The 288358-nt window shown below is 40.5% G+C and overlaps 3 protein-coding genes and 1 long non-coding RNA gene across 9 annotated transcripts; 1 reads left to right on the forward strand and 3 right to left on the reverse strand.

Annotated features, from left to right (window-relative positions):
- Positions 1-13526: 13526 nt before the first annotated feature.
- LOC132825502 (uncharacterized) lies at positions 13527-58270 on the reverse strand. 3 transcript variants are annotated; one of them, XR_009645781.1, is made up of 3 exons: positions 58037-58270; positions 16764-17588; positions 13527-16157 (listed from the first exon to the last, which is right to left on the reverse strand). It is a non-coding gene; the product is annotated as an uncharacterized LOC132825502 (long non-coding RNA). The 3 variants fall into 3 exon arrangements; XR_009645780.1 differs by lacking the exon at positions 58037-58270 and adding an exon at positions 57248-57263; XR_009645779.1 differs by lacking the exon at positions 58037-58270 and adding an exon at positions 38449-38553.
- A 125-nt stretch (positions 58271-58395) lies between these two features.
- Positions 58396-72503, forward strand: uts2r5 (urotensin-2 receptor 5). The gene is made up of 2 exons (XM_060840833.1): positions 58396-60084; positions 71187-72503. The coding sequence occupies exon 1, from the start codon at positions 58981-58983 to the stop codon at positions 60049-60051; it is 1071 nt and encodes a 356-aa protein (XP_060696816.1). The 5' UTR covers positions 58396-58980; the 3' UTR covers positions 60052-60084; positions 71187-72503.
- Positions 72504-101483: 28980 nt separating this feature from the next.
- smurf1 (SMAD specific E3 ubiquitin protein ligase 1) lies at positions 101484-233390 on the reverse strand. Of its 4 annotated transcripts, none has more exons than XM_060840836.1 (18): positions 233140-233390; positions 174114-174152; positions 159200-159308; positions 154439-154572; positions 139494-139559; positions 138273-138357; positions 130765-131003; positions 129331-129415; positions 129091-129237; positions 124554-124758; positions 124290-124393; positions 117427-117541; positions 112952-113130; positions 111858-111995; positions 110825-110945; positions 109554-109755; positions 104187-104262; positions 101484-103565 (listed from the first exon to the last, which is right to left on the reverse strand). In XM_060840836.1, exons 1-18 carry the CDS (start codon positions 233192-233194, stop codon positions 103466-103468), a joined length of 2199 nt encoding a protein of 732 aa, XP_060696819.1. In that variant the 5' UTR covers positions 233195-233390; the 3' UTR covers positions 101484-103465. The 4 variants fall into 4 exon arrangements, with proteins under 4 accessions (XP_060696819.1, XP_060696817.1, XP_060696820.1 ...); XM_060840834.1 differs by having other exon boundaries at positions 104187-104271; XM_060840837.1 differs by lacking the exon at positions 139494-139559 and having other exon boundaries at positions 104187-104271.
- A 12604-nt stretch (positions 233391-245994) lies between these two features.
- On the reverse strand, positions 245995-270149 carry LOC132825286 (importin subunit alpha-5-like). Its single transcript, XM_060840390.1, has 10 exons — positions 270084-270149; positions 266842-266976; positions 265475-265560; positions 261219-261487; positions 261025-261107; positions 258384-258647; positions 250512-250745; positions 248603-248785; positions 246575-246724; positions 245995-246081 (listed from the first exon to the last, which is right to left on the reverse strand). The coding sequence occupies exons 1-10, from the start codon at positions 270147-270149 to the stop codon at positions 245995-245997; spliced, it is 1557 nt and encodes a 518-aa protein (XP_060696373.1).
- Between the last annotated feature and the right edge of the window lie 18209 nt (positions 270150-288358).

Raw genomic sequence — 288358 nt, forward strand, 5'->3', positions numbered from 1 at the left:
ATCTGGCAGCAATTCTCCGAAATAACATGTCAGCAATCTGTGAGATTAGTTTTGTGACAAAATGGCTGCCAGACAAAGTATATTGAATCTTACGTCCATAGGAACCATTCTTTACAATGTGTTAGAGACTGAGCTCTTTCATATTTGGTGGTGTTAAACGAGACTGTGTGATTGAATCCATTCTTGCTACTAGCTACCTCAGCATGGTCAAGGAATACATACTTGACCAACTTCTATAAGGGCTCATGCTGGAGTTTCAACTCGAGGGCAAGCTTTTCAACCCAAACAGGCTGTGAGCCAAGATGAAGGTGACCCTCAGCATCTCCATAATTTACAATTTGCCGTTGACCGCGCACTGCAACAGTCATTCAGACAAGCCTCAACCTCTTCAACTCCACATTCTAAAGGGGTGGTTTCTCCCACAATATGAGCAAAATCTTCCAGCAGCCCTTCCTGGGACATGCACCCTCATCTTCAGTTACTTCTATTGACAGGGGGAGGACGTTAGAAGACACTGAACACTGACCATATCTCAGGATCTAGCTTTGTCAAACAGAGATGAGATTCGGCACACAATCATCTTGGCTTTCCAACATTCTGTAAAACCATGTTTCAACACAGCGACTGTCACAGTGGGATGAAGATGTTTGTTTACAATGGTGTTGCTGGCACCAGGCTTCTATATGATGGTGAGACCTGCCAAAGACATCTCTAAGAGATGGAGAATTTCCACCACAGGGGTCTCTGCAAGTCAAATGGGAAAACAAACGAACCAACTCCAGCCTGTTCACCAAAGCCAAGTCCACCAGCATCACAACATAATCACACGATAACAGCACCTTGGATCCGCTCACTGCACCAAAATGGCTTCGAAACCAGATCCTCTTCTCAAAGTTTAAGAGTGGGGCCTAGAAAAGATTTTAAGGAGACTCTGAAGGTCTTATTGAAAAAGGACAAACTGGCATTGATTCCTGGGAGGAATTTGCTGCAAATGATGCTGTGTGGTAGTGCCTCATTCCCCACATGCAGCAACACAGAAAGTGACCATTCAAAATCTGCTATGAGGAAGCAACAAGAAGTGGACGAAGAGAGAGGTCAGAACCCAGACATCTACCTTTCCAAGGCCCCTCAGAGTCTTATAAGCTGCATTAAGATTGCTGCTCATTCTTCTAAACTTTAATAACTGTAGCCGCAATCTGCTCCAAATGTCCTGTTAAGAAACTGCTTCATCCTGGGAGTCAATCTACTGGACTTCCTACTTCTTGCAATACAAGTTTTTCCATGTTTAGGTAAAGAGGCCAAAATTGTACACAGTATTCCAAGTACAGCCTCATTAATGCCCTGGACAGCTTTTGCAAGCCCTCCATGTTTTTATAAGCCATCCTCTTTACAATAAAGGCCTAAGGAGATTTAGTTGAGACACTAAACTAAGTCTGCCTCTTCCGCTATTTGAAGTCAAACCAGGTAAGTTCTCCTGGTATCCTGAACCATATATATTGCACATCACACAAAAAAAATACAATATCTGGTTACGGTCTTGTTGCTGACTGTACGAGTTCACTATGTGTAAATTGACTGCCACGTTTCCCACAACAGTGACTAAGCATCAAAATTCCTTCATCGGCGGTCAAACGACCTCCCGCCCAATCCCCAGCATGATTGTACCCTGATCCCCAATGTCCTTATCCTGAGGCCTTCAAGCCTACCACTCAGTTCCTGACTGTTTGCGTCCTCCTTTGAACGTGACCCTGCAAACTTAGATCTCAGAGGAATCTCCAAATCTATACTTTAGTCATAGTGGCTGAGGAATAGTTCTATCTAGTAGAATTATCCACTTTTTTTTTCTGAGTAGTGTCATGGGAACTTTCACATCCTGCTGGTAGGGGCTCAGTTAATGGTTCTTTCTGGAGTGGTCCTCAGCTTCATATTGATCAGTGCAAGTTCAAACTGAATGCTGAGCTTGTGATTTGGTAACAGTTGTAGAAGAGGCTAAAATGAAAAAGATACCTGAGCTACAGACATATCTTTGGAGATGTTTACGCACCTACTGGTCATAGAAATGGTGGCAAAGGAGTAATTACAATGACTGGTTTTACACATTTACATCAATGCAAAACTGAGATTTTTAAGCATGAATACAAAGGTTTTAATTTAGATCAACCAAGTGGTCAGAATCCCTGGTTAAGTTGCAGCAGAGAGATAATAAAAAGTCTGAGGAAACATTGTGAACAAAACATTTTTATGGAGAGCACAAATATCAGGATAACAATTTGAAAAGCATGCAACATTTTTCTGAGCCTGCACTATCGGAAGAACATTTCCCTCCTGCTCAGGAATGTCCAGCTACTCTTTTGTACGCTCCGTTGACTTGCTAAGCTTCCTTTTTGGAAGCACAGTGGTTGAAAATTATTCCCAGATGCTAAATTTTCTGCATCGAATGTGGCTTCACATTATTTTCATTTTATCATAGTTTCACTAAGAATGGAAGAAAATGAGAGAGACACTGAGACATTTCCAATGTCACTTGGAAACATGAGGTAGAACTTATCTCTGTTTATGTTCTAAACAGTGGGTACATCTGTGGTCTCCCATATATTCAAACATATGGCATTCAAAATATTGAGTCAAATTTGCTGCCCTCACGAACTTAAAATCTTTTGGCTCCTTGTCCAACATTAACTGCTCCACAATAACATTAAGAGCAGTTTTTAACTTCGATATAAACATTGGAAGACTTGGAACAAATTTTACAGTGAGTAATGTATTCAGTGACATACATTTGAAAGGATAACATTTTTGAAAGTTTACACTGCATTCAGAGCACACAACTAGGTCATTTCGCTCAACAGGTATTTATGTATAATACTAATAATTCTGTTTTTCTGTTGTCCCAGTTTGTTGTGGGATTGATCATGGTTATGAAGGCTCAGTTGTCACAGTCATTAACATTTCTTCAACACTCTAAATACCAACTATATTCAGGACAGGACCTCACATGAGGCTTTGAGTGAGAACTATCTCTCAGTAGTCATGTAATCTTTTTGACTATTTGGTTACACAGTCACATTAACCGCTTACACTACACCCTGCCTCAGACCCCTGACGCTATTCACTGTATTGTTTATATCTCCTTATCCTACAAGGATTTCCTCCTATCTTTTGGATCTAACACTGTCAATGTACTTATCCATATCTTTCTCTCTTGTGTGCTTACATAGCTTCCTGTTAAATACATCCATGTTATTCACCCCAATTACTCCCTGTCATTATGAGCTCCACATTTTAACACCCTCAGGGAAAGGACATTTCTCCTGAATTCCTTACTGAATTTATTAGTGACTCCCCTCTATTAATAGAGTGTACTTCACATCTCAGGTGCAAAAAGAAACACTTTCTCCATGTCTATCCTATTAAACTCTTTGATAAATTTGAAGACCTCTATCAGATCACCATCACCTCTACAGAAAATGGTCCTATTAGTTCAATCTTTCCTGATCACTATAACATCTCAGCCCTGCTGTCTTTTTACATTATGATGCATTAAAAAGGATTTAACGTTTACTTTTAGCAAATGAATATGAAACCTGCTAAGTATTTCCAGCATCTTCTGTTTTAATTCAGATTTTCAACCTTTGTAATATTTTGTCTTTGTAAAGTAGATCTGAGTGCTCAGTTCTCTCTTGAAATCAATAGCTGGGAAATGGAACATCATTCATTAAAAAGATGGTTGGGGGGGGCGGAGGGGAAACTAACATTTTAACACTGGCATCCTTTCATTTATAGGAATTAAAATTCCACCTCATTACTGAAATGTTGTCATTTCACTGCCTAAAAGGTGCCTCTTTTATTCCTTAATGGAATTAAAGATTCATTTCCAAATTATGCTTTCGTTTTGATTCAGACAAATGCAAGAGCAAAATAAGGAGCTTTCTTACCTTATTGTTGCAGTGAAAGCAAATTAAATGTCTTTGAAGTAGTCAACAGTGTTTAATGCAGATCCTTATTCTAGATGCACAAGGAAAGCTATTAATAAACATTATCAACACCAGCTCTTCAGTGGAAACTTCACCAATGGTGTAATTGCTGCGATAATGGGAGGAATGTATCATTCAGGCCGTAGACAGGGGGCAATGGGAAAAGTATTGTAATATAGTCAAGGAGAAATCTGATCAGCTCTCACACGTGGCTGTGCATCACTTAAAAGGCAAAACTCTGATACTAACCATACTCCTTATGAAGACAGATGTAGAATTATATAGCACCCTTTGTTATCTCAGCACATCTCAATGATTTACTGCTAATAAAGCGGGCATTTATAAAGTAGGAAACATGGAGCCAATATACACACAGTAAGATGCCAAAAGCAAACCTTTGTTCAATAATGTTGGTTGAGGATTGCCCTGCTCCTCTGCAAAGACCTTTTGTGGCCTTCTGAGAGGGCTGATAGAATCTTATTTAATATCTCACCTGCCAGACAGCTTCTCCCTCAAGACTGCAGCGCAGCACCAGGCTGATTAATATCCTCCAGGCTCTGGCGAAGGATTTCAAACCACAACCTTGGTACACATTGGGCACAGAGGGAACTTGCCAATTGAGAAGTAGGAAACAAAACAGTAGTGGAACCAAAGTCAATGGGTTTGCTCTCAATGGGGTAGCATAGAAGAAGGTCAACCCCTTGTCCTATTTTATTCAGATGTTCAACTTCTGGTAATGATTCTTCTAGCAGACTGAAGTCATGGAGCCATTGTGGCCAAAACTCACCCCATCAAGAGCATGCTAGTCTCTCTGTTGAGTCATAGGGTCATAGAGATGTACAGCATGGAAACAGACCCGTTGATTCAACTCTTTCATGCCGACCAGATGTCCGAACATAATCCAATCCCATTTGCCAGCACTTGGCCCATATCCCTCTAAACCGTTCCTATTCATATACCCACCCAGATGGCTTTTAAATGCTGTAATTGTACTAGCTTCCACCACTTCCTCTGGCAGCTCATTCCATACATGCACCACCCTCTGAGTGAAAATGTTGCCCCTTAGGTCTCTTTTATATCTTTCCCCCCTCGCCCTAAACCTATGCCCTCTGGTTCTGGACTCCCCCACCCCAGGGAAAAGACCTTGTCTATTTATCCTGTCCATGCTCCTGATGATTTTATAAACCTCTATAAGGTCACCCCTCAGCCTCCGACGCTCCTGGGAAAACAGCCCAGCCTATTCAGCCTCTCCCCATAGCTCAAATCTTCAATCTGTGGCAACATCCTTGTAAATCTTTTCTGAACCCTTTCAAGTTTCACAACATCCTGCACTGGTTGGAAGCAGGAGGAGTGGATTTGTGGCCCTAATGTTTACCCTATGGTATGTATTATGTTTGATATCTTATGTCGTATCCTTCCTTCTTGTCTGCATTGCGTTCAGGTTAGAGTGTTGATACGTTCAAAGGTCAGCTGCCATTAGCAACACTTGTAAAGTGGAGATAGAGCTATAATCCAAGTTCCCTTTCAATAGCTCAGGTGCAGAGCCACCCTTGGAACCAGGACATTTTCTAGTTAGTACAACAAATAGCCTAAGTACAGGCAGTAACAATCAGCCTGGGTACAATCAATACGACAAACAGGCTGAGCATATTCAACACGACTGACAAATTGCCCGCAGTCAGTACATCAAATTGACTGGATACACTCAGCACGATAGACAGGCTACGTACAGGCAAATAACAAACTGGCTGGAATCAGTCAACATGACAAACAGGCTGTGAACAGTCAGTGAAGAAGGTGTTTGGTATGCTTTCCTTTATTGGTCAGACTATCGAGTACAGGAGTTGGGAGGTCGTGTTGCGGCTATGCAGGACATTGGTTAGGCCACTGTTGGAATATTGCGTGCAATTCTGGTCTCCTTCCTATCAGAAAGATGCTGTGAAACCTGAAAGGGTTCAGAAAAAATGTACAATTGCCAGGGTTGGAGAATTTGAGCTACAGAGAGAGATGAGTAGGCTAGGGCTGTTTTCCCTGGAGTGTGGAGCTGAGGGGTGACCTTATAGAGGTTTATAAAATCATGAGGGGCATGGACAGGGTAAATAGACAAAGTCTTTTCCCTGTGGTTGGGGATTTCAGAACTAGAGGGCATAGGTTTAGGGTGACAGGGGAAAGATATAAAAGAGACCTAAGAGTCAACTTTTTCACTCAAAGGGAGGTATGTGTATGGAATGAGCTGCCAGAGGATGTGGTGGAGACTAGTAAAATTTCAAAATTTAAAAGGGAATATGAATAGGAAGGGTTTGGAGGGATATGGTCCGGGTGATGGCAGTTGGGACTAGATTGGTTTGGGTTATCTGGTCTGCATGGATGGGTTGGGCCGAAGGATCTGTTTCCTTGCTGTACATCCCTATGACTCTCTGACTTAGCATGACAAACAGGCTAGGTGCAGTCAGTACAACAAATAGCCTGAGCTATGTGTGTGTGTGTGTGTGTGTGAGCTCAGGTGGAGTACATGTGTTGAATCTTGTGTGTGCATGAGAGTGTGTGACTGTATATTTCTGTGTGTGTGTGCATGTTTCAGTGTGTGCGCATGGCTGCACGTCAGTCTTCAAGAGAGCTTGAAATGTGACCATGCCAACAAGTAAATGTTGGGAGGAAAAATTGATCATATTGCATGCACGCACTACAGGAATGGAACACATAAACACATAAACAAAGTGATTTGCACCAATTAAAGTAGCTAACCACATTTTTGCAGAATGGATTACATTCTCGGTCGAAAACACATAACTTTGCAAGGAGTGAATATGAGCTGCTTGTAAGAACTGGTGTGTAATGCAGCAAAGGGACTGTACACATACCTTCATGCAATTACAAAATATTTGTGCAAAATACTGGATAACCAAGGGATGCTGTCCAAGTATGTCTAGACCCCTTATTGGACTTGGATGTATGCTCTGTGTGAATGGCCAAGCACCAGATTGAAATTGCATTCCCATTTGCAATGAATTCCCGGTCATCATTATACTATGTTCTAAAATACTGTCATCGCAAGTGAGAAACTCAAAATATAACTGAACATGAGTTGGGATGAACATCTGTGCAAACAGCACAACACCACAAAATCAGTGTTTGCAACCCCAGAGGGAAAAGAAAAAGGTTTTGTTTTGCACGGGGAGTTGTTGTGATCAGTGACTGAAACGTGAGGTGGAAGGAGATTCAATAATCATTTCTAAAAAGGAATTGGATAGACATTAAAAGGCACAACTGTGGGAAAACAGCAGAGACAATAGGATTAGAGTTTTACCAGTCACCTTTGACCTCTTGTCCCCTTGACCAATTGTTTCTTGACTTTAAATAGTTTGACTCCTTCCACATTTAAAGAAGATTGAGGTCATCAAGATATCAGAAAGAATTAAAATCCTGATTGTGAAGCAAATACGTTCCCTAGTATTTAGCTCTCCAATGGAGAGTAACATTTATCATGCCTTTAATTTTAAATTCTAATCAAATAAATGGAGCTGTAGGACAAAAATCTTAAAATTCAGTCCAATAATCATGAACAAATGTTCCCTATTTGATAAGACTTGTATTTGCATTTTGTTTTAAAATAATGAGATGCCCAATGAGATAAATGTCCTCTCACCAAAAAGGCTTGGTCTGGATCACCTATTTCCCGTAGGTACACATTAGGCCTTCCTTCTATTGTAGTTAATTCACCTGCATTTTTTGGGTGGCTACTTGACTTCATACTTTTCTGAGACTGTGCCCTACTTCAGCATATTTTTTGCAAGTTATCCATTGTGTTAGAGTTAAAATGTTCCTTTTTAATAGCTAGGCACTGTCTGTGCCTGTGAGGTTTCCTTGCTTTACAGCACTGATGAGGACCTTCAGTTTCTGGTCTCTGTCCTGCTCAATGTGTTTTCTCACCTGTGTCTTTTGTAGTTTTATACATTAAAAAAACTAAATGGATTCTTCTGAACTCTTATGATAAAATTAAGCTTCTCAATTTAGGATTGACCTGTGCAGCTTCGGAACTTCACTTACCATCTCTGGGTATTTCTGGAGTCAAATCTTCTTTTGACTGGAAAAAATCTGACACGACTCAGCAACAATTCCAAAAACAATTCTGTCTCTTGTGAACCATGGCTTTAAGTCACTACAGTATGTTTTTCCATTTATCTGTAGCATGCATTAATGAGATTATCTGTGGATTCCCCTTAATGCTGAATTCTTCAGCTGAGTCCTGCTCTTTTGAGAACGTCAGTACTTCTTCAAGAGAATCTGTTGTTTCGTTTACACTCTGGTAAGCTATAACATCATTTACTATACCCCCAATTATGAATATACGAGTACTAAATTTTTCATTTAGTTGTTTAACAGCTAATTTGGAAGCTGTTCTGTATCTTAAAAGTTGTTTTTTCCAAAATGCCCAACTCTCTGTGTTGGTCTTTCTCTGAAATTAATTCTGACTGGCAATATTGTTTCTGATGTTGTATCTTCCTAATGAAATAAGGAAATATACCAGGCCATTGTGTTGAAGTATGATTCTGCTGATGATCCACAGTGCTTTATAGATGTCCAGTGTTGAGATTTTAGATCTGTTCAAAATCTATCCCACTTAGCATGATGATAGTGCCACCCAACACCATATAAGGTATCCTCAATGCGAAGGCTTCATCAGAATAAGGAGTGGGTGGTCAATCTTACTGCCGCTGTTATGGACAGATGTAGCTACAGCAGGCAGATTGGTGAAGCTGAGGCCAAATGTGTTTTTTCATCTTGTTAGTTACCTCATCAACTGCCACAGACCCAGTTTAGCAAATATGTCCTTTCAGACCTGACCATTTTAGTCAGTAGTGGTGCTGCTACTCTTGGTAAGTGTCATTGAAATCCCCAACCCAGAATACAATCTGTGCTGTTAACACTTTCAGTGCTTCCTTCAAATGATGTTCAACATGCAGGAGACTTGTTCATCAGCTGAGGGAGGATGGTACGTGGTAATCAGCACGACGTTTCCTTGCCTATATTTTACCTGATGCCATGAGACTTCATGAGGTTTGGGGTCAATGTTGAGGACTCCCAGAGTTAAAAATCACACAACACCAGGTTATAGTCCAACAGGTTTATTTGGAAGCACTAACTTTTGGAGCGCTGCTCCTTCATCTGGTAGTTGTGAAATAGGATCATATGACGTTGAATTTATAGCAAAAGATTAGTGTCATGCAACTGAAATGAATATTAAACAAACCCAAATTGCTGTTAAATCTTTCATCTTTAGAATGGGTTGCAGGTTTTGGTTCATTAATATGTAAATCCCAGAACTTCTTTTAAAGTCACATTCTTGAGATAACTTAAGGTTTTATTTAAAAAAAGGTGACATCTCAGCTCAGACAATGCATTAAAGGTGTGAGATTAGAGGCTGTCTGTGTCCCAATCTTGAGTCAGGCTGGTTCTATTTCCAAAGTTGGAATTTATAAAATATTACACAGGATGAAGGAGCAGCGCCCCAAAAACTAGTGCTTCCAAATAGACCTGTTGAACTATTATCTGGTGTAGTGTGATTTTTAACTTTGTCCATCCCAGTCCAACACCGGCTTCTCCACAATGAGGACTCCCAGGGCAACTCTTTCCCAACTGTATCCCACTGTGCCACCATCTTTGAGGGGTAGTTCTTACCAATGGGATAGGACATGTACAGGGACAATGATGGTGTCTGGGACGTTGTCTATAAGGCACGATTTTGTGAGTCTGTGAGATAGCTCTCCCAATTTTAGCAGCAGCTCCCAGGTGTTAGTGAGGAGATCTGTGCAGGGTTAACAAGGCTAAATTTACCATTATCAATTCTGGTCAAAACTGGGTGATCCATCTGGTTTTCTTACTTTACTGAAAATTTTAAGAATTTGATACAATTGATTGAATTGCTGGGCCCATTACAGAAGTTACTCCACATTGCTCTCGTCTGGAGTCAAGCATAAGTCAGACCAAGTAAGGAAGATAAATATTCTTCCCTGAAGGACGACTGGTAAACCAGGTTTAACAGCAATTAGACAATAGACAATAGGTGTAGGAGTAGGCCATTCAACTCTTCGAGCCTGCACCGCCATTCATTCCTAATCAGTATCCGCTTCCTGCCTTATCTCCATAACCCTTGATTCCACTATCTTTGAGAGCTCTATCCAACTCTTTTTTTTAGATTAGATTAGATTTACAGTGTGGAAACAGGCCCTTCGGCCCAACAAGTCCACACCGACCCGCCGAAGCGAAACCCACCCATACCCCTACATTTACCCCTTACCTAACACTATGGGCAATTTAGCATGGCCAATTCACCTGACCCGCACATCTTTGTGACTGTGGGAGGAAACTGGAGCACCCAGAGGAAACCCACGCTGACACGGGGAGAACGTGCAAACTCCACACAGTCAGTCGCCTGAGTCGGGAATTGAACCCAGATCTTAGGCGCTGTGAGGCAGCAGTGCTAACCACTGTGCCACCGTGCCGCCCACTTAAATTCTTTCTTAAATGAATCCAGAAACTGGGCCTCCACTGCCCTCTGGGGCAGAGCATTCCACACAGCCACCACTCTCTGGGTGAAGAAGTTTCTCCTCATCTCTGTCCTAAATGGTCTACCCCGTATTTTTAAGCTGTGTCCTCTGGTTCGGCACTCACCCATCAGCGGAAACATGTTTCCTGCTGCCAGAGTGTCCAATCCTTTCATAATTTTACATGTCTCAATCAGATCCCCTCTCAGTCTTCTAAACTCAAGGGTATACAAGCCCAGTCGGTTCAGTCTTTCAGTGTAAGGTAATCCCTCCATTCCAGGAATTGACCTCGTGAACCTACGCTGCACTTCCTCAATAGCCAGAATGTCTTTCCTCAAATGTGGAGACCAGAACTGCACACAGTACTCCAGATATGGTCTCACCAGGGCCCTGTGCAGCTGCAGAAGCACCTCTTTGCTTCTATACTCAATTCCACAGTACTCCAGGTGTGGTCTCACAAGGGCACTGTACACCTGCAGAAGCACCTCTTTGCTTCTATACTCAATTATTTCAGGTCATCATTAATTCCCGATTATTAAAATGCAAGTTCCACTTGAACCCTGGTCCACAATACATCACCTTCATCTCTGGACTGCCAGTATTAACTTCACCATCGCACCCCATTGTGGTACGGTAGCTCAGTGATTAGCACTTCTGCCTCACAGGCCCTGGGTTCAATTCCACCGTCAGGTGACTGTCTGTGTGGAGCTTGCACATTCTCCCCATGTCTGTGGGATTTTCTCCGGGTGCTCCAACTTCCTCCCACAGTCCAAAGATGTGCAGGTTAGATGAATTGTCCATGCTAAATCTCCATAGTGTCCAGTCATGTCTAAGTTAGGTGGGCTAATCATGGTAAATGCAGGGTCATAGGGAAGGGAGGGTCAGCATAGATTTAATGGGCTGAATGGCCTGCTTCCACACTGCAGGGCTTCTATGATCACTTGCCACATCTAACAAGTGATGTCTTTATTCTAATTTCTTTATTCTACTCTTAGAAATGTTTATACACTGCTCTACATCTTCCTTTTCTAAGGAGAACAAGCCCAAATTCTCCAATTTATCCACGTAACTGAAGCTCCTCATCCTTTGAACCATTCCTGTAAATCTTTTCTGCAAGTTTACTAAAGTGGGATTCCCAGAACTGGATAAAAATGTCCAGCTAAGGCAGGGGCAATGTTTTGTACAGGCTCTGAATAACTTTAGAGTTTTTGTACTCTGTACACTGTGTCTTTTTAATTGCTTTACAGTCAGGGTTCTGGGACTGGGGCAGGATTTGGATTAGCAATGAGTCATACCTGATTTTCTTGTTCAGTGACCTAGTGTCATAGGACGCCCTCTGCAGTTACATTGAAATAGAATTTGTCAGCAACTGTTTTTCTGATAATTGCATTAGAACAAATGGCCATCCACAGATATTAACCACAGAGAAAGTCAAAGCTAGGTGGAAGGGATTTTATGAGTTTGGAATGAGTTGGCAAACTGCTGTTTTGTTGTTCTTTTACAGGGTATTGTTCATGCCTAATTGTCCTTTAGTTATTAGAGGTGAGTTGTCTTCTTAAACTACTGCAGTCCAAAGGATATAGGCACATCCACTGTGCCGTTAGGGAGGGAGTTCCAGGATTTTGACCCGGTTACACTGAAGGAGTGGTAATATATTTCCAAATCTGGGTGGTGAGCAGCTTGGAGGGGATCGGGCAGGAAATTCTGCTGCCTGCACCAGCTCCTAGGTGGAGAGGTTGCAGGGTTTGGAAGGTGCTGTTGGGGGAGCCTTGGTGAGTCACTGTGTTACATCCTGTAGATGTGTGTACCACAGTGATGGAAGGAATCAGTCTTGAAGGGGCAAACAGCTGGAATAAGGCTCCTGATCAGTTCTCATCTGTTTCAACCACTTTACAATCTTCTTCTTCTTAGCTTTTTCTCTTCCTTCTTTCTCTTAGCTCTTTAGTTTTTTTCTGTCTTCCTTGACTTACCTTAAGACCATAAGACCATAAGACATAGGAGTGGAAGTAAGGTCATTCGGCCCATCGAGTCCACTCCGCCATTCAATCATGGCTGATGGGCATTTCAACTCCACTTACCCGCATTCTCCCCATAGCCCTTAATTCCTCGTGACATCAAGAATCTATCAATCTCTGCCTTGAAGACATTTAGCATCCCAGCCTCCACTGCACTCTGCGGCAATGAATTCCACAGGCCCACCACTCTCTGGCTGAAGAAATGTCTCCGCATTTCTGTTTTGAATTGACTCCCTCTAATTTTAAGGCTGTGTCCACGGGTCCTAGTCTCCTTGCCTAACGGAAAAAATTTCCTAGCATCCACCCTTTCCAAGCCATGTATTATCTTGTAAGTTTCTATTAAGTCTCCCCTTAATCTTCTAAACTCCAATGAATACAATCCCAGGATCCTCAGCCGTTCCTCTTTTGTTAGACCAACCATTCCAGGGATCATCCGTGTGAATCTCTGCTGGACATGTTCCAGTGTCAGTATGTCCTTCCTGAGGTGTGGGGACCAAAACTGGATACAGTACTCCAAATGGGGCCTAACCAGAGCTTTATAAAGTCTCAGTAGCACAACGGTGCTTTTATATTCCAACCCTCTTGAGATAAGTGACAACATTGCATTCGCTTTCTTAATCACGGACTCAACCTGCATGTTTACCTTTAGAGAATCCTCGACTAGCACTCCCAGATCCCTTCGTACTTTGGCTTTATGAATTTTCTCACCATTTAGAAAGTAGTCTATGCTTTTATTCTTTTTTCCAAAGTGCAAGATCTCGCATACCTTCTGCATGTCCAGAGCAGCATTGGATCAACAAGGCGGCTAACGCGGGAACGGAGAGTGGCAGCGGTTGGGATGGCAGTAGCAGCGAGAAACAGCAACAATGGCAGCCAGGGCTGATGCCTTGTGAGCAGCAGTGAAGCCTGGTGTACCCGATGGCGGTCAGCCGTGAGGGTGGCTGATGATCCTGGGCAGGTCTTAGCCCAGTGTAAGGGGCAGTAAGCCTTCTTTGGGAAAGCACAGCTTAGAGCATTTGTGGGCCCAGGGCTTAAGAAAGAACTGCAATGTTTGACTTTTTTATTTTTCCATTTTTATACTAAGAAGACTGTATTGCTGAATTGTTTTAACTTATTTCTTTATTTTTCCATTTCTGTAACTAAGCTTCTGTACCTAAACTTTGTTCCTCAGATGTGTAGCGATATTGTACATTTTTCACTGTATTACACAGGACACAGAACATAGAACATTACAGCGCAATACAGGCCTTCGGCCCTTGATGTTGCACTCACCTATGAAATCAATCTGAAGTCCATCTAATCTACATTATTCTATTCTCGTTCATGTGCCTATCCAATGACCATTTAAATGCCCTTAAAGTTGGTGAGTCTGTTGCAGGCAGTGCGATCCATGCCTCTCGTACTCTCTGAGTAAAGAATTTATCTCTGACATCTGTACTATATCTATCACTCTTCAATTTAAAGCTATGTCCCCTCATGCTAGCCATCACCATCTGAGGAAAAAGGCCCTCACTGCCCATCCTATCTAACCCTCTGATCATCTCAAATGTCTCAATTAAGTTACTTCGCAACCTTCTTCTCTCTAATGAAAACAGCCTCAAGTCCCTCAGCCTTTCTTCATAAGACCTCTCTTCAATACAAGGCAACATCCTAGTAAATCTTCCCTAACCCCATTCGAACATTTCCACATCCTTCCTATAATATGGTGACCAAAACTGTATGCAATACTCCCAGTGCGGCCGCACCAGAATATTCTTATACCTCATACTTGACAATAAAATCTAAATATTTTGTGGGAGCTAGTTCTGTCCAACTTGCCTAGTCTGAGCCTTTGCTTTGGCAACTATCACATTAATTGACAGTGTGACCTCCTGATAATTCCTTATATTCTAACAAAAGAGAAAAATAAATTCCACACAGGCTAAAATTTGATCTCGGGGGCATGCCTCTTGCTTCCTCATTTCCCAGCTCTTCTTGTAAATCCATGGGGTCTTCCATTACTGTCAGCTTTCTCCTCTTAAAGAAAGATTTCAGTTCCAGACCATTGCCAGAGGACCGAAAATAGCCAGTCCTGGTGCAGCCTATATGGCACACCCGATGTAAGGCCTCAATAATAGGTGTATTGTACACACACAGGAAAAATCATCGAGCAGTGGTGGGCCACAACTCATGTGACATACTTCTGCAGTTTAGAGTGTGCAGATCCAACTAGCAAATTTTCCTAATCTTGCTGCACAAACATTGATCTCCCTGATGCCCTGCAATAACTGAACAACACCCCATCTCACCCCTACCATCTTCGCCCCTCAATAGCATTGATTGAAGGGTCAGGCCAAGTGGAATTTGCAGGTGAGGTGATTTTGGTCTCACACTTTTTTTCTAGCCAAGTGACTGGACAAATTCCTGGAGAGGATTTCGTGATGCATTGGATTTTGAAATGAGTGTGGCTGCCTCTTGACATTGAACCCGAGAGGTATCTTACCCTGTCCCAGAAAGCCTGCCATAGCAGTGAAAGTGATAGATTCTGAACAAAAGGCCTTATGAACCTCAGATTTTCAGAGGGGGTGTGATAGAATACTACCCACTTGCCCAGATGAGTGCAGCTCCAACTGCTCAGTAGCAGCTGTGTGTATATGTTATAAGATCTACTGCAGAAATTCACCAAAGGTCCTTCAATGGCACTTTCCAAACCTGTGACTGCTTCCATCTGGAAGGAGAAAGACGGCAGATAAATGGTTACACCACCACCTGCAAGTTCCACTCTAAATCGCTCATCATCCTGACTTGGAAATATATTCTTCAGTGTCACTGCGTCAAAATTCTGGTATTTCCTTCCCCATGGCATTGTGGGTCTGTCTGCAGTGGGTCAAGAAGTTAAAAATCACACAACACCAGGTTATGACCCAACAGGTGTGTCTTATGTTTAACTTTGTCAACCCCAGTCCAACTCCAGTACCTTCTCATCGGGGTTCAAGAAGGCAGTTCACCACCATCTTCTCATGGGCAGCTGGGGATGGGCAATAAATCCCATGAGTGAATAATGTTTGAGGTGCCTAGAGAAAAAGGAGTTGGTCACTGGACTGAGGGGAGGGGTTTTCACTTATCTTCTCACTGACAAGATTTTGCCAGGCCACCATTTTCCAAGTAGGGCAGGATGAAAATATAAATAAGTCAGACTGCCTATGTGCTAATGAGGTGTTGTATCATAATTTTAATTTCACTGTCAATGGGCAGTTCATGTATGCCAATATATCAGTGATGTCCAAGATCTTGGCAGCAACTATGATCTTGGGTTAATCTGTCATTCCCCAGGCTTTCGAGTACCACAATGGACCAGAGGCTGTCTAATGGCTGACAAGGGATTGGCTACCTCTAAACAATTGGCTCAGGACTCTCCATCACCTACTGAACACATGGGGACAAACCACTTACAACAACTGTCTTTCAATTGCACTCAATGGGAATTGGGGGAAATTTCTCTGCTGGTTGGAGTTATACTCAGCACATAAAAAGATGCCCATGGTTGTTGAAGGTCAGTCATCTCAGCTCCAGGACATCTCTGTAGGAGTACCTCAGGGCAACTAAGGATGGACAAATGCTTGCTAGCCAGCGATGCTCACAACCTGTAAGTGAATAAAAATAAATTCAACCTTCTGTATCTCGGTTATTAAAACCAGAATTGCTTCTTTCTTCTTACTTTTTCAGATAATAAAACATTGTTTATCCCAGGTTGAAATTTTATGATTTTTTGAGTATTTTTTCACTAAGAGAAATCAAGCAAGACATATAACCAAAGGGCGAGCTGATCATTTCCTGAAGCTAAACTGTTTAATCACGTGATTAGATTCAGTTGGCTGCTTCATCTCACAGCTGGCAGTAAATTAAATGCATCACAAATTATATCAGTATTTGCACAGTAATTACAGTTAAATGGAACAGAAGAACTTAAGAAATAGGAGGAGAAAAACACACTGCCCTCAAGACTGCTCCACTTTTCAATACGACTATGAATGATCTTCTATCTTAATTCTACTTTCTCAACCTGCCCACAGACCTTTAACTCCCAAATCTCTACAATCTGAATATACTTCACAGTCGGCAGTTAACCAGCTGAGTGAAGAAAATATTGCCTTCTCTCAGTCTGAAATGTTGACCCCTTACCCTGAGACCCTAGTTTTAGACAAGCCTGTCAAGCCCCCTAGAAATTTCACAGATTGCAATGAAATCACCTCTCGTGCTTGTAAACTCCAGAGATAAAAACCTTCATTCCACTTCATCTCTCCTCTGACTGGAGTCAGCTCATACAAGGGCCTGTCTTTATGGGGCCTTCACTGATTGTCTAGTGGGTTCATGCTGGTGGTGAAGTAATTCCTTGGCAAGTCTCCCAGTTGTCCGTCAGTTATCCGTAGCTTTCCTATCCTTCTTTTGGATGTTCTGACAGGAGATTAGGGAGCCCCTGTGGAAATTTGGCTTCTCTTCAGCAACCACAATCACAAAACTTCGCGGAAGAAATGTCAAGCAGGCTGTTTCTGACGGCTGCACCCAGCGTCTGGGCATCACAACAGAAAGATTCTGCTTCCTAAAGAAGATCTTCAACTCGCTTGGTAAAAATGTCAGTAACAGGACTGCCTAACGTCCAGGCTGTTGCTGGAATCGCCCTGAGAGGATAGATTAATGTCCTGGATACTGATGTGAGCAAATTACGAAGCTCAGCACCAGATCATTACAAAACAAAACGTGCTTAATTTTACTTTATTTGTGTTTAAGTGTCATAAAAGGTGCTAGAAAGAAGCAAACGACTGTGTTTGAAGAAAGTCCTGGTGAAAGGTCCCGATAGGAAGCATCAACTCCCCTGCTCCTCTGATGCTGCTTGACCTACTGTGCTGCTTCCAGCTCCACATTTTATCAACTCTGACTGTCCAGCATCTGCAGTCCTCACTATCTCCAGAAGACTGTGTTGGACAGTTTGGCGCGGTTAGGGGTTGGTGGTCATGGACTGAAGTCTCCAGGAATACTTCCAACTGGACCTGGCAAAGCCTGGACAGGCTGCTGCACTAGAGAGAGAGGGAGATAAATTATATGTAAATATCATTATATGTAAACTCAGGACAGTTGGCTGAATCATCACTAAATGTGCAATGATCATTTCAATGGCTTCATAATTATTATAGAGGAAATATGCATGATATATATTGTGTCAGAGCTTAAAATGTTTCAGTGAGTACACGGCCAGGGAGTAAATGGAATCATAGAACTGGAGTGTAAATAAGTGGTTAAAAATAAAGTGAAAGGAAATGTTGGCAAAAAGAAATATGAAAGTGTGTGTCCAGCAATACATAATGATTGGTGTCCATAAAAATAACAAGAAAACTGGAGGTAGGTGGAAGGAACAAAACACTTTAAGTGTTCCTGAAATATGGCTTTCCAGCAAAATCAGAACTGGGATTTGAATATTGCAGAGTATTAAATATTTAGAATAGATGATTGGGATAAAAGGACACTAGATGTATCTTTTGTAGATACACTCAAGTTCCAACTGTCAACCAGAAATAATTGCACAGAGGACTCATTAGAGGTAGACAACATGGCTTTGTGCGTGCGAAATTATGTCTCACAAACTTGACTGAGTTTTTTGAAAGAGCATTGATGAGGGCAGAGAGTTGAATGTGATCTATATGGACTTCAGTAAGGCATTTGACAAGGTTCCTCCTGGGAGACTGTTTAGCAAGGTTAGATCTCATGCAATACATGGACTACTAGCCATCTGGATACCAAACTGGCTCAAAGGTAGAAGACAGAGGGTAGTGTTGGAGGGTTGCTTTTCAGACTGGAGGCCTGTGACCAGTGGTGTGCCACAAGCATCAGTGTTGGGTCTGCTACTTTTTGTCATTTATGTAAATGATTTGGATGTGAACACAGGAGTTGTAGTTAGTAAGTTTACAGATGACACCAAAATTGGAGGTATAGTAGCCAGCGAAGAAGGTTACCTCAAAATACAATGGGACCTTGATCAGATGGGCCAATGGGCTGAGGAGTGGCAGATGGAGTTTAATTTATATAAAGGTGAGATGCTGCATTTTGGGAGAGCAAATCTTAGCAGGACTTATATACATAATGGTAAGGTCCTAGGGAAGTGTTGCTGAACAAAGTGACCTTGGAGTGGAGGGTAAGGTATTTTCCTTGGGGTGGGGGAGTCCAGAACTAGAGGGCACAGGTTTAGGGTGAGAGGAGAAAGATTTAAAAGGGACATAAGGGGCAACTTTTTCACCCTAAGGTGCGTGTATGAAATGAGTTGCCAGAGGAAGTGGTGGAGGCTGGTACAATTAGAACATTTAAAAGGCATCTGGATGGGTATATGAATAGGAAAGGTTTGGACGGATATGGGCCAAGTGCTGGCAAATGGGACTAGATTAAGTTAGGATATCTGGTTGGCATGGAGGAGTTGGACCCAAGGGTCTGTTTCCGTGCTGTTCATCTCTGTGAATTATGACCCTATGTGCCACTAGGTCAACCACTAGGGCACCTGCTCCTGCCATTTTCAAGTCAGCTGCAGGAGTGAACCATCTGGAGGATGCCCAGCACTGTAGGAATTAGGCCAGCAATCTTCCCCCCTCTGCCAGTGTCAGTGCCACCACCTTCTCTCTGTTAACTCGCACTAACTCTGATACTGGACCCACCTCCCCCCAAGGCTCATGCTCTTCTACATTCACTATGACATACAACAGCTTCAGCAGTCACTCACTCACACCGAAAGCCAACTCCTGACAGCACTAACCCTGCATAGTCTCCATGCTGCCTACACTCGCTGGGGACACCCTGCCCACCTGCACCAACAGGAGTAGCTGTGACACCCATTTTCACCTCCCGTAATATCTGCCCCTTTCTCAGTCCAAGAGGAAAACAGTCCACAATAGGGCAGAGAGAGTCAAGATGGGTCAGGCTGTCACTGATTCTGAATCTGACCCACCCTGAGCAGCTAACTGATTGTGTCAAAGCCCCTGGGCTGGTACCAGATGCTGTCTTTGATTGACTATGTCAGGAGGAAAAGCTATCTGACTCAACTGAGGAGTGCTGACAATCACCAAAACGCTTCCTGGCAGAGCAATACAGCAGCACTGTGAGATTTAATCTCAGGCTGAGTGGGCAACGCACAAAAACGCCAGGCAACGCAGGGCAGGGATACTGTGAGTGTGAGTGGTGAGCGCAGAGAGGCAGCCTGGTGCAGTGCATGAGCTGGGTGTGTGTCCCTCAGCACAGTGTCCTCGCTGCAATTACAATGGTGCTGCCCAACACTGAAGTACAGAAGCTGCGCTGTCGGTGGGTTGGGCAAGTGCCATGAGGGTTCTTAGAGGCTGGCACTTGTCAGATGCCAATGTCTGGCACCTATGGAGCATGCCCTGAAATACTAATGCCCTGCTGTTCAGTGTGGAGATCCTTTGAAGCAAATGGCAAGCTGAAGTCGCCAGGTACCTTCCCTGACAGCCATGTCGAGACTCCTCAACATCTAGTTTGTTAAGCACAGTAGGTAAGAAGCAGAATATTAAAGAGACAATTTGCGCCCTTGATAAGGCATGTGCCAAGCTGTAACTTACCACTGCCTGGTAAGAAATGGGGCTCACAGACCAGCAGATGCATCAAAGATAGGCCACAGTGGACACCTTGTGTGATTCTAACACACATCTTACCAGAGCCCACTTTGTTCTGGCCCCTTTAAGAATCAACCCTCAGTATTAATGTTTGATTGCCTTTTAAGAAAACACCCTGTTGGAGTGCACCTGTTATTTTCTCATTAGATGTATTTTCTGAGTAGATGTCTGACAATACTCAGAACAGAACTTCTCACCAAGAACCTACAGGCAGACTGACAGATACTGGAGAACATAACACCAAGGGCCTGAAGAGGACACTTAGTGTGTGTCAGATTACATAAAGGCATCTTGAACTGAGTATGTTTGATTGGAGAAATATTGTTCTTATTTAATAATCTTTATGTTGGCTGGATTCATTGCAGTGGAATTTCTTTGAAGCTACTTGTATTCAGTGTTGAGACTGATGGGAGCCAAGATTCTATTTGATCTATCTATCTATTTGAAAGTTCATCCATAATCTGAAAAAGATAGGGCTGCTTCATTGTGCATTGGCGAATCAAGGAATTATTTGCCAGCTTCCAGAATGAGGTATCATCTTACTATCGAAAATACCAGCTTTTAAAATGTTGTGGATTTTAAAGGGAAAGAATGAGGGTTGGGAGTAACAAGATTCCATGACAGAGATTGATAGATACACACACAGCAGTCAGTCACAATCAAACCAGCTCACAGTGCGCATGCATAACTTCAAATCATAGCATCATTACAGTGTGGACACACATTTGGCCTATCAAGTCCACACCTACCTTCCAAAGAGCACCCTACCCTATCTCTATAACTCTGCATTTCCTATGGCTAACCCATCTAGCCTGGACACTATGGAGAATTTAGCATGGCCGATCTACCTAACCTGCACATCTTTGGATTGTGGGAGGAAACTCACACAGATGCAGGGAGAAGTCATCCAAGGGCAGAATTGAACCCAGGTACCTGGCGCTGTGAGGCAGCAGTGCTAACCACTGAGCCACTGTGCTGCCCCAAACTTCACAACGTTTGGACAGACCAATTATTTTCCCATAATATAATGCTCAGGAAATTACCGAAGCCCTTCTGAAAATATTTTCCGGAATTCCTGTATTTCCAAATAACACCAAAGGATTGGAAATAGCAACTCATCTTTCAACGATAGTTGAGAGAACGTTTTGTGGGATGAGATAGGTGAGTTTCTTGAAGAGAACAAGCTAAATATTGCGAGAGGATGACTGACTAAGTTAGTGGATCGCTTTTAGTAGGACTCAATGACTCTGTGACATTTGGAGAACCCAGATTAAGCCTAAATACCCAGTATCATTTAACAGTTGGGCTAAAATGCTACACATTTTTACTTGAAGAAATTTGGAAATAAAGCTGGGAACTTCAATTACAGGTGAGACAATGGAAAGTATTCCAACAAATCCTGACGAACCTATCCCAAAAGTCACTGCATCAGAGGTCAGATCTGTTTTCCTTCATGTGAGTCCAAGGAAATGATGCGAACTGACAGAGTACCAAGCCGTGCACTCAGAGCAAGTGCAGATCAACTGTCAAAAGTCTTCTCGGACATCTTCAATCTCTCCCTGCAGCAGGCCACAGTCCCTGCCTAATTCAAGAGGGCCAACATCATCCCTCTGCCTAAGAAGGCTCATGCAGCATCTCTCAATGACTACCGCCCAGTGGCCCTAACTTCGGTGGTCTTGAAGTGCTTTGAAAAGCTGGTCATGGCATTAATCAACTTCAGCCTCCCCACTACTCGTGACCCACTCCAATTTGCCTATCAGACCAACAGATCTACGTCAGATGCCATATCATTTGACCTTCACTCCTCCCTAGAAGCTCTTGACACCAAAAACAGCTACATAAGAATCCTACTCATTGACTACAATTTAGCCTTTAACACTATTATTCCCTTGAGACTGATTACTAAACTTAGTGATCTCAAACTAAGCCCCACTCTATGCAACTGGATCCTCAGTTTCCTGACTCACAGGCCACAATCAGTGAAGATTGGGGACAATTGGGGACTGTGGAGTTGAAATGCCCATCAGCCATTATTGAATGGCGGAGTGGACTCAATGGGCCAAATGGCCTTACTTCCACTCCTATGTCTTATTTCCACTCATCCTCACTAACACTCAACCCCGGAGCCCCCACCAGGGGTGTGTATTCCGCCCCTACTGTACTCTTGGTATACCCATGACTGCGTCGCCAAATACCAGACTAATACCATTTACAAGTTCACTGATGACATCACCATAGTTGTCAAATCTCAGATGGCGACGAAACAAACTACAGACGGGAGATGGAAGACCTGGAAAAATGGTGCACTGAGAACAATCTAACTCTCATTGCCAGCAAAACCAAGGAATTCATTATTGACTTTTGGTGGGATGTTACTCATGCCCCCCTACACATTAACAGCACAGAGGTGGAACGAGTGGAGAGTGTCAAGCTGCTGGGAGTGGTCATCCACAACAAGTTTTCTGGGACTCTTCATGTGGACGCACTGGTTACAAAGGCCCAACAATGTCTCATCTTCCTCAGGCAGCTGAGGAAATTTGGCATGACAGCAAATACCCTTGCCAACTTTTATAGGTGCGCCATCGAGAGCATTCTGTCTGGATGTATCACTACCAGGTATGGCAACTGTACCATTCAAGATCGGAGACGGTTACAGAGAGAGGTGAACTCAGCCCGGACAATCACAAAGGCCAACCTCCCATCTATAGAGTCCATCTACTAGGCCTGATGTCAAGGAAAGGCCGCCAGCATTCTCAAAGATCCATTTCACACTGGCAATGTTTTCAGCAACCTCTACCATCGGGGAGAAGGTACAGAAACCTGAACACACGCACCAGCTGGTGAAGCAGTTACTACCCTACTATTGTTAGAATACTGAATGGACTCACAAACTCTTAACATTCACCTGTATCTGTGTTTTAGTTTTTGCCGCTGTTTACCTATTAGTTACTTATCTATGCTATTTAACTCTGTGATCTGCCTGTATTGCTCGCAAGACAAAGCTTTTCATTGTGCCTCGATACACATGGCAATAAATTCAATTCAATTCAACTCAATTCAAGTAATGGAGGAGCCACGAATTTGATTCCTTACACTGTCTCACACAATAGCAGCTGACGTCAGTACAATATGTTCTGATATTAATGGTATAGTGCTAGATCTCTCTCTTTCCCCACTGGCAGACAGGAGAGCATGGGCATATGTTGGGTGGTTAGCCCACTATGTACCACCCAAACCCTGACTTAGTCACCATGACATATTATGCAGGTGTGTACCAGAACCAGCAGCTTGCCCATCATTTGTATAAAATAACCAATGGGCAATTGGACTTAATAACAAGTCAATTGACTTGGATATTGCCACAATAGGGTTGCCCTGTAAAAACAGGGCTGACTTAAGTGCATTGTTTTTAACCCAACTGTTTAAAACGCAGGCAAGGAGGGGATTATGTCATTTAGGGGCAGGTTGCCATGTGTGCATCCAATGCACCGTCTCCACATGTCACCCTTCCACATTATCAAAACCCAACTCCATTGAGCTTCAGTCCAGAGTGTCCCTGATAGACTCCGTCCCCAGATTGTCTGGGATGTAACTGATTCTGGGATTCGCCCCCTTGATCTTTGTGTGTCTCCTTGCAGTACCAGCAGTGCTCACCCCCTGAGCTGATGGCGTCGCTGGAGCTGCAGGCCCATCAGGTTGGATGGTCAGTCTCAAGGGTGGAATATCCTACCAGAGTGGGGTGGAAGCCTCACCCTGAGGCCAACCAGAGTGAATGGTGATTGAGGGGCAGCCTGGTTTAGCATTGGTCCACTCAGCGGACTTAATCTTCCGGGGGTGTTAGCCAAGGGGTGATAACAGACACTCCACCAGTGTAAAATTCAGCCCAGAGATAACAAAAAAAAGCTAAATTCCATTGGCTGTACAGCAGGTCTTTTTGCAAACTTTATTTTTCACCCATTTTTACCCATTGATCCAGTCAATAGATTGAAGTTGACAGCACATTATATATATGTATAGAGAGTGAGAGAGAGAGAGAGAGAGAGAGAAAGAGAGAGACTAGAGAGGTTGTGAGAACAAAACTCAGGGTGCTATAAATAGAAAGTAATCACTAATACATCTAACACAGAATTCAGGATTCATTCGTCATTAGAGGTGAAAGTTGCTACAGTGTGAGGTGGTTAAAATGAAGAGTATGGCCAAAGAGCAAGTTAGATAGGCACTGATAGGGATAGGGAATAGAAGGCTGTGCTGATAGGGTTAGAAGAGCATGCTTAAGAGGAGGTTTCCTGGAGGTTTCATCACAAGACTCATCCTAATACTCTTAATCAAAATCAAAAGATACCTACACCAATCAGAAAGCAGAACAACTCATGACAACTGGCATTAGAGGCAGTTCCTGGGTTTGGAGAAATTTCCCAAAGAGGAGAGGTTGAGTAGGGATTGGATTTTGGAAGAATGAGAGGACACCTTTTTAAAGAACGCAAAATGTTTAGGGTCCTTGACAGGGTAGATGGGGAGAGATTGTTTTCCATTATGGGAGAGTCTAGGATAATCTCAGAATAAGGGGTCATCCATTTAAGACAGAGAAGATGGGCAAGTTTCTTCTCTCAGAGGATAGTCAATCTAAAGAAGTTTTTACCACGGAGGGCTGCTGAGACTGGGCTGTCAAATATACTCAAGGCTGAGATAGCCATATTTTTAATCAGAAAGGAAATCAAAGATTATAGGGAGAAAGCAGGAACATGGAGTTTAACATTATCAGGACAGCCATGATCCCATTGAATGAAGGAGCAGACTCTACCCCGATATGATTAGATTCCCTACAGTGTGGAAACAGGCCATTTGGCTCAACAAGTCCACACCTCCAAAGAGTAACCCACAGATTCATTTCCCTCTGACTAATGCACCTAACACTATGGGCAATTTTAGCAAGGCCAATTCACCTAAATTAGAGTCATAGAGTCATAGAGATGTACAGCATGGAAACAGACCCTTCGGTCCAACCCGTCCATGCCAACCAGATATCCCAACCCAATCCAGTCCCACCTGCCAGCACCCGGCCCATTTCCCTCCGAACCCTTCCTATTCATATACTCATCTAGATGCCTTTTAAATGTTGAAATTGTATCAGCCTCTACCACTTCCTCTGTCAGCTCATTTCATACACGTACCCCTCACCCTTTGCGTGAAAAAGTTGCCCCTTAGGTCCCTTTTGTTTCTTTCCCCTCTCACCCTAAACCTATGCCCTCTTGTTCTGGACTCCCCGGCCCCAGGGAAAAGACTTTGCCTATTTATCCTAACCAAGCCCCTTATAATTTTTTAAACATCTATAAGGTCACCCCTCAGCCTCTGATGCTCCTGGGAAAAAAGCCCCAGCCTGTTCAGCCTCTTCCTATAGCTCAAATCCTCCAACCCTGGCAACATCCTTGTAAATCTTTTCTGAACCCTTTCAAGTTTCACAACGTCTTTCCAATAAGAAGGAGACCAGAATTGCAACCAATATTCCAATAGTGGCCTAACCAATGTCCTGTACAGCCACAACATGACCTCCCAAATCCTGTACTCAATACTCTGACCAATAAAAGAAAGCATACCAAATGCCGCCTTCACAATCCTATCCACCTGCGACTCCACTTTCAAGGAGCTATGAACCTGCACTCCAAGGTCTGTTTATTCAGCAACACTCTCTAGGACCTTACCATTAAGTGTATAAGTCCTGCTAAGATTTGCTTTCCCAAAATGCAGCACCTCGCATTTATCTGAATTAAACTCCATCTGCCACTTCTCAGCCCATTGGCCCATTTGATCAAGATCCTGTTGTAATCTAAGATAACCTTCTTCGCTGTCCACTACGCCCCAATTTTGGTGTCATCTGCAAACTTACTGACTTTGGATTACATCTTTGGATTACGCGAGGAAAATGGAGCAGAAATGGGGAGAATGTGCAAACTCCACACAGACAGTTGCCCAAGGCTGGAATCAAATCTGGGAGGCTGCAGTGCTAACCACTGGGCCACTGTGCCCTATAATTGCATAGCTTAATTGAATGATACTTAACAGCCAACTAAACAGGTTTTTTATTTGCCTACTTCTATGTCGGTTAAAGAGCAATGTTTAAGGAAAAGAACAAGAAAAAAACCGTATTTTTGGCCAACCCTGTGCTTTATCCCTGGGTTGCACCCCTCAGTGCCCTGGAGATTGGCCATCGGGTCCTGAGGAACAAGGTCAATGCCAGAAGGTTGGCAACCCTAGGGAGGAGGTTTCTGTACAGCATGGGCCATTTGGGCTAAGGGGTCTCTTTCTGTCTTTTGCATTCTATAGAACTACGTAAAATGAGTGACAACAAAGCAGAATTTGGCATTATAATGTACTACAGCCATATATGAACACACATGAGGAAGGTGATTGTGTTAGAGATAATTCCACAGTCTCTGTGAACCAGAAAAACAAGCAAAGGGAACATGAAATTGAAAAAATTTGGCTGTGCATCAATTTCTCTCCGGCCAGAAATTCTCCGCGAACAACAAGAATGATCTTGGACATTCTTCATGATTGAAAGGAAGAAAATGTCTACAACCTGCAGGCTGTGATTGACCAGGGGTAAGTTTGCGTGTATGTTGTGTTGCCAAATTGAGATTAGGTTAAAAGTTGGATGCTTGCAACTTTCTGTCTTCATCCTTAAATTATTGAACCTAACTGTAGTTTGGACAAGACAGCACATTTCATACTTCGATATTTCTCAAATAATCCATTTGTAATCATCAAAATTAGTACCAGAAAATAGTTTCCAGCTGTGTCTGATCAGACATTTGTACACAAGACAATTTAATCCTATTAGATTAATAATACTCAAAATAAAGTTGGAAGCTTTAATCAGATCCGGTTCCCATTAGGATCAGGATAATGGCAGGAACTTGTGCAGATCCAGGGTATGTTGGATACATATGACTTTTCATATAAGTTTTGTTCTGAAAGTTTGCTGAAGGTGAGAGTTTCTTATGTTCCAATTTTAAGACATCAATTTCACAACTAACCGACTGACTTATGGCCCTTCTTTCTGCTACTGTCACTTTGTTTAAATGTTCCTAACACTCCATGAGAAACCTGGCCTCACAAATAAAGCTTGAAGTTATTTGAGAGGGAAAAATTCTGGTTGTAACAGGCTGCTCCTTTTTTGAGGTATTTTAGGTGCAGGAGGTCATTTCCTCAAATTCTAGGAGCAGCAATTACTCTTTTATATGCTGTTGTATTGTTTTGGAACTTTTAAAAGGGAGAGGAACAGAGCAACACATGGTGGGGTCAGTGCAGGGAAGAGAGCGAGAGAGACACAGACAGACAGAGAAAAACCCATACTGCTAACTGACACAGCAGTGAATCTGTGCAGTTACTGCCTTTGTTGATTGAATTCATGTATCACTGGACATCGGAGTGCGTCTGGGAAAATTAACAAACAGTGAAATTCATAACTAATCTTGGAGGAATCAGTTTGGGCAAGGTCACAGCACAGAAACAGATAAGTGAATATTTTTATGAATGGCCTTACAGTAAGTCTGCAGTAGTGAGTAGAGTGGGTTCTTTCTTGATTATATGTTTTATTCAGATATGTCTCTTGACTAAACTTAAAAATATAAGCCTTAAGTATTAAGTTAGCCTGGAACAGTGTTTTGTAGAGGAATAAGACAGTGTTACTTTCTGGGTCTGTAGATTGAAATAAGAAAAAATGGCCCTTAGTAGAGTGATATGCTCTTCTTGTCGGATGTGGGAGTTTATGGAGAGTTTACGGGTTACTGAGCATTATATCTGCAATAAATGCCATTGCTTGCGAATCCTATCAGATCGAATGGATTGGTTGCAGAGGCAGTTAGAGGCAATGAGGAATTTACAAGAGCAAGGGGATATGATGGATGGCAGATATAGGAAGGGGAAAAAGTTGCAGATATAGTCACAAAGATGGGTTGACTCCAGGAAAGATAAGAGAGGTAGGCAGAAACTGCAGGAGTCGTCTGTGGCTATTCCCATTTCAAACAAGTACGCTGTTTTCGAAAATGTAGGGGGTGATGGATTCTCATGGGGAACGTAGCATGAACAGCCAAGTTTCTGATATTGTGACTGGTTCTAAAGCAATCAGGGGTACCTCGGGTTCCAAGAGATTGATTGTGTGAGTGGACTATCTAGTCTGAGGTACAGATATTTCTGTGGCCAGCAGCGAAAAATCAGAACGGTGTGTTGCCTCCCTGGTGCCAAGATCAAGGATGTCGCAGAGAGGGTGCAGAAAGTTCTCAAGGGAGAGAGGGGTCAGCAAGAGGTCATTGTCCACATTGGAACCAATGACATAGGAAGGGAAAAGGATGAGATTCTGAAGGGAGATTACAGAGAGTTATGCAAGAACTTTCTGGTTGTCTGAGCTCGTGAGGGTAGGAATAAGAGAATAGAGCAGATGAATGAATGGCTGAGGAGCTGGTGTATAGGAGAAGGATTCACATTTTTGGATCATTGGAATCTCTTCTGGGGTAGAAGTGACCTGTACATGAAGGATGGATTGCACCTGAATTGGAATGGGATGAATATACTGGCAGGGAGATTTGATAGAGCTGCTCAGGAGGATTTAAACTATTAAGGTGGGGGTGGGGGGAGGTGGCTGGGACCCAGGGAGATAGTGAGGAAAAAGATCAATCTGAGACTGGTACAGTTGAGAACAGAAGTGAATCAAACAGTCAGGGCAGGCAAGGACAAAGCAGAGAACAAGGTAGGACTGATAAATTAAACTGCATTTATTTCAATGCAAAAGGCCTAACAGGGAAGGCAGATGAACTCAGGGCATGGTTAGGAACATGGGACTGGGATATCATAGCAATTACAGAAACATGGCTCAGGGATGGGCAGGACTGGCAGCTTAATGTCCCAGGATACAAATGCTACAGGAAGGATAGAAAGGGAGGCAAGAGAGGAGGGGGAGTGGAGTTTTTGATATGGGATAGCATTACAGCTTTGCTGAGGGAGGATATTCCCAGAAATACATCCAGGGAAGTTATTTGGGTTGAACTGAGAGATAAGAAAGGGATGATCACCTTATTGGGTTTGTATTATAGACCCCCTAATAGTCAGAGGGAAATTGAGAAACAAATTCGTAACGAGATCTCAGTTATCTGTAAGAATAATAGGGTGGTTATGGTAGGGGATTTTAACTTTCCAAACACAGACTGGGACTGCCATAGTGTTAAGAGTTTAGATAGACAGGAACTTGTTAAGTGTGTACAAGAAAATTTTCTGATTTAATATGTGGATGTAACTACTAGAGAAGGTGCAAAACATGACCTACTCTTGGGAAATAAGGCAGGGCAGGTGACTGAAGTGTCAGTGGGGGAGCACTTTGGGGCCAGTGACCATAATTCCAGTAGTTTTCAAATAGTGATGGAAAAGAATAGACCAGATCTAAAAGTTAAAGTTCTAAACTGGAGAAAGGCTAATTTTGATGGTATTAGGCAAGAACCTTCAAAAGCTGATTGGGGGCAGATGTTTGCAGATAAAGGGACAGCTGGAAAATGGGAAGCCTTCAGAAATGAGAGTCCAGAAGCAGTATATTCCTGTTAGGGTGAAAGGAAAGGCTGGTTGGTATAAGGAAAGCTGGATGACTAAAGAAATTGCGGGTTTGGTTAAGAAAAAGAAGGAAGCATATGTCAGGTATAGAAAAGCTAGATCAAATGAATCCTTGGAAGAGTATAAAGGCAGTAGGAGTATACTAAAGAGGGAAATCAGGAGGGCAAAACGGGGACATGAGATAGCATTGGCAAATGGAGTTAAGGAGAATCCAAAGGATTTTTACAAATACATTTAGGACAAAAGGGTAACTAGGGAAAGAATAGGGCCCCTCAAAGATCAGCAAGGCGGCAGGAAATGGGGGAGATACTAAATGAGTATTTTGCATCAGTATTTACTGTGGAAAATGACATGGTAGGTATAGAATGTAGGGAAATAGATGGTGACATCTTGAAAAATATCCATATTACAGAGGAGGAAGTGTTGGATGTCTTGAAATGCATAAAAGTGGATAAATCCCCAGGACCTGATCAGGTGGAACCTTGAACACTGTGGCAAGCTAGGGAAGTGATTACTGGGCCTCTTGCTGAGATATTTGATTTATCGATAGTCATAGGTGAGGTGCCAGAAGACAAGAGGTTGGCAAATGTGGTGCCACTGTTTAAGAAGGGTGGTAAGGACAAGCCAGGGAACTATAGACCAGTGAGCCTGACTTTGGTGGTGGGCAAGTTGTTGGAGGGAATCCTGAGGGACAGGATGTACATGCATTTGGAAAGGCAAGGACTGATTAGGGATAGTCAACATGGATTTGTGCATGGGAAATCATGTCTCACAAACTTGAATGAATTTTTTGATGAAGTAACAAAGAGAATTGATAAGGGCAGAATGGAGGACACGATTTGTATGGACGGACAGTAAGGCGTTCGACAAGATTAGATCTCACGGAATACAGGGAGAGCTAGCGATTTGGATACGGAACTGGTTCAAAGGTGGTGGTGGAGGGTTGTTTTTCAGACTGGAGGCCTGTGACCAGTGGAGTGCCACAAGGATCTGTGCTGGGTCCACTTTTTTTCATCATTTATATAAATGATTTGGATGTGAGCATAAGAGGTACAGTTAGTAAGTTTGCAGATAACACCAAAATTAGAGATGAAGTGGATAGCGAAGAGGGATACCTCAAATTACAACAGGATCTTGACCAGATGGGCAATGGGCTGAGAAGTGGCAGATGGAGTTTAATTCAGATAAATGCGAGGTGCTGCATTTTGGGAAAGCAAATCTTAGCAGGACTTACACACGTAATGGTAAGATCCTAGGGAGTGTTGCTGAACAAAGAGACCTTGGAGAGCAATTACATAGCTCCTTGAAAGTAGAGTTGCAGGTACATAGAACATGGAACATAAAACAGCATAGAACAGATCCTTTGGCCCTTGATGTTGTACCGACCTTGAACTAAACTAAACTCATCCCACTACACAATCCCATAATTATCCTTGTGCTTATCTAAGGATTGTTTCAATCTCCCTAATGTGGTTGAGTTAACTACATTGCCAGGCAGGGCATTCCACGTTCTTACCATTCTCTGAGTAAAGAACCTGCCTCTGACATCTGTCTTAAATCTATCACCCCTCAATTTGAAGCTATGCCCCCTCGTACAAGCTGATGTCATCATCCTCGAAAAAGACTTTCACTGTCTACCCTATCTAATCCTTTGATTATCTTCCATGTCTCTATCAAATCCCCTCTTAGCCTTCTTCTTTCTATTGAGAACAGACCCAAGTCTCTCAGCCTTTACTCATAAGACCTTCCCTCCAGACCAGGCAACATCCTGGTAAATCTCCTCTTCACCTTTTCCAATGCTTCTACATCCTTCCTGTAATAGGGTGACCAGAACTGTACACAATATTCCAAGTGAGGCCGCACTAGCGTTTTGTACAGTTGCAGTATGACATCACGGTTCCAGAACTCAATCCCTCTACCAATAAAAGCTAACACAACATATGCCTTCTTAACAGCACTATCAACCTGGGTGGCAACCTATATACATGATCTCCAAGATCCCTCTGCACATCCACACTACCAAGAATCTTTCCATTGACCCAGTATTCTGCCTTCCTGTTATTCTTCCCAAAGTGCATTACCTCACATTTAACTGCATTGAACTCCATTTGCCACCTCTCAGCCCAATTCTGCAGATTATCTTAGTCCTGCTCCAACATTCTTCCATACTGTCCACCACTCCACTGACTTTTGTGTCATCTGCAAACTTACTAAGCCATCCACCTATGCCTATGTCTAAGTCATTTTATAAAAATGACAAACAGCAGTGGTCCCAAAACAGATCCTTGTAGCACACCACTGGTAACTGGACCACCACTCACTGCCTTCTTTCAGAAAGCCAGTTTCTAATCCAAACTATTAAATCACCCTTAATCCCAAGCCTCTGCATCTTCACTAACAGCCTACCATGTAGAACCTTATCAAAGGCTTTACTGAAGTCCATGTACACCACCGCAACTGCCCTACCCTCATCCACATGGTCACCGTCTTAAAAAACTGTGAGGTTTGTGAGACATGACCTGCCCGTGAAAAAAACCATGTTGACTATCTGAAATCAAATTGTTGTTTGCTAGATGATTATAAATCTTATCTCTTATAATCCTTTCCAAAACCTTTCCTACAACAGATGTAAGGCTCACTGGTCGGTAATTACTTGGGTCATTCTCTACTGTCCTTGAACAAGGGCACAACATTTGCAATCCTCCAGTCCTCTGGTACTAAACCTGTAGACAATGACGACTCAAAGATCAAAACCAAGGGCTCCACCATCTCCTCCCTAGCTTCCCAGAGAATCCTCGAATAAATCCCATCTGACCCAGGGGATTTGCCTACTTTCACTCCTTCTAGAATTAATAATATCTCTTCCTTACTAACCCTGATCGTTTCTAGTATCATTCTTCTCCTCTACAATATTCTCCTTTTCCTGAGTGAAAACTGATGAGAAATATTTGTTTAGCACCTCTCTGATCTCCACAGGGTCCACACTCAACTTCCCACTTCTGTCTTTGACTGGCCCTATCCCTACCTGAGTCACCCTCTTATTCCTCACATACCTATAGAAAGCTTTATGGTTCTCTTTTATTCTGCCTGCTAAAGACTGCTCGTGCCCTCTCCTTGCTCTTCTTAACTCTCTCTTTAAATCCTTCCCAGCTACTCTGTAACTCTCCACTGCTTCATCTGAACTATCTCATCTCATTGTTACATAAGCCTCCTTCTTCCACTTAACAAGAGATGCAATTTCTGAGCTAAACCACGTTCCCTTATCTTATCACTTCCTCCTTGCTTGACAGAAACATACCTATCAAGGACATGCAATATCTGTTACTTAAACCAGCTCCACATTTCGATTGTCCCCATCCCCTGCATTTTGCTGCCCCATTCTATGCATCCTAAATCTTGCCTAATCACATTATAATTGCCTTTGCCCCATCGATAACTCTTGCCCTACAGCATGTATCTATCCCTTTCTATAGCTAAACTAAACGTAACTGAATTATGGTCACTCTCTCCAAACTGCTCACCTACAACTAAATCAAATACCTGGCCTGCTTCATTACCAAGCACCAGATCCAGTGTGGCCTCCCCTCTTGTCGGCCCTATGAGATACTGTGTCAGGAAACCCTCCTGTACACATTGGACAAAAACTGATCCATCCAACGTACTCGAATTATAGCATTTCCAGTCAATGTTGGGGAAGTTAAAGTCCCCCATAATGATCACCCTGTTCCTTTCACTCCCACGCAGAATCATTTTGCCAATCCTCTCCTCCACCTGCCTGGAACTCTGCAGAAGCTTATAAAAACTCCCAGCAGAGTGACCTCTCCTCTCCTGGTTCTAACCTGAGCCCATATGACCTCAGTAGACGAGTCCTCATCAAAAGTTCTTTCAGCCACCGTTATACTATTCTTGACTAACAAGGCCACACCTCCCCCTCTTTTACCACCTTGCCTGTTCTTAATGAAAGATCTAAACCCTGGAACTTGCAACATCTATTCCTGACCCTGCTCTATCCATCTCTCCGAAATGGCCACAACATCGAAGTCCCAGGTACCTATCCATGCTGCAAGCTCACCTATCTTATTTCAGATACTTCTGGCGTTGAAGTAGACACATTCAAACCAGCTTGCTGTCTGCCAGCACGTTCCTCTGACTGTGCAATCCTGACCATGCCTTCCCTACTCTCATCCTCCTGTGCACTGGACCTATACCTCAGATTCCCATCCCCCTGCTGAGTATTTAAACCCACTTGAATAGCACCAGCATATTTCCCACCCAGGATATTAGTACCCCTCTGGTTCAAGTGAAGACTGTCCTGTTTGTAGAAGTCCCACCTTCCCCAGAATAAGTGCCAATTATCCGAGTACCTGAAACCCTCCCTCCTGCACCATCCCTGCAGCCCCGTGTTCAGCTGATATCTCTCCCTATTCCTTGCCTCACTATCACATGGCACAGATAACAAACCAGAGATAACAACTCTGTTTGTTTTAGCACTCAACTTTCACCCTAACTCCCTGAAATCCAGCCCTACATCCCTATTCCTCTTTCTACCTATGTCGTTGGTACCTACATGAACCATGACTTGGGTTGATAGGTAGCTAGGATAGCGAAGAAGGTATTTGGCATGCTTTCCTTCATTGGTCAGAGTATTGAGTACAGGAGTTGGGAGGTTATGTTGCAGCTGTACAGGACATTGGTTAGGCCACTTTTGGAATATCATGTGGAATTCTGGTCTCCTTCCTATTGAAAGGATGTTTTGAAACTTGAAAGGATTCAGAAAAGATTTACAAGGATGTTGCCAGGGTTGGAGGATGTGAAGAGCAGAGAGAGGATGATTAGGCTGGGGCTGTTTTCCCTGGAATGTCAGAGGCTATGGGGTGACCTTATAGAGATTTATAAAATCATGAGGGGCATGGATAGGATAAGTAGACAAAATCTCTTCCCTGGGGTGGGGGAGTCCAGAACTAGAGGGCATAGGTTTATGGTGAGTGGGGAAAGATAAAAGAGACCTAAGGGGCAACTTTTACATGCAGATGGTGGTATATGTGTGGAATGAGCTTCCAGAGGAAGTGGAGGAGGCTGGTACAATTACAACATGGATGGGTATATGAATAGGAAGGGTTTGGAGGGATATGGGCCGGGTGCTGGCAGGTGGGACTAGATTGAGTTGGGATATCTGGTTAGCATGGACGAGTGGACTGAAGGGTCTGTTTCCATGCTGTACATCTCTATTACTCGATGACTCTAATCGATTTATGGATGACATCAATGCCGAGGAGTGCTCGGGAAACCTGTAAGCTCAGTTTTCCTCACCACTCCCCTCGTCCCCTCCACCCCATTACCACATCAATCCAGTGAGGTTGGGGCACTACAAAAGGCAAATGCAACCATACTGCTACCCCACTGTACCCAGGACATTGGTGCCCACTGACGGGGGTTGAGAGTTGGGCAGTTGTGAGGATCCCGATGGCATTGGTGAGACCAGCAGATATCACCGAACCTCACTGAAATGCTAATTCTCTCAATCTTTACAGAGATAAAACAGAATGTTTACATCAGACCACATGTAAAACTCCAAATATTTAAGGAAAGGCTGATCCCTGAAATACACCTTTTCAAATTCCTATCTAAGTGTTTGAACCTGGATTTTGAAGTAGTGATGCATTCATATTTGATTTTAGAAATTGAATACAGCAACACATGGTCTGTTACAGCTACATGCATGAGATTTTGTTGAGAATCCCTTTTGTGACTTATTGTGTACGGTGTCTCAGGAGATCCACTCGCAACATGTTAAAATGTTTGCATTTGTTCCAATTTCTTGCAATTTATGACACTTGCTTCTAAAAATGTTTTACCTGACTCACAATCCCAATCAAGACTTTGGATAATATGCCCTGTTGACAGAAAGAAGAGTATTCTCTGGCTCATTGCGTTCCAACGATCCCATTCACTGAAAGTCAAGACCAATTATCAGGGCCCCTTGCTGAGGTGGGACACCATTGAAAGTGAATCCTTGGGATTGGAGGCAGCATGCTGAGATGCAGACAGGATAATGATAGTGAATTTTATTATTTTTGTTTTTATTAATGTGTTTAATTGAAATTAACAAGCAGCACATTTAAGTGAATTAAGCCAAAATTATCAAATGAGATGAAACCAAATCTAATGGAATATAGTTTATTGTTTATGACCATTCGAGAGTAGAATATCCATCAATAGTTAAAGTTTGCCTTGAAGTACCAAGTCAGTAAGTTATCCACCTATTGGAAAGTATCTTTTGAGATTTGAAGACTCTTAATACAGCTAAATATTTCAATGAAAGAATCTTGCTTTAATAGCATTCAGGTCCCTCCCAATTTGCAAATGTAGGCATTAACCCACTGTACAGATTCCTCCCAGTTTCATGTGATGTTATGCTATTTAACATTATCCCCTAATCATTCAGTAAAGAGGCCTTTGTGGGTTTTCCTTTCAACTCTTTCTTATTCTTTCAACATTAAAGAATCCTTTGTTAAAACTTCATCAGATGTTTCATTTCTCTTTCACTACGCAGGTTGCTTATTCTGGTTTCTAATGGTAGCCAGATGATAAGGATCCTGGCCATCTCTTATTAGTTGGATGAGTGTCCTTACCCCTGAACTCAGAGGCCTGAGTTCAAGTCCCACCTGTTCCTAAAGTGTGTAATAACATCTCTGAACAGGTTGATTAGAAAAATAGTTTAAAAAATTAGTTGGATGAGGGGCCCTCTTGTGGCGCAGTGGTGGTGTCCCCATCCCTGAACTGAGAGGTCCAGGTTCAAGTCCCACCTGCTCCAGAGGTGTATAATAACATCTCTAAACAGGTTGGTAAGACATATAGGTTAAATAAAAATAAAAGGTAGATAAGCGATCCTCTTGTGATGCCATGGTAATGTCCCTAACCCTGCTGCTCTAGAGGTGTGTAGCCCTGTTGATGATACCTTCTATCACTTTACAAATGACTGAGAGTCGACTAATGGGGTGGCAATTGGCCGAGTTGGATTTGTCCTGGTTTTTGTGTACAGGACATACCTGGGCAATTTTTCCACATGGTCGGGTAGATGCCAGTGTTGTATCCCTATTGGACCAGCTTGGCTAGAGGTGTGGCTAACTCTAGAGCACAAGTCTTCAGGACTCTTGCTGGAATGTTGCTAGTCTTTGCAGTATCCAGCTTAACGATTGGAGACATGTTCGAACTGACTTCCTTTTTTCAGTTTCAGTCAGGATTGATTTTCCTGCTCCTCAGATGCTGCTTGACCTGCTGTGCTTTTACAGCACCACGCTCTCGACTCTAATCTGCAGCATTTGCAGTTCTCACTTCCTCCTAATTAATTTGGCGGCACGGAGGCACAGTGGTTAGCACTGCTGTCTCACAGCGCCTGAGACCCGGGTTCAATTCCCGCCTCAGGCGACTGACTGTGTGGAGTTTGCACATTCTCCCTGTGTCTGCGTGGGTTTCCTCCGGGTGCTCCGGTTTCCTCCCACAGTCCAAAGATGTGCGGGTCAGGTGAATTGGCCATGCTAAATTGCCCGTAGTGTTAGGTAAGGGGTAAATGTAGGGGTATGGGTGGGTTGCGCTTCGGCGGGTCGGTGTGGACTTGTTGGGCCGAAGGGCCTGTTTCCACACTGTAAGTAATCTAATCTAATCTAATAAAATGTAATTCTCCCCGATCAACTCAATTTCAGAACAACGAATTGCCATTTTTTAAAAAAAAATGAAAACCACACACAACTAACCTGCCAGTGGTCCATCCAATCCATGTCTTATTAAAGTGGAAATGATTATACAAGGTGGGGTATATGCCACACAAAATGCCTCTACAGGACAGGTTAACTGCAATTGGACAGTGTTGGATTCCCCGGACCTTATTGCAGGCTACTCACACCCATGCCCAGTGACACAGCTTGTGAAGACTCTCCCCCAATTCTATCCACATACGTTTGTGCAGTGGCAGCAGCTGAGCATCTGGCTGTGAATATCAGATCAAAAAGTGCTGTTTGTTTCCTCAGAGGAATAATCGTATTTCTCCCAGTTCACTGTGAGGTGTCCTGATAAAGGAATTGCGCTCCAAAAGCTTGTGATTTCGAATAAAGCTGTTGGACTATAACCTGGTGTCATATGACTTCTGACTTTCTCCACCCCAGCCCAATACCAGCATCTCTACTTTATAACCTTAAGAAAGCTCAGCTAATTTTAATTAGTGCTAGTGTCTGTAAGCAAGGAGATGAACAGGCAGCACAAAGTTTGCACACTGTCTATATCGCCTTAACTGAGTATGGTCTAATCATACATTGAAATTCTCACTAACAAACATTATCCAATTTTTAGCCTGATTTAACTGGTGTCAGCATCTCATAAGACGCTCGAACATGCTCCAACTTTGAACTGACCTGCTGTGCTTTTCCAGCAACACACTCTTTGACTCTAATCTCCAGCATCTGCAGTCCTCACCTTCTCCAACTTTGAACTACCCTGGATCATAGACGTTACTTAGCTCATTTCATTCTCCCTTATTTTCAGACATTAAATAAAATAGCTATCTTCAACATACTTTTGAGTTTGATATTATTGATTGAGCTGCAAATCAGCAAGGTTTTCATTAAAACCTAAACAGTTTTCACATTATTGACAAATCCCACGAATGGTCACTTACATCTTTTTGAGGGGGTATTCAGGTCGATTTGATTGTAGATTGTATTACAAAAGCTAAACCTCACTGTGAAGTACGTTTTCCAGGTGATTTCCTATGCACCTCAGCAAACCTAGTGCACGAAGAGGAATCCGATACATGGGCACAGAAACCTTCAATGTGCAACAAATGTCAAAAGATATTTTGTGAAAGTGAACTTATTGGCAGTGCGATCAGGCAGTAGGGAGTTAACTGCTAATCTGAAAAACCAGCTATCTCAAATAGAAGGAATTTATCTTCCTTCACAAGAATGTACAACTGAATGAAATGTGGTTGTTGTTATGATAACATTTTTTGGGTGTTACTGTATAAAGTTGGATCAAGAAGACAAAAAGAAGGCAATTAGCTTATTCTAAGTAAACAACTAAATTGTTTCAAGTGAAAACCATCAATCTCTAAATTTTAATCCACTTATTCTTGTTTGCTCACTTACTTCATAGTTGAAGTAGTTTCTGGAATATACTTGCCATATTGCTGTAAAAAAGTTATCAATCTTTTCTCGGCCTAGCATTTTTCTTTTGGGTTGCTTGGAACAAAAAGTCCTGGAAACTAAGTATGTCCGTGTTGTTGCCCCTCTGGCAATCCTGGGGAGTTGCCACCATTATCTACTCTCGTTCTCTCCTTGTGGCAGCGAAAATCAATAAAAACTTAGAAATGCCCTGAACTGGAGAGCCATCTCGCTGATTTTTCCATCTGGGACTGAAACCAGGCCTGAGGCCCAGGGATGGATTGCCTCAGGCCTCATCATTCAGGCCACTGGCCTCCTGTTCCCCCAGAAACTGGACTAACTGGTCCCAAAATGAGGTCAATTTCAAAGTGGAAATTGAACGTTATGGGGTTGGAGGTGCCAAGGTATTCTCATTGTGTCTGTCAGACCTCCTTGCGAATAAGCAGTAACTAGTTCAGGATAACCAAATCCATGCAACATAAACATTAATTATCTCTGCTGCAGCATTGCCCACTTCCAATGCACCTTAATGCCAGCACCACTGAAACCTTAATCTGTACTTCTTTCAGATTGACCCTCAGTGACTCTAATATTGGCCTTCCATTCATGATAGACCCTAAAACTTGTCAAAACTTAAACCATCTCATCTTGCTCTGAACCAAATGTGACAGACCTTATTTTTTGCTGCCTATCTTAACTCTCTGGCTTTAAAAAACATTACATTGAAATCCTCTTTCTCACCTTATCATTGCTTGACAGCGATCTCCATCTTTACCATCCCCCTCTACACTATACAACACTTGGCCTAACATGCATCGCTTGATTTTACCATTAGTGGCAGAGTTTCCCAAATTAAAAATTAAGCACTTATAATTTCAGTTAAATGAAGCTTTCGTGAAAAAAGTGTCAATTTCCTGTCAGCTGCAAGCCTACAGTATCATATAAGACTGAAATATGAAAAAGCAATTTGTCTCATGATGAAAGTTCCCTCCAACCCAGTTTCACACTTCAACATAGAAACTGCTCTCCACAACTCACAATCCTGTCAAGGAATTTTATCTGAGGCTGAAGGAAACTGTCATTTAAAAAAAAAAGATATCATTTGGTAGTAATTCCCTATTTCAGTTTTAAAAATATCCTCAGATATCTTTGGCAAAATTGCTGGGTTTCTTTAATCACAATATTTTCAGGAGAAGGGTTGGAGTCACCCTGAGGATTTCATGATAGCATGAAACAGAAAGAAGTTTCTCAGAGTTGATTTGTTATTATTGAAGTAGTTAGCCATGGTTCACATCTTCTCAACTGAGTCAGAACATTGTAGATTTGAGTCCCACATCACATATGGATGTATCCAGTGAGTACTGAGAGAACGCTACGCTACTGACAGTGCCATCAGATGACAGATGAGGTATTCAAACTAAGGGCCCGAATGTACTCTCAGGCTAACATAAAAGCTCTCGCAATGCTATTCAGAGATAAAGCACAGGAGTTCTCTAATACATCCTTATCAACATTTACTGCTCGATTCAACACACCAAAATCGCTTATTATAGTCACAATTACAATGCTGTGTGTGTGTGAAAACTGGCCATTTTTTATGCATCACAATTAAAAGTGCTCATGAGTTAGCAAATGCTCTGGACGTCCCAAGATCATGAACGTTGCCACATAAATGCAGTTCTTCCTATGTTGACTTAGCCAAATAACTCATTGGTGATTTTTGGATGATGTTGTCAAGGGGGAGCAACTTGATGAAAAACAGAAAGAGGCCAAGAATAGATCTTCAGTTTGTGGAAAATGTAAGAAAAATCATTGCAAATGATTCTTTGAAAAGGATTGAATATATGAGAATTGAATCAGATGAATACAGCTCCATCAGGGAGAGTGGTAGTGAAGTGGCAACATCGCTGGACTAGTAATCCAGAGCCCTGAGCTAATGTTCTGGGATTATGGGTTCAAATCCCACCATGGTAGGTGTTGAATAGTCAATAAAAGAAGACATCTAGAATGACAAGTTAGCCTAGTGACATTTTTTTTTTAGATTAGATTAGCTTGTGTAACCACTCCTGATTGTCATAAAAAACCTTTAGAGAAGGAAGTCTGCTATCCTTGCCTTGACCGACCTACATGTGACTCCAAACTCACAGCAATGCGGTTGACTCTGAATTGCTCTATCAACAAATTGTCCAGCAACTCAGTCAGTCCAAGGGAAGTTAGGGCAACAGGAATACCCACATTGAATGAATGAAATAAATACATAGAAAAGACCATGGTAAAGGGAAGAATGGTGTGGTCGATAGTAGCAGGTGGCAGGTAGTTAAGATGAATGAGTAAGGGTAATTTACCATTGACCCAGTCACATAGGACATCACTGTGATTTTGGTAAGGGCTGTTACAGGGCACTGATTGGAGCAATTCAAACACAAAGCTACAGAGAAAGTTAGCAACAATTTGGGAGGTTTTTTTTAGAGAGTCAAGGAAGATTGGAGCTGGATGGTCAGATGGCTCATGGTCAGTTTTATTGAGGATTGGGATGATGATGGCCGAGCTGAAGATGCAGAGAACAATACTTAAAGCACTGGCACAGTTAACCACATCAGCTAATGGGAAGGACCCTTGAGTAGTCAGTGGATCCATGGCAATAGGGCCAAAGGAGCAGGAAAAGATATGGTCATAGGAGAGAACCTAGAAAAAATTGACAACTCATGGCTAAGGAGTCTTAGGGTAAGTTAGGCCTAATGTGCTAGAGAAAGGCAGGGTAATGGGAAAATTAGTGCATCTAATTATCTCAACCTTAATGACAAAGAAGACCACTACTTCATCAACTGATCAAAAACATTTTCACTCACTTCCTAAAGCCTAGACAATTCTTCAATCAACCCCCAACACTCTCTTACCTTCCCACTGCACCTTCATATACAAATATAAGAAATGTAAAGTCTGCCATTTCATCTTTTCCCCATCATCATCCTGAGCCTCAAACTCTCCTTTGGGCTGAAACAGTAATGTAGTTCAGTTCATTATCCATTTTTGCTGCTTAGCATGCAGGTCCCACTGTACTGGAGGGATCAACTGCATATTGGGTCATCATTTGGTTGAACATTGTTAGCCATGTAGAAAATTACGGGTTGAAAAAAAGGGTAACCACATTTTTAAAAAAAACCTTTGAAGTAATCCAAACGTGAACAGGATGATTTGAGGTGCCATTACAGGAGGTGTTTATACATGAGAAATGCTGGTGCAAGGAATTCGGGGAATGAGAAATGACATGAGGGATCAGTGATTAAGGTGTACCTCTGATGGCCAGTGTCATAAACATGTGGAATCTCTTTCCCACCAAATAGAAAATCAAATCATTGACAAACCTTGTCTGCAAAGAGATTAAGAACAGTTGGGTCAGAATGTCTTGTTGAAGGGAAGTTGCTTCAGGGTTCAACTGATTAGATAATCTTCGAAAGATTCAAGAAGAGATTTGTCATGAGATTTGATATAAGCAATCTTTGATATAAGCAACATAAAGTGTGTGGAGGAGCGTGATGTTCGATGTGTCTTCAGATACTGTTACCTAGTAGGGTGACGAAACATCTGAAACCAAACCTTCTAGCTCAGCGAGCAAACCTACATCCAGAACCTCAACCTGAGCTGACAAATCTTCTCAAAACTCACTTGCTGGAAAACTGAATGAGAAGCTGCAATGGCCAATCACTCATGAACATTAACAAGTGACTCTCCATCTGCGCCACTGTTAAATATCTTGTGCTGTCTTGAATCATACTGTTAGAAAACATAATAGGAAAGGCATTGGGTGTTTGCCATTATAATTTTCTGTTTAGCACTCACTCTGGTCTCTCTGATCAGATCAGAGCATAACCATTGCTTTTATGGACAGCAGGTGACAATATTGCTTCACCTCTTGCCATTTAGACCTCCTCTTCACCTATCTGTTGTTTCTGTATATGCTCCATTATCATCCTCACTGACACCACAATCCCATGATATTTAATCTTTTCTGTTTTCCATGCTATGACATACCTTTTTGTTTTAATTCTCAATCCCCCTTTCTCTGCCTTATCACTTGTTTAAAACATGTATAACTTTAACCTTTTCTGATGGAAACATCAAACTGAAACATTAACTCTTTGTTTCTCTCTCTCTCTACAAATGTTGCTTGGCCCGGTGAATATATTCAACACATCTTCTTCTCGTTCTTGCTCCTCAGTGGAGAGATGGTAAGAGAGAAGGCTTTCCTTTTCTCTGTCAGTCCCTCAGAACTATCACAGAAACCCTACAGTTTGCAAACAGGGCATTTGCTCCAGCGCATCCACACCAACCCTCTGAACAGCACAACGATCAACCCACTCCCTCTCCCCCAGCTTATCCTTTTAACACTACATTTTCCATGGCTAAACCACCCAGCCTGCACATCCCTGGGCACTTTGGGCAATTTAGCATGGCCAATCCACTTATCTGCACATCTTTGGACAGTGAGGGGAAACTGGAGCACCCGGAGGAAGCCCATGCAGGCATGGGGAGAATGTGCAAACTTCACGCAGACAGTCGCCCAAGGGTAGAATCAAACCCGGGTCCCCGGTGCTGAGGGGCAGCTGTACTGACCACTGAGCCATCATTTCCCCTCCCCAGCTATGATGGTGCTTGCTTCATTAAGGTGGAGAGGCTCCTATGCTGTGGATAACACACGGGGGCTTTGGCTTCAGTCCCTTCCCACCAGCTGGGGGCGCAACGGGTGGTCTACAGGTTGATAGCCCAGCCACTTGGTTACAGCAACATACCCAACAAGTGCCGAGGTGGCACAAGGATGTGCAGCTTCAGGCCCACAGGTAGGGATGACACCATTGCACCAACTAGACCAACTCAGGATGAGTTGAAAAAGAGCGGAGTTGAGAAACAGAGAACAGAAACCAAGCATTTGCAATCAAGGGTGTTTCTAGAATAGAGAGTGGTTTTGGCAGATAAGAGCAGGACCTGCTTTCTGGGTCCAGGCAGATGTACCATCTGCCTGGGAGGGGGGATGATGGCCATACCAGAGGAGTAACCCATGTGAAATAGAGTTTAGAATAGGGATAAAGTCTTCAAACCTCCTGATGAGTATATGGTTGAGCAGATGAACTGCTCAGAGATGTCATGGCAAATGATGGCTAAGGATGAGACAGTTTATTGATGAAGAAGATAGGAGAGAAGCAAACCCAGGGGAGAGAGAACGAGGGAGAAGAGTAGAGATAGATATTGAAATCAATAATGACATGAAGTCATTCCATGCAAAGGCTGAGCCAGGAAAACAGTGAGGATATCTCAATGAGAAATTGGTCAGGCTATTCCAGTAGAAAGTGGAGAAAATTATTGTAAAGGACAAGAACAAGGGAGTTGTCTGAAGGCGGAGAAGGTATCGGAAGGATTTGGTCTGATGTGTGGCCATATTACCAACAATGCAGCAGTCCAGGACAGGTAGTTGATGGAAGGTGTAATTCGGTTCCGAAGTTCCAGTCAGCTGGAAGGCACATCTCCCATCAGCTGGATTTCATTAGGAGCATGTGAATCCAGAACAAGCTCATGGATGGCACGGGTCTTCACCATGAATGAATGGACAATCTGGACGGAGATATGTAGAGGGGCACGAAGAGTTGATCTGCTGGCAAATGCCAAAGGGTCATCACTGGGAAATTGATGGGAACACCAAGAGAGGAGGAAAGATTAGCCCCCTTTGGGGGTTTAAGAGATGAATCATTGGCTGGGACAATTGCGGTTTGTAAAGAGGCAGTGATGAGTGCTTTGATGGGACCCTTGGAGGATGTCAAGAGAGGCAGAATTGGAAGCTGTAGGCATATCAAAGAAGGGGTTATACCTGAGAAGGTGGCAGGACAAAGACCACTGAATATTGGGGGGGGGGGAATTCTTCAAGGGCAGAGAAACTGAGAACTGAGGAACAACAGTAGCTATGATGACAAGGTGGAAGGGTCTAGGACGAGTAAAAAATAAAGTAAATAAGGAAGGAGAAGAGGGGAAATGGAAGTTATAAGAGGTTTTTATTAACCCAGAGCATTCCCATTTATCTTCCTTTCTGCTGCCACTAAATTATTTTCTAACAATCCTAATGACCCTAACCTGGACTTTTTGTAATAGGTGATGAGGAAATGGGTCATATTTTTCGAGGGTTTTTGGTATTGCTGAATATGGAAGGTTGAGTTATAAAAAAAGGCTTGGACTTTTTTCACTGGAGTGTAGGAGGCAACCTTATAAAAAATGATAAAATAACGATGGGTATAAATAGGGTTAATGGGAGTTGTCTTTTCCCTAGGATGGGGGAATTTCAAGACTAAGGCATACCTTTTTAAGGTGAGAGGAGACAGCTTTAATAAAGACATGATGGGCAAATGCTTTACACAGAGGGTCATTCACGTGTGGAATGAACTTCCTGAGGAAGTGGTGGATGTGGGTACAATTACAACATTTAAAAGATATTTGGATAAGTACATGAATAGGAAAGGCTTGGAGGGATATGGACTAGGAGCAGGCAGGTGGGACTAGCTTAATTTGGGACTATGTTCAGCATGGACTGGTTGGACTGAAGGGTCTGTTTGCCTGCTGGTGAATGTGGTACAATCCATTTTAGGCAGTGTGTCTTAGCAACAAGCACTCTCAGCTGAGGGATATACAGCCAAGTTTCATAGCAAAGGTCCTGCAATCTGTGCTTCATCCTTAATACTCTGTCACTGTGCAGTCATTTCTCAACCTTATGTAGCACCCATTATCTTTCAACTCATGCTAAATTAGCAAAATTTCCCTCTGTAAGATCATGTTCAATTGTCCAACCTCATCTCACAAAGCCCTGAGAGTGTGACTCTTTCAGTCCAAGGATGAATTTTAATTCAGATCCCTTTGTTAATGAGTTCCTGTTCCAGCCAACTTCTGTCTCATTCCATACCTGAAACTGTCACTTTGAAATTAATGCCAGTTGAATTGATCCAATTAAGTAAATTGCAGTAAGTATAAACTTAGAATAATTTATACGATTAAAGCTTGTTAAGGAAAGAGAAATGTATTGTGTCCTTGGAGCATGGCACTGAGAGGAGCCAGTGTACCGCAAAATGTAGCATTGAACCAGGCTGTAATTGGATCAGAGATATGGTCGGGAGAGTTTGGCCCATATCAGATGCCAGTGCCCAAGGATGGGGTGTATACAGCCTGGTCTGTTGGTGAGCGGTGTCCAAGGTGGAGGTTCAGAGGAGCAAAAAGCAAGCTACAGTTGCCAGATGCCCATGTGGACTTTTGTGTCAAGATAATCCTCAGGTGGTAGTGCTGAGTGGATAATCTATTTTGGCCTCCTAGAATGGTCTCCAGCATCACAACTGCCAGCCTTTGGCCAATTTGATTCACTCCCTGTGATATAGAATCATAGAATTCTTACAGCCTGGAAAGAGGCCATTCAGCTCATCGAGCATGTACTGACCTTCCAACGTGCATCCGACCCAGACCCAGTCCTCCTCCCTATCCCCAAAATCCCATATTTCCCATGTCTAATCCACCTAACTTGCACATCCTGGACAATATGAGGCAATTTATCACAGTCAGTCCACCTAACCTGTACATTGTTGGACTGTGGGAGGAAACCAGAGCACCTGAAGGAACTTCACGTAGACAGAGAGAAAACATGCAAACTCCAAACAGACAGTCACCCAAAGCTGGAATCAAACCCGGGTCCCTGAGGTTAACAGGCAACAGTGCTAACCACTAAGTCACTGTGCTGCCCAACATAACTTGACACTTAATGGTGTTATCATTGCTGAATCCCCCACCATCAATATTCTTGGGGTTTCCATCGACCAGAAATTCAACTGGACTCGCCACTGAATACAGTGGCTACAAGAACTAGTCAGAGACTACGAATAGTGTGGTGAGTCCCTGAAGCCTGTCCACTATCTACAAGATGTTGAGGTCAAGAAATACTTGGAGGCACTGGATACTGCAAAGGCTTTAGGCTCTGACAACACTCCAGCAACAGTTATGAAGACATGTGCTCCTGAACTTACCTTTCCCACAGCCAGCTGTTTCAATACAGCTACAACACTGACATCTAACTGACAATGTGGAAAATGACCAGCATGTGCCATACATTAAAAAAAGGACAAATCCAACTATCGGTCTACTCTCGATCATCAGCAAAGTGATGGAAGGTGTCAATAGTGCTATCAAGCAAAACCTACTGAGCAATAACCTGCTCAGTGACACTCAGTTTGAGTTCTGCCAGGGCCTTTCTGCTCCGGAGCTTATTACAGCCTTGGTTTAAACATAGTCAACAGAGCTGAATTCCAAAGGTGAGGTAAGAGTGACAGCTCTTGACATTTGACAGAGTGCAGCATCAAGGAGCCCTTGATGGGTATCAGAGACAAACACTCTGGAAGTGAGATGAGAGTGATAGCCCTTAGAATTAGTATTAGAACTAGAACTAGAATTAGAATTAGGTTTATTGATATGTGTCTCAAGTCACAAAAACAACAAGAGTACAGTGAAAAGTGTACACTGTTGCCAACACATGGCACCATCATAGGTACTAAGTGACTAGGTACAACTCTTAGGTACAAACTAAACATATAGAAACTAAAGAAAAAAAGTTGCACTACATTACAGAAGTATATAGTACAAGTTATGTAAATAAGAAGTAAAGCTAAAAACATAGGCATTACAATCTTCCTATAAGGGCTTCCATGCGGTCTGACCGGGCTCCACCAGTTCCCAACCAGTAATCAACTTCCCTTTGGGTCTGCTGGCCTCCCCCCGCTTCAAAACAGAAAAGACAGAAAAACCCAAGAGAGAATGAAAGAAAAGAGGAAAAAAAAGAAAAGGAAGGATGGAGTGGATGAGCTCTGGTTGGAGCGACTGAATCGCAAGGCATGTCTGTGAAAGGGACCTTTTCTCAACCATATCTGGGAATGAGCAACAGGAACTCCTCTCAGTGCAGTGCCTGCCACTCAACAGCCCTTGACATCAAGGCAACATTTGACAGAATGTGGTCAAAATTGGAATCAATGGGAATTGGGGGCAAGCTTTCTATTGGTTAGAGTCAAAGCTGATACTTCAGAAGATAGTCTGGGTTGTTGGAGGATGGTCACCTCAGCTCCAGGACATCTCTGCAGGGGTTCCTCAGGGTAATAACTCAGGTCCAACCATCTTCAGCTGCTTCATCAATGACCTTCCTTCCATCATAAGGTCAGAAGTGGAAATGTTCACTGATGATTACACAACATTCAGCACCATTCATGACTCTTCAGATACTTAAGCAGTCCATGCTCAAATGGACCAAGACCAGACAATATCCAGGCTTGGATTGACAAGTGGCAAGTAACATTCATGCCACACAAATGCCAGGCAATGACTATCACCAACAAGAGACAATCTAACCACCATTCCTTGACATTCAATGGTATTACCATCACTGAATTCCCCCACCATCAACATTCTTGGGGTTACCATTGACCAGAAATTCAACTGGACTCTCCACATATTCACACCTACAAGAAGAGGTCAGAGGCTAGGGATACTGCAGCGAGTAACTCACCTCCTGACTTCCCAAAGCCTATCCACCATCTACAAGGCAACAGTCAGGAGTGTGATGGAATACTCCATTCTTGGTTGGATGGCCGCATCTCCAACAACATTCAAAAACTTGACACCATTCAGGGCAAAGCAGCTGCATTATTGGCACCACACCCACAAGAAACCTCCACCACTGACGCTCAGTGGCAGCAGTGTGCACTGTCTACAAGATGCACTGCAGAAATTCACCAAAGATCCTCAGACAGCACCTTCCAAACCCACAACTCCTTAGAATTAGAAGGACCAAGGGCAGCAGATACATGGGAACACCACCACCTCCAAATTCCTCTTCAAGCTACTCACTATCCTGACTTGGAAATATATTGTCATTCCTTCACTGTTGCTGGATCCAAATCCTGGAATTCCCTCCCTAAGGCCATTGTGGGTCAACCCACAACAGGTGGATTACAACGATTCAAAAGGGCAGCTCACCACCACCATCTCAAGGGCAACTAGGGACGGGCAATAAATACAGGCCCAGCCAGCGCCGCCCATATCACACGAGTGAGATTTTTAAAAAATCAACGTTTATGAGCTTCTCACCGCTCACTAGCGCTAATGATTAACAGGAAAATGCGACTTTTTGGTCTCAATGTTTCACCAATTTCTCACCATAGTCCACCCTATGAAGATTCCACCCAATGAAACACATGTTTACTGCCAATTCCATAAATACTGGCTGCAACTAAAGGAGTTGAGAGCAACTAACAATGAATCGCTCTGTAAATCTGCAGCTTATTTGCAAGCAGAGTGAAGACAGATGTTTGCAAAGAGTCCAGCGTGGACTCTAGCATGTTAGCAGATGTAATAAGTATTTTTAACTGAGTTAAAGAACAACGGGGGCAAATCTTCCCACAAACGGGGCCTGGGACCGCAATGCCTAATTAAACCACACCAATCGCTTTTACTGCAGGCAAAATGCCAACATGGTGCTGCCCTGCTGAGTTGAATGACAGTTGCGTGCAGCCAGAACTATCGATGCTGTTGGGTAGCAGCACGCCTCAGCAGGGATCCCACATTCCTGGGAAGCCAGCTAATGCCAGCCTGCCCCTCTAAAACGCCTAGGACATTATGCCTGGAATAGATGCTGGACCTGTTTATGGAGAGAGAGTTTGAGCAAAGAAGCATACAACCCCTGTGGTTTGGGAGCAGATTATTCAGCCGATCGAGTTACACTGACCCTCCGAAAAGCATCCCACCTAAGCTCACACCCCCTCCATACCCTGTCCCTGTAACCCCACATTCTCCATAGTTAATCCACCCAACCTGCACATCCCTGGACACGTTGGGCAATCTAGCATGGCCAATCCACCTTCCTGCACATCTGTGGAGCAGGAAGGAGACTGAATGATGAGACAAGAAAGGAGCTCTAAGGCTCTCTGACACTATATTGGAGACCAGAGGAGGCAATGGAGGGGTGTCATCTACCTAGATAGCCTCACCCATGGTGTGCAGCATGTTAACATCCTCAGTGCATACCACACAATAATCTAGTCCATATAAAGAGCTACCTCACTCAAATAGATTACACCAAACTCATTGGCAACATGTTACAGCTCTCTGGAGGCAACATGAATTAACCAATAGGTATGGCTGCACATCCATATCCCTAGTAAGAAGGCAGTGATTGGTGTCTAATATTAAAGTGGCCACTGCTCATTGCTTCGTCAATGATGGGGCTGAAACCATTGACAATGGCAAAGCCCTTGTAGCTCATCATCCTCCTGTTTCGTTTTCAATAATCCTTTCCCCAACCTTTTCCAATTTACAAACAGCTGATAGGGTGGGCCTGCACTTCTTGCCTCCTCACTCATACATTCCCCTCCCATCACCACGAAATTATCCTCGTGCCTTTCTCTTTTCGGATACACAAGAAGTGGAACCTCACCAGACAGTGGCGGGAGAGCAAGGGAACAGCGAGACAATGCTGAACAACCAGCACTGACACTCAGCCTCACATCCATAACCACCAGTCTCAGAGTTTAACACTAGCGGGTGCTTTCAGGACCAGCTTCAAGATGGGATCAGCGCTTGGTGAGGCTCCTGCAACAGGGTTAGGCCTGTAGTCAGAGCAGGCCACAAAGTTGCGGATGTTGGCCAGCTCCATTCAAGGTGAGATAGCACAGAGGTTGTGCTGCAGAGGGCTCAGAGTGAGCATATTGATGGGGTGAGTACTCACAGTGAAGCACTTCAGTGATTAGCTGACCTGGCAGGGTGCTTATGTCAAACATCATGGACTGTGGAGAAGCCAGGCACCAACTCGGCACTGAGCCTTCAGCAGTGACTCAGCAGTAGCCAAACTGCATGAGAAGGTTTATAGACTCAGACACGACGCGGGTGTATTAGCTTCCTTTGCTGCCTGCAATAAAAGCCACTCAGTGTCCTAACACTCACTGGATTCTCAGACCCATTGTCATTCAGGCCCAGTTTCTTGCCATTATGTCTACTTAAAGTAGCACTTGCAAACTCTTACAACAGTCCAGTAATCCAGGAATGGGCAATTGCTAAGGCACTGCTCTAGGGAACTGTGAGCACAAACGTGCTGGCTTCCCTCAGAAGTCAGCATTGGTCAACCCCACTATGTGTTGGCCATTAACCAGTTTGCCCAGACTGTCAGCTCCCATATCAAGGTAGCTACTCAAAGCCAGCCCCACTAGAGGCAGGGCAATCCTCAGGGCTATCTGCAATCTCTCCCAGTGAATGTCAACAGTCTGCTGACAGCCAAGCTGCACCCACTGGGTTGCACTGTGTATTAGGATTTGTCACTTCCCTGCTCAGAGGATCCATAATTCTGAACTATTTAAAATGCTCTTCCTTTTTATAAACGAACAGACATTGCTCTTCGGCGCCCCGAACCTGGCTGCACTTTCCTGTCAACTCCTTCGATTCCCAGTCAGTCAAGAACCGATCCATCCAGCCTTAAAAACAGTCACTGACGCTGCCCCCACCACTCTCTCTGGGGAAGAAAATTCCACAAATGACTCTCCGAGAGGAACAGCGTAAACTTATCTCCATCTTAAATGAAAGGCCCCTTGCTTTTAAACTGGGTCCACTAATTCTAGTCTCTCCCAGGAGGGGAAAAACTCTCTTCAAATCAAGTCAAGTTCCCTCAGGATCTGATCATTTACTTTTATGTAACAAGCAAAGAAAAAAGCACAAACAAAGATTCAAAACTATTTCATTTGTTTCACAGATTCGAACCTGGAATTTTCACGGCACCATTTGTTAATCTCTAAACAAAGATCTTGACAGAGCCATATGCTCCAAATTCTAGTTGTATGTAATACAGCGACAAAATGCCTTGAGCAAAGGCTTAGACAGCTCGCAAAATGTGACAAATCCAATAGTTTCCTGCTGGCCTGAATTTGAGATAAACAGGGAAGATGGTTGAGATAACGTGGAGTAGGGCCACATGGCTAGCAATCCAGTAAAACCTCTTACAATAATTAACTTCTAATTGAATTAGGAACTTACTTGGGCATTTTTCCTTCAGTGAAATTATTGAGTTATAGCCTTAAAGAGCTAGGCCAGTGGAGCAGCTAAACAGAAGACAGGGCTAAAGATCCCCAACTACTTATAACCATCACCATGAGCGACACAATATGATCATTAGACAATTGTAATGTATTACATGTGCGATTTCAGAGGCAGCTTTCCATAAGGCCATTGGTTATATACCAGTTAAAGACAAAATCTGGGAAAGAAGCTGAACTGCTGATTTAAAGCAGCACAATCCTGTCTTGGCTGAAGGCAGTCTACCTATACATTCAGAACAGGAGTTTCCAATCACAATCTAAACATCAGAATAACAATTAATAATTCTACATCGCCATGCTGTGAATACTTAGGTGGACCCTTTGGATGTATCATAGGCCCCACAATCTCAGACATTGATAGACAGTTTGTGTGAAGAAATAGCAGTCTTTAAATGTCAAATCTGCTTTACTAATACACCATAGCTGTGCCTATAACCAGAAAAAGTATTTGATACATTTACTTTGATAAATACAAACCATTAGAATTATTTCAGTGGTTCTCCTCAATCTGAGATCAGCACTCAGTGCTGCCTTAATGTGAAGGTTTGAAACAAAAACAGAAATTGCTGGAGAAACTGAGCAGGTCTGGCAGCACCTGTGGAGAGAAAGCAGAGTTAACATTTTGAGTCCATCACGATGTTTCAAGTCCCTTGGGTCACTGGCTTTGAAATGTTGACTCTGCTTTCTTTTTAGAGATGCTGCCAGACCTGCTGAGCTTCTGCAGCAATTTCAGTTTTTGTTTCATATTTAAATAAAGGACACTTAGATGCCAGAATGTTGTAGTGCTTCATTTCCTAGCACAAAGACAAGCTCATTTTGAGAAACATGAATTTAAAGCTGTTTAAAGTGAGGATATTTTACACAAATATTATTATTAGATTTAAAATTCAAATCTTGGAATAAATTATGCAACGTTAACTGAAGGGTAGAACTCATTGATTTGAAGCAAATGATTTGATTAATTTTGTTCCTTAAATGGATGAAATACAATGAAGAAGAGTTCCTTTTGGGTAGAATCGACAATAAAGAGTGTTATATTCCACACACTTAGAAAATGCATAGAGCTATAATAGAGAGAGACTGGGCAGAATGTTATTGGGGTCTGAAGTATCATGGGTATTGCATGATTTATGGCAGAATGAAATGATAAGTGAAGAGTTGGCCTTCTCATTGCCAGGAACAACCTTCACCAACTTTTCTGCTTTTCACAAGTGGCACTGAGAGATCGTGATGGGTCAATGGTGAGTTGGCAGTGATTAGCGATGGTTATTGATCATTAAATGCCCTACCCCAACTCACCTCAGTAAAATACAGCTTCCCATCTTAACAAACAAACTTGATGTCAGGAAAACTCAACAAAAGAAATCAGGGTTCGCACTTGGTGGATTCAGCTCACCATCCGCTCTGAATGACCTCCATGTAGGAAATTGGGCACCAACATCCATGGGGATGCCCCATGGGCATCAGCATCATGGACCCCAGGTCTACGGGTCCAGTATGTGCCAGCCTCTGAGAGGCGTGTCTTTGATCTACTTACAGGTCACTTCTGCAGTTCAGTGCTGTACCTTGAGGTGCACTAGTAACTCTCATTGCAATGCTGCAGCAAGGACAGTGTGTACCCAGGAACATACACCCAGCTCAGAGACTGCACCAGGCTGCAGCTTTGGGCTCTTCACTTCCTGTCATAGCACCCAATCTCTCTCAGCCTACCTCGATGCTTATCACATCACTGCCTTGCATTGCCTTTTTGCACTTTTCCCCCAACCCAGAGATACCAGACTCATGTTACTGCTGTTTTGTCTGATCTTTTAGCGCAGACACAAAGCCAGGAAACTTGCTCTGGCTGTCTGATGACCACAGACCTCTAGGGAGACATTCTTTGCTTCGGGGTTCCTGACACTGCAAGTCAAGGGCAGCCTCTAGTCCTACTCCAGCCCTGCTCAGGGTGATCAGAATCAGTAACCTCTCCTGGTAAACAATGAGGAGCTGAATGTCAGGCAGCTCACCAGCTGGCTTGACTCTTTCTGCTCTACTGGAGCTGTTTGCCTCCTGGAATAAGAGAGAGGCAGGTATAACAGAAGATGAGGGTGGGTCACGCAATTATTACTGTTGGTGGACGTGGGGACGTGTGAGTGAGCAGCTAGTGCAGAGAGCACGCAGGGGTTGGGCAGGTGAGAGTGTGTGGGCAAGATGTTGCAGACAATAGTGAGAGTGATAGAGCATGAGCTTTGGTGGGAGATGGATACGGTACCACAAATAAAGTAAACGTGAAGTGTTGGAGAGAAGATGGTGGCACTTATGCTGGTGGAGTGGAGAAGGACATCGACCTCCTTTCTACAGTGCTGGGCATACAGCCAGAAACCAGAGGCTGCTTTAATCTGACTATAACCTCAGACCAGACTGGTATGCTCCAGTGCTGTGGCCTCCTCTACTGGTCACTAGGGAAAGAGGAAGTCTCATAGTGACACCACCTTGTCCAGCAGGAAGGAGCTAATTTCCCCCTGCCTACCATGTCCAGGGAAAATGTCAGGCCTTGTAAAGATCATGAAGGAGCAGGTGATGCCAGATTGGTGAGTTATTCCAGCAATAGTAAGATGGGGAAGAAATTGGACATAAGACATAGAGGCATGATAGGTAATTATCGAGGTGGATTTGATTGAGTGGAAACCTGACATTAGCTGAATGGTTAATGCAGTGATTTGGAAAAGCAAAACGAATATTTTTACACTCAAATTATTCTCAGGATGTGTATTATCTTCTAGTGTCGCTTATAGTGCATTAAAGGACTCTGTAGTGCAAACTAATGTGGAACTACAGCATCACCTAAAGACATAAGCTGTCAACTATTTCATTAGAGACCATCCTTTAGAGATTTTGTTATTTTAGGTGACTATGCAAGTACTTCAATTTTAAATCTGCACTAAAACAATGACTAGGAGTTGTAAAGCCAGATTTTGATATTTGGAAACAGGAATTGAAAACCATCCACACAAAACTTTGTTGGGTATGGAAAGATATTGTTGTGAATACTTCCACAAATAATTTAGTGTAAGGTAGACAAAACTAACTAGTTTTTCTCCAAACAACAATGTAGAGCAGTAAATGAAAAATGTCAACATTAAAAAAAATCAAAGATTAAATTATACATAAACCATGTATTTTGATATAAATCTTATTGTATTTTCAAGACTGATTTGCTGACAGTTATGCAAAAGAAATGTCAATGTGAACTGAGCAAGACAGCTACTTCTATAGAGTCCAGCCAATCATTTCATATCTGCTTCACCTAACAAAACATTCAGTGTTTTACTTCTGATGAGAATTTACACAATTCACTGTAAAGAAAATTATTGAAATATCCATAAAAACCAGTGCATCTCATTATATTTAATTTAAATTGCAAATGACTTCATGTCAAGTCAAAATATTTCCATATTTATTCAGTTTAAGATGAAAACCTTCTTCGCTCCTTATGCAGAGTACATTTATAATTGGCAAAGGAATCAATGAAGTGACAATGGGTGCGGTACCTATCCACCATGTTGGTGACAGCAGTGTAGATTATATATACAATGCACAGCCAAAGCTCCTTAGACAGCACCTTCTAAATCTGTGACCTGAGCAGAGCAAGGGTAACAAGTGCATAGGAACACAACCATGTTCACATTCCCCTCCAAGCTACCCAGGCTTCTGAGTTGGAACTATATGACCATTTATTTGTCATTGCTAAGTCAACATCATGGAACTTCTGATCTAACAGCCTTTCACGAAATGGCCAAAAGCTGTTTGAGAAGATGCTCACTTTACATGACATAGATGCTTGAAGTTGCAGTACACGTAGATAAGGTGGTTAAGAAAGCACAGAGGATATTTCCCTTTATTAGCGAAGGCACAGCATATCAGGGCAGGGAGGTTTTGCCAGAGTTGTATAAAACACGCCAGGCGACAAGCAGCAATCCGTCTAATTTGTTAAATTGTCCATAGTTGCTCACAGAAGTATAGATGAGGTGGATTAGCCATAGAGAATACAGGATTACAGTTATTAAGGTGTGGTGGATGGGTCGGACTGGGATACACATTGGAGGGTCAATTTGGACTCGATGGGCTGAATGGCCTTCTTCCACACTGTAGGGATTCTGTGACATTCTGCAGAGGGCAGTTAAGAGACAATCACATTGCTGTGGGGCTGTACTCACATCTAGAGCTAGACCAGGTAAGGATGACAGATTCCTTCCCTGAAGGGCATTAATGAACCAGATTGGTTTTTACAACAATCAGCAATCACCACCATTAGACCAGCTGTTAATTTCACGATTTCCTTGATCCAGATTTCCCCATTTGCCATGTTGGGATAATGAGCCCATGTCCCAGAGTAGTAGCCTGTGTCTCTGAACTATTAGTTCAGAATATTGTGGCATCCTCTCCCAAACTGATTGAATAGCACTGCAGGCAAAAATAGCACAATCTCTTCTTTTTCTTATTATTCCCCCGCTGTCCAGGCCACTTTCAACATGAAGTGAAGAAGGCACACTCATGTTTACACAAAATCAAATGAAATCTACAGGTGGTCTGACAGATGACACCTTGAATAAAGCAGCCTCACATCTTGCAGTGTAACAATAAAAATAATTTTGAGCCAGGAGTGTTGAGAAATATTAATGTGGTGGGCTGCTATACAAATGCACATTTGGCACCGAGGGTGGTGCAAAGGTCCGTGAGATTTTCTCCTAGGTGGAGTTTCACATTGATTGCATGTAATACACCAGGCATTCTTAGTACTGTCCACCCAAATCTGCTTCCCACCAACTGAAACAAATGCCATTATATTTTCCTGTTCCTTTTCTCCTCTTGAAAGCTGCATTAAGGATGCTGAGGTAATTAAGCGAACAGTGTTATAAATATAAATGCAACTGCTAATTTTGAAATCATATTTTTGTCACTGACGTTCACTAAATCATACAGCACAGAAAGGAGGCCATTCAGTCCATCAGCTCTTCAATAGATGAGTTCCCCCTCCCTATAACCCTGTGCTTTTCCACTCCCCATGTACTTATTCAGTGATAGCCCTTGACATCAAGGTCACATTTGAACAATTGTGGTATCACGGAGTCCTAGCAAAACTGGAATCAATGAAACCAGGACACAAACTCTCCACAGGCTGGAGTCATACCTCACACAGAGGAAGATGGCCGTGGTTGTTGGAAGTCAGGTATTTCAGCTCCAGGACTTCTCAGCAGGAGTTTCTCTGGGTAATGTCCTGGATCCAACCATCTTCAGCTGTTTCATCAATGATCTTTCCTCCATCATAAGGTCAGAGGTGGGAGTGTTCAGCACTATTTGTTACTCCTCAGATACTGAAGCAGTCCATGTTCAAACGCAACAAGATCTGAACAATATCATGACTTTGGCTGATGAGTGACAAGTAAAATTCACACCAATCAGATGCTAGGCAATGACCATCACCTGTAAAAGACAATCTAACTACTATCCTTTAACATGCAATGATGTTACTGCCGCTATCAACATCCTGGGGCTTACCATTGACTAGAAACTCAACTGGACTCATCATATAAATACAGTAGGTACAAAAGCAGGTCAGAAGCTAAGAACACTGTAAAGAATGCAGATATCTTACCTCCTGACTCCCCACAGCCTGTCTGTCATCTACAAGGCACAAACCAGGAGGGTGATGGAATATCCCTCACTTGCCTGGATGGGGGAAGCTCCAACAACATTCAAGAAGCCTGACACCATCCAGGACAAAGCTGTCTGCTTGTTGGCACCACATCCACAAGCATCCACTCCCTCTGCCACCTACACTCAGGAACAGCGGGTGTGTTCTATCTACAAGATTCACTGCAGAAATTCACTGAAAGCTCCTCAAACAACACCTTCCAAACCCAACACTAGAAGGACAAGGGAACACTACTCCCTGCAAGTTCCCCTCTGACCCACTCACCATCCTGGCTTGGAAATACATCGCCATTTCTTCAACGTTGCCAAAATCCTGGAATTCCGTCCCCCAATCGTTCTTTACCAGTAATCAGACGGTTTCATTTTTATAAAAAATCAAACTAATCAGTGTCTGCACCCCCTCTCTGGGTCGGTGTTGTCTGGTCAATGTCATTAACTGAGCCGCAGTCAAAGCCAGGAGTGGTTCAATCCAATCGGAGAGATTGCTGATCAGCTCCAACCCCCCGCTACGTTGGCTCTGACACTTTTAGAGAGACCTTCCCCCCCCACCCCAGCTCCCAGGCTCCACCAATTCAATAAAAGCACGGAGGCTTGCAATTCCTGTAGTTATCTGAGCTTTACAAACCGTGCTGTGGGATGGAAGTCAGACACTGGCCGCTCTTTGGTGAACCTACAGCAGAGAATCGCATCTCCAACCCTCTCCCCTACCCAAACATGTTGTACAGCGTGTAAACAGCTCAAACACACTTGCAATTACAGTGTTCCGGAGGAATCCAGAGTCAGCATCTCTTCCGCCGAGGTTCCGCGCCTGGGACACCGAGGAGGTTTCGGGAACTCCGGGAGGGATTCTCGACTGGGATCACTAACAGCGTGAGCACGGAGGGAAGGATTCTCCTTTTAAAAACTGATCGGAAATCCACCAGCCTCCTGATGGAGCTGCAGTCAATCCCCAGATGAAAACTGGTTTTGTCAAATGTATTCATCACCAGACCCCATCAGCAGCCCCCCTTCACCCCCACCCCCGGTGTCTGAGTCCAGCGCTAGGCTGGGAAGCGGTTCTTGTTTGGTGAGCACTGAGAGACAGAATGTACTCCAACAGCATTTTGTCCATTTGATGACCCTCGTAGCCCGGACTGGGGGCTGGTTGGGGATAAATTGAAGCAAGCTGCAACAGTTTTCCCCCCAGATCAATCCAGGACTTTCAGGAACATGGAGGGGATACTCCCTGAGACAATGAGCAACTTGTCCTCTGTTGTAAATTCTTCATCTTCAGACTATGACTTGAAGTCAAAGGACGAAGCATTGATCACGTTACTGTTTGGCACCATTCTGAGCACCATGTGCCTAGTGGGGATTATAGGCAATGTCTACATCCTGGTGTTGATGACCCTGTCTATGAGGTTTACTGGCTCCATGTTTGTGTACATTGTGAATTTGGCCTTTGCTGATCTCCTTTACCTCTCTACCATCCCCTTTGTGGTATATACCTACTTCAAGAAGTACTGGTACTTTGGAGAGATTGGCTGTAGGATCCTTTTCAGCCTTGACTTTCTGACCATGCACGCTAGCATCTTCATTCTGACTGTTATGAGTACCGAGAGATACCTGGCAGTGGTCAAACCTTTGGATACCTTTCGGAGAAACAGGGCTTACAGAAGAATCATTACTTGTGCTGTTTGGTTTGTTTCCTTTCTCCTTGCCCTTCCCACCATGATAATGATCGAAGTCCATGAAATTAACCGGGAAGGAATAATAAAACGTCTTTGTCACTCGACATGGACAACACATGCATACAAAATCTATCTGACTGTACTTTTCCACACTTGTGTATTAGCTCCAGGGATAGTCATTGGATTCTTGTACTCAAAGTTGGCCCGCACTTACTGGTTGTCCCAGACCACGACTTTCCACATCAAAGGAATAAAGAAGTCGCCCAATCAGAAGATCCTGTATATGATCTTGACTATTGTCCTTGCCTACTGCGTCTGCTTCTTGCCTTTTTGGGTTTGGCAGCTATTCAGCCTGTATTTCGGTGAAACTGTCAATCTGTCTCCCAAAACCACTACCTGCATTAACTTTTTTGTGACCTGTTTGGCGTACGGCAACAGTTGCATCAACCCTTTCCTCTATACCCTACTGACAAAAAACTACAAAGAGTATGTGAGAAACCAACAGAGGAACTGCCTTGAGTTCTCACAGAGGAAACACTACAGGAATTATTCCCAAAGATCAATGTCAACTGGGAGTCAGCAGTGCACTGAGACTGTATCATGTAATTAAAGAGGGCTGGGAAGGAAGCTTGTATGGATTGAGGTGAGTATTAACCATACGTGTGGACTTTGTTTTTAATTATTTTTCATTTTCCCATTTCAAGTGTGTTATTTCCACTAACAAATCATCTCAACATACCATGGACGATCTTATCGCACTGCTCATCATATCATGTGTACTTATGGGTGATATTATCATACTCCACGTCATATAAAGTAATTGAAATAATGTGTTTGGCTTGGTTCATTTTCCTAACTAGTATGTTTAAATAGAAGGAGGCCTCTCAAAGATAACCTTTTGCTAAAAGTCCAGACCGCTTTTTAGAGTAACAATGTCTGGCTTAATAAAATCTGGCTCGACTGAACAAAAGTAGCTCTTGATAAAGTGTTTTACTTTAAATAAATAAAGTTTGAAATGGGTGAACACAAGAATCTTCTGTTAATTCTAAGAGAAAGACACAAAAAGTATTTCAAGTAAGTATTTCCAAAGGATGAAAAATTAAAATGAGTAAACCATCTCATGTGTCAGTGCTTAAGATATTACTAGGAGGTCACCAGTGTCTTCTCCAGCATTTATCACTAAAAACTAGCTGGTTATTATCACATTGTTGTTAGGTTAAGCTGCTGTGCTGATAAAGGGTGCACCATTTCCTATGTTATAGCAGTGACAATACCTCAGTACTTTTGACTGGACAAATGCAGGCCCACCTTCTTTGAAACAATTGTTTTGTTGATTGATTAACATGTACAATTTATGATTCATACAGTTAAATAACCGTTCAATTAAAAACCAGCTGAGAAAGGCAGACAACAGCACAAGAGAAATATTTCTCATCTTTGAGCTTTGAGGCTAACTGCAGCTAGTTTCGCACAAATTGTAGCAAAGATAGTTCAGTGTCCTGACCCTTCTGGCTTCAGGTTGATTAAAACAATGTTCATCTGCAAAAAAAAAGTCATCCCAAATTAATTTAAAAATAGTTTTGAACATTAGATTGATACACAGACCTTTGTCACAAGTATCTCAGAATACTTACATTTGACCAACAATCCATCAAAGATTACATGTTTACATCCAGTTGTGAGCGGCTGCAATTGTTGCTGCTTTCATCAGATTTGGTTAAAATTGGCAACAAAACCCAGAGGGGAGCTTCAAGGAACTTTTACTCAACAAGTCGATCTGAATGTCGAAAGCAGATTATCTGCAAACTGAATTGCAGGTGAATGGGAGAGAACAGAGGTGTGCAGGTAAATGGCTTGCAAAGATCCAGCGCAGGCAGGATTAATGACCTCTGCATTCTAAGATTCTAAAGATATGCTTTTCATATTATAAAATATGACTGATATTTTATTCAGATATCTATGTGTTTTGATATTGTAGAAATAACTGTATTTCAAATTGTAGACTTAAAATTGTTTCAAATACCTTTCCAACACCAACACAAACTCCTCAGAAATGTAAGAAAATCAGAGTTTCTGCTGATGGGCAGTATCAGTGATACTGAGGCTGAACTTAAATTTTAAAAAAAAGATTCAAATTTACTCCAGCATGTGAATTGAATATTGACAGTCTGTTTGGAAGCAATTTTACAGGACCTGCCAGTCATCCTAGCAATTCCATCTTTTACATCAAGTTGTAAACCCTGTAACTCAGTATGTCAATAACGTGGTTCCTACCTGATGCCTGCGCATGTTCTCAGCTTTTACACCCACAATATCAATTCCAGTGTACACAGGACTGCAGCTACACTTAAATAAGGAATTAAAACTATAGGTGGCTTTATCCCAGTTAGTTTGACAGCTAAACAATAATAATCTCACTACATTTCAGATATCAGCTTGGATCTCAGTGCCATTGATGAAGCATTGCAAGACCAAATCAGTGTGCAAAACTCCATTGCATGCTCCTACAACTTTGATCAATCAAACTGCTGCTTTATTATATAGAATTTGATATACAGAAACAAACCACTTGACCCAGGTGGTCTGTGCTGGGAACTGTGTTCAAGACGAGTTGACATGCACTACTGTAGGTGCTGCCTCAATAACACTTCACACATTCACAGTTTTGCCTGGGTACTGATATAAAGTGTGGTAAATCATTTGCTTTAGGCCACATTATGACTCTCAAGTTCATTGAGGTTATTCAACATATCAACAAGGGTAGGCAATTTAGCTGCTCAAGCCTAACATTGGGGAAACTGGTGAAATCCACATTGATCCCATGAGGTTGAAGTGTTCCAATATGGAAGATGAGGCATTCTTCCTCCAGGTGTCGGGTGGTTAGGGTGTGGCGATGGAGGAGGCCCAGGACCTGCATGTCCTTGGCGGAGTGGGAGGGGGAGTTAAAGTTACAGAGCGGTGTGGTTGGTTGGTTAGTTGGTACGGATGTCCTAAAGATGTTGTCTGAAACAACCATCAAACTATCAGTGATAACCCACCTGATACATTATTTTTTAAAAATTGACTCATCGGACATAGGCAGCCAGCACTTTTATTATTGCCTGTCCATCGAACTGAGTGGCTTGCTAGGTCATTTCAGAGGACAATTGGAAATAAACCACATTACTGTGGGTCTGAAGTCACATATAGGCCAGACCAGGTGAGAATGGTAGATTTCTTTTCCTGAAAGTCATTAGTGTGCCAGAGTTTCTGGCGATTGGCAGTGGTTTCTTGGTCATCAGTAGATTCTTAATTTGAATTTTTATAAACATCATTCAAATACCACCATCTGTTGTGGAAGGGTTGGACCCAGGTCCCAAGAACATTGGCTGAGTTTCTGGATTAATAGTCGAGTGATAACACCACTAGGCCATCACCTTCTCTAACACCCTTTAGGTAATTAAATATGAGAAAACAAATTAGTGGCAGGAGTAGGTCACTCAGCCCCTCCATTCTGCTCTGCTATTAATAAGTTTGTGGCTGAACTGATTGTGGCCTCAACTCTGTTTTCCTGCTTACTTACCAACACCATTGTTACTCAAAAATTGATTAGTCTGTGCCTTAAAAATATTCAACAACCCAGCCTCCATTGCCCTCTGAGAGGAAGGTTCAGCATATTGAACATATGCACAACCCTCTGGGAGAGAAAAAAAAACACTCTTCATCTCCATCTTAAATGGGAAACCTTTTCTTTTTAAACTGAATCTCCCAGTTCTAGTTTCTCCTACAAGGGGAAATATTGTCTTAGCACCCACCTTGCTGAACCCCATCAGGACCATGTATCTCTATTCTGCTGTCCTTAGTCTGGCATGTATCATAACGGTGACAAATACTGGCCTTGCCTGTGATTCCTACATCCCTTCAAAGATTAAAGAGAAAGAAAGACAGTGGGTCGATTCCATCAAGACAATGATACTGTGCAAAGGATGGGATAATCTGGTATTTGCAGTGCTGGTTGAGGGGAAAAATGTTGGTTTGGACATTAGTAACAAACTTGCCTGCTTTTTGTGAAATTGTGCTGTAGCAGCCTGTAGGTCCACCCGAGAGAGTCCAAAGATATCTTTGGATAAAGGTCTCCCCTACTGAAACGTCAGACAAAAGTTGTGCTTAAGTCTTGGGAATAGAACTTTGAATCCCCAACCTTTTGACTTAGAGGCAAATGATCCACAAACTGGCCTAAAAGGTAGGATTAGATTTATGAACTGTAGACTTCTCATTGTCTCCAACTTCCAGTGACAATAAAGACCAGACTGATCAACTCTACATGAAGAATTAATTCTAATGAATCAGAAAGCTAGAAGATTTGAAAATACAGAACAAGATGTAGCACTAATAAATAGGAAGGCTGCCCTATTCCAAATGGCCTATGCAGGTGACAAATAAATAATGTATTAATGCCAGCTTGGCAGTGTGAAACTGCTTTTCTACATTTCACCTTAATTGTTTGGAGAACGAGAAAATTGTTTGGCATGTGGTCCAGATATATTCAGGAACAAATAATACTTTGTAACAAAAGAAATGGAACTGTATCAAGTGTAGAGGTGTTGGCAAGAATAGACAAGTTAAAGACATAAATATCTAACAAGTTAAAAATGATATCAAAGTAGCAAGTCAGGATAATATTTTTAATTCATAGTCATACAGCACTGAAACAGACCCTTCGGTCCAACCAGTTCATGTTGACCATAATCCCAAACTAAACTAGTCCCACCTTCCAAGCATTTCTTATTCATGTACTTATCCAAATGCCTTTCAAACATTGTAATTGTACCCGCATCCATCACTTCCTCTGGAAGGTCATTCCATACACGAACCCCTCTCTACGTAAATTGACTTTATAAAACTTGAAGCTTTCACTGATGCTGCAAATTTCAACAGAATTAAAACAGAAGCTGTTGCAGATGTGAATATAGGTAATAAGCTAGATTTTGAATTATTTGCTAATTTCTCTCGACATAATTATATATCCTGCTTCTGGGAAAGTTTGTAATATTTTTAATTAATCTTGCCTTGCAGTATTTAAATGTTTTTCCGTCACAATTAAATATTTAAGTAAAAGTATTCAATATTCACAACTTACTCAAACACTGGGAAGCTACACTTCAAATTTTACTTTTATGTTAATTTACTAATAAAGCTGAGTTTTTGTTGTTCCCTCTGTCTTGTAGAATACTACAATCCAGAATGGCAACTTTGTCCTTTAATTAGAGGAAAGATATAAAAACACACTAATCGAGAACATGGTAGATTACATCTAAATGATTAGGAATCTGGTGTGTGAAAACATGACTATAATTAAACAAAGATAAACCAAGTTCCCTGACTTTCTAACCGTTATATTTTGCTTCAAACACAAACTCTGTAAGTATTACACTCACTTCACTTAATTATTTCACGGAAGCAATACAGATCTAAGCTATCAGATCTGGAGACTCTAATCTAAGCAATCATTGGAAATGGGATAAACTTTGAAAAAGAAAACTCTTTAGTTGAAACAAAATAATGAGCTATAATTACCAGTTAGGACAAATGGAATAAAGTAACTTGTTTAGAGCTAGGGGGCGAGATAGGGATTCAGTTACGTGCAGATATTTACTTAAGGAATGTGTAATTATATCAAAACTAAATTTTTAGATTAACTACAAATGTTTTAATATTTTTTCTGGATTTCTTAGTCAAATATAAGTACAACTTTAACCAAAAACATCTGCACAAGCCCCAGGTTTCTGCTTTAATTTAAATGTATTGTAATAAAACAAATTACAGTCTATGCCTAAATTTTTTAAAAATATGAAGACAGTATCATTTTTGGAATCATTGTAAGGTCAACTGAAATGTGCTGAATATTCATTTTATGAGAGATGCTTGGAAAAAAGATGAGAATACAGTAATTGTTCTGCCAAATTTGAAGACTAGTAAATATATAATTTTATCAAAGCCTTAAATCCATTTATTAGCAGTTTCTCATATCAGGTATTCTACAAATGATAATGTTAACCTAAGTACCTTCTTGCATATGTTCATTTGTTACAGAGTCATTTACACTTCCATTCCTCTATGAAGTAATGGATTGTTATATATTTCCCATTAAATCCAATTCTGTGTCTACACCAAGACAAGGAAAGCTTTAGACTCTGCCCCTTAGCGTTTAGCTACTGGAGAATCATTAGAATTTAATTATCTTGCTATAGATTTAGTAGTACCAAATTGGCAAGCAGAATGGGACGGATGCAACTTCTAGTACTAAGTTTATTTAGCAGTTCTCATACAGCATATTTGTCTCAAGAACTTGAAGACACAGGGATAAGGAGAAACAGATGAGAAGATTATTGTTCTCTCTCTTTTGCACAACAAATATTTAAAGCAGGCTTCCAGGGGAAAATACACTTTTTTAAAAATTCAATCACAGGATGTGGACATCAAAGGAAAGGTCAGCCTTTAGCATCCAATCGTAATTTTGCTTAAGAAGCTTGTGGAGATCCAACATCCTGAGAATCAAATGGCTTGTTCTGCCATTTCAAAGACCACTCCCTTGTTTTCATGAAGTTCTCGAACAATGTGCCAGGGTAAGAAAGGTAGATGTTTCTGAAGTATCGATTGATGCCAAGGTTGGTTTGAATAAATATCTGGTAAAGAATACATGGAGGATTTAGTGACAAACATGGACAGAGATGCACAAAACAGAAGACTCAGTATTGGCTTTGTAAACAGCAGTGTTAAATGTGTAACTCAGTACAGACTGTGGCAGTCAATCTGGGAATCCTGGTATTAATTGCTTCATGCTATATCAGGAGATATTGCTGTTGACCTGGCTATCAATGAACCTCTAGGAGTCACAGTTTGCCAGAAAATAAATTACAGAAGAATGCCAGGCATAGCATAATATTTTCTATGGCCTGTCAAGTTATTTTGACTTTGGGTGATAGTCAAAAATAGGAACATGTGGAATGTGCAGCCGAATTGATTAACGTTTTTTTAGATTATCACCCTGACGTCAAAGTTATGATGCTGCCCAAGTTTTGAGAGTGATAAATGTTGTGCTAACTAGTTCATTTTGAAACATGAGCTGCATGCTGCAAGTAAACTGAATGCCGCGGGTATTTGCTAGATATTTACAGAGTGACGAAGGTCACTTGTACAGGTCACTTTCATGCCAACTTCTCTCTGCCAGCTGTCAGTTCAGAGACATTGCATATTGTCAGCACAGTGAGAATGCAACTATGCAAACCAGACGGATGCAATGCTGGCAAAATTTCCTATGAAGGGATAACAGTATTGAGTCTTGAATGAGTCAGTTCCCATCAACTCAACAATGTTGGGCATAAAAAAAACTTTCTTTGGTCCTGTAAGTACCCATGTCCCTTTGTTTCCAAACCATCAAAACCCCTGGTTACATGATTACGCACAATCTTGATGGCTTGGTAGACCCAGAAATGAATTTCCTGGTCCATGCCACCTTCAGCATTCACCTTCCTGAGTAACGTTGTCTATTTGCTGTGCTATCTCTGTGCTTCTTTGGAGCAGAAAGCATTCGTCATTCCTTGATTACTGTTGGAATGAATCTCCCTAATGTCTTGTCTCTATTTCCTCCACCTCACACAAACCCAGATTAACATGGCTGACGGCCTCTTTCACACAAAGCAATGAACAATCATTCTCCTGACTGTCAACCGAGTTCTGCCTTCCAGGCTAATGGTTTCGAGATTTTCATCATTGATTTTAATTACTACCACCAATCTTATTGGAGTGATCTTCTCCACCTGAACATCCCAGCAGATCCCATGCACCCTTCAACTCTATACAATTGCTGATTGCCTGTCTTCATTCACTTGACTAGTGACAGATACTACTTTGCTAATTCTCACCCTCCTTATTAAATCCCTTTTCTTCTTTCAAAAGTCTCTAAATGCGTGCTTTCAGTTGCTTCCTTATTCATTTTTTCTGTAACCTCTTGATGCCCTGTCCTCCCATTGTAAAGTGCTCAGATGTTTATTTATATATTGGCTGTTGTTGTTTTCCACAACAATCTCCATAAGAACTATCTCCTTACTGAAGTTAGAAATGTCCTCTCTCTTTTCAGAAACAGTTCATGGCTTCTTGCACTTTGAAGTGATGGAGTACTTTGGAACAGAGACCCTGATACTGGAGTTAGATATTTATGTACTGCTAATCCTTCCAATGTATTGTCATCCGAAAATAATGGGAAAATAAGAGGTTGTCAGGCAATGGAATTTTCTTTGTTGTCTCTTCTCAAGCAGTCCCTTGTGATATAGTGGCCATGACGTTTTTTCCTTTGGCAAGGGTTGGAGATGCAGGGTGATGCTAAGCTGCCTTATGTTTCTAATCATGCAGTAAGATTCCCATCATTTGGAAAACGTGACTTGCCTCAGGCACTTTGGCTGGTTAGCACTGAGATATCTTCGCTGTCCACTTCTGAGAAAACAGGTCAGAAATTTTCGACAAAGTCAACACCAAAGGGTTTAGGGAGGAAGTTGCTGAACTTAGATCATAATCATATTCCTTCTTATGGAAACATTCAGCATCTATCAATAGCTGGGACAATGCCAAAGTGAAAGTTGAATAAAACCAGACCATAACATGGGCAGGACGGAGGCCCAGTGGTTAGCACTGCTGCCTCACCGCACCAGGGACCCGGTTTCGATTCCAACCTCGGGACACCGAGCGGAGTTTGCACCTTCTCTTATTGTCTGAGTGGGTTTCCTCCTACAGTCCAAAGGTACACAGGTTAGTTGGATTGGCCATGCTAAATTGCCCGTAGTGTCTAGGGATGTGCAGTCCAGGTGGATTAGCCATGGGAAATACAGGGATGGATGGATTTGGGTGGGATGCTTTTTGGAGAGTCAGTGTGCACCCGACCGACAAATGGCCTGCTTCCACACTGTAGAGATTTTATGATTTGATCGTACGCGGTGGAGAAGACCGTGTTGGTATCTGAGCTGCCACTTTCTGGCCCACTCTACGTCCATTTCACAATTTATTCCCTGTTCTCACGTATTTCTTTCACTCGTTCCATTGCACTCTCCCTGATCTCTCTGGCAATGTCTCATTTCCTCCCTGGGTCAGATGTCTTGTAGCCAGTTATGGCTGGCAAAGGATCCAACAACTGAGAGGGGGAGATTATGGGGAAAAGATGGCCCTCAGTAGCTCACCTGCCATCCCCTCCCACCAGTTACTGATACTTCCTTCACCAACAAATACCATATATATAGCATCTGTTACTTGAGTGAACATCCTAAGCTTCACAGGAGTGGTATGAAACAACATTTGGCATGAGGCATGTGTATTATTAAGTCAGATCACCAAACACTTGATCCAAGAGGTAGGTCTTTAGAAACATCTTTAAGCAGGACAGAGGTAGAAAGGTGGGGAACTGTCCCCTCACTTCCTTTCACTGTTACTCTATACCTTCCCATCCTTTTCACACCCTCATTCCTATTTCTATGGTCCTCTCATTTCCTTTTTGATTCAATCAGCTTATTATTCCCCACCCTTTTCCCAATGCCATTCTCTCATTCTCTCCAGAGTGCATTATGGACCTCTCTATCTTCCGGCTCCATCTACTGCTCTCAAGACTATTTGCTTGCAACATTCATTTTATTATTTTTTAAATAAGTATTATCAATGAGAACTACTTGCCCATTCCAAACTGCTGGTATTCCAAATGGACTTCTCTGAATTGTAGCCCCTACATCCTCTTTGCAATGGTCATCTGAGGGTTGCTATATCTTTCAGGTAATGTACTGCTGTTCCAGAATGACCAACCCAAATAATTTAATAAAGCTGTGAACAAATTACTCAAAAAGTTACTGATGAGCAGATGTCTTATAAATGTGGGCTTTCTAAACTGTGCAATGTTACCAGACCATGGTTGAACAGGATTTTGATAGGGATCCCTGGTCTGAGTACTCTATGAATGGGTACTGTAGTTTCTCAAACAATGCTGTCTGTCTCGCTCTATGTGATTGTACTGCTCTAATGTGTATACCTCTACCTACTGTGTAGATAGGAACTTGTTTCTGTTGTTCAAAAAGAACATTTTTTTGTACATGACAATAACTTCAACACTACTTCAAGTGCAGGGGTTTATCTAAAGACACTATAAGACGCTGGGAGCACTGGGGTGGTCCTGGTATCAAGAGACATTGTGATTGTAGTGTTGGGGCTGTCGGACATATCGGTCTTTATATAGAATCTATCACAGCCCCAGAGTATCGCATTACATTCTACATCCAATGAACTACACTTAAAGGTTAGCCATTTTCTTCGAAATACTGTCGTGGGATCTTCCATATCCAAAAGATCCCACCTCCATCAGTGCAGAACTACATTGGAGTGGTAGTCCAGAGTTCAATGCTGGAATCTTTGCTGTGAGCCCTGCATACACAATGTTCTGATTCAGAGGAAGGAATGCTAGCATTGGAGTGAGGTCTTGAGAACGGGTAGAGACTGCGTGAAAATGAGGTCCCCATCCAGCAGGCCTGATGAAGATCCTTGATGCGTCAGAAGGGAAGCTCTCTTGGTTTCAGGTTTTTGGCATCCAACAGTATTGTAGTGGGTGGAGCAGTCTTTAAAAAGTTTGAAAGAAATGGGGTCTAACAGAATCAGAGCACAACTGTCCTTTAGCCCCCTCAAGAGAGTCTGATTAAGCTCCAGTCCCTATAAACTCACATTCATCCGCCTCCACTCTTGATCCACCCATCGCCCTTTGTATACCTTCAAGAATGTCTGCCCACCACTTTCCCATTGCTAGCCAGTTCTTGACCTTATGCTCTTATCGCATTTTAGCATAACTTCTCTGTTTCTTAAAACTGATTGACAGCAAAACATTGTCTTGGGACACAGCATTTCCTATGATGCATTTCTAGCATCTGCCAGGAGGAAATTTACTCTTTAATGTTTTTAACAAGTCCTTCTGTACAGTGTCTTTACCAAATACAATTTTGCTCAAGCCTCAAAAAGCAAGATTTTTTGTAACATTTTCTACAATGCTAAGTATCCTCCATTCTTGAGGAATAATTTATTTGTGTTCCTCTCTAAACAACAAGAGAAAACACGATAACAGGCTCATGATACAAATATATGAATGTTAGGACACTGGTATAAATACAATAATTTGCCTGATGATAAAGGAACATGGAGAATCCAGCCCACAGTACCTTTTAAACATTTCATTAGTACGCCAGCTGAACAGTTTTGATACCTGCTGGGAAGTTAGGGTCACTTTCCAGCCACCACACTAAATGATTCAGATCTAGTTCACAGTATCTAAACTCTGAGCAACAGTATCAGGTCAAAGCCCAGGTTTTTACCAAAGGTTAATGCTTCCACTTATGAAAGAACATTTACTGAAGCCATTAAAGAAAATAAAGAAACTCCAATGATCTAAGCAATCACGTTATAGTTTTGTTCAAACCCTTATATTAGAGTTTAGAGAATTTCAGTTACTAGAAAACTAGTCAGAGCATAATGACAGTGGAATAAGTCTCCACACCTCCAAACACAGACACACAAACTCTCAATAGAAGCTAAAAAAAAGTACACAACACCATTGATTGAATTTTTTTGTAGTTCTTTTGCAGGATATTGCAGTTAGTCTTTGGATTGGCCCATTTTAAAATCAAAATGAACGTTAACCTATTTTGTCATTGCCATCTGAAGTAATCCAATTTGCTTCTTTCGTTGCAGGTGTCTCAAGTCGGAATCGTTCTTCTTCCCAAAGTTATTGTCTACCATCAACCAATAGTTTCCAGCTAAGTTTCCCTGCTGTGCCTCTACCTTCAAGCTAGTTCTGTTCTTTGCAGTATCCCATCAGAAGCAGCAGCAACAGTTGAGTCCCTTGCATCTGCAATTGTTTACGCATAAACCACAGTCACACTAAAGTAAAAGCCAAAGATATAGATGCAAAGTGTAGTTGGACCAATTTTTTTTTAACAACAAAATACTCAGTTGGAAACTGGCAAACATTCAGCTTAATAAATGTATAAATAAAACTTTTAAGAATTTTATGGAAGGGCACTGATAAAGCCCATCTCCAAGTATTATTCCTGCCCCAGCTAGCCAACTTCCTCTACTTTGTATATTACAATCCAAGTTACATTGTTGATTTAGCTCTTTGTTTTTATATATTTAAGGCCACCCTTAGGCTGTTGGCTGTGTCAGGACTTGCTAGTTTTGTAGGCTAACATATTCAGATTGGGTGTACGAAAATGGAGTAATTATTGGAGATGGGCTGGATTTGCATAAGCAATCTGTTCACAGTAAATACAGTCACTTTAAACAGAGTCCTTATGAACAACAGCAAACAGAGTCTATTTACCTAGAAAGCAGAGTCTACTTAAGCAGACTGTCTACTACCTGAAACAGTCAAGATTAAAAAACAGAAGCCATGATTGAAACTACAGCCAAGCCTTTTGATAAAAGCACTCCAGTAAACTGCAGTGAATTGAGGTTGGTTCCATAACACAAATCATTGGATAAGATTAATCCAAACCTGTTACAATAATGCGGTCACCAGGTTTCATGAATGCGGGAATTGCGAATTGTTTCCATTTTGGCCAAGAATTGAATGTCCTTTTGCTGAGTTATGGAAAAGCCAATAGCATGGAAACCTAGGGTTGCAGAACCATATGTTAAATTACATTCTGATGGATGAAGATTCCTTGAGTCATTGGGGCTTATTTCTTGGGAACAGCATCTTAACACAATTTGCAGTCTGTACTCAAAACTCCTATCCGGAGAGAACTATACTTCAAGGTACTTCGGACCCTACAGTAAAGAACGTGATGGAAAAGATTGAGAAGCTTCTGTCAACAGGTACCATTAGGAAACTTTCCCAGGAAAATGCCATCACCCTAGTAGCCATACTCAGTGAATCTAAGGAGACATAAAGGTTTTTTATAATAGCTGTAACAATGTGTTGCATTTCTTCAGCCTATTCCTTATTAAGTTAATTGCTCTGTGTATAAAAATACTATCAAAGTGTTTTTGAGATATTATGTGCTTGCTGACAATTTATTTCTTACAGCAGACTCTCTTGTATGAATGTATTTGCTACATAACTCAGTTACAATGTTCCATATAACCACACTTGGAAAAATGAGTGTCCATCTTGTAACATGACCACATCTGCAGAATTATCATACTGTAGAGTCACAGAGATGTACAGCATTGAAACAGACCCTTCAGTCCAACCCGTCAATGCTGACCAGATATCCCAACCCATTATAGTCCCACCTGCCAGCACCCGGCCCATATCCCTCCAAACCCTTCCTATTCCTATACCCAACCAAATGCCTCTTAAATGTTGCAATTGTACCAGCCTCCACCACTTCCTCTGGCAGCTCATTCCATACACGTACCACCCTCTGTGTGAAAACGTTGCCCCTTAGGTCTCTTTTATATCTTTTGCCTCTCACCCTAAACCTATGCCCTCTAGTTCTGGACTACCCGAACCCAGGAAAAAGACTTTGTCTATTTACCCTATCCATGCCCCTCATAATTTTGTAAACCTCTGTAAGGTCACCCCTCAGCCTCCGACGCTCCAGGGAAAACAGCCCCAGCCTGTTCAGCCTCTTCCTATAGCTCAGATCCTCCAACCCTAGCAACATCTTTGTAAATCTTTCCTGAACCCTTTCAAGATTCACAACATTGTTCCAATAGGAAGAAGACCAGAATTGCATGCCATATTCCAACAGTGGCCTAACCAATGTCCCGTACAGCCGCAACATGACCTCCCAACTCCTGTACTCAATACTCTGACCAATAAAAGAAAACATACCAAATGCCTTCTTCACTATCCTATCTACCTGTGACTCCACTTTCAAGGAGCTATGAACCTGCACTCCAAGGTCTCTTCGTTCAGCAACACTCCCTAGGACCTTACCATTAATGTATAAGTCCTGCTGAGATTTGCTTTACCAAAATGCAGCACCTCGCATTTATCTGCATTAAATTCCATCTGCCACTTCTCAGCCCATTGGCCCATCTGGTCAAAATCCTGTTGTAATCTGAGGTAACCCTCTTCACTGTCCACTACACCTCCAATTTTGGTGTCATCTGCAAACTTACTAACTGTACCTCTTATGCTCACATCCAAATCATTTATGTAAATGACAAAAAGTAGAGGACCCAGCACTGATCCTTGTGGCACTCCACTGGTCACAGACTTTAACTCTGAAAAACAACCCTCCACCATCACCCTGTCTTCTACCTTTGACCCAGTTCTGTATACAAATGAATAGTTCTCCCTGTACTCTGTGAGATCTAACCTTGCTAAACAGTCTCCCATGGGGAACCTTGTCGAATGCCTTACTGAAGTCCATATAGATCACATCTACCGCTCTGCCCTCATCAATCCTCTCAGTTACTTCTTCAAAAACTCAATAAAGTTTGTGAGACATGATTTCCCACGCACAAAGCCATGTTGACTATCCCGAATCAGTCCTTGCCTTTCCAAATACATGTACATCCTGTCCCTCAGGATTCCCTCCAACAACTTTCCTATGACTGACATCAGGCTCACTGGTCTATAGTTCCCTGGCTTGTCTTTACCGCTCTTCTTAAACAGTGGCACCACGTTAGCCAACCTCTAGTCTTCCGGCACCTCACCATTGACGATACAAATATCTCAGCACGAGGCCCAGCAATCATTTCTGTAGCTTCCCACAGAGTTCTAGGGTACACCTGATCAGGTCCTGGGGATTTATCCACCTTTATGTGTTCCAAGACATCCAGCACTTCCTCCTCTGTAATATGGACATTTTGCAAGATACTCGAAAGGAAAATATTGCAGGGCAGTGGGGAAAGAGAAAGAGATTGGGAAAGAATTGTATAACTTCTTCAAAATACTAGCACAAGCACCACAGGTTGAATGGCCTTGTGTTTTGCTGTGCAATTCTATGATATGGCTGTCTTATCAAATAAAATAATGCCACCAAATTGGGTGAAATCAATGTTTTGAAGCTCCCCAGTTGCTCACCAAATTTACATTAAGCCAAGCTGAGCCATGCAAAATGATTCACACTGTTTGGCTTTGTACATAGAACATAGAAGGATACAGCGCAGTACAGGCCCTTCGGCCCTCGATGTTGCGCCGACCGAATCCTACCTAACCTATACTAGCCCAATAACTTCCAAATGCCTATCCAATGCCCGCTTAAATGACCATAAAGAAGGAGAGTTCACCACTGATACGGGCAGGGCATTCCATGAACTCTCAACCCGCTGTGTGAAGAATCTACCCCTAACATCTGTCCTATACCTACCACCCCTTAATTTAAAGCTATGTCCCCTAGTAACACCTGACTCCATTAGCGGTAAAAGGTTCTTAGTATCTACCCTATCTAAACCCCTAATCATCTTATACACTTCTATCAGATCTCCCCTAAACCTTCTCTTCTCCAATGAGAACAGCCCCAAGTGCCTCAGCCTTTCCTCATAAGATTTTCCTACCATTCCAGGCAACATCCTGGTAAACCTCCTCTGCACTCGTTCTAAAGCTTCCACATCCTTCCTATAGTATGGCGACCAAAACTGCACACAATACTCCAGATGAGGCCTCACCAGAGTCTTATACAACTGCAACATGACCTCAGGACTCCGGAACTCAATTCCTCTGCCAATAAAGCCCAGTACACCATATGCCTTCCTCACAGCACTATTTACCTGGGTGGCAACTTTCAGAGATCTGTGTACATGGACACCAAGATCCCTCTGCTCATCCACACTACCAAGTAGCCTACCATTAGCCCAGTAATCCATCATCTTGTTATTCCTACCAAAGTGAACGACTTCGCACTTAGCTACATTGAATTCCATTTGCCACATTTCCGCCCAGCTCTGCAACTTATCTATATCCCGCTGTAACCTACCACTTCCTTCCTCACTATCCACAACTCCACCGACTTTTGTGTCATCCGCAAACTTGCTTACCCAGCTTTCAAGTCCTTCCTCTAGATCATTTATAAAGATAACAAAAAGCAATGGTCCCAAAACAGATCCTTGTGGTACACCGCTAGTAACTGCGCTCCAAGATGAACATAATCCATCAACTACTACCCTCTGTCTCCTTCCAGCCAGCCAATTCCTAATCCAAACCTCTAATGTATCCTCAATGCCATACCTCCGTAGTTTTAGCATTAGCCTACCATGGGGAACCTTATCGAATGCCTTACTAAAATCCATATACACAACATCTACTGCTTTACCCTCGTCCACTTCCTTAGTCACCTTCTCAAAGAACTCAATAAGGTTTGTGAGGCACGACCTGCCCTTCACAAAACCATGCTGGCTATCCCTGATCACGTTATTCCTACCCAGATGTTCATAAATCTTATCCCTTACCATTCTCTCTAAGACTTTGCCCACCACTGAAGTCAGACTCACTGGCCTATAGTTACTAGGGCTATCCCTACTCCCTTTCTTGAACAATGGGACCACATTCGCTATCCTCCAGTCCTCTGGTACTATTCCCGTTGACAATGACGACATAAAAATCCAGGCCAATGGCTCTGCTATCTCCTCCCTAGCTTCCCATAGGATCCTGGGGTAAATGCCATCAGGCCCAGGAGACTTATCTATATTCATCCTTTCCAATATTCCCAAAACCTCTTCCCTGCATATTTCCAGGGCATCCATTCTAATTATTTGTGATTCCATATTCACATCAGCAACAGTGTCCTGTTCCTGAGTGAATACTGATGAAAAGTACTGATTTAATGTCTCTCCAATCTCCTCCGCCTCCACACACAACTTCCCACTACTATCCTTGACTGGACCGATACTTACCCTAGTCATCCTTTTATTCTTGACATACCTATAGAAAGCCTTTGGGTTTTCCCTAATCTTACCAGCTAAAGACTTTTCATGTCCCCTTCTCGCTTCTCTTAGCTCCCTCTTTAGCTCCTTCCTGGCTACCTTATAACTCTCAATCGCCCCTACTGAACCTTCACGCCTCATCTTTACATATGCCGCCTTCTTCCCTTTCACATTGGGTTGGAAACGGGAATGGCCCCTCAAGTAGGCCCTTTTGTTTATTTTTGACCAACCCTATAGGAATTTCATGGATGGGCACTGTGAAGATATGATTGTGACACAATCAAGCCTTGTCCATGAAAATTGGCATCTTGGAAAAGAAGGGCTTATGCCCGAAACGTCGATTCTCCTGCTCCTTTGATGCTGCCTGACCTGCTGCGCTTTTCGAGCAACACATTTTTCATCTTGGAAAAAGGCCAGTCATCACCTCATGGAGTTGAGGGACAAATCATTCACAGTCTAACAGAACGGCAGGACATGCTTTGTGTTCCGAATGGTCTGCCCTTATTGTTTTGTATCCCACCCAAAGAATCTATGGCTTTAAGAAATTAGGGAGGAGAGAATTTTCTTTTAAGAAGTAATTGGATTTTGATCGACAACTTACAATGTTCTGGTGGAGAATGCTTGAGACCTTGACTTTGTTTGACAGTCTTAAATGAATGAGATTTTACCTTGCTTTTGATTTCTATCTACATTGATTTCACTGTAAGCAAGAATGGGGAAATATGTAAAACAGGCTGGTCACTCCCTAACACTCATTTCACACTGTCTGACAAAACCAAGGCCTACACCAATGTGTAGAAGAGATGTATGGCACTTTCTTATAACAAAATCATGGGCTAAATACAGATAATGCTGGAGAAACTCAGCAGGTCTGGCAGCATCTGTGGAGAGAGAAACACAGAATCAACAATGTTTTGAGTCTGGTATGAAGCCTCTTCAGAAAACCTATTTTATGGGATTATGGAAAACTGGGATTATCCATTAAAAAACAGATTGCACCATCACAATTAAAAATGGCGACACAACTGAAATAATCTAATTCTAACAGGATCTGTTGTCAAAATGGTGTTGATATTTTTCTGTCATTGTATATGCAGCTTATAATGCTGCTAGTTTCCAATAATAATGTAAAAAAGAATTAAGGAGTGGAATATTAGCAAATGCTTCCTATGGTAATCATACTTGAGCTGTGGAACCTTCAATGTACTCTTTTCCTAGCTTTCAATTTTTTTGGAAGGATTTTTAATGCAGTGGCTTTAAGAAATACCTGTTGCATTTCTTAATACAAGAGACAATATTTACATCATTTGTTGTCCATTCAAAATAGTTGAATTCAAGGCTTCCTAAAGTGGAGATTAGGACTCCAAAAGACGTCATGAGCTTACGTCATGAGTTTGGGGTTACTGGTTCTGAGGCAGCAATGGCTGCTCCCACTCTCAAAGGTCTACATTGTCCACACACACTGGACTGCTTCATTTCCTCTTCCAAAGAAGAATTCTATCATGATTATGGTCAGTTTTCCCCAAAGCACTGCCCAGATTGATTCCACATCTAAGTTTCCTGTGCCAATACCCTTTCTTCGAGTAAAAAATGAGGTCTGCAGATGCTGGAGATCACAGCTGCAAATGTGTTGCTGGTCAAAGCACAGCAGGTTAGGCAGCATCTCAGGAATAGAGAATTCGACGTTTCGAGCATAAGCCCTTCATCAGGAATAAGAGAGAGAGAGCCAAGCCGGCTAAGATAAAAGGTAGGGAGGAGGGACTAGGGGGAGGGGCGATGGAGGTGGGATAGGTGGAAGGAGGTCAAGGTGAGGGTGATAGGCCGGAGTGGGGTGGGGGCGGAGAGGTCAGGAAGAGGATTGCAGGTTAGGAGGGCGGTGCTGAGTTGAGGGAACCGACTGAGACAAGGTGGGGGGAGGGGAAATGAGGAAGCTGGAGAAATCTGAATTCATACCTTGTGGTTGGAGGGTTCCCAGGCGGAAGATGAGCGCCTCATCTTCCGCCTGGGAACCCTCCAACCACAAGGTATGAATTCAGATTTCTCCAGCTTCCTCATTTCCCCTCCCCCCACCTTGTCTCAGTCGGTTCCCTCAACTCAGCACCGCCCTCCTAACCTGCAATCCTCTTCCTGACCTCTCCGCCCCCACCCCACTCCGGCCTATCACCCTCACCTTGACCTCCTTCCACCTATCCCACCTCCATCGCCCCTCCCCCTAGTCCCTCCTCCCTACCTTTTATCTTAGCCGGCTTGGCTCTCTCTCTCTTATTCCTGATGAAGGGCTTATGCTCGAAACGTCGAATTCTCTATTCCTGAGATGCTGCCTAACCTGCTGTGCTTTGACCAGCAACACATTTGCAGCACCAATACCCTTTCTCACTACTGTGCTGATTTTAGTTTTCACCAAGAATGTCATCCTTTTCTGTTTTATCTGTCTTTCCTAAGGATTGAATAAATTTGGATGTTCAGTTTCTTTCTCACCCTACAGCCATATCTCCATAATCGCAATCCTATTGCACACATTTATAACTATCAATGCTGTTAATTCATCTACCTTATCACTTACACTGTGTGAATTCAGATTTACATTTGTCTCTTTAACATTTTTACACTTCCTTTGTGCACTGATCCTATTTGCTGCTAGCCCTGGTTTCCTCTGCTTTCCACTTTTGCTTTCATTTCCATCTTTGTTTCCTTCACTCTTCTCTCCCCTCTCAGGTTCCAATTTCCTCGCTATTTTAGTTTAAACCCTCACCCACTGTCCTAGCCTGATAGCCCTCTGAGGATATTGGTCCAGGTCCTTTAGGGTGTAACCCATCCATCCTGTGCAGGTCCCATCTTCCCAAGAATCAGCCCCAATTCCTCAAGAATCTAAACCCATCCCTCCAGCCACACATTCAACTGGCTTATTCTCCTATTCCTGATCTCAGTAGCATGAGGCACTAGAAATGAACTGAAGATCACTACCTTTGAGGTCCTGCTTTTTATTTCCCAGCTGCCTATATTCTGCTTACAGGATGCTCTTTTACTTACATCGTTGGTAGCGAATGGGCCACAACATCGGGATGTTCTCCCTCTCTCTTCAGAATATCTTGCAACTACTCAGTGAGATCCTCAACCCTGGTGTTAGGGTGGCAACAGATCATCTTGGTATCAGCTTTATGGCCACCAAAATGTTCATTCCCTGGTGCTACGGGCTTGGCTCTCATTGTATTTCTCTGAGAAACCATCTCCCCAGCAGTACCCAAAATGGATAATCTGTTATAGAGCGTGATGGCTGCTTGAGACTCCTGCACTACCTAACTGGTGCCTTTAATCTGTTTGGTGGTCAGCCATTCCTTATCTGCCTGCATATTCTTTACCTGATATATGATCAGCTCAAGGTTTGTGCGAAGATTTGTAGCTCGGGTGCTTGTTGTTGTGGTTCTGTTCGCCGTACTGGAAGTTTTTGTTGCAAATGTTTCGTCCCCTGGCTAGGCGACATCATCAGTGCTCTGGAGCCTCCTGCGAAGCGCTTCTTTGATGTTTCTTCCGGTATTTATAGTGGTCTGTCCTTGCCGCTTCCGGGTGTCAATTTCAGCTGTCCGCTGTAGTGGTTGGTATATTGGGTCCAGGTCGATGTGTTTGTTGATGGAGTTTGTGGATGAATGCCATCCTCTAGGAATTCCCTGGCTGTTCTCTGTCTGGCTTGCCCTATGATAGTAGTGTTTTCCCAGTCGAATTCATGTTGCTTGTCTGCATGTGTGGCTACTAGGGATAGCTGGTCGTGTCGTTTCGTGGCTAGTTGATGTTCATGTATGCGGATTGTTAGCTGTCTTCCTGTTTGTCCTATATAGTGTTTTGTGCAGTCCTTGCATGGTATTTTGTAAACTACATTAGTTTTGCTCATGTTGGGTATCGGGTCCTTTGTTCTAGTGAGTTGTTGTCTGAGCGTGGCTGTTGGTTTGTGTGCCGTTATGAGTCCTAAGGGTCGCAGTAGTCTGGCTGTCAGTTCTGAAACGCTCCTGATGTATGGTAGTGTGGCTAGTCCTTTTGGTTGTGGCATGTCCTCGTTCCATGGTCTGTCTCTTAGGCATCTGTTGATAAAGTTGCGCGGGTATCCGTTTTTGGCGAATACCTTGTATAGGTGTTCCTCTTCCTCTTTTTGCAGTTCTGGTGTACTGCAGTGTGTTGTGGCTCTTTTGAATAGTGTCCTGATGCAGCTTCATTTGTGTGTGTTGGGGTGGTTACTTTCATAGTTTAGGACTTGGTCTGTGTGTGTTGTTTTCCTGTGTACCCTTGTGGTGAATTCTCCGTTCGGTGTTCTCTGTACTATCATGTCTAGGAATGGGAGTTGGCTGTCCTTTTCTTCTTCTCTCGTGAATCGGATTCCTGTGAGTGTGGCGTTGATGATCCGGTGTGTTTTTTCTATTTCCGTGCTTTTGATGATTACGAACGTGTCATCGACATATCTGACCCAGAGTTTGGGTTGAATTTGTGGTAGGGCTGTTTGTTCTAACCTTTGCATAACTGCCTCTGCTATGAGTCCCGAGATTGGTGATCCCATGGGTGTTCCGTTGATTTGTTCGTATATCTGATTGTTGAATGTAAAGTGTGTAGTGAAGCACAAGTCCAGTAGTCTAAGTATGCCTTCTTTGTTGATAGGTTCCGCCTCCTGTTTTCTGTTCTGTATGTCCAGTAGGTTGGCTATTGTTTCTCTGGCTAGGGTTTTGTCAATCGAAGTGAACAGTGCCGTCACGTCGAATGAGATCATGGTTTCTTCTTTGTCTATGTGTGTATTCCTGATGACGTCCAAGAATTCCTGTGTTGATTGTATGGAGTGTTTGGATCCGCTGACCAGGTGTTTCAGTTTCTGTTGTAGTTCTTTGGCCAGTTTGTATGCTGGTGTCCCTGGTAGTGATACACAGTGTAGGAACACTTTGTCCCTTGCTGCTCCTTACATTGGCTGACATAGTGACAGTGTATGGGTAATTAAAGCACCTCCAGTGTATGGGTAATTAAAGTACCTCATTATAACTACTCTATGATGTTTACACTTCTCAGTAATTTCCCTGCTCCTGTTTCTCTATATCCTTCCCACAAGCTGGTGCTCTATATATTGCAGCAGCAATATAATTACACATCCCTTCATAGAATTGCTAGAGTGTGGAAACAGGTCTTTCAGCTCACCATCCACACCAACCCTCCAAACAGCATCCCATGCAAACCCACCCCTCCCCTATACCTATAACCCTGCATTCCCCTAAAATTAACCCACCTAGCCTGCATATCCCTGGACACTATGAGCAATATAGCAATCCATCTAACCTGCATGTTTGGACTGTGGGAAGAAACTGGAGCACCAAGAGGAAACCCACGCACACATGGCGGGAAAAGTGCAAACTCCGCACAGACAGTTGCCCGAGGCTGGAACCGAACTCAGGTCCGGTGAGGCAGCAGTGCTAACTATTGAGCCACTGTGCAACCTTCAGCTCTGGATAAAGTGATACTGTCTTTGAAACCACTTAAATATCCTTTTTCTTTAGGACTGCATTGGTCTTCCTAACCAAAAATGCCACTCATCTCATTTTTGACCTTTCCATACTTTTTTTTAGATTAGACTTACAGTGTGGAAACAGGCCCTTCGGCCCAACAAGTCCACACCGACCCGCCGAAGCGCAACCCACCCATACCCCTACATTTATCCCTTACCTAACACTACGGGCAATTTAGCTTGGCCAATTCACCTGACCCGCACATCTTTGGACTGTGGGAGGAAACCGGAGCACCCGAAGGAAACCCACGCAGACACGGGGAGAACGTGCAAACTCCACACAGTCAGTCGCCTGAGTCGGGAATTGAACCCGGGTCTACAGGCGCTGTGAGGCAGCAGTGCTAACCACTGTGCCACCGTGCTCTTGTAACCAGGAAGAGTGAAGCCTCAGGACAGGTGTCCATAACTGCCACAACATCATATGGCAATCTGTGCCAATTAACCCTGAATTAGACTTTGTTACTTGTTCCCTTATACCAATCCCACCAATGAACTTTCTACCCTTTATTTCCCTCTCCCAGCAGTTTGTGTATCCTGCTATTACTTTCTAATATTCGCTGCTGGTTTCCATACCTGGGCTGAGTTAGCTTAAACCCTCTCCAACAGCAGTAGCAAAACTCCCCACAAGGAACTCAGTTACTTCATTCATTGCCACAGAAGGCTGTGGAGGCCAGGTTATTGAGTATGTTTAAGACAGAGATAGATATGTTCTTGATTGTCAAGGGGATCATGGGTTATGAGGAGAAAGCGGGAGAATGGGGTTGAGAAACTTATCAGCCATGATTGAAAGGTGGAGCAGACTCGATGGGCTGAATGGCCTAATTTCTGCTCCTACGTCTTATGGTCTGGCTCTGTTTACATGCAACCGATCTGTCCAATTGTACAGGTGTGCTATCTCCCCCAGAGCCAGTCCCAGTGCCAGAGGAATCTAAAGCTCTTCCTCCTGCACCGTCTTTCCAACTGTGCATTTGTCTGGTGTATCCTTGTAGTTCACTTGCACGTGGTACTGGAGTAATCTGGAGGTTTCCACTTTGGCCGGCCATGCTTGCTCATTTTCTCCCTCAGTGTTGGTTGCCGGACCAAATCCCCATTCTGACCTACATCATTAGTACCAATGTGTACCTCAGCCTCTGTCTGTTTGTTTTCCCTAGGAGAACGTGCTGCCCTCATTCTGTGACATCCCTAACCCTAGCACCAGAGAGGCAACAAAGCACCTTTCCGCTTTATTCAAATTATTCAATTTCCAAGATTTGGGCAGAGATCAGAGACTGATGGAGCTGCATTTAGAAACATGGGGGCTCAGGTTTTACTTTGCTCAGCTCTCTTTTTTTTAAGGAAAATGCAAGTATCTATTAGCAGCAGGACTTGAATTGGGATTTTGTTAAGTAGAAAACCTACTCCCAGGTTGTGCTAATATATTAGACATTTAATGACATGACTGAGATTTGCAAATTCTTCACAATAACGAAAAATCAGTTTGATTGCATACGAATAGTGCATTATCTCTCGCTGAGCTCAACATCTATTGGAAATTAAGAAAATGAAAATTAATTGTGCTGAGAATGCCATTGGAGCTGGAGTTTCTGACATGAGAATTTACTCCTGGTCAAAACAATGAGAAAATCAGGAGAGCCTTCACATCATCTCCTGAAAGTCCAACATTACTGAGGAAATAATCAAAGCTGATCTGTTCTTGCATCAGAGTGTGGTCAGATATTTACATTTCATTCATACGATGTTCCATTAGAGTATTGTAACAATGCTGACAACTTTGAAACACTTAACATTTACCACAAATCAATATCACTCTATAATGGGACTTGGTACATGTTTCTCTGTTATTTTCACTTGTAAACTAATCTGTAAACAAAGGAAAACTTTGATCATCTAATGGTTAATGTGACAGACTTGCTTTAGACCGATTTATAAATTGATAATTAAATGTGTAAAATGACTCATCCTTTCTGCTGAACTTGAACCAAACAGTCTCTGTGGGTTTTTGCTTTGCCTGTTCAGAGCTTGGGTATCGCGGTTCACATACATTCCTTTGGCTAAGACATAGCTATAGTAAGGAAATTACATTCCAATGGCATTGCAAATTACTCTGTAAACCCAACTAATTAAGGACATCTCTAAATCTACCGATTCATTTTACTTTGGCCCAAATATGCGAGCTCTTGAAGGGTAAGGAACTTGCGGTTCTGGGGATGAGAATAGGATCACGGGTCACAGTTGCAGAATAAGAGCTCTGTTAAAACATATTACGATGGTTTTCCCTCAGAATGTCAATGGAAGGTGTGGGATTCTCTTCTCTAAAAGGTAGTGAATCTAAGCCTTTAATTTATTGAGTTAGAGTTTTGACAAACAAGGGAGTCAATGCTATGGCGGAGAGGCAGCAAAATGGAACTGAGAATTCAACCAAGTCAGCCTTTAGCATTGACTGGTGGAGCAGGCTGATGGGCCAAATGGCCTACTTCTATCCCTATATTCCTAGGCAGCAGGGTTTGCGTTTCAAGGCAACTTCTGTCCAGGCAAATCATTTTGCAAGGAATCCGTAAAACACAGATTGAAAGCCTTGATATAAATACAATGAGCTGAAGCTAAAAAACAACTGAAGCTGAAATCTTACTGGGGACTGACTTTTCTCTGCAAAATAAAGATTTGGACGGCTCTGTTATTAGACGCTGATTGCACTACTAAGGATGAAATACTTCCTTTAAGAGAACAATCTCTGTGCATTATTCTTGAACTAAATATTTTTCGGACAATGATTACAAATAACAATGAGATAATAAGCTCTTTCAGTGATGTTGGCAGTGGGCTGACAATAGGGAGGCCATAGGGAAGAAACCACCTCACTCTTCTTTTAAGTAAATATTGCCTCGGACCTGAGGGCAAAACTTCAATCTGTGAAAGGCCCAGAGTCCTATCCTCGTGCTCCTTGTTATCAGTAGGTCGGGTCAAAAACCATTGGCCCTGGTTACACAGGTTTTAATAATTCATATAGCTACACACAAGGCAAATAAAGATTGAGAAATGTACAATTGGTAGTACAATTGGTATCTCCTTCAATGAAAAATACCCGTAATGGTTAATAGGGGTTTTAGCCAAATGCACAATTTGGACCCAATTTTTCAAGCCATTTTAAATAAAAATCTATACAGGGGAACCTCGATTAACCAAATATCAATTATCCGAATTTTGGATTATCCTAACAAAATTGCAAGGTCCCGATGCTTGGCTAAACTGTGTTATCCAAACATTTGGTTATTTGAACTTTTGATTATCCGAACATTCGATTATCCAAACAAAATACTCCCCGCCGATGTCGTTCAGATAATCGAGGTTCCTCTGTAGCAGGTCCCTGATAATCTTTCATCTCTTAAATATATTTGCAGGCAAAGCATTCTGCTAGTACTGGCAATGGGTTGTATCATGGTAAATGGTTAATGGGAAAGTGATAAATGCTGTGTTAGGAATGTTCACCATTGATGACTCTTCTAGCCCTGCATCCTGGGCTTTCTGGATTCTGGTCTGCTTTGCAGTTATCCACACCCTGCACAGTCTTCAACCAGCCTGCCTCTGCGGGTCAACTCCATGCTGTATTTACAGTAGCTATTCCAATTCAATTTGTTTGACATTGTCTTCAGATACTTCCCACTGTCACAGTGTCATATACACCCCATGAATTACCTCAGGACATTTAGCGAAATTAAAAAGGTACCACTGTGTGCAAATACAATTTAAATTTGTATTCACAGTTTATGTTGAAACTTTATCTGTACATCAACATATTAAAGACAAGTCACTCCTCTGTCACACAAATTACAGGCAGAAAATATGCTTCTCAGCAAGGCATCAATGTCTTTTGAAGGAATTTGACACAAGTTCACTTCTCAAAACACCCATATCTAAACTATTTGGAGGTAATTATGCCATAAAGTTTCGGGAACAATAGCATGCGTTGAACTTAGGAAATAGCACGGAAGAATGCTAGTAATATTCAAACAGGACACAATTACATGGATTACATACAGCCCATTTCTCAGGATGACAAAGCTATGCTGTTTTGAATTAGCAACAGATGTAGTATTATGTGGAATTATGTCTTGAATACAGTATGTCATAAGAAAACTGATCCATACAACATACTGTACTCAACAGGAACTCTAAATCACTCTAAACAAATCGAACTCAGGAAGTTAGTGATTTGCCTCCACCAAGATATGTCATCTTCATTATTAAAACATGAAACCCAATATTTATTACTGATGTTTTGCAGCTAATTCCTTTGATATTGCTGTAGGCATTTAATAGCCAAACAGTCTTTATTGAGTGTTGATTGATTTATTGTTCTCACATTGAGACAGAGTCATACAGCACGGAACCAGACCAGTTCATGCTCAACAGAATCCCAAAGTAGTCCCACCTGCCTGGTCCTGCCAATGTCCCTCTAAATCTTTCCTATTCATGCACTTGTCTAAATGCCTTTTGTTGTTTTACGTACTATACAGGCAGATGGTCCCATACAAAGTGCATCAGGATTGCAGAGCAGAGTGCAGAATAGGGCATTCAAGGTGCAGAGAGAAAGAGACCAGAATTAACATTTGAGAATCATAGAGTCATTGAGATGTACAGCACGGAAACAGCTCCTTCAGCCCAACTCGTCCATGTCAACCAGATATGCTAAACTAATCTAGTCTCATTTACCAGTATTTAGTCCTCTAAACCCTTCCCACTCATATATCAATCCAGATGCCTTTTAAGTGTTGTAATTGTACCAGCCCCCACCACTTCTAGCAGCTCATTCCATACACACACTACCCTCTGTGTGAAAAGGTTGCCCTTTAGGTCCCTTTTAAATCTTTCCTTTCTCGTCTTAAAACTATGCCTGCTACTGCTGGACTCTATTCAAAAGTCTGATAACAGCAGGGAAGGAGCTGGTTTTGAATCTGTTGATACATATGTTCAAACTTGCCTATCTTCTGCCTGAAGGAAGAGGGTGGAAGAGAGTATAATCGGGGTGGGAGTGGTGTTTAATTATGTTAGTTGCTTTCTAAAGGCAGCAGGAACTATAAATGGAGTCAATGGATTGAAGGCTGGTTTGTGCGATGGACTGGGCTGTATTCACAACCGTCTGTAATTCATTGCAGTCTTGGGAAGAGCAGTTGCCAAACCACACTGCATCCAGAGAGGATGCTTTCTTTGGTACATTTATAAAAATAGGTAAGAGTCTTTGTGGATGTGCCAAATTTCCTGAGCCTCCTGAGGAAGTGGAGGCGTTGTTGTGCTTTCATGAAAGTTGAGTCAACATAGAATGGATCAAGACAGATTGTTGGTGATCATCATTCCTGGGAACGTGACACTTGTCAACTGTGGATGCAGACAGGGGCGTGCCCTCTACTCTGCTTCCTGAAATCAGTGACCAGCTCCTTCATTTTACTGACATTGATGGAGAGATTGTTGTCTTTACAACATACCGCTAAGCACTCAGTCTCTTTCCTATACTCTCTCTCATTGTTTGAGATTGAACCTGCAATGGTGGTGTCGTCAGCAAACTTGCAAATGTAGCTGGAACAGAATTTAACCACACAATCACGAGTGTATAAGGCATTTACTAGGGAATTAAGTACACAGTCTTATGGGGCACTGGTGTTGAGGATTATAGTGGAGGAGGTATTGATGCCTATTCTTGCTGATTGCAGTCTATGGGTCAGGAAGTCAAGGATCTAGTTACAGAGTGGAGAGTTGAAATCTAGGTCTCAGAGTTTAGAGATGATCTTGTTTGGAATTATTGTGTTGAAGGCAGAATATGCCAAATGCCTTCTTTTTCACCCTATCTGTGACACTACTTATAAAGAATTCTGCACTGCGCCCCCAGGGTCTCTTTGTTCAGCAACATTCCCTAAGACCCCCACAATTAACTGTAAAAGTCCTGCCCTGATTTGCCTTCCCAAAATGTAATACCTCACAATTATCTAAACTCCATCCGCCACCCCTCAGCCCATTGGCCCATCTTATCAAGATCCCATTATACTCTGAGGTAACTTTCTTCACTGTTCACTATACCCTCTATTTTGTTTTCATTTGCAAACTTACACATCCAAACCATATAAATGACAAAAAAACAGTAGATCCTTTGTATCCTACCTTCAAGCCAATTTTGTATCCAATTGGCTTGCTCTCTTGGATTCCATTTGATCTAACTTTGCTAACCAGTCTACCATGTGTAACTCTGTTAAACACTTTGCTGAAGTCCATATACATAATATTCACCACACTGCCTTCATCAATTTGCTTTGTCACCTTTTCAAAAACTCAATCAAGTTAGTGAGACATGGTTTCCCATGCACAAAGCCATGTTGACTATCTCCAATCAATCCTTGCGTTTCCAAATGCGTGTAAATCCTGTCTCTCAGAATCCTCTCCAACAACTTACTGACCACTGACACCGGGCTCACTGATCAACAGTTCCTGGCTTTTCCTGACCACATTTCTTAAATTGTAGCACCACGTTATTCACCCTCCAGTCTTCTGAAATATCACCAGTGATAGTCAACAAAACAAATATCTTAGCAAGGGGCCCAGCAATCTCTTCCCTAGTTTTTCACAAAGTTCTGAGTTACATTGTGGGCGGCACGGTGGCACAGCAGTTAGCACTGCTGCCTCACAGTGCCTGAGACCCAGGTTCAATTCCCGCCTCAGGTGTCTGACTGTGTGGAGTTTGCACATTCTCCCTGTGTCTGCGTGGGTTTCCTCCGGGTACTCCGGTTTCCTCCCACAGTCCCAAAGATGTGCGGGTCAGGTAAATTGCCCATAGTGTTAGGTAAGGGGTAAATGTAGGGGTATGGGTGGGTTGCACTTCGGCGGGTCGGTGTGGACTTGTTCGGCCGAAGGGCCTGTTTCCACACTAAGTAATCTGATCAGATATTGGGGAACTTCTGTATCTTTAGGTGTTTTAAAACCTCCTGTATTCTTCTTTTGTAATATGGACACTTTTCAAGACAATTACTTCACCAAGTTCATTAGCTTCTATGTCCTTCTCCATAGTAAATATTGACACAAAATATTCATTTTGTATTTCACCCATCTCCTGAGCTCCCATACACCTTGCTGATTTTGAAGGGCCTCTGTCCCTATTGGGGCGCTGGAGGTGAAGGTTAGTGATGTAGAATTTCACAACACAGGCTAAAATGTCAGTTTTCAGTTCCATCCTGTCCTCAGGTATTTTCTACCGGCAACTGTCCGAGCTGGTTGAAATTGGAAGCTTCCAAATCCTGGAGGTAGTGGGTTAGGCAGTACACTGGAATGAAGGTAGTCTCTGCAGAATATAGAGAGTTGGAGGGTGTATTTGTGTGGGCCAATGTGATAAACAGGCCTAAAAGCCCCCTTAGCCTGTTTGGTTTCAGTAGCATCTGTCAGCTAACCTTTAAAGGAAATCCCCCTCCCTGCAATACTGATTTAACTGCTAGAGCCTCCTTTGAGTCAACATTTGGAAAAAAATGTGCTGCATTATTTAATCTTATTGCTACTTTCCAGCCCCTTTTAGAATCCTAAAGTGGTTATGGGCTGGATGTAATGTTCACAACATGGGTTCCATGAGTGAGAGTGGAGAACAGTTGGGAAAGTGACCTCAGTCAGAAAAAAATTAAATGCCTGAATGGCTAGTGTTGGACTTAGACTCTAACCCTGGAAGTCCTACCAGCGAGCGTTACCAACCAGAGGCCAGCAACTTACCTTTGCTGCCAGCACCATCAGAAATTTTGCTACAATTGGTATTATTCCAGGGACTGTAACAATGATGATCATCAAATCTCTGGCCTCAATGAGTGAGATCAGGATGGGAGTCATGGGAGAGAGATGAAAGGGGGAGGAGGGGGCTTTATTATGATTGGAGACAAGAGCAGTTGCACTCAGATAGAAAAGAAACGCTAAATTCAACTTCTCCATGAGTAGTTGCAGCCATTATCCATTTTCATTGCTTGTTTACAATTCACATGAATATGGAAGGAAAAATATGTTATATGCAATTTAATATGCAACTTCAAGTCCTTAGAATGTTCTTAAGGCATTAGGTTTTCACCTGAGATCAGTGTTAGTTAGGGCCGACCCAGAACAGCAGCAGCCATGAAAAGTGAGATATCTTTGAGTCCTCAGAGGTTGGAAGTATCCCTCCAGTTTGCATCATCACCTGGTGCTTTGTCTTTTGAGAGACTAAGAGAAAGAAAAAATTCTCCAGTTTGTTCCAGTCACAAATTCACCTCCTTATGTCAATAGCAGCTCCCTGCTATACAGCTGATGCATGTATCCCAATGTCTGAGTTCTTTGCTTTCAAGCTGAATACTTGCAATGTTTTATACCTCTTAATGTGTAAATTTCTCAAAAAAGGCGTAACTCAAACACGTGATAGAGGTCTGATTAACTGGTTTCATTATTATTGGATATAAAGCTTAAATTCAGTTCAGACTGGTTCTTTTATTGATAGCTTGGCTGAATGAAACTTGGCTTAAACTATTACCACATAATTAATTAAGTGTTTTATCCCTTTTTCAAACTATTTCAGCTCATAGTATTAAAATCAATGATACATGTCAATAATTCATAATATAATCTTTACTTCTACTGTGATACTAATCACCATTTGGTTTTTCTAGTGCTGTCATCATATCCCTAATATGTTTGCTTCTACTGCAGCCACACTAACTGACCTACAGTTCTGATTTATCTCTACCTTACCTTGTAAATAGTAATATACAACCCTTGGATACTAAAAGATCAAATGCAATTTATACACTATCTCTATCCCTTACAGAAATTGGGTTCATTTTGAAATCATGTGATCTGTGATGGCATTGTTTTAGACGAGCAAACTTTGTCTTGAATTTTAAACTTTTAATGTGAGGGCACCAGCTTCCAGACATGGCAATGAGGGTACCAGTTTCCAGACATGCCTGGAATTTGCCAGGATCATGAGGATGAGTGCACAGTGGAGAGAGCATCTTAAGTGAAACTGACAGCTGAGAACACTTTATTAAGTGAAACTGAAGAGCTTCAGCCACGGCGAGGAATGAAGTTGCTGTTGAAAACACTCCTTCCTGCAGGTGTTAGTTGCTTGACACATGATTACCAACTCTTGGAAAAGGCATTTCACCTACCTTGTGTTACACTCTGATTCATCTGCACTCTCTACTGCTGGCATCACAGTGGCATGAGAATCATAACAGTTTTCGTGGCTCCAATATGTACCACTGATGACAGGCAAGAGAAGAAATACTACTGACAATAACGGCCACCTTCCCAGCTTGATGATCCTCCACATGGTAGAGGAGATTAACCCCAAGATCGAGTTGGAATATGAAACTCCCAACATAAGGTCCATGGGCAGAACATCAGCCCTTATGACACATATGACCAGAGTACCTCAGACTCAGTTAGGTCACTGCTGCTATCTACAGATCCTTGGATAAACCCTCTTACTCAATGGAAAAGGCAGGCATACACTGCTAATAGCTGTTTAGGTGCTTTAATTACAATCACTTCCTTTGACAAATGAGTACATGATCCCAACCTCCCTGTTTGACTGAGGAATCTGGAAGTAGGAAATTAAATCTATGACTCAGTTAGTGTGTCTTGGTAAAGCCAACTCCAACTGTCAATAGGCTTTCACCACAAATACTTCTATTGTTTGGCTAAGGACTAAGTTGGGAAAAATTTGTCCAAATATTCATGAGTAATACCAAGAGCACAAATTAACCCAGCTCCTGAGAGTGGAAAACATTAGGAATCCATTTTAATCTCATTGGGACTCCCGTTGCAATATAAAAGAACATGAATATTTGCAGATCTGTGCCACTTACAAGCTCTCTTCATAGCTCTCTAGCTTTAGAAATTTCAGGGAAGCATTGTGAAACAAAATAATGACAGCAAGTCACATAAAGAGTTGTTAGGCAAACAGAGAATGCTGGAGAAGCTCAAAAGGTCTGGCAACATATGTGAGGAGAAAAACAGTCAATATTTCTAGTATGACTTCTGAAGAAGTGATGCAGGACATGAAATTTTAACTCTGTTTCTCCCTCCATGTATGTTGCCAGACCTGAGTTTCTCCAGCATTCTCTGCTTGTTTCAGATTTCCAGGATATTTCCTTTATTTGAGGAGATGGTAAGAGCTTAAGCTTTAAGGATTGCCTTAAAGGAGGAAGGCAAGGTGGACAGGCCAGGAGGTTTAGCAGAATGCCAGAGGTTAGGGCCTCAGACAACTGAAGGGGTAGACACCGTGCCATGATTAAAATTGGGAATACTCAAATGGCTGGAATTAAGAGGAGCATAGATATTGCAAAGAGCTTTTGGACTGTTGGAGATCTCAGAAATGGGAAGTGGAAGGCCAAAGGGAGATTTGAAAACAAATATGAATATTTTTGAAACAAAAATACAAATTGCTGGTGAAACTGAACAGATTTGGCAGCATCTGTGGGAAGAAAGCAGAGCTCACGTTTCAAGACTGGTGACTCTTCATCAGAGCTTTGTTTTATTCAAATATTTTTCAGGTCACTTTGTGAACCAATATAGATCAGTCAGCACAAGTGTTATGTGTAAATGGAATTTGCTGCAAGGTAGAGCCTGGACAGCAAACCTTTGGATGACCCCAAATTTCCAGTAGACAGGATGGGGGAAGCTAACCAAGGGATAACTTAAGTTTGGAGTGAACAAAGTATTCAATGACAGTTTCGACAGAAGACCAGAGACATCCAGATTCAAAAGTGAGGACTGTAGATGCGGGAAATCAGAGTCTAGATTACAGTGGTGCTGAAAAAGCACAACAGGTCAGGCAGCATCCGAGGTTCAGGAAAATCAATGTTTTGGGCAAAAGCCCTTCATCAGGAATGAGGCAGGGAGACATTCAGAGGCAAACAAAGGGCAAGTGTAGAAATGTCACAAGTCTAGCAATCTAGAACGCTAACCCATTGTTCTGCGTTTGAGTCTCACCAGGGCAGTTGGTGAAATTTGAATACAATTTTAAAAAAAGAGATAAAAAGCTAGCATAATGCAGTCATGGAATTAATGTTGATTATTGTTAAATTAATCTTATTCACTATGTCCTCATGGAAGGAAATCTGACATTCTTATCTGGTCCAGCCTACATATGACTGTGGACGAATAGCAATGTGGTTGACTCTTAACTGTCCTCTGGGCAATAAATGCTGGCCACACCAACAATGCCCACATCCAATGAATGAATAACAAAATAGTACAAAGGATGAAATAGGCAGTCTCAGCGATTGTGCAGATACACATCGAAAACACCTCATGATCAAATGTGATAATGAGATTGAAAACAATCTGATTTATGCTCATTTGACAAGGAGGGAGATGCAGCCAGTGGTAAAGGAGCAGAGTTTGTCCTGGTACTGCTGTCATTCAGCTAGGTGAAATACTAGTGGTGACCAAAGACGATTACTTCAGTTTTCCCTACATTTAATATGAAGAATTGTCTCATTACTCAATTTTGGATGTCAGATAAAGTGTCTGATAATTTAGAGACAATGGCAAGTTCAAGACAAGTGGTGACAAACTAAACATAGGTGTTGTTAACTTGAATGTGGGAAACTTATAGATGATTTAATAAACATTTAAAACTTTTTACAGAAGTTGATATGTAGAATAAGTGGACTTTGAAGTAAAACTGAGGTGAGAGAAAGACTGGGAACATTTAACTGCTGAATGCTGTGATAGGGAAAGAATGATTAGGTTTTTTCCTAGTCGAATAAATTAAGAGTAGACAAGTAATCTTCATATCTAACACACTGCAATATTTAAGTTCACTGTAATTTTTGTTTAAAAAGCTGAAAATAAAACTCAACAAAACCTTTTGTATAATTATTGAATTTTAAGGTTTTTTTAAATGCAATTGTTCAGTTTTTTAAAGGCAGAAAATATCAAAATGAGCAATTCAGAATAGCAGAGATGTTTAAAGTTTGAATTTTATTTCATGTAACAAAAACAAAATGTGACCTTGAGTTCAACATCTTCTCAATTACCAGCCATCAAATTCAGTCCATTCCTTACTCAATACCATCAATAATTAGAAATACTTCAATTCACAGTTAAAACAAAGATTTTGTACATTGCTCAGAACAAAACTGGTGATAAGAAGGTAAGACTTTAGCAGCAACATTGAAAAAGGTAAAACAGCAATAATTTTTCTCCGATTAGTTACTTGTTAATAAATATGTCAAAACAATTTAATTTGCAAAAGGAGGTTTATTTCAGAGAAACAAAACATAAAAAGGGACAGATATCTTGTGTAGAAGCTTGGTGTTTTTCAAGATTGGAGCAAAGAAAGCAACTTTGAACAATTTGACCACCAGGGCATTACCACATTAAGGAGTGCTATTTTCATATCTCAATACAAAATCTGATTTCAACTCCCCTGCTGCCCCATCCCTGCAAAAGTCAAAGGAGAACCTCTAACTTGCAGGTAAAGTTACAGAAGTAAAAGATGACAAAGGTACAAGTGTATTGTTGCACAAGTTGGAGGGGTCGTGAAACTGCAAAGTAATTTAAGAAATGGCATATACATTTTTCAAATTGCAATAAAAGAATGAATAGTGAAGTTAAACTGTCTAGTATGACAGCTTCCTAAATCAATAAAACTATCATTACAGTATCATTCCTATCATTATAGAAATTCAGGGGACACATTTAGAAAACTCTGTGATAACGTTTGGATGTGGCAACACATTTTTGAATCTTCACGTTTAATAAAATTCCTTGAATTTTACAGTCAATGCTCATATCCCTAGGTTAATTAGTGAGATTAATTGTGCAATGTTAGTGTTTTCTAATGCATAACTGAAGGATTAAAATAGCTTCCAGACAAGGCTAGCATCAAGGGCTTTCATTGGTAATTACTTACATCACATCATCCTAGCTGTCAGTGTCCGCTGCTGGAAATTAATCTATCAGCATATTAGTGACCTATTTGATAAATCCTTGTCTGAGCCAATGGACATTGCTTAGCTGAAGGACTTGATTTGGAGGTGCTGGTGGTGGACTGGGGTGTACTAAGTTAAAAATCATACAACACCAAGTTACAGTCCAATAGGTTTATTTGGAAGCACTAGCTTTCAGAGCACTGCTCCTTCTGTGAAGTAGCGTGCCAAAAGCTAGCGTTTCCAAATAAATTTGTTGGATTATAATCTGGTGTTGTGACTTTTAACTCTGAAGAAATTGGTAACTGAGGGTTAATAAATGAATTTCACACTGTCAACACAACCTCTAATGTTTGGATCATTGATATTGAAAGATTTCATTACCCAAAATGGCAATCTATTTGTTGAAGCCTGAGTTCAAGTTTTCAATCATTTCTTCTCTTTACTCCAAAACTACTATAATTTAGAAATATAACCACCGTCAGTTATAGCCCAAACCATACTACTTATAAGATAAAAAGCAAGTCTTGTGTTTCAAATACAAGGCAACAACATACAAGTCTTGCTCCATTCTTACAAGTTCACTACACATTAAATTCTACACTAATAATTGTACAGCATAAGTTTCACAACACATCAACTGAGGAAATTTTACAATACACCAGTGGCAGTATGGTTGAGAACGTTTAGGGAACATCTGTTAACCTAAAAAGAAACTGAAAAGACTAACTTCTATTAATTTTGTCTTTTCTTATAAATGGGATACAATAAAGGAGTCACTGCTTTTTTGAAGCAGTTTGTGGTAATTTCTATCAAATATCATTTTTATCTGAAGAGACAAAAAAGTGTGATGAGAATATATTTCTATAGGTTAAGAAGTGGTCCATTCTAAATAGCAAAATTCAACCACGAAAATAAATGCTTTATGACAATCCCCCATTAGTGTTCAGAGATAATAGTTTTCTAACTGCAGTCAGGGAAAAGGGAGAAGCAAAGGGGGTGAGGGGTTAAAGGCCATTGTCACAGTCTAAATCACATTACATTTTAAACATCTCTACAGCACTAGAGTAACATTATGGGCCAACGCATCAGGTCAGAGACAGATGATTTATCTGTTTTACTTTCTGTACACTCCTTTCAGAAATAATATTGTCTTGTTATTTTAACTACCACTGGATCACTAGCACATGTATGGAATGTAAATGAATGACTACATTCAAAAAGACTGCTACACCCATTGGGCTTAGAAGTATCACAGATGGTTGGCTGTGTGGAGTTTGCACATTCTCCCCATGTCTGCCTCTGGGTGCTCCAGTTTTCTCCCATGATCCAAAGATGTGCAGGTTAGGTGAATTGGCCATGCTAAATTGCCCATAGTATTCAGGGATGTGTAGGTTAGGTGCATTACTCAGGGATAAATTAGGTTAATAGGATAGGGGAATGGGTCTGGGTGGGTTGCTCTTCGCAGGGGCAGTGTGGACATGTTGGGCCGAAGGGATTCTATGATGGTTCAGCACTGGATCTCTAACCACTTCAGGATTGCTATTTCATATCTAAGATTAAGATCAAATCTATTCACTCATGCTTCGTACTGAATAGAGGAGAAAGAAATGCAATTATTCACCTCAGGCCACACAATCCACATTCCTGGTGACAGGTCTGTACCAACCCATATCCTTTATCTCAGAAAAGCATAGATTGCAGGTAGAACCAAAAATACGATAATGAACAAATCAGCTACTCAGTCTCTACAGCGTAACTTTTCAATGCAGTTATATTGTAATGTTTATGCTGACAGCACATTACTATGCAAATTATTCATAAGAAAAATAAACACCTCTGTTCTTCTGGCCCCTGCCCCAAATCTCTGGAGAAACATTTTAAATTTAACAGCCAGAGATCATTGTACATCACAAAAAAGGAACAGAACATAAATGTGAAAGTACATCCCAGCATGCATTGCCAAATTTGGCCTTTTTTTGCACAATTTCTACATAGCCTAATAACACACCCATACTATATCACTGATTTTTAAACATTAGTAGTGGCCTGAGGGCAGTGAAGATCCATTTCAAAGAAAGTACAGGAATTTAAGCAAAATGAAAACTTGAGTTCAACTAGAAAGGCATTTCTCTTGTAATAAAGGAATATCTGGTAGCCAGAGCCAAATATCAGTTTTCTTTACAGTAGTGACACTCATTTAGATTCATACAATGATTTTTGTGCAAATTGGATTTTAGCAATAGACATTAATTCCCTACAGCAACAAATCATCTTTCATTTTAGTCAACTGGTTTGATTTTCAATACAGGCAGGTACTGAGGTCTGGATATTTTCAAGATCCTGAACCAGTAATGTATTTATACCATCTGATCAACACAATCTTCAAATGTATATGCCCTAATTGAGCCGGTGGCAAACTCAGCAAATAATGCCAGAAAGCAGGAGCTGCCTGCAGAGTACCTGTGTCATAGATAGACTCAGCTATGTGGAGTATTCTGCTTTCTTGCAAAAGAAAGGATGCAGAACATTTAGGGTGCATTATATGCTGAAGTGATCAAACAGCCAATCCAAAAGAAAACTCAGAGTGATAAAACATTTTTATCATTTTAAGTATTATGTAAATATCTCCGAAATAAACCAACAGTTATGATTTAAAGTGAAACAGATTGCTCAGTTCTGGCTAGCATGGATAGAAGTTTGGCTGTCTGGCAGGAAGTAGAGAGTGGGTTAAAAGGGTCCCTCTCAGGAAGGAAGCCAGTGATGACAAGTGACATGCTGCAAGGCTGAGTGTAGGGACTGCAACTTTTCACTTTACACGTTAACAATCTAGATGGAGGGACTGAGGATTCTGACTAAGTTTGCAGTCGATACAAAAATAGGTAGAGGGATAGGTCACATTGAGGTGGGGAGGCTGCAGAAGGATTTGGACAGGTTAGGAGTTGGCAAAAAAAGTGGCAGATAGAGTACAAAGTGTGAAGTCATGCACTTTGGTAGGAAGAATAGAAGCATGGACTATTTTCTAAATGGGGAGAAAATTCAGGAGTTTGAAGTGCAGAGATTTGAGAGTTCTAGTCCAGGATTGTTTCAAGGTAAGCTTGCAAGTTGAGTTAGTAGTTAGGAAGGCAAGTACAATGCTGACATTTATTTTGAGAGAACTTGAATATAAAAGCACAAATGTACTTCTGATGCTCTATAAGGTTCTGGTCAGACCACATTTGGAGTATTGTGCACATTTGGGCCCCATTTCTCAAGAAGGATTTATTGGCCCTGGAGTGTGTACAGAGGAAGTTTACAAGAATGGTCCCAGGAATGGAAAGCTTAACAAATGAGGAACATTTGAGGACATCAGGTCTATACGCAATAGAGTTTAGAAAGATGAAGGGGAGATCTAATTGAAACTTAGAGAATACTGACTGGCCTGGACAGAGTGTACATTGGAAAGACATTTCCATTGGTAGGAGAGACTAGAACCCGAGGACACAGCCTGAGAGCAAAGGGAAGACCTTTCAGAAAAGAGATAAGGGAGATAAAGAGAAACTTCTTCAGCCATAGAGTGGTGAATCTATGGAATTTACTGTCACAGAAGGCTATGGAGACCACGTCATTGAATGTATTTAAGACTGAAGTAAATAGGTTCTTGATTGTCAAGGGGATCAAGGATTACAGGGAGAATGGGGATGAGAAACTTATCAGCCATGATTGAATGGCAGAGCAGACTCAATGGGCTGAATGGTTTAATTTATGCTGCTGTGTCTTATGGTCTTACAGCATTTTGCTATTGAAAATTAAACTTTGGTTCTCCCCAGCTCATTAATTCACTCAAGGTTAGTGGGCCATTAATTTGTGGCAAATGGGTTCACAATTAACCTTTGTCCCAGTCTTTGCTTTGCAAGTTATACCATTTCCCAGAGGTATCAGACTGCTGCATCTCCTACACTTCTAAAGAGCTTTACTACCCACTTAGTTCATTAGGAGGTCTGAGGTTGCACAATATACAAATTAAAAACAAGTTATTTTATGTTTAATTGGCATTGCTCCATTACATGGAATGAAATACCAAACTTCCCCAGTTAAAAATATTTTGTTTTATTTATGAGCTTCAGAAAGGTACTGTTTGTTTACGATTGAGTTCATCATACTTAAATTCAGGAGAAAAAGTGAAATCTAAACATCAACCTATTTGCAATTAAGCTCTTCACACAACCCAATTCCCCAATAAAATAAGGATGATGCAGTCTTGTACAAAGTGTTTTCCATAACCAAAATAAATTAAACTCTAGTTTGCATGGAATCCATACATTTCTTTGTTCCAGAGTAGTAACACTGTATTTTCTACATAGAATCTATATTAATAAGGCTTTGCTTCTATGTGGTTATGTAGTAGTTAATTTCACCAAATAGTTACAAATCATTGGTTCCTTCTCCACACCCAACTACCAATATTTCACCTGATGTCCAATCATTTCATTTATTTGAAATGTCCAAAACAAGTTTCTCCTTCATTGGCAATCCAAGTACAAAACACAAAGTTGTACTTAACTGACTGTTAATTTGAAATACATGTGCCCCAAATTTTATGTTTACTCACTTAGGATCTTTGGATGTTAGTGTTTTAACTTTAAAATGCTATAATGTCAAATGTTCAAATTTTTCATCACTGCCGTGGCCTCCATAAATGAATTACTATTTATGGAAACCACTTATTAGTCAAATGGAGAATCATTATATGGAGAATCTTGGATGCACCTTTCTGCTTCAGAATTACAATCTGAATTTATAACATAAATGCTTAATGTAACAAATATATTTCTATCATGAGATTAAAACTATTTCAAGAATACAATTCTTGAATTTTGTCATTCTTGAAAATGCCTTCATTTAACACTTATAACAAAAATGTTGTTATGGATTTCCAAACTCATTTAATATTGTCTTTGGCTTGGTCATTTTTTGGGTGGGAAGAGGAAAAGGAAAATTAAATCATATCATACTACAGGGTTTAAAGGTGTATTTGTACTGTGTTGGGATATACCATAACCTTCTAATTTTTTGCAATGTGGGTCAGTAAAATCTCTTCCAAACCGGCATGAGTGCAGCCATAAAAATATGGCAACTTTTGTGTTTTGAAATGTAAAAAAACTGTAGTGTTGCTAGTTAGTAAAGTTATAGTACAAATGTCCCAATTTTGTAAACACAGCATGTAGTTCCATTTGTATATAATACATGGTAACATTATAGTTACCAATGAACTTTAAGAAGAAAGCCCAATTTTCTGATCATTCAAGGCCACAGCTCAGTATCTGAAGAAGCATTGCCTCTCTTAGCAACAACATTTCAAACTGGATAAATGTTTAGTAAACATAACAGATTATTCTTTACAGTACAACTTTTGGAAAGGCCATGTCAATTCATATCAATTGTCAACATACATTTTCAGAAGATGGAGTTCACATTTAAATATGTGATAATATCCCGAAAATCAGTATCAATTTAAATGTGTCTCCAAATAATGCTCTATTCATGGCTCAGATTTATGACAAAAGTGTTTCGTTTAAATCACACAATCACACTTACTTACTCTGTTTTGAAGCTTCATACAAATGAAAAATGAAACAGACATTTGATGGTACAATATGCCAAATTTTAAAAATCTGTATCGTAGGATGCACTAAAACAAAAACATATTGAGTAATTAATCTGGACAGCTAAGTGGTCATTGCTATGAACAGGTGCCTGTTTATGGAATTAAAATGTTAAAGTATGACATATAATCTGTTTATAAAAAACAAAGGATTCACATTCACATCCTGTATTTCTAGTATTACTTCTCTTCAGAAACTGCCTAATTGCGATCGCTCTAGATTAGTGCTTTTCAAGCATTTTTTCCCATTGACACCCCTTTTTGAGGCTTGAAAATTGTCCTGCTCCAGAACTGCATTAGGGAGTTGAAATGAGAGAGTTGGGGGCAGGGAAACGGGCCTCTGAGACATCAGAGAAAGAGTTTGGGCAGGGGACAAGTGCTTTGAGAACAGCGTCAGTGGTGCCTGAGTGCAGGGGAGGTATACACTGAGCTGAGAGAGCTGGGAGGAAGGAGACCTTTGAGAGGTTGTTCAAACTGCAGGGATTTGAAGTGAAATACACTTACCTTCTTACTAGGTTTTTCCAAACAGGAATCAGACCTCAAAGATCAGCCACTTTGGCCACAACTGTTATGGGAAAAGAAGTGAGGGTTTAAAGGGGGCTTGCAGCTGTTAGTACTTGGTCAGAGGTTGTGGACAGCTATTGCTGCCAAGGAACTTAAGGCCTCAAAATGTTGGCCCGTAATCCCACTGGAGGACACTGCTCATACTTTGGAGAGCCATGCCTTAGATCACTTCTGTTGATTGGCTTTAGATTACAATAGAAAGCCCAATGTAGGTTTTTCAAAAGCTGTATTAGAACACCGCAGTATTCCAATTTCCAAAACAACACTGAAAACCCTGTCCATACTCAATACCATTTTGAAAATACACTTTGTATGTATTTGAACTAAAATATGAAGAGTAAAACAGAGAGGTACCTTCTGAAGTCTGACAAGTATTCAAAATTAGATGGCACTCAAACTTTGCGCTTGAGCATGATCTGTTGTGAAAGTGCAACTGTTTTGTAATTTCTGTGGAATGAGATCCCCTTTGAATAATTATTAAATACACAGAAAACCCTATACACGAAGTTATCACAATTTTATTACCTGAGACTATGAGATTTCAGGTATCTTCAATAATGCAAAAGTCGAGCTGTTGTTTCCGTCAAGGAAATTAATTTCATGCCTTCTGGATTTTAAGGGATTAAACATGGTCTGTACCTTCATTGTGTAAAATCAACCAGTGTAATAAGACTTTTCTGAACTTACACAACATCCATTCAACACATTATCATCTTTCTGAATTTAAAGCCATTATTCTGGTGAATGTGGATATCCTGTTACTCCTGAATTATAAAAAACATACTACAAAAATCTCTTCTTTAAAATACATTTTGGAAAACATCTTTACAGCAAGTATCTATCATTTTTATAATGATCAAAAGACATAAAGGAAAAGTATTAATGAGACAACATGATTTTTCTCAAAACGAGAATGGAATAGTGTTGGGTTTAAAACAGACACAACATTTGTCATATTCCTAAAAGTTACCAATATATGAAAAGCTATTAGCTTCCACATCAATTTATTCCATAGATCTCATCAAGTTGGTCTAATTTGGGGTCACGCAGTTTTTGTCTGAAATATAAGGTACACATCTTAGCAAGTTCAAAAACAATGGTCCCCACTAACTCAGGAATCATTTCTGTTTAAAGCTGCAGTACTCTCTTTAAATTAGTCAACATTGTGAATACAATTCCTCTTCACTTATTCAGATTTCCAAAAAATTGTTAATTAATTTTAAATGTCTTGAATTAATTTTTCGAGTAAAAACTTAACAGAAAATCAAACTGGCAGAATTTGTAGAAGATGCAGAAAGTTGTTAAGATAGAGATACTACTGTGAACATACAAGGATTTCCTAACTTAAGTTTGACTTTTGTTTATAAGATTGGAGTATTTTGTCAAAGATTACCATTGCAGATTCCCATCTTAGCAGGGAACATAAAGGTGAAAAAAAAAAGCAGATTTAAAGATAAGTCACATTTATAAAATAAAGAGACTTGGTAAAGCACCATTCACTACAAACAGTGCATGTTATTTCTTCACCTCTCCCTGCCACACCCCACCAACTCTCTCCAAGCTAAACTCCTGTGGAAACAACATTTGTGGATTAATCTTTCAAGTACTGAAAGATACTTTCAGGCTTCAACATACGTAGATTTTTTTTAAATTAAATTCTGTAAAATTGATACTCTATTTTATGTACATTATAAAATGGAATTCCAGGAATGCACAGATCCACAGGATTTCTTAGTTCAATGTTCTCAGAACAAACGTTTTCATGTGACAAGTTTGAATTTTAGAGCCAAAAAGTGATTTCAGTACTCAAAAATTCACTTTTATTAGAGCTAAGCTTTTTTGTGTTCATATATACTTGCAAATATTCTTAAAAAGTTACTCAGCATATTGTGGAGGAATATAATTTTTTAACAAAATATAGGTTAAAAATAATCTGATTTAATTAAAACACACTAAATATAGCTACTGCCTGCACTGAAAGAACTGATTTAAAAAAAAAGAATACTGTAGCTATAAACAGAGCTATTTCTCAATTAACATCCAGTATTTCGAAATGCCAGTTTCAGGTTCTGAAAGAATGAAAATTCTCCATGAGACAACTGCTTTGAAGTGGGGTTAAATAAAAAGGACATAATTAAGGGAAGTGAAATGTGCAAGGATCTGTCATCTTTCACTGTGCAAAGTCTTTTGAAATAAAGTTTCAAGCACACAACTTAAAATGTATAATACAATTGAAACAGGTCCATTTTCTGTCTTACAGATACAATATCTTCTTCACTTATGAACTTCCAAGTTTGCTTTTTAGAAATCCTACCACTTTTCCATTTCTGAGGTGATCAGCATTATGTTACTTGTAAGTTATAGTAACCATGTGAGTAAATTGTTAGTTCTCCCGGGCATATCGTGCTCTGCTCAACAAGAAGCTAATAGAACTTCACTTCTGTAGTGTTCCCAACTGCTTCAAGGCAAGTCTTCATGTACTTCACTCCACTGCAAAGCCACAAGTTTCCTCAACTGCTGTCAACAATTTCTCATAAAGCTTCTTGTAGGACTCATAAGGAGGAATGTCTATACGGTTAAAACTGAAGAGAAAGGGAACAGTTAGTGAACATTCATGGAAACAATATTTGTCACAGATGATTACATTTATTTGTGATCTATGTAACAAACTAGCTAATCCATCTAGATAAAAGAAAATCTAAATGTGGCACAGCCTTTTTGAGAGAGGGTAGTCCTATGGCTAGCTTGTCATAGAGTTCAGTTAAAGACATAATTATTCACTGGATCAGAAAATAAATCTGCTAAATAGATTGTTCTACTTAATAATATTTAACAGTTGCTTATTTAGAGCAATATTACAGAATAAAATGGAATCACATAATTGAACAATCCAGCTATAGCTCAAAGAAGGCCATCCAAATCCATTGCTTGAAGCAAGCAATTCACTAAAAATATTGCTGCACAATTAGTAACTTCATAAAGATGTTGCCATTAATTACAAATTATAAATAAAGGAATTGTCAAAAGCTATAAATATTCATTCTCAGTGCACTGGCCTTTTGAATATTCTGAAAAATCAGAAAAGATGTTCCAAACAATAATCAATTGTGGTTGAATGCTATAATTTGAAAGCTATTGGTTAGAGGGTTTACAATATATGATTATTGTGTGAAAACTTGTCAATTGGTGATAGAGAAACTCACCATGTATGTGCTTTGGGAAGGTTTTCTGTGTTGGCATCAACTAGATGGATGGTGAAAAGTCTTGGGCCTGCAGCACCTGTAGAACCTTACAAATAGAAAATCTAGTTAAACCATACAGCAAGTAACAAAACAGTTTTAACCCATAAAAAGAAACCAAAGGACTGCAGATGCTGGAAATCCAATTTTAGTATGCTCCATTGTCATTTTTAAATATATTGTAACAGCAAGTGTGATATTTTATATAAGCTTCATAAAGACCTTGAAAGACAATTTGTAAGCTACAATTTGAAGATTACAGTCATATGACAATGAATAACAGACACCTTAATATTAGTACAAGATATTCAGTGCAGGAATTCAGCCCCTTTTGGTTGGAAATGGCAATGAAGAATTAACCAATTAGTTGCAGGAGAAAGATCATGTACAATGTAATTTGTAATGATGACGGAGTCCTGCTTGCAAGTGAAAATGTCAAGGCCAGTTGTTGGCAATCATCTTTATTCAATATAGTTCAGCACAATAAACATCAAGAGAAGGCTGAATGCACTTGATCAAGCAAATGTTACGGGCCTGATAAAGTCTCATCTGCAGTAATGAAGACTTGTGCTCCACAAATAGCCGCATCGCCAGCCAAATTGCTCAAGTACAGCTACAATATTAGCCAACAAGTGGAAGATTCCCAGGTATGCTGTAACCATAAAAATGCATGAAACTTTAATCTAGCCAATTCACACCAACAAACCTACTCTTAATCATGAGTAAAGTGACGGACAGGCTTGTTGTCAGTGCCACCAAAGGGCACACACTATTAGATGCCTACTGATGTTCAAGTTGAGTTCTGCCAGGACCACTGGGCACTACTGATCCCCCTATTTTTCATTCACAAATTGCCTCTTGGCTACACTGTCCAAAGGAACAATGTTCATTTTATGTATGCTCTTGATAATATGCTCAAACCCTCTACTGTTGCTAAATTATCAAAGTTAAAAATCACACAACAACAGATTATAGTCCATTTGGAAGTACAAGCTTTCAGAGTGCTGCTCCTTCATCAACTAGTACGGATAGACAACCCTGCACCCGAAATCCAAAGGTATCTCGTGATTTTTTTTCTCTCATTAACAAGGTTGTTTGGTATGCAAACAGTTAACCCAAGTTGACACCCACTCAATGTGTGTCACTCAGATGTGACGTGGAGGGGAGTGGGGGGCGCGGGGTGGCATGGCCCAGCACTGGCAGACCTCAATTCTGTTTCAGGGCCCGTTTCACTCAGTGAGTCTGCTGTTAGGTAAGATTTTTTAAAATTTCACCAAACTATCACTTATTCTGAAATTCAACAAATTCTGAATTCCGAAAATCAGCCGGTCCTGAGCATTTCGGATGAACCCGTTGGACTATAACCTGGTGTTGTGTGATATTTAACTTTGTCCACCCCCGTCCAACACTGGCACCTCCACATCACGGATAAATTATCAGACCAACTAACCAACACCGAAAAAATTCTTCAATATTAGGAAGAACAAAACCGGTCCTAAGTATTTTCACTGCTTCCATTCCCTAGCTAATAACTCCATCCTTCTCTCTGGCAATAGACTGAGGTGAAGCCAATCTGTTTGAAATCTTGGTGTCAGATCTGATCCTAAGATGAGCTTCTGGCCATTTATTTATGCATCACTTGGACTGCTTATTTCCATCTTCAGAATGTCCCAACCTGGTTCATCTGCTGCTGAATCCATCACTCATGCTATCTTTATCTACAGGCTCATCTATATCAGGGTACTCATAGTAGACATCCACATTCTGCCCTCCTAAAACTTGAGATCACTTACAATTCTGCTGATCATGTCTTAGATCACAGCAAGTCCTGATCCCCTATTATATCATCTTTGAATTCTATTCTGTTCCTTCTACCTCTGTAATCTCCTCCAATTCTGGTCCTTCATCTTGATTGCTTTCCCTAATTCTGGCATCTGGTACATTCCAATTTTAGTTCTTTCACCACTGATGGCCATGTCCTCAGTTATTTTTTTTTCCCCAATTTGTGCTTAGGATGTGAGTTTGCTGAATAAGCCAGCATTTATTCCCATTCGTAGACATCAAGCATTGGTTATCCTCTTGCACCTCTCTACCTTGCTTTCCTCCATTAAGACACTCCTTAAAATCTGTGGCTATGTCTTTAGACCTAACTTCTGACATTCTGACTCAGATCTTCTAATGTGACTTAATGGCACACATATTTGACTGTACTCCTGTGAACTTGACTGGGATGTTTGCACATGCACTCATTACGGACATATAAAAACTAAAGTTAGAGATCATAAATTTTGTAAAGGCATCCTGAATTAGAGTTGTTGTGGTTCTGTTCGCCGAGCTGGGAGTTTTATTGCAAACGTTTTGTCCCCTTTCTAGATGACATCCTCAGTGCTTGGGAGCCTCCGGAACTGACAACCGGAAGCGGCAGAGACAAGCCACTATAAATGCCGAAGGAAACATCACAGAAGGGCTTCACAGGAGGCTTCCAAGCACTGAGGATGTCACCTAGAAAGGGGACGAAAAGTTTGCAACAAAAACTCCCAGCTCAGCCAACAGAACCACAACAATGAGCACCCGAGCTACCAATCTTCTCCCACACTTTGAATTAGAGTCTATGCAGTGTATTGATCTGGCATTCAAAATTGCATAATGATTAATAAAAGTCAATTGAAATGCTGAAATTTATTAGGATATTCCTTTTTAAACATATACACACAAGACCTCTATCCATTATTTCTTTTGTTTCTTTGAGGACTCCAGGTATATCCAATCTGGCCTATGTTGAAAACAATGCATTCTGCATTGTTTGTTATCCATAATAATTACTTTATTGGTCCCGGATATATTAATGGATCTATCTCCTCGGGCATTAATGCTTTCCATTCCATTAGAATATCTGTTCATTATGGAGTTCAACAAATCTGAATGCAATCAATGTATTTTCAACACTGATATTTTCTCCCCTCGTCCCACACACCACCAGTATGCCCAAAAAGTCTATACTCATCAGCTTCCCCATCTTATCTCATTGTTACTCCCAAACAACATTCTTCATATAAAAGACATATTTGACATCTATGCTGATGACATGCAGCTCTATTCCTTCATTTCTCAATAAACCCTTCAAGAGTCACTGTTCTGACAGATTACTTGCCCAACATATAGGCTTGAAAGATACAAAAAATTTGTTATCAAAACACAATGATCTTCAAACCCACCAAAATCTGCACAGGATCCCCCACCTCCCCAGATATTCTGTTAGGCTAAACGTTCACAACCTCAACGATCTGTTCAACTCTAGGTTGTAGCAATTTAGTTATACAAAGGCACAAATGCAACACTGAGTCAAATGTTAATTTGAATCATTTTTTTCGGGGGGGGGGGGGCGCGTTGACTAGGATTAAATGTTGGTCAAAACAACCAAATATTTCCCTCTTCTTTCTTGCATTATTTAAGAAAAGACTGGTGGGATGACAGATTAAAATCACTGGACAAAACTGTGTTGTGGACCAGACCAATCGCCCCTCAAAATATATTAAGAAGATAGTCTAAACCCTAACTTTATTGTATCTTAAAGGCAAATGTAATGTGCTGCATTCCAGATGCAATTCAATTCGTCAAACTACTCGACTTCAATTGAAACACACTTCATTTTTACATGACCGTTAAAATACCGACAAAATAAAAATAAAAGAATTGGCTTAACTGTAACTCTATCGAAATGCTTAAAAAAATACATGCACACACACACACACACACATAGTAACTACTACTAATCAACCATTCCAATATAGTAACTTCCTACAAACGCACCCTTGGCAAAGGCAAATTCAATAGATTGTTTTACATGCAATTCTAGCAGGAAGAGAACCCTAGCTTTTAGCTGTAACAGAGAAAGGTACAACAGCTTTCACATCCAGCTTCAAGAGCCCAGAAACTCCAGAAGCTAAAACTAAAAATCCTGGTTCTGTAGGAACTTGATCCCACCCATTCATGCTGATTCTATTGGTCCAACTTTAAAAAAAAAATCCAAGGCCTCAGAAGCTGTTTACTTCATCGGCTTTTAGCAGACCTTCTGTCTGAACGTGTCTTTGTATAGAAAAAAAAGGACAAAATACACCTTTTAAAACTACAATTATGAAGAGCTTGTATTAGTTATATCCAATTTAGTAAAAAAGAATTTTTGCAGAATGAATAAGGAAAGGCAAAACGAAGGATCAATTCTAAAAGGGGTTTAACAGCAGAGGAACCTGGGGTCTATGTACAAAAATTGCTCAATGTTGGAAGGGCAATTTGAGAAAGTGGTGAATAAAGCATATGGAATCCTAGCCTTCACAAATAGAGGTATAGCATATAAAAGCAAGGATGTTTTGGTCAACTTTTATAAAACACTAGCTTGGTCCAAACTGGAGTAGTGCATCCAATTCTGGGCAACACACTTTAAGACACTGGAGAAGGCGCCGAAAATATTGATGAGAATGATCCCAGAGATGTGGAATTTCAGGTACATGGATACTTTGGACAACTGGCCTTTTTAAAGAAGAGGAGATTTGAACGAGTTGTTCAAAATCATGCGGGATCTGGAAAGAGAAAAATTGTTCTTGCTGATGGACGTGTCAAAAAAACAAATGGCAGCAATTCAGAGTGAATGGTAGAAGTAACGAAGGCAACGTAAAGAAAACATTAATATACAAATATGACACATATGACAATCTATAAAACTGTGATTCAATCTTGGTTTTCAAAACTGAATTCAATTATTGCCTGAACAGAAGCAATTTATAGGTCAATAGATACAGGATGGAAGAATAGGAAGAGTTGAGTTATTTTTCAAAGATCTAGCATGAACCCAAATGGCCAAAAGCATTTTTGATGTGCTGTAACCAATCTACGATTCCACAGTCATTACATTTGACTGAAAGAAAATGGCAGAAATCAACAATACCACTTAACTAATGCACTGAAGTTTCAGTCTGCGTGCATGCTGAAGTCTTAGAATGGGATGTCAATCATTTGACATATAGATAAGATGTCAACAGTGGACCAAACTAACACTTGCAAGCAATCTTTATTGGAACTTAATATAAACACTATAAAATACTTAGCTATTTCCAGTTTTGCTCTTTATCTAATCAGCAGTAAGTCTGATGATTAAATACAAACATAGTTTTCTGTCCCACTATGTTGCATGTGAATTTCAAAGCACCACCATTTTTAAGTATGGCTTTATTTACAGAGAATCCACAACACTAGTTCACACCTGTATGGCAAAATAAAACCAAACAGATCAACTTGCTTATATTGTTTTATGTTATACAGTTTTATGATATCCACCTTGTAGTGCCTTGAATCCCTGCAGAGGTACCCGGGAAGATCCGGTCACAAACTGAAGAAGTCGTGCTCTCCTTTCCTCATCGAACATCTCTACTGTTTGCCAGAACCACTTTACTATATTACTGTCAGATGTACAGTGCTTCAGACGTGTATTAGCCTTCCAGTCCTTAATGTCAATCTTGCCCAATCCACCAATAATCAACTGCAGGGAAAAAAATCAAATGCACATATTTGTTTCAGTACACATTCCAGTATCCCACATTAAGTTTAAATGATTGGCATTTGTTGCACTTAAGTATACAATACATATAAAAGCACCCAGATCAATGGTGAACAAACCTGCTGACAAAACTGCCTAAACTTAAATAATTTATCAGCCAAAAGTGTTTCATGACTATTATTAACCATAAAATTCACCCATGAAGTTGTAAAACTAAACACGAGTGCTTTGTACATCGCATCAATGCATAAATGAAGCACTTCTGAAACACATCATGGCAAACTATACTCTACTGAATTAGATTGAAAAACATCAATAAAAGGAAGACACAAACGGCTAACACCATCGTAACAAATAAACCAAAGAACTGCACATGCCGGAAATTAGGCACAAAAATACATTGCTGGAAAAACTCAAAAGGTCTGGCAACATCTGGGAGAGAAAACAGAATTATGTTTCAGGTCCAATGATGGTTCTTCAGAACTTCTTATTCCAAAGAAGCGCCACTGGCACCGAAATGTTAACTCTGCTTTCTTTCCACAGAAGGTATTGACCTGCTGAGTTTTTCCAGCAATTTCTGTTTTTGTAACCATCATAACAAATCTCTGCCAGATAGGTTCAAAGTCTGTCAGTATGCAAACAATGACTGACTAACCAGATGAATTTACAAGTAGATGGACACTGGGAAGACTACCAATGTGCTGGTAAGCTGAATGGATTTAGCCAAATAAACATTAGCAATGCCCATACATGTGAGGTCTCATTGCCATGGCAATTTAGACCCAAATACTCTAATCTTAGATTAGGCTATGATCTTTGGGTGTGCTTTTCAGGAAATAATGCATACACCTTAATCAGACAGATCAAAATTCAAAGTATTAAGGTTCCTCAGCAGGTGGGCTTGATTTTGAGACTGTCAGTCATGTTAATACATTCCCAAATGTCGTACCAGGCTGATGAGAAAGGAAAGAAGGGAAATAGGACCTATTAAATATTTTTGTGTTCAGCTATTTAAAGCTACACTTTAACCAAATATGAAGAAGACCGTTACCTCAATTTCCTTCTGATCAAAAGGTTTAAGTAGATGTTGTGGAATAAGCTCATTAAATCCCTTCTGTAAAGCCAGGAATTGTGCCTCAATTCCTCTCATAAACCGCCAGTTCACGTAAAGCCTGAACTCAAGGCAAGATAAATTAATGGAGTCAAGTTAGAAATGTAATAAATGCAAAGACATTTTGATTTGTAAAAACTATATACCAATTTAAACAGACTTGTATAAAAAGTTAAATTACATGTAAAAGATGTCTGGTCAATGTTAATATTGAAAGAAGTTGTATTTCTATAAATAGTAACATGATAGAAGCAGCACAATGAAGTAATCTGGAGTGCAGCCAAGCAATGCCAGAACGGATTTTGTGTGCAATATTCAAAGAACTGATTGTAATATTAGGCTACAAAGATAATGCTTTATTTTAGGGTTGTAGGATGATAGTTGAGATGGTGAATAATTTAAATAATCATCATATTTGGGTTGCCAATATGGTCAATTTTCTCCCTCTGGAATCAAAACACAAAATAAACATTAGCTATTTTAATTCTTATGCATAATGCACTTTGAAACAATGAACAATCTACAAAATTTATTTAATTGATAACTTTTCATTGACACCTGTTGTTCCATTTTATAATTGCCTTGGTTGTAAGTAATTATTCAGCAAGTTATTATTTTAACTCCTGAATTAGTGAAAAAATGTTGCTGAGTTTGGTATCGCAGACACAACTCAGGCAAAGATTTCAGCCTGTCAAAAAAATCACTGTGGGGGTGCAGAATCCTTTCAGGATGCACATCAGACTTGAAGTCAAGAAGTCTGAAGTGAAAAATCAGAGTCCTGATATTTCAAGACAGGAGAAAATATTTTTTCTGATATAACACTCCTTATTCATCAAGATGAATTATTTCAAAAATCCAAAGAGAAAAATGTCATGAGCCACTCCAGAGCTCAGAATATTTACTTCAAAACTGTGCATGAAAGAGTAGCAAAGCTCCCACTCCACTACCAATGACAGAAAAATAAACCACTGACCTCACATATTCTCGTTTATTCTCCTCTGTAACAGGTACATTTCTGCCATTTGGTTTCAGCTCTTGTTGAATAATCCGACCAAAACAATTGTGCTCAACACAAAATGTATGATCAAGTACAGGTGTGATGTCATTTTCACTATAACAGTAAAAAAAAATTGGCTATATAATTTAATAAAATATCAAATGCAAATGTCTATGTTCAGTTACAGCAAAGACATAATTCTTTTTCAGACTTCAAATAATACCATCCAAGTTACACAAGTGCTTAGTGTTATTAAGTAGGTAAATCAAAGTTTTGAATAACCCTTGATTAACATATTTATCATCCATTGCCATGGGTGCTTAAAGTGCACATAAACTGAGAATTTCACAGAATCCTGATTTTCTCTAAACACACACAAAATCTCAAAAATATCAGAACAGGAGTAGGCCATTCAGTCCATTGAGCCTGTTGTGGTATTTGATCTGATCATGGCTGACCAAACACTTCTATACCTTTTGCTCGCACCATCCCCATAATCCTTTATGGCATTGGTAATTAGAAGTCTATCAACCTCTACTCAAAACATTCTCAAAGACTAAGTCTTTCTACATAACCCAGTGTAAAAAGATTAATTCTCGTGGCAGTCCTAAATGGAACCCCCCCTCCCACTCCGTATTTTTAAGTAGTGCCCTTTGATTCTAGATTCGACAACGAGGAAAAAAATACCTTAGCTGCATTTACTCTGACTGCCCCTTTAAGAATTTCAAAGGTACAAATTGAGTGTGGACAAAGCTAACTTAACGGTATAATCCTTTATTACTTGTGGTTTATGAAATAATGACACAAATCCTACAGTTTCTGAACTGAAAGATGAAGAGTGACCTTTAAAAATCAACTCCTTCCAGTTGAAATAAATTAAAATTATGTTCTTTACAATAATTTGTAGAAAATTTATTTCTAAGAAACGTTAATGCACCTTTTCTTAAGGTAACATTGGCAAACCCTTACTTAGCCACTTTCGGCCTCGAGATGCAACCATGAATATCAGTCAGGAAGAAAAACTTGAACAGTTAATTTTACAGTGAAGCAATTCTGTTAGCTCAACTCACAGGATCCAAACCAGACTCTTGTGCAATTCTGGGTCCACAGTTTCCAAGTCTGATAACTGGATAGGTTTACCCAAGAGCTGCTTATAGAATGGTAATGTGAAGCCCCCATTAATGTAGTGTCCATGGAATACAGCCAGTCCCATTATCCGACCCACAAAATGAAAATACGACAAATGCTCCTGTGAAAAGAGACATTGTTTGATTAGAAATGAAAGACTGCCATCCTGTGGCTGACTAGTAATAACACTAGCAGCATTCATAAAATTATCCCTCCCTAATAGCTCACTGAATTGTTAACATCAATGCAAAAAACAATACAGAGATTAAGTTCACACAATCAGTCAAACTGAACATATTCTCAGCAGTACAAAGTATTTCAGTTCAGGCCCAGTAGAAATTAATTTAGACAGATTAGGATATACAAATTTTGCAAATTGTATGCAAATTACCAACCCACAATCAATGAAAATGATGTATACCATATCCTCCATTTATCTCAGAGCATTGCTGAAGATGACCATGATTTCACTAGCATGGCAATGTTAATGAGTCTGCACTTTTGCCTTCAGATGGGAAAAAATTGTGGCTGCAAGAGGTGTTGGAGGTGATCTCCTTTAATTCCAGGAGCATCAATTACTGTTGTATAAGCTGTTGCATTGTTTTGGATTTTTGAACACAAAACATCAGAACAACAGCATTTGTAAAAGGAGGAAGACAGACAAAGGCAGCGACCACATGGTCAGTGAGGGAACAAGAGAATGAAACCTACACTGTTAACTGACACAGCAAAGAATCTGCACAGTTACTGCCTTTGTTGATAGAGTTCATCTATCTCTCAACATCGGAGTGTGTCTAGGAAAAATTAACAAACAGCAAAATTCACAGCTGACGTTGGAGGAATCTATGTGGGAGAGTTCACAGCACAGAAACAGATAAGCGTGTACTTTTTACATGTAACCTTGCTGTAAGTTTACAGTACTAAGTGGGTTCTTCCTTGATTATGTGTTTTTTTGAGATCTGTCTCCTGTTTAAATTTTAAAAATATAAACCACAAGTACTAAGTTAGCCTGGAGCACTGTTTCTTTACAGCAATTTAGGAGCTATTTTGTGGGTCTGTAGATTGTGAAGGAGCAAAAATAACCTTTAGTGGAATGATGTGTTCTTCCTGTCCGATGTGGGAGTTTAGGGAGAGTTTTCATGTTACTGACGGTTATGTCTGCAGGAAGTGTCTTTGGTTGACAATCCTATCATATCGTATGGATCGGTTGGAGCGGCAGTTAGAAGCAATGAGAAATTTACAAGAACAAGGGGATGTGATGTATGGCAGTCATGGGAAGGGAAAAAAAACGCAGACACAATCGGGTAGCTGGGTTAGCTCCAGGAAAGGTAGGAGGGGTAGGCAGGAAATGTAGGGGTCTCCTGTGGCTATCCCCATCTCAAACAAGTATGCTGTTTTGGAAAATGTAAGGAGTGATGGACTCTCAGGGAAAGTAACATGAACAGCCAAGTATCTGGTATGGAGACAGGGTCTAATGTAATGAGTGGTACATTGGGTTCCAAGGAAGTGACTGTGGTAGGGGACTTTCTACTCAGAAGCACAGACAGATGTTTCTGCGGCCAGCAACAAAACATCAGAATGGTGTGTTGCCTCCCTGGTGCCAGGATCAATGGTATCTCTAAAGAACTTGTAGAATGTTCTCAAAAGGGGAGAGGGACCAGCAGGAACTAACGACATAGGAAAACGAAAAGAATGAGGGTCTGAAGGAAGAACATAGAAAGTTAGGCAATAATTGAAAAAGGAAGTCCTCGAGGGTAGTAATATCTGGATTACTCCCGGTGCTACGAGCTAGTGAGGGTAGGGATAGGAGGGTAGAGCAGATGAACGCGCGGCTGAGGAGCTGGTGCAAGGGAGAAAGGTTCACATTTTTTGGATCATTTGAATCTCTTCTGCGGTAGAAGAGACCTGTACAATAAGGATGGATTGTACCTGAATTGGAAAGGAACTAATATATTGGCAGGGAAATTTGCTAGAGCGGTTTGGTAGGATTTAAACTTGTAAGGTTGGGAGGTGGGACACAGGGAGGAAAGAGGTCAATCTGAGTGAGGGAGGAAATCTGACTAGTGAGGAAAGAGATCAATCTTAGACTGGTACAGTTGGGAAAAGGAACAAGTCAAACAGTCAGGGCAGGCAGGAACAAAGCAGAGAACAAGGTAGGACTGATAATTTAAACTGCATTTATCTCAATGCAAGAGGCCTAACGGGAAGGCAGAGGAACTCAGGGCATGGTTAGGAACATGAGACTGGGATATCATAGCAATCCCAGAGACATGGCTCAGGGATGGACAGGACTGGCAGCTTAATGTTTCAGGATACAAATGCTACAGGAAGGAAAGAAAGAGGGGGCAAGAGAGGAGGGGGAATGGCATTTTTGATAAGGGATAGCATTACTGCTGTACTTAGGGAAGCTATTCCTGGCAATACATCCAGAGAAGTTATTTGGGCTGAACTGAGAAATAAGAAAGGGATGATCACCTTACTGGGAATGTATTACAGACCCCCCCTAAAAGTCAGCAGGAAATTGAGAAACAAATTTGTAAGGAGATTTCAGTTATCTGTAAGAATAATAGGGTGGTTATGGTAGGTGATTATAACTTTCCAAACAGCAACTGGAACTGTCATAGTGTTAAGGATTTAGATGGAGAGGAATTTGTTAAGTGTACACAAGAAAAGTTTCTGAATCAGTATGTTGATGTACCTACCAGAGAAGATGCAAAACTTGACCTACACTTAGGAAATAAGGCAGGGCAAGTGACTCAAGTGTCCGTGAGGGAGCACTTTGGGGACCAGCGACCACAATTCTATTAGCTTTAAAATAGTGGTGGAAAAGGATCGGCTAGATCTAAAGGTTGAAGTTCTAAATTGGAGGAAGGCTAATTTTGACGGTATTAGGCAAGAACGTTCAAAAGCTGATTGGGGGCAGATGTCTGCAGGAAAGGGACAGCTGGAATATGGGAAGCCTTCAAAAAGTTGAGAGTCCACTGACAGTATATTCCTGTTAGGGTGAATTGAAAGGCGGGTAGGTATAGGGAATTCTGGATGACTAGAGAAAATGAGGTTGTGGTTGAGAAAAAGAAGGAAGTATATGTCAGTAGAGACAGCAGAGATCGAGTGAATCCTTAGAAGAGTATAAAGGCAGTAGGAAGGAAATCAGGAGGGCAAGAAGGGATTATTGAGTGCAATTCTGGTCTCTCTCCTATTTGAAGGATGCTGTAAAACTTGAAAGGATTCAGAAAAGCTTTACAAGGCCATTGCCAGGGTTGGAGGATTTGATTATAGGGAAAGGCCGAATAGGCTGGGGCTGATTTGGAGGCTGGGGGGGGTGACCTGATAGATGTTTATAAAATCATGAGGGGCATGGATAGGAAAAATAGACAAGGTCTTTTCCTTGGGGTGGGTTAGTCCAGAACTAGATGGCATAGGTTTTGGGTGAGGGGGGAAAAATTGAAAGGGACCTAAGGGGCAACTTGTTCACACAGAGGGTGATGCATGTATGGAATGAGCTGCCAGAGGAAGTGATGGAATCTGGTATAATTACAATGTTTAAAAGGGATCTGGATGGGTATATGAATAGGAATGGTTTAGAGGGATATGGGCCAAGTGCTGGCAAATGGGACTAGATTAAGTTAGGATATCTGGTTGGCATGGATGAGTTGGACCAATGGGTCTGTTTTCTGTGCTGGGCATCTCTATGATTCTTGACATCACAAATGACTTAAAGAGCAGTTTTCACTAGTACTTTCAGAGGAAGGAACATATCACCAGCAACACAACATAAATGCTGTTGGAAGGGGAAGCTGTAACCATTCCTAGCCATGGCTGAGCTGATTATTTATGTCACAAGGCCCACATGTGGCCTCTTACCAGCTGACTAATAAGTACCTTACTTGGACATAGCAGAGTCAACCTGAACAAAGTCATGAATTTCAACTTTCAAATATATTTCTGCATGTGCATTAACTTTGTCATTTGTTTAGGGATGTGAAATCCACTACTAATATCAAGCAGGTATATTCCACAGAAATAAGAGTATAAGTATTAAATAGTTACAGTTGATCAGTAATTGGTTCATGTTCTCACATGACTCTTCCATTACTCATTTCTTCTTGTGGAAACAAGAACTTTCCAGAGGAAAAATATAATCACGACTGAAATCAAATGGTGACAAAAATAAGCTAACTACAGGGTAGACTGCTGGACCTAGGTTGTCTGACTCTTGCACCTAATTAGGTTCCTTTGTGGAATGAGGGATAGAGTCATTCAAAAATTATACATGAAGTTATTTTTGGCAACTTTGTTGCATATACTTGCTTTACAGAGGAAACCTACAAAGATGAAAGATCAATGATCTGAATCATTTTGAACCCTTACAGAACAGCTTGCTTTTATTCAAATTTCAGTGATGTTAGATACTCACAGGGTTAACTGCAGAATCTGGGTTGATCTGTAGCGTGTAGATGTTATCAGTTGAATACTGAAATAGTCCATAGTATGGATTCAGCATTTCATGACAGAGCAAATACAACCATTCCCTATAAAACACAAAAATGATGTTGAAAAGTAATCAGGACTGTAACATTAGAACCAGACTAGGGCACTTAGGTTATCAGAACAGTTTATTTTACTCTTATTAGAAATGGCAGCTCTATCTTTATAATCTGAATTCTTAACCTTTCTGTGTGCCCTTACTACTCAGTCCTCATTTCACAAGTAAGAAGCCATCATACTTTCGAACACCTCAATTAACTTCACATCTGTGGTTTTCTGGGCCAGTGCTATTCGTGTTCTATCCACATGAAGAACTTCTTCCTGGATTTACTTTCAATAACATCGACCCAGTTCCATGTGCATACTCCCAATGTCTCCAAATATTTTAATGCCTCTCAACCCATCAGAATATTCTTCTACTGTTTTCGCCCTTCAGTACTCAACCACTTCATGCGGCACACAGAACATAGCAGTTACAGCGCAGTACAGGCTGTTCGGCCCTTGGTGATGTGCCAAACTGTGAAACCAATCTGAAGCCCATCTAACCTACATTACTCCATTATCATCCATACGTTTATCCAACGACCATCCAATGATCTTAAAGTTGGCGAGTCCATTACTATCGCAAATAGGGTGTTCCATGCCCTTCCTACTCCCTGAGTAAAGAACCCACCTCTGACATCTGTCCTATATCTATCACCCCTCAATTTAAAGCTATGTCCCCTTGTGCTCGCCATCACCATCCAAGGAAAAAGGTTCTCACTGTCCTCCCTACCTCATCCTCTGATCATCTTGCATATCTCCATTAGGTCACCTCTCAACCTTCTTCTCTCTAATGAAAACAGCCTTAAGTCCCTCATCCTCTCTTCATAATGCCTTCCCTCCAGACTAGGCAACATCTTGGTAAATCTCCTCTGCACGCTTTCCAATACTTCCATATCCTTTCTGTAATGAGGTGACCAGAACTGTATGCAATACTTCAAGTGTGGCCGCACCACAGTTTTGTACAGCTGCAACATGACGTCGTAGCTCTGAAACTCAATTCTTCCACCAAAAAATGCTAGCAACACTGCGCCTCTTTAACAACCCGATCAACCTGGGTGGCAACTTTCAGGTATCTATTGACATTGACACCGAGATCTCTCTGCTCACCCACATTACCAAGAATCTTACCATTAGCCCAGTACTCTGTGTTCCTGTTACTTCTTCCAATCACCTCACAATTTTTTGCATTAAATTCCAATTGCCCAGCCATGCAGCTTATCTATATCCCTCTGTAACCTGCAACATCCTTCAGCAATACCCACAACTTAGAGTCATCCGCAAATTTACTAACCCATCCTTCTACGGCTCATCCAGGTCATTTATAAAAATGACAAACAGCAGTGGCTCCAAAACAGATCCCTGTGGTATACCACTGGTAACTGAACTCCAGGATGAACATCTCCCATCAACCGCCACCCTGTCTTCTTTCAGCTAGCCAATTCCTGATCCAAACCGCTAAATCACTCTCAATCCCATGCCTCCGTGTTTTCTGCAACAGCTTACGATGGGGAACCTTATCAAACGCTTTACTGAAATCCATATACACCACATCAACCACTTTACCCTCATCCACCTGTTTGGTCATCTTCTCAAAGAATTCAAAAAGGTTTCTGAGGCACAAACTACCCTTCACAAAACCGTGTTGACTATCCCTAATCAAATTATTACTTCCTAGATAGTTATAAATCCTCTCTCTTATGATCCTTCTCAACACTTTACCCACAACCAAAGTAAGGCTCACTGGTCTTTAATTACCAGGCTTGTCTCTACTTCCCTTCTTGAACAATGGGACAACATTTGCTATCCTCCAGTCTTCTGGCACTATTCCTGTAGACAATGACGACATAAAGATCAAAGCTAAAGGTTTTTCAATCTGCTTCCTAGCTTCCCAGAGAATCCTAGGATAAATCCCATCCAGCCCAGGGGACTTGTCTATTTTCACACTTTCCAGAATTGGTAACACCTCCTCTTTATGAGCCTAATCTTATCTAGTATAATAACCTGCATCTCAGTATTCTCCTCGACAACGTTGTCTTTTCCGGTGTGAATACTGATGAAATACATTCATTTAGCGCCTCTCCCATCTCCTCGGACTCCACACACAACTTCCCACTACTCTCCTTGACTAGCACTAATCTTCCTCTAATCATTCTTTCATTCCTGGCATACCTATAGAAAGCTTTAGAGTTTTTCCTGATCGTACCTGCCAAAGACTTCTCATGTCCCCTCCTGGCTCTTCAGGCCCTTCCAGGCTAACTTGCAACTCTCAAGCGTCTTAACTGAGCCTTCATGTCTCATCTTTATATAAGCATTCTTCTTCCTTTTGACAAGAGATTCAACTTCTTAGTAAGCCCGCTCGACCACTTCCTCCCTCCCTGTCAGGTATATATTTATCAAGGACAGCAGTAGCTGTTCCTTGAACAAGCTCCACATTTCAATTGTGCCCATCTGCTGCAGTTTCCTTCCCCATCCTATACATCCTAAATCTTGCCTAATTGCACCATAATTGTCTTTCCCCCAGCTATAACTCTTGCTCTGAGGAAAATACCTATCCCTTTGCATCACTAAAGTTTCAGCACCAAGTTTCATATTTCCACCACAATTTAGGTAAAGATGTTACTCTTGATTTCTTTATTGGATTCTTGCAATTTTTTTTGTCCTGAGTTTTGGACTCCTACACAAGCAGTAATATCTGCTATCTTGCTAAACTCCACCATAATGCTTAAGACATATTGTTCTTTTATCTAGAGTGAACAGTCCCCACTTAATAGACTTTTCTGTTAGCTTTGTTTCTCAGTTCTGGTAGTATTTAAGCTTGTAAATTACTTTTGCAATTTCTCCTTTGCTTTTATCTTCTCTTTCAAATATGAATGCCAAAACTGTGCATAAAATAAGTTTAGGTTAAACATGTTTCTATGTATGTTTCAGAATTTTCTTGATTTAAATTCTATTTTTCCAGGAAATTATCAAATGTGTTACATGTAAGACATGTCAGCTCTCCTATGAGTGCACATACATAAGGAACACCTGTAGCTGAAGGCTGTCCCACTGCTCCACCACATACGTACTGTATACGCATACGCATTATTTATGATCACATGTGTACACAGCTTTGTCGGGAAGTGGTTCTGGGGAAATTGGCCAGAGAATTAGAAATGGGGAATTAGAAAATGCAAAGACCACGGTAAGGGAGATGGTCACATGTTTAGTCACAGGGAAACAGACGGTCAGTAACTCAATGTTAGCAACAGACCGACAACATTGGAGTGAGCAGAGTTTGTTGGGGTGGAGATACCATGATCCAAATAAAATGATACAAAGACACAATGACTTCCTTCTGCATTGCAGCCATTCAGTCCATTGTGTATGCACTGGTTCTCGGAAAGAAATTCATTTTGTGCCATTTCCCAATTTTCTTCCAGTGGTCCTGTGTATTCTTCCTTTTCAGACAACAAATGAATTCCCTCTGAAATGCATCCAATGAAACTGCCTCCAGCACACACTCAGGTAGTGCATTACTGACCCTAGCCACTGGCTGCATTAAAAATGGTTCCCATATGTTTTCTTTGTTTGTTTTTGCCAAATACTTTAAGCCTATGCCAATTATCTCAAGTCTAGTTTTGATCCTTCCACCAACGGGAACACAAATTTTCCCTATTTACTCTGTTTAGGCCTCTCCTGACTTTATGTACCTCAAAGAAATCTTTTCTTAGCATTCTGTTCTCTAAAGAAAGCAGCTGCACTCTTCTAATCAACCAGAACCATTCTCCTCAATCTTTTCTGCATCCCCTCTACTGCCAATTCATCTTTCCCAAAGTGTAGTGTCCAGAACTGAACATAATACTTCAGTTGAGGCTGAACTAGAGCTCTGAATAAGTTTAATATAACCTCCTTATTTCTATACACAATGTCAATAGTAATAAAGTCTAGAATGCTTTGTGCTTTACTAATTGTGCTCTCAATGTGTCCTACACCTTCAACAACCTACACATATGCACTCAGGTCCCTCGGCTTCTTCCCATTATAGAATTTTTCTTTTAAAAACTCATTCACAGTATGTGAGCACCTCTGGCTAGGCCAGCCTTTATGTCCCATCCCTAATTGTCCAGAGGGTAGCTAAAAATGAACCACATTGCTGTGGTTCTGGAGTCACATGTAGGCCAGACCAATTAAGGATAACAGATTTCCTTCCCCAAATGACATCAGTGTACCAGAGATGTTTTATGACAATCGACAATGGTTTCAGTCATCATTAGACTCTTAACCCTTAACTCCAGACTCTTCACTGAATTCAAATTCTACCATCTGCTATGGCAGGATTTCAACAGAGGTCCCCAGAATATTAGCTAAATTTCTAGATTAATAGTCTAGTGATAATACCACTAGGCTAATGGCTCCCCACAGCATACTTGACCTTACATTGTGCCTCCACGCTCTTTCTACCAAAACAGATCACTGCATACTTCTTTGTTGGATTTTATCTGCTGCTTTCTGCTTATTCCACCAACCTAGATATATCCTTTTGAAATTCTATAGCTCATAACACTTCCAAGTTTGAATGACTAAGGAAGACAGTTTGTCCCATTTGTAAGAAGCAGATCATGCTCACTCAACATCTTTATCCCTGTACCATATTTTCTTTCTCCTTCCAACTAGATAGGAATCTAGATAGGCATCAAGATAGAAATTGCCCCATTGGATAGGTTCATGAAGGTTTCTGAAGGGCAGATCATGCTTAACTAATCTTTTATAATTCTATGAAGGCATTACAAATATGGTGGACAACAGGGATCCAGCAGATGTGGTGTATCTCAATTTCCATAAGGCATTCAACAAGATGCCGCACAGGAGGCTGCTGCGTAAGATAAGGATGCATGGCGTTACGCACAATGTATTAGCATGGATAGTGGATTGGTTAACCAACAGAAAGCAAAGAGTGGGAATAAATGAGTACTTTTCTGGTTGGCAATCAGTGACTACTGGTGTACCTCAGTGTTGGGACCACAATTACTCATAATTTGCATAGATTGTCTGGAGTTGTGGACAATGTAGTGTGTCAAGGTTTGCGGATGACACTAAGATGAGTGGTAGAGCAAAGTGTGCAGAGGACTGTGCAACTTTATAAAGAGAGATAGATAGTTTAAGTGAGTGGGCAAAGATCTGGCAGATGGAGTACTATGCTAATAAATGTCAAGCCATCTATTTCAGTAGAAATAAACAGTAAAAAGGACTATTATTTGAATGGTAAGAAATTGCAGCATGCTGCTATGCAGAAGGACCTGGGTGTCCTTGTGCATGAATCACAGAAGATGCAACAGGAAATTAAGACGACAAATGGAATTTTGACCTTCATTGCTCAAGGGATTGAGTTTAAAAGCAGAAAGGTTATGTTGCAACTGTACATGGTGCTGGTGAGGCCACACCTGGAGTACTGCATGCAGTTTTGGTCTCCATACTTGAGAAAAGATGGACTGGCACTAGAAAGGGTGCAGAGGAGGTTCGCTAGGTTGATTCTGGAGTTGAGGGAGTTGGCTTATGAGGAGATACTGGGATTACATTCATGGAAATTTAGAAGAATGAGGGAGGGGGATCTTATGGAAACATAAACTTATGAAGAGAACAAATAAGATAGAAGTAGAGGGGATGTTTCCACTGGCAGGTTAAACTAGGACAAGATGATATAGCCTCAAAATTTGGGGGAGCAGATTTAGGACTGAATGGAGAAGGAACCTCTTCACCCAGAGGCTTGCGAAACTATGGAATCTTTGCCCTGTAAAGTGATTGGGGCTTCCTCAGTAAATGTTTTTAAAGCTAAGATAGATTTTTTTTTAAAGAGTAAAGGAATTAAGGGTTATGGTGAGAGGACAGTTAAATGGAAGCCATGAAAATACCAGCCATGATCTTACTGAATGGCGGAGCAGTCTCAAAGGGGCAGATGGCCTACTCCTGCTCCTAGTTCTTATGTTCTAACTCCCTCACACCAGATATAGGCTAAACTCTGGGTCACAAACAGCAGTGAGGTGATTTCTTCGAAGGTCCAGCACATGTCTGGCAAGCAATATCATTGCATCAGACAGAATTCAGAAGTCATGACAGCACCTTTATATGCTTTGTAAACAAAAAAATGACAACCATCTGTCATCCTTCCTACAAATAAATTTGTTAATAACCCATGACTCATTAGACAATACTCCATCGGTCGTCAGACACTAGTTTGATGGAGTGATTAGTGGACGCGTACATACTTATATGTTTAGGTTGAACCATGAAGTTGATTACTTGATGATGTCACTTCCAATGCAGATTAAAACATCTACTGCTTCAACAGTGATGCCACTTCCAATGACATCACTCTCTTCTGTCCTCTTTGAATTAAATGCACTTCACTGAACCAACTTTGCATTTCAAGTTTTGCAAAGTCACAAAATGTTACAGATTTGTAAAATTCACTCTCAGAGAATCCCTAAACTCAGGAGTGTGAGCATGCTGCTCATTTTTTGAACTCGAAAGTGTTAGTGTTGTGCTTTCACTGATATCAGTACTGAGAGCTCTGTGAGGGTTCCTAATCTGAAGCAAATCTTATCTTTTTGCTAATATTCGAACTGCAAATGATCTATTTTACTGCTATCAAATGAGCACTGAAATATAATTGGTGCCACTACTGTAGAGCTGCAATTCATTGTGACAAACCCACCTATACTTGTTTTTCAATAACATGAATGTGCACTCAGTGTAAATAAATCTCACCTGGCGACTCCACCATAATCCAATCCTTCTTCACTTCTAAATTTGACCATTAAACGCTTCTTCAAGTCTTTTGGCCTCATTTTCATCACTTGTCGGTATGATTCCTAAACAGAACAATATACAGCTAAATATGTTTTGTAAATTAAATCCTGGATGATTTTCTTAAAAATCATAAAATGCATCTTTCAAAGTTTCCTGGGATAAGCAAACAGCTATCATCTGCTATCATATACAATCTTTAATATTCATACAAGTCAATTTTACCTCAAAAATTTCATCTCTGGACACTTCAATTCGGCAATGCCCAGCTTGTGGTTGCTGCAAAGCAAGCTCATGCCTCAGGACTTTCAACTTCTGCACTAGATCTCGTTCGCATCGTGGGATTGCCCACTCCCCTTCCCCTTCTTCTACGGGTGCCTCTGTCTGCACTGGCAATGGCTGATTTGATTCCTTCAACTGAGATGGATTACTATAAAGAAGCATCAAAAAACATGATTATTGATGAATCAATTAATGCACCAGACAGCCAAGTAATCAAGTTTGTTGATGACACAAAGACTAGAGGCATTGTCAGTAGTTGGCAGTAAAACAATGCTGTGGATAGACTGAACACATGTTCAAAGTGGTGTAAGATAGACTACAGTGCAAATAATTGTGAAACCATTCATTTTGATCACAAAAGGTATATCTGAATATTTGTGAAGTAGTGAAAAATTAAGAACAGTGGAGGTCCAAAGAGATTTTAAAGAAACACAAAATGATCTATTCATATTTTGCTTCTCATGACACTGTATCTCTAAAGCACATTAAATTCAACTAAGAACTTAATGAAAAGTCATCGCTGCAACATAGCCAATTTGTGCACAGCAAGCTACCAATTGCAGTTCCCACAAACAACAATGTTATAATGACCAAACAAGCTGTTTGCTGTAACAGTGCTTGAAGGATAGATATTGGCCACGATACTAAGGATAACCAGCCTTCCCTTCTCTGAATTGGAACTTTTCTATCCACCTAAAAAGTGAACAGGGCCTCATGTTAGCATCTCTCCTGAAAGATGGTACTTTGACCTTTGAACAATGCAGCCCTCCCTCCAGTGCCTCAGACTTAATTTTTGCCCTCAAGTCCTGGAATGGGAGTTGAGCCCAAAGCCTTGTGACTCAGAGGGAAGGGTGCTGGCACAGATTGTCTAGTGTCCATATTTACAGATAACTAAAATTCTTAACTAGGGTAAGTTCAAAAATGTTAATCTTTATACATAGAGGACTAGTACATAAAAGGGAGCAGGTTTTGCTACAGATGAATAAGCGCCTATAAAACCATGTTTGAAGCAATGTATTTGATTATGAGCAAAAACCTTGGAAAGGGATGTATTGACCTTGATTGAATTGCAGTGTAGATTCAATCTCTCTGACAAAAAGCAATGTATGCTAATACAATTAAGATTGATAGGATTTTTATTAGTCTCAGATATTAAGAGGAATGGGACCAAAGTGGATGGATAGATTTAATAACATATCAGTCATATTCTGACTGAATGGCAGAACAGGTTTGAAGCAATAAATGGCTGGTGCCTGTTCTGAAATATGATTTAGTTACACTGAAGCAATACGTAGCTATGCTAACATCTCTATAAAGACAGCTTTTTACATGTTAAATCTCCAGTCATTCTCTTTACTAATATTGTACTGGGCATAAGGCATCAATGTAAAATTATCCTCCAACATAGTCAAGTAAAGCTCATCAACAAACAAAGTATAGAAAGAAAAAGGTCAAGGAATGTTTGGAGGCACTGGATAGTGCAAAAACGAGGGCCCTGATAACATTCCAGCAATAGTATTGAAGACTTATGCTCCAAAACTTGCCACTCCCCTAACTAAGAAGTTCCAGTACAGAAAAAACATTGGCATCTACCCAACAATGTGGAAAATTGCCCAGGCATATCCTATACTCAAAAACCAGGATAAATCTAACCCGGCCAATTACCACCCCATCAGTCTACTCTCAATCATCAATAAAGTGATGGAAGATGTCATCAATAGTGCTATCAAACAGTACTTGCTCAATGATAAACTGGGCATCATTGAGCAGGTTGAGTTCTGCCAGGGCCACTCAATTCCAGACATCATTCCAAGCTTAATTCAAACATGGACAAAAGAGTTGAATTCCAGAGGTGAGGCATGATAGCCCTTATCATCAAGGCCACATTCAACCAAGTATGGCATCAAGGAGCCCTAGCATAATTGGAAACAATGGGTGTCAGGGGGCAAACTTTCCACTGGCTAGAGTCATGCCTGGCACAGAGGAAGATGGCTGGGGTTGTTGGAGGTCAATCGTCTCTGCAGGAGTTTCTCAGGGTAGTGTCACAGGCCCACTTTCAGATGCTTCATCAATAACTTTCCCTCCATCATAAGGTCAGAACTGGGATGCTTGTGAAGATGATCACATAATGTTCATTCCCATTTGCAACTCCCCAGATGCTGAAGCAGTCCATATTCAAATCAATAAAATTTGGACAATATCCAGGCTTAGGCTCATAAATGGCAGTCATGCCACACAAATGCCAGACAATGACCATCTAATCACTATCCCTTGGTGTTCAATGATGTAAACATTACTGATTAAGGCACGATCAACATCCTAGAGATTACTATTGACCACAAACTCACAAGCACTGGCTTCAAGAACAGGTCATTTGTTAGGAATACTTTGGTGAGTAACTCACCTCCTGACTCCCAAAAGCCTGTCCATCATCTAAAGGCACAAGTCAGCAGTGTGATGGAATAGTCCCCAGTTGTGTGGATAGATGCTGCTCCAACAACATTCAAAATGCTTGATACCATCCAGCATAAAGCAACCCAATTGATTGGCACCGCATCCACAAGCTTCCACCAGCAACACTTAGTAGCAGCAGTACGTATGAGGAGAAAGTGAGGACTGCAGATGCTGGAGATCAGAGCTGAAAAATATGTTGCTGGAAAAGCGCAGCAGGTCAGGCAGCATCCAAGGAGCAGGAGAATTGACGTTTCGGGCATAAGCCTTTCTTCAGGAAAGTGGAAGGTGTGCCAAGCAGGCTAAGATAAAAGGTAGGGAGGAGGGACTTGGGGGAGGGGTGTTGGGAATGCAATAGGTGGAAAGAGGTTAAGGTGAAGGTTATAGGCCGGAGAGGGGTTGGGGCGGAGAGGAAGAAGATTGCAGATCAAGAAGGCAGTGCTGAGCCCGAGGGCTGAGACTGAGATAAGGTGGGGGGAGGGGAAATGAGGAAGCTGGAAAAATCTGCATTCATTCCTTGTGGTTGGAGGGTTTCTAGGCAGAAAATGAGGTGCCCTTCCTCCAGGCGTCGTGTTGACATGGTCTGGCGATGGAGGAGGCCAAGGACCTGCATGTCCTTGGCGGAGTGGGAAGGGGCGTTAAAGTGTTCCGCCACAGGGCGGTTGGATTGGTTGGTGCGGGTGTCCCAGATGGCCTCCTTCTTTAAAGACCGCAATTTCCCCTCAGACGTGGTTGACGATGCTCTCCACCGCATCTCCTCCACTTCCCGCTCCTCCGCCCTTGAACCCCGCTCCTCCAATCGCCACCAGAACAGAACCCCACTGGTCCACACCTACCACCCCACCAACCTCCAAATACATTGTATCATCCTTCGTCATTTCCGCCATCTCCAAACAGACCCCACCACCAAGGATATATTTCCCTCCCCTCCCCTATCAGCGTTGCGGAAAGACCACTCCCTCCGCGACTCCCTCGTCAGTCCACACCCCCCACCAACCCAACCTCCACTCCCGGCACCTTCCCCTGCAACCGCAAGAAATGCAAAACTTGCGCCCACACCTCCCCCCTCACTTTCCTCCAAGGCCCCAAGGGATCCTTCCCTATACGTCACAAATTCACCTGCACCTCCACACACATCATTTACTGCATCCGCTGCACCCAATGTGGCCTCTTCTACATTGGGGAGACAGGCCGCCTACTTGTGGAACGTTTCAGAGAACACCTCTGGGACACCCGCACCAACCAACCCAACCTCCTCCCTACCTTTTATCTTAGCTTGCTTGGCACACCTTCCTTATTCCTGAAGAAGGGCTTATGCCCGAAACGTCGATTCTCCTGCTCCTTGGATGCTGCCTGACCTGCTGCGCTTTTCCAGCAATACATTTTTCAGCAGTACGTATTACCTACAAGATGCACTGCAGAAATTCAACAAAGATCCTTAAAGACAGAACCTTCCAAACCATGACCACTTTCATCTAGAAAGACAAGAGTAGCAGATACATGGGATCATCACCACCTGCAAGTTCCCCTCCAAGTCACTAACCATCCAGACTTGGATATATATTGCCATTCTTTCACTGTCGCTGAGTGAAAATCCTGAAGTTCCCTCCCTAAGGACATTGTGGTTCAATCTACAGAATATGGACTCTAGCAGTTCAAGAAGGCAGCTCAGTACCATCTTCCCAAAGGCAACTAGGGATGGACAATAAATGCTGGCCAGCCACTGACACCAACATCCCACAAATGAATTTTAAAAAGTTAAGAAAAGCCAGAAAAAAAGGTTCAACTCAACAATATTCATCCAAGAATTAGGTATCATAAACACAACACTGGCAAGTCTGTTAGTCCCCAGGTGTTGTGGTATCAGAGGGTTATACAAGACAAGAGACAACTGCATGATGCCATGAAAATATCTGCACGAACTAAAGGTACTAAAATTTGAAGAGGTCTGGATGGGCAAGTATAGTTAAAATTAATACCTATTTTTACATCACAATAATAAGAACAAACTGTGTTTCAAATTGCTTACTTCATTATATGGTGCAGTCTGGGATCTGTAAATTGTGTGGTTCTGTTGTTGTGATCCACAAAATATATTCTGCCTGATACAGTACTTCTGACTTCCCAACCAGAAGGTAAAGGACCAAGATCATCATAGTTAAAATTTGTAAGGTCCCTGCACAAATAAATTACAAATTAAATTAGAACAAGTGAAATTATCTACACAGCAAAAACTGTTTTGCAAACGCAATTAATTTTGTTAATTAACCTTGGAATTCGAGGATCGTGCCAAGTGCTGACTCCAGTCTGTGTATGCAGGAAATAGATCTGTCCCTGTACAGTTGTTCTCTGTTCTGAAAACAAACAATCATTCAGAAATAACTATTTCTCTTACTATACAATCTGCATTGTAAGCATTCAACACATTCTGCTTCAACATAGCCTCCAGTTACACAAAACATGAAACTGAGTATAAGTTCTGCCAATTACATTTTTTGTTTATTTGTAATCAAGGTGTGATGTCAGGTTTGTGCTTCTACTGAGGGAAACTGCAGTCGATATGCTGGTTAAAATCATCAGTGGTGGGGCCTTATTTTCCTTTTTATGAAGTTACAAATAGGAAGCCATGTTATGCAATTTTGAAATTAAAATTAAAACTCGCATAGTCAAAAAAAAAAGCTATTTGGTCAAAAGACTGCAGAATGAAATGTTCATTCTTAAATCAGGTGACCTGCACAAATTGGAATTACAAGCACTGTAATGTAAAATGATAGAATTTATTATGTATATGCACAGATATTCAGGAATGATTAAACCAATTAGCATTTTGTTGGTAACAGAGAAAGGCGAATGCTGCAGAGGTGATGAAGAAAAAGGAACATGAGCTAAATTGTATCATTGTCACACTACTTTCCAGCTACTTTGTGTTACCAAAAGGTGAATGAAGCAGTCTTTGGCCACTGTTTCTCTATATCAAGTTGACAGGAAGTGCTTAAGGAAAAACTTCCTACGCTCTACTTGCTTGATTAAGCATATCTTTTTATTTACAAATTGGAAAGGAAATATACAGATCTGAAAGCTAAAGGCATTTCAGGATCAACAAACTAGAATAAAAATTAAGGGAGCTTCAAATTTTTTTTTGTTCTCCACAATTCTTCATAATATGAATGGAGATAATTTTAAACCTTGACATTATATCTAAAGTTAAGTATTAGAGTGAGTAAATACAAGGAGATTAAGGAGTTTCAGTTACCCAATAAGAATGCTGCCACTCAATTATTTGAGCTCTGAATAGTGGTAAGGAAGTGATAAATAGGCAGAAGGATCTGTATGCCATATGAGAAGTTCTAGGGGATAGCTCTTGCAATATTTATTCACTTTATTAGTGCTCAGAATCATAACAGAGTTACCTCATCCAACAGTTTCTAGACCAAAATAATAAGTTTGCTAAAATCTCGAGCAAGTGCTTGTCATCTAACTATATATGGAAAGAAATTAGTCTTTTCATAAAAAAATTCTAAATCACATTCATCAGTTTTAAATGTGAGAATGTAAATCTTGTATACTGTTTTATGAATAAAAATTAATATATGAAGCATATTTCTAAGTATCATTGATTCACAGCAATCACAAAATAGGTGTTTGATTTTAGCACTCCCCTCTGATTACTTGTTTAGGAAATACTATCGAGTCCAAGTTTTACCGTATCCCTCCGGTAATACAGGTGATTGATGACCATGAGGCCGGCTCTGTGGTATATGCGTTTGAACTCGAACCCCAAAATTTCGGATTCGCTGTGTCTGCAGTCTCTGTTCCTGGTTTGGAGACTCTATCAATTGGCAGTTCCCTCCGCCAGCAGCACCGGTCATGTCTGCATAAGGTACGTTGTCTTCCATAATACAGCTCAGTGGCCTTCCAGGTCCAGCATCCTCAAAAAGTGGCCTGTTGCAACATTATGTACAAACAATATTCAAAGAGCATTCCTTAGCTATTATATTGCCACTTACATAATAAATATGGTACAAATGCAACCTAACAAAAAAGTAATAAACATTATGTGATTATATCTGATAACATGGTTGTAAATGTTAAATTAGAAATAACTATCAGGAAGTATGCACAAAATAAACATTTATTTCTCTGTTTCACTGGAGACAAGGTAAATAATACATTTGGGAAATAGATAACGGCACGTCTTTACAAATACTTCCACCAATCATCCATACAATAGGCAAATATGCTGGTTTAAAGCATCTGTAAAGCATTGCAGATAAAAAGAGTTATGAAAAATGCTAGAAATGTGAATATCTAAACTGTTCAGATGCAAATACCCTACATTCGTCTAATTTCCCTAGCTGCTGTAGAGAACACTGAGGTCTGTGCTCGACAGCAGCTGAAAAAGCTGAAGAAACTGGAGAATGTGACAGTACAGCAACCAGTGCATGCAATCCTTTGCATTGTTGGCTCCATAGCTTAAACAGAATTTGCAAGCCAGTTGTCAGAAATTATGCTCACTGATGTTAAATTATGTGAGTTCAAGAAATATAACAATTTTATAATTTGTTGAGATAGGAGTTAAATGCTTGAAACCAAAGAACTTAGTAAACAGGTATGGTCAAGGATGGCACAGTGGCACTGCTGCTTCACAGCGCCAGGGACCTGGGTTCAATTCCAGCTTGAGCGACTGTCTTTGTGGAGTTTGCACATTCTCCACATGTCTGCATGGGTTTCCTCCCAGTGCTCCAGTTTCCTTCCACATCCAAAGATGTGCAAGTCAGGTGAATCGGCCATAGGAAATTACTCAGTGTTAGATGCATTAGCCAGAGGGAAATGGGTCTGAATGGGTTATTCTTTAGAGGGTCAGTGTGGACTTGTTGGGTCGAAGGGCCTGTTTCCACACTGTAGGAAATCTAATCAAAAAAACCATTATAATTGTCCAACATAACAGATTCTTAATATACACATTTGTGCTGATTTTATTTGGTGTGCTGGTGATTATGCAGTATTGTCATTCAGAAATGGCATAAGCAGTGAAACAATTTCAAATACATTTTCTATTTACTAAATAGTTACCAGTTGCCAGTTATTCTGAAGAAAGGTACTCAAAAATGTTAATTTAAATGTTATTCCTCATGCCACCATCTCAGTTAATGTCCAGGAATTTTAATGCAGTTCAAAACAAAAGGAACCACCACGATGCACAGCTGTCAACTATGCTGTAACTAAAGCCATGATCTGCCTAATGTTTTGAGTATGACCATTATAATTAAAAGTTCTGCCTTGCATAAGTTGCATTATTACTTTCTCAAATTCCTATGAAATTACTTTACCTGCTATTTTAACGGAGAAATTACAATTTAAAATAATGTATACATTTATTTTTATTTAATATAATTGAATCTTAGCACCAAATTTCTTCCCTCCTAAAAATGGTAACATGATTCTCAGTAGATACCACATGGTTTAAATGTCTAAGAAAATGGTTTGCAGGCCTTTGACCACTATTTGAGAGTTCAGTCCCTCGGTGTCCAACCATTCTTATCTCCAGAAAATAAATGCTCTGTTGCTTAATATTTTACAGTAAGTCGTTTGTAGCTAGATATCAATTTGATTTCCCTTCCTACATGATTTACAAAGCTTACACATATTATATTAGACATCTAAATTGTTCACTGCATTCCAGATGGGATTACAAACATTTCTTGTGACGTTCCCAAAACAACTCATCATTCAGCAGATATCTGCTGAAAGCCTGGCATCCCTTGCGTCCATGCCATTTTAAGGTGATCCTCTGCCCAAGGACAAATGCTAGCAAATGAGTACTGCTCCCTCACCTATGGCACATATTCAGGATGGCAGACACTCCTTCACACGTGCAACTGCATCATCTCACCTTAGTCACTGTTTAACCACCACACTTTGTATCTGTCCTAAGATACAGCCTGTCTAAACATCCTCTGAGTCCTTGTTTTCCAAATGTCTAGTGGTCACCTACATCTTAATATTGAACAATGGAGGTCATTACATTCAGGAAAGCAATCAGACAAGTCCAAATATGAACGCTAATTGACAAGTAAAGAGAATACAAAAAAAACAATAAAGGCTACAGTTCATACCCACAATACAACTAAATATTGGCATTTTGACCTTGACAATCATTAAGTATCTTCTGCCACCCAGGGGCACCTCTTGGAGGTGTCAATCAGTACCTGTCATTATTTGAAGGCCCAATACAAGGAAGTTCTGTCAACCATAATCACAATTTCTTCCAGCTCAATATTCTCATCCTTCTCTGTGGACAACCACTCCCATTCTGCTGGTTCCTCACAATCTATCACATTGCCTGCTCCAATTATGCAGGACACTGCATGCCAGGATGGTGAGGCATACTCTGTCCTGACCATACAGCTGGACACTCCATGATCATTCCAAGCTTTGGGACTTCACCTTCAACCCTATTGTCTGTTCCATCACAACTTGGTAAAGGTGCCATACCCATTGAGTAGATAGTACATCGCATTCAAACATAAGTGTCTGCTGCATTCCAAACCCTTTTTCATCCCAGAAACACCTCAACATTTCCACGTTCCACTGCATACATCAGACTCCATCATCATTATATGATGCGGTGATATTTCCCTTGTTCCACTGTACCCTTGGAAGCTTTAAAAATGATGGGGTGCTTTTTTCCAGCATTCGCCCCACTTTTAAGTTAATGCTGCAACATTCTAAATCACTGTGAGATGACAAGGTTAGTTTAGCTAGCACCAATGGCACAATGCAATCTGTCTTTGATCAATATTTGATCCCAGTCACTGCCCACTTCAAAACCCCCAACCACTCCCTTTCCGACATGACCATCCTTGGCCTTCTCTATTGCCAAAACAAACTACAGCTCCTAATTGATGAACAACACATTAACTTCCAGCTGGACAGCCTACAGCTCAAAGGATTCAACACTGAGTTCTCAGATTTCAAATAACCTTCCTCCCCATCTCCCAACTCCCTTCTCAGCTCTCCCCCTCCCTTCCACTGCTCCCAGCCACCAACCTGATTTATTCCTCACATTGACCAACCAGGTTGTACCCTCTACCGGTCTTCACCTATCCCCACTTCAACTCCCTGCCCCCGTCACCCCTTTATCTGCAGCTCCTTCCACACCCATCCCCAGTCCAGAAGAAGGGTTACATCCGGAACGTCGACTTCTGCTACTTTTGATGTTGTCTGGCTTGCTGTGTTCTTCCAACATCCTGCCTGTCTACTTTGGATTCCAACATTTGCAGTGTTTTTGTCTTCGATCAATATTTGACGCATAATCCTATTCATTCTGTATGCCTAAAGAAATTAAGCTGGAGTTTGTTCTGTGGGCGGCACGGTGGCACTGCTGCCTCACAACACCTGAGACCCGGGTTCAATTCCCGACTCAGGCGACTGACTGTGTGGAGTTTGCACGTTCTCCCCGTGTCTGCGTGGGTTTCCTCCGGGTGCTCGTTTCCTCCCACAGTCCAAAGATGTGCGGGTCAGGTGAATTGGCCATGCTAAATTGCCCGTAGAGTTAGGTAAGGGGTAAATATAGGGGGTATGGATGGGTTGCGCTTTGGCGGGTCGGTGTGGACTTGTTGGGCCGAAGAGCCTGTTTCCACACTGTAAGTAATCTAATCTAAAAAATGGATCCCACACTTTCAAAGTGACATGGACTCTACTCAACCTGGGTGTGGCCACTACTTATCAGTTGCACTGTGCATCTAGAGAATGGCAAATGATGACAGGGTACGCAGCTCAGAGTGGACATTCTAAGAACCAGGCTCCATGTGGTCACCAGGTACTGCTCTGCCTACAGCCTTAATGTCCCCTTTTATTTTGTACTATTCCAACAACCCATTTCCACTCCTCACTGCCCAAGTGGGGATACAAAACATTAAACTTCACCTTCATGTGTCCTCTCTGTTCTGAAGCCCAACATTAAACCTCAATGATGCTTATCCTCCTCCTCTACACTCTCCTGTGGAGGCCACAGTGATGGTCACTGTCAATAACACTCCCTCCTGAGCCCTCAGATGTTGTTGTTGCTGTCACTGTCATTATTTCCACCTCCACATTTGCCTCTTTTTTTCTCGCCCCATCCTTCCACTGAATATTCCCCATCCCTTTTAGCAGTGATCATCCCCACTGTTCCTACAGGCCTTCCTTAAAAACTGACAGAAGCAGTGGAAATCTGTGTCTCAGAGAGGTGCCATGATAGTCATGAGGATTTAGAAAACGTTAGATGCCAATGTCCATGGATAAAGTGTGCATATAGCTGGTGCCTGTGGTTTATGCCCTGAGACGTTGTTTGGTCCCAAGCAATTTGGAAGTCCTTTGGACCAAACGGTGAAATGAAGTCAGAAGATGGCTCTGCTTCCACGTCAAGATTTCCTAACATCTAGCTTGTTCACCACCTTTGCTAAGATTGGTAGCTGAATATTATTGAGTCCAATTTAGCCATTAACAAGGCATTGAAAAAGCACCAATTTTCTATACTTGGCAACTTACCATGCCACTTGTCAAAAACATAAAAGATGGAGTGAGGTGCTCTTGATGTTGTGGAAGGTTCACCAGACATTTCATCCGATTCAGCCAAAAATCACTTCTAAGCTCATGTCACTTAGACCCCAATAATTCTGACCGTGATCTGGAAGCACTCTTTGTTTTATAAGTATCTACTTCATATCTCAGTCATACAGCGTTGACCAAACATCCCAATCCGACCTAGTCCCAATTGCTAGAATTTGGCTCATACCCCTCTAAACTCTTCTTATTCATATACCCATTCTGATGCCTTTTAAATTTTGGAATCGTACCCACCTTCACCACTTCATCTGGCAGCTTGTTCCATACACGCAACACCCTCTGCATGAGAAAGCTACTACTCAGGTCCTTTTTAAATCTTTCCCCTCGCATCTTTAACCTATACCCTGTAGTTTTGGACTCCTCCAGTCCAGGGAAAAGACTTTGTCTATTTACCCTATCCATGCCCCTCATGATTTTTTAAAGCTCTATAAGGTAACCCCTCACTCCCCGATGTTCCAGGGGAAAGAGCCCCAGCCTATTCAGCCTTTCCCTATACCTCAAACCCTCCAATTCATGTAAATCTTGTCCTCACTCTCTCAAGTTTAACAACATCTTTCCCATAGAAAGGTGACCAAAATTGTATGCAGTATTCTAAAAGTGGCCTCACCAATGTCCTCTACAGCCACAATATGACATTCCAACTCCTACACTGAATGTTCTGACCAATGAAGCAAGTGTACCAAATGCCTTCTCCACCACCTTGTCTAGCTGCAACTCAGTTACAAGATTTTTTTAAAAACCCAGTGAAAACCTTTCTAACATCTTTCTCTGGTTTATTGTTGAACATGATACAGAGTCTGAAATTTAACTTGCATTTACAAATTTTCACTCATTTTCAGATCAATAATTTTTGTTGAATATTATGTGAATATTAACTTTCAGTTAGTATGATCATATATCAGACATAGAAGATAAGAGGACAACTATGAGAAGTGTGACAGTCAACACAGGACTGAGGGCATTGTACTTAAATGTGTGCATTATATGAATCAAGGCAAAATGAGTTCGTAGCAGATTAAAATTAGCTAGCACAATGTTGAGGGCATCACAGAAACGTGGTTGCAAGGGATTCAGGCCTGCAAATTAAATATCAAAAAGACATGCAGATATGCAAAGGGGGCAGGGTTGCCTTGCTGATAAGTTAAATTAAATCAATAATAGGAAGTGATGTAGGGTCAGAAGGCATAGAATCTGGGTAAAGTTGAAGATGTGCAAAAGATAACAATACCCAGATTAGAACTATGAACAAGCCCCCCCCGCAGAAGTCAGCATATGGGGCAGGAATTAAAACGGAGATAGAAAAAGCATGTAAGAAAGGTACTATCACAACAACCATGGGGGTCTTTATAAGCAATTGGATAGGGAAAATCTGGTTGGTAGCAGATCCCAAGAAAAAGAATTTGTGGAATGTCTACACGATAGTTTTTGGAGCAGCTTGAGGTAGAGCTGATTGGGGAACAGGCAACTTTGGATTTGGTGAAGTGCAATGAGGCAGACTTGGTTAGTGAACTTAAGGTGAAGGACTGCTAGGAAGTAGTGACCACAATATGTTAGAATTCACCCTGCAGCTTGAGAGCGAGAGCTGGAATAGGGTATAATGGCATTACCATTCAGCAAAGTTATCTAAAAAAGAATGAGGGAGGAGCTGACCAGAATTGATTGAATGGGGAGCCTAACTGGGAAGGCAGTGGAACAGCAATGTCAAAGTCTTTGGGGGTAATTCAGGAGGCACAACAAAAATTCATCCTAAGGAAGAAGAAACATATTAAAGGTGAGGACCAGGCAACCATAGCTGACAAAGGAAATCAGGGATAGCATAAAAGCAAAAGAAAATGCATACAATATGGTGAAGATTAGTGGGAAGCTTTTAAAAATCTGCAGAATGTAAACAAAAAAATCAATAAGGGGAGATGATGAAATACGAGGCTAACACAGCTAGTAAGATAAAAGAAGATTTCGAGGTTTTTTTAAGATTACATATAAAGAGAAAGACAAGAGTGGAATTTGGATTGTTAGAAAAGGAGGCTGGAGAAGTAGTAATCGGGAACAAAGAAATGGTGGAGAAACTGAATAGGCACTTTGCATCAGTCTTCACAGTGGAAGATAGCAGTAGCACACCAGAACTTGAAGCGTGTCAGGAGGCAGAGCTGAGTGTATTGGCTATCACTAACGAGAATGGGTTGGTGAAGTAGTTATTTTTTTCAAAGATTCAGGTCTAAACATCTCCAGGTCTCTGTACTCTTGCATCATTTACCACTATTGCTGAATAAGTGCAACAAGTTTAACTATTGCCACACAGAAATGATTTTAATGTAGTTAAGTTGCGATGGAGCTAGTACTTTTTTGAACATATGAAAGATCTTGATATTGGATTAGTGGTGCTGGAAGAGCACAGCAGTTCAGGCAGCATCCAAAGTGCAGCGAAATCGACGTTTCGGGCAAAAGCCCTTCATCAGGAATAAATATCTTGATATATCTAGAATATATCTAAACTAACCATTGAGAGAATCCAAATTTTCAAAAAAAATTATAATTTTTGTAAAATTGTGTCCATGATAAAATCACCTCCAAGACATCCAAATAAAGGAAGTTATTACTCACCCCTCAGGTAGATCATTATCCAATAGTCCTCTGCAATCGACAACAGGACCACCAGTTCCTATTCGATCTCGTGTTTGTAAGCTTACTGCAAAAGAAAAAAAATTGCAAACTTTAGTTTCATAAATTTTATGTAGATTATGCAATTCAAGTATTTGAGGTTACTTTTCCATAACTTGGAGACAGCAAAACAATTGTAGTTCTAAAATTGATATACTGTTGTTATTGTTCCTGAATGTGAAATTCCGAACATAATAGCGGCTTTTTGATATCTCAGCCTAGAAGCTACCTTTCAGGGTTTAAAGGCAGCAAAGGTGATCCCTATCCTTCTATCACATAAGGTGTGCTTCCAACAAAGGTTACTGAATAGTGTCCTGTGTGGGAATACTAGGTGACTGACTCCTCATGCCTTAACTGCTCAGTCCTTTGTACTGAAGCTAATAGAAGCACCTAACATCAAAATAATAAATGAAACACATCATAAAATGAATCAGTTCTAACCACAGACAATCAAAACATGAATTATCAACTTATAAGTCTCTAACTTAAACCTCTAATCCTTCTTGAACTCTGTATGTACATGTAGGCAACACAAACGAACAAAAACCCAAAAATGTGAACAGAAAAAAATTAAGGGGACACAGTTGACAGCACCAGTTTTAAGGGTTCAACGAAGCGTCCATTTGTTTTTTTTTATGCCCCTCTGATCTCTGAACATCCTTTCAGTTCTTCACTGAAGGCATAGGGTAGTTGGCATATTAATCATTCAGTCTCTCATGCATTATTTAGAGCTGCATTTATACGCAAACCATGAATGAAAATAGCTAACTCTCTTCCAATTTTTTCTTAGGTCTCTGTCTTTTTAAGAGTTTTGGAGAATATCTCCCGTGCATTATTTATACACAGGTTGTCCACTTGCCAGGGGCTAATGGAAACTTGTTGTCATGCTGGACACCCTTGACCAACACAGCTGGTCCTGATTGATTCCGATTCAACAGATTGTCTCAGGTCAAATGCCCTGAACACACACCCATGGTGCTGATAAGCACAGCAAATCTCCCCTCCTGTTTGAGCAAGGCAACCATGAAAATAAAGCTGACACTAAGTTCCTGTAACTTTCCTTTCAATTGCAACATTTCCTTCCATAGTCTGCTTGGTTTCATTTTCGATCCAGAATCCAAAACTAAAGAAAATTAAAACATACTGGTCATTTTGAGATCTTACCTACTATTTGCCCTCGTATTGTATCACTGTCTGTGGGACTGAGCTTGCATAGATCTAACCGCTGATCTGGCAAGAAAGAGAGTGCAACATTATTGGAATTGTGTGAATGTAATAATTTTTATTAGCATGCTGAAATTCTTAATACAGTATGAAACTTGTTTTTATAATGTTTCAGTGATATTCTCACAGGTTCAGATCTGAGGAAAACATATTATTCTTCATCTAGGCAGACGAGTGGGTTTCAAGAGCCACTGGACCCAAGACTGGCTCCTAGACCAGTCAACACTCACTCACTTCCACCTTGCTAACCAATTGATTGCCTAATAGGGGTATTTCAGGATGTACAGGCACCTTTTCACTGGTGAGGTCACAAAATAAAAAGCATGGCAAAAATACCTGACTTGATTGCTCACTTGAGAGATAATAAGTGACAATCAATATTAACTTGTCATTACTAGAGTTTTAGATCATGAAATCTTTAATTATGTAAAGTTTCAAATAAAACCTGAGAAATAGGCAACTTTTTTTCTCTATCCAAGTCTCATGAAGCATTTAACAACAATGAGGGGGTAAAGAATAGTCAGGTGACCCTAGAATAAAGGCTGGTGTGAAAGAGAAACATACTTGCCCCTAATTGGCTAATGAATGAGAAGTTTTAAAAGGGTCTTTTACATGTTGTATTCACCAGCTGAAACAATTCATCAGGAGGTTGAACAAAGGGGGAAAGAGGAATAGAGAAAGTACTAGATATATTCAGTCCGACAGATAACATCTGTGGAGATAGAAACAGGAGTTAATGTTTCAGGTTGATAGTCTTTCATCTGACCTGGAAAAAGTTAGTGATCAAACAGATTTTAAGTGAGCATAAGGGCAGACAAGATTCATCTTGGCAGTGGTGGGATCAAGGCAGAACAAAATCAAGAGGAAAGCAGCAGAGATTAAATCTCAGAAGACAGGATAGTAGAAGGAAAAAAATGTAAAGTAGCAGGCAAAGAAATAAAAGATGTGTTGAGTGGAGGTCTTGATGGGTGGAGCTGGTGTTGGACTGGGTGGACAAAGTTAAAAATCACACAACACCAGGTTATAGTCCAACTGGTTTACCTGGGAGCACTAGCTTTTGGAGCGCTGCATCTTCATCAGGTGGTTGTGGAGAATAAGACCAGAAGACACAGAATTTATAGCAAAATGTTAGTGTCATCCAACTGAAATGATATATTGAACAAACCTGGATTGTTGTAAGTCTTTCATCTTTTGGAATGGGTTGCAGGTTTCAGTTCATTAATATGTAAATCCCAGAACTTCTTTTAAATCACCTTCTTGAGATAACTTATGGTTTTATAACAACAGGTGACATTTCAGCTCAGACAATGCATTAAAGGTATGAGATTTGAGTCTGTCTGCATTCCATTCTTGAGTCAGACTGGTTCTATTTCTAAAGTGGAATTTACAAAGTATTACATGTGTTGACTGCCTGCATTGACTGCTTGCAGACTGAGCAATTTTTGAGCAAAATAAAATGTATCTGCAAATACAAATTCATCCCATAGACTTGTATGTATGCATGCATGCATGAGAGAGAGTGTGTGTTTGTATATGTGAAATCTTGGTGTGTGTGTGTGTGTGTGTGTTTGGAAGTGATGGAGTATAAGCCTGTGAGAGGGTGCGTGCATAGGTGAGAGTGTGGGAGGTGTATGTGCATGTGTGTGAGAGAGGGGCTGTATGAGAGTGTGTTTTGTGTGTATGCTTGTGTGAGACAGTGTATAATGTAGTGCGGTCACCTGTAGCAGACTCTCTCTCATACACATACAACTCCCCCCAACTCGCAGCCATGCAAACACCCTCTCACACACAGTTTAGCAAGCTTTCACACACACAAACACACACTCACTCTCTCTCATGCATGTGTATGAGAGAGAGAGTTTGCGTGAGTATGTGTGTTATGTAAGTGTTATGTTATGTGTGTGTGTATGCGTGTGTGTGTTGGCTAGTTCGGTACCCATGAGGAGGCCTCAACCAGGACCTTGGGTTCATGTCACACCATAGGTGACCGCACTACATTATACACTCTCTCACACAAGCACACATACAAAACACACTCTTACACTCACACTCTCATGCAGCCCCTCTCTCACACATATGCACATACACCCCCCACACTCTCACCTATGCACACACCCTCTCACAGGCTTATACTCCATCACCTCCAAACAAACAAACAAACACACACACACACAAAATTACCAAGATTTCACATACACAAACACACACTCTCACATGCGCACACACTCTCTCTCGTGCATGCACACACACATACAAGTCTATGGGGTGAATTTGTATTTGCAGAATTATATTTGCAAATAGATTTTATTTTGCTCAAAAATTGCTCAGCCTACAAGCAGTCAATGCAGGCAGTCAATACACGTAATACTTTGCAAATTCCACTTTAGAAATAGAACCAGTTTGACTCAAGAATGGAATGCAGACTCAAATCTCATACCTTTGATGCATTGTCTGAGCTGAAATGTCACCTGTTGTTATAAAACCATAAGTTATCTCAAGAAAGTGATTTAAAAGAAGTTCTGGGATTTACATATTAATGAACTGAAACCTGCAACCCATTCTAAAAGATAAAAGACTTAACAACAATCTGAGTTTGTTCAATATATCATTTCAGTTGGATAACACTGTAATCTGCTATATATTCTGTATCTCCTGGTCTTATTCTCCACAACCACCTGATGAAGGAACAGCGCTCTGAAAGCTAGTGTGTCCAAATAAACCTGTTGGACTCTAACCTGGTGTTGTATGATTTTTAACTTTGAATGAAGGTGTAAAAGGAACAGCTGCCATGAAAGAAAATGGGAACAGAGATCATGATCTGAAACTGACGAAACACATACTAAATGAAGTGGCTCTGGAGGGCATAATCAAAGTAAGAGATTCTGTTGTTCAAACCTAAGAGGATAGAGAAATCAGAATGAAAGTGGAGGATTGAAACAATCTGTTAACAAGGCATTTTACAAGTTTTCAGACTCAACCATGACATCATAATACCTACCCCTAACTTTATTCATAGATGGTAGTTTTCGGAGAGGACTCTCTTATTTGCATTTATAGACCATCTACTGTTAATTTTACGATTCTGTACTGTTTTGCACCATCATCCTTTGTCACTTAGTCTTTACTACTTCCCAACCCATCACAAAACCTCCTTGCATTAGCAATATGCTAAAACTGTTACAGCTCTAAATTATTCAAGATGAGCTTCGACACGTCCAGCATTTTTTAAAAAAACATTCAGATAGCCAGCATCTATTGTTTGTTTTTTTTAAAAACGAGAATACTCCTTGGTATTGTGGTTTTCAACTAATACCTGGATTTTAAAAAAAATTCTCGTCTAAAGGAGTGGTTGCTTTTCAACATGAAGGTAGCAGTCGACAAAGAGTAGCATCAAGAGTCCTAGTGTAAGTGAAGTCAACTGGAAAATAAATCAGTGGAGTGAAGTTATATCTATTGCAAGGCTAACTTTATTGGAGGTCAGTTATCAAAACCCCAAGAAGATTCATGTCCAAACTGCATAAAAAACTGTCTTGGTCCAACCATCTACAATTGTCACACTAATGAATCTTCTTGTCATAAAGCACCAGAGGTAATAGTTGGTTACCTGTGTACACCTTCCTCAAAACATCTCAAATAATTAAACAGTTCATGACAAGCTACAGGACAGCACAGATACCATCAGCTTCAGCCTGACAAGTAACAAGCTACATTTTGCATTACGCAAGTGCTAAGAAATTGCAGCCTTCTCCCTCTGATTTTCAGAGGGACCTATATTACCAAGTCCTTTCCATAGATTGCCACTTTTATGTGGTAGGGATTATTTGAGCGTTCCACTGATCCCAGGAATGATGCCATCAGGGCCACCCATGATGGTAAGGTTGGAGGAGAGGAACCGAATAAAGCACAATCCAGAACAAGTTCTCATTAGAAAGCTAGGCTGAAGTTATTTATGAGATATCAATTGCAGGAGCAACAGAGAGATCCCCAGTTGTTGAGGTTTCCTTGCCATTGGAATTTGATCTACCTTTTCTCAGAGACCTTACGTCTAAAGTGCAACAGATGCCCCACTTTATGTCCTGCACAAGGCATCTAACTAGAGGAATTCAACTGCCATACAAATGACCACAAGCAAGAGGTGATGGATATAGGATTGACACATCTGGAAGTCCTTGGCTTTGGGCTGACACATAGGTGGCAGAATCTCACTCTCTGAATAGGAAGAGGATAGCGTTTCTTCAGCTTTCTTCATGGCTGATCAGCCTTATTCAGGATCACTCTACTCATCTCGCAAGAGGAAGGGCTAGAAAAGATGCCCCTAAAAGTAGTTTGTCTATTACCAACCTGGTTGGAAAGCCACCACTAATGGGCACATCTACCTGTGGTCTGAAAGCCAAAGTCAAACTCAATCTTGGAACTTGGAATATACAAACCCTCATGGATAATGAGGAAAACAAATCATCCAACAAGACATCTCACAGTCCTATACTAAAATATCAGCATGCATAATGTGTTCAAGTTCTGGAATGTGGTTTGCACTTGATGGGCGGCACATGGCTCAGTGGTTAGTATGGTTGTCTCAGAGTGCCGGGACCTAGGTTTGATTCTGCCCTCGGGCAACTGTCTGTGTGAAGTTTGCACATTCTCAGTGCTTCTCCAGTTACCTGCCACAGTCCAAAGACGTGCAGATTATGTGAAGTGGCTAGTCTAATTTGCCTGTAGTGTCCAGGGATGTGCAGGCTAGGTGGATTAGCCATGGGAAATGCAGAGCTACAGGGATAAAGTAGGAGGGTGGGCCTGCTTTGGATGCTCTTTGGAGGGTTGGTGAGGAAGCACATGGCCTGCTTTCACACTGTAGGGATTCTATAATTTCTATGACAATGCATAACTGTCCCTGTATCCCGTGAACTCAGGCATGTCAACATTGATATCACTGCCCTGCAGAGAACGCAAAGAGCAGGCAAAGGGCAGCTGAGGCTGCTGGTGGTTCAAATTCCTTCAGGAGAGAAAAATCTGAGCATCAGCTGTGATTTGCCATCAAGAATGAACATATCAACCAATTCTTGGAGCCCCCTGTTGACATCAATGATCACCTCATAACTCTCCTTCTACAACTTGTCAAGCAGTAGCAGGTAATGGTCCTGAGGGCCTATGCTCCAAACTCAAGATCATATATGAATCCAAAGAAAGCTGGACACCACTCTCCACCCAAGGAGGATAAAATTATCATTGTTGATGACTTCTACATCAAGGATGCTCAATATAAAAAAGAACTCATCAGCAAAGGAGGAGTCAGGAATTGCAACTACAATCAGATTTTCGATAAGTTCAAGACTTCTTGGAAACATCCATGAAGCACTGCCACATGATCAACATGATTCAATCCCAAGACCAAAAAGATGTCATTACCAAAGTGATGACAGGTACAGACGACTGCTGAACAGACAGGGTTCATCATCTCCTCAATGTCCATCAAAAGCTACCAGAAACAGTTGAAGATGAAGAAACAGTTCAGAAAAATACTCAACATTGAGCAGTTTCAACAGCCATGCAGTCTCGTGAACATCCAACAACATTTTCACCAAAGTCTCCAAAGAATTCATTTTAACGGAGTGGAGGCTATCTGCAAAGAGCTGAAGATAACCATCATCTTATGCTGTTAAGAAACCACTGGCTACAAAACTAGGAAACACCAAGGCTGGTTCAATGAGAATGATTATACCATCCAAGACCTCATCAAAAAGAAGAGGAAAGCTCTTCCAACCTGGCAAAACAATATCATCAATGAGACAAAGAGGAAAACTCATCAAACAGCAAAGCTGGAGTTACAAAGAGAATCGAGAAAAATCAAGAATGGATGGTGAACTGAGAAAGCTAAGAAGCTGCAACTCCTTGCTGACAAACATGACATATTCCGTGATACCCAGGAAATACGTAGACCCAAAACCCTTGGCCACAATCAGTGTAGAGGAGGGGTGGAATCTATTTGGCAGACAGAGAAAACATTATCCTCAATGCAGAAAACATCAAATAATTCATAAGTTGTGATACAAGCATTGACGAGGATGTGTTTGAGGAAATCCCCCAACTCCCTGTTAAAGATAATCTTGGACTCTCACTTAGTGTTGTAGACGAGGAAGCGTCCATAAGACACAAGAAGAATGCAAAAGCTGCAGGGAGTAGATGAGATTCATGGGGAAGATTTCCAAACTTTAGAGGAGCAGAGTTGACCTGTCATCATGAATAACTGTCCCTGAAAATCTGGGACAAAAATGAAATTTTTGCCAATCTCATGGATGCTGATATCACTATTGTTTTCAAGAAAGGAGGCAAAGTCAACTGTGCAACCTACCGAGAAATCTTCCTCCTTTCTATCACTGGGAAGATCATTAACCAAATCCATGCAAGGAGCTTTTCGCAATCTCTAAAGAAATCAATCAAGAAATGCTATGGAAGACCCTGCAAGTTGTCCAGTGAAATTCATCGACGTCCTCCATCTCCTTGTTGGTGAGTTGCCGTCGATGGTCCTCACTAATGGTTATATGACAGGATCCTTTGAGGCAGGGATCAAGCACTGATGTGTCATCTCCCACACCCTTTTCTCCAATTTCATCACCACCATTATTCATCTTGTCAAGATGAGACTTCTCAGCTGTGTGGACACTGCTTACAGGATGATGGAGAGCCTTTCAATCTCAACCGTTGAAATCCAAGAAGAAAAAAACACTGACCTCATTTAAGTATGCAAATGAAAATGTGATCTCTGCTCTCTTGGATGAACATCTTCAAGCCTTACTTAATGTCGACATGGAAGCATATCGAAGAATTGATCTCAGCTTCAACTTCAAGATGACCCAAACCCTTTACCAACCCAGGTCAAGTTCTGGTCCATCACCCTATTAAGATCAATGGAGAGATCTTCCCAAACGTGAAACGGTTCCCCAACCTCGGAAGCTAATTATCATTTAAAACTGACATTGATGCAGAGATTCAACGTTTCATACAACCTGTGAACACCACCTTTGGATGTCTAAGGATGAAAATCTTCAAAGATCATGACATCAGTGCTGATATCAAGATCCTTGCGTATGAAACAGTCATTCTTCCATTCGCTGCATCAGTTGGGAAGGCAGGTGTACTGACATTAGCATCGTTGAAGCTGTTAATAGCACCTGCATCAAGTCCATGATTATCCAAAACCAACTCTGATTGGCCAGCCACATGCTTAGGATGCCCAAATTCTGACTACCAAAGCAAATCTTCTCTGCCTAGTTCAAGGAAAGCACTCGAATAGAGGAGGATAAACAAAGCTCTTCAAAGAACACTGCGAAGGCTTCCCTCATGAAATGCAAGGTTGATGCCAATGCAAGGTTGAGACCCTCGTTCAGAAGAAACCAACTCAGTGGAAACCCCTTAACAAAGGGATACAATTCTTTCAGAACACTAATTGGCAAGAGGAAGTATGGAAATGGAGCAGTAGAAATACCAATGTGCTTAAAGGCAAGGTGCTCTTCCACTCACCAGAAACACTTGCCAAACACGTAGGTAGAGATGTGACTCTAGAATTGGGCTTATCAGCCACACAAAGACCTACAGAACTCATGACCAGTGACACATAATTTCCCTGGTAAACAATCATATTCATTAGTGAGTAATCACCAACAACAATATTACCAAGTCTTCCACTACCAATACCTTAGGGCTCACCATTGCTCAGAAGCACAGTTCTGGAATCCACATTTTAGGAAGGATGTGATAGCACTGGAGAAGGTGCAGAGGAGGTTTACCAGGATGTTGCCAGGTATGGAAGGTTTGAGTTATAAAGAAAGGCTGGATGAGTTGAGACCCCTTTCACTGGAGCATAGGAAGTTGAGAGTTGACTTAAGAGAAATTTCTAAAGTAATTGAGGGGTATATAGTCTTTTCCTCAGGATGGGAGATTTCACATATTTAGGTGAGAGGAGAGGGATGTAAAAATGACACAAAGGGCATTTTTTTTAACACAAAGGGTGGTTTGCATATGGAATGAACTTTGAGGATGTGAGCACAATTACAATGCTTAAAAGACATTTGGATAAGTACATAAATAGGAAAGGTTTGGAGGGACATGGGCCAAGAGCAGGCAAGTGGGATTAGTTAAGTTTGGGATTACATTCAGCATAGACTGGTTGGACTGAAGGGTCTGTTTCCGTGCTGTATGACTCTATGACATGATTAAAATGTGTAAAATTATGAGGGGTATAGATAGGCTAGATAGGAAGAAACTTCCCCTCTTGGTGAGATCAATAAGCAGAGGGAAAGATTTAAAGGATGTGGGGAAAATTTCTTTCACGCACAGGCTGTGAAAATCTAGAACTCACTGTCTGTAAGGATACTGGAGACAGAAACCTTGTAACATTTAACAAGTGCTTAGATGTGCACTTGCAATGCCAAAGCATAGAAGGTTATGAGCTAGGTGCTGGAAAATGGGAAAATAGTTAGGTGGTTTGTTTTGACCAGCTTGGATACAACAGGCCAAAAGATCATTTCCTATACTGTAGATTTCTATGATTCAATGAGAATTGGATTGGACTAGTCATATCAACAGTATGGCTCCATGACCATAACAGTGGCTGAGGACTCTGCAATGAATAGTTCATCTCCTGACTCTCTCAAAATTTCTCCTCCAAATACAAACTTCAAGTCAGGACTGTGAAGGATCGCCAACCACTCATCCTGGATTGCTGTAGACATAACACTCGAGGTTCATCACCAACCAAGACAAAGCAGTTCACTTGATCAGTAGCACCACTGCTGGATGAACATCCATTTCTCCATTACTGGCAAATGATGGCTGTGGTTTGTACAATCTTCAGGATACACTGCAGTAACTCACTCAGATTACTTAAAACAGCTTCTCTCTATCCATGCAGTCTCTATCATTAAGAAACAGTATATCATTGCTCTTGAAATGATAGCTCAGTAGTTTAGGTTACAGGACTTTCAAATGGTATAGAAGGAGTGTGATGAAACTAGGGCTTTCAGAGGTGGATTTTGGGGGTGTATGTTGGGATTAAAATCTCTAATTCTCGGTTGGAATTAAGATAATTGGACACGAAGGCAGTGAGTGGCTTGTAATGGTAATTTTTATTTTGGGCGTTTCATTTGGTTAGTTTAAACAAGAAGTGCCTTGTGTAGTAATTGCTCTTTCGGTCACTAACAGTTTCCTGGGGATGGAAGAAGTGACTTTGGGAGTTTTACAGAAAGTGAGGAAGGCAAGGCTTTTGGAATTGGCAAACAAGCTGGAGTTGGGGTTACCTGTGTCTGAGATAAAAGGGGAGACAATTGTAGCAATTGTAGCAAGAATGCCAAAATTCAGTTGAAAATGAAGCAGCTTGTACATAAAAAGGAAATCAAACAGTTTGAATTGCAATTAAAAGAAGAAAGAGGTTGGAACTGAGAACTCCGAGTCAACTTAAAATGGCAGAGATAGACATGAATGCTAAGATTAGTGATGAGGACAATGCTGTAGAGCAATCCCATCATAGCCAAAGGCTTGGTGAGGATCTGTTTAAATATATTCAGAGTTTGCCCAAGTTCGATGAGAAAGTTATAAGAGACATTTTCATTTCATTTGAGAAAGTGGCTAAACAAATGAAATGGCTGGTGACCATATGAGTATTGTTGATCCAAACAAAGTTGGTAGGTAGAGCTAGTGTGATATTTGCATTACTATCAGAGGAGGCATCTGAGGAGTATGATGAGGTGAAAAAAGCCATCTTAAGTGCATATGAGCCAGTACCAGAAGCCAACTGACAAAGTTTTAAGAATCTAAGGAGGGAACCTGGTCAAACATACTTGGAGCTTGAAAGGATCAAATAAAGTCATTTTGATAGGTAGATAAGGGTATTGGAAATAGATCATATATATGACACTATTAGACGATTGGGAGTACAAAATTCACTTCCTCAAGAAGAGCAGAGAGTTAAAACTACAAGGTTAGAGTGGAAATGGCAGATAATTATGAATTGGTTCATAAATCAACATTTGGCTTCCGACATCAATTGCAATCTGAGAGGGATAGAAACTAGGGAAAAGAGAAATCCTCAGATGATAAGGGAAAACAAGATCTCATTAAAGATAGTAAAGATAGTTTACACAGGCTAAAAAGGAAGCCCATGACAGGTAAAGAGAAGTAAAAAAGCTCAGGTATTTTCACATTACTAACAACTAAATTCAGTTCACTTCGATCAGTTTTTGGGCATGAGGTGAGAGGACCACTGAAATTAATTAAGAACAAATTAGTGAGTCAGAGTTCAGAGACCACACATTTGAATTATGTGACAAATTTTAGGGAAGGATTAAATAGAGTGGATGAGTTGGCAAGACGATATCTGAAAGTAGCGCAGCATGTGATGAATCAGGAAGCAGACAACAAACAAGAAATCAAACTTTGTAATTTTGCAGGAGGAGGTAAAGTATTAGTGTTACTTTTTCAGTAGTAGGTGAACCTTTAAAGGCAAGGTTCAGTGAGCTTTATCAAATTGAAAGGAAATTGAATGAGGGGAATTGTTTAATAAGAACGCCAGAGCAAGGAATCTCACAGAGTGCTTCATATGAATATGTTCAAAAGGTTCAGGTTGTAAGCTTGCTTGCTGAGCTGGAAGGCTTGTTTTCAGACATTTCATCGCCATACTAGGTAACATCATCAGTGAGCCTCCGGTGAAGGGCTGATGTTACGCCCCCGCATTCTATTTATGTGTCTTGGTCTCTTAAGGTGGGTGAGATAATTTCTGGTTCTTTTTTCTCAAGAGGATGGTAGATGGGGTCTAAATCAATGTGTTTATTAATGGAGTTCTGGTTAGAATGCCAGGCGTCTAGTAATTCCTGTGTGTGTCTCTGTTTAGCTTGTCCTAGGATGCACGTGTTGGCTCAGTTGTAGTGATAACCTTCTTTGTCTGTATGTAAGGATACTAGCCATGCCTTTTTGTGGCTAGTTGGTGTTCATGTATCCTGGTGGTTAGTTTTCTGCCTGTCTGTCCGATGTAGTGTTTGTTACAGACCTTCCATAGTATTTTGTAAATGACATTCATTTTTGCTGGTTGTTTATATAGGGTCCTTTAGGTTCATCAGCTGCTGTTTAAGTAGGTTTGTGGGCTATCATGATGCCAAGGGGTCTGAGTGGTCTGCAAGTCATTTCAGAGATGTATTTGCTGTATGGTAACGTGGGTAAGGCAAGTTGTATCTGCTTTTTTGAGTTTGTTGTTGATTGGGTACCCATTCTTCTTGAATATGCTGTATAGGTATTTTTCTTCTGCTGCTCATAGTTCCTGGGTGTTGCAGTGTATTGTGGTCTGTTGAAATAATGTCCTGATGCAGCTTCGTTTATGGGTGTTGGGATGATTGCTTCTGTAGTTAAGCATTTGGTCTGTGTCATTTGGGCTCACTGATAATGTTAGTTAATATGGTGATGAAAAGTCTGAAACAAACCTTCTATTCAAAACGTACTGATGAGGTACCAGAAGGTTGATGAGGGTAATGAGGTCACTGTGGGGCAAATGGACTACCAAAAGGTGTTTGATAAAGTGTTTCAAAATAGGTTCAACAGCAAAGTTAAAACTCACAAAATAAAAGGAATAATGGGTCTACAAATATGAAAGCTTGAGCAGTTGTGAACAGATGAATTTTGAACTGGAAAAATAATAGTTTAAGGCTTAGTACCAAGACCACTGCTCTTTCCATTCAAAAAGAATGGCCTAGATTAGGATCTGGAATACATGGCCAGATGGTATGGTAGAAGCCAATTCAATCATAGCTCTTTTAAAAAAGAATTGGGACTTAAGAAAATAAGTGTTGTAAAGGTTTGGAGTGGGATAGGTGACTCATACTCAGCAGAAACATGACAGGCCAAATTAACACCTTCTGTGCTACAATCATTCACTGAGGCAGGCAGATATCATGATACTGGTTAAGGAAACAATTGACATGGGGTGACATGGTGGCTCAATAGTTAGCACTGCTGCCTCACAGCACCAGGGACTCAGCCTTAGGGTGTATAGAATTTGTACATTCTTCCTGAGTCTGCGTGGGTTTCCTCCAGGTACTTTGATTTCCTCCCACAGTGCAAAGATGTAGATTGGCCCTGCTAAATTGCCCCATAGTATCCAGGGATGTGCAGGCTAGAGGGATTAGCCATGAGAAATGCAAGGTTAGAGAGGTAAAGGGGTTGGTCTGGGTGGAATGCTCTTCAGAGCGTCTTTATCAATACTTTGCATCAGTCCTCACAAAAGAGGAAAAACCATGTAGAAATTGTAGTTGAGGAAAAGGGAGTATGAAATATTGTGTGATAGAAACATCTTGAAAGAAAATATTAGGTGTTTAGCATCTTTGAACATGGATAGATTACCAAGTGCAGATGAAATGTTTCACAGACTGCTAAGAGAAGCGAGAGATGAAATAGGATAGGCTCCGATCATCATTTTCCATTTCAGTCTGGCTACAGGAATAATACTGGAGGACTGTGTTTTAAATAACATTGAACCGTTATTTAAAAAGGGACAGGTTGCCTAATTACTGGTCAACCAGTCTATGCAGTCAATCAGTGTACAAAACATTGGAAAAATTCTTAAGGACAGTATAAATCCTCATTTGGAAAGAAAATTAATCAAGGACAGTAGCTTGGATTTGTTAAAGTAAGTTTTTTAAAAATTAATTTCACTGATTCTTTTAAGGAGATGGCAAGGACAGTTGTCAAATAAAGCTCATTTGTTGTAGTCTACATGGATCTTAGCACAGTTTTCAACAAGACTCCACAGGATAGGCCAGTTAGGAAATTAAAAACTCTTCAGATCTAAACATAAGTGGCAGGTTGGGTTCAAAACTGGTTCAATGGCAGAAAGTGAAGGGTTTGAGTTAATGATGCACTTATGACTGGAAGGCTACAGAGAGGTCAGTACTAAGCCCTTGGGTTTTGCGATTGATACCAACAATTTAGACTTAATTTTAGGGAATATGATTGTGCGCTAATGTATGGAGAGACCATAAATTTTGTGTCTCATACAGAAGAGGAGCAGTGTTGGAAAAGGCCTGTCCCAAATGCCCGTTGAAATCATACTGCATTCTGACTTCAACATGCAGCATTGGTGGGCAATTTTGAAGAATTTCTTACTTTTCAGATTACAATGATTCAAAGAACTTGCCATCACTTTCTCAATACAACTTGGATATAAGTAATAAAAACAGCCTTGCTAGTGTCACCCAAAATTTGAGACTCTTACAAGATGTTGTTCCAATCTTTACAGAAGTATGAGCAGGTATCAGCCTTGGTTGAGTCGTGGAGTCCTAAATAATGGAAACAGACCTTTTGGTCCACCCACTTCCATCCCAAATATAACCCCAAACTGAACTAGTCCTACCTGCCTGCTCCAGGCTCATAACCCTCCAAACCTTTCCTATTCAAGTAATTACCCAAATCATTAAAAATCCCAAAGGAATTCACTCTTTTTAAACCTTTATTTCCTCCTCTCACTCTAAACCTGTGCACTCTCATTCTGGACTTCTACAAGTGGAAGCTAGTAGCTGGGGTTTCTCTCTGCTGCTGAGTTACCTGAATTTGCCATTTTTCCCCAAGGGATGTGTTTATGGGATGTTACTATCTTGGAACAGTTAATTAGTAATAGTTACTGCATCTACTATTCTGTTAGTTAAGTTATTCTAAATTCCTCTTTCTTTGGTTGTATTTTAACTATAGAGTCTGAATAAATTGTGCTTTGCTTAACATTAAATAGGTTAACCTGTTGCATGTATTATAAAGTGGAGGTGAATTTGTGAATTAAACACCCAAAGAGAAGCATCTCATCCTGCAATCTGTAAAAAAAGTGTGAAAAGTGGTGTAAGCTTCTTTCAGCAACTCTTAGTAATTAAATATAATAAATCCCTGACACTCACATTAAAATCAACAAGTGATAATTTAGTTATCTAACTCAATGAACAAATTAAATAAACTATGAACAAACCGAATAAATCCCTCCTAACTACTAGCTATTCCCAAATAAAATAAAGTTTTCTTGGATTCACAGAGATGCACAGCAGAGACCCTTCAGTCCAACTTGTCCATGCCGATCAGAGATCCTAAATCAAAATAGCCCCTTTTGCCAGCACTTGGCCCATGTCTCTCTAAACCCTTCCTATTCATATACCCATACAGATGCCTTTTATGTAAAAAAGTAATCAATGTAGTCCCACTCCAAAATCTTTAACATTTAACCTAGGCAGACACTCCAGCGCAGCGTTAGAAGTATACTGTCCAGTTAAAGATGCTCTTGTCCTTCTTGTCTTGGCACTTTGAGGAACAAAGGGTTCACCTAGATTCCTACACATTATTTAGGCCTCAATCATTATCAACAAACAACAGGTTATTTAGTTACTTAACTTATTGCTGTTTACAGGATCTTCTGTCCATAAACTGACTGCCATTTTTATCCATTTTGCAAGTAACCAGAGACTAAAAAACATTTCATTGGCTGTGAAGGGTTTTTGGAAATTCTAATGTTATTGATGGTACTACACTAATGCATTGATTTTAAACAGAACCAACTTTCTCTTCCGAAGAAAGTCCAACACAAAGTGGGTGATCTTCAGAAAACAAAGGAGAAAAGTCCAATGCCACTTTCCAATACCTGACAGACTTCTAATAAGGAGATGCAAACACCCTTTCTCTATTCTCCCCTCCACAATATGATCCCAATCCATCATATCATCCAGAATCAAGAGACATTTATTCCATCTGTACCAGGCTATTCAGAGTTCCAGAAAAAACTTGGAAATTATAACTCAAACAGTTCATTATTTAATCCTTAGTTATACATTAGTTCTACTGCCAAAGAAATGATCAAGAGACAGACTACATACAGCCAGTGTCCTTTAGCCTACTGATGGCATTTGATAGCAGCCGAACACAGCCCAGGAAGCCAGCTCCCTGTTTCTTATGTATTTTCTTGTGATTCCATATGCTTATAGTAATTGAATCTGCTTTTCCAATGTACCTGTAAAGGAAGAAGTTATGAGTATGAAAACAAAAGCATCGCCACAAACAATTTAAGATGCTGAAAAATTCCTGAAGACCTCTATTAATGTGTTTCCCATTTCTCAGATTTATTTTCATTTATATATTAACTAGTGCTTTGGGGAATAATTGAAACTAATTAGCATTGGAAGGAAAACCAAGGTAAAGTAGAACTGACAGAAACAGACAGCAGTTGAAAAAAACGTTGCATCAGAAAGGGGAAATGCAAGTCATACTAGAATAAATTTGGTGTGCATACATGTAAATGCATGGGAGCAAGGTAAGTAAATTTTGGGGAGCTGAAAAAAATAAGTAGCTACAGAAGAGCTATGATATCATAACAATAACTGAGACATGGTTTAAAAAAAAAGAAGAAATGGACACAATATTTCTGGGTACAATGTTTTCATAAAATATATATAAAAAGGGAAAAAGGTGATAGGATTGATCAAAGATACTGGTCAAGGAGTAAACTAGGATCATGCGCTGAAGAAATCAGGAAAAAAAACCTCACAGCTATTTAGAATTAAGAAACTGTATAAGCATTAGAATGTTGACTGCATGCTATGGGCCACCAGTACTGGGAAGCATAGAAAGCATAAATTCACAAGCAAACCGTAGTAAAATGGAAGAACTAGAGAGAAGTTTATTTTCTGTTCATTCACTGGATGTGAGCATCATATCAAGGTCAGCATTTATTGGCCATCCATAACTGGTCTTGAGGTTTTGTTGTAGAACCACCTCTTTGAATCACTGCAGTCCATCTGATGTAAGTACATCCATTGTGCTGCTTCAAAGGGAATTTCAGAATTTTGATTCAATAATGGTGAACCAACAGCAATATTGTTTTAAGTCAAAATGCTGTGTGATCTAATGGGAGCCTGGAGGTGGTAGTATTCCCATATGTCTGCTGCACTTGCACTTCTCTGTAGTAAAGGTTGCAGGTTTTGAAGCTACTGTTAAAAGGTTCCTTAAAAAGTTACTGAAGTGAATTCTGTAGATTGTATACACAACTATCTCTGAGCTTTAATGGTGCAGGGAGTTAAATGTTTAGATTGGCATTACTTTCATCATTACAATGGACCATGACTTCCTGAATGATTTAGGGATTATAGAGTCAAGTTGGAGCAGTGTTCTTCCAGGCAAGTAGGGAGCATTCCAACACATTTGTAACTTGTGCCTTGGCAGGCTTTAGGAAGTCAGGTGAGTTATTGCAAAATTTAAAGCCTCTGACTTCATGTAACACTGTATTGATGTCGTTGATATATTTTCTGATTCTGATAACTCCTAAGTTGTTAACAATAGGGAATTTAATGACTGCAATGCCATTAAACATCTAAGGGAGCTGGTTAAATTTTCTTTTTGGAAATAGTCTTGCATTTTTGTGATGGCAACATTATTTGCCACCAAGCATCCCAAACCTGAATGATGCCCAGGTCTTGCTGCCTGTGTGCACAGACTGTTTCAAAATGAGAAACTGCAAGCATGAAATGCCATGCAATCATTAGTGAATATCCCAAATACTAACTTTATAACAGGAAAGATCATTGATCAAGCAGCTGAAAATGTTTGGATCAAGGACACTACCAGAGGAACTTTGCAACAATGTCTTGTCGCTGAGATGACTGAACCAATAACCACATGCATCTTCCTTTCTGCTAGATGTGACTTTAATCTGTGGAAAAATTTATTTAATTTCCACTGTCCTCAACGTTATAAGGATTGCTGGATACCTTGAGGTCACTCTTACTTAGCCAGATTGGACTGCCATGAATTTTGCGGACAGGACATACTTGGACAAATTTCTAGTATTGGAGCTATACTGGAGTAACTAGGCTAAAGTTAGTTCTGGTCTCAGTCATAGAAGGAGATATCATCAAGGCTCCTTTGCTCCATACAGTACACAGAGCTGATTTTTAATATCACACAGACAGAGAATCAAGATTAGCATTTCTAATTCATGGGATTAAGTCGGGGGCTTGGAAAATAAAACTGTCAAAGTGATAAGAAGCAGAGAGCAGTTGTGAATACAGGTAGTTGCTTTTCAGACCTGAGGATTGTGTGCACAGATAACTCCCAGTGGTCAATGAGAATACAAATGATCGTTCTGACATATATTGAAACCTGGATAAATGTACAATTGTTTCAAAGTATGTAGATGACAAATTTGGACACAGTGAGAATAGTAACAGACTCATGAAATGTACAGCCATGTGGTAAATTAATTTTAAATGTGAATTAGGCAATGTAGACTAAATGGCACATTGTTAGAGGGGATATATGTGCAAAAACAAGTGTTCAGCTAATAGATCAAGTTCAAAGAGGCTGTTAAAATATCAAGATCTTTGGCTTTATAAATGGAGAGATATTGTACAAAAGCAAGAAGGTTGTAGTGACTTTATAAAACATTAGTTAGACCTCATTAAGAGTACTGTAGTTATTTCTGAGAACCACACTTATGAAGGATGTTAAATCTTTGAGAAAGAGCACAGGAAATAGACTAGAATGGTACCAGAGGTCAAGGATTTGAGCTGTGTAGAGAGACTAGAGAAATTGAGGTTGTTTTATTGAAGTGTAGAAGGTCAAGAGGAAAGCTGATAGTGCTATTCAAAATCATGAAAGACTCTGATAGTTTCCATTTACTTATTCTGTATCCAGTGGCAGATGGGTAAGTAAAGAATACAACTTTAAGGTAATGGGTAAAAGAGCCAGAGGTGATATGAAGAAAAGAAAATCATACAGTGAATTATAATGATTTTGAATATAGTGACTTGAAAGATCAATGGTAGCAGAGTCAATGATAATTTTTAAAAGGGAATATTTGAAGGAAAAATGTTTTCAGGATTATGGGGAAAGAACAGGGAGCAAAATCAATTTAACAATTCTTCAGGGAGATGGCACAGACACAAAAGACCAAATTGCCACCTCTGTGCTATATCAATGATTCCATGACACCAAGACAGTCTAGTTGCATATAAATATAACCAATTTAAAACAAAAAGTCCATTTTCCCACAGATAGTGACTATTTTTATGTGACATTTATGTATACATCTAGTTGCACCATTATCAGACATTTTAATGCATGTGACTAGTAATAACAAAAATCAAGCCATATAAAATCATTCCCCTTCTTCTGACAGCAAGCTTCAGAAATGGTATTTTTAAATATCAACTTTATTGAATGCATTAGGACACACTTCCATTGTTATCAAATCCTGAGGTGGGACCTGAACCTGGACCTTCTGACCCAGAGGTAGGAACACTATCACTGCATCCCAAGACTCAGTTTCTTTTTTAAACAAATGAAAACAGTTTATTGTTCTCTCACACTCAAATGCTAACACTTTAATGATGTTGCTGGCTGGTTCAGAGTTCGGCCATGGCAACAATTGGAATGAATCAATGATTAAAGATGAACTAGCTGATCACTGAAGACGGAATGTGAATCTACTATGATCTCTAGAATAGTAAATTAATGATCACTGCATTAGTCAAAAATATTTTTAAGCAAAAATGTAGATCAGACATTGACTCACAGCTAATTGTTCTACACTAAGCATGTTAACCATCTTCAATGACGCAAGACCTTAAGCAATCCACTTTCTTTCTGCCAAGTTTCAATTTGCGATTGTAACATCCAAAGTATCATATACATTTATCTATTATTAGCATGCAAAAATCTGAAGTTAAGTCAATACGTCTTAATGATATATCTCATTAAGCCTCAACATTTTTGCAAACTGTCAGAATTATTTACCCAGCACACGTTTGAGGCATCTAATTTAGATTTAGTTTGTTAATTCTCTCAATTTGATTACTGTATAACAAAGATTTTGTTAACTAGTAGATAGAACACAAAAGTCAGGCAATAAGATAAGTTTGTGAAATTCACCATGTGATGACTTCACAAAGGTGTCAGCATTACATTATTCAGCTTTTTAAACCTTTCCTCACCCTCTATACCTTGCTTTCCTGCTTTTAGGCAATCCTTAAAGAACAATCTCTTTGACAAAGCTTTTGGTCATCTACACTAATCTCCTTGGATTTTATGTCCCAAGGGATATTTCACTGTAAAGATGCTATAAAGCATAAGCTATTGCTGTTCCTGAACAACTTTCCTACAGCACAAGGCAAATAAATGTTAAGTAAGGAAGCATTAAGCTTGACTTTTAATGTTTTTATGTTGGAGATAGATGCAACAGCAGGATTAGGAGTCTAGACTGATCTTTCTGGATCAGAAAGTTTATTCATATAAAGTAAAAATCCTATATTGTGAAAATATCCAACTAAAAATTAAAATAAGATGAAAATAAGTAAATGTGAACCCAGATTATGTCCTGTTGTATCAATCACCTATTACCAATATCCATTGATACCTTTCCCAATACAAATAACTCATTACATTCTGAATCAAGTATTTCTATGTAAATTAATTTACTATTCTGTGTAGATGAGGAGCATTAAAATTATAATACAAGCACTGGTACACTTTTTGAAATTATGCTGCTTTTAAAATTAAGTACATTATGCAATAAAAATAATTTAAAGCATAATGAACAAGCCCCAAGAATTACAAGCACCACTGAAAATAGAAACTGCACTTACAAGTCATAGTGTTGGTTCCATTTTGGATCAAGCGTGTTTTTTACTGTGTCTGTTGAATGACACTGTCCAGAGCCATCGACAATAATTTTGGCAAACGGGTCAGGTAATCCTATTCAAGGTAAAAACAGAATTATTCTTTTTTATAACAGATAAACTGCTAATAATGCAGCAACACTTCAAATAATTGGAAACTGCATTCTGACCAACATACATACATGAAACTCTAAAGTCCCAATGGATCATAACCATACACAACAAAAAAATTATTATATTAGTCTCCAAATTAAATTCAAAATATTGTTCATGGTATAGGTACAGAAACTTCACTACAATCCTTTGTGTATACATTGAAAACATGCAAGGGATGATTCTGTGATACATTCTGCAAGGACAGTGAATTGAGTAAATTAACAAAGTGTTGGGTTCAAGATGTACCGAGTTTAACAGTCCAAAATTAGCTTCCCCTGAACTTATTTGGTAACATGCCTAAGCATGTACACCCAGAGACAAAGTTTCCAATTCTTGACAAACCAAACCTACACTGACCCTTACCCATTAGTTCCAAACCAAAATTTCATGGTTTTCCTGCTTGTTTTAGATTTGTTCAGAAAATGGGTACAATGGGAACTGCATTTGGCACTCACTTGATCTTAAGACACAAATCTTCAGAAATATTTCTTTATTGTCTACATTTTGGTGAAGCATGATAACTAAACTCTATGAATTGCCTAAGTATGAAGCACAATGTTATCAACGAACAAAATGTTTTGCAAAACAAAATCTAAATTCAAGAACATGGTGTAAATCTGATGTCTGTCTAGATCAATGCTTGGAATGTAATTTAGAACTTTAAAACTGCATGCTAGTTAAGATTCTAATGAATAGAAATTGTTTGTGGTAGTTAATAAGCTAGAAAGAAGTTGCCAGAATAAGTGTTAAATATTGTAGCAGGAAGCCATTCTAATTTAGGTGTGAGTCAAAAGTTTCTATATAAGTAGATAGTGCTTGATACCACACAGTGGGAATAATGTTTAGTTAAAGCTGGAGAATTTGTGCAGAGAGGTTAAGTTTCATCCTGTTTAGTTTACCTCCACTGGTAGGTGAAAGGTCCTCTGTCTGCAAGCTGGAAGACTGAAATTTGTTATCTTTTTACTAAATTAATAACTGGGATTTACTAAATTAATAAATGATAACTAGTCAGATCAATAACTAAAGTTAGATAAACATTGTCGAGCTGGGTGGTATGCCAAAATGGCAACACATGGGAGTTTGGGAATAGCAATCCAATCTTGGACAACAAAATCTACAAAAAAAAAAATCTGTAGCTGAGCAACATTAGCTCAGGGTTGCTGAGTTGGAGTCGAAGTTCATACATTGCAGCATAAGATAGAGCAGGGAAGTTGCTTGATGTTTTGAGCCAATCCTATTCCTTAGACAAAGTAAAATCTTAGAGTTGGTGAATGGGCAGAGACAGAAAGGAATAACTGTGAATTATGCTGAGTTGCGGAGATCCAGCACATAATAGAGAAACCTTAGTTCTCAACTTTGAAAATCAGATACAAAATTCACTGTAATCTGCAAGAAAACTAGGATTACTGCTTTATGGTCTAGGAACTTATTCAAGGGGGAATAATGAAAAACAAATGATAGTGATGGAGAGCATTATCATCAGGGAGTTAGACATAATTTTCTGAAGCTGTGACTGAGAGTTCCAAAGGTTGTATTCTTGCCTGATGCCACTTTGTGACTGAAGACAATCTTGGAACAGGAGAGGGAAAATTTAATTGGTGTGGTCCACACAGGAACCAACAACATTGGGCCAAACTGGGGACAATGTTTGCTGGGAGTGGATAAAGATGCAGAATTAGTTTAAAGCACAGATTCTCAAGATGTAATAGAATACACAACATAGAACAAATCAGCGCAGAGCAGGCCCTTCTGCCCTCAATATTGCGCTGACCTGTGAACTAATCTAAGCCCATCTCCCTACACTATCCCATCATCATCCACATGCTGATCCAAGGACTGTTTGAAGCCCCCAATGTGGCCGAGTTAACTACATTGCCAGGCAGGGCATTACACGCCCTTACTATTCTCTGACATCTGTCTTAAATCTATCACCTCTCAATTTGCAGCTATGCCCCCTCGTACAAGCAGACATCATCATCCTCGGAAAAATACTCTCACTGTCCAATCTATCTAATCCCCTGATCATCTTGTATGTCTCTATTAAATCCCCTCTTAGCCTTCTTCTCTCCAATGAGAACAGACCCAAGTTCCTCAGCCTTTCCTCATAAGACTTTCACTACAGTCCAGGCAATATCCTGGTAAATGCTCTCTGCACCTTTTCCAATGCTTCCACATCCTTCCTGTAATGGGGTGACCAGAACTGTACACAGTACTCTAGGTGAGGCCGCACTAGCTTTTGGTACAGTTGCAACATGTCATCTCGGCTCTGGAACTCAATCCCTCTACCAATAAAACCTAACACACCGTATGCCTTCTTAACAGCACGATCAACGTGGGTGGCAACTTTCAGGATCTATGTACATGGATACCAAGATCCCTCTGTACATCCACATGACAAAGAATCTTTCCACTGACCCAGTATTCTGCTTTCCTGTTATATTCTTTCCAAAGTGAATCACCTCACATTTATCTGCATTGGATTCCATTTGCCAATTCTGCAGTTTATCCAAGTCTCCCTGCAACCTGCAACATTTTCCCACACTCGATCGACTTTAGTGTCATCTGTAAACTTACTAACCCATCCACTTATGCTTGTGCCCAAGTCGTTCATAAAAATGACAAACAGTAATGGACGCAAAACAGATCCTTGTAGCACACCACTAGTAACGGGACTCCAGGCTGAACATTTTCCATCAACCACCACTCGTTGCCTTAGTACAGAAAGACGTTTCTAATCCAAACTGCTAAATCACCTCCAATCTCATGCCTCCACATTTTCTCCAATAGCCTACCATGTGGAACCTTATCAAAGGCTTTACTGAAGTCCATGTATACCATGTCAACTGTCCAATCCTCATCCACATGCTTGGTCACCTTCTCAAAAAACTCAACGGAGGTTTGTGAGACACGCCCTTGATGAATCCATGTTGACAACTTCCAATCAAATTATTGCTTGCTAGATGATTATAAATCCTATCTCTTATAATCCTTTGCAAAACTCTTCCTACAACAAATGTAAGGCTCACTGGTCTATAATTACCAGGGTCATCTCTACTACTCTTATTGAGGAAGGGCACAACATTTGCAATCCTTATATCCTCTGGTACTAAAGCTGTAGATAATGACGACTCGAAGGTCAAGGCCAAAGGCTCAACCATCTCTTCCCTAGCTTCCCAATGAATTCCTGGAAAAGTCCCATCAGGCCCAGGGGATTATCTACTTTCACATCTTCTCAAATTGATATCACGTCCTCCTTACTAACCTCAAACCTGTCTAGTCTAACAGCCCATTTCCTCTACAATATTCTCCTTTCCCTAGGTGAAAACAGATGAGAAATATACATTTAGCACCTCTTTGATCTCCACAACTTCCCACTTCGGTCTTTGACAGGCCTTATTCCTACCCTAGTCATCCTTTTATTCCTCATATACCGATAGAAAGCTTTAGGGTTCTCCTTTATTCTACCTGCTAAAGTCTGCTCATGTCAGCTCCTTGCTCTTCTTAACTCTCTTTAAATCCTTCAGAGTTACTCGGAAACATCTTGCGTCAATGTCAATAAGCCTCCCTCTTCCACTTAACAAGAGATACAATTTCTTTAGTAAACCATGGTTCCCTTACCTTATTGTTTCCTCCCTGCCTGATAGGGATATCCCTATCAAAAACACGCAATATCTGTTCTTTAAACCAGCTCTACATTTTGATTGATCCCATCCCCTGCATTTTGCTGCCCCATTCTATGTCTCCTAAGACTTGCCTAATCACATTATAATTGTCCTTGCCCCATCTATAACTCTTGCCTTGTGGCACTTACATATCCCTTTCCATTACTAAACTAAATGTAACCAAATTATGGTCACTCTCTCCAAAATGCTCACCTATCACTACTAAATCAAATACCTAGCCTGGTTCATTTCCAAGTACCAGATCTAGTGAGGCCCCCCCTCTTGTCAGCCTTTTGACATACTGTGTCAGGAATTGCATACATTTGACAAAAACCGATCCATCGACGTACTACAGTTATAGCATTTCCAGTCAATGTTAGGGAAGATAAAGACCCCATAACGACCACCCTGTGCCTTTCACTCCTGCCCAGAATCGATTTGCCAATCCTTTCCTCCACATCCATGAAACTTTGTGGATGCCTATAAAAAAGCTCCCCGTAGTGTGACCTCTCCTGTCCTGTTTCTAACCTCAGCCCTTACCACCTCAATAGAGGAGTCCTCATGAAAATTATTTCAGCCACTTTTATACCGTCCTTGACTAACAAAGCCATACCTCCCCCTTTTTTTATCACCTCCCCTGATCTTAATGAAAGATCTAAACCCTGGAACCTGCAACATCCATTCCTGACTTTGCTCTACAACAGCGAAGTCCCAAGATCTAGATTGTTATTTGGTTTGTATAGTAACTGAAATATGTCTAGTAGATCAGAGAATTAAAAGCTTGGCTGAAAAGAGCTGTGGGATGAAGCGTCTTCAACTCATTGGCTACTGGCATCAACATTAGGAAAAGAGGGTGTCGTTCGGTTAAGATGAGTTCCATTTAAAACAGGCTGGGCTCAAAATCCAAGCGAATTATATAACTAAGAGAGCTGTGTCCAGGACTTAACGCGAGGATGGGCTGGAAGGTGAAACAATATCTAAAAATCTGAAAGAGAAATATTAAGGCAATAGAGCAGTGTAGCAATTTAACTAAACACAAGCAGAGTGAGATTGAAAGGGACAGGGAGTTTAATCGTGATTGTGCATCAGTACGAGGTCTTTGCAAAAACTTTAGGGCGGCACAGTGGTTAGCACTGCTGCCTCACAGAGCCAGGGACCTGGGTTCGACTCCTGCCTCAGGCAACAATCTGTGTGGAGTTTGCACATTCTCCCCGTGTTTGCGTGGATTTCATCCGGGTGCTCTGGTTTCCTCCCACAATTGAAAGATGTGATAATCGAAAGATGTGCACGTCAGGTGAACTGGCCATGCTAAATTGCCCAAAGTGTTTGGTGCATTAGTCAGGGGTTAATATAGGATAGGGGAATGGGTCTGGGTGGGTTACTGTTTTGGAGGGTCAATGTGAACTTGGTGGGCTGAAGGGCCTGTTTCCATGCTGTAGGCAATCTAATCTAATCTAATCTAATCTTTGAAACTAATAAAAGTAACTAAAACTGAATGTTCTTTATCTAAATATGCAAATAATCTGTAATCAAATAGATGAACTCACAACAGAAATATACGGTTTAGATCTAAATGCCATTACAGTGATGTGGTTACATGCGATAAAGGAAACACAATTTTAAGGCAAAATGGAACAAGTAACTTGGATAGTAAAGAGCACATGGACATAAGTGAGAAAGGAACTTGACTCCAAAGTTCAGCAAACAAAATAATGGAAGACAGATTAGAATTGGCATGGGTTAGAAAATATTAATGGAAATTACATAGAGACATAGAACATTACAACGCAGAACAGGCCCTTCGGCCCTCGATGTTGTGCCAACCCATGAACTATTCTCAGCTCGTCCCCCTACGCTATCCCATCATCATCCGTGTGCTTATCTAAGGATTGTTTAAATCTCCCTAATGTGTCTGAGTTTACTACATTGGCAAGTAGGGCATTCCACCCTCTGAGTAAAGAACCTGCCTCTGACATTTGTCTTAAATCTATCACCCCTCAATTTGTAGTTATGTCCCCTCATACAAGCTGACGTCACCATCCTAGGAAAAACAATTTCACTGTCTACTCTATCTAATCCTCTGATAATCTTGTATATCTTATCAAATCCCCTCTTAGCCTTCTTCTTTGCAATGAGGACAGGCCCAAGTCTCTCAGCCTTTCCTCATAAGACCTTACCTCCAGACCAGGCAACAGCCTCATAAAACTCCTCTACACCTTTTCCAGTGCTTCCACATCCTTCCCGAAATATGGCGTCCAGAACTGTACACAATAATCAGTGTGGTCACAACAATGTTTTGTATAGTTGTAGCACAATATTGCGGCTCCGGAACTCAATCCCTCTACAAATGAAACCTAACACACTGTATGCCTTCTCAACCTGGGTGGTAACTTTCAGGGATCTATGTACATGGACTCCAAGATCCCTCTGCACATCCACACTACCAAGAATCTTTTCATTGACCCGGTACTCTGCCTTCATATTATTCTTCCCAAAGTGCATCATCTCACAATTGGCTGCATTGAACTCCATTTGCCACCTCTCAGCCCAATCCTGCAGTTTATCAAAGTCCCCCTGCAATCTGTAACATTCTTCCACACTGTCTACTACTCCACCGACTTTAGGGTCATCTGCAAATTTACTAATCCATCCACCTATGCCTGCGCCTAAGTCATTTATAAAAATGACAAACAGTGGTGGTCCCAAAACAGATCCTTGTGTCACACCAATAGTAACTGGGCTCCAGGCTGAATAGTTTCTATTAACCACCACTCGCTGCTTTCTTTCAGAAAGCCAGTTTCTAATCCAAACTGCTATCTTACCCTCAACCCCATACTTCTGCGTTTTCTCCAACAGCCTACCATGTGGAACCTTATCAAAGGCTTTACTCAAGTATATGTATACTGCGTCAACTGCCCTACCTTCATCTACATGCTTGGTCACCTTCTCAAAAAACTCAATGAAGTTTGTGAGACATGACCTGCCCTTGACGAAACCATGTTGAGTATCTGACATCAAATTGTTGCTTGCTAGATGATTATAAATCTCATTTCTTATAATCATTTCCAAAACCTTTCCTACAACAGAAGTAAGGCTCACTGGTCTATAACTACCTGGGTCATCTCTACTGCCCTTCTTGAACAAGGGCACAACATTTGCAATCCTCCAGCCCTCTGGTACTAAACCTGTAGAAAATGATGACTCAAATATCAAAGCAAAAGGCTCAGCTATCTCCTCCCTAGCTTCCCAGAGAATCCTCAGATAGATCCATCCAGCCCAGGGGACTTGTCTACTTTCACTCCTTCTCGAATTGATAACACCTGTTTGTAACTAACCTCGATCCTTTCTAGTCTAATATCTCATACCTCATTCTTCTGCTCTACAATATTCTCCTATTCCTGGGTGAAAACCGATGAGAAATGTTCATTTAGCACCTCCCGGATCTCCACAGGGTCCACCTTCAACTTCCCACTTTTGTCTTTGACTGGCCCTATTCCTACCCTAGTCGTCCTCTTATTCCTCACATACCTATAGAAAGCTTTAGGATTCTCCTTTATTCTAGCTAAAGACTGCTCGCGTCCTCTCTTTGCTCTTCTTAACTCTCTCTTTAAAGCCTTCCTAGCTATCTGTAACACTCCATCGCCTCATCTGAACCATCTTGCCTCATCAACACATAAGCCTTCTTCTTCTGCTTAACAAGAGATGCAATTTCTGTAGTAAACCACAGTTCCCTTACCTTATTGCTTCCTCCCTGCCTGACAGGGACATACCTATCAAGGACATGCAATATCTGTTCTTTAAACCAGCTCCACATTTCCATTATCTGCATCCCCCGCATTTTGCTACCCCATTCTATGCATCCTAATTCTTGCCTAATCGCATTATAATTGCCCTCGCCCCATCGGTAACTCTTGACATGTGGCATGTACCTATCCCTTTCCATCACTAAACTAAACGTAACTGAATTATGGTCACTGTCTCCAAAGTGCTCACCTACAACTAAATCAAACACCTGGCCTGGTTCATTACCAAGCACCAGATCCAGTGTGGCCTCCCCTCCTGTCGGCCCTTCGACATACTGCATCAGGAAACCCTCCTTTACACATGGGACAAAAACGGATCCATCCAACGTACTAGAGTTTTAGCATTTCCAGTCAATGTTGGGAAAGTTAAAGGCCTCCATAATGACCACCCTGTTCCTTTCACTCCTACCCAGAATAATTTTGCCAATCCTTTTTTCTACCTCCCTGGAACTCTGCAGAGGCCTATAAAAAAACTCTAAGCATTGTGACCTCTCCTCGCCCTTTTCTAACCTCAGATCACACTACCTCAGTAGACAAGTCCTTGTCAAAAGTTCTTTCAGCCACTGTTATACTATCCTTGACTAACAAGGCCACGCCTCCCCCTCCTGTACCGCTTTGCCTGTTCTTAATGAAACCTGCAACATCCATTCCTCACCCTGCTCTATCCATCTCTCCGAAATGGCCACAACATCGAAGTCCCAGGTACCTATCCATGCTGCAAGCTCACCTACTTTATTTCAGATACTTCTGGCGTTGAATTAGACAAACTTCAAACCAGCTTGCTGTCTGCCAGCATATTCCTGTGACCCTGAAATCCTGTCCCTATCCTCCCTACTCTCATCCCCCTCTGCACTGCAACTACACCACAGGTTCCCGTCCACCTGCTGAGCTAGTTTAAACCCATCCGAATAGCACCAGCTATTGTTATAGGTTCCTTGACAATGGTTGGACAAAGTATTGAGCAATAAATAATTGGAGTTTGTAATAAAAATAATGTAATAAACAAACAGAATTTTCATCTTTATGTAGGCTAGAGAAATCAAATGATCAAAGATAGGCCAAAAGATGCATTTACAGAATACTTTCACTAGCTTTTTACAATAATATTTTATAGAATTGAATCTAGTATTATACAATGAAAAAGCTGTACCTAGTCACTGCATAATAAAAAGGTCCTTTGAAAAAGGATGATCATAATAATTGAATTCCATTTTACGTTTGACAGTAGCATACTCCAGTCCAAAACAAGAATCTTAAACTTAAAGCCAACTATATAGGCATGAAGAAAAAGCTGACAAAGAGTAAACAGACTAAAAGATATGATAAAGACAACGAAAGACATTAAAACTCATGATTCATGATATCCAATAATATACAATTCACTAAACTATACAAACTTACCAAGATAGATCCATCTGTGGTTTAGTAGAGAAGTTAAGGTTAGTATTAGATTAAAAGCATCTTTCAAAAGGTTACAGAAAGGTGGTATTAAGCCTGAGGATTAGAAGTGCTCTTAAAAAAACAACATAAGGATAGTAAAAACTTGCTCAGAAAATTGAGAGTAAACAAAGCAGGAGTATGAAAACATTCCAAAGACTTCACAAATATATGAAAAAGAGATACGCAATGCTAGTCCATCAAGAGACATAGAAAGGAGAAATTACTATGAGGAATGAGGAAGCAGCAGTAATGTTAACAAAATATTTTGTCTCTGCCTGCACAATAAAAGATGCACGTTAAATACCAGAAGTGGATGATGCCAAGAACTAATAAGAGTGAGAAAGATAATATTTAATATAGATTTTAAAAAGTATTGGAGAAATCTGATGGGACTAAAAGCCAACAAATCCCCAGGATTTAGTGGCCGGCTTTTTATGGTTCATAAAGAGATAGTGGATGCAATGGTTATGAATTTTCAAAATTCCCTGGATCCTAGAATCAATTCAACAAATTGGAAGTCATCACAAATATACAGGAATACATTACAAATGAAAACAGAAATTGCTGGTAGCATCTGTGGAGAGAAATAAGAGTTAACGTTTCAAGTCCAAACCAACATTTTAAATGATTGTCCTCTTACCTTTCAATCTCCTCAAAGAAACTTCAGCCTTGAGCAGAAAGAGGTAAAGAAAAATATAGAAATGGAGGGCACTGGTGGACACCGTAACCCGACACAAGTATAAAAGCAGAATGAACAGATATGTGGTTCTCAGAATGCACCAGCACTATGAACTACGTATTCTGCCTGTGCAGGATTAATGCTATCATCTGTGTTTTTGCTACATTAGCGACAGCATTATTGTGCACTATTTGTCAAAAAAATTCACATTATGCAGACCACCAATTAATGTCTTTACTTCTATTCAGAACAGAAGTGCTTCAACTTTTCCATAACAATGCTTATAGGACAACTCCCATCTAATTTTTTTAAAAGTTATTTTACTGGGATGAGTAGTTTCAATGGTAGCCAGTTGGTTCTCAGCAGGAAAACTCCAAATTACCACTACTGCACTTAACCTCTTTGTGCTACATCTCAAGATCAACCAACAATTATTTCTAGATTTTTGTCAGTAATCTGTCAGTTTACAGCTGAAGTGGTAGATCTGGCATCATCTGGAAAGGTAACCAAGTATCTTTTCTAGATTTGTACATGTTGCAGGGTATCCTTTGCAATTCAGTGGAGCAGATGTGTCGGATCTTTGGACCTCACTATGAAATCCCATAGCAATATCACCAATCATTTCCCAAGTCTTTATAGAATTAAGCCTCCTGTAAAATTTAATCCCAGGAGCTTGTCACAATTTAACTGGAAAAAGTGCACCAATATTTCTTCACTGTTCCATAAACCGTCATAAAATGTATATACATATAAAATTCCAATTAAATCATCAAAATGATCAATTGCCCAAAATAGTCTATGACTCTAAAAGCAATTTACACCGGCTTCTTCAGTAACAGAACGAAAAGCCAATTTGTTCTAACACGTTTAATTTTAACATGAGCAGATAAAAAAGGGATTTGTAATTTATTATGACGGAACTTAAAATATATTCCTTAAAAAAAACTCAAATAAACATGCACTCAATCATGTTTAAGATCGTCAAAGGACAGTTTTCCACTTAAATCATGAGTTGAAAGAAAATAAAGACTGGGTAAACAAATTCTGACAATCAAAAGGCTATATCACAAGATGGAACGTTATTTTTCCTACATTCCTTTCAATTTTAGTAATGATGGCACGCTGTTGCCTGTAGGGTGAAAGTTGGTCTTTGATTCAATGGTTGGCCAATTGGACAAGATCTTTTGTTGTTAGATTTATTTATTCTAAGTTTTCTTGGGTTTCTGTATTTCTTTCACATGGAGTCAGAGGGAGGGGGAAGTGAGAGAGAACGTCAGTAGTCGCTATTGATCTTAGGTTTTTCTCCTCTGCTGCTACTGTGGAACACAAAGCTTTTTAACCACTTTGCAGCTCAACCAATCAGAAGGCTGTTTCAGGAAGAACATGCTGAGTTCAAAAGACACTCAGTGCTAAACGCGAATTCTCCCTCTATTGCTTCAAAAAGCAGCTCCATTGCACAGCTCAACAATAGATGCAGCACTTGATTTTCAAGGTAAAAACTTTCCTTGTATTCCATTTAGAGAAGTCCAATTTCCATTTCAGGTTATAGTCCCAAAAATAAAAAATACGTTATCTCTTAAGATTTCATAGCCACAGTAACATCTTTAACAAGGAAAACTATATCTTTGTTTTGAACAACTATCCTCAGGAGTTTTTCTGCAGACAAATTACCATTAGCTGCCTGATGGATTACAAACATGCTATATTTTCATACATGACATAACTGAATTTATCAATTTTCGTACATACTATTCAAGAATCGCAAACATTCTCAAAAAACTTTATATAGTGCTTATTTTATTGTTTAATTAAAGGTCTCCGACATTTATTGCCTCAGTAAGATACAGATTTATGGATCCCGTATTACACAGCATTAGTCAAGTCAATTTTCATGTTGTTGCTCCTCCATCAACAATCTCTTCCTCATTTGAATTTTCTGATTATCCTGCGGAATATATCTGAGCTGGTTCCTGTGTGGTCAGAAATGCTTCACGGGTGTTCATGTGAAGCACTGGCTTGCTCCATGCCTCAGTGACAGGCACAACATCTTTGGAGGCCAATGTAAAGAGAAAACAGGTGATGAAGATAATGTAATTTAAATACAGACCTGAACCCAGTAGTAAAGACAATACAGTGAGTATCATGCTGCTCCTGGATCCATCATTGGATGAACGAATTTGAAAGTTAAGTGAGTGTAAAACTTTGAAGAATACTTGCCTTTCAGGTCTGTTACAAAAGCCAACAAGCTCTCCCTTGGCCACATGCTTTCAGGTCGCCATTCTAATGATGTCTTCAGCTGTCTTCTCATTGTGGATAAGGCCATTTGAAGGACCACTACCATTGTGCAATCACACACTAATTGTGTATAAACTTCACTTTTAAAAACAGAAACTATGCAAGCTTTCAGCACACGATTTAACCTAAGTGGCACCTCAGTGGCCAGCCTTCATTCTATCTGCTTTGAATGCATGATTGCACAGCATGAAGATTTTAACTTAGAGCATAGCATACAGCAGTCCAGAGTGTTTTAAAATATCTTTCCATGCCAGCAATGTTCAGTCTGTAGCATAAAAATTATGGAAGTTTTGCCATTCAACATATCAGAATTTACTATGGTCCATGGTCATTGTGGGTGCTGCACCATGTTTGGATTTGATGCTTATGTATTAATAGCTATGGACAAAATTTAAGATGTCAGCTGGAAGCAACCTTAGCTTGGTACATTTCCTCATGCCAGAGAGTACCTTCCTTACCAGCTCCTATAATCTAGGTATGCTTGATTGCAGAAGAGGAAACTCCTCTGCCTGAAGCATGTCAATTCTCATTATCTTGACTCTTTCAACACAACAGTTGAAGTCTCCTTACCAAACATGCAGATCTGCACCTTACCTTGAAAAATATTCCAGCTTTGGAGTACAAGTTTGCAACCATTAATTGTTGTGAATGTAAGACCAATAGCCAAGAATACTGAATCCAGCATAGATTTGGAGATGCTGGTGTTGGACTGGGGTGTACAAAGTTAAAAATCACACAACGCCAGGTTATAGTCCAATAGCTAGTGTGCTTCCAATTAAACCTGTTGGACTATAACCTGGTGTTGTGTGATTTTTAACTGAATCCAGCAAAGTTTGCTAACCCGCTCCTTTTGTGCGATTATTCCTGGCTATAAGGACACACATATGAATAAACTAATAAAGGGCAGGTGTAAATCATTCAGCTCCTCGAGCCTGATCCTCCATTTAATAAGATCTGATTGTAACCTCAAATTTGCATTTTTGTTTACTCTTGGTAACCATTCACTCTTTTGCTTAACAATTATCTACTAATGTCTTAAAAATATCCAAGGACTCTGCTTCTTTCACAGCAAGAGAATTCCTCAGACCTATGACTCTCAGAGAATAAAATTCTGTTAATCTCTGTTTTAAATGGGTGACCCCACCCCCCCTCCCCAGTTCTCCATTCTGCTAAAAGAGAAAATATGCTCTCTTCAGCTGTTGTCAAGTCTCCTCACCATCTTGCGTATTTTAAATCGCCTCCTGCTTTTCTTAACACATGGCTACAAGTGGAGCCTGTCGAATCTTTCCTTGTAAGACAACCCGCTCATTCCAGATATTAGCCTGGTAAACAGTCTCTGAACTGCTTCCAGCACTCCTTTATAAAAGGTGACAATGTATAAAGTACTTCAGATATGACCTCACCAATGTCCTACGTAATTAAAGCATTCTGCACTCAATTCCCTTTCTCTATATAACATTCTATTAGCTTTCCTAAATATTTGCTTTACTTGCATACTAACCTTTTATATTCATGCATGAGGAAACTTCACAACTCAGCTCTGCAATCTCTCACCGGGTAGATAATGTGCTTTTTAAATCCTTCTTGCCAAAATGAAAAACTTCATGTTTTCCCACTTTATCTTCCATTTTTCATATCTATGCCTACTCATTTAACCAATTTATATCATTTTGGAGCCACCTAATATCCTCCACAACGTAACTTTCCAACATAATTGTGTGGCTTTGGCAAATTTAGCAACTATTTCTCCTCTTTCTTTATTCAGGTTATTTATATAAGTAGTAAATAGTTGAGGTCCCAGCACTGATATTTGTGACATCTTGCCAAACTAAAAACAAATGCTTACTCTCTGCTTCCTGTTAGCCAGACAATCTTCTATCCATGCCCATAAGCTACTACCTATATAATAAGCTTTTATTTTCCACAACATCCTTAGATGTGACACATTATTATATATTCTGGAAATCTATTAACAATACATTCATAAGTTCCCCTTTCTCTAGAACAAAGAACTCAAATAGATTCGTTAAACTTGAGTCTCTTTAACAAAACCATGTTGATTTGGCCCAATTCTATGTGTCCTGCTATAACCTCAATAATTTCTTATAATGTTTTCCTAATGACAGATATTAATCTAACTGACTTGTAGTTTCCTGCATCCTGTCTTCCTCCCTTTTTGAAAAGGAACTAAATTTACTCCCTTAAAATCTAATGGAACTATCCCAGAGTTTTGGAAAATTAAAACCAATGCATCCATTATCTCAACAGCCATTCTTTTGAGACTCAATGATGAAGCCCATCACCAGGCAACTGTAGCCCACATATCCAACAATTTGCTCAGTATCACATCTCGTGATTGCGAATTTCCTGACTTCCTCCCTTGTTTTCATTTCCCAATTTATTGCTGTTTCTAGGATATAAAATACACGGCAACCTAGATAATCTGAACGACATGGGTGGGGAATATTTTGTTCGGATAATCGAATGTTCAGATAACACAGTTTACCCAAGCATCAGGGCCTTCAGATCTTGTTTGGATAATCGAGGTTTTTCTGTATATAGTGATGACTGCTACAAAATAACAATTCAATTAATCGCCTATTTCCATATGTTTCGTTATTAATTCTCCAGTCTCAATTTCTTTACAATGAATACATAATTGGTCATATTTTTTCTTTTTAAAACATTTACAGAGATTTTTTGTGTCTGTTTTTTATATTTCTAGCTAACTTTCTCTCATAATCCAATTAAATGTAATGAAATGGGACTCAAAAATGTCAGAATTGAGGAGTCAGCCCTCTACTCTTTATCTTCACAAATTATAGAATACAAAATGTAATACTTACTGAAGAAATCCTTCTTAGCCAGACTTTTTGCACACAACACTGCAAGACAAAATATGAAATTCAAGATCATTTTTCCTTCAAACCTTTATCCCTTTTCCAAATATAACAACTCACATTAAGTTACAGATTCACAAGCAATGAGAACTTTTTGATTCTTTTCCAAAGTGGTCATTCATTAAGTGAATTACTATGAATGCCACCAGAATTCATAAATAATAAAGGAGTTTTAAATCAATTCCATGTGTTCTGTTTAATAACCTTATTTCCAGTAAATACATGAAAATTTATTTCAATCATTTATGAATGTAATATGATTGAAGGCTGCCACAGAAACTTGATTAAAATCTGGCTAGTAGTGCAAATCTCCACTTCACCACTGGGGGTCACTAAATACTCAGATTTGCAACAGTCAATAAAAAGCAACAGGTCAGAAAATTTAGCATGTCAGAACTGGGCACCTCAAGTTCAAAATAATTAGATGACTCATGGCTCAATGGTTACTAAATTGACTAATTTGAATAATCAGAAATAATACTGATTCAAGACAATATTTATACACAATTTTGCATCTCATCCCTGTTTTGCATTAATTTTCATTCTTACAGCAAATGTAATTCTGAAAATAAGACAAAAGCTCTATATGGAACAGAATTCAACATAATGTATAACCCAAAGCAAAGCCATTCAGCCCACACCAGTATGTACACTTCATTCAATTACCCCATTAACAACAAACACAACCTTCTATTTCATTCACCAGTCTCACTTAAATTCACCTATACTATTCGCCTCATCAATTTCCTATGGTAATGAGTTCCACTTCCTTACTAGTCTCTGCATAAATTTGTTCTTCCAAGTCCTCTCTTTGACTTCTTGGTGACTATCTGACATTGAAGCATCTAATCTTACTCTTCCCTACAAATGAAACCACTGTCAAAAGTTTTATGAGGTCATCTCTCAGTTTGACTTTTGAGGAGAAAAGAGACCCAGTCTTTTACATTCTTTCCTGACAGAGATGCAAAGATGTACATAATACTATCCTTGTCATTAATTTTTGTAGCTGCTCTAATGTCTCAATTTCCTTTTAATCATATGGTTATTGGAACTTCACACAGTACTCCATGAGTGGTCGAACCAAGATTTGAAATAAGTTTAGTACAATTTATTTTCTTTTCAACTCTAGACCTTTAGAAATAAACTTTAGTTTTTGTTTTTTTTCTTAAATAGCCTTAATAACTTATTCACCTATATTTTTTAGTGACTTATGTCTATGTTTGCAGAACTCTTTCCTTTTCTACTCTGCTTAAGACTTCTATTTTTCTTAAAGGCATCACTTCGTTTTTCTTACCAAGACATAATACACCACACTTCTTCTGGGGTACTGTGTCCAGTTCTGGTTGCCTTGTACAGGAAGGATATTATTAAACTGGAGAGGGTTCAGAAAAAAATTTGCTGGGAACGGATGGTTTGAGTTATAAGGAAAGGCTGGGACTTTTTCGATTGGAGGTTATGGGTTGACCTTACAGAGTTTCATAATATCATAAGGGGTATAGATAAGGTGACAGGTATCTTTTCCCTAGGGTGAGGGATTTCAAAACGGGGGCATACGTTTAAGGTGAAAGGAGAAAGATTTTAAAAAGACATGAGGGCAATTATTTTACACAGAGCATGATTTGTGTATGGAATTAACTTCCAGAGGGAGTGGTAGATATGGGTTTAAAACATATTTGGAAAAGTACATGAATAAGAAATATTTGGAGGGATATGGGCCACCTTACTTCCACTCCTATGTCTTTATGGTCTTATGCACAGGCAGGTGGGACTAGTTTAGTTTGGATTATGGTTGACATGGACTGGTTGGACTGAAGGGTCTGTTTCAATGCTGTATGACTCTATAACTTATAATAGGCAAATTAATTTCAACACAGGTCCTTTTGTCAAGCTTAATGCCCTCTTGTAATTTGTTCTAGTCTTCATTACATTGCTGCAAATGTGTTGCTGGTCAAAGCACAGCAGGTTAGGCAGCATCTCAGGAATAGAGAATTCGACGTTTCGAGCATAAGCCCTTCATCAGGAATAAGAGAGAGAGAGCCAAGCAGGCTGAACGTGGCTGAAGAGCTTCTGTGCAGAGGAGATGACCTGGGGGGTGCAGTGAGAGAGGGACTCACTGAAATCCTTGTAGAGGGAGGATGAGAGCTTCTTCAAGGAAGGCATCCTTGTAAGAGGATTCGCAGTAGGTTAAAAGCATCTGCAGACCTCATTTTTTACTCGAAGATTTTAACCTACTGCGAATCCTCTTACAAGGATGCCTTCCTTGAAGAAGCTCTCTTCCTCCCTCTACAAGGATTTCAGTGAGTCCCTCTCTCACTGCACCCCCCAGGTCATCTCCTCTGCACAGAAGCTCTTCAGCCACGTTCAGCCTGCTTGGCTCTCTCTCTCTTATTCCTGATGAAGGGCTTATGCTCGAAACGTCGAATTCTCTATTCCTGAGATGCTGCCTAACCTGCTGTGCTTTGACCAGCAACACATTTGCAGCTGTGATCTCCAGCATCTGCAGACCTCATTTTTTACTCGAAGATTTTAACCTACTGCGAATCCTCTTACAAGGATGCCTTCCTTGAAGAAGCTCTCTTCCTCCCTCTACAAGGATTTCAGTGAGTCCCTCTCTCACTGCACCCCCCAGGTCATCTCCTCTGCACAGAAGCTCTTCAGCCACGTTCAGCCTGCTTGGCTCTCTCTCTCTTATTCCTGATGAAGGGCTTATGCTCGAAACGTCGAATTCTCTATTCCTGAGATGCTGCCTAACCTGCTGTGCTTTGACCAGCAACACATTTGCAGCTGTGATCTCCAGCATCTGCAGACCTCATTTTTTACTCGAAGATTTTAACCTACTGCGAATCCTCTTACAAGGATGCCTTCCTTGAAGAAGCTCTCTTCCTCCCTCTACAAGGATTTCAGTGAGTCCCTCTCTCACTGCACCCCCCAGGTCATCTCCTCTGCACAGAAGCTCTTCAGCCACGTTCAGCCTGCTTGGCTCTCTCTCTCTTATTCCTGATGAAGGGCTTATGCTCGAAACGTCGAATTCTCTATTCCTGAGATGCTGCCTAACCTGCTGTGCTTTGACCAGCAACACATTTGCAGCTGTGATCTCCAGCATCTGCAGACCTCATTTTTTACTCGAAGATTTTAACCTACTGCGAATCCTCTTACAAGGATGCCTTCCTTGAAGAAGCTCTCTTCCTCCCTCTACAAGGATTTCAGTGAGTCCCTCTCTCACTGCACCCCCCAGGTCATCTCCTCTGCACAGAAGCTCTTCAGCCACGTTCAGCCTGCTTGGCTCTCTCTCTCTTATTCCTGATGAAGGGCTTATGCTCGAAACGTCGAATTCTCTATTCCTGAGATGCTGCCTAACCTGCTGTGCTTTGACCAGCAACACATTTGCAGCTGTGATCTCCAGCATCTGCAGACCTCATTTTTTACTCTTCATTACATTGGGTAACTGCCCATACCCCACCATTTATTGTCATCTGTGAGCTAAGAAATTGAATATTTTAATAAATTTGTGAACGACTGGCCCTTTTGCTGATGTTTGTGGGGCTCCATTTTCTATCTGTTGCCTTAATGAATAATTCCTCCTTACCCCTATGTTTCTTTTGCCATCTTGAAGTCAGCTGGATGTCCATTCTGCTCCATGCCCCTTACTTTACATAGTCTGATCTGAATAGACTCCTCAAGAGGTGTTTTGAAATTTAGGTAAATTATATCAACCATAGCATTCTTCACTGCTCTCTCAGTTACCTTCACAAAAATAAACCAGGCTGGCCTGATAAAACTTTGAGTCTCAAACTTCATACTCACTTTTCAGCCTCTAGCTGTTCCTCTTTTTTTTTGTTGATTTGGGGATTCTATTATTTTGCTTACTACTAACATTACTACTAACATTAAAAAGACTAGTCCAATGTTTCCTTGATACATTCCAGCTTCTTTCTTAAATACAAACATTACTATCTGCCTGCCTCCTGGCATTACACCTTTTTCTAACAACTTATGAAATCTACATAATACTGCCTGTGCTATCTCTGCCCTCTTGATTATTTTACAATCTGTGCATGTAATTCAGCTGGACAAGAATATATTAGTTTATTTAATATTACTCATTTTTATTTGAACTAAATATGAAAAATGCAACTTCAAATGAAAATAGATAAAATGTCACAGAACTGAAATGCTGCAGAACAGAATAAAGACGGATGGTTTAGAATTATTATTCCAAATAATTGATGAATGTGACTTATGTTTATAAGTCTATAAAAAGCAGGAATAGTCCCTGATTTATTTTCAAAAGAGTAAAACATAATCCAAACATTTCTACTGCAAATATTTATTAAATGTTGAAAGAATATACCATTTCAGTATAAGATGTACAACCAATCGATGCATAAAAGTGTGGTGAATGTAGAACAAGACCACCTTCTAGAAACATAACTCCAATTGCAACAATTACAAAGATGAAAAACATGCCAGAATTCTAACAACTGATACTTTAGTTTACCTTATTCAGCTATATAGAGATGGCCTCACAAGCTATTAACTGGAAGGATATATATATATTAAACAACATTTGGGTGTTTAAGGGCTTTGTATTAGCTCAAATTTAGGAAGGTTTCTTAGTCTGAAGTCTTCTTGAAGGTTGACTTTTGGATTTGCCTGAGGGTCTCACTTGACAATTGAAATACATAAACTAAAATTCTGAACTCAAACCAGCATGCTACTTGGAATTAACAGTGAATTTATGGTCAGAGATTGGATCTGGGTTTTATAATGATGTTTGGTGGTGTCCAACATCACTGAATCTGGCCAAATTCTAGAATTTTCACGGTGAGTGAATTTTACAAATTGGTCATATATGGTAGCGGAAGCAGCTTAGATGATTAGATGGTTCTGAGCTGCATGCAAAACATGTTGATCGCCTCAAGTGTGAACTGGTTCAATGGCAGCACTATTGCTGATGAGTCAGGAGGTTGTACGTTATTGGTTTTTGAGCAAATCAATCAGGCTGACAGTTCACTCCAGTTGAGGGATAATGCTGCATTGTTGATTGAAGACATTAAACCTTGTTCATCAGGATACAAAGGATTCTAATATTATTCAAAGTAAAATAGGGGTGTTCTCTCACTGATCTGATTAATTTTAATCATTCCATCAACTTAGTCAAAACAATTTATCTAATTACATTCCATATGCTATTTGTAGAATTCCACTAAATACAAATCAGCTGCTGCATGTGCTTCAAAAGTGAGAGTAATTTTGTAAATAAAAAGTAATGAATTGGTTGTATAGTGCTTTTAGGAAAACAGAAGACATAAAAAGCAATATATGAACACCAAGTCTTTCTCATAGAGAAAATACATGTATTTTGCATTAAAAAGAACCTTCGCTTTACAAGTCAAATTTCATATTCCACAACTGAAGTGATAAAATAATATTCAGAAACTAAAATGATGTAATTATTGATAACCAGAAAAGTGCTGCCTCTTTCCAAAATGATCTGTAAAATGCCCAAAATAAGGTGACCCATAGCTTCTTTGAGAATACAAGCAAAAACAATTCATATCCATTTTGAAACCTTAAACAACTGTTCTTTTTAAAGTAAAGATGCTTTTCTGTATTTCAAATAGTGCAGCTACTGCTGCAATAGAGGTATTATTGAGTAAATAGGCTGACAGTCAAAGCACAAGCATTCATAAATATGTTCAATTTTAAAAGGAACCCACTGATACCTCTAAAATTGATTTTAATATAATGAAGCAGTCAATGTCAGTGAACCAGTCTGCAACAAATTATAATCATTGCATTTATTTTAAATATTATACAGTACCAATTGTTTCTTGGTGCACAACTTAACAGAGCATACATCTGCCCCTAAAAGCTTTTCATTCATAAGATTATATTTTTATTTGCTAATTTTCACAAACTTAATATATCTATGCCTTTAGGATCGAATGCCAGGGTTTACAAACATGAAGTCAATGTTATTTGAATGCAATGAACACTCTCCAGAGTATTAGCTATACCGTGAGGTAAAATATGTGAATTCGTATTTTGTGAAGATGCATGCTCTCTTGTAGGTTTAGAATGATAGCTGTGATTCATAACTTTTCTGCAGGTGGCAGTTTCACTTACTGCTTGAATTTTATCCTTAATGACGCACTGGAGAAACTACTTGGTTCACAACATCTTCAAAGATTTTTTTAAAGTCATGTCAGTCAGTACAAGAGCAAATTTGCCAATATCTCAAAATGCAACATTAGGTTCTATTGGCATCTTTGAATTTTCCCTAAAAATGCACAGAATGTAAGCATGGAAATCACAGCACAAAACAGATATTTTTCTGTTTGTTAGATTTATGTTCTGTGTTTGACAAGAAAACACCAACATACATGAAAAAATACTTCAACAATTACATCATATACATCTTGAAAAAACACAAGTTATAGCCAAGAATACAAAAGAATTTGTTAAAAACTTGCCCATGCTAAAGGTACGAGAGAGGACAAAGGCTACTTAAGATTTGAAGCAACACAATAATATGGAGGCGAAGTGACTGGAATTTGACATTCTCCCCGTGTCTGCGTGGGTTTCCTTCGGGTACTTCGGTTTCCTCCCACAGTCCAAAGATGTGCAGGTTAGGTGAATTGGCCATGCTAAATTGCCATAGTGTTAAGTGTGTTAGTCAGGGGTAAATGCAGGGTAGGGGAATGGGTCTGGGTGGGTTACTCTTCAGAGGGCCAGTATGGACTTGTTGGTCCGAAGGGCCTGTTTCCAATCTAATCTAATCTAAATAACTTGGAATTTATCTACGAACCTATCGAACTCTCAGCTACCTTGCCCCCAGCCCCACCCCACTTCCATCTAATACTCAGCCCTCTTGGCCAACAAGCCTTATTCCTGATGAAGGGTTTATGCCCGAAACGCCAATTCTCCTGCTCCTTAGATGCTGCCTGAACGGCTGTGCTTTTCCAGCATACACTCTCGACTCTGATCTCCAGCATCTGCAGTCCTCACTTTCTTCTGAGAACTAACTAAGTTTAACCTAAATATTCACGTTTAATTAGTTCTGGTGTTCATACATCAACCATGGAAGAAATTTAGACACTAATATTTCTACAGAATATGCTCATATCTGAGTTCTCCTTAGCCATGAATGAGAAACAATTTGCAACTTCTGATTTAAAAAAAATAAATTTACAAAGTACTAAACACTTCTAAAAAAGCATACCAGATCCTGAGCTTTATAAAAAGAGCTAAAGAGTACAGAATATAGTATTGATATGATTAATTAACAAAACAGTGGTTCAACTCTGGTGTACAGTTAGAGGCACCAGACTTTAGAAAGATTAAGATTTTTCCAAGAATGAGGTTGTTCTTAGAAGAGGCTGAGTGTGGATTTGATAAAGGTGCTCAAAATCATGGGGGATTGAGACAGAATATGCAGAGAAAATTGTTCCTTTTGCCACAGTAGGGCCAAGAGCACACCAGTTTTAAGGTGACTGCCAAAAGAACCGTAGAGAACATGAGGAGAAATGCTTTTACACATCAGTTACAAGGTGAAATGCACTGCCTGAAAGTGCTTTCAAAATGGAATTGGAGAAAAGGAATTCAAGGGCGGGGGAAAATACTTTGGGGCTACAGAGAGATGACTAGGGAATGAAACTAGTTAAATAAAGGCACCGCGAAAGGCCAGGTCTGTCAATCAAAAGTTGGCGTGGAGACAGAGCAGAAGAGTCGGACATCGCACAGAGCCATGGTAATAGGGGACTCCATAGTGTGAGGAACTGACCGGGGTTTTTGTGGCAGCAGATTAGACTTAAGGATGGTGTGTTGCCTTCCTGGTGCCAGGGTTAAAGACATCACATAGTGTAGGAAATCCTCAAGGACGAAGGTGAAGAGCCAGAGGTGGTGGTACATGTCGGCACAAATGATGTTGGGAAGAAGAGGAGGAACATACTACAGTGGGACTTCGGAGAATTAGGAAGAAGGCTGAAAAGCAGGACGTCCAAGGTAGTTATCTCCGGTTTGCTTCCAGTTCCTCAGGCTAGTGAGGCCAAAAACAGGGAGATAATGGACTTGAACGTGTGGCTGGGGAACTGGTGCAAGCAGCAAGGATTTAAATTCTTGAATCACTGGGGTGTGTTTTGTGGTAAGCATAAATTCTACAAGAGAGACGGTTTGCACCTTAATAGGTTAGGGACCAGCATTCTGGCAAGCAGGTTTGCTACTGCAACACAGCTACATTTAAACTAAGTAGCCGGGGCGGGGGGAGGGGGTGGGGGAGAGACAAACTGGATGTTTAAGAAGGAAATTGGAGGGAAAGTTAGTTAGAACAAGGGAAGTCAAGAAAACCAACTGTATCAATGAGGCAGAAAACTCAGAAAGGGATCATGCTGTAAGATTGAGTGAAATAGGAGTTGATGGGAAGGGTGAGGGCAGTAACAAATTAAAAATACTATACATTAATGCATGAAGCATTAGAAATAAGGTGGATGAGCTTGAGGCTCTTTTGGAAATTGGCAGATACGATATTGTGGGGATAACTGAGACATGGCTTCAAGCAGATAGGGCCTGGGAAATGAATATTCAAGGCTACACATGCTATCGTAAGGACAGACTGAGGGGCAGAGGGGGTGGGGTGGCCATGTTGGTAAGGGATGATATTCAGTCCCTTGCACGGGGGACCTAGAATCAGAGGATGTAAAGTCAGTGTGGATAGAGCTGAGAAATACTAAGGGTAAAAAGACCCTTTTGGGAGTTATCTACAGGCCTCCAAACAGTAGTCTGGATGTTGGATGTAAGTTAAATCAGGAGCTGAAATTAGCCTGTTGCAAAGATGTTACCACAGTTGTTATGGGGGATTTCAACATGCAGGTAGATTGGAAGAATCAGGATGGTATTGGACCTCAAGAAAGAGACTTTGTGGAGTGCCTCAGAGATGGATTTTTAGAACAGCTGGTGCCGGAGCCGACCAGGGAGAAGGCAATTCTGGATCTGGTATTGTGCAACGAACCAGAATTGGTCAGGGACCTCGAAGTGAAGGAGCCATTGGGAAGTAGTGACCAGAATACAATAAGCTTCAATCTGCAATTTGAGAGGGAGAGGGTACAATCGGAAGTGACAATATTTCTGTTGAATAAAGAGAACTATGAAGCTATGAGGGAGGAGCTGGCCAAAGTTCAATGGTGCAATACCTTAGCAGGGATGACAGTGAAGGAACAATGGTGGATATTTCTGTGTATAATGCAGAAGTTGCAAGATCAGTTCATCCAAAAAGGAAGAAAGATCCCAGGAGGTGGCATGGGTGGCCGTGGCTGATGAGGGAAGTTAAGAAACATATAAAGTTAAAAGAGAAAAAGTATAACATAGCAAAGATAAGTGGGAAAACGGAGGACTGGGGAGCTTTAAGAACAACAAAGGATTACTAAGAAGGAAATACGCAAAGAAAAAATGAGGTACGAAGGTAAACTGGCCAATAATATAAAGGAGGATAGTAAAAGTTTTTTTTAGGTATGTGAAAGGCAAAAAAAATGGTTAAGACTAAAATTGGGCCCTTGAAGACAGAAACAGGGGGATATATTATGGGGAACAAAGAAATGGCAGAAGAATTGAATTGGTACTTTAGATCTGTGTTCACTGGGGAAGACACAAGCAATCTCCCTGAGGTAACAGTGGCTGAAGGACCTGAACTTAAGGGAATTTATATTTGCCAGGAATTGGTGTTGGAGAAACTGTTGGGTCTGAAGGTTGATAAGTCCCAGGGGCCTGATGGTCTACATCCCAGGGTACTGAAGGAGGTGGCTCAAGAAATCGTGGATGCGTTGGTGATTATTTTCCAGAGTTCGATAGATTCGGGATCAGTTCCTGCGGGTTGGAGGGTGGCTAATGTTGTACCACTTTTTAAGAAAGGTGGGAGAGAGAAAGCAGGAAATTATAGACCAGTTAGTCTGACCTCAGTGGTGGGAAAGATGCTGGAGTCTATTATAAAGGATGAAATTACGACACATCTGGATAGTAGTAACAGGATAGGTCAGAGTCAGCATGGATTTATGAAGGGGAAATCATGCTTGACTAATCTTCTGAAATTTTTTGAGGATGTAACTCTGAAGATGGACGACGGAAATCCAGTAGATATAGTGTACCTGGACTTTCAGAAAGCTTTTGATAAAGTCCCACATAGGAGGTTAGTGAGCAAAATTAGGGTGCATGGTATTGGGGGCAAAGTACTAACTTGGATTGAAAGTTGGTTGGCTGATAGGAAACAAAGAGTAGTGATAAACGGCTCCATTTCGGAATGGCAGGCAGTGACCAGTGGGGCACCGCAGGGATCAGTACTGGGACTGCAGCTTTTTACAATATATGTTAATGATACAGAAGATGGTATTAGTAATAACATTAGCAAATTTGCTGATGATACGAAGCTGGGTGGCAGGGTGAAATGTATTGAGGATTTTAGGAGATTACAGGGTGACCTGGACAGTTTAGGTGAGTGGTCAGATGCACGGCAGATGCAGTTTAATGTGGATAAATGTATGGTTATCCACTTTGGTGGCAAGAACAGGAAGGCAGATTACTACCTAAATGGAATCAATCTAGGTAAAGGGGCAGTACAAAGAGATCTGGGTGTTCTTGTACACCAGTCCATGAAGGTAAGCATGCAGGTATAGCAGATAGTGAAGAAGGCTAATAGCATGCTGGCCTTCATAACAAGAGGGATTGAGTATAGAAGCAAAGAGATTCTTCTGCAGCTGTACAGGGTCCTGGAGTACTGTGTGCAGTTCTGGTCTCCAAATTTGAGGAAAGACATTCTGGCTATTGAGGGAGTGCAGCGTAGGTTCACGAGGTCAATTCCTGGAATGGCAGGATTACCTTACACTGAAAGACTGGAGTGACTGGGCTTGTATACCCTCAAGTTTAGAAGACTGAGAAGGGATCTGATTGAGACATAAAGGATTATTAAAGGATTGGACACTCTGGAGGCAGGAAACATGTTTCCACTGATGGGTGAGTCCGAACCAAAGGACACAGCTTAAAAAGACAGGGTAGACCATTTAGGACAGAGATGAGGAGAAACTTCTTCACCCAGAGAGTGGTGGCTGTGTGGAATAATTTGCTCCAGAGGGCAGTGGAGGCCCAGTCTCTGGATTCATTTAAGAAAGAGTTGGACAGAGCTCTCAAGGATAGTGGAATCAAGGGTTATGTAGAGAAGGCAGGAACAGGCTACTGATTAATTGATAAATCTCCTGGCCCTGATGGGGTACACCCTAGAGTTCTGAGAGAGGTGGCTAAGGAAATAGCAGAGGAATTGGTTGAGATCTTTCAAAAGTCACTGGAGTCAGGGAAAGTCCCGGATGATTGAAAGATCGCTGTTGTAACCCCCTTGTTCAAGAAAGAAAGGAAAAAGATGGAAACTCATAGGCCAATTAGCCTAACCTCGGTTGTTGGTAAAATTCTAGAATCCATCATTAAGGATGAGGTTTCTAAATTCTTGGAAGAGCAGAGTCTGATTAGAACAAGTCAATATGGATTTAGTAAGGGGAGGTCGTGTCTGACAAACCTGTTGGAATTCTTTGAAGAGGTGACAAGTAGGTTAGACCAGGGAAACCCAGTGGATGTGGTTTATCTAGACTTCCAAAAGGCCGTTGACAAGGTGCCACACGGGAGGCTGCTGAGCAAGGTGAGGGCCCATGGTGTTCGAGGTGAGCTACTGGGATGGATTGAGGATTGGCTGTCTGACAGAAGGCAGAGAGTTGAGATAAAAAGGTTCTTTTTTGGAATGGCAGCCGGTGACAAGCGGTGTCCCGCAGGGTTCAGTGTTCGGGCCGCAGCTGTTCACATTATATATTAATGATCTGGATGAAGGTACTGAGTACTCTGATTTGTGGATCGCGAATACTGAGGTAGGGATGAAAGCCTGGAGTGAAGGTTTCATACGATGGGGAACGAGAGAGTCAAAGGTAAGTCTTTTTGAAGAGGCAGTGCTTTTGAAAGAGAGGATAGGTTTTACCGGTAAGGTGAGCTTGGAAAGGGCGTGAGGAGAGTATGGGAAAGTGGAGAAGCAACGTTCTTTTCAGCTGCCTATCTTAGTGAGAAGTATTTCAATGAAGTCTTTATATGTGCTGGTGCCCAGAGTGACAGTGGTAAGGGAGAAGGGCTTAAGATATCTACTGGTAATAGACAAAAGAAACCAGGTTATCACTGCTGAACAGTTTTGGAGTCCTGGGCAGTTTGAAAGAAGACAAAGAGGCCCAATAATGTTTCATGTGATCTAATCAGATCAGTGGCAGTTAGCAAATGAGTTATATGCCAGGTAGGCTAAAATGTACTCAATGTGGCCTTGCAAAATTGAAGATGGCACCAAACAGGTAGAGGACAGCAAAGGTTAAATCTGAAGTTGTATTTAGGGCTATCTTAAGTAAAGCAACCATTTCAGTTAATATTAAATAGTAGAGAAAATAAAACCCAACTGAGCTAACAATGGGGATATTCAAGTGATTTTTCTAATGACTTTGAAGCAGCAATATAAGCAATATGGATTTAAATATGGTGCTCCAATTTTAAGGTTTTAATTATCCACCTAGAATACCGAAAAAATTGAAAATGTTCTTTATGTTCATAAGTGACTTATGATTGTTAAATCATGCATCAAGGGTACCTTTTATTAAAAATGGGTTATGGGTCAAATTAGAGTGGTGGCTATATACTAATAGCAAGCGTTTTGTAATATACATGTGACATAATTCGACAGAATAAGTTAGAAGGACAGAGGTTTCCAGGATTGATTATGTTGTAACTCAAAAGTTGTGAAGGTGAAGATCGAATAATTCATCACTGTCATCCGAATCCAGATTGGAGTGCTGATTTATAGTTCCTCAAATGGTCTATTAACAACCATTTCAAACATTTCTATTTGGAATATTTCCTGCAAAAATGGACTCACTTATGAAAAGCAATTACACAAATGAAAACTGTGCCATAATTGCATAAAACTTTAATCGGTAATGTATGTAAAGAAAATAATTTATACGTGTCAATGTTAAAAATAAACAGAAACTCAGGATGCATAATGATGACAGTAAGGTGCAGGGTTCCAGTTTTAAAATCATTTTAATTATAAGGTTTTACTGTATTTATTCTGAAATTGGTCTGCTTTGTGCTGATAGTGAGAAATAAGACAGACTCCAATTGCTAGTACTGTGGATCTGATGTCAGTAATGAGTGATTGCCTTACCACTAGAAAATTCAAAAATAACTTCCTGTAAATCACCAGGAAATGCTGCATGCAGGATGTATCACAGGATGAATGATGAATACTTTCTGGAATATGCATGCACTGAAAACCACAGAGAAAACACCAACATTTTCCTGATAACATTCATTCCCTCAACACAAGATGATTAACTAACCCAAAAGAAACAGAAACTAGAAGTCTGCATTGCACAATAGCATATTAGCGGCATTTTACTGCAAAATAATTCTCTCCCAGCACAATCCAACCACCAGGTTCTTCAAAAAATCCAAATCTTTTGGGTTTTATTGCCCATTCAATTAAAATTTCTAATGTCTAAAATAACAGCATAAGCGAAATTCAGAATTTTAACAATGTTTTCACAGGAATTTTGTGCACTGCTTTTGGGGGGGATGGTGCATTTAAGGGACCGAGACAAAGTTAAAAGCAGACAGAGCAGTCATGGTACAAGGGATCTGGGAAACAAAAGACTAAAGCCAGTTGACAACAAGTAAATGTGACGTAACTAGATGTTCAAAAGGCATTTGACAGGGTGAGCACAAAAGGCTGCTGCAACAGATAAAGATTCATGGCATTATAGCAACGTATTAGCACGAACAGAGGATTGGTTAACTAACAGAAAGCAAACAGTGGAGATAAATAAATGCCTTTCTGGTTGGCAATTGGTAACTAGTGATGTGCCTCAGGGATCAGTGTTGGGACTGCAATTATTCACAATTTACATAAATGATTTGGAGTTGGGAACCACGTGTAGCGTGTCAAAGTTTGCGGATGACAATAAGATGAGTAGTAGAGCAAAGTGTGCAAAGGGCTGTGAAACTTTGCAAAGAGACATAGATAGATCAAGTGAGTGGGCAAAGGTCTGGTGGTTGGAGTACAAATGTTAATAAATATGAAGTCATCCATTTTGGTAGAAATAACAGTAAAAAGGACTATGACATGAATGGTAAAAAGTTGCAGCATGCTGCTATGTAGGGGGACCTGACTGTCCTTGTGCATGAATCACAGAAGACTGGTCTGAAGGTGCAACAGGTAATTAAGGCAGCAAATGGAATTTTGTCCTTCATTGTTAAAGGGACTGAGTTTAAAAGCAGGGAAGTCATGTTGCAGCTGTACAGGGTGCTGGTGAGGCCACACCTGGTGTACTGCGTGCAATTTTGGTCTCCAAACTTGAGAAAGAATGTACTGGCACCAGATGGGCTGCATAGGAGGTTCACTAGATTGATACTGGAGTTGAAGGGGTTGGCTTATGAGGACAGATTGAGTAGACTGGGATTATACTCATTGGAATTTAGAAAGAATGAGAGTGGATCTTAGAGAAACATATAAAATTATGAAGGGAATAGATAAGATAGAAATAGAAAGGATGTTTTCACTGACGGATGAAACAAGAACAAGAGGGCATAGCCTCAAAATTAGGGGGATCAAATTTAGAACTGAATTGAGAAGGAACTTCTTCACCCAGAAGGTTGTGATTCTATGGAATTCCCTGCCCATTGAAGTGATTGAGACTTCGTCAGTAAATGTTTTTAAAGCTAAGTTAGATAATTTTTTGAACAGTAAAGGAATTAAGGGTTATGGTGAGAGGGCTTTGGCCACAAAAAGATCAGCCATGATCTTACTGAATGGCAGAACAGGCTCAAGGGCCCAAATGGCCTACTCCTGCTCCTAGTTTTTATGTTCTATGTTCAAATGAATACTTCAAATTATGTTGTGCAGATCATTTACTGTTAATAAGTGATATGTCAATCACTGAACTTAACAAGGCCTATTCCTTTAAATATTACTGAACCAGTAGGAAAATTATAGAGCACTCTGAATGCTGAAAAACTACCAACTAGGGTGAGCAAATAGAAGAAACATCTTAACTACAAACTTATACTGACTTGTCGCACTCATCTCAGTACATCTCTGAAAATAAACTGAGCACGATAAATCATTGTTTTCTATAGCATCTTAAGATTTTCTTCAAAAATGATTCACAAGCATACTTCAAGGCCATTCTAACATTTTTGATTTTTTTTTAAAGAATCCTGCATTGGAGCTACATTTGTAAATGATCATAGTTATTCTGCTGGACTGTTCCACCATTCTAAACTGCATTAATTAAGTTCATCTGTTACATTTCGGATTTCAGATCAGGGAAATAATAAATTTTAACATCTAAGTAAGTGCAATCAAGCATTCCACCTGAATATTAATAAAATCTTCCTTTGCAGAAACTTAAATTTGCCTTTGATCTGAAAGTACAACTGGAGTGAACTTTCTTCACTTTGTGTTTCCTCCTCAAACATTCAGCCACAATTGTGGAATTTAAGAGATGAGATTCACCATATCAAATCCAAATTTGCTTCATATCATTCCATAGTCTTGTTATTTTATAAATCTACAACACTGGAGGCCAATCATCTGTACCCATTCTTACTGCAGCTCCACTGCTTAGTATCTCTGTATCCTTTTCAACCCTGAGCTGAGCTTTCCATCACAGAGAGTCTAACCAATAAAGGATCAGATAAATTATACAGTTATGAATTTTCTGACTAACTTTAACACAGGTTTAAGGAAGAATGCAGTGCAGTGTTATTTATTAAGCAACCGCCTAGATTTGGCTGCTTAGATTCTATAATACCTCCACTATGAGAAAGTGAGGACTTAGATGCTGGAGATCAGAGTCGAAAAGTGGCACTGGTCAGGCAACATCTGAGGAGGAGAATCGATGTTTCAGGCATAAGCCCTTCATCAGTATAAAACTGCAACAATCACTCAAGGAGTGTCTACTCATTTATATTAAATCCTAGTTTTATTTTTGTTCAGCTGTTCCAAAGAAATCTTTCAAAATTGTAGGTTTTGAATTAAAGTGCTTATGTTCACAATTAATGGTCACCTACCAAGAGTTTGGTATTCAAGATCACTTAAAGCACACTTTAAAGAGCTGTTCAATTCAAATCAATGAAAAGCCAGAACCTTACGTCAATCAAGCATCTTCTCAGCCTGCTCATCACTGGCAGAGTCAGTTAATGGGAGGTGATAGGAAATAACAGACCAACTGATGATCAACATCAATTTCAAAAAAGAATTTGACCCAACCATACCACAGTTAGTACCTTGTGCAGCACCTCTTATTGTCCTCAAAGCATACGTTTTACTACATTTTCATCAAGAATAAATCTTTAATTAATAACTCACAATTTTAATTGTACTGAATTAAAATACTGCAATGAAACTCAAGAACAAATTTAACTTATTTCATAGAATAATGATTCAAGGCAAGTATCTGCGTCTATTGTTGAATTAAAATGTATTTTTTACATTCAGATGATTCAAGTTAAAAAAAATTGACTGCACTGGCTACCACAAAAGTTCCTAATAATTGTTCAAATATAAATGAATATGCAAATTCAAACTGCTAGGCAAATCTAATTATACAAAAGCAACAACTGGACATTGTGACCTTTATTATAAGCTCCAGGCAGATGCTACTATGGAAACAAAATGCCATAGCAACCAAAAATGCCCTATTCTAAAAGAGGGATAATGTCACAGACTCAATACAATGCATTGATAATCATTTCTTCAAAGTCAAATCATAAATTAACAGAAATGTTGCTCAATTGCTAAATCATAAATAAAATTTAATTTTAACATAAATGAGTCATTATTTCACCTGACAAGTAATTGAATTAATCTTAAATTTACTAAAAGTACTTGCTATTATAGGGTATTGGTGAGCCTACTTTTGGAGTACTGTATACAGTTCTGGTTGCCCTGCTATAGGAAGGGTATAATTAAATCAGAGAAGGTTTAGAAAGATTTTCAAGGATGTTATTGGAACTGAAGGGTTTGGGTTTGAGGACAATCTAGATAGGTTGGGACTTTTTCCACTGAAGTGTAGGAGATTAACGGATGATCTTATAGAGGTTTATAAAGTCATGAGGGGCATAGATAAGGTGAATAGCATAGGTCTTTTCCCTTTGGGGAAGGGGGGAAAGTTCAAAACTAGAGGGCACATTTTAAGGTGAGCTGTCAAAGTAAGTGGTAGTGCAGGTACCACAGCATTAGAAGATATTGGACAGGTACATGAATAGGAAAGGTTTAAAGGGATATGGGCCAAACACAGGCATATTGAACTGGTCTAATTTGGGAAACTTGGTCGGCATGGACAAGTTAGATCGAAGGATCTGTTTCTGTGCTGCATGCTTCCATGACTTCATTAGTAAAAATAATGTTACTTAATGGGCAAAGTCAGCATTGCATTGTACAAACACTTCAGTTCAGGTAACCACAAATCAGTGGACAAATGAATCCACTAGCATTGACTGCAGTTAAGTTAAAGCAAACTATTCATGTCAACTTTTACAGCGGTACAGTGGCTCAGTGGTTAGCCCTGCTGTTTCACATTACCAGATACTGGGGTTTGATTCCACCCTTACGTGTCTGCCTGTGTGGGTTTCCGTCAGTGCTTCGGTTTCTTGCCACAGTGCAAAGATATGCAGGTTAGGTGGATTGGCCATGCTAAAATTGCCTTGTACAGTCCAGGGCTGTGTAAGGTAAGGGTGGAGCTACAGGGATAGGGTGGTGGGCTGGGTCTCGGTAAGATTCTCTTCAGAGGGTTGGTGCAGACACAATGGGCCGAATGCTTTCTTTCTACACTGTATTAACTTATTTTTGTTAAGAGCCAATATCTATATGCCTGACTTTTAAAAAAAACTACTGATTGATTGTCTAGGTGGCTTAAAGAAACAAATTCACAGATTCACCAATGGACCTACAGTAGAAATATACTTGAGAGATTTGTGATTGGACTCTGAGGACTTTAACACACTGAGAACTGGAATAAAATTACATTTACATTATGTACAGTTGAACAAGAGTGAACAACAACGCAGAGAGATGCTCATACCATCAATTTAATCAGGATTAAAATCAGTTTCTGACATCAAAGACATGTTGCCTCTTTTAATTATGTCATATGTTTGTATAAATTGACTGGGAAATTTCATTTATTATTTGCATGTTTAAAAATTTTGAGACTTTAATTATGTTGGGTTCATGTTCACAAAAAGAAATCAAATCAGCAGTTATTCATTACTGAGTTTGATAAAAGCAGCAGAAATGGTTACTGTTATTTCAGTTGCACAAGTTGGGGCTGCCAACTGGAATACATTGTAGGATTATTTTAAAATACAAATTTAGACACAATGCTCAAATATTTTAGACACAAATTAGATTTTTAACATTAAAAGTTTAAAAATAACATTGCAGCAAGCAACAGACCACCACAGACAATTTGGCTGAGAAGAAAAATGGAAAATTAAAACAGCATAGATATTGTAACAGATGCATTGAACAGTTAAACATGAAATTGGAATAACCAGGAAATTAAAAACTAAACTTTGTAAATCTAACTTAATGTACTTGGTTATTAAGTGGCATCACAGAATCCAATAAATGGTTGCATATTTAGTACTGACTTGGTCATGCCAAGTATCATACTAGTATAGGTATCTTTTTCCTATACCTCAGAAGTACCACCATTCATCGGGGACTCAATGGGTGATGATACTTTTGAGGAATCGGGAATGCTGTCTAAGTTGAATACTGTGATCCAAGAAACTGTTAGCTTGAATAATATATATTTTTTAAAATAGCTCGATAGTAAACATTATGCAGAATTATAGACAGAGTGGCAATGTTTTGTTAACAATTAATTACAATTAAAAACCTGAATATTTGATGAAGACCTAAAGGAACACCATTACGGCATAATGCTCAGGATGCAAGACAAAGATAAATACAGGCTGTACAAGAACACACAAAACAAGTGTAAACTGAAATGTATGAACTAATCAATCAAAAAGAAAATAGAGTAAAGAGGAATTAAATGGGACAGAAATCATATTCAGCTCAAACAGTTAACTCTCCTCTCTGCACATGCTGGCAAAGCAGCTGTAAACAGTAAATTATTTTTATTTCAGATTTCAAGTATCCCTCATACTCAGTTTTTATTTTGTTGGAAAAAAGATAATGTTTTTTCACGATTGTATTTTTTTTCACTATTGCAATATCAAGAAGAAAGTCAAAATTGTCAGAATTGTAGGAGATGTAAACATAATCAAAACAGAATGAATTTATTTATAGTTTGGGAGCCGATTAAGTTGAAAGTTTTAATGATTTTCATTGATCTCTGACTTAAAATAAATGGGTCAATGAGATAAAATCAAGGTCCTACTTTTGCAATTTATATCAAATCTCTGCAAAAACCCTTGTTAAATTCATTAATGATAAACTGCAAGAGACGACACTATTGAATTTCACCATAAACCACAAATGAAGTAGAAAAGTATCTTAAGGAGGTAGGTTGATGGCATCTTAAAGCTATTATGGAAAGAAATGGACAGCAAATATACTCAGCAAATGATCCTGAAATAGTTCAAGGTAAATCAGAAAACTAAAAGATTTTGGGATTTTTCTGCAAATTGACAGTCAATACATTCAATAACGACTTAAAAGCATACTCAAAAAGGCAAATAAGTTCTGGAGCCAACCAAAGTGTGACAGAAGGATAAAGAGAACAGATTAAATCGACCAAAAGCCAATTGAGACTGGTGTTAGAAGACATTAAATCATTGAATCTGAATAGGAATGATAAAATAGCAGAATCAAAACATCCGGAATTAACAATTATTGAATGCTGCAACGAAGGGGCTTCACTGGAGAGAGAATTGACTAAATAAAAGGACAGAATTGGGATAAGAAATGGGAACCTGCAACTAGAGATCAGTGCTGGGATCACAATTATTTATAGCGTTTATTAATGATTTTGTCAAGCAAAGTGAATGTTGTTTGCATGTGTCACTTTGGGAAGATTACCAAAACGTACTTGGATAATTATCCAGGAAATGCTGGACAGCAAAAACCTAGTTGAACAGCTGGTTAATGGTTAACTAAGTTGCCGATCGATCACACTTACCACAACATGTCCCCCACAACTCCTCTCCCAATTCACCAACTATTCCCTCAACTTCTCTTCTTTCCTCTGACAACCTATAACTGTCAACAGCAACTAACCGTTCTCCATATGACCACACTATACCCCGACCACACTAATTGGGATGTCAATAACATTCAACAGACCTGACTACTCCTCTCGTTCTTATCTTACTATGCTGACCCACGAATGCATTTACGCATATCTGCCACCGTGCGTACCTGACAACATACCCAGTTATCACCCTACCATATGCCAACTCATTCTCCATACTCACTTACCTCGACCATCTATTCATCTTGCCATTTACATATGAATTCACTCATTTATTTGTCAAAGTTATAAGTCCATGTCCGTTAGAGGTTCAAACAGGAGATTGAGAGATGACGCTAACTATGCATTTGAATTTAAGGACTGAGCTCTTCCCCAAGAATTGTTGGTTTCTGGACAAGGAAAGGGTCCGTAACAGAAATTTGAATATTAACGTTTGTATTACATTATGGATTTTCAATAAATTTTTGTAAATTGCTGAAGTCTTTTGTTGCTTACACCACAAATGTCACTGACAAACACTTCATCGATATTCACATTGGACCGTGAAACTGTACAGTTGCCACTGTTATAAAGGGGATGCTCAGAATGAGTTCCCTGATAGTCACTACAACTGTGTTCTGGGAAAGCGAGGTTCCACAATCTCAGCAGGAAATGTGGGGTGACAATTCAGTGACAATTGCTGCTGATCAAAAAATCCAGAACCACAAATTTTGAAGTCCAAGAAGAATAAACCTCAAATATGATTAAAATCAAATCACAACTTGTAATCTGCCCCTTAAATTAGTAAACTAAATCTAATGCTGTATTATTCCAAGATTAGTTTAATAATTCACCACTGGGTAAGAGAAAAAGCTCTTCGCATGGATGCAATTACATACAATTTAACTCAAACTATTCAAGTTTAGTTTGAACCTGAATTTCTAGGATAAGGCATTCAGTTCTTCCAGCTGCAAACATGTCAATTTTGTTACTATTATTAGTCTATTAGTTCTCAGGGCATCAAGCTTACAATTGTAATTGAACTGTGTTTATGAATGGACTGGAGCTCATTCACATATTAATGATTCCAATAAATTCTGGGGTTCTGAAATCCTAAACATGGCATGGAGCTTGATGTGAAACTAAAGATAAACAATTTCTTTAAAAAGGATCCAAAATGGTCCTTTGTAGAGGGAGCTGGGGCAAAGAAAAAAGCATACAGACACATACAAAAGCACAATATAAAATACAATGGTGTCATGGAAGAAGAAATGTGAGAAAAGTAACTGAGATAAAAATATACACTGAAATTTCCAGGTCACACAGTTGGTTTGACAGGATGTGGCATTATATAACAGACCTAGCCAGAAATAAATGATCAATATCATCCACAATATTACAGAGAGTTCATACACTACCAGATAAACAAAGAAGGAAGAAAGTGTTACAATGCCTGTGCCACAACCTCAAGACAAACATGTCAAAATGCTTTAGAACCAATTAAGTACTTTTTGAAATGCAGTCACAGTAGTGATGTAGTAAACAAGGCCATCATTTTAACAAAAAAATCATTAGGATGTGGACATTGCTGGCTAGGCCAGCATTTATGGCCCATCCTGAATTGTCAGGAGGGCATTTAAAAGTCAACTGAATTGCTGTGGGTCTTGCATCACAAGCAGGCTAGACCAGGTAAGAATAATAAATTTCCTTCCCTAAAACTTTAGTGAAGCAGATGGGTTTTTACAACAATCAACAGTGATTACATGCTCCCCGTTAGACTTGCTATTTTATTATAAATTGTTTTGACAAAATGTATCTGCCATGGGAGAATTCAAATTTTTGTCCTAAGATAGTAGCCTGGGGTTCTGGTTACTAATTTATTGACGACTGTCACTGCCTTCCCTTAGTATTTGCATATAAGTGTGACAAGGTAATAATCAGATGACTTTTTTAAAAATGTTGTTTCAGGAAATTAAACATAGCCAGGTCATTAGGGAGTGTTTTTTTCCTTGCCAGTACATGACACGAGGAGATCTTTTTGATATTTTTAGTCACCCTGTCCAGATATGTTCTAATATTATCTTTGCGCAGATGGAACATAAACCCGGGCCTTCTGTCCCAAAGATACAGACTTTAACACAAAAACAGAGAATGCAGGAGAAGCATAGCAGGTCTGACAGCATTTTGAGAGTGAAGAGAGAGATAGAGAGGGGAAAGCTGCAGGTTAGCATGAGTGCTGGACCGTTTAACTACGTAGCAGACTATGAAAGATGTAAAAAGGAAGGATAACTCAGAAGATATTACTACTGGAGATGGTGGAATTCATTAAAAAAAACTATAAAATGTAGCACAAGACCACTTTAGCTGAATGCTGGTATCATTCCTAACAAGATGGATGAGTTAATGGCACAAATCATCGCAAATGAAAATGATTTAGTAGCCATTGTGGAGACGTGGTTGTAGGACCGTCACGAATGGGAGTTAAATATCCAGGGATATCAGACTATTTGGAAGGACACGCAGGGAAGTAAGGGAAGTGATATAGCTCTGATATTTAAGGATAACATCAGGGCGGTGGTGAGAGATGATATAGGCTCTATGAAGAACAGGTCTGAATTCATTTGCATGGAAATTAGAAATTCTAAGAAGAGAGGGTCAGTGAAAGGTGTAGTCTATAGGCCACCAAATAATAATATCACATTGGGACAGACGATAAACAAGAAATAACTTAAGGCCTGTAAAAATGGTATGTATGGCAGTTATCATGGGGGACTTTAATCTACATGTTGATTGGTCAAACCAGGTTGGTCAGGGTAGCCTTGAGGAGGAGTTCATTGAATGTATCCGTGATAGTTTTCTTGAACAGTATATAATGGAACCGATGATGAAGCAAGCTATCCTGGATCTGGTCCTCTGTAATGAGACAGGAACAATTAATGATGTCATAGTTAGGGATTCTCTTGAAAGGAGCGATCACAATATGATTGAATTTAGAATACAGATGCAAAGTGTGAAGGTAAAATCCAATACCAGGGTCCTGTGCTTAAACAAAGGAGACTACAATAGGATATGGGAACAGTTGGCTAAAGTAGACTGGAAGAAAAGACTTTATGGTGGGACAGTTGACAAACAGTGGAGGATTTTCAAAGCAATTTTTCGAAGTGTTCAGCAAAAGTTTATAGAAGTGAAAAGGAAGGACTGTAGGAAGATGGGTAATCTGCTATGGGTGTGTCAGGAAATAAAGGAGGCTATCAAATTCAAAGAGAAGGCATATACAAAGTGGCCAAGATCAGTGGAAAACTAGAAAATTGGGAAAGCTTTAAAGGTCAACAGAAAGCCACAAAACCAGCGATAAAGATAGATATATATTCTGAGCTAGATTTTTCTCAATATCAAGACAGATTGTAAATGTTTCTATAAATATATAAAACAAAAAGATTGGCTAAAGTAAACATTGGTCCTTCAGAGGATGAGAATGGGGATTTAGTACTGGGTACTGGAATATGAGGAAAGGGCAGAGGCACTGATTAGGTATTTTGTGTCAGTCTTCACAGTAGAGGATCTGAATAACATGCCAGTAATTGACAAAGAGACGAAAGTACGTAAGGATCTGGAAACAATCATTATCATGGAAGAAAGAGCTTTGGGTGAGTCTCCTGGCCCTGATGGAATGCAACACAGGGTGCTAAAACAGCTGGCGGAAGAAATAGCAAATGCACTAGCGGCAATTTCCCAAAATATATTGGACTCTGGGGCAGTTCCAGCATATGGGAAAAGAGCAAATGTGACACCACTGTTTAAAATGGGAGATAGACAAAAGTTGAAGAATTATAGACCAGTTAGCTTAACTTCTGTAGTGGGGAAAATGCTTGAGTCTATTATCAAGGAAGAAATAGCAAGACATCTGGATAGAAATTGTCCAGTTGGGTAGGCATAACATGGGTTCATGAAGGGCAGGTCAGGCTTAACTGATCTTTATGAGAAGACATTATGAGAACGGTGGACAACGGGGACCCAGTAAATGTGGTGTACCTGGATATCCAAAAGGCATTTGACAAGCTGCCGCGTAAATGGCTGCTATGTAAGATAAAGATGCAAGGCCTTATGGGCAATGTATTAGCATGGGTAGAGGATTGATTAATCAACAAAAAGCAAAGAGTGGGGATAAATAAGTGTTTTTCTGACTGGTAATCAGTGACTCCCGGTATGCCTCAGGAATCAGTGTTGGGATCACAATTATTCACAATTTACGTAAGTGATCTGGAGTTGGGACCACGTGTAGTGTGTTAAAGTTTGTGGCTGACACTAAGATGAGTGGTACAGTAAAGTGCAGAGGACTGTGAAACTTTGCAAAGGGACATAGACAGTTTAAGTGAGTGGGAAAAGGTCTGGCAGATGGAGTACAATGTTAATAAATGTGAAGTCATTCATTTCTGTAGGAAAAACTTGAATGGTGCCTGTGCAGGGGGACCTGGGTGTCCTTATACATGAAACATAGAAGGTTGGTCTGCGCAACAGGTAATTAAGGCGGCAAATTTTGCCCTTCAATGTTAAAGGGATGGAGTTTAAAAGCAGGGAGGTAATGTTGCAGCTGTATAGGGAGCTTACTTGAGAAAGGATGTACTGGCACTAGAAGGGGTGCACAGGAGGTTCGCTAGGTCGATTCTGGAGTTGAGGGGGTTAGTTTATGAGGAGAGACTGAGTTGACTGGAATTATATTCATTGGAATTTAGAAGAATGAGAGGGGATCTTAGAGGAACATATAAAATTATGAAGGGAACAGATAAGAGAAGTAGAAAGGATGTTTCAACTGGCGGGGGAAACGAGAACAAGAGGGCATAGCCTCAAAATTAGGGGGAAGAGATTTAGGACTGTATTGACAACGAACTTGTTCACCCAGAGGGTTGTGAATGTATGGAATTCCCTGCCCAGTGAAGTGGTTGAGGCATCCTCAGAAAATGCTTTTAAGCTAAGATAGATAGATAATCAAATAATTAAGGGTTAAGGTGAAAAGGTGGGTAAGTGGATCTGAGGCCACAAAAAGATCAGCCATGATCTTAATGAATGGCGGAGCTGGCTCAAAGGGCGAGATGGCCTATTTCTGCCCCTTGTTCTTATGTTTAAGTCCAATGGCCCTTCATCGGTATTACAAACTCGACTACTGTCACAAGAGCAATGAAATTACACTTATAAAAAGAGAAAGTCCTCGCAGCGGACCATATGGCGCTGCAATCCAAGCCACTCTCTTCCCCCCCGAGGACAAAGGTTCGTAGAGCCTCTAATTTCACCACTAGGACTTTAACCTCTTTCTCACTGTCACTCCTCGTGGGGGCTTGAACACCACTTAAACACAGAGAACTTGAATCCCACTTAAACACATCTCTGCAAGGACAGACGTCTTGTCAATTTTGTGAAGTATTTAACTCCCTTATCCAAGAAATCAGATTCCTCCGTGGAGTGGTGTGCAAGGACAGTCTGAATTTTGTTTTCAGGTTGGACTTTACTGAAAGAGATTTTGGAGAAATGGTTCGTTTTCACTCGACTTGAAGGGGATGGGGTAGTCTCTAAGGACATAGAACATAGAACATAGAAGGATACAGCGCAGTACAGGCCCTTCGGCCCTCGATGTTGCGCCGACCGAATCCTACCTAACCTATACTAGCCCAATAACTTCCAAATGCCTATCCAATGCCCGCTTAAATGACCATAAATGCCCGCTTAAATGACCATAAAAAGGACTTTGGATTTAAAAACTTTACTGTTTAATTTTTTCCACATCGGAGTATTCTTCAAACTCTAATTACTGTAACGGACTAGTAATTTTTGTTGTTATTATCATTGTATGCTGTGTGTCAATAACTTGCTTGAATACTGGCTGTCAGAGTCTTATGAAAGATGGTAGTGCCATTGGTTATTATGAAATGATAAAAGGAGAGAATGAGAATATGTATAGGGTATAAGCAGGCAGGGAAAGAGTTAAGTTCTGAGTTTTGTGAAACAAGAAGTTCAGCTGAGCATGACCTAGATCAGATAAGAACTTACAGTTAACAAACTGCTGCCTCACAGCACCAGAGACCCGGGTTTAACTCCCGCATCAGGCAACTCTCTGTGTGGAGTTTGCACATTCTCCCTGTGTCTGCATGGGTTCCCTCCGGATGATCTAGTTTCCTCCCACAGTCCAAAAACGTGCAGGTTAGGCGAATTGACCATGCTAAAATTGTTAGGTGTAGGGGAATGGATCTGGGTGGGTTGCTCTTCGGTGGTCGGTGTGGACTTGTTGGGCTGAAGGGCCTGTTTCCACACTCTGATCAATCTAATCTAATCTAATGGGATGTTGCAGGCAAAGGTAATGGGTTAACAAGGTGGAAAAGCATTCATTACGTAGAGCCATTTAAGAAGATGCGGTAGCATTCAGTATGTAACGTCAGTTAACAAGGTGAAAAGTATTCATTTTGTGAAGCCTATTATTCATTGTGTAACAGTAGATGGCTTAATCTCTACTATTGACACTTGCTGATTATAATGAGCATCCAATCAATATGTATGTTGCCTTATCTGGATGCTCCTCCCTGTAAAATGACTGTATAATTCATTGAAAAACTGCTATTCCAGAGAAGACCATGAACTCATGTCTCCGTGCACATGAGCGATCTTTCTCTTCATAAAGATGAAGGAAGTAAAACTACACTGTGTCTCTGAGCATTTTGCTTCAACTAAGGTGAACAGGATGACAATACAGCATGGAAATAGGCCCTTCAGCCCAACTCATCCATGCCAACCAGGTTTCTTCATCTGAACTAGTCCCATTTGCCCGCATTTGGCCCCGATCCCTCTAAACACTTCATATTCACGTACCCGTACAAATGTTTTTTTAAATGTTGTAACTGTATCTGCCTCTACCATGTCCTCTGGTGGCTCATATTTGACATTATTCACTCTATCCTGGTTTACCTATGGCTCAGGTAAAAATTTCAAGATTATTTAATTTATTTCCTAGTTGTTCACACTCTTTCAGCAGAACCTCCTTTCTAGTCTTAACGTGGATGATGACAATTGGATCCCTACTCTCCCAATCCAAATTCTTCTCCAGCCCTAGGGTGATGTCCTTAACCTTGGCACCTGGCAGATAATACAGCCTTCGCAACTCATTCTGACATTACAAAGAACAGCATATTTTGCCCTAATTATTCTGTCCTCTATTACCCCTCCTACATGTATGGCTCCCAATACCACAGTGCCATGGTCAGTTCTCTCATTCTCTCTGCAGTCCCCTCTCTTTTCAACATCATCAGAAAGCACCCTGTAATTCCTGAACAGTTGCAGGGGCTAATGCTGCTCAAACATTATCTCAAGCTCTATATAACTACCTCACCTACAATCACACCTTCCTGTCTCCATCACAAATCAAATTTCAATCACCTAATCTGAGGGGTATGAACTCAATTTTCTCCTCCTTTTGAGTGGTACAATGTCTGCAGTTTGGATTTCAACTCATCAACTCACATCAAAATAATCTGTGTTACAGCCTCAATTATGCATATTATTTATCAATAACTTGGATAATGATGTAGAAAGTCATATTATCAGATTTGCTGCTGACACAAAGTTAGGCATCATTTTAGACAATGTAGATAATAACATAAAATTACAAAGAGATTTTGAGAGACTATGCAAATGAGAAAAACTGCAGCAGATGGAATTCAACGTAAGCAAGCATGATGTTATCCATTTTGAACTGAAAAAGCATAGATCAGGGTACTTTCTAGATGGTGCAAAGTTCAATACAGTGGAGGCCCAGAGACGTTTTTGGTGAGAGGGGGAAGGAAGTTCAGGTGCACACATCTTTAAAACGTCACAAACAGATCCAGAAAATAATCAAGAAAGCTAATGGAATGCTGGCTTTTATATTTGGAGGACTGGAGTGCAAGGATGCAGAAGTTCTGCTGCAGTTATACAAAACACTAGTAAGACCCCCACTTGAAGTACTGTGAGCAGATCTGGGCACTATACCTTAAGGTTTATATGTTAGCCTTGGAGGAAGTACAATGTAGGTTTACAAGAATGGTACCTGGACTTCAGGAACAATGAGGAATAATTCTACACATGAGGCCTGTTTTCTCTAGAATTTAGACGGTTAAGAGGGGAATCTGATCAAAATCCTTAAGGTATTAACAAAAGGCAGAGTAGATAAAGATACACTATTTCCACTGGTTGTGGTTCTAGCACTAGAGAACATTGTCTGAGAATTAGGGCCAGAACATCCTGGAGAGATGTTAGGAAACATTTTTACATACAAAGGGTGACAGATGTTTGGAATTCTTTTCCACAAACAGCAGCGGATGCTGAATTAGTTGTTAATTTTCAATCTGAGATGCATAAAACTTTTGTTATTTAAAAGGTATGCAAGGATAAGAGCCAAAGTCAGTTTTATGGAATTAGGTCACAGATCAGTCATGATCTCACAGAATGGTGGAGCAGGCTTGAAGGGCTGAATGGCCTTCTCCTGTTCCTATAAGTTGCTTGAACAGCAAACATTTACGACAGATGCACTCACGTTAGAACACCTTGGTAGTGAGCATCTCCAACTTGCAGAATCTTCATATTTTGTTGCAATTCTTTTTAAAAACCATTATCATGCTTATGCTTAACACGTTATTTTAATAAAAGAAAGAGAAAACAAATACTAGAGACTTAAACACAAACAGAAGACCTTAATTTCTACTCTTTAAAATAAAAGTATCACCTCCTCACCAACAAATGCTTTCCATGTACTTATGTTACACTGTAGTTCATGACATCATTTTGCCACTGGTCTCACTGTAGGTTGGCTTCTATCCTCTCTACTCATTCTGGAGACTTTGCTTCTGGTAGTAAACTTTATTTAAAGCACCTCCTTCCACCACAACACGAAATTCCCACGTTGAACCAAATTTTTAGATATACAGTACTTAGCTAGAACTCCAGGAAGTCTCCACTTACACTGACTGCTCCTCTGATCGTGCAGCGTGTAAGAACCCCTAATATGGAGGTGCTAAGAGTAATTTATTTAGCTACTATAAGCAACACACCACTTAGGCAATGGATTCCAGTGAATAATAGATAGCTGCCACTAATAGGAAGCTACCTTCCTTAATGAGGCTATTATAACTAAAAGACTAGTGTCTGAATGTGACTTTAACTCTAAAATTGAATGTACAATGATAACATACATTTACAACATTCACGTCATGTTAATCATACAGTATGACAGGTTTTACAGTTTCCATCCTTTGTATACTGTGATCAGGTGGCCTCTGCAGTGGTATTTCCATACTGGACCTGCACAGCAGCTGCCCCGAGCTCGCATGCATCCCTGAGCAGCAGTCGTAGATCTTGGAACATACTAGCTCTTTGTCTTACTTGTAACAACAATCATGAACTGCTACCTTGTTGAAATTAAGACATGCAGTTTTAGCAGATTATCCGGAATGCATTCAGTGAATTTGTTCTAATTCTTGCCTATGCTCTATCCTGCCTCATATGGAAGCAAGATTAATTCCTGTACCAACACTACATTTTCTAACAGGCTTCTTTGATGTTTATTTATTAATGTCAAACCATGAAAGCTGTGGGCAAAAAGGCTACAATTTTCTTGTTAGTTATCTACTGTGAGAGAGGCTCTGCCACTGACTTTCATCAGTGGGAAATTAATGAGAAGCCTAGTGTTTATATTCCAAGATATTGTCACAATCACAACAGCCTGATTATTTTGAGTCAATGATTTTTTCATTTAAACTCTATAGTGACAAGATTAATCAACTAATACATACATTTTAGCAAAAACTGCTTTAATTTTGTCACACTTGTCCTAATGTTTGGAAAACAGTGTTGAAAAGAGACCTGCAATTACAGAAACTCTTTGGTTTTAATATACAATTGAAATAACATGCAGGTAAATCAACAACTACAGAGAGAAAATGCAAACAAATAGCTAGATCTCTGATCATAATAAGAAATCCCTTAATATCCCTATGTGGAAACCCTTGAGATGCTCGTTTTGGAAATTGTTGATTTAATTTCTTCCTACCCATCAGTATGATGGTCTATTTTGTTAATGTTGTCCCTATCGAACAGTTTATTTAAACTGCAACTTTTGATTCAAGTATTTATAATAATTCAACATTTATACTGAGTGTCATTTGTTGATTTTACAATGATTGCAATAATACCAAAATAAAAATTCCAGCAACCTAGGATAGTCAAAATACACAGTTACTGTCCAAATAGCCTACAATGGATATTTATATCTTAATTCAACAAAACAAAATCATAGACATGGTGCAGGAGTTATCAATAAACATCCTGTTTTGACATTCTTTGGAATACATTTATGTTTTTGCTGTATCCCTTAAAACGCTTACATAAATTCCACAACAAAATTCTACAACAAATAATACACTTACTTTTAGAAAACCCAATGTTCATCAAATCAACCATCAATATATTGTATCAAATGCAAGTTCTATGTAGGTTTAATACACAAAAACATATTAATCTAGGAACAGGAGTAGTCCCTCAAGCCTGTTCCCATCATTGAATGAAGCCATGGCAGATCTGTAAGCCAGCTCCATGCCTTTGCACCATATCGCTTAGAAGAAAGACTTACATTTATATGGCACCATTCTTGACCAGCATAAGTCTTTGCCCTGAGACTTGAATGTACAACTTGTCTCAGATGTGAGAATGTTACCAACAGAGAAAAGGCATGAAACCTCTTAGTAATGTTAAACCTAAGACAGATTTTTGTTAATAACTGATCTGTTTAATAGAAGCAAGTTCCAAATTCGTGACTTGTATATAAAAGTATCTCATAGATTCACTCTTGAAAGGACCAGCTTTAAACTTTAGACTATATCCTCCTATCATGGAGTCCCAAATTAGAAACATAATTCTTTCTTTACTCTATTTCTAGGAACTCCTCGCCACAGAGAGTTGTGGGGCAGAGTCCTTGAGTACATTTAAGGCTGAGATAGATGCATAGATAGATTCCTGATCAGTAGGGGAATCAAGGGTTACAGTGAAAACACAGGGAAGTGGGTGTGAGTAATGTTGGACTACCCATCATCCTATTGAATGGAGGAGCAGAAGAGGAGCCAAAATGGTCTACACCTATTCCTATTTCTTACAGTCTTATCCTCGAATATCTTGAGAACTTTGGTTAAATTGTGTTTCAATTTCTAAAGTCCAGAAAATACAACCCTAGTTTGTTTAAAATCACAAATGAATACTTGGATTCCAACTATCATCCTTGTAAGCCTATGCTGCACTCCCTTCTAAGGCAAGTAAAGCCGTAATAATGTGAAAAATAAAATCAAATTGCAGGAGAAAATTTGTAGGTCTGCCAGCATCTCTGGGAAGAAAGAAGAGTTAACACTGAGTCTGGTGACTCTCCGTCAGAACTGTAGGGATTCTGGGTAATCCAAGATGGAGGATGGGAAATATTTATGGCAGTAAGAGGTGTTCCTTTTTAAGAGGTATTTTAGGTGCTGGAGGTGACTTCCTCGAATTCTGGGAGCAGCAATTACTGTTGTACATGCTGTTGCATTGTTTTTGAAGTTAAAAAAAAGTCAAAACAACAGCAGTTTAAAAGGGAGAAGAACAAAGGATGCACATGGTGAGGAATATGGAGGAGGGGAGGAAGGGAGGAAAGAAAGGAAGGGAGGAAAGAAAGGAAAAGAAGGAAGGGAGGAAAGAAAGGAAGGGAGGGAGGAAAGAAAGGAAGGGAGGGAGGAAAGAAAGAAAGGAAGGGAGGAAAGAAAGGAAGGAAGGGAGGAAAGAAAGGAAGGAAGGGAGGAAAGAAAGGAAGGGAGGGAGGAAAGGAAGGAAGGGAGGAAAGAAAGGAAGGAAGGAAGGAAAGGAATGGAAAAAAAAGGAAGGAAGGGAGGAAAGGAAAGGAAGGAAGGGAGAAAAGAAAAGGAAGGAAGGGAGAAAAGAAAAGGAAGGGAGGAAAGGAATGAAGGAAGAGAGGAAAGAAAGAAAGGACGGAGGAATGGAGGAAGGAAGGGAAGGAAGGAAGGAAAGGAAGGGAAGGGAGGGAGAGAGGGAAGGGAGGGAGAGAGGGAAGGGAGGGAGAGAGGGAAGGGAGGGAGAGAGGGAAGGGAGGGAGGGAGGGAGGGAGGGAGGAAGGAAGGGGAGGAAAGAAAGGAAAAGAAGGAAGGGAGGAAAAGAAGGAAGGGAGGAAAAGAAGGAAGGAAGGAAGGGGAGGAAAGAAAGGAAAAGAAGGAAGGGAGGAAAAGAAGGAAGGGAGGAAAGAAAGGAAGGAAGGGAGGAAAGAAAGGAAGGAAGGGAGGAAAGAAAGGAAGGGAGGAAGGAAGGAAGGAAGGAAGGAGAGGAAAGGAAGAAAGGGAGGAAAGAAAGGAAAAGAAGGAAGGGAGGAAAAGAAGGAAGGGAGGAAAAGAAGGAAGGGAGGAAAAGAAGGAAGGGAGGAAAAGAAGGAAGGGAGGAAAAGAAGGAAGGGAGGAAAAGAAGGAAGGGAGGAAGGGAGGAAAGGAAGGAAGGAAGGGAAGGAAGGGAGGAAGGAAGAGAGGAAAGAAAGGAGGGAAGAGAGGAAAGAAAGGAAGGAAGAGAGGAAAGAAAGGAAGGAAGAGAAGGAAGGAAAGGAAGGAAGAGAGGAAAGAAAGGAAGGAAGAGAAGGAAGGAAGGAAAGAAAGAAAGGAAAGGAAAGGAAGGGAGGATGGGAGGAAAGGAATGAAGGAAGAGAGAAAAGAAACGAAGGAAGGGAGGAAAGAAGGAAGGAAGGAAAGAAAGGAAGGAAGGGAGGAAAAAAGGGAAGGGAAGGAAGAAAGGAAGGGGAGGGAGGAAAGGAAGGAAGGAAGGAAGGAAGGGAGGAAAGAAAGAAAGGAAGGGAGGAAAGAAAGAAAGAAAGGGAGGAAAGAAAGAAAGGGAGGAAAGAAAGGAAAAGAAGGAAGGGAGGAAAAGAAGGAAGGGAGGAAAAGAAGGAAGGGAGGGAGGAAAGGAAGGAATGAAGGGATGAAAGAAAGGAAGGGAAGGGAAGGGAAGGAAAGGAAAGGAAAGAAGAGAGGAAAGAAAGGAAAGAAGAGAAGGAAGGAAGCAAAGAAGGGAGGAAAGGAAAGGAAGGAAGGAAGGGAGGAAAGGAAAGGAAGGGATGAAAGAAAGGAATGAAGGGATGAAAGAAAGGAAGGGAGGAATGGAGGAAAGAAAGGAAGGAAGGGAAGAAAGGAAGGACGGGAGGAATGGAGGTAAGAAGGGAAGGAAGGGAGGAAAGAAAGGGAGGAAAGAAAGGAAGGGAAGGAAGGGAAGGGAAGGGAAGGGAGGGAAGGAAGGGAAGTAGGAAAGGAAGGGAGGGAAGAAAGGAAGGAAGGGTGAAATGAAAAAGGAAGGAAGTTAGGGTGGGAGGAAAGAATGGGAGGAAAGGAATGAAGGAAGAGAGGAAAAAGAACGAAGGAAGGGGGCAAAGAAGGAAGGAAAGAAAGAAAGGAAAGGAGGAAAGAAATGAAGGAAGGGAAGGAAGGAAGGGAAGAAAGAAAGGAAAGGAAGGAAGGGAGGAAAGAAAGGAATGAAGGGAGGCAAGAAAGGAAGGCAGGATAGAAAGAAAGAAAGGGAGGATAGAAAGAAAGAAAGAAAGGAAGGACAGAACGAAATGAAAGGAAGGAAGGGAGGAATGAAGGAAAGGGAGGAAGGGAGGGAAGGAAGGAAGGGAAGATAGAAAGAAAGAAAGAAAGGAAGGAAAGGAAGGAAGGGAGGATAGAAAGAAAGAAAGAAAGGAAGGACAGAACGAAATGAAAGGAAGGAAGGGAGGAAAGGAAGGAAGGGAGGAAGGGAGGAATGAAAGGAAGGAAGGAAGGGAGGAAAGAAAGGAAAGGAAGGAAGGGAGGAAAGAAAGGAATGAAGGGAGGCAAGAAAGGAAGGCAGGATAGAAAGAAAGAAAGGGAGGATAGAAAGAAAGAAAGAAAGGAAGGGAGGAAAGGAAGGAAGGAAGGAAAGAAGGAAGGAAGGGAAGGAAAGGGAGGGAAGGGAGGAAGGAAAGGGAGGGAAGGGAGGAAGGAAAGGGAGGGAAGGGAGGAAGGAAAGGCAGGAAGGGAGGATAGAAAGAAAGAAAGGAAGGACAGAACGAAATGAAAGGAAGGAAGGGAGGAAAGGGAGGAAGAGAGGAAGGGAGGAAAGAGAGGAAGGGAGGAAAGGGAGGAAGAGAGGAAGGGAGGAAAGAAAGGGAGGAAAGAAAGGAAGGAAAGGAAGGAAAGGAAGGAAAGGAAGGAAAGGAAGGAAAGAAGCGAGGAAAGAAAGGAAAGAAGAGAGGAAAGAAAGGAAAGAGAAGGGAGGAAGGAAGGAAGGAAGGGAGGAAAGAAAGGAATGAAGGGATGAAAGAAAGGAAGGGAGGGAATGAAGTAATGGAAGGGAGGGAGGAAGGAAGGGAGGAAAGAAAGGAAGGAAGGGAGGAAAGAAAGGAAGGAAGAGAGAAGGGAAGGAAGGAAGGGAGGAATGGAAGGAAGGGAGGAAAGGAAGGGAGGAAAGGAAGGGAGGAAAAGAAGGGAGGAAAGGAAGGAAGGAAAGAAAGGAAGGAAAGAAAGGAAGGAAAGAAAGGAAGGAAAGAAAGGAAGGAAAGAAAGGAAGGAAGAGAGGAAAGAAGGAAGGAAGGGAGGAAAGAAAGGAAAGAAGAGAAGGAAGGGAGGAAAGGAAGAAGGGAGGGAAGGAAGGGAGGAAGGAAGGAAGGGAGGAAAGAAAGGAAAGAAGAGAAGGAAAGAAGGGAGGAAATGAAGAAGGGAGGGAAGGAAAGAAAGGAAAGAAGCGAGGAAAGAAGAGAAGGAAGGAAGGAGAGGAAGGAAGGAAGGAGAGGAAGGAAGGAAGGAGAGGAAGGAAGGGAGGGAGGAAAGAAAGGAAGGAAGGGAGGAAAGAAAGGAAGGAAGGGAGGAAAGAAAGGAAGGGAGGGAATGAAGTAATGGAAGGAAGGGAGGAAAGAAGGAAGGGAGGAATGAAGGAAAGGGAGGAAGGGAGGGAAGGAAGGAAGGGTAGATAGAAAGAAAGAAAGGAAGGAAGGAAGGAAAGGAAGGAAGGGAGGATAGAAAGAAAGAAAGAAAGGAAGGACAGAACGAAATGAAAGGAAGGAAGGGAGGAAAGGAAGGAAGGGAGGAAGGGAGGAAAGAAAGGAAAGGAAGGAAGGGAGGAAAGAAAGGAATGAAGGGAGGCAAGAAAGGAAGGCAGGATAGAAAGAAAGAAAGGGAGGATAGAAAGAAAGAAAGAAAGGAAGGGAGGAAAGGAAGGAAGGAAGGAAAGAAGGAAGGAAGGGAAGGAAAGGGAGGGAAGGGAGGAAAGGAAGGAAGGGAGGAATGAAGGAAAGGGAGGAAGGGAGGGAAGGAAGGAAGGGAAGATAGAAAGAAAGAAAGGAAGGAAGGAAGGAAAGGAAGGAAGGGAGGATAGAAAGAAAGAAAGAAAGAAAGGAAGGACAGAACGAAATGAAAGGAAGGAAGGGAGGAAAGGAAGGGAGGAATGAAAGGAAGGAAGGAATGGAGGAAAGAAAGGAAAGGAAGGAAGGGAGGAAAGAAAGGAATGAAGGGAGGCTAGAAAGGAAGGCAGGATAGAAAGAAAGAAAGGGAGGATAGAAAGAAAGAAAGAAAGAAAGGAAGGGAGGAAAGGAAGGAAGGAAAGAAGGAAGGAAGGGGAGGGAAGGGAGGGAAGGAAGGAAGGAAAGGCAGGAAGGGAGGATAGAAAGAAAGAAAGGAAGGACAGAACGAAATGAAAGGAAGGAAGGGAGGAAAGGGAGGAAGAGAGGAAGGGAGGAAAGGGAGGAAGAGAGGAAGGGAGGAAAGAAAGGAAGGAAAGGAAGGAAAGAAGCGAGGAAAGAAAGGAAAGAAGAGAGGAAAGAAAGGAAAGAGAAGGGAGGAAGGAAGGAAGGAAGGAAGGAAAGAAAGAAATGAAGGGATGAAAGAAAGGAAGGGAGGGAATGAAGTAATGGAAGGGAGGGAGGAAAGAAGGAAGGAAGGGAGGAAAGAAAGGAAGGAAGGGAGGAAAGAAAGGAAGGAAGAGAGAAGAGAAGGAAGGAAGGGAGGAATGGAAGGAAGGGAGGAAAGGAAGGGAGGAAAGGAAGGGAGGAAAGGAAGGGAGGAAAGGAAGGGAGGAAAGGAAGGGAGGAAAAGAAGGGAGGAAAGGAAGGGAGGAAAGGAAGGAAGGAAAGAAAGGAAGGAAGAGAGGAAAGAAAGGAAAGAAGAGAAGGAAGGAAGGGAGGAAAGGAAGAAGGGAGGGAAGGAAGGGAGGAAGGAAGGAAGGGAGGAAAGAAAGGAAAGAAGAGAAGGAAAGAAGGGAGGAAATGAAGAAGGGAAGGAAGGAAAGGAGGAAAGAAAGGAAAGAAGAAAAGGAAGGAAGGAAGGAAAGAAAGGAAAGAAGCGAGGAAAGAAGAGAAGGAAGGAAGGAGAGGAAGGAAGGAAGGAGAGGAAGGAAGGAAGGGAGGGAGGAAAGAAAGGAAGGAAGGGAGGAAAGAAAGGAAGGAAGGGAGGAAAGAAAGGAAGGGAGGGAATGAAGTAATGGAAGGAAGGGAGGAAAGAAGGAAGGGAGGGAGGAAAGAAGGAAGGGAGGAAAGAAAGGAAGGAAGGGAGGAAAGAAAGGAAGGAAGGGAGGAAAGAAAGGAAGGAAGGGAGGAAAGAAAGGAAAGAAGAGAAGGAAGGAAGGAGAGCAAGGAAGGAAGGAGAGGAAGGAAGGAAGGAAGGGAGGAAATAAAGGAAGGAAGGGAGGAAAGAAAGGAAGGGAGGGAATGAAGTAATGGAAGGAAGGGAGGAAAGAAAGGAAGGGAGGGAATGAAGTAATGGAAGGAAGGGAGGAAAGAAGGAAGGAAGGGAGGAAAGAAGGAAGGAAGGGAGGATAGGAAGGAAGGGAGGAAAGGAAGGATGGAAGGGAGGAAAGAAAGGAAGGAAGGGAGGAAAGAAAGGAAGGAAGGGAGGAAAGAAAGGAAGGAAGAGAAGGAAGGAAGGAGAGCAAGGAAGGAAGGAGAGGAAGGAAGGAAGGGAGGAAAGAAAGGAAGGAAGAGAAGGAAGGGAGCAAGGAAGGAAGGAGAGGAAGGAAGGAAAGAAAGGAAGGAAGGGAGGGAGGAAAGAAAGGAAGGAAGGGAGGAAAGAAAGGAAGGAAGGGAATGAAGTAATGGAAGGAAGGGAGGAAAGAAGGAAGGAAGGGAGGAAAGGAAGGAAGGGAGGAAAGAAAGGAAGGAAGGGAGGAAAGAAAGGAAGGGAGGGAGGAAAGAAAGGAAGGGAGGGAGGAAAGAAAGGAAGGGAGGGAGGAAAGAAAGGAAGGGAGGGAATGAAGTAATGGAAGAAAGGGAGGAAAGAAAGGAAGGAAGGGAGGAAAGAAAGGAAGGATGGGAGGAAAGAAAGGAAGGAAGGGAGGAAAGAAAGGAAGGAAGGGAGGAAAGAAAGGAAGGAAGGGAGGAAAGAAAGGAAGGAAGGGAGGAAAGAAAGGAAGGAAGGGAATGAAGTAATGGAAGGAAGGGAGGAAAGAAGGAAGGAAGGGAGGAAAGGAAGGAAGGGAGGAAAGGAAGGAAAAGAGGAAAGGAAGGAAGGGAGGAAAGAAAGGAAGGAAGGGAGGAAAGAAAGGAAGGAAGGGAGGAAAGAAAGGAAGGAAGGGAATGAAGTAATGGAAGGAAGGGAGGAAAGAAGGAAGGAAGGGAGGAAAGGAAGGAAGGGAGGAAAGGAAGGAAAAGAGGAAAGGAAGGAAGGGAGGAAAGAAAGGAAGGAAGGGAGGAAAGAAGGGAAGGAAGGGAATGAAGTAATGGAAGGAAGGGAGGAAAGAAGGAAGGAAGGGAGGAAAGAAAGGAAGGAAGGGAGGAAAGAAAAGAAGGAAGGGAGGAAAGAAAGGAAGGAAGGGAGGAAAGAAAGGAAGGAAGGGAGGAAAGAAAGGAAGGGAGGGAGGAAAGAAAGGAAGGGAGGGAGGAAAGAAAGGAAGGGAGGGAATGAAGTAATGGAAGGAAGGGAGGAAAGAAGGAAGGAAGGGAGGAAAGAAGGAAGGAAGGGAGGAAAGGAAGGAAGGAAGGGAGGAAAGAAGGAAGGAAGGGAGGAAAGAAAGGAAGGAAGGGAGGAAAGAAAGGAAGGAAGGGAATGAAGTAATGGAAGGAAGGGAGGAAAGAAGGAAGGAAGGGAGGAAAGAAAGGAAGGAAGGGAGGAAAGAAAGGAAGGAAGGGAGGAAAGAAAGGAAGGAAGGGAATGAAGTAATGGAAGGAAGGGAGGAAAGAAGGAAGGAAGGGAGGAAAGAAAGGAAGGAAGGGAGGAAAGAAAGGAAGGAAGGGAGGAAAGAAAGGAAGGGAGGGAGGAAAGAAAGGAAGGGAGGGAGGAAAGAAAGGAAGGGAGGGAGGAAAGAAAGGAAGGGAGGGAATGAAGTAATGGAAGAAAGGGAGGAAAGAAGGAAGGAAGGGAGGAAAGAAAGAAAGGAAGGAAGGGAGGGAATGAAGTAATGGAAGGAAGGGAGGAAAGAAGGAAGGAAGGGAGGAAAGAAGGAAGGAAGGGAGGAAAGGAAGGAAGGGAGGAAAGGAAGGAAAAGAGGAAAGGAAGGAAGGAAGGAAGGGAGGAAAGAAAGGAAGGAAGGGAGGAAAGAAGGGAATGAAGTAATGGAAGGAAGGGAGGAAAGAAGGAAGGAAGGGAGGAAAGGAAGGAAGGGAGGAAAGGAAGGAAAAGAGGAAAGGAAGGAAGGGAGGAAAGAAAGGAAGGAAGGGAGGAAAGAAGGGAAGGAAGGGAATGAAGTAATGGAAGGAAGGGAGGAAAGAAGGAAGGAAGGGAGGAAAGAAAGGAAGGAAGGGAGGAAAGAAAAGAAGGAAGGGAGGAAAGAAAGGAAGGAAGGGAGGAAAGAAAGGAAGGAAGGGAGGAAAGAAAGGAAGGGAGGGAGGAAAGAAAGGAAGGAAGGGAGGAAAGAAAGGAAGGGAGGGAATGAAGTAATGGAAGGAAGGGAGGAAAGAAGGAAGGAAGGGAGGAAAGAAGGAAGGAAGGGAGGAAAGGAAGGAAGGGAGGAAAGGAAGGAAAAGAGGAAAGGAAGGAAGGAAGGGAGGAAAGAAGGGAAGGAAGGGAATGAAGTAATGGAAGGAAGGGAGGAAAGAAGGAAGGAAGGGAGGAAAGAAAGGAAGGAAGGGAGGAAAGAAGGGAAGGAAGGGAATGAAGTAATGGAAGGAAGGGAGGAAAGAAGGAAGGAAGGGAGGAAAGAAAGGAAGGAAGGGAGGAAAGAAAGGAAGGAAGGGAGGAAAGAAAGGAAGGAAGGGAGGAAAGAAAGGAAGGAAGGGAGGAAAGAAGGGAAGGAAGGGAATGAAGTAATGGAAGGAAGGGAGGAAAGAAGGAAGGAAGGGAGGAAAGAAAGGAAGGAAGGGAGGAAAGAAAGGAAGGAAGGGAGGAAAGAAGGAAGGAAGGGAATGAAGTAATGGAAGGAAGGGAGGAAAGAAAGGAAGGAAGGGAGGAAAGAAAGGAAGGAAGGGAGGAAAGAAAGGAAGGAAGGGAGGAAAGAAAGGAAGGGAGGGAGGAAAGAAAGGAAGGGAGGGAGGAAAGAAAGGAAGGGAGGGAGGAAAGAAAGGAAGGGAGGGAATGAAGTAATGGAAGGGAGGGAATGAAGTAATGGAAGGAAGGGAGGAAAGAAGGAAGGAAGGGAGGAAAGAAAGGAAGGAAGGGAATGAAGTAATGGAAGGAAGGGAGGAAAGAAGGAAGGAAGGGAGGAAAGAAAGGAAGGAAGGGAGGAAAGAAAGGAAGGAAGGGAGGAAAGAAAGGAAGGGAGGGAGGAAAGAAAGGAAGGGAGGGAGGAAAGAAAGGAAGGGAGGGAGGAAAGAAAGGAAGGGAGGGAGGAAAGAAAGGAAGGGAGGGAATGAAGTAATGGAAGAAAGGGAGGAAAGAAGGAAGGAAGGGAGGAAAGAAAGAAAGGAAGGAAGGGAGGGAATGAAGTAATGGAAGGAAGGGAGGAAAGAAGGAAGGAAGGGAGGAAAGAAGGAAGGAAGGGAGGAAAGGAAGGAAGGGAGGAAAGGAAGGAAAAGAGGAAAGGAAGGAAGGAAGGAAGGGAGGAAAGAAAGGAAGGAAGGGAGGAAAGAAGGGAATGAAGTAATGGAAGGAAGGGAGGAAAGAAGGAAGGAAGGGAGGAAAGAAAGGAAGGAAGGGAGGAAAGAAAGGAAGGAACGGAGGAAAGAAAGGAAGGAACGGAGGAAAGAAAGGAAGGGAGGGAATGATGTAATGGAAGGAAGGGAGGAAAGAAGGAAGGAAGGGAGGAAAGGAAGGAAGGGAGGAAAGGAAGGAAGGAAGGGAGGAAAGGAAGGAAGGAAGGGAGGAAAGAAAGGAAGGAAGGAAGGGAGGAAAGAAAGGAAGGAAGGGAATGAAGTAATAGAAGGAAGGGAGGAAAGAAGCAAGGAAGAGAGGAAAGAAGGAAGGAAGGGAGGAAAGAAGGAAGGAAGGGAGGAAAGAAGGAAGGAAGGGAGGAAAGGAAGGAAGGGAGGAAAGAAAGGAAGGGAGGGAAGGGAGGAGAGGAAGGGAGGAGAGGAAGGGAGGAGAGGAAGGGAGGGGAGGAGGGGAGGGGAGGAGGGGAGGGGAGGAGGGGAGGGGAGGAGAGGTGGGGAGGAGAGGTGGGGAGGAGAGGTGGGGAGGAGAGGTGGGGAGGAGTACTTCTTGTCAGATGTGGGAGTTTAAAGAGAGTTTAAGGGTTACTGTGGATTAAATCTTCAATAAATGCTGTTGGATGCAAATCTTATCAGATCAAGCGGATCGGTTGGAGAGACAGATAGAAGCGATGAGGAATTTGCAACAGCAAGTGTGTAATGGATAGCAGTTATAGGAACGGGGGGAGGGAGTCTCAGATACAGTCACACAGATGTCTTAACTCCAAGAAGGGTAACAGAGGTAGGCACCTAGGGCAGGAGTCTTTTGTGGATATACCCATTTCAAACAGGTATGCTCTTTTGAAAAATGTCGGGGGTGATGGATTCTCAGGGGAACGTAGCACGAACAGCCAAGTTTCTGGTATTGAGACTGGCTCTAATGCAACGAGGTGTACATCAGCTCCCAAGAGATCAATTTTAGGGGATTCTGTAGTCCAAGGTACATTTCTGTGGTCAGCAGAGAAAAAGCAGAATGGTGTGCTGTTTCCCTGGTGTCAGGATCAAGGATGTCTCAGAGAGAGTGCAGCATGTTTTCACGGGGGAGAGGGGCCAGCAGGAGGTCATTGTCCACAATGGAACCAATGATATAGGAAGGGAAAAGGTTGAGATTCTGAAGGGATATTACAGAGAGTTAGACAGAAATTTAAAAAGGAGGTCCTCAAGGGTAGTAATATCTGGATTACTCCCGGTGCTACGAGCTAGCGAGGGCAGGAATAGCAGGATAGAGCAGATGAATGCATGGCTGAGGAGCTGGTGAATGGAAGAAGGATTCACATTTTTGGATCATTGGAATCTCTTTTGGGGTAGAAGTGTTCTGTACAAGAAGCACGGATTGCACTTAAATTGGAAAGGGACTAATATACTGGCAGGGAAATTTGCTACAAATGCTTGGAAGGATTTAAACTAGTAAGGTCAGGGATGGGACCCAGGGAGACAGTGAGGAAAGAGATCAATCTGAGACTGGTACATTTGAGAACAGAAGTGAGTCAAACAAACAGTCAGGGCAGGCAGGGACAGGGTAGGACTAATAAATTAAACTGCATTTACTTCAATGCAAGGGCCCTAACCGGGAAGGCAGATGAATTCAGGGCATGGTTAGGAACATGGGACTGGGATATCATAGCAATTACAGAAACATGGCTCAGGGATGGGCAGGACCGGCAACTTAATGTTCCAGGATACAAATGCTACAGGAAGGATAGAAAGGGAGGCAAGAGAGGAGGGGGAGTGGAGTTTTTGATATGGGATAGCATTACAGCTTTGCTGAGGGATGATATTCCCGGAAATACATCCAGGGAAGTTATTTGGGTGGAACTAAGAAATAAGAAAGGGATGATCACCTTATTGGGGTCGGGGAGTCCAGAACTAGATGGCATAGGGCTAGGGCGAGAGGGGAAAGATATAAAAGAGACCTAAGGGGCAACTTTTTCATGCAGGGGATGGTACTTGTATGGAATGAGCTGCCAGAGGATGTGGTGGAAGCTGGTACAATTGCAGCATTTAAGAGGCATTTGGATAGGTATATGAATAGAAAGGGTTTGGAAGGATATGGGCCGGGTGCTGGCAAATGGAACTAGATTGGGTTGGGATATCTGGTCGGCATGGACAGATTGGACCGAAGGGTCTGCTTCCATGCTGTACATCTCTATGACTCTAAATGAACTTCCTAAGGTTTAATGCCCAGAACTGCCCATAGCACTAAGGCTTTGTAGTTTACTGTGCCATGTCTTCATGGGACACTACCAGAACTACAATTAGAATGGTTGTCATTAATATTTAGTGTTGAATCAAATTTTGCTAATTTAATTGCTATCCGCCTCATCCTGAACATCAGGCAAATTGAAAGAAGAGATTATTTTTTCTTAAAATCCATCACTGATGGTACAAAATATAGCAGTTGAGAACTACTTTTCTCCCCTCCATCCACCCCAACATTCAAACTAACTCAAGTAGTACATAACAATCTGTATATAGTACACTGTTTTGGACAAAGAGCAGTTTCAACAGTAGAAGTGGGGTTAGGTGAAGGTAAAAAAAAAATGTCTGGATGAAAAAGGTAATTTATTAAAGATAGAAACAAGGAAGCTCATGTACCATCCTCCACATGTAACTGCTGTATAAATGCATAAGTGTCAAAACATATCAGGTTTGCATCATTAACCAATCATTAACCTTAGTAACAGCCCATAGGCAATGAATAATAGAACAACTGCAAATTCTTGAGTTATCTGTACCAGACACGTCAGATTATAGTTCTTCTGAATTGTTTACAATCATAATGCCTGTATTAAACTTCATGGCAGGCTAAATTTCTGAGAGACAGAACTCCTTGTCAGCCTACAAAGAGTCCAATTTGAAAGATTCAGAAACAATCTCTACTCCGAATATCCTAGTCTGTTCTGCTCAAAATAAACAGTATTGTTTTGTTAAATACAACTCAATGTCACAGCTGTATTATCATTAAAAAAAATTTGAAAAGAAAAAAAGATACAAAAAGCCAAATGTTATTGGTAAATTTTATTCAGTGGCATATTAATTAAGCACAATAGCTTCACTTCGATATTTATGTACAACTTTCATCTTATTGGCACGTTCACGTATTCCTTACTGGCATGTTCACCTATTCCTTAGTCCCTTTTACTTGTCAATCTAAACACAAATACACAGTTTGCCGTAAACAGTTCGTCTGGTAGCAAGTCACAGATGATCATCATTTTTTTAAAAAGTTCTCCCCATGAATTCTCTCTCTGGTCTAGGAGTGTCTAGCTTATACTTATTGTGCTCATTGGAATTTAGAAAAAACTTACAAAATGATGAAGGGAATAGATAAGATAGAGGCAGGGAGATTATTTCCACTGGCTGGTGAAACTAGAACTTGGGGGCATAGCCTCAAAATAAGGGGAAGCAAATTTAGGACTGAGTTGAGGAGGAAGCTTCTTCACCCAAAGGGATGTGAATCTGTGGAATTCCCTGCCCAGTTAAGCAGTTGAGGCTATCTCATTGAATGTTTTTAAGGCAAAGTTAGATAGATTTTTGAACAGTAAATGAATTAAGGGTTTTGATGAGCAGTTAATTAAGTGGAGCTGAGTCCACAAAATGATCAGCCATGATCTTACTGAATGGCAGAACACCAGATGGCCTAGTCCTGCTCCTATTTCTTATGGTCCTTATAGCTCTTGAATTCACAGCAGCTATCCTTGGACTCGATCCAATGTTTTAAAGCTCATAAATGTTCTCTGCACATATAGTTGACATTACATGTTGTGCAGTTTTCATTACTTGATGGGAGATTCATCTCACTCCATTAATATATCACTCAATTCCACTCTCTCTTATGTACTCATCCAGTTATCACCTGAATGTCATAACTTGTTCATTTTAAGAGTAATCGGAGATTTTCACTGTTTACAAACTGAGGCAAAAGACATACAAATTTGTTACTGGTTATTCACTCACTACCTGTTTTCAAATTCAAAACAAGTATTTTAAAAATATGCTACTTCATCAACAGCCATAAAGGTAATTTAATCTTCATATTTAAAAAATGAAATATGGTAGCATAAATTACATCAAACAGCACACCTTCAGGGAGTTCAAATAACACAAGAAACTACCTTTGTAAGCTTGTACACGCAAGGCAAAAAGGTGATAAAGGCAAAAAAGCACAAATTTTGCAACATAGCTTGCAAAGAAAATATTAGGTACTAATTGACAAAGCTGATCAACTAATGAAGCAGTTTTGTGAACCCAGAGAACAAAATATCTTAAGGCTCTTATAAGTTCAAGATTTGCATGGCACACTGCAATACCATCACCATAGAAGGTAACAAAACCACGCTTGGATATTAGTAATGCACATGACAATACCAGGAGATTCACTCCATTCTTAGTGTATCTTCTTGACAAGAAATGAAAAGATGCTATGTCAGTTTGTGAGAGAAACGACATCTGGTGTCTACTTTCCTAAACGTTGCAGCAAAAAAAATTAAAATGGAGGGAGGTAAGTAGGAACAGGAACAATTTGCCACACTTGTCAACTCTGACTTCCAGCATCTGCAGTCCTCACCTTCTCCTAGCATTTCAAAACTAGCCGTGCATCCAACCAAACTGTTCCAATAAGCTACAAAATCAGCAACTACCTGATGTGAGAAATTGTCCAGGTATGTTCTGACCACAAAAGAAGCAACACAAATCAAATCCTGCCAGGAAGGTGGCATTGACGGTGTTATCAAACAGCACTTACTCAGCAGTAACCTACTCACTAATGTTCTTTGTGGATTCCACCAAGGCAAAGTTACAGACTACATTCCAGCCTTGGGACAAACATGGACAACACAGTTTAATTCCAGAGCTGAAGGAACAGTGACTGTCTTTGAGATCAAGGCAACCATTGACCCGCTCTGACATGAAAGAGGCCTAGCAAAATTGAAGTCAGTGGGAATCGGAGGGAAATGCTCCACTGGCTGAAGTCATATCTTGTATGAAGGAAGATGGCTGTGGTTGCTGGAGGCCAATTATCTCAACCCCAGGAGTTCCTTTAGGTAGTGTCCTAGGCCAATCGCCTTCAAGTGTTTCAGTGATATTTTTGCTATCATAACAATTGGGCAAGTTCACTCATGGTTGCAAAGTATTTAGTTCTATTTTCAATTTCTCAGATACTGCAGCAGTCAGTGCCCACATCACCAAAACCCAGACAACATTCAGGCTAATGAATAGCAAATCACACTTGCATTCTACAAGCGCCCAGCAATGACATCTGTATAGGAGAGGATCTAATCAACTTCAAGACATTCAATTCTATCATCATCACTAAGTCATCATCATCAACATCCTGGTGGGTTACTACTGACTAGAAACTGACCTTGAGTAGATATATAAATAAATATCAGAGTGTCTGAATGCTGTAGAATATAATTTATCTTCTGACTCACCAAATCCTTTCCATTTAGAAAGCACAAGTCAAGAGCATTATGGAATACTATCCACATGCATGGATGACTGCAGCTCCAACAACACTCAAATTTCAATACCATTCATTCAGGCCTAGTTGATTAACACCTCATCCTCACCTTAAATACTGATTCTTGCAACCACCACACAACTGCATGTGTGTTATTTACAAGATTCACTGCAGAAATCTCCCAGTCTCCTTCAACTGCATCTTCTCAACCTGTTACCTTACCACACAGAAAATCAAGGGCATACCACCATCTACAAAGTCCTATTTAGGTCACACTACTTTGCACTATTGTTGGATCAAAAGCTACTAACGAAGGACAACAAATGTCAGTCTTTCAACAATTCTAACAATCCATGAATGAATAAAACAGCCAACATTTAAATGACTGACTTAATCTTTTTAGTTTTAATGTACAACCTGGCTCAAAATCAAACCAGATGCACTAAACAGAATGAGAGGTGTACTGTGCCCTCTCAAAGGGTGCAAATTTAAGTAGTAAACCAAAATACATTTAAAAGACCAATTGATTTACCTTTTAAATCGATGAAAAATAATAAAGGTTGTTATTGTAGACTATCAGAAGACCAAGGAACTAACTTTGTGAAATGTTACCCTATAAAGCCCAGTAATTTTATATTACTGGCATAACATTTATGGCACTGCAACTTGTTTTCAAACAATGATCAAGTTGATATCACTCTGACATTAGCCATAACATAATATTCTGAACAATTAAGTTGCCCTACCCAAAATATCTTAACACTGGAACAACCTTGTGTTGTTATTGGCAGCCATGGAGATGCAACTAAGACCTGACTTACATATATAGATTTCTGCATTAAATAAATTAGGTGTTATTACTTCAGGAAAACACATTATGATTGTGAATAAAATATGTGAAGCTATTCAAAGCACAAAAATAATCCACTTCAAAACAGCAAACAAACCAGATTAGTTTTGTATTAGGTCTCAATTAACTTGTATACTCCGTAGATCCATATTATAGTAATTTGTTATATTTCCACAGCTTATGAAACCATAAGGTTAAAAGCAGTATGTGGAGAGTTGTCATAACATCTCTGACCAGGTTGATTAGAAAATATAAAAAAAAACTTACAATTACACTTAAATAAATAAAGCAAGAATTTAAAATAGATATTATGCTGTGCATATATATTTAGAATCAAAGCTAATGTTGCTATGTCTTGCACTCACTTTGACATTGCAAAATAGCAAAGGAACTCAGGTAACACCCCAGCTACATTCACCTGCCTTCCGAGTGTTCACCTCCCTCTCTCACTCCTCAACCACGTTCATACTCCATCCCTTGCCAAGTTAATTCTCCCTCCATCACAGTCTGACAATATTCCACGCCTCCCTTTTCTCCAACAGCATGCGTACCCGCTCAGATGATGTGGGTGGATGAGTGAGTGAAAACAATGTCAGGATGGGACTGGGTGAGGTTGCAGAGTGGCAGAAGGGGCTGACGGCTGAACATTGCTGGGATGATGGGTGCTGAACAGTGCCAAGACGCTGGACTGCTTTGATGCTTCAGCTAATTTAGTTAATATTATACTGGTTTCATATCTGCAATGAAAAGATTTCAGTGGTTTGTGCAAAATCCAAGGTAAGTATAGTGCATGCAGCCCTAATCTCCATGGCTCTGGCCATCCGATCCCTCCAACATTAAAATCACACAGCAGACCAGGAAGGACAAAACCAACCATCGGAATTTAAACTTTAAGACGTACCGAGTGCGTAAATGGCCTTAGGGTTTCAACACCTATTAGCAGCATAAACTGAGTCAATGGCCTCTCACAACTTTAGATGTTTGAGACAATATTAATATCACTCTGGATTCAAAGTGAAGGATGATATGATTAGATTTGCTGACAATACCAATTTGCATGGTGTTCACGGTTGGGGAAGAGAAATCAGAGGAGACTGCTCAGAAGTAAGAGAATGAGTTGGGTAAAACTGGTGTGTAGGAAGAAATAATGGCAGATAATATTTAGTTCCAAGAATTGCAAGTGTTACCTTTCAGAAGGTAAAATAAATAACAAATGTTCCATGAATGGTGCAAGGATAAAGTTAGATGAAACTAATATAGAGTAATGATTAACAAAGTAAATACATTTTTTTAGCTGTATCACGAAAACAGTACAATACAACCTGAGAGGAATTTGTATGTAAACTGCATAGTACTTTAGTCTGGTCACAAACAAGGAAATGTCCAAGAATAGAGATAATGCAAAAAAGTTGATGCTGGGGCAAACAGACTTATTCAGGAAGTAAAAGAGTCAAATGTTAACATTCCTATCCACTGTGCGAGGAAGAACATTCTAGTGAATTGGATGGCAGAAAAGCCACCAGGGGTCTTATGGGGTGGCATAGGCTGGTGATGGAGCATCTCCTCCAAGACTACCTCACAAATATGGTGCAACACAAAATGGAACAGTTTTACAAGACGTGGCAGCCCTTTTTAACTTATATTGAAACTGATTTATCAGCAATATTAATTAGGGCCGTGGTATAACTGGAGGAATCAGTATGGGTGCCTGTGGGGCCCTGGGAGGAGGAGACTGGGGGAGAAAAGAATACAGGTACTGTAGATGGTGCTCCTAGGGATTTAGATTAAATTCCCTACAGTGTGGAAACAGGCCCTTTGGCCCAACAAGTCCACACCAACCCTCTGAAGAGTAACCCACACAGTCCCATTTCCCTCTGACTATTCCACCTAACACTATGGGCAATTTAGCATGGTCAATTCAGCTGAACTGCACATTTTTGGACAGTGGGAGGAAACTGGAGCACCAGAGGAAACCCACACAGACACGAGGAGAATGTGCAAACTCCACAAAGACAGTTGCCCAAAGCTGGAATCAAACCTGGGACCTCAGTGCTGTGAGGCAGCTGTGCTAACCACTGTGCCGCCCCCAATGGGAGCCTCAGTGGAGGTATCATGAGTGAGAGAGAATAAAATAGTGAGATATTATTTAAGTTAATATTTATTTAATATGTTTGTAGTTTAGTTTAAGTTAGGTAGATATTTTTGTTCTGGTAGAATAGTAGGTCGTTTATTAACAATGGTACTGTGTTATGGCTTTTTTTTAACCGCTTTTTTTTCTGTTTTGATAGTGTTATTCTTTTCTTTGTATATAAATGTTGTGTAAAGGATTGAAAAAGATTTTCAATAAAAATAATTATTAAATAAAAAGAGAGTCAAATGTGCATTTTTCAGTTCAGAAGGAAGACATTCAATGGACAGGTGGTCCAAGAGATATACAGAATAGCTAAGGGGATGGAATGCGTAAACGTAGAACAAGTTGCAACAGGAAGCACTGGCAAGGGCCAGCGCTCAAATGATATAGGGGCAGCAACTGTGGCCAAATCACTCTGAAGAAATGAATCATGTGGCAATCAGAGAAAAGTGATTACTTATGTGGAACTGAAAAATTCAGGAAGTAGTAGCAGCAGCCAAGAAGGCTAGTAAAGTTGGGACAGGAGGGTCTGTGGGATGAATACAGTTTACTGGCCAAGAGAAGTGAGAGAATCAATCCTTTTTTTTGGAGGGGGGGTGGGGCTTGCCTGTCAGAGAAGCCAGGAAGTTCTAAAATTCGCAGATAAAAAACCTCTTGCAAATCAATGTTTTTTTTTGAAGTCTGTATCAGTTATTGCTAAGTTATAGCTGTTGGTTCTTGCCAACTTGAAAACTTGGTGTGTAGAAAATTTGTTGTGCTTCTCATTATCAACCTCTCAACAAATTTAATGGGGATATTGATATATTCTTTTAATCCTGCCTCTATAAACACAATACAATTATCGAAGATAACATTACCCAATGTTTGCAATTCACCAATGACGGAATTTGTCAGAATGAAAGCACTGCCTGCTGATGGTGAAAAGTTAGCCCCTAAGAAATCTCAAGAACAGCCTTTGAAAAAAATACTTATTCTGACTCCAGTAAGTACTGATACTCGACATTCATATCCTTCATCACAAAATTAATGTTTTCTGTGAGTGGCACGGTGGCATAGTGGTTAGCACTGCTGCCTCACAGCGCCAGAGATCGGGTTCAATTCCCACCTCAGGCGACTGACTGTGTGGAGTTTGCACATTCTCGCCGTGTCTGCGTGGGTCCACTCCAAGTGCTCCGGCTTCCTCCCACTCTCACAAAGATGTGCAGTTCAGGTGAACTGGCCATGCTAAAATGCCCGTAGTGTTAGGTGAAGGGGTAAATGTAGGGGTATGGGTGGGTTGCCGCTTTGGCGGGTCGGTGTGGACTTGTTGGGCCGAAGGGCCTGTTTCCACACTGTAAGTAATCTAATCTAAACATGGAATACACCCTCACATATGTGTGGAAGCAAAAGCTACAGAAACAATCAGATGCCACGGCCAGGGAGGCCCTCTGAGTTGATTAATCGTCTTTCGTATTGTGATCCTAGCACAGTATAATTTGACCAACTACAAAAATACCATTAGCATTGTTTCAAACTCATTCTTTCTTATCATCTTTGCTACAACATTATTTCAGGCAAAGCTCAACTGAGCTTGGGCACACTGGTCTCTGAACGTTGTTTTGAGCAACTAATTAACAGCCAGGGCACACAGTCACTTTGAGCTCAGAAGTCTGTTGTTCATCTTCCAGGATTTAAGCACTTCAATTGAGGCCAATGCATCAGTACATCACTAAGTGAGTGATGCACTGTCAGAGTGTTTTGCTTTACTATTCATTTTTTGTGGGATGTGGACATCACTAGCTGACCAGCATTTGTTGCCTGTCTCTGACTGCCCTTGAGAAGGTGGGGTCAGGTGCCTTCTTGAACTGCTACAGTCCACCTGTTGTGGGTTGACCTACAATGCCATTAAGGAGAGAATTCAAGGATTTTGACCTGATAGTGAAAGAATGGTAATACAATTCAATGATGTGGAGGTGCCAGTGCTGGACTGGGGTGGACAAATTTACAAATCATACAACACTAAGTTATAGTCTAACAGGTTTATTTGGAAATATAAGCTTTCATAGCTACCTGGCAAAGGAGCAGCACTCCAAAAGCTTGTACTTCCAAATAAACCTGTTGGATTATAACCTTGTGTTGTTATTTTTAAAGTAAATATATTTCAAAGTCAGGATGGTAGATGGGTTGAGGGAGGAACTTGAAGGTGGCAGTGTTTCCATGTATCTGCTGCCCATGTCGTTCTAGATGGAAGCAGTCATGGATTTGGATAGTGTCCAGATCTTATTGCATTTGTACATTGACTGCTTCAGTATCTGAGGAGTCACGAATAGTGGTGAACCTTGTAAAATCATCAGCGAACATTCCATCTTGTGATGGAGGGAAAATCATTGATGAAGCAGTTGAAGATGGTAGAGCCTAGGATACTACCTTGAGGAATTCCTGCAGCTGAGATGACTGAGCTCCAAAAACCACAACTATCTTTTTATGTGCCCTCTATGACTCCAATTACTGGAGATTTTGACCCTGATACCCATTATTCCAGTTTTGCTAGGGCTCCTGGATGCCACAGTCTTGATGTCAAGGGCTGTCACTTTTACCTCATTTCTGGAATTCAGTTCTTTTGTTCATGTTTGAACCAAGGCTGTATGAGGTCAGGAGCTGAATGGCCCTGACTATACCCAAACAGGGCACCACTAAGCAAGTTATTGCTGAGCAGGTGCTGCTTGATAACACTGTTAGTGACATCTTCCATTACATTACTAATGATCGAGAGTAAGCTGGTGGGGCTGGTTGGATTTGTCCTGCTTTTTATGTTCAGAACATACCTGGGATATTTTCCACACTGTCAGGAACTATGTAAATGCAGATTTTTAAAAAATGAATTTCATATGTCTTTGTTTCATGCCAGCCTTTTTCCCAAATTTTACAGTTTGCCTCCATTCGTGCTATTTTAACATCTTTTCACAGTTAAGTTGATGTGCTTCAACATAGATTTCTATTTATTTCCTTGGTATTTTCAACCAATAGCACATCAGTCCTCAGAGAATGCAGTGCAGAGGACATAGTTCCTTTTTACAGCACATATTCTGGGAAGAAAAGAGTTTAAGTTACCAAAAGCTTCTTCAAAAAGCTATGGAGAGGAGGCAAGTGTTAAGGGTGTAGTGTGGGTGAGATGGGTCAGATCAGACCTAATCAAGTTGACTAGAGGGTTAGTCAGGGGTCAATTGTACAGTCAGTCAGACTAGATTTGTCCTGTCTAACATTTTATGGATATCATGGTTAGTGGTACTGTCACTGGACTATTAACCCAAAGACCAGGTTTTTGGATAAAAAAAAACCTGCAGATCTGAAACAAAAACAAGTTGCTGGAGAAACTTAGCAGGTGTGGAGAGGAAAGCAGTGTTGAATTTTGAATCCAGTGACCATTTTTCAAAACTAGAACTAGTTCTGGACTGGATTTGAAACATTAACTCTGCAGCTGGGTTTCTTCAGCAATTTCTGTTTCTTGGGACCTGGGTTTAAATAGTAGATCTTGAATTTTTTTAAAACACGTAGAGTGAAAAGTGCCCATGAAACTATTGTCAATTGTCATAAAAACCCATCTGGTTCACTAACATTCTTCATGGAAGTAAAACTGTGCCTAAATGTTACTCCAGATCTACAGTGGCACTTTGGCTCAACTGCCCTCTGAAGTGGCCCAGCAAGCCCACTCAGTGTCAAAAAAGGAATTAAGCCAGATGGATTTACATTGCCGTGGACACTGGAAACCACAATGGCAAACTCAGCCCTGTCGACCCAGCAAAGTTCAACATCCCTTTACTGTTGAAGAATCAGTATTCTTCCATGTTTAACACCACTTGAAGGAAGCACTGAGGGTGCAGGGTGTATGCAGAATGAAGTCCCTTATCCAGAGTACAACGTTAAACCAAGAATGGCTCAGTGGCACCACTACTGACTGAAGTGGTAAAGTTCTAAAGGACTGTTGCTAGACTGTCCTGCTGAAAGTGATGAGGGAACCAGCAAGATGGAAAAAACATGCTTGATCTTGTCCTCACCAATCTCCCTGTCCCAGAATTGATTGGCGTGACCACCACACAGTCCTTGAAGAGATGATGTCCTGTCTTCAAATTCAGGATATCCTCCATCATATTGTATGGCAGAACCATTGAACTACATGGGATGGCTTTCAAACAGATGTAGCATAATTCAAAGCTGAGCATCTGGGAGGCCCTGTGGACCATCAGCAGCAGAGAACTGCACTCGAATATAACCTGCAATCTCGTGGCCCAGCATATCCCCTGTTTGACCATTACCATCAAGCTGGGAAGCAATATTGGTTCAATGAAAAATGCAGGAGGCATGGTACGAGCAGCACCAAATACATAAAAATAAACTTCTGGATTTAGGTTTGCTCGCTGAGCTGGAAGGTTCACTTTCAGAAGTTTCATCACCGTACTAGGTAACATCTTCAGTGAGCCTCCGGTGGTATAGCCCACTTTCTATTTCATGTGTTTGGGTTTTCTTGGGCTGGTGATGTCATTTCCTGTGGTGACATAATTTCCTCTGGTTCTTTTTCTCAGTGCTACAAATCTTCTCAAAACTCTATAAAAATAACGTGTCAAGGTTAGGTGAATTGGCCAAGCTAAATTGCCCATAGTGCCCAGGGATGTGCAGGCTAGATGGGTTAGCCATGGGAAATGTAAAGTTGCAGAGAAAGGAAAGGGGACTGGGTCTGGTTGTGATGCTCTTTGGAGGGGCAGTGTGAACTCAATAGGCTGAATGACCTGTTTCAACATTGAAGGATTCTCCAATACTATGGCGAAGCTACAAGTCAGATAAACTTGCATTCCAAACAGCAGAAGCAGCAAGTTATAGACAAGGTCAATTGTTTCCACATAAATGCTGTCCTTTATTACAAAAATAATGATAATATGCATATATTATAGACGATATATGTGAAATCTTCTCTCAAATATACTGTGCAGTTCTGGTTTCCTAATTTAAGGAAGCAAATAAATGAGTTGGAGGTTGTTCAGAGATTTACTGGATTGATACCTGGAATGAGCAGGCTGTCTTGTCAGGAAAGGTTGGACAGATTGAGCTTGTTTTCATTGGAATTTAGGAACAGCAATTTGGCAAAGTGACAGGTGACTTGACTGAAGTTTGTAAGATCCTGAACAATCTTGACAACGTGGATAAAGAAAGTTAATTTACTTTTGTGGATGAATCTAAACCTGGGGGTACTGTTTTAATACTTGGGGAAAAAAAACGAAAGAACTGAGAATACTGAAAATCAAAACAAAAACAGAAATGGTTGGAAAAACTCAGCAATCTGACAGCATTTGTGAAAAAAAAATCAGTTAATTTTTCGGGTCCAGCAGCCCTTCTTCAGAACTGATTTTTGTTTGTGTTTGCAATTTCTGTTTTTCTTTCTTAATATTTGGAGTCATCCTTTTAGCACAGATATAAGCAAACTTATTTTCTCTCAAGATTGTGAAACTTTGAAACTCTACGCTTCAGAACGTGGTGAGATATTTTTAAGGCCGTGGTAGATAGATTCTTGTTCAGAAAGGGAACCAAAGATTCAGGTGAAGATGGGAACGTAGCATTCAAAATATAAACAGAGCAATCATGATTTTATTGACTAGTGGAGCAAGCTTGAGGAACCAAATTGCCTATTTCTAGTCATAATTCATTTGGACAGGTAACTTTGCGGGTATTCAGCAAGGTAATTTACCACACTGCTGTGCACATTGAATTTCACATTGGATAATACCAATTCTCTTTCTCTCCTTTCTACCACATAACAGTGACTGTACTTCAAAAGTACTTAAAGTATACAGGTCTTTTGGACATTGAGGTCACAGAAGGTGCTATACAAATGCAAGACTTTCTCATCCCTCTGCCTCACATCGAACCTTCGTGTCTCCTAACAGCATTCAGAACTTGATTATTTCCTGGCTCCCAATAAATGCCATAAACAGAAGTGAAGAATCATTGTCTGTTTGATGCTAATCCTCCAAGAAAAAGTAAATACACAAGAAAAAAGTCAAGGCTAATGTTTGCAGGTCATAAACTTCTGCTCTAAAATTACTCAAACCACTCTACTATCAATATTATAGAACGTCCATGGGTTTTGAACATTCTATACATTATTTAGAGATGTAGCTATTCTGGCATAGTTCAATAATTTTATCTATGCCATTAAATATGCACTCAAAATGTTCTAAATACAGTCTTAATTTGAAGGCCTAGGAATTGAAGAGTATTCAGCAAAACTTTGAATATTACTGAAGATACATCCAAGCTCTTAACTCACTTTGTTCCACATATATTGTGATTGTGAATCACTGAAGTTTTAATAATGTCAGCTCTGGAAGGCAAATATTATAATTTTCCCAGATATATGGACTGCTACCATAAGCCTAGGTTATTCTAAGAGACTTTGCAGGGAGGTGAAAACATGAAATCACCCACATGTACAGTACTGTGTATGTTCCACACTATCAAAAGCAGTCAAAGAAGATAAAACTACTTTTAAAAGTGTTGCTGAAACAAACATTTGGCAAAAAAGTTGAAGCTGTCAGTAAATATTTGAATTGTTTTTTAAAATGAGAGAATTAACGTGAACTTAGCTTGACTAACCTGAATGACTTGTGATGGCAAGTATTATAAATAAATTTAGTTATGGTTCAATTGGTAATGTTCTCAGTTTTTAACCAGAGGGTTTTTAATTGTGCTCTAGGACTTAAACACTTTAGACTCCAGGTTAAAAATTCCAATACAAAGCAAGTGAAGCAATGTCAGAGGTGCTGTCCATGAAACATCTGATCAGCAGCTGGTGGAAGAAGTCAGTCTTTATGCAATATTAGATTTAATCACAAATTGAGACATTTCAAATGCTTAATTCTTCATTCTGTAACCAATCCCAAGTGGTAATTAATGTCGCTTTATGCTATTTTAAGAATGGGAAGTTGGTCTGGGACCAATGTCTTCCTATCCAGAGGCAGAGATGCTTCTACTGCACCACCCTCTACACCATCTCTGCATGAGCAATTAGCTCATTAAATGTCCCCCATATCTATATACGCCTAACTTCAACTTCTACAATTACCAGTCTGATCAGTCATTCTGATGAACTTTTATGCCTCATGGATGGGTGTAAGGATTTTCTTTCAAAGAGTTAACCCCACTATCTCTGCCAATATTAATTCCTCAATCAAATTACATAACTAGTTTATCTGGTTATTGTCAATTTGCTATGGGGTTGCTTTGTCCTCACTTACCATCCCAACAACCTCTGTATTCAAGGGAATATCATTTCCATCAATTCCATTTTCTCCAGCATGATCGCACCACCAAACATATCTTCCACTACCTTGCCTTGTCAGCATTCCAAAAGGACTGTTCCCTCCATGACACTCCTTTATTACAACCAATACCTCATCCCTCTCACATGGCACCTTCCCTGTAATTGCAGGACTTGCATCATTTGCCACTTTACTTCCTCACTGTCAAGCCCCCCAACGCTCCTTCTAGATGAAGCTGTGATTTAGTTTATTTCTTTCAATTTTGTCTACTGCTACTCACAATACAGTCAACTAGAACGGGTGACTATTTTGCAGAACCCACTCAGTCCCCAAGCATGACGTTGATCTTTCTGGTCACTTGCAATCTCAATCTTTCCCTCATGCTCACTTACCTCTCCTCGGCCTGGGGCTGTATTCCAGTGAAGTTCAACCAAGTTGGAGGAACAGTTCGTCATTTTCTGTTTTGACATTTTAAAACTTTCAAGATTCAGCAGTGAGTTCAACAACTTCAAACCAGGAACGCTGTCCTCTGCTTTGACTCCTCCAACTTCCTCAACACGCTTCTCTCTCCCACTTGTTCTTTCCTCGCATTTTTAAAAAAAATTAACAATCACTTTTCCATCTTCTCTCTCCAGTTCTGAAGGAATCATATTATACTTGTAAAATTAATTGTTTCTGTCTTCACAGACGCCAAGCTCCTCCAGCACTCTTTTTACACAAATGCAACTTCTTTTTGTTTTATAAGATATTTAGCCAGGAAGATTCACAGAATTTCTCAAGAATTTCGTGAAAGTTGATCTTTCTACCCTGGTTTCAGAGTGAACAATGTGTTGGAACTCTGCTTTGTTGCTCTTCTCAGATTGTGAACAATACAGTATTAAATCATGATCTGATTGACTGCACCAAAGGCAGCGATTAGACACCAAAACTCTGGTTGCATATCAGATTATGCATGATTTAACTAAATAGCAAGTCAATTTTGAAATACAGAAGCCCACAAGCCAATCATAAACATGACACTGTTAGCAAGTTGTTGTTATTAATTGTAAATGTAATTCTTGAGGACACAGAAAAAGCAGCTAAGGCTAATTTATAAAGTTTATAATAAGTTTATTATTTATATTTGTTATTGTCTTCATTTTACTGGGTGGAAATTTTGGAATTCCCTTCCTATTATGATTGAGGGTATACTGTCAGGGATAGGTTGACTCAAGAAGAATGTCTATAAAAACTTAGGAAAAGGTTACATTCAAGAACAAATTGAAACAATTAACTATAGCAAGAAGTGGAATATAATGGTCAGTAAGTTCAACAAAAAACTTTTCTTCTGCAAAAGATGGAAACTTGAAAAACAGATGTAAAATATTTAAAAAAGACAAATAATAAGAAAAGGGGAGCAAGATTTTGGGAGATGTATCAAAAATTTACTTACACTGATGTCCTTTGATCAACTAGATATAAAGCCAAGAGGCTGGGAAAATATAGGATATACAATTTGATTTGAAATTTAGGACCTTTTCCTCAAAACTCAATTATGTTCGTAATGAATACAAAATATCCAAAAGGTACATAACAAGAATTGAAACAATTGACAAACCTGAACTGGTGATGAATTTAACTTAACTGAACTATATGGAGTGAAAATTAAAGTTGAGTAAAATATCGGTATGTATAAGACTAAATATTTATCACCTGCCATGGTGATCCGATTTTTGTCCAAATCAATAACTACAGATTAAACATAATTGTTTGAATTATTAATATTAAAAACCTTCAATCAGTGTGATGTTCCATACAATGCATTCAGCTCTGACATTTAATTACAAGGTTAACAATATTGCTTAAAACGATGTTAGGAAAGCACGGATAAAACAGTAATTATATTACTTTCTCAGGCAACTATTTGAAAACAGCAAGATTTATTTGAGAAACAAAAGATACTAACATGGAGGCACCATTCACCCCTCTTACAATTCATGCATATTGCATCTTAATCAATGGCCAATACTGACTGATACGTATCCTGTTGTGCAAAATGAACACTGAACTTTAAAATTCTGCTGTTTAAATAAAAGACATTTTACATATTTTCATACTTCACAAATAAAGATTCATTAACAAAATTAGTCAATCTAACACTAAACTGAACACTCAGGAATCCTTTACCAGCTGTACTCGTCAGTTATGTGGTGAAAGCGAGGACAGCAGATGCTGGAGATCAGAGCTGAAAATGTGTGGCTGGAAAAGGTCTGAAGAAGGGCTCATGCCCGAAACATTGATTCTCCTGCTCCTTGGATGCTGCCTGACCTGCTGCACTTTTCCAGCAACACATTTTTCAGTTCTGATCTCCAGCATCTGCAGTCCTCACTTTCTACTAGCATAAGTATAAAGTATTACGCTTTAATTTTAAATAATTTCTTGACAATCTGAACTACCAAGTTCACAACTAAAGAGTCAAATAGTCAATGTATGTTGAGTTCTCCAAATCTCGTCGCACACATTAACGGTTCAAAACATTTCCACTATTGTGTACTGTAGTACCAGGGCTACACATTTCCCAGTCATAGTGCATTTGGTGGGGGTGTTTTACTGCAATGATAAATCCTCAGTGAGATGGACATTTCCCCATCAATGGCTGACTGAGGCAGGAAGTGGCCAGCGCGCATGCGCCGCTCGCCTTCCCCTTGTCTGGCCCGAGAAGGAACCACCACCACCGCCGCCTCCGCCTCCTGCCCGGTACCGAGCAACTACTACAAACAACCGGGGAGCCACCTTCACAAACTCTCTGTCCACTCTCCAGCCGGATCCAACTGTCTCTAACCTCCGCCGGTATGTCGGCGACTAAAACCACCTCAGAAATCTGCCTGAAAGTGAACTTCTTTTACCTGTCAGCCGGATTTTAATGCTTGACCCGTTCCGTCGAGCTCCGGGATTCGACATTCCTTAGAAAAATTCCCCTTTTTTCGAAGCGGGCCGGTCGTTTCCTATACACTAATAGTTTAAAAATATATAGAGAGACCTTTTGTTATTTTTTTTAGAAAAAGAGAAAATTACTGATTTACGAACAGGGGTAAACACCAACGGCCCCACAACGTTCGCACGAGACAACTGACGGCGGCTTCAGCGCGCGCTCCCGCGAGGCGCGCCAGCGCTGACGTCACGGCGCCAGGCCCGAGAGCTCGCACCCGCGTTCCCTGAATGACCCGGATGGCTGATTGACCAAGGTTTTGCTTCTTTTAAAAAAAGAGGTTTGCCCAGTTTTTACAGCTTCTCTCTGATCTATCATTCCTGGTGAAATGTTTTCACTTAACCAGTGAGCCACACACTCCCTTCCTCACTCACTGAGTTTCAGGTGATTAGACAGTCAAGTCCAATAAGTGGGGTTTGGACTGAAGGTCCCAGATAAAGGGGTTGGGATCCCTGGATCACAAGAGCTCCCTGGTTTGACTTGAACCTGTTTAGGAATGATCACTCTTTCCCCAGTCAGTTCAACACCTGCCACATTGTTTTTAAGAAGGCAGATGATGTGTTAGCTTTTATTGGTAGAGAGATTGAGTTTCGTAGCCAGGAGGTCATGCTACAGCTGTACAACAGTGGTGCGGCCGCACTTGAGTATTGCCTACAGGTCTGGTCACTGCATTAATTGGAAGGATGTGGAAGCTTTGGAGAGAGTTCAGAGGGGATTTACTAGGATGTTGGCTGGTGTGGAGGGCAGGTCTTATGAGGAAAGGCTGAGGGACGGGAGGCTGTTTTTGTTAGAAGAAAATTGTAAGATGACTTAGTTGACACATAAGATAATCAGAGGGTTAGATAGGCTGTTGCTGTCCATCCTATTTCCTCAGTGATAGCTAGCACAAGAGGACATAGCTTTAAATTGAGGGGTGATAGATATAGGACAGACAGTAGAGGTAGTTTCTTTATTCAGAGAAGTAGGGGTGTAGAACACCCTGCCTGCAACAGTAGTAGACTCACCAACTTTAAAGGGCATTTAAATGGTCATTGGATAGACATATAGATGAAAATGGAATAGTGTAGGATAGATGGGCCTCACATTGATTCCACAGGTTGGCACAATATAGACAGCTGTAAGGCCTGTACTGTGCTGTAATGTGCAATGTTCTGTATTCCCTGGAGTCTAGAAGAAATGCTGTGAAGGGCAAGAAACTGCCATGAAATTTCAACAAGACTAGATTGCGAAAATCCTCCCTGCATTTACCCAATGTCCAGGGAGCCCAGAGCAGGAGTCATAGTCTACGGACAGAGAGTATGCTACTTAGGACTGAGAATACCGGAATGTTCTTCTTGTGGGATTCTCTCCCAGAGAAAAAATGGTTGAGAGCAAAATATTGAATGTTTTCAGGAGAAGTTATATATAGTTTTGAGAGTTTAGGGGAGAAAGCAGGAACAGGGTGCTGAGTTGATAAGCAGTCATAATCATGAGAGGGAATGACCTATTCACGCTCCTATTTTCTATGTTTCTATTCCAGAGATGAAGTTTGTCACAAGAAAATTGTTAGTGACTTCCTTTCTTTCTTATTCCTTGATGCAAAAAAAATCTGCTCAAGTAAATGGATGAAAAAACAGTGATCAAAATTAAATACCTCTTTTCTGGACAGCTGAAAAGGATCTGAGCCATCAGGAAATTGAAAATGTTATTTAGTGTTTGGTGTGCCCCATCCACAACCCAATTACATTGCTCATGGATTACAGAAATTTAATGGCAACTGCTATTTCTATGATTGACCATGTCCCCAAAAGTTTCAGCACATGACCTATCTCCCAATATCCCACTTCCACCATTAGTGGTCCACCAAATACACAAAAAGACTTGCATTTATACTATATTTTTCATAACCTCAAAACATTCCAAAATTCTTTTCAGCAAATGGTTATATTTTCCAAACCATAAAGATGCATCCAAATTTTAAGAAGTGACTATTCAGAAAATTGGGCATAATCAAATTGTAAGACACTCACTTTCCAAAAGTTTAATTGCTGAACTATAAGTGCAGTCGCTGTCGCCATATTGGAAGTTCACTAAAATAATGCACCGTAAGGTCCAACAATGTTATGCTGGTGGTCAGATAATCTGTTTTTAGACATCAGTTGAGAAATAAATGTTGGTTAAGTCACCAGAGAGGGGACCCCTGTCCTCCTTTGAATAATACTGCGAGAAATCGTAGTGCCACCTGAAAGAGCAGATAGAGCTCAGTTTAGTATCTCATCTGAAAGAGATTGGAAATGCAGCTTTCCCCTCAGTACTACACTAGAATGTCAGTGCTGGTCGTGTGTTCAAGAAAATTTGTGGTTTAAGTTGGGAAGGTACCAGCCTTCCCTAAGCCTTTGTTATTGCAAATCTGAATGGAAGTTATCTGGCTTTCAGAGTGGGCTGGGTACCGAGGGATTGAAAGAAGCACTCAGGAGAGTGCTTACAAAATCAGGCAAACAGATCCTCCTGCTCGGTGGAATTCCCTTAAGTCTTGTGTAGAATTCCCCATGTAACAACTATCAACCTGACTGAAAACAAAAATAAAGTTGTTTTAAGTTGTTTCATCATCTCCCCCTCACATTTTGATCTGCTCAAAACAAAACTTTTGATCCTATTAATGCTGTGCTGTGTTTCAGATTTAATGCTAAATTTTTGTAATTCTCACTTTGAAATGGCACTTGTAAGAGTGATTTGTATGCACAATATCAGAAGGTAAACCTAACCAGGACAAGTTCACATGTGTCAGTGTTAACAAATGCATGGTTAAAAATTCAACTATATTTATTTTAAATATTCACTGCAATCACTTTGATCAAAGTTTTTAATTTTTTATAAATGTAAATTTGAAATTGGCAAGGTTGATAAATACACTGGCACCACCCCCCACCTTTTCCTCTGCTACATCGATGACTGTATCGGCGCTGCCTCGTGCTCCCACGAGGAGGTTGAACAGTTCATCCACTTTACCAACACCTTCCACCCCGACCTCAAATTCACCTGGACCATCTCAGACTCCTCCCTCCCCTTCCTAGACCTTTCCATTTCTATCTCGGGCGACTGAATCAACACAGACATCTACTATAAACCGACTGACTCCCACAGCTACCTAGACTACACCTCCTCCCACCCTGCCCCCTGTAAAAACTCCATCCCATATTCCCAATTCCTTCGTCTCCGCCGCATCTGCTCCAGGAGGCCCAGTTCCAATACCGTACAGCCCAGATGGCCTCCTTCTTCAAGGACCGCAGATTCCGCCTAGACGTGATCGACGATGCCCTCCACCGCATCTCCTCCACTTCCCGCCCTTGAGTTCCGCCCCTCCAACTGCCACCAGGACAGAACCCCACTGGTTCTCACCTACCAACCTCCATATACAGCGTATCATCCGCCGTCATTTCCGCCACCTCCAAACGGACCCCACCACCAAGGATATATTTCCCTCCCCTCCCCTATCAGCGTTCCGAAAAGACCACTCCCTCCGTGGCTCCCTCGTCAGGTCCACACCCCCCACCAACCCAACCTCCACTCCCGGCACCTTCCCCTGCAACCGCAAGAAATGCAAAACTTGCGCCCACACCTCCTCCCTTACTTCTCTCCAAGGCCCCAAGGGATCCTTCCATATCTGCCACAAATTCACCTGCACCTCCACACACATCATCTATTGCATCCGCTGCACCCGATGTGGCCTCCTCTATATTGGGGAGACAGGCCGCCTACTTGCAGAACGTTTCAGAGAACCCCTCTGGGACACCCGGACCAACCAACCCAACCACCCAGTGGCTCAACACTTGAACTCCCCCTCCCACTCCACCAAGGACATGCAGGTCCTTGGACTCCTCCATCGCCAGACCATAACAACATGACGGTTGGAGGAAGAGTGCCTCATCTTCCGCCTGGGAACCCTCCAACCACAAGGGATGAACTCCGATTTCTCCAGTTTCCTCATTTCCCCTCCCCCCACCTTGTCTCAGTCGAATCCATCGAACTCAGCACAGCCTTCCTAACCTGCAATCTTCTTCCTGACCTCTCCTCCCCCACCCCACTCCGGCCTATCACCCTCACCTTGACCTCCTTCCACCTATCACATCTCCATCGCCCCTCCCTCAAGTCCCTCCTCCCTACCTTTTATCTTAGCCTGCTGGGCACACTTTCCTCATTCCTGATGAAGGGCTGATGCCCGAAACGTCGAATTTGCTGTTCCTTGGATGCTGCCTGACCTGCTGCGCTTTTCCAGCAACACATTTTCAGCAAAGTTGATAAATTAGCAGTGGTAAAAATAGAGACTAAACACATGGCACATTGATCACAAACTGACCTGAAAGGAAGCGACAGATGAATTATTGCAAGTCTTGCAGACCAAAATCCCCAGCAAGTACTTAAATGGCAGGTGAGAGAATAGTTAGAGGTGCAGAGAGAGATGCAATTAAATTCTGGGATTTGTCCTCTTCGTACCTGGCTGATTCAGCGTAGGTCAGAGAGCCTTGGGAGAGGTTACAGAGGAGATTTACTATCAATATCAGGGAACCAGGGATATGAGACTCCAGAAACTGAACCAGAGTAACCGTATAAACTGTGATCACAAGAGCACATCAGAGGCTAGGAAGCCTGCAACAAACAACCCACCTCCTGACTCCCAACAGCCTGTCCACCATCTTCAAGTCACAAGGCAGGAGTGTCTTAGAATGCTCCCTCACTTGCCTGGATGAGTACAGCTCCAAAAGCACTCAAAAAACTTGACACCATCTAGAACAAAGCAGCCCACTGTGGCACCACATCCACAAACGTCCACTCCCTCCACCACAGACACTCAGTAGCAGCATGGTGTTTATTATTGTAGAAGATGCACAATGAACTGCAGATGCTAGTAATCTGAAACAATAACAAAGTGTGCTGGTAAAACATATCTGTAAAGAGAAAACAGTTCACATTGAGTCCAGTGACCATTCATCAGAATGGCTCTGACTGAGGGTCACTGGACCTGAAACTAACTTTTCCTGCTACAGATCCTGCCAGATATCTTGTGTTCCTCCAGCTCTCCCTGCTTTTGTATCATCTACAAGATGCACTGCAAAATTTCAGCAAGGCTTCTTAGCACCTTCCAAAACCATGACCACTATCATCCAGAAGTGGAATGGCAGCATATACATAGGAACACCACCTGCAAGTTCCCCATGCTCATATTAAATGGCAGAGCAGGGTCCTTATCTTAATGTGGAAATGGATCATTATTCCTTCACTTCTGCTGGATTAAAATCCTAGAACTCAACCCCACTTCATTATTAGAGAGAATGGCCACCGAATGGAGTGTAGCTGTTCAAGAAGTTACCTCACTACCACCACCTTGAGGACAACCAGGAATGGGCTGTAAATGCTGACCCAACCAACTATGCCTACATCGCATGAATGAAAAGCTACGTGGAGAAACAGGAGAAGCTAGCATGGTCCTCATTAAATCAGGGGATTTAAAAGGAAGATTTGGTAGAAATGTTCAAAATCATGTGTGGGATATAGGAAATTTATGTTTCTTCTGCAATTCTAAATTCATTATATAAAAAACTGAACTCACATCAGTGTGTAATTGTTTCAGCCAGAAGCTGAGTCAACAAGAATGGGACCTCTGTGGAGGAAATGCTAATTGGTTTGTTTGTATTAGCTAAAAATGTATGCAAGAAAGAAACAGGACTACATAACAATGGTAACCCCATTTAGAAGGCTTCGTGATAAGATGCTATGAAGACAGACAGTTAAACTCAATATGCCTGTATAAACACTAGGTATAAACATCTGTTTCCCACTTTTACAGAAACACAGGAACAAACCCCAATTAAACAAGTCTTGGCGATAAGATGCTGTGAAAAGGCAAGGCTGTGCCCACAGCAGGATGAGGGCAAATGGCCTTGAGAACAGGAATGAGCATGTTTTTCACAGACAAGACCAGATAAGGCACGAGATAAACAGGAGTAATGGGTACCGGTCTTAGGGAAGTGGAGGATGTAAACGGCGGGGAAACAATAAAATAAGAAGAAAATATGTAGGAACCAAATTATATAAATATCGAGTATTTGTTGAATTCAGTGTGTTTTGTCCCTGCCTTGTGGACATCACACCCACTTGCAAGTGTGAAATAAAGAGCGCTTCTGATTCAGATTTTGTCTCGGACTGAAATTATTGCAGTGCGTGAGCTTGGTTTCTCACATCGTGAAAGGTTTTGGTTGTAAAATTCAGGAGAAACTGGTCATGCAACAAGATCAGCAACACCACAAACAGATTTAAACAAATTAGAAAAGGAATCAGAAGCAACACAACAACAGATGAGTTATAATGATCTATCCTGTATTTCCTGAAAGGTTGATGGAAAAAAGATTCAATATTAAATTTCCAAAATGAAAGGAATTAGATATGTGAAAAAGAAAACATTGCAGAGGTACAGACAGCATTGAGGAGGAAGAGAAGGAATTCTGAGGATTGCTCTTCCAAGTTGTTGTTCAGTGACCTCTGCTGGACAAAATGGTGTAGCCACAACAGATTATAAAACAAGTGAGGATTGCAGATGCTGCAAGTCACAGTCGATAATATGTGGAACTGGAAAGGCAGAACAAATCAGACATTTACGTGAAATTTTTCATAGGTAAAAGCATTTTTATCAGAGTAGCTAAGTGGAGTGATTTCCCTGCCCACAATATAGAATTTGTCAAAAACAGAAATGGAATACAGCTTGTCCCAAAACTGACAGCAATTAAAACTGACCACTTTTTTAAAAAAAGCCAGATAGACTTTTCATAACCCTGATATTACTCTCTCTCCAAGATGACCCTTCCAGGATGGCTCAGATTAATTTCATGAATTTATCTACTTCCCTTAGGTTGCAAACTCACGTGCATTAACACTTTCAATTATTAAAATGTGGCAAACATAGCATTGGAGAGAAATTCAGTGATTAAGCGAAGAGTTTAGAATAGGATAGGAATTTATTGTCAGTTGTACTTATGAAAATACAGTGAGGTGTACAAGTGGCCATAATTCAGTGCCATTTTAAATTACAGAAATTACATAAAGTAATAATTAAGATGTTAGGACAAAGTTCACTTTTTGTTCCTTCCATGGCTCCTACGTTTCTCAAGTGGCTCAGAATGCCACCATTGCTGCCCAAGCAGGGATTTCCAGACTAAAAGCACCATACTACCATCCCTGAAACAGACACCAAAGCCACTGCATAGTGAGGATCAACAGACCAGACCCACCAAGTCACTGATGCCCAAGCTGTCACCACTTCAGTCATCGCAGTCACAAGGCGCAACCCAGAACCATCACAATAACCACTGCTGAAACTGCTGCCAGGAGGAACAGATTAGAGCCACCGACAATAAAGCCACAGCCACTGTGGCCACAAGGGACAGATATCTGGATTGCCCCCACGCTGCTGCTGCAATAGGCCCTTCCTCCACCACAGCCACAGAAAAAAAATGGTGAAATTGGTACAGAAGAGTAATTAACAAACAAAAACCAAAAGGCGACTGTAGCCGGCCAGGTGAGCAGGAGCATCAGGTCCCCAAGTCCAAACACTTCCTACCCTGCTGCTGCTGTTTGGGTAGACAGGCAGAAGGCTGGAAGAACACAGCAAGCCAGGCATCAGAGGGAGGAAAGGTCAACGCAAGGTAAAGCATTTTGAGAACACTTCCCTGGCAAGTTTATACAGGTCAAAATGTTTGGGCTCAAGGAAGTACAGAGGACCAGAATGACTTCAGTATGAAGATCCACAGATTCTTGAAAACAGGACAGGTGGATAAGGTAGTTAATAGGTCTTTATTAAAAAAGTATTGAATACCAGAGCAAGGTGGCTATGAAGAAGCTGTATATAACAATAGTTAGGTCACAGCTGGAACATTGCCTGCCCAACTATACTATAGGAAGGATGTGATTACATGGAAGGGGATGCAGAAGAGATTAAAGAGGTTGCTTGGACTCAAGCAATTCAGCTAAGAAACTAAACTGGGACAGTCTTCCTAAGAAGAGAGAAGGAAGAGGGGAGATGGTGGGTGGATGGGTGGCAGGTTTTATTGGTTAGTGGTGGTGCAATCTAATTCAGGTGTAAATAGACCGGATGAATATTTCATCATCTGTGCAAATAAGATGGAGCAAAGATCATCTTAGTGCTTAAAAGGCTGTATTACTGTGCATTCTTGAATTTAAGTCAAATGGAAATCATATGATATGGAATGTTTGCTTGTATGATGAGTGAATAAATTTAATCACTCACTAAGATCACTAATTCAGAATTACCAACTGGACAAAACTCCAAAAGGTAAGCACCTATTCAACGATAAGTGAGTCAACACCAGTCAAAAAAATCTGGCAAGTATAAAAAGTAATTAAGAAAAAAACCCCAAAAAACCTACTTCTCAACTTTACCTCAGTCTGTATCGGAATTCAGAGGACTGCGTTGGTGTCATGCAAGATCACAATGCAGATCTCATACGAAAGACCACTCCTACCAATATGGTTCAAGACATGTCTTCATGAAGAAAAAGCTATTGTACAAATTCTAGCAATTGGAAAGAAAAGCAAAGTACGAGGAGAATCCAGTGGGTCAGAGCTCCTGTAGAATGAAGGGGAGTTAAATTTTTCAACTTCATAATGGCACTTCCTGCTTTTGAAAACATTCACCAAAACAGTCAAAGCTTTGACCTTGTTCCATTTGATTTGGTGAACCAAAGTACCCAAAAATTGCTAAAAGTAAACTGCCTGAAGAATTTGCAAAAAGTGGTCAATTAAAACAGGTTTTTCAGCACTTGTATTTATTTATTTATTTATTCAATTTCCAACATTATTAACATGATAATGCCTTCACCTTTTGTGTGATCCATTAAAACAACTGCTGGCAAGTTACAGCACAAATCCAAACTGAGCCCCACATACAAGTGTGTGCGCGCCGAGGTGGTTTTTATTTTATGCTGCAATATCTCAAAATCAGATTAGAATGCAGTCACGTTCCCCACATTGCATATGCAGCATTGATATTGTATGAGTGATTTCTTCCACGATTGAATTATAAATAAAGTGCCATGACACAGCATGCCATTTAGTATGAAAGTGTTTAGTGGATGATAATGTTAGAAACAGTGAAAATTAATCTGATACTATTCCTCTTGCTCAATTCCCAATTGCCATTTTATTGTTCAGTTTAAACATTTTCCATGGCACAAACTAAAACAATTGCATACGGCTGCTGTCCCCATCCCACATACAGCAGTCTACTCTTGTAGTAGACGAGTAGTGAGTGTTTAAACCAAATAATGTGAACACTTCAATATGCTACCATTTCATTGAATCAAGGGATTGATTGTCAATGCTGGTAACATTGGAACATGCCCTGCATTTTATCCCAAACTCCATTTATCTGCCTATCCCTTACTAGAGAAATTGTTAAATAAAGCCATCAATATCAATCTTAATTTAAATTGTCCTTTTGGGTCAATTATCTGGGAGCTAATTTACAGTCACAACCACATAAATGCAGTGGTCTACAATAAGACCATTTCTGGTCAGAGTCTACTGGAATGAATTACAGCGCAGTGATTGTTAAACACATGACTGAATCAGTGGACAAATGATGAATCAGCCAAGGAGGACAGGAAGTTTTTGTAAGTTTAGTCTTCCACAAGCATGTTGAAAGGGAATGGGACATATTGAGCTTCAGGAAGTGGCAAATATAGCATTTCCTAGGGCAAAAGGGATGGTAATATTGTCAGACTTATTTGAATTCTTTGGAATAGTTGAGATACAAACCAAATCATTTGATTTACGTACTAGAAGGCAACATTACAGATACTTTGTGGCAATTTCCATTTAAATTACTGTGATTTAAATCAGATTGAGATAATGTAAAAATGCTACTGTATGGTTGTGTTTGTTTAATTGAATACTATGTAGTACTTCAGTCAGAGCTGAAAATGTGTTGCTAGAAAAGTGCAGCAGGTCAAGCAACATCCAAGGAACAGGAAAGTCGACGTTTTGGGCATGAGCCCTTCTTCACGAGCCATTCCTGAAGGGCTCATGCCCGAAACGCTGACTGTCCTGCTCCTTGGATGCTGCCTGACCTGCTGCGCTTTGAGCAACACATTTTCAGCTGATCTCCAGCATCTGCAGTCCTCACTTTTTCCTAGGACTTCAGTCAGGTTTGTTATTCAGCTCCAAGAATTCAAATCCTGAATGCTAATTAGATATCTAAACATGCTGCAAGATTCACCATCAACAGTTGTTTTAAATCACTTTCCCATATGCCTCAAATGAAATAATCATTCTTCCCCTGGACAATAGTGCAATTTACTAAATTTTTCTGGAACCAGCTAGAAGAAAATTGTAAAGTTGCAATACAATATGAAAGATGTCTCTAAAGGCAAGTGATAACTGCAGTGTTGGTCTGATACATATAAACTGTAGTGTTCAACATATTGTGGGATTGAAATTTTTATTTCTATTTATAGATGACCTATCATTCATTACCTAGTTCTGGATTCAATCAAAATCGAATTCTCTCAAGACCCAATTCAATAAAGCCTATTTCTTGGTTGAAAATTTTACTTGTGCTTCAATCATTCCTTTTTTGGTTCAACATCTGTTTTTCTTACACATCTGGAGTGCTTTGAGACAATTCCTATGTGGAAGGCAATGATGTCATGCAAATTGTTCTGTTCTTGGTTTAATAGCCTTTCCTTAAAAGCTTATAGTACCTACATGCTTTAAAATATTTCAAATTCCTGTATCAAGCTTTTACCCAGTGCAATTTTTTTTCCCCAGATACAGGTCAAAAGGTTAACAATTAAAACTTGAGGAATGTGATGCGATTCTGTGGAGCTAATTTAGTCCTTCTGCCAAAAATTCAAAACTCCAGAGTCTTTTTTGTTTTCAAGATAGGGTTATGAAGCAGCACTTGGATTTTCATTCAACACTGAAAAGCATTCAGCTTGAAATTCCCAAGCAGAAAGTTAGCTTGTAGGTAGCCATAGACAAACTTAAATCAAAAGTGGAAGTACACAAGGAAAATGTTGAACAACAAAATAGGAAAAAGATGGGGGGGTGGGGGCAGTGGTGGGCAAAGAGGGGAAAGAGCATTAAAAAAAAAATGAACCCAACTAGAACTAGAAAAATGGAGAACACTGCTGCGGTAGAAAGATGTTATTCTACTGCCTGAGATCAACAATGGGATTTTGTTTCAAAATGACCAAGTCACAATATGTCATGACAGACGTCAGAATCCTGTCAATAAAGAGATCAAAAAACTTAAGTTCTGAGTGATCTGTATCAATATATCTTTGGAAAAAAAAAATCTTCTTTCAACAGTTGCAAGTATTGCTAATAATAAATTGTTGACCATCCTCAACTACCCTTGCAACTGAGTGGCTTGCTCAACTTATTGAGGGGACACTAAACTCAACTGCAGGGTTTGAAACAGTGTTTAGTCCTGTCCAGGTTAGGATCGAATTGTTTTCTAACAAAGCATTTTTTTTAAAGTTTAAAAAAGTCACTAAACTAAGTTATGCTTACCAATATAGTGGCTACCTTTTCAATTACAGATTAATGGAATTCAATTTAATAAATTCCACCAGTTTGTGATGGGATTTTAAACCTAGTGTCTCTGGATCACTAATCCAATTAAGTTACCATTATACCACCGTCTTCCCATCAAAAGTTAACAAAATCAAGGAAAATGTGTGAAGACATGACAAAAACCAACAGAACACTAAGATATTCTACAAATTAGCAAAACCAAAAAATCTTGAATGTGCATCAGAAGGCCCAGGAGGTGACAAAAAGGATCTTCAGTTCATTCTAAGGACATGGATAACATGAACAAAAAAGTTATGTTTATTGTTCATCCTGAGATAGCCTTGGGAAGGTGGTAATAGGCTTTCTTCTTGAACCACTTTGGCTCATGGGAAGGTGCTCTACCACAGTTAGCTCAGAGTTCCAGAATTTTCATGCAGAGATAAAGAAGAGTTGCTTCACCACCAACTTCCCCACAAAAAAGCAGACGGTGGGCAAGAGTTCTCCCAAAGCAGTGGTCATCCCCCTTCTTGGTAAGCCTAGAAGCGCAATAAGTCCTTGGAATATAATTGATCTTGAACTTAGTCCCTACTGCACAAAAATGTAACTGAAGACTTCTTTTGCTGTAGAAGCAAAAGGTAGTGAACAAGATTGAAGCTTGTAGGCTTTCATGACAAAAAAAAAATCTTTAAGACAAATTGAAATCAGTCCTTATACAGGATAATGAACTGGAAAGTGTAGGATTGAATTAATAAAACAAAAATTGTAAATCAACAACTTGCTACCTCACTAACTGAAAAAGTATATTATATTTTAGACTCGCATCAAGATTTACTCCCAGGAAAAACAAGTTGATATCTGCTCACAGAGCACTAAAGGGAGGGTGGGGATCAATACAGCCCAGATCTATACAGCAGCCATTTCAAATGATTTTTGATTTCCATGAAAAAAAAACTTGATATTTTAAAATAGTGGCAATTGCTGTTATCAGTTGAACTAACTAAACTAGGATGAAATAGTCGATGGTTCAGAGGTCAACTGAAGCCACCTGTAACTGCATTTATTACCTTTTTCCAAAGAATCCAAATAATAGGCCTGCAAACAAAACATTTTGCAAAAAGTTATTTATTTCTGAAAATATTTGGAATGGAGTTAAACAATTATAAACACAAACAGGGAGAAGTTTAATAGTTTTTCTGCACATATTTCAAAAGCTAAATTTATCTTCAGAAAAATGCACTTGAAGTACAAGTTCACCATTTGCTACTTCAGACTGCATGTTTGGAATTTCCTCCTAGAGAAAAAAACAGAGCACTTTAGACTTTGATATATTAGCATACTGTTATTTGCCTTGCCCGCCTCCCTCTACTTGACCACCACAGCAGTGGTCTAGCCAGTAAGCTGGGAGCTGGCCTGCCTCAAAATAGAATCGGCCGTTCACCTCTAATTGTTCATTTAGAAAATGAGTTTTGACATTTATTCACAAAAATTCTGATATTGAACAACTTTATCCTATGCATAGGAAATGATTGGTCTTCCTTTCAGTCTAGACTTTACCAGAAAGAGTCCTACTTGAGGAAGGCCAAGTGGCCTAATCTTTTGTCAAACTCCCAGAGAATTTCTATGTGGGTGGGGGAGGGGAACAGGGGTTCCATCCACATCTAGTGGAAGCATGGTCATAGATGTGCAGCAAAATAAATTGCAGTTGGAATGTTTCTTTTCCTTTAAGGCTTTAGCAGCAACACAGTTTACTCGTCAAATACCTGATCAAGGTGCTTTGTGCATACCTCATCAAGGAAGTATTTCTCAATAAGTTTTAATGCTGTTTTGTACACAGTGGTATTTGAATGGAATTGAAGAGCCTCAATTTTATCCAAGCCATAAAGTTCCTCTATTAATAGGCATAGTTTGTCCGTTTCACCCAATTGTTCTCCAGCCTATTACAAAAAAATACAAAAAAAAATGGCATTAACTCATGGTATATTTCAAGTGAAAAGTTGCTACTAAACAATGAATATTAATGATGCAATTATCAAATCTTTGATGCACAAATCAATTTCTGAAGAACAAAATACAGAAGTTCAAACTGACAGACACCTTCAGAAACCAAACTTGCAGAATTTAAAGAGGTGGCAATGTGGTGAATATTTATTCTCCAAATAAGTCTCTTCAGTAATTTACAAAACATGCAAGTTGGATTTTAGAGGTGATTTGATCCAATAATGATCAAGTACAGTAATAAATCAACTTGAAAAGGAATGCAGTGTTGAATCATTTTGCACATTTCTTTCCTGCTCAAACAAAACCAAGTCAGTGAGCAAATGTCAGCCAAAAGAATGCACAGAAATAGCAGAAAGCCATTTAACTCTTCGAGCCTGCTCCAGCATTAAGCGGGATCATGCACAACTGGGGACATTAATCCATTCCCTGCCTTTGCCTCATATCTTAAATCCCTTGGATTGATTAGTTAGGAAAAAGCTTTTCAAATTTACAATTGTATTTCAAAATTTGTGTGCACACAGACAGGTAGAAGATCAGAGTCGAGAATCATTATCGACTAGACAGATGACTAGGCATTAGGTCTTGAGAAAGATGGAAGTAGGTTTAAAAAAGGTCAACTGAAGACAGCATTTACACAGAATGAAGCCTGTAGTATACACCTGGTTGATAAAATCCTTGGTCTGTCACTCCTTCTCCACAGGAGTGATCCTTTCTGATCGAGATACCCTTTTCTCCAAAGGGTCTATTTGACTGCTTGTCAAATGCCTGTGCAATTTCAATGCCTCCCTGAACTGAAGCCCAAAATGCATCATTTCCTTAAGAGGATTTATCACGTCACTGCATTAAATTTCCACTGCCAAGTACTTACACATTACTAAGTTTTATATTCTCCTGGATTTTATTATTTGTAGTTACTACATCCCCAGGCCTTTCCTCGTCTACAAGCATTCACATTATGCCCTGCTTAACCAAGTAGAGATCATTAATGTAACATTAGAGCAGTGATCCTAATACCAATAGATGAAAAACACCTACTTAACCACTATTTTCTACTTTCTAGGCCTTGTCAACAAGCCTGGGAGATTTTAAAAATCAAAAATCCTACACTTAGCAACCATCTTGCTTCAAATGAAGAAAGAACTTGTAGGGCTTGTTCCAGACTTGCCTTTATTAACTATTATCCCAAAAACAAACTCTTCTCCACACCCACCCCCCAACCCTATTATCCCCAAAAGATTTATTAAAAATAAGTTATACAAGCAACGAATGCTCAAGAAACACAGCAGTCTGTCAGCATCTATGGACATAGAAGCAGAGTTAAAATTATGACCAAAGTCACATTGGGCTCATTGCTATTGGTTTCTATCTCCACAGATGCTGCTAGACCTGCTGAGTTTCTCCAACATTTTATTTATATTTTTATCATCTGCAATACTTTACTTTATTAGCACTAAGTTGGTAGTCTGCTGACTTCATCCCTACTTTTCCAAGTTTGCATGCGACCTCTCCCATACTCCACCACTGCTATATGGAAAATTGTAGCCAGAGTCTCACCTATTTTTCACCCTTCCTTCCTTCAGCAACCGAGGATACATTTCACCAGATACAGGTAACTTAACATTATGCTGAAAACATACTACATCTTGTTCATTCATTTTTGCTTGAACCAATTTAACCACCTTCTTTACAGACATTTTCAGGATTCTTTTTCCTCAAGACGAGGGGCAAGGTACTCGCTTAATACCCCAGCCGTGTTCTCATCACCAAAAGATCTCTTAATTGACTCGCTAAAAGAAAACTGGCAGCCAACTTACAAGAAAGATATTGGATAGGCATTCCAGGATTACGAGGAGGATTTTGGCATCTTGGTTTGACAGCAAGTTAAGGAGAGGTTCCAGCACCCCACATTGCACCAAGTATATAACCTGGTCAACTGTACCACCATTTGTGTAATTTGTCACAGCCCAAATAGCTTCTTTTTGTACTTTATATTCACCCTGGAAGACAAAACAAATGTCATACCATGATCAGAGTGCTGGTAATTAATACAACCAGATCTTATTGAATTCTCATTAATATTGGATCTGGTTATAACCGGTAATCCTGTAAGAATCAGTTAAATAAAAAGTCAGTCTTTAGTGTGAAGATGTTCATATCTTGAAAAAAAAAAGCACAATGTACATTAGAGAACAACATTTGTGATCCATTTCATGTGTTTTATTTTGATTAAAGCCAGCAGTGACCAAATGATAATTCCATTCTCTCAACACTTCAGATAATGGAGCAGTACATTCTACATGCAGTAAGCCCTGAACAGGCCAAGTGCCAATCAATAAGCATCTTCACTGAGCGCATCTAAATCATTTCCCTCTGACATTCAATCAGCATTACCATTGCTGAATTGCCTACCACAATCATTGTAGGAGCTAAATTTGCTAGTGTTTGATATGAATAGCTGGCTTGCTGCCCAGTGCAATCCCATTGGCACATACATCTTAAAGAGGGAATGTTGTTGTGTACAGCATTTTGTACAACCTCCTACCATCTTCAAAAATATGATGGAACACCACGTTTGCAGAAATCTCCTCAAAATGTAGAAGTGACCGGTATAAGAGGTGAATAGATCAGGTCTTCTCCACAGGATGGGGGTGTTCAAATCTATAGGGCACAGGTTTCAATGAGATAGAGGAGAAAGATTTAAAAAGGGATCCAAGGGGTAGCTTTTCCATGCAGAGGGTGATGCACGTATGGAATGAGCTGCCAGAGGAAGTGGAGGAGACTGGTACAATGACAACATTTAAAAGGCATCTAAATGGGTATATAAATAGGAATTGTTTAGAGGGATAAGAGACAAAGGCTGGCAAATGGGACTAGCTGGATTGGGATGCTAGAGTTGGACTGAAGAGTCTGTTTCAGTGCTATATGACTAAATGAGTGAACCTCAAATAATATTACCCATCAGTTCAAAGCAGCTGACTTATCTGACAACACAAGCACACTTTCTTCAATTAGAACAAAAAAGATAGAAAAACTGAAGAAACCTTTCACTGGCTTTGGAACTTAACTTTCTCTCCACAGGTGCTGATAGACTTGCCAAGTTTCTCCAACAATTTGTTTTCACTTCAAAATTTCCAAAAACTACAATTCTGGTTGTATTTTTCCTCCCACTGTTAAAATTTTGGAGTGTCTGCTTGCAGCATGTTTTGCCTGCAAGACATTCCATTGTTTATCAATGGTAAACAGCAACCCTTCAACCAACAAGCTGGTACTTAAAACTACCACCACCTCTAAAAAAAAAGAGGAAACACTCCATCTCAACTTTAAATAATATTGTTAACCCACCATGGTCACTGCATTAAAACTTTCCATCCAAGATGATCAGAGGCATTAAACAGTAAACTATATAGCAGCTGATGACAGACAGTAAATGCTCATCATACCAGTGATTCCTGTATTCATTTCAGTCATGGTATTAAAACAATGACAATTTTAAAATTCCCAAAACTTAACAATTCATGACATCACACTTGAACTAGAAAATAATTAATAGTCTTGATAGGAGTTTGTTACCTTTACCACTATCCAATAGTGGACATGACATTTTGGACACTAAATGACAAAAGATTACTTCCCTCTGAAGTACAGTATTAATCTATTAGCATTCACAAACAGATAGTACTATTGATAAGCCCATGTCTGTTATGCAAGGAATTAAATGCTTACTTTTTCCAGAATTTCTATAAGGGGAGCTATAACTCCACAAGTAATCAACTGTTGAATCTGCATTGTAGGTCCAGCAGCAATATTGGAAATGGTCCAAGCAGCCTCTTTCTGGATCGAGGACTTGGGGTGTTTCAACAGTTTTGGTAGAATTGAAAGAACTCCTGCTTCAAGAGCAGCCTCTGTTTGTCTATCAGTTCCAGTCACAATGTTTCCAACAGAACGGAGGGCAGGAGTCTGAAAAGATTAAAGCAAAAAAGTGGTAATTTCACATTAAAATAGTCTGTGGTGATTAGACTGGTCAGGAAAATTACCACAAGCTATTTGAATTCAACTGAAGAAATCTCTCAGACAGTCCGACAAATACTGAAGCAATTACTTCAATTTTATTGCATGCATCAACCAAAATAAGACCAACTTGACGATTACCCAATTAATGGTGGAATTTAGCAACAATTCCAACAGACAGTGACTGTCTTTAGATGTGTCCAGGGTTCAATCCATGTGCGGTGTTGTTCTTTAAAGTCCTGCTCCTGAGAAATCAGAAGTTTCCATCCTTTAAATTTATTGTGCAATATTGTCGATGATCCTTTAGGTTTTTCTAAAATGTTGACTACTCTGGAGCCATGAAGTTTGCAGCTTGCCTTAACAGAAGTAGCTTATTTGTTCCTCATGATACTTGGCTTTGTCTGTTCAAAGACAACCCAGTGATTAACTAATCTTTCATAGGGCAATCATTTGTCCTTGTGGTATAAAACAACCAGCTGTTAAACAGTTTTGTTCATGTTGCTTTAACTCCTTCTCCTAGGCATGGCTCAATTGCCTTCAATTCCTGCATTGAAGCTTCTTTGTCCCTTAACAGTTCATTCCACACATTACTGCAGATTTTTTCAATCCGTGGACAATTACTAAGAGTTTCAGCTTGCACTATCGCATTTATGTGAAGGAGCGAAATTGGTAAGATCACTGAATATTTTGATTTTTGGAAATATTTTTGGAGCCTTCCGCATAAAATGCAGTATAAAGATACATAGTTTCAGTATTCAACGTTCTAAGTTAATTGTATTAACAAAATGGATATTTCTATTCCAGCCAGAAAAAACCATAGGTGCGTCCATCTGGTATGGTAAAAAGTTAGTGTGCACACAATATCCATCTCTTCACTTGTTATGCTCTGCTGCCAGGCAAACTGTTACTTGCCCAATATTTACTAACTTAAAGCCAGGAATTGATCTGGAGTAGTGAAATGTATCCCACAGCGTACCTGTATTCTGCCCACAAGTTAATTTAAATACTGACAAGAACATGGACAGCGCTGGTCAGTCATGTGGTCCAGAAGAATTTTATTTTAGGTTGCAGAAAAAAGTAGCAAAAGCATTGGTAATTATAATTGGTCAATCCTTTGGTTGCAGGATAGTGCTGGAAAACCAAAAGGAACACAGGGTTAAACTGAAAGTCTACAGCACTGTCAGCGTAACAAAACAGTAGTGGAAAAAGTTAGAAACAAAGATTTACAGGTATTTGGAGAAATTGGTTACCGTGCAAATTCATTTTGGCTTTGCAAAAGCAAAGTTTCTGTATGACAAGTCTGCCAAATGTTGGAAGCAGAGGATGTTAATAAAGGAATTGCTGTAGCTATTTGATAAATGGACTCAGAAGAGATGTGATAATGTACCACACTAAAGGTTTAGTTAGGCATAAACCTATGGAATAATGGAAGTCATGGCTGCAGAAGCATTTCAGGAACCTGAAGCTAAACGATGATAGTTGAAAGATTTTCAGACTTTGACTTATTGCTCTTTTGATTTTATAAAAAAACTAGACTAGGAAGTCTAGGAAGCAGCATTTTAAAACTTGCTCATGAAAGAAAGTCAAAAAGGTCAGAGGGAGGAAACTTACAGTCTCCAGTATAATATAAGTAGGCAGCCAGTAATATGATCTGGGTGAAAGAAAATTATAGATGAGCAGAGCCTCTATGCTCTCAGATACTCAAACTAAGGGATTACAAATTAGGAACAAACTTCAGTGACTTGGGTTGGCAAATAGGAAGAATAAGTGGGTAATTCTAACCATATTCAAATAAAATGTAATCACTCAAAAAGGACAAGTGTTTAACATGCAGGTGCGTCTCAGATTTGTTGTGCTTTCTCAGAACCCAGTCATCTGGTGTTAGAGACTCTTAAAAGGTTGGAACCAGGACAGCTGATCAGGGAATACTCTTTCAATACCACATGTTAGTTGTATTATGTTACAAAGAGAGTTTGGAAGAAATCAGGCGATCTGCATTGAGCTCATGAAGAATCCATATTTTAAAAAGTACAATTAAGATTCATCAGGATTTCAGTTTAAGAGCTATTTCTATTCTGAACAGTTGGAAGGGACACCAGCAGTCTTCTTAACTAATCTCTGCCTACCTGCAAGAGGTTAATAGAGACATTTTCCTTTAGAAAAAATGCATATTTGTAACGTATTAAAAAGGAATCATTTCTCAAACTTAGTTTGAGATTCTCACTGCTGCAATTAGTAGGCATTTTGCAGACTTTTGCCTTGGACTTCAAACTCTCATGCTTTGAAAAATTTCCAAATGACAGCATGCCAGACTCTTCTGGTAGCATCAAAATCTTGCTCAAGCCAGTTCTAGATTGAGAGCCTCAAAAAGCTATGATCATTTCAAAACAAAGTTAGGTCAGTGCTATACGACAATTGTACATGCTGCAGCACAGTAACAGACAGTCGCTCTTTAGAGCTTTTAAAAAACATCAAAAAACAAACAAGGCAGACCATAGCTAAAGATATTGTCGTCATCATGCCACCTTCTTGCTGGAGATGATTGAACTACCTGGAGTCGATTAGAAATGCAAGAATGGTCAGGCCATTGCTCTTAGTTATTGAAGAGGTGATTTAGTGGTGTTCCAGCTTCATTCTACATGACAAGATTGAAGTTTCAGATAGTTTTTCCTCACTGGTACACCAGTTCCCTGCTTTAACTGCAACTTCTCTAGACTTGGAACAAGGGTTGTTCACTGATGATCCAGGAGTGCCTGCAAATTGCCAGTGTTGATAGTTTGCTGAAATTGTGTTGCTGGAAAAACACAGCAGGTCAGGCAGCATCCAAGGAACAGGAGATTCGACGTTTCGGGCATAAGCCCTTCTTTAGGACAGTGTTGATAGTTTGTAAACCTGAATTACACATGGCAGTGTATTCTACACTGTTCACTGAAGTGGAGACCAACACTATTTTTTTAAAAAAACAAAAAGGCAACAATCATAGATCACTGGAATCTTCACAAAAGCCTCAACTTCACTTTGTTGAAATTTGATTCAAGCACACCTGCACAGGACAATCACAAAATTTGAGGTTGGATCCACACTGCTAGAATAGCAATGGATGGAATCATCAAAAGAACATCAAAATAGAAAGTAATTTTCTGCTCGTCACTCAAATGAATTTCAGTAATTTTTAAAAAGGAGCTCTTGCAAAGTAGCAAGGCAGCATCAGCTTAAATATTAAATTTTCCGAAGCAAAGCTATACCACTTAACTTTGAATCATTCACTAATTGACTCGCGTGTCTGAACAGAGAAGGATCAATTTAAGTTTTAATCTATCAGAAAATTCAAACACAGGTCACAAGTAGATGAAGTTGTAGGCCATCTGCTTCCTGTTAAATTGTAAGACAATTTAAAGGATCATGGACTCCATTCCATTCTTCTGTCCAATCACTATTTCCTTCAATTTCCCTGGAGGCCAAAGATTTGTCAGTCTCAGCCCAGAATATGCTCAATGACTCAAGTCTTCTATCCAAAGCACAATATAAACCTCAAAAGCATGTTTCTTCTTTATTTCAGTCCTATGTAAACTAACCCCTTATCCAGAGACTCTTAAATTTCAATTGCATCAGCTAGGATATGCATTTCCCTGTCATACAATATTCTGTGCAATCCTCTAGAAGCAAGATAAGCAAATTTTGTCTATTGTAAATCACAAGACAACCCTCTCATCCTCTATATTGGTCCTCAAACTCCACAGCACTACATCCAAGGAAACTATCTTCAGACAATAGAAGACCAAAACTGTGCTCAAATATTTCAGATGTGATCCTACCAAAGCCCTGTATAATTGTAACAAGCCTTCCTCAAATCTCCAACTCAGCCCCCTTGCCAAAGAGCCAAATATGCCAGTGGCTTTGCTAATTGCAAATTCCTGCATATTAATTCTTGTCCAAGATCAAGAAAGTCAATCAAGGCATCTACTTTGTGGAAGCTTTCACATACTATATTTGCGAATTAGCCAGAGCCATATCATGGTATCCTTTTGACCTCAAATGAACTAGGTCTTGTTCACTTGGGAAACCCTTACAAATAGGGCTTCCCAAAATGGGATGCTATTTTGAGCCTTGCCGCAAAAAGGTATGTTAGACACAAAAAAGGTAGTGGTTTTAAAAAGTCATGCAGTTAAAGAATTCCTACCACAATGAACTTCTCCCTCTCCTGCTAAGGTGCTTAAATGCCCCTCTGCACATGGAGGGTAAAACATCATGCTTCCATAATGTACAACTTGTGGATCCTGAGCACTCAGTAGGAATGAAGACTGATCAGCGAAGCTCAATACAAAAATGTTAATTTGTTTTACTACACAGCAAGTAAATACAGTTATTGCAAGCAGGTTCAATCATAATTTAGTTCAATTGATTTGCACAATACACTAAAAAAAGTTAAGTAGGCTGTCTAGAATTCTTCCAATGTTTGACTGAATATCACCTCCCTCCAAAAAAATTTTGGATCTCTCCTTAGAATTCACACTGTCTTTTCATATTACTTACATCTGATCAGTGTATTGGAAAATAAAACTTTTCTAACTAAATAGGTTGGAACTAACATTTTGGCCATATCCAACAAAGTCATGAATTGTGCAGGATCAGGGAAACTGCTCCATTTATAATCAACCTTGTTCCCAAGAAAGTTCATTCAACTCCAAACATTTAAAGCCTCTTCACAGCTCTAAGTGCTAATTTTATAGTTCATAGCAAAACTAATGTTTACCAAGGAGCTCTCCATTCACTGGTCTTAAAATATTCGTGGTTTTCATTTGGGGGCCTTTAGCTCACCAGAAAAGCTAAAATGCCTGGAGCAGTAAGTCAGTCAGTGGTTTCATTAATGGATCAAAACACCTCATTTGTATGCTTTTTAACTGACAATGATTCATACTTCAAAATTTAGTCTGGATACCATGACTGCCTTAGCATAGTTTTTTTTAAAATAACTATACTTAGAATATTTAGAAGCATAATTTGACAACACATTTTAGAAACCACAAATACCTTTAGAAAGCAAGACAGCACATTACAAGACAACTACGCAGTGCTGGTCAACAAGCATTGCTTGGTATGGCCCAGGAATCCCAATGCTGCAGTCTCTGCAGAAGACAGTGGGCAGAGAACATGAATGATTCACTGGCCTCTGGTTTCTTTGGTGAAGGAGGTTTTCTTTCTATTTCTGCTAAGCTCTTCCAATACCCTAAGCTCAGCTAGTTTCCAAAGATAATGGTCGTCAGCAACTCTGTATTCACCCAGTTAGTAGTATCAATGCGTACCATCTTGATATCATGTTTATAGGTATTCCTGTGCAAAGGTATGGACACCCAGGAGGCTGGGACCTAGTGGTCAGTTCTCCAAACACAGGTAAGAATTCAGAAATAGGACTCATTCGTCCAGTTGACATAGCTGGTGGTCAACGTTGATACCAGGTGGTTAGAGGGCCCCAAGGGAGATAAGGCATTCTTCCTCCACGCATTGAGTGGCTCGTATTGACAGTGGAGGCAGCCAGGACTTATGTCCTTGGTGGAGTGGAAGGGAGTGTTGAAGTGGCTGGCCACAGGGCAGTGGGGCTGTTTGTTGAGTGTCTTTCAAATGTTTCCAGAGATGTTCTGCAAGTTGGCTTCTGTCTCACCAACGTAAAGGAGACCAAATTGAGAGCAATGGGACAGAATGGATGAGGTGTTTGGATGAGCAGAAAAGTCTCTGCTGGATGTGGAAGGATCCTTTGGGGCCGTGGAAAGAGATGGGGAGAGGTGTGGGTGCAGGTTATAAACCTCTTGCAGCAAGGGAAAATGCTTGGAGTGGGGTGCGTGGACCTCACGAGGGAGTTGGAGATAGTTTGAAGGGAATGGTCTCTGGAATGCTGATAAGGGTGAGTAAGGAAGTCAGTATTTGCATGTCACTCCCTCATAACAGCCTATCTACAAGTCTTCTTCAGTGACACGGTCAGGAGGCACTAAAGATAAAGCAAGGTAAATACTCCTGAATAAAAACATTAACATATCTCCAGCATATTAAATTTCATAGGTATGGAAGCCATGGTCATTTTATATGATACTGCTGTTAATTACTCCGAAATTGTTTCTTGGTGCAAGCCATCACTTTTCAAATGCCCTACATTTTGAAAAAAGTGTAACTCATGGACAGGATCTCAACAGTTAAACTTTCCAAGTGGAAAGATTCAGCATGATTCATTAGTCAAAAATACCAGCAGAAATAGCCAAATTTAACAAGCAAACAGCAATTTCTCCATCTAAAACAGCAATATTTCAGAAATAATAAGAAAGTCTGCCATTTAAATGGGTGATTAGGGCTGTGGAACTCCCTTCCTTAGACAGGGTGGAGGCTGATTAATCCAGAGTTCAGATTTTTGATGGACACAGGAACCTAGTTGTGTGGGGGACGACGACACAGCTAGAAGAGTGGAATGAAAAAGGTTACAATCAGCTCAGCAGAATCCTACTCACTTGCAGAGCTAATCACAAAGGCCAAATGCTCTGTTCCTGCCTGTATGACCAATTTTTCTCCAGGTCAGATCAAAAGTGAAAACCAAAATCAGAAACAGTTGAATGAAATATTTCATGGTTATGTTCTGTTTGGTCCCTGCATCATTTCCACAAACCTAGTCATTAATGGAGGTTATTTAGGACAACAGGATTTTATATTTTTAAAAACCCAGTCATAGGATGTTGGCATCACAAGCTAGCCCATCCTCATCCCTGGAGGTGAGCTGCCTAAACTGAAGATGAGTGAAGAAATTGTCCAGTAACTTAGTGTTATGAACTACCTTCCACTCAGCATTTTGCTAATGAAACAAACTTGGTTAAAATAATTTACACTTCAATGTAGCTCAGAGCCTCGATTCCATGAACAGCTGTCATGTGTTATTTCAATAGGTGGTCCCACAAGTTAGCTTCATCCTCAGCTCATTAAAATATTGATATTGCAGAGCCAAACATGTTCATTAAAATAATGAAGAGAAGGATTGAAAGGAAACATCTACATGTTACAATTTGAGGGATTGATATTGTGCCACTTTAAAATAATTTGATTAAATTAGAAGGGGTAAGTAATTCCATAGCAAGCAAACAACAGCCTTTCTCAAGAACTTGCTATCTTCACACATTAAGTGAACGTATGCAGTGTGCAACAGAATTGGCAATTACTCTTCAACAGACAGTATCCCAATTAGATGGAAACAATGCCGGACAAGATTATTTAAAGAGTACTGGTAGCTTAGTCCTTACAATTTTCGTTGATCACAAGTATATGGCTCATTGTTCCAGTGTGCTGTTCTAACAAGATATAGGTAGATGAAGTTTAAACTAAAAATACAACCTCAACTGAATATCTCAGACCAAAAATGCCTGAACAAAAAGAATTATTAAATTTAACAGCACAACAGTGGGATTATACATGTCAAAAATCATTCTTTTCAGGCCTCATTGCTTTTCAAATTTTTCTCCTCCATTTTACATGTAAGAAATTTTCCCCAAACTTCGTTTTATATAGCACAAGTGTGAAAAAAGGATGGAGCTTTCCTTTAGTTGGATTACTCACCAACAAACCCAGTTTATCTTTCAACATCAATTGCACAAGCCTGGGCAAAACTCCAGTGCGAACCACCTCCTCAATCCGTTCATTTGGACCGTCTGTCAGGTAGGATATTGCCCAGCAAGCATCAGAGAGAAGGGCATCATCCTCATAATGAAGCAGTTGAACCAGTGTGGGGAGAATCTGTTGAACTGCCTGGAGAGGGGGATATGGGTTTTTGTTGCGACACAGATTTGATATAGTCCAGGTGATATTGCGCAAGAAGTCAACCTAGAATTCAATAAGACTGTATTATGCCAGGACAATGAAATGACTAAAGATTTTAGCTAATGAAAGTTAAAGTAGTGTTAATACTTTATTGTTCAATTAGATTAGTACCACTAAAAAAAAATCTTTGAAAATAATTACCTTGGTCCATGAAGAGCCCAGATAATTTGCACAAAATATACAACTTAAAAATGATTTTTTAAAAATGTATTCTCTCATGTGGTGTGGGTGTTACTGAAAAGTATTTGATTTCTATCTCCAACTGCTTGAGATGGTGGTTATTACTGCCTTGAACCATCATGGTCCATATGGTGAAGGAACACAAGTGCTTTTAGAGAGTTCAGTGTTGTGACCCAGTGACAGTATAGAAATGACATTGTTCCAAGTCTAACAGGTGGGTGGCTGGGAGGGGCAATTGCAAGTGGTGATATTTCCATACATCAGTGCCTGATCTTCCACTTAGTAATAGTTGTATGTTTAGCCTTTTTGTCAAAAATGGAGTACTGGTGAGTTGCTGCAATGCATCGTGCTGCCACTGAGCACCAGCAGAGGGAATAAGTGTTTAGACATGATGGCTGTGATGCTATTCATGCAGACTGCTTTGTCCTGGATAATCCAGGGCAGTGAAAGGCATTTTATCACCCACCTGACTTATATAGGTGATAGATTGGCAAGACAAGAAGAGTATTTCACCAGTCTGATCGGATCTTGTTGCTACAAAATGGCTGGTTCAGTTCAGTTTCTGGTCAGTGGTAACACCAGGAATGGGATATTCAACAACATTTTTGAAATTGAATGTGAAGAGCAGCTGGTTCGATGCTCTTGTTGTGGATGATCATTGTCTGTTAATCCTAATGCTTTATTATACTGGCTTTGCCGCATATTGAAGTGTGGTAGTTTCCACTCTGACTCATTAATCTTAGGGATGACAGGAAACTCCCTTCTCTTTCGAGAGATTTGGATTTTTGGAAGGCATTTGCAAAGGGACATGAGGCTATTTAAGGCACGAGCCCATGATGTTGGTAGTAGTATATTAGGGTGGATAGGGGATTGGTTGACTAATAGAAAACACAGAATTGAGAATAAGGAAGGCATTTTCAGGTTGGCAACCTGTTATGTTGAGCGCCATGGTGGAGGTCAGTACTAGGGTCACAATTAATAACATATGTTAATTTGGATGAAAAAGTGAATGTACTGTAGTCAAGCTTGACATGACAAATCAGTGGAAAGACAAGTGATTAGAATGACAATGTAAACAAGTGGATAAAATTCAGCACAGGGAATAAGGTGGGGAAATGTAAAGTTATGCAGAAATAACAGAGGAGCTGAATATTATTTAAATGAATAAAGACTACAGAAAGCTAAAGAAGAATTTAGGAGTTCTTGTGTAGTGAATGGATCACAAAAAGCAAGTGTCCAGTTCCACAGATAATGGGGAAGGTGAAGAAGGAAAAATGAGGAAGTCTGTTTAAACCATATCGGGTACTAGTTAGACACCAGCTGGAATACTTAGGAAAATTTTGGGCCCTTTATCCAAGAAAAGATGTACTGGTATTGGAAGTTGTTCAGAGAAAGAGCATTAGGCTGATCCCAGGAACGCAGGACCATCTTAAGAGGAGAGGCTCCGTACTATTGGAGTCTAGAAGAATTAGAGACAACCTTATTGAAACATAATATTCTTAGTGAACTTGAGAAATTTCAGAAAGACTGTGCTGGCTGTGCACACCCAAGACTAGAGGGCATAGTCTCAGAATGAGGGATCACATATTTCAGGGATTTCTCCTCCGAATCTGTGGAATACTTTCCAGCAGAGGGCCATCAAGGTTTGGGCATCAAGTATAGTCAAGGGTGAGGTTTACTTTTTAATAAAAAGTCAGCAAGGGAATCAAGAGTTATAGAAAACAAAAAAGATGGTTAAAAAGGGGAGTTGAGGACTACCAGACCAGCCATCCTCTGGTTTAAAAGGGCCAATAGCTTTCTATCATACCGATAGCAGCCTCCCTTTATTGCTTTCCTAGAACAATAGGGCCGATGACTTATTACAAATCCTCAGTGGTGCACTGGGGCATACTGCAGATTGGGAACCTGCAACTTTCCAACTTGGAGAATGCTTTGTTGACAGTTTGGGTTTAATATTTATTATAAATGCCAGTTTTCCATCATCATGCTCCCAGCAATGAAGCCTTTGGTTTTTTGTTTGGCCCAGCCCAGTTATGGAAAGAGGAGGAGGAGTGTGGAGTGGAGAAAACAGGAGTCAAGAAATGTTGCCTCAATCTACAATCATTTTTCCTCATTTACTTGTGTTATTATTGATATGCAAATTGATTAAACCACAGCATTTGAACCACATCTCAGACAAGGAACTACTTTCTGGACTTACAGGGATATCTGGTTGGACCAATCGCAGGAGTGAGGGAACAGCAGAGCATTCAATTACTGCATCACGAAAGAGAGGGCCATCACCTGTAAGAGTTTTTTTAAAAAGGTTTTGTCTACATTTCTAGTTTACTCAAATCTTTTGAAGTAAACTCATTATCATGACATTTGATGGCCAAGAAATAAACCACCTCATACCTGCAATGTTGCCCAAGGCCCACACAGCTTGCTCACTGATGTGCATGTGTGGGGAGGAAAGGAGATGTACGAGTGGTGGAATAGCACCTCCTTCCACCACTGCCCCAGTTTGAGCTGATGTGCCAGAGGAAATATTAGTCAGCGCCCAGGCTGACTCAAACTGTAGTGTAGGATCATCCTCCCGACCAAGAAACTCAATAAGCTTCTTAACCAGACCTGCTTCAATACATTCATCCAGTGGAGGTTTCCATGCCCGAGAGAGTAGTTTTCTATCAAGAAGAAAAACAAAAAAATTCAATTCTTATTTCCCCTCAATTGGCACTTTGTGGACATCTCACATTCAGAAAGGAATTACCAAGACACTATTACACAATAGCCCTGCTAGGTCCACCTTAAACTGCCTTGTATCAAATTCTTGGACATAGTAAAAAGACTGCACATACTCAAAGTCAAGTGTGACTAAAACATGGAGCTGGAAAGGCACAGCAGGTCAGGCAGCATCGGAGGAGCAAGAAAGTCAAAATGTTTCAGGTTGGAACCAGACATCAGGGCTGCCAGTCCTGATGAAAAATCCCAACCCAAATGTATCAAAGTCTATTGGATGCAATACTTCAAAGCGAAAACTGGAAATAGAGAATGCAAAGCAAACAGAATTTAACACCTTAAGTCTACAGGATGATCAAAAGAAAATATCACATTGTGTGCTAGAGATACTGGGAGATTAGGGTCAACTCAAATGGAGTTGGAATAGAAAAAAAGACTTGTGTCCAAATAGTATGTTAAAGGCTAAGTGCTTGTTCAATTATTCTCAACATTAATATTCCTCATCGAAAAGCTTATCTTGTTCTTGCAGTTAAGTACAGTTGAATAAATTGTCACAATATATTTTGAAAAAAGGGTTCTAGAATCTGAGTTTTTATAAAAAAATTAAAGCCTAATTATTAGGTGTGCATCTTTAGGTTTGGGGAGTGGAAGAAAGGAGGAACAAAATAATTCTCATACTCAACAACTCCAATACACAGCTAGTCAAGTATTAGCTCCACAGCTGCAAATGCCCTAGTTACTGAAGTCATGTCCAAAGATCATCATTTTTCACTAATGATGCCTGAAGTTCACTCAAGTACTCCAAACCTGTACTGCAAATAGGACTAGTGTGCAATGTGTCATTAGAACATGGTGATCATTATTCATCCAATTTTTCCAAATAGGGAAAAAAGTACTGTAATAAAAGCTATTATTGGAGGGGGGGGGAACAAACTGGATGTATAAAAAGGAAGTTGAAGGGAAAGTTAGAACAAGAAGTCAAGAAAGACAACTATATCAATGAGGCAGAAAATTCGGAAAGGGATCATGCTGTAAGGTTGAGTGGAATAGGGGTTGATGGGAAGGGTGAGAGCAGTAACAAATTAAAAATACTGTATATGAATGCACAAAGCATTAGAAATAAGATGGATGAGCTTGAGGCTCTTTTGGAAATTGGCAGCTATGATATTGTGGGGATAACTGAGACGTGGCTTCAAGCGGACAGGGCCTGGGAAATGAATATTCAAGGCTACACGTGCTATCGTAAGGAGAGACTGACGGGCAGAGGGGGTGGGGTGGCCTTGTTGGTGAGGGAGGATATTCAGTCCGTTGCGCAGGGGAACCTAGAGTCAGGGGATGTAGAGTCAATGTGGATAGAGCTGAGAAATACTAAGGGTAAAAAGACCCTCTTAGGAGTCATCTCCAGGCCCCCAAACAGTAATCTGGATGTCAGATGTAAGTTAAATCAGGAGCTGAAATTGGCCTGTGGTAAAGATGTTACTACAGTTGTTATGGGGGATTTTAACATGCAGGTAGACTGGGAGAATCAGGATGGTATTGGACCTCAAGAAAGAGACTTTGTGGAGTGCCTCAGATGGATTCTTAGAACAGCTGGTGCCGGAGCCGACCAGGGAGAAGGCAATTCTGGATCTAGTATTGTGTACTGAACCAGAATTTGTCAGGGACCTCGAAGTGAAGGAGCCATTGGGAAGTAGTGACCATAATACATTAAGTTTCAACCTGCAATTTGAGGGAGAGGGTACAGTCGGAAGTGACAGTACTTCTGTTGAATAAAGGGAACTATGGCGCTATGAGGGAGGAGCTGGCCAAAGTTCAATGGTGCAATACCTTAGCAGGGATGACCATGGTGGAACAATGGCAGATATTTCTGTGTATAATGCAGAAGTTGCAGGATCAGTTCATTCCTAAAAGGAAGAAAGATCCCAGGAGGAGGCATGGGCGGCCGTGGCTGACGAGGGAAGTTAAGTTAAAAAAGAGAAAAAGTATAACATAGCAAAGATAAGTGGGAAAACAGAGGACTGCGAAGCTTTTAAAGAACAACAGAGGATTACTAAGAAGGAAATAAGCAGAGGAAAAATGAGGTACGAAGGTAAACTGGCCAATAATATAAAGGAGGATAGTAAAAGCTTTTTCAAGTATGTGCAAGACAAAAAAATGGTTAGGACTAAAATTGGGCCCTTGAAGACAGAAACAGGGGAATATATTACAGGGAACAAAGAAGTGGCAGAAGAATTAAATGGGTACTTCAGATCTGTGTTCACTGGGGAAGACACAAGCAATCTCCCTGAGGTAACAGTGACTGAAGGACCTGAACTAAAGGGAAACTGTATTTGCCAGGATTTGGTGTTGGAGAGACTGTTAGGTCTGAAGGTTGATAAGTCCCAGGGGCCTGATGGTCTACATCCCAGGGTACTGAAGGAGGTGGCTCGGGAAATCGTGGATGCGTTGGTGATTATTTTCCAGAATGCGATAGATTCGGGTTCGGTACCTGAGGATTGGAGAGTGGCTAATGTTATACCACTTTTTAAGAAAGGTGGGAGAGAGAAAGCAGGAAATCATAGACCAGTTAGTCTGACCTCAGTGGTGGGAAAGATGCTGGAGTCTATTATAAAAGGATGAGGTTACAGCACATCTGGATAGTAGTAACAGGATAGGTCAGAGTCAGCATGGATTTATGAAGGGGAAATCATGCTTGACTAATCTTCTGGAGTTTTTTTGAGGATGTAACTCTGAAGATGGATGAGGGAAAGCCAGTAGATGTAGTGTACCTGGACTTTCAGAAAGCTTTTGATAAAGTTCCACATAGGAGGTTAGTGAGTAAACTTAGGGCGCATGGCATTGGGGGCAAAGTACTAGATTGGATTGAAAATTGGTTGGCTGATAGGAAACAAAAGGGTAGTGATAAACGGCTCCATTTCAGAATGGCAGGCAGTGACCAATGAGGTACCGCAGGAATCAGTGCTGGGACTGCAGCTTTTTACAATATATGTTAATGACATAGAAGATGGTATCAGCAATAACATTAGCAAATTTGTTGATGATACTAAGCTGGGTGGCAGGGTGAAATGTGATGACGATGTTAGGAGATTACAGGGTGACCTGAACAAGTTAGGCGAGTGGGCAGATGCAGTTTAATGTGGATAAATGTATGGTTATCCACTTTGGTGGCAAGAACAGGAAGGCAGATTACTACCTCAATGGAATTAATTTAGGTAAAGGGGCAGTACAAAGAGATCTGGGTGTTCTTGTACACCAGTCAATGAAGGCAAGCATGCAGGTACAGCAGGTAGTGAAGGCGGCTAATAGCATGCTGGCCTTCATAACAAGAGGGATTGAGTATAGAAGCAAAGAGGTGCTTCTGCAGCTGTACAGGGCCCTGGAATACTGTGTGCAGTTCTGGTCTCCAAATTTGAGGAAAGACATTCTGGCTATTGAGGGAGTGCAGCGTAGGTTCACGAGGTCAATTCCTGAAATGGAGAAATTACCTTACACTGAAAGACTGAAGCGACTGGACTTGTATACCCTCAAGTTTAGAAGACAGAGGGGATATGATTGAGACATAAGATTATGAAAGAATTGGACACTCTGGCAGCAGGAAACATGTTTCCGCTGATGGGTGAGTGCCGAACCAGAGGACACAGCTTAAAAATATGGGGTAGACCATTTAGGACAGAGATGAGGAGGAACTTCTTCACCCAGAGAGTGGTGGCTGTGTGGAATGCTCTGCCCCAGAGGGCAGTGGAGGCCCAGTCTCTGGATTCATTTAAGAAAGAGTTGGACAGAGCTCTCAAGGATAGTGGAATCAAGGGTTATGGAGATAAGGCAGGAAGCGGATACTGATTAAGAGTGATCAGCCATGATCATATTGAATGGCGGTGCAGGCTCGAAGGGCTGAATGGCCTACTCCTGCACCTATTGTCTATTACTCTTACCGAACTCCATTTGTAGCTTGCAATTGTAGCAACGGGTCTTGGCTATTCATTCCCTTCACAATCTCCTCTATGGTCATTGGATGGCTCTGAAAAAAGGAAAAGCAACATTAAGATATGTCTTTTTTATTTTTGAATTTTTTTATTGTGGATTAAAATAGAATAACTGTTTTAAAGCCAGGATTGTTGAATTATTACTGCAGTTTTTTTTTAAACCAAAAAGTTATCTAACTCATTATAAGCACTGTTTATCAATGATAAAGGGTCTCTGCCTGTCAACAATTAAGATTGGTTCTCAGCTGAAGTTTGGAGCTGTGAACAGGATAGAGAGAAGTCACCAGACCTCCTCTAACCCAGGGGAATGTATGAGCATGTTCTCTGTAGAAACTCACTAAGCCAACATAAAATAATTCTTCCTTCCACAGTTGTCATCAGCAGTGACATTTAATTAATAAAAGTCAGAGACCTTTTACAAGTGAACCAGCCACCCAATGCCTTCTATAAACCACCAAAGGCATCTGGAGAAGGGAGATTAAAAAGCAGCATTCTAATTAACAGCCATTTCAACAGATCCTGTGAACAGGGACCACTGAACTGCTTTCCTAGTTTTTTCCATTCTTCCATATCACCCATGATTTACCTTTTTTCCTGTTACTAAGTGTATGTGCACGCAAGGGGCAATTTACAAAAAGGGGAATAGAGTTTCCCTTTTACCGAGAGCTAGGTACTGTTTATTGCAAGAAAATAGACAGTAGACAAATAGGGTTGAAAGACAAGTAAATTGGGTAATTTTGCATACATTTAAAAATTTTTTTGATAAGTCCAGGAATAGTGGGTCTTCATTTCTGGCATGTACCCCACTGAGGCATAACAATGTTTGATCAAGAGTGAATTATAAATCAAGACACATTTAACATGGAATGTCTAATTTCATTTTGTGATTAGCCCATTCCAGAATTTCTGCAAACTTTTCATGACTACATATCCTCAATAGAATAGAGGTGCAAAAGCAGTTGCATTCATGATTTTGTATCTTTGTTGTGTGAGGTATTATTGAAATATCACATTGGACACATTTTGGCAGCTTATGTATATGACATATAATGTCAAGGGACAGGTCGATGGTTAATCTCAGTTGGGCTATCACATGGTAGGACTGATACTCTATAATCCCTACAGGTCATAACCCCACTTGCAAAGATTTAAGAATAATTGGCAGTGGTTACAAATATAAGTTTACCTTACATCTCCAGGTTAAAAAATAAAAGACAAAGATAACAGACAAGATGGAAGCAATGTTAGAATTCTAACAGTTAACTGAAAAGTGGTTGCTCTACAAGGGTACAATAAAGTGTGAACATTCCACATACATTAAATCCAGCAAGCTTTGGTAAAGAAGAGTCACCATCTGGAAATTTGCTTATGTTCCGTCTCTTCAAAATCTGTTCATCCCTTTTGGCTTTTCGTAATTCAACAGAAAATTCAACTCTCTGCCTTCTCAGTATCTGGTTTAAGCAAAAATTAAGAGTCATGGCTAGAAAAGAGAGATTACAATGAAAAATGTCCCAAACTTTAATATAGTAATTCAAACAAAAGCAGCATTTGAATAATCCCATCCACTTGACATAGTAACAATTTTAAACAACTGATCACTTAGCAGAATCCCCAAAACAGGTCTTAACTGACAATATTTTAAGGAGCAAGAGAGATTAACAGAACTCCAGATAGAGGTGATACACCCTTTGACAAATATAGCAAATAGCTCAGACCAAGCCATTCAGCCCTTGCCAGTGCTTATGCTCTACGTAAGCTTCCTCCAACACCAGCTCTTAACAATTCCAGTCTCTTGGATATGCTTATCTAAGTTCCCATTAAAAATGTGCTATATCTATAATATTCTCCTCAACCATGGGGTGGCATGCAAGGCTATGGAATTAAATTCCACATAGAAGAAACTTTGGCTAGAAGGTTCTCAGAATTTTACATTTCATTCCTTGGTTTACTATCATCTTCACATTTTCTAGTTTTGTGCTTCCACTGATGTAAAAAAATGTTCACTGGATTAATGCAAAGTATGGCAGGCTTGTCCTATGAAGAGAGGTTGAGCAGCTTGGACCTGCATTCACTCCAAGAACAAGAAGTGACCTTATTGAAACATGCAAGAATCTTAGGATTTGACACTTATTACTCCTTGAGGGAAGAGTCTCAGATGAGGCATATCTCAGAATAAAAGGCCTCATTTATTTAAGACAGATGGACAAATTTCTTGAGGGTAACAAATCTGAGGAATTCTTTACCACAGAAGCTTTTTGAGGCTGGGTTAAGTGTATATAAAGCTGAGATTAAACAAAATTTTAGAAGTCAGTGAAGGGAATCAAGGGTTTAGGAAAAGACAGGAAAGCACAGTTGAGGATCATCAGGTCAGCCATTATCTCATTGAATAGCAGAGCAAGCTTAATAGGCCAAATGGCTGCATCCAACAGTTGAAAACCAGAATAGCCATTATTCATCCTATACCCCTCTCAAAGGGAAAAGAAACACTGCTGATGTATCCATTACAGATTGACAACTTCAGGTATTGTATCATCCTCTGTACCTTACAGCAACCAGAATTGTACAAAGTTCTAAATATGTGCCCTAATCTATTTTCAATAGAAGTTAGACAAAACTTACAATTGAAGTTTTTTTTAAAAAAGTGGCTTTAATAAATTGCTTCACTACATTCAATGATAAGTATTTGTATTTTCAGCTCCATCTACCAGATTGAGATTCTCATTTACCAAATAGCATGCAACGTCCTTTGTTTATTTCACAAAAAAAATACATTTGCAATTAGAAGCTATTGTGCAAGATTATTAAAAACTTGCATTTGTTGCAGTTCTTTTCAGTATTGACAGTACTCCAGTTCCCTCACCAATTTTTTTATATCTCCAATCTACACAGTTACTAGAAGTGAACAATGTGGTTCCAGCACTGATCCACTTTCTGCCACTGAATAACTATACTTCCCAGCTGCACAGCATTTTTTCTTGCAGTCAGCTACTACCCATTCCAGTAAGTCTTCTCCTCCTGTTTAAGGATATTGAGATAGAAGCACATTTGCAACTCCAGCATTAATTACCCATTTCCATATGTCGATGAGTGATGGTGAGCCACCTACAACTGAGCAACCATTTCAAGAGAGCCACATTATATATTGGCCACATAGGCAATGAAGGCAAATTTCCCTCCCCGAAGGATATTAAATGGGTTTTTAAAACAAAATTGTAGCTTCACAATTAGAGAGACACTTAATTTATTCCAGATTTCTCAAATTAAATTTTAATTTTTGTCTCAGTTGTAGAGTCAAAGACTGTTTAGAAGTGCTGGGGTGGGGGAAAAAAAATGGAGGGAAGTGAGACTTGCTGTTAACTGCCATTCTGCCATCGGACAGGGTGGTGGATGCAAAATACAGCTAAACAGATATTGTATTTGACATCAAGCTCAATAAAAAGTTCAATAATATCATCTACAATAAAATCTTAGATAGTAATAATCCTTATCACAAATGATTAGATGTCTGAAAGGAGATAGGAAATAACAAGCCAACGGTTTTACTTTTGTTCCAGACCTCCAACTTCATTAAAATAGGAATCAAACCCTCTTTCATCAAAATAATCTTCAAGAATAACAAAAGTGGTTAGTAGCTCTCATTGATACCTTTAAAATATTCTCATTGTCTCAATGAAAACTCCTTGAGCAAGGGTTGAAATAGTTTGGAATTGAGGCAGGGATAAATGTAGATGAGCAGAGAGATCTTTCTGTCCATGGATGTAGATCCTTGAAAGTTGCCACCCAGATTGATAGGGTTTTAAGACATACAGTGTGTTAACTTTTATTAGTAGAGGGACTGAGTCTCAGAACCATGGAGGTTATAATGCAACTGTACAGAACTCTGTGCGACTATTGTGTCCAATTCTGGTCACCGCATTACAGGAAGGATGTGGAAGCTTTGGAAGGATTCAGAGGAGATATACTAGTATGTTGCCTGATGTGGAGGGAAGGTCTTACGAAGAAAGTCTGTGCAACTGGAGGCTGTTTTCACTGGAGAGAAAAAGGTTGAAAGGTGACTTAATTGAGACATAAGATAAGCAGAGGGTTAGATAGGGTGGACAATGAGTCTTTTTCCTCACATGGTGAAGGCTAGCACAAGGAGCATAGCTTTAAATTGAGGGGTGATAGATATATGACAGATGTCAGAGGTAGTTTCTTTACTCAGTCATAGGGACATGGAACACTGCCTGCAACACTAGTAGACTTAGCAACCTGAAGGGTATTTAAATGGTCATTAGATAAACATAATGGACAAAAATGGAATAGTGCAAGTTAGATGGGCTTCAGATTGGTTTCACAGGTCAGCACAACATTGAGGGACGAAGGGCTTGTAATGTAATGTTCTATGCACTGTAATGTTCTATGTTCTGACAGCGCTGACTCTCCAACCGGTTGGCATATTCAGTCAGTAGCACAACATTGGAGAATCTCATTTCTAGATCAAAGTTGAACTTAACATCAAAAGAGTAGAAAAATTAAACTGCTCCATCAAGAGCTATATCATGCAAAAAACAAGTACCTCCACATTTTTGCCTCTGTTCTTGAATTTTTTCATCCTCTCATTCTCAGTTTCACTAGTTGACATCTTGACTGCCTGAATGTAAAAGAAACAATATGCAACTTGAGATCAACAATGCACAGTAAAATTTAAACATTTAAGAAATTTTAACTGCTATTTTAAAGAGCAGTTAAAATATTTTGAATGACCAGCCAATAGAAGTGATAGCACAAAGCATTTTACTGATACAAAAGGTCAAAGAGAACTGAAGTAAGGACCAAACCTAGGAGTGTGCAAACTACCACAACAAGACCAGAACTTCCATAGTAGCCTTATGTGAAGTAAAGTACAGCATGATCTATATGTAGCAGATTTAGTCTTATCTCTATCCATTTCATGCGTAGAGTCAGTCAAATGGACCAGCTGGATCCAATTGAAACAAAAATCCTCAGTAAAAAATACACCATTTATACATGGTCTGATATATCGATCATCTTAAATAAGAACTGTTCCTCTTTTTATTGGTCCAAGAGTAGATATGACAATTAATGACAAATTCTGATTGAAGAACAAAGTCAACTAAATTATCTGAATTCCTCTGTACTCTTGCCTTGCTTCCACTTTCAAGGAATACATTTGTTGAAATTACCAAACCCACTGTTGTAGGCTTCATGAAGTCATTGTACTAAAATACTACAGTCAGAAATATGAAGTGTCCATTGTACATTTGGAGCAATCACCAAGTGCATTAGCGATAGATCATATGTTCAAGCACAATTCATGAAATTACATTGTAATAGAGTCAGTCATCTATTCCAGAGACGATGATTCAATGTCGGCAAATTGGCAATTGCATAAGATGTTAAGGACTGCAAATAAAATGGGACCCAGACAGTTAATGTGTTTGGTTACAAGTTCAGATATTGGTTGAAATCCAATATGGGTAGCAAGTAATTTGCAAAATTCAGTGACTAGTTTATGGGCCTCAATGAATTCCAAAAATAGAAGCCACTATTTAAACAGTCTAGTTTTCATTCTTAAAATACAATCTGTATTTTCTGGACAGATGCAGCATAACCTGCTGAGCTTTTCCAGCACTGGCACCATTTCTCTCATGCTGTCTTTTGACTTTCTGGAAGATTGTATGGGGGTGGAGAAAGCTGCCTGCAGGTAATAGAGGACTGCCATCTGCTGCTTAACTTACAACTGCTAGAGCTTGTGATTTTATTTTTAAGTCACACTTCTACTCAAAAACATCTCTTGCAAAAAGATATTTCTGCTGTTGGCAAATGAAGTAACAAGGAGACAGCCAATTAAGATAGAAAAAGGCAACTATAATTGAGGACACCACAATCCCAAAACATTGTACCATGTTGGTAAAACAATCAGCTTTCAGTAATTTTTAAAAATTCGTTTACTAAAATCAACATGTTCACGTGTGCTGTTACACACCTCTGGAGCAGATAGGACTTGAACCCAGGCCTCCTGGCTCAGAAGTACGGACAACACCACTACAAGGTTTTTCGGAGGGATCTTCACCGAAGGTCGGAGATTTACTACCACATCAAAATGGCCTAGATTGCCTTTACGCATCCCTCAAGATGAATTTCAGCGATACCACATGCTATACCCTGGATAACTCAGTAGATATCAGCTGAAAGACAAGGAGCCCTTTCACCCTCTATCTTTTAAAGGAGGCAGGCAGCCAAACATAGTCTGTCTGGAGCTGCCCTGAACAGTTAACTGACATTTACTCTGGACATAGATAGAAGTTGGCAGTCCTGCTTAATGGTGTGAAGCAGAAATGGGACTTCTTCCCCAATGATCAACAATGGTAGCCACACCAGCCTGTCAAAGGCTACTACACAAATATGTGCAGACTCAGTTGTCTGAAGGAGTGACCTACTTCCTACAAAAGGTGGGCAATGTCTTTCTCCATTCTGCCAAAAAAGAGTGCCATTATCATCTTGCCAACACATTACAGTCTCTGCTACTGTATCCCTGTATTTTCTACCACTCATGATTGGCTGCAACATCTAGTACCCATGCTCACTGACTCCAACCCTTGACATCATTAACTCTACATACCCATTCACTGACTAAGGACACCTCTACACCTGCACTTGAAGCAACTCCCGTAATAGTCATCTCTCATGTTTCACACAGCAGTATAGAAAGAGTCAAGGTGTCGGTGGCCTACCAGACATTCAGCTTCTCACCTTCTGTGATGTGAATCCAAAGTCTGACTGTACCAATCAGCCAACTGACCACATCCAAAGCTCCTGATTGGTTTCAGAAGTAGATCCGGACAAGGCAGAGACCACCTCAGCTTTGTCATGACTTTGTCTGTGCTGACAATACAGAACTACTGTGCTGTGAACCTGATATCTCTGGTAAAGGGGATAATGAGCACAGAAAATAGCACTGAAAGCAGTCAGATTGATTCAGAGTGTGTGCAATGACAGCAAGCAAAAAACCCAGAGATGCCTGGTGCAATCCAGGGGCTGGATAAGTGTCCATGCAGCAATATTACAATAATAATGCTGATGCAGAATAAAGTGTAGAAGCATCCTGTCAGGATCAGAGATATGCCATGCAGGCTCTTAGAGGCTGACGCGTGTTGATTATCAGTGTCTGTGGATGTAGGAAGCATGTGGCCAGTGCCCATGAAGCATATCCTGAGAAGTTGGTGCCCATTCTTCTACATAGGAGGCAGGTTGTAGCCATTTGGTACCCAGTGAACACTGAGTTGAGAATTTACAGCATCTAGCTTGGCCTAGTTGGCAAGATAGGATGCGCAATATGAATTAATGCACAATGGACATTAATAAGGCATTTTACAAACTATAATTTTCATGATTGGAAACTCAGTATTACCTAGCAAGAAGCATGTCACATTGCTTGACAAAAACAAGATGTACCATTGTGTTCCAGATGTTGAGCTAGGTCTGAATAGACTTCCACTTCAAATCCAATCATAGCCCGCATAACTCAGATCCTCAAGATTCCACCCATTCTCCACGTGTGGAGAATGTTTCTAACATTCAAAAGGAAAATTTATCAAAAGCCAAAGTAATGTGACATTTCATTGAGCTACATATATGAACACCTGGAGACCATTCTTCAAGCTTCACTGTAGAAACAACTTCATAATCCTCACATCACAGATTCCATTATCTGTTAAAACTATTTTTGAAAACTTTTTTTTTTAAAAAAAAGGTGACAGAATCAAGTCCACACACAATCCTTCATTTACATTCTAAAAGTACTTCAAACATAAAATATCTCATGACTTACCAAGAAAGGTCAAATCATACCCAAGAACCACTTTACAATGTTTATTAGCTTGGACTTGCCCAAAATAAAATTCACCAACTAGTCTTCGATCTTAGGAGATCAATATTCTTGATCATAATTTAGGAAAAAAAATACAAAAAACTTTAGTCATCACTTTTTGCAAGCACTAGACATTCCCAAATACTGCTACAGCCAATGAGTTACTTGTTTTTGGTTTGGGGGGGGGGGGGGGTGTAATCACTGTTGCTATGTAGGTAATGGAGAATTTAATCAGAGCACAGGAAGTACACAAAAACTACAACAAATTGCTGAACAGTTTCTGAAGACATGATCGATCAAGGTATGCTGTTTTGGAAATTGTTTGGGTGGTGGTGGTGGTGGTGGGGAGGTGGGGGGGGGGCGGAGAATGGTATCGAGACTGACATCTCAGATTCCAAGAGATCGATTGTGTTAGGGGACTTTCTAGTCTGAGGTACAGACAGATGTTTCTGTGGCCAGCAGCAAAAAAAAAATCACAATGGTGTGTTGCGTCCCTGGTGCCAAGATCAAGGATGTCTCAAGGTGCAGAACGTTCTCAAGAGGTCATTGTCCACATTGGAACCAATGACATAGGAAGGGAAAAGGTAGAGATTCTGAAGGGAGATTACAGAGAGTTAGGCAGAAATTTTAAAAGGTGGACCTCAAGAGTAGTGATATCTGGATTACTCCCAGTGTTATGAGCTAGTGAGGGTAGAAATAGGAGGATAGAGCAGATGAATGCATGGCTAAGGAGCTGGTGAATGGGAGAAGGATTCACATTTTTGGATCATCGGAATCTCTTATGGGGTAGAAGTGACCTGTACAAGAAGGATGGATTGCACCTAAATTGGAAGGGGACAAATATACTGGCAGGGAGATTTGCTAGAGCTGCTTGGGAGAATTTAAATTACTAAAGTGGGGGACCAAGGGACAGAGTGAAGAAAAAGTTCAATCTGAGGCTGGTACAGTTGAAAACAGAAGCGAGTCAAACAGTCAGGGCAGGCAGGGACAAGGTAGGACTATTAAATTAAACTGCATTTATTTCAATGCAAGGGGCCAAACAGGGAAGGCAGATGAACTCAGGGCATGGTTAGGATCATGAGACTGGGATATATAATTACGGAACATGGCTCAGGGATGAGCAGGACTGGCAGCTTAATGTTCCAGGATACAAATGCTACAGGAAGGATAGAAAGGGAGGCAAGAGAGGAGGGGGAGTGGAGTTTTTGATAAGGCCTAGCATTTCTGCTGTACTGAGGGAGGATATTCCTGGAAATACATCTAGGGAAGTTATTTGGGTGGAACAGAAATAAGAAAGGGACGATTACCTGATTGGGATTGTATTATAGACCCCCTAATAGTCAAAGGGAAATTGAGAAACAAACTTGTGAGGAGATCTCAGCTATCTGTAATCATAGTAGGGTGGTTATGGTAGGGGATTTTAACTTTCTAAACATCAACTGGGACTGCCATAGTGTCAAGGGTTTAGAGTGAGAAGAATTTGTTAAGATTTGATTAGATTACTTAGTATGGAAACATCCCTTTCGGCCCAACAAGTCCACACCAACCCGCCAAAGCGCAACCCACCCAGACCTATTCCCTTACATTTACCCCTTTACCTAAAGGTATGGGCAATTTAGCATAGCCAATTCACCTAACCTGCACATCTTTGGATTGTGGGAGGAAACAGGAGCATCTGGAGGAAACCCACGCAGACACGGGGAGAATGTGCAAGCTCCACACAGTCACGTGAGGCAGGAACTGAACCCGGGTCTCTGGCACTGTGAGGCAGCAGTACTAACCACTATACCACCGTGTTAAGTGTGTATAAGAAAATTTTCTGATTCAGTATGTGGATGTACCTAAGAGAGAAGGTGTAAAACTTGACCTACTCTTGGGAAATAAGGCAGGGCAGGTGACTGAGGTGTCGGTAGGGGAGCACTTTGGGGCCAGCGACCATAATTTTATTCCTTTTAAAATAGTGATGGAAAAGGACAGACCAGATCTAAAAGTTGAAGTTCTAAATTGGAGAAAGGCCAATTTTGACAGTATTAGGCAAGAGAACTTCCAAAAGCTCATTGGGGACAGATATTCACAGATAAAGGGACAGCTGGAAAATGGGAAGCCTTCAGAAATGGGATAACGAGAATCCAGAGAAAATATATTCCTGTTAGAGGGAAAGAAAAGGCTGGGAGGTATAGGGAATGCTGGATAACTGAAGAAATTGACGGTTTGGTTAAGAAAAAGGAAACATATGTCAGGTATAGACAAAATAGATCAAGTGAATCCTTGGAAGAGCATAAAGGCAGTAGGAGTATACTTAAGAGGAGAAATCACGAGGGCAAAAAGGGGACACAAGATAGCTTTGGCAAATGGAATTAAGAAGAATCCAAAGGGTTTTACAAATACATTAAGGAATAAGAGGTAGCGAGGAAGAGAATAGGGCCCCTCAAAGATCAGCAAGGCAGCCTGTGTGTGGAGCTGGAGTTGGGGCAGACACTAAACGAGTATTTTGCATCAGTGTTTACTGTGAAAAAGGACATGGAAGATATAGACTGTAGGAACATAGATGGTGACACCTTGCAAAATGTCCAGATCACAGAGGAGGAAGTGCTGGATGTCTTGAAATGCATAAAAGGTGGATAAATCCCCAGGACCTGATCAGATGTACCCAAAAACTCTGTGGGAAGCTAGAGAAGTGATTGCTGGGCCTCTTGCTGAGATATTCATATCATCAATAGTCACAGGTGAGATGCCGCAAGACTAGAGATTGGCTAATGGAGTGCCACTGTTTAAGAAGGGCAGTAAAGACAAGCCAGGGAACGAAAGACTGGTGAGCCGATCGTCGGTGGTGGGAATCCCGAGGGACAGGATGTACATGTATTTGGAAAGGCAAGGACTGATTAGGAATAGTCAGCATGGCTTTGTGCGTAGGAAATCACACCTCACAAGCTTGAGTTTTTTTTGAAGATGTAACAGAGGATTGATGAGGGCAGAGCAGTAGATGTGATCTATATGGACTTCAGTAAGGCGTTCGACAAGGTTCCCCATGGGAGACTGATTAGCAACGTTACATCTCACGGAATACAGGGAGAACTTGCCATTTGGATACAGAACGGGCTCAAAGGTAGAAGACAGAGGGTGGTGGTGGAGGGTTGTTTTTCTGACTGGAGGCCTGTGACCAGTGGAGTGCCACAAGGATTGGTGCTGGGCCCTCTACTTTTTGTCATTTACATAAATAATTTGTATGTGAGCATAAGAGATATAGTAAGTTTGTAGATGACGCCAAAATTGGAGGAGTAGTCGACAGCAAAGATGGTAACCTCAGATTACAACAGGATCTAGACTAGATGGGCCAATGGGCTGAGAAGTGGCAGATGGAGTTTAATTCAGATAAATGCGAAGTGCTGCATTTTGGGAAAGCAAATCTTAGCAGGACTTATACACTGAATGGTAAGGTCCTCAGGCATATTGCTGAACAAGGAGACCTTGGAATGCAGGTTCATAGCTCCTTGAAAGTGGAGTCGCAGGTAGATAGGATAGTGAAGGTGACGTTTGGTATGCTTTCCTTTATTGGTCAGAGTATTGAGTACAGGAGTTGGGAAGTCATGTTGCAGCTGTAGGACATAGGAAGGAGACTAGAATTGCATGAAATATTCCAACAATGGCCTAACCTATCAGAAATAGGTTGTAAAACATGAAAGGGTTCATAAGACATTTACAAGGATGTTGCCAGGGTTGGAGGATTTGAGCTATAGGGAGAGGCTGAACAGGTTGGGACTGTTTCCCTGGAGCATTGGAGGTGAGGGGTGACTTTACAGAAGTTCACATAATTATGAGGAGCACAGAGTGTCTATTTATCCCAAGTCTTTTCCCTGGGTCAGGGAGTCCAGAACTTGAAGACATAGGTTTAGGTTGAGAGGGGAAAGATATAAAAGAGACCTAAGGGGCAACTTTTTCCACAGAGCATAGTACGTGTATGGGATGAGCTGCCAGAGAAAGTGGTGGAGGCTGGTACAATTGCACCATTTAAGAGACATTTGGATGGGTGTATTAATAGGAAGGATTTGGAGGGATACAGACCAGGTGCTGGCAGGTGGGACTAGATTGGGTTGGGATAGCTGGTCGCCATGGATGGGTTGGACCAAAGGGTCTGTTTTTATGCTGTACATCTCTGACTCTAAGGGATAAGTGTTGGTCAAGATGTCACAATTTCTCTTCACTGCTTTTGTCTGCATTTGGCCATCTCGACCCCACAACCAAAAAACCATCAGCAGCATAGCATGCACTTAGTACTACCCCATAGTATTACCACGATAGAGAGTTCCACTCAACCTTGGCAAAAATGTTACCAAATTCAGCTCCCTTACACTATCCAGAATTAAATCTGGAAAAAAAAACATCACCCGCAATTAACACAGCATCCTATACTGTAATAGTGCCACATTCTCTCCCTAATGGCATTGAGTCAACCCACGACAGGTGGACTGCAGCGGTTCAAGAAGGCAGCCGCCCACCATTTTCTAAAGGTCAACTAGAGACAGGCAACATATGTTCACTAGCCGCGACTACAGCATAAAAAAAACAAACAACAAGTTTCAATCCAGCAAGCAGAGCACGCTGACAAAAGAAAGATGAAACAAACAAAAAAAAAGTTTTGCACTTTAGAGAGAATATTACAGACAAGATGAGTCTTGTAAGCACCTCAGATCTATCAGCATCATTATGAAGAAGAAATTATCACAATAACCTGTCCTAGTGCACACTAAATCGGTGCACTCTTTCATAAATCGAAGTTTAAAAGAGAAATTTGTAAGATGCTCGGAGTATTCATTATGGTACGGAGATTATTCCGCAATCTGAACTGCAAATACAAATAAAGCCTGCGCGCTTCTACACGTGAGAGCTCAGTCTTCAAGACAAAAACCTCGACGCCTCCCGACCAACGTTGCATGCAAATAAAAACTAACCAACCTCTACCCTTCTAAAATGACACAAGAGTATCGGGGGAAGCTGGTGTTCCCCGGGATTTAAATTTCCCGGGCCGAGTCAGAGTTGCTGAATAAGTCATTTCCAGTGCCCGCTGATTGGAGAGTGAGACATAAGCACCTCCCGGAAAAGCTACGTCGCTGAATACCTCTGAATGTACAATTCTCCTTAAGGCTGTTATAATATATTGTAGTTACAGCACTTTCCAACTGATTCCCCATTGCAAAACAAAACTACTCATTTACTGAAAGCTATATGTACATTCTGGATGAACTTGAAATGTTGAACAAAGTAAGGACCTATTTCCACTGGTGGATGTTGAGATATCTCTAACACAAGTCAATAAAGGACAGGGAAGTTCTCCTCTTGGTCAATGTTTGTTCCTCAATCAAATCACTTTTTTTTAAAGACATTTGCTGTTAATCTGTTCAGAGATGTTATTACACAGCAGAACCCAGACCTCCTAGCTTACAGCCATTGACACTACCATTGTGCCAAAAGAACTCTTACCACATCACTTTTATGATGACTACTCTGATGCTTCAGGAACCTTGCTGACAATACTTTACCATTTTTTCACCCCATTATAGCAACACTGACTGTGATTGATTGCCTCCGTCTGAGCATAGGCTGAGAATTAGGGCCAGATTAACCAGGTGAGAGGTTAAAAAGCATTGAATTGATCTGGGAATGCAATTTTATAAATAGGTCAAACCTACCATTATTTCTTTACTTCCTATGTGATTGACTAACTTGATGCTTGGGAAGATGCAACCATATCTTATCACAATGTGACACTGCCTTAAAGCACTTACATAATGTGGACCTCAGACTTACTTGTTAAAGTTCCCATTTCACGTTGTCAGCAGAACCTATGACCTTAACAGAAATATTTTGCTGATATCGTTTAAGCAGTACATTTTACAAGCTAGCACAACAATTCCTAAAGCTTCAGCATACTATGAAAAATGCTAATGTACTTCACTGTCTGTATCAACATTCCCATTTAAATGGTTGTCACTTTGATGAAGTGTATCTTGATACAGCCAAACGAGTAGATTTATTTTTACACATTAACATCATTAATTAGAACCGAAATGAATCAAACGCAAGTGAGCAACATTTCTAAAAATACGGTGAAAATGCACTTTAGATGTAGACTAATGGCCCTCTGAGAATTTATCTGTTTCTTGAGAAGACCAACGAGAGAGGTGTCAGAATATTGCATCTGTTCATCCAAACCAAGTGCTGAAAGATAACTATGAAGCTGACAGCAAGATGTGAACAATAATTCAGATTAAAACACCTCTCTTTATAATTCTTTGGCTATACTGGGGAATTCTTATGTAGCTAGGAAAAGCATTGCTAAGAAAATAATTATCTTAATTGTGTTGACACAAAGTCACTACCAAGCATTCCTCAGTCAAGCACAGAGTGCTGCGCTGAAGCTCAACTGACATTTCAAATGGCTGCCAATTTAAAACTATCAGCTGTTAAGTTTGTGTCAAGACTTGTCTAAACAGCATTTTGTTCCCATGTTGCACACCACTACACTGTCATGTTTACAGAGAAAATTATGGATGCTCCAAGTTCCTTAGCACATTCTTCAAGACATCCAAATAAAGAGTATTTGAATTTATGATGATAAAGATAATAAGCAGCAAAAAAAGATAGCTTTTTTTCTTTTAGCATTGTCATTTATCACTTAAATTTACAAAAAAAGACAGAAGAGAAATATTAGCAATTGAATATAGTTGATCAGTTCATTATAATTATGGGTATACAAATTATATGTTTATGCAGAGTTAAATGGTATTTTGTATCTTTTATGAACATTAACCCCAGTTCTTTTTCTGGCAAGCAGAGAGGTTCAGATGCAGAAATTGGGTCTGGACCCAGTCACACGCAGGGGCAAATGCTAGAGTGACTATGGGAGCCAGGAGCAAACATTTGTTGCCTTTCTCCCTCATTGTACAATCGATATATCAAAATTTTGACTATGGGAAGCCAACTGGCTCCGCATGTCTGCAACACCACTCAGGAAGACAATGGCTGATCTTCTATCTCAAGTTCAATTTTGCCTGATTTCCTCGATTGCTCACATCCAAAAATCCATCACTCTGATATACAGTTCAACTGAGCATTCGTAGCTCTCTGCTTTTCAGAATTATAAATGTTCCTAGTGCTTTGAATGAAAAGGAAACTCATCCCAGACCAGGGAAAAAGTCATTCAGCATTCACTTTTCAAACCTTTTCAGAAATTTATATGTTTCAGAATTAGACCATCTCTCATTCTTCTTGAGATCATGAGCCAATTCTACTCGATCACTCCTCACAAGATAGACCTGTCATTTCATGAATCAGTGTAGTGATATGAGGCATGATGGTGAATTCCAATAAATCCCATTTTCAGTGTCCCCACTCAATTACATATTTCCAAGAGGCAGGCATACAGTCTGTAAATGGTAGAAGCAGGGCCAAAAGGATTTTCTGAAACCCAGAACATTGAAGACTAATTGACGTAGGCATTGGAAAATTGATCTTCCCATGGTGGGAAGTAACCAGTTATCCACATTAATGTGTAGCCCTTCCAGGCCACCTTAAGGATTCTTTAAGTGCAAGATATCTGATCAAAATTGTCTCCACTATGTAATAGAAGCATATAGTATAAATGAGTAAAAGAACAAGGAGTAGAACAAAAAGCAAATTACTGCGAATGCTGGAATCTGAAACCAAAAGAGAAAATGCTGGAAAATCTCAGAAGGTCAGGCAGCATCTGTAAGGAGAGAAAAGGGTCAGTTAGACTTGAAATGTCAGCTCTTTTCTCTCCTTACAGATGCTGTCAGACCTGCTGAGATTTTCCAGCATTTTCTCTTTTGGTAACGAGGAGTAGAAATTAATCATTCTGTCCCTCAAACATTCTCTGCTATTTAGTGGGTCGCCCCTTATTTTTAAACAATAACCCCAATTTCTTGATTATTTCATAAGAGGAAATATCCTCTCCACATCCACCCTGTCAAGATACTTCAGAATCTTATGTTTTCATCTCTTAGTCTTCAAAAGTTTAGCTGATCCAAGCTGAGCCTGCCCAACATTTCTGCATAAGTCAACCTGTCCATTCTAGTCTGGACATTCTTCTTTGAGCTGATTCTAATGCATGTACATCCTTCCATAAATAAGGTAACACATCTTGTGCACAGTACTATATTTGTGGCCTTACATTGACCTAATTACTTTTGCATTCAGTTCCCTTTGCAATAAACAATATCATTCTATGAGCTTTCTTAATTATTTGTTGTACCTACATACTAACCTTTTGGGATTCATGCATGAGTACACAGAGATCCCTTTGCAACTCAGAACTCTACAATCTTTCACCATTCACATATTATGCTCCTTCTTTTATTCTTCATGCTAAAATACTCTCCTCTATTATACTCCATTTGCCACATCTTTGTTCCCTCATTTAACCAATTTAGATTTCTTTGCAGCTTCCTTGTGTCCTTTTCACAATTTTCCGACCTATCTTTGTGTCATTACCAAATTTAGCAACTATAACTTTGGTAGTCTCATCAAAGTCACTTAGATGAATTATAATAAGTTGAGGTCCAAGGCACCAATTCCTGTGACACATGACTCGTTACATGCTGGCAAACTTAAAACAACGTTTTATGCCTACTCATTGCTTCCTGTTAGTCAGCCACTCTTCTGAAAATCTATGCACAGTACCTCCACCAGTTCCCCTTTTCCAGAGCGGATGTTGCTTCCTCAAAGAATTCCAAGAGTTTGGTTAAACATGTTTTCTATTTTTTAACACCATATTGACTCTATCGTTACTTTGAAAAACTCTAAGTGCACTGCTGTAGCTTCTTCAATAAATGTTTCTAATATTTTTCTAATGACAGATGTTAAGCTAACTGGCCTGTAGTTTCCTGCTTCGTGTCCCTCCCTTTTTAAGAAATCAAGTTACATTTGCTACTTTCTAATTTAATGAAACTCTCCCCAAATCTAGGGAAAATTAACATCCATTCATCAACCTTCTCACTAGCTGCTTCTATTTAAACCCCAGGTTGTAATCCATCAGAACCCAGAAACTTGCCAGATCCAACATTTTATTTAGTATCAATTCTCTGGAGATTGTAACTTTCCTAAGTTCTTTCCTCTATTTCATTTCCTAACCTGCAGCTACTTCTGAACTGTATCTTGTAACCTTTGCAGAGAAAACAATTAAAACTGTTCATTTCAACTGTTGTCTCTTTATTTCCCACGATCAATTCCTCAAACTCACTTTCCTTAGAATGTTCACTTTGTTTACTTTCTTTAAAAAAAAATGGAAGCTTTAACTATTTTTGTCTTCTGGCTGGCTTTCTCTTATACTCTAACTTTTCCCTCATGTGTTTTTTGTAAATGTTTCCTGCGTTTTATGTTCTGTCCAAAGTTCTGACTTGTCACCTATCTTTGCACAACTATATGTTTTTTCTTTAAAGAATCTCAAGGTTAAAAATGGGGCATCAACATCACAGGACACATTCCATATCACCAGCCACAAGCAGTCCACATCCACAGACATTGGCATCTGACCAGCCTTTGCGAACCCTTGTGACACATCTTTGATCCACTTGCAGGAAGCTTCTGCTCTTCAATGCTGCACCTTGGGATAAAACAAAAACTCGCATTGTAATGCTGCAGCAAGTATATGCAACTAGCTCATAGACTGGACCAGGTTGCACCCCTTTTATTTGCAATCACTCACCCTGAGTTTATTTGGATGTTCACAGCATCTCTCTTTGCATTGCGCTGTCTTGCTTTTTTTTGGCTTTTGCCCCCTCAGTCAGAAATACCAGACTCATGATCCAGTCTATCCATGTCCTTTAGCACAGAGCCAAAGCTTGGCACAAATTGTCAGCAGGCTTCAGTTAAGCCAAAGGAGATAACCTTCTTTTGGGGTTTTCAGGCACAGTATGCCTCCGGTGCCAGTCCAGGGCGGCTGGGGCAATGAGAGTCTGAATCCTCTTCTTAAGGAATGAGCAACTGATTGTCAGGCAGCCCACAACCAGTTTTGACTCTTTCTGCCCCATTGTAGGTTGTTTGCCTCATGAAATGAGAGAGTAGTAGGTATTACAGAAAGCAAAAGTGAGTGGCGCAGCTTTTATTGTTGGTACAAGTTGGAAGGTATCACAAGTGAGTCAGTAGACAGGACAGAGGGCATGCAAGATTGGTGCTGTTGGGCATTGGGGTGGGTAAGAGTGAGAAACAGTGTTGCTGACAATAGTGAGAGTGGTAGGGCATGAGCCTTTGTAGAAGGTCGGTTCAGTAGGCAGGATAGAGTGAGTGTGAAGTATCAGAGAGAAGATGGCAAGTTTTGAGAAGATTTGTAGCCTAGCTTCAGGTTCTGGGTGTATGTTTGCTCGCTGAGCTGGAAGGTTCGGTTTCAGATGTTTCGTTGTCATACTCGATAACATCATCAGTGAGTCTCTGGATGAAGCATTGGTGGTATGGCCCACCTTTTATTTATGCATTAAATCCATATCACCAACCCAAGGAAACCTAAACACAATAATAAAAAGTGGGCCATACCACTAGTGCTTCATCCAGGAGCTCACTAATGATGTTACCTAGTTTGGTGAAGAAACGTCTGAAACCAAAACTTCCAGCTCAGTGAGCAAACTTACATCCAGAAGATGGTGTTACTTATGCTCATGGCATGGAAAAGGTTACCGATCTTCTTCCCATAATGCTGGGTATTCCTCCAGCTGGCTGACATTGCACTGATCCAGGTGGCAACCATGGACCAGATTGGCATGGTCTCATGTCATGGTCTCCTCTGATGATCCTGGAGCAAGAGAATATCCCCTGTGCACACCACCCCATCCAGCAGGACCTCCAGCTCCCTGTCCACAAGGTGGGGTTTTAAATTTGCCCCTATCTGCCATGTCCAGGAGCAAATGTCAGGAGCCAGGCAGGCCAGCTGCAGACTGACAGTACGTATCTGGATGCACAGAAACCTTTTAAAGACAGCGCTATCACCTGAAATGCCAGTGAATTCCAGATTGCCCTGACATTGGCAAATTATTCTGAGAATGGTACATGGTAAGATGCAGGCGAAATGGTTGAGAAACGGGTCAGGGTACGCAGATAATGAAGTGAGTTTGGTAGGATATGTCAAGAAGCCTCGTTAGGCCCTCTGCTAAAAACCTTCCAAAAACCTTTTTGTTGAGTGGCCCTTAGACAAGAAAAATAGGGATTCACACCTCTGTTGCCATGATTGAGACTAGCTTCCAATTTCATCTTTACTATTTAATTAACTTTAAATTGAGTTTAGATTCCACCAGCTGCCACAATGAAATTTGGTCCTCAGAGTGTTAGCCTCAGAGTGCCAATCCAGCGACAGTAGCAGTCAACTGCCATGTTCCCCATCTGAAAATGAAACACATGTTGCTGTCTGTAATCCCTTTTTATACTTTACCCATTCTCTTGGGCAAGAAGTAACTGTTAAAAAAAGATTTGGTAAACAACTTCAGAAGTCATTAGTTCAACTCTGATTGGATTGTATTCAAGCCCTATGGGAGAATCAATTACTGGCATGTTCACTGGAAATTGTGTGGTATGCAAAATGTCCTTTTAAGGGGTGATAAAGAGACCAATGAGCTTGCATAGTTAACCCTTTGCATGATTTGATTCCGCAAGCGTTTTAATTGCATCCTTTTCTGTTAGTGTTTTATTAGAAGTAATCTTTGAAAAGTTATAAAGGTGACAAACTAAAAGATACAAAAGAATCCAGAAATAAATAATACATCAGTACATGCTGTTATTTTATATTTATCTGAACTGTAAATTACAAATCTGTTGCAAGTCTTTGGCTGCACTGCATTATAACGGCTTCATTCAACCCATACTGTAAGGATGCCCTGTAAACACTAGCAAATAAGGCTGCACCCTAATGGATGTATTCGGTGGTAATTCTGCATGGTTTCCATTTTTTTTCTTTAAGATCCTAATGCAAATTTGAGGTCCAGTTGTCTTTTCAGCTTAATTGACAAGTCATTCTATATTGCAGCCAATACTTTCTGACACTTGTGGATAGTCATTCAAGAAGCAAGCATGATTATTAGAAAAGAATACCTCATTTTGGTTTCCTCACAGATTTTTGTCTTTGATTGACGTCGTCTTCGTTTGAAAACATAACAGCAAAGAGATGCTGAGTGAGCCTGGGACACAACTGAAATCTTTACCTCTGATTTAATATTAGAACTGGATGTAGCATTTCTTGATGCGTGCTCACCCTGACTAGTATGCTGCCATGCCAATGCACCAATTCTTTCAGAGTCCATCTCTGCTGAATGTATCAAAATGTAGGTTACTGTATGTTAATCCACATCTCACTCATCACCCTACCCTTGTTTCTGTGATGCTACAACTATCATGTCAATTATATCATGAATGGGAATAATTATTGGGCTATAACGTTGTAAGGAAAATACCAATCAAAATGAAAGCTCCATTAATCTCAACTTTGCAAAAGAGTTCAAATTGCACAAAATAGTTCTGAGAAAACATTGTAGAGAATTGCCTTAGATTATTAAATTATAAATGCTTCTGTCTACACTATGCTTTCATACCTTACTGTTTTGTGAATTGCAACCTATGCAAATCCTTAAAGAGTATAACTTCTTCACACATGTTATGTTTTGTTTTATTTTATTAAGCTTTCTAATCGGAGGGGAAGGAGTCACAACTGCATCTCCTTATCATGAGACATTTTGGTGAACTATTTGTGGACAAATCCATGGCCAGCATGGTAGCTCAGTAGTTAGCTCTGTTGCCTCACAGCATTGGGGACCTTGATTCTAGCTTTGGGCAGTTGTGCAACGGTTACACATTCTCCCTATATCTATGTGGATTTCCTTCCACAGGATGTGCAGGTTAGGTTGATTGGCCACACTAAATTGCACACAATGTCCAGGAATGTGTAGTTTAGGTGAATTAGCCACAGTAAAATATAAGGTTATGGGGATAGGGTTGGGATGCTGGGTCTGCTGGGATGCTCTTCAAATGGTCAATGTGGGCTGAATGGCCTCTTTCTGCATTGTGGGATTCTATGAAAGCACCTGAGTTGAGATGTCTTCAATTTTAGTAAAGTTGAATGCACCCATTTACAAATCCTTGTGAGCAGAAATGCACCTACTGCCATGAACTTGTATTTGCTTTTGGAGGAAATAACTCCTTTTAGAGAAAATGGTATTTGCTTCTCATTGGTTTAATTTTTTGAGAAAATTCAACTTGAATTTTCCAAACCCCCAAAGACTATGAGGGTGTTTTAGATGTATTGATTTCTAAAATATCCACAATAGCTTCCTTTTTGTCAACATTGTTCTTTGGCAAAGTGATGTGTCTCTGTGTTCTCAACTAACTAAGGAAAATCAATTCATGGACAATTTTCTCACATGATCAACTAAACTGCAAGCATTTTCCAACTGTGTTAGTGAGATAACATTTTGCAGGAAAAAAATGTATCTTTTTCAAAAATTAAAGATAGTGTTTTGTTTATATATAAGGATTGAATAATTACATAATTATACCAACAGTGTAATAGCTGTGACCTTGTGAGCATCCAACAGGAACCAGTTTTATCCCTCAAAGTGTTGCACTTGGTGTGTTTGGAATAATCCTATCTTTATACACACAATCCCTAAAGTTCAGATCCCAACAGCAGAACACTACTGAAATTAGAGGTGTAGTGGACAGTGAACAGGGTTACCTCAGATTACAACAGGATCTGGACCAGACGGGACAATGGGCTGAGAAATGGCAGATGGAGTTTAATTTAGATAAATGCGAGGTGCTGCATTTTGGGAAAGCAAATCTTAGTAAGACTTATACACTTAATGGTAAGGTACTAGGAAGTGTTGCTGAACAAAGAGACCTTGGAGTGCAGGTTTATAGCTCCTTGAAAGGTAGATTGGATAGTGAAGAAGATGTTTGGTATGCTTTCCTTCATTGGTCAGAGTATTGAGTACAGGATTGGGAGGTCATGTTGCGGCTGTACAGGACATTGGTTAGGCCACTGTTGGAATATTGCATGCAATTCTGGTCTCCTTCCTATCGGAAAGATGTTGTGAAACTTGAAAGAGTTCAGAAAAGATGTACAAGGATGTTGCCAGGGTTGGAGGATTTGACCTGTAGGGAGAGGCTGAACAGACTGGGGATGATTTCCCTGGAACGTCGGAGGCTGAGGGATGATCTTATAGAGGTTTACAAAATTATGAGGGTCATGGATAGGGTAAATATACAAAGTCTTTTCCCTGGGGTCGGAGAGTCCAGAGCTAGAGGGCATAGGTTCAGGGTGAGAGGGGAAAGATATAAAAGAGACCTAAGGGGCAATTTTTCACACAGAGGGTAGTACATGTATGGAATGAGCTGCCAGAGGATGTGGCGGAGGCTGGTACAATTGCAACATTTAAGAGGCATTTGGATGGGTATATGAATAGGAAGGATTTGGAGGGATATGGGCCGGGAGCTGGCAGGTGGGACTAGATTGGGTTGGGATATCTGGTCGGCATTGACAGGTTGGACCAAAGGGTTTGCTCCATGCTGTACATCTCTAAGACTCTATGACGACTGGAGTTACAGTGTTCTCTCTCTCTCTCTCTCTCTTGCTCTCTCTCTCCGATTGACATCAGTACAACTAATAACTCCATACTAACGCAATGCAGTTGTATGCTCAATAGTCCCCTGATATTGAGATAATTTAATTGTAGAAAGTGGAATTTAGTAGTTGAAGGTGATTAATGACTGTCAGCAGTAACTATCTCCAGTCTGGTTTCTCCTGCTTCAGACAGCAGGGTATAAAAAGACTGAAATGTTTACCCTTCAACTTTATTTCGTTATCTTCCTAACTTATACTAAGAACTGTAATGTAGAACTTTTGCTTTTCTCTTTATTTCTCTATTTTTATACCTAAGATTTGTACCTCGGCACTTTGTACCTGAAAT

The sequence above is a fragment of the Hemiscyllium ocellatum genome, chromosome 20, assembly GCF_020745735.1.
Source record: "Hemiscyllium ocellatum isolate sHemOce1 chromosome 20, sHemOce1.pat.X.cur, whole genome shotgun sequence".
NCBI classification, from domain to species: domain Eukaryota; kingdom Metazoa; phylum Chordata; class Chondrichthyes; order Orectolobiformes; family Hemiscylliidae; genus Hemiscyllium; species Hemiscyllium ocellatum.

Coding starts and splice junctions, on each gene's coding strand:
- uts2r5 (XM_060840833.1), top strand. CDS start 58,981: ATGGAGGGGATACTCCCTGAGACAATGAGCAACTTGTCCTCTGTTGTA.
- smurf1 (XM_060840834.1), bottom strand. CDS start 233,194: ATGTCGAATCCCGGAGCTCGACGGAACGGGTCAAGCATTAAAATCCGG. Junction 139,560..154,438: donor TAGGCTAAAGGACACTGGCT/GTATGTAGTCTG, acceptor CTTTCTTGCCAG/ATCAGCGGTTAGATCTATGC. Junction 111,996..112,951: donor AAGAGTCTGGTTTGGATCCT/GTGAGTTGAGCT, acceptor TTACTGTTATAG/TGAAAATGACATCACACCTG.
- LOC132825286 (XM_060840390.1), bottom strand. CDS start 270,149: ATGTCAACTAGTGAAACTGAGAATGAGAGGATGAAAAAATTCAAGAAC. Junction 261,488..265,474: donor CAAGCTACAAATGGAGTTCG/GTAAGAGTAATA, acceptor TCTTCTTGATAG/AAAACTACTCTCTCGGGCAT. Junction 246,082..246,574: donor AGAAATACTTCCTTGATGAG/GTATGCACAAAG, acceptor TTTTTTCTCTAG/GAGGAAATTCCAAACATGCA.